The following is a 288,358-nucleotide window of genomic DNA, read 5'->3' as shown; positions in this document are numbered from 1 at the left end:
AGACTTTTCTTTTTGCAAAACTTGATTCTTGCTTGTGTCTGGCATGGTATAGTTGCAAGTTATATTACTTAGAACTTTCAGTCTCAAGAGGCAGAAGTCTTCCTCACACTGGCTTGAGGAAAATGAGAATTCATTGGCTAGTGTGAGCTTACGGTTCTCAGGTGCTGCCATATTAGGTGCTCAGACCCTATTATCAAGGCTCAGTCTTGTGCTGTCTGCTTTTCTTTGCTGACTTCATTCTAAGGCAGACCTGCTCCTTAAGGTGGCAAGGTGGCTGCCAGTAGCTCCAGACTTAACAATATATCCTCTCAGCAACTTTAGTAGTGGGGATAATACCTCTATGTGAACCAGAAACGTTGTTCTAGAATTGAGTGTTCTTTGGCTCTGATTGGCCTGAACTGTGTCACATGCCAACTCTTGATGTTGGAGGGGGAGTCAGCTCTGCCTGGTCCTCAAAAAGGTAGGAATTATTTCCTAAGGGAAATTGTGTGTGTGAGCAGAATGATCAAGTGGATGCTTTTGGGGAAGATAAAATGAAAGGATAATGATTAAAGACCACTGCAGTATGACTCATAAAATCTGAGTTTTAGCCTTATTTGCTGCTTAAGTAGTTTTATTATCTGAAGCACGTCACTCATTCTGTAGGCATTGGTTCCCAATTTTGTAAAACTATAAACTTCTATAAGTAGTCTTTAATGATCTCTGTTTAAAATTCAAATTCACTGATGAGCTGGCTAGATATTTTGGCATTAAATGACTAACCCTGATTTTCTTTGATAAAATCAGGGAAGTGACTTTCATGTAAAACAAATGTATCCTACAGCAAGCATAGTTCTGTCTGGAGTCATGAGGTTGTATGCTATCTTTGATACTGAATGTTAACTAGAGGAATGGAAGGTTTCTAACTCAGTTTTGAACTCTCCAGTCAGTTTAAAGAAGTTTAATCCCTTATTATTTAGAAGAAGTCATACTGGATATCCAGTTACTTCCAGTGCTTTCTGTATGTTCATATCAACCCTTGTGATGTTAAAGAATCAATAAATTCTTGGAAGTAACAAAAATCAATTAGAAAAATGAGATAAAAGGTGAGATAAAAGTTGTTAGCATAAATGGACTTTCTGATATGTTTTTTTAAAAAGGATAAGTTATCTTTATATGCTAGCAACTACAGAAGTGAACTAGAGAAAAGAGTGAGCCTAAAAGAAGGGTCTTATGATATTTGGTGTGAGCCATGATGAGCAGTCGGCATCAACACCTGAGCCAGCTCAGGATGTGATTGAGAGGAGCTGGGAAAGACCTGGTGGGGTGGGGAAACAGTCTTCATGTTTGGGTTAGCGCGTGAAGTCATTTTCTCAACTAGGGATTCTAGCTTTGGGTGGTAAAGTACTATTTAAAATAAGTTTTCAATAAAAATGGAGATATTAGATCATTGAGATTCAGATATCAATTAAAAGTCAAGAAAATTAAGAGTCTTTTAAAAATTCCAACAAAACATGCTTCTTCTGTCTGTAATACTGGCAACAAACCTCTTAGCTTTTACTTTGGTATAGATGAGTCACTTGTGTGGAGCTTCAAAGAAGCACATCTTTAATTTAGGACAGGCTCTTAGCTTGGACATAAACAGTAGGTACTGGGCAGGCAGACATTTTTCACAATCCAAAGAATACACCATTCATATGGAATTCAATATAAATGGTGTACGTGAATGAGGGCCGGTTAGCTCAGTTGGTTAGAGTGTGGTGCTAAATGGTGTACGTGGAAGCATAAGTCTGTTGAAAGTGAAAGTCGCTCAGTCAAGTCCTACTATTTGTGACCCCATGGATTAATCCAATCCATGGAATTCACCAGACCAGAATACTGGAGTGGATAGCTATTCCCTTCTCCAAGGGATCTTCCCAGTCCAGGGATCGAACCCCGGTCTCTGGCATTGCAGGCAGATTCTTTACCAGCTAAATCACTAGGGAAGTCCATAAGGCTACTGGGGTCTCTTTAAAGACACTATATTGTCAGATTCTACAATATCCAGGTTGGCCATTCCCAAGGAGAAATACAGTTTGATTTGAAGTTAAAAAGCAGGCATTCAATCTCAGGTCTACCCCCAAAGTACAATATGCTTCCATAAATTTGGCCACATTTTTGAAAAATCTAAAGTGGTCGTAAAATATTGATATATCAAGGAAGGTGTGAGAAGGGGCAAAATAATGATCCATCTTGCCATTGCAAGTGCTCCAGTAAGTGGGGCAGTTGATAGACATGAACCTAACCGGATATAGGCTTATACTGGAATGTGTATGTGCATACACATACTACAAGATTTCCGTGACTGACATGAATGCCCAGTCATGAACATTGTATGAAGAGTTAGTTGGTACAGTAACATGCTTCAGGTACTTTGGGTAAACATTAGGTTTAAAGGTAAAAGTACTGTGTAAGTATTTATAGGATTAAGTGAGTTATATATTAATATTAGCACCTCAAAGGGAGAGAGATAAGATGGTGTTGTGGTCACCCCAAAGAGGGTTCCACAGTTGGAACCCTCCACCCAAAATTTGGTTCAGGTATCAAAACTGATGAACACACACACATCCAAGAAAATATGAAAGGTTTATTACTTATATGATGAGGTCTTCTAGGCAAAGTAGGGTGGGCTCCCATGCAAGTCCAAAAGTAAGTCCTACTTTCAGTCAGGGAGGGCTTGTGGTTATATGGTGGTTAAGTGGTGGGGCTATGGTTAATTATTTGTTTGTATGGGTGAGGATTACATAATTTGAACTTCTCATCAGTGCTAAAGGAAGGAGAATCCAAGCTTTCTTATCTGCTTGCCCAGATGTGGGTAGGGGGAAAGGGGAGTGGTGGAGCTTGAAAGCAGCTTTACATGTCCTGAGAAATCTGTACCTAATCTAAAGTTAAAGGTTTTTGCCTCCAGTTTCTTTTAAAAGTTCTATGCTTTTGCTTCTTAGATTTAGGTCTATACCCCATTTGAATTGATTTTTATATATGATGTAAAGTAAGGATTGAATTTTTTTTTTTACCTTTTTGCATTTTACATATTGATATGAAATTGTGTCAGTACCATTTATTGTAGAGGATCTTTTCCCCATTGACTTACTTTTCCAAATCGTGTTGGCTTTTTTTGGTTCTATTTCCATATAAATTTTAGATTCAGTTTGTAAAATTTTAAAAACAACAATAACAACAACAACAGCAATGGAGATTTTGGTGGAGATTGCTTTGAATCTGTCAATAATTTTGGGGAGAATGGATACCTGTCAGGAAGCATTCAATAGGCTTCCCGTGTGCTGTTATAGATCTGTCAGGAATCCTCTGGCCCTTATTAATTCCTGAATATTCAGGAATTAAGAGGAGAGGCACGCCTTTCCCAGGGCTGAGGAATCCAGGCATTTCCTTTGTTAGTTTCTCATTATGGTGATAAGTACCCTCTTCTCTCTTTAATAGGGATCGCCTTGTGTTTAGATCTTTATCTTTGCTGAGAATAACTACAATATATATGCCCACACCATGTTGATTAAAACACCTTTGCTCCATCAGAGCTTTGGTCCCCGTGTCTTTTCTTTCTTTCTCTTCCTTTCTTTCTCTTTATCTATTTCTGGCTGATTCCCTGGAGCATGAAAGCTGGCTGCGTAACCCAGGGAATATTAGCCTCTTTCCTTCTTTCACTTTCTCATTTTTGACTCTGGACCACCAGGTCCCAGTCCATTAAAGGACCAACAGATACCTAAAAAATACTAGCTCTCTTCATCGACTGGCATAGTGTAACTCTCCGTTTTTCTGAGTCCTCATTTATTTTCACATTGCTTTACCGTTTTCAGTGTACATGCCTTACATACATATTTTATTGGAGGTATTTCTAATTTTTGTTAATTTAGATGATATTATAAATCAGGTATCTTTTAAAATTTTCATTTGCCACTATATAAAATTGCTATTGATTTTTTTCTCTTTTTTTTTTCAAAATTGAAATATAATTGATATATAACATTATTTAGTTTTTAGGTTTAACACATAAAGAATCAATATATGTATATGTATTGCCATACTGTGAAATGATCACCACAATAAATTTAGGTAACACCCATCACTATGCATAATTACTTTTTTTCTTTTGGTGAGCACTTTTAAGAATTACTTTATTAGTAGCTTTCAAATATATAATAGAGTATTGTTAATTACAGTCCCCATGCTGTACATTATATTCCCTGGTCTTGTTTAATTTTATAGCTGAAATTTTACACCTTTTGACATCCCTAGCCCATTTCACTCCCTGACTCTGATTATGGCAGCCACTAATCTCTGCTATATTGATGAGAGGTGTTTTTTTTTTTTTTAAGATTCCACACATACATGATATCCTACAATATTTGTCTTTCTCTATTTGACTTATTTAATTTAGCATAATCCTCTCAAGGTCCATCCATGTTGTCACAAATGGCAGATTACCTTCATTTTTAATGGCTGAATAATATGCCTCTGTGTATATATGCCACATTTTCTTTATCCATTTATTCATTGGTGGTCACTTAAGTTGTTTCCCTACCTTGGTTATTATAATTAATACTTCAATAAACATGGAGGTGCAGAAAACTTTCTGAGATGATTTATTTTCATTCTGAGAGAATTTTAAAGAACTATTAGTAAATCTCAAATATATAGTAAAGTATCATTATAGTAACCATACTGTACATGACACCCCCAGGATTGACTTATTTTGTAACTGGAAATTTGTACCTTTTGGCCACCTTCACTCATTTCATCCACCTATGCCCTACCCTACCCCCTGCCTCTGACAACCACCAGTCTGTTTGCTGCGTCCATAAATTCTACTTTTTTTTTATAAGATTCCCAAAGTGTAATTGCTAGATCGTATGATAATTCTATTTTTAATTTTTTGAGGAACCTTCATACTGTTTTCTATAGTGGCTGTACCAATTTACATTCTCATCAATAGTGAATAAGTGTTGCCTTTTCTATACTTCCTATCAGAACTAAGGCAATTTGGGCACCCATCTTTTAGGTGGCAGCTGCAAAAGTTGGGGAACAGGTGTGTGTACTGGTTCCCTCAAGGGTAATACTCGCTGTAGGGTATAGTTCCGGCGAGGCAGAAAAGGAAAGACGACCTCAACAGAAGTAGGTTATCTTTATTCAGGCAAGGAGGGGCGACAGTCAGCCTAACACCAGGCTGAGCGCCGAGAGGGATTAGGGAGGCTTCATACTTATAGGGAGGTTTGTGGAAGTGATAAGGGAAACGTTAATCAGGCAGGATATTTTGAATATTCTTTTGTTGAGATGACATTTGTAGTTGGGCAGGTGGTGATAAGTCTTCTGGGCAGGTGTAGGGGGTGCAAAGTTCCTGGACAGGGGTTGATAAATCCCAGATAGATGCAACCGTCCTGGAGCATCAGGGTGGAACTAAAATCTGTTTTGTTCTTTGGCCCATTTTTTGATTGGGTCATTTATTTTTCTGGAATTGAGCTTCAGGAGTTGCTTGTATATTTTTGAGATTAATCCTTTGTCTGTTTCCTCATTTGCTATTATTTTCTCCCAATCTGAGGGCTGTCTTTTCACCTTACTTATAGTTTCCTTTGTTGTGCAAAAGCTTTTAATTTTCATTAGGTCCCATTTGTTTATCTTTGCTTTTATTTCCAATATTCTGGGAGGTGGGTGATAGAAGATCTTGCTAAGGTTTATGTCGGAGAGTGTTTTGCCTATGTTCTCCTCTAGGAGTTTTATAGTCTCTGCTCTTACATTTAGATCTTTAATCCATTTTGAGTTTATTTTTGTGTATGGTGTTAGAAAGTGTTCTAGTTTCATTCTTTTACAAGTGGTTGACCAGTTTTCCCAACACCACTTGTTAAAGAGATTGTCTTTTTTCCATTGTATATCCTTGCCTCCTTTGTCAAAGATAAGGTGTCCATAGTTTCGGGGATTTATCTCTGGGCTTTACTAAACTAAACAGACATTTCTCCAAAGAAGACATACAGATGGCTAACAAACACATGAAAAGTTGCTCAAAATCACTCATTATCAGAGAAATGCAAATCAAAACCACAATGAGGTACCATTACACGCCAGTCAGGATGACTGCTATCCAAAAGTCTACAAGCAATAAATGCTGGAGAGGGTGTGGAGAAAAGGGAACCCTCTTACACTGTTGGTGGGAATGCAAACTAGTACAGCCACTATGGAAAACAGTGTGGAGATTTCTTAAAAAACTGGAAATAGAACTGCCATATGACCCAGCAATACCACTTCTGGGCATACACACTGAGGAATCCAGATCTGAAAGAGACACGTGTACTCCAATGTTCATCGCAGCACTGTTTATAATAGCCAGGACATGGAAGCAACCTAGATGCCCATCAGCAGATGAATGGATAAGGAAGCTGTGGTACATATACACCATGGAATATTACTCAGCCATTAAAAAGAATTCATTTGAATCAGTTCTAATGAGATGGATGAAACTGGAGCCCATTATACAGAGTGAAGTAAGCCAGAAAGATAAAGACCATTACAGCATACTAACACATATATACGGAATTTAGAAAGATGGTAACAATGGCCCTATATGCAAAACAGAAAAAGAGACACAGAAGTACAGAACAGACTTTTGAACTCTGTGGGAGAATGTGAGGGTGGAATGTTTCGAAAGAACAGCATGTATATTATCTGTGGTGAAACAGACCACCAGCCCAGGTGGGATGCATGAGTCAAGTTTGCTCGGGCCTGGTGGGCTGGGAAGACCCAGAGGAATCGGGTGGAGAGGGAGGTGGGATGGGGGACCGGGATGGGGAATACGTGTAACTCTATGGCTGATTCATATCAATGTATGACAAAACCCACTGAAAAAAATAAATAAATAAATAAAATCTGTTTTGTTTTCTCCGAAGTTAGATGATTCAGCAAGGGGCCTTTGAGACTGTTGTTCTCTTTTCTAGGCCCCAAAGACTCCTTTACTAGCTGTATGGAGCAGGCAGGAAGGAGGTGGTGGGTAAGGTGTCTGCTGGGCCTCTGTCATCTCTGGGAAGGATTGCACTTACCCCTAGTGAGTAGTGAAAGTTGCTCAGTCAACATGATATATAATTTATAGGTACATAAATTATTTGATGTAGTAATTCCCCATTAAATAGAGAAGTGTTAGCTGATCAGTTGTGTCCAACTCTTTGTGATCCCGTGGACTGTATCCAGACAAGCTCTTCTGTCCATGGAATTCTCCAGGCATGAATACTGGAATGGGTAGACATTCCGTTCTCCAGGGGATCTTCCCGACCCAGGGATGGAACCCAGATCTCCTGCATTATAAGCAGATTCTTTACTGTCTCAGTCACCAGGGAAGTCCACATTCAGCCCCTAGGTGTATGTTAAATTAGAATTTTGACCCTCAGGCAGTAGCTTTTAAAGTGCAAATGTGTGTTATTCAGGGAAAGACTCGGAAATGGGCATTTTTTGCTACTCTCTCAGAGCTTAACCCCGGTGACAGCTACAGTGAATGCTTGTGCTGTTAAAGGCTTGTGGGTCTTGTGGACCTGAGCTGTTAGGTTTCAGAGGTAGGTATTTTGGGGGCCCACTCCTCATGTGAAGTACTAGATTGGGGTCTAAGCTCTTTGCTTCTCAGGGAGAAGCTTGGAGTTGAGGGTTCCCCCTATTGTATGGCAGTCTGCTGGAGTAAGGTTAATAGCACTCCCTTTTCTACCAGTTCCCATGTGGCTTTTCTCGTTTGCCTGATGTGTAGGAATCGCTCAGCTAATTTCTGGATTTCTTTGGGAAGAAATTGTTCCACGTGTAGTTATTCATTCACTGCATCCATGGGTGCATCTATGGGAAGAGGGGTGATAGTTTAGGAACCTCCTGTGTCACCATTTTAAAAGGCCTCCATGGTTTTCATTTTTTGTAAGTGCCTTTGTCGACTAAAAATTAGTCAGCCTGAGAATGGAGAGTTATTTTATTTGGCGGGAATGTTTAGGACTCTGAGCCCGGGAGACAGCATCTCAGTAGCTCTGAGAAAACTGCTCCAGAGGCAGGGTGGGGAGTCAGGCTATAGACAAGTGTGCAACAAAGGGAGGCGGCAATTTGAACATCAAAGATCAGGTATCAAGTTAAACAATTTGGCATTCAATGTATGGGAAGAAGCAAGTCTCTGGGCTCACTGAATTCATTCCTTTCATATACACCTCAGCTATCTGGGGCCAAATCCTGTTTCCTTGTTCACCGTAAGGAGTGACAGATGGCTGTTGCTTGCATCCGCGCAAGCTCCTCAGCAATCACTGTGAGGGGTGGTGGCATCTGCTGGATCACAGTTTCGGGAGCCCTTATTCACATTTGGAGGCCAGAAATCAATGATAACTGTGACATTTCTTATTTATTGATATGGCAGGAGATATTTTCATTTCACAGTCCTTCTCCATGTTCATAAAGTCAACCATATTTTGGAGACATTTCATGACCATTTTGTTTTGGCACTGGGAGGCTCATCCCAGATCAGGGGAAGGTCCTCTTTGATGTGTCACTCCAAGTGTTAATTTCCAGATTAGACCCATTGATAAATAATGAAAGATTCTCTGGATCTTCTATCTTTTAACCAAACAGAATCCAGGAGATAGTTCCCTTATTGCCTCTTCCCATACCTAGAATCACACTATTACAATTATTTTATGTTATAAATGTGATCTAAGATATTTAGCTGCCATTAATTTTGGCTGAAGGCCAGTTATACATTATGTAACACAAAAAAACAACAATCATAGAGTACAAGTAATATAGCTAATTGGAGAAGAAAATGGCAACCCACTCCAGTACTCTGGACTGGAGAATCCCATGGACGGAGGAACATGGTAGGCTACAGTCCACGGGGTTGGAAAGAGTCGGACATGACTGAGTGACTTCACTCACTCACTCAATGTAGCTAATAACTGATTAAGTTGTAAATAGGGATTTAAGCCATGAGCTTTCAGAACCAGACTGTCTTTTCTAAAATATCACCAAGACTAGGAAGTGGATCATATAAGACAGCAATCTGATTTTTCATGTGAGTCATTAAATGTGTTACATTAGAGGATTCATCTGGTACATAAACACAGCTTTCTGTTTGAATTATAGCACAGGTGCCCCCTTAAGATGTTGTAAGGATATCAAGGGCCATACAATTTTGTAAGACAGCTTTTCTCATCATAGAGACCTCAGAATTTAGTAGACTAAAAACCTGGTTGCTACCATTTAATGTGTTCTGAGTGAATTTTGCTAGGGCTTCAATGTGAGAAATAACATTTTCCAATCCTACTGAAGGCACAAAAGTAGCTGCTAAATGATCATACCAGTGAAATACGCATCTCTTGGCCCTTTGGGCTCGTATTGGTGGTAAATTTGCTGGAGTCATACCTAAATTTGTATGTAAGTGGCTTTGAGCCCAGAAAAATCCTAAAGTACACCTTCCTAGCTATCCTGGTGGAAGCCAGGGCCAAAGACTGAACCCATGAAGCTATTGAATCCCATTAGGTGCCAGCCAGTATATTTCTGGATATTTGACCCAATCTGTACCATACCAATCACTGTCTTTAAGAGAAATGGTATATTGGTAGTTTTCATAAGGAACCCATCCTAATTTTCTGGTTATATATGTATGATTTACTTGTTCCTGGAATAGGGGGACCTTTAGGCTTAGATGACATAGCTTGATGTTAACCAGGTAAATCTATCCCATAACTGAGGAAGCCTCCCTCCTAATAATCTAGAGTTTACATTTTTTTTTAAATTGGAATTTTGTTTGTTGCTCTGATTGAGCTTGAATAACCTTAAGAGAAAATTCATATTTATGGCCAGGGTCAGAATAAGTATATTTGATTGGCCAAGTGAGTGGATCCCCTCTAGTGATATCATTGGTGGACAGACAGAACTATAATTCCTTTCTTCTAAAAGAAACTTTCTAGGAGCCATCTAATCAGAGCCTTGGAGGGGAGAAACCCACCAAGGTAAACCAGAAGTACTGGAGGCAGGTGATTGACCACAAACCCAGCAGTTTGACTTCTAAAATCTGCATAAGATCATGCCCATGGTAGAAACACATTTGATTTATGTGTAAGAGTCAAAGAAACCAAGGAGAAAATATTATGAGCAATCATACAGGTCAGGTCCAGCTTCTTGGGACAACCATCTGTTTCAGATATCATCATCATCTTGTCCTGATGTTGGTTTTTCTTATTATCAGAGTATTGCTTTAAGGTGAGTTTGAGGTCAGCAGGTCTTTTCATAGACGGGCCTGGTACAGGGGCCCTTTTAGGTTGGGAAGTACAAATTCAAGAGTCAATTCCTTTCAGTTTTGCTGCACATGAGCTAGTCGAAAGAATCTGATAAGGGCCCTTCCATCTAAATTGGAGGGAGTCCTTTAAAAGATGTCTTTTCTAATATACATAATCTCCTGATTGTAAGATATGGGACATTTGATCTTCATTTAAGGATAGATTACTCTGATAAGCTTCAGAAACAACTTAAAATGACTTGTCAATAATTTTTGATTCAATCCTTGCAATAATACATCTCCCTTAAGTAATATAGGATCATATAGGCTTTCATCCAGTCTCATTGGTTTCCCTGCAGTAATCTCAAAGGGAGACAAATGATATTTGTCAAAAGGAGTGGATCTGGGGTTGAGGAGACCAACAGAAGGGCTTTAGGCCAAGGTAAGAAATAAGCATTCGTAATTTTAACCAACTGAGTTGTTGTTCCATTTGTCCTTTCCATTAACCCACAAGACTGGGGGTGATAGGCACAATGGAAATGCGGCATAATTGACCAAATTTTATAAAATTTTATAAATTTCCTTAACAATTTGGCCAGTAAAATGGGTCCCTCTGTCACTACGTAGTTCAGAGGGGATTCCCCAGTTGGGAATCACGCTTTTTAAAAGCAGCTTCCCTACCAATCATGCTGTGGTACTTCTACATGGTTGAAGATTTGAGTACGCTGTAACTAGGAAACTTGGATATTTCTGCAACTTATAACATGTAGTATAATCACTAGAATTATAACATTATATCAGGATATGTCAGATGTTAGGGATTCCATGTAAATTTTGAAATATCTGTATTAATGATATTTACCTATAATTACAACCTAAAATTCACCTTTAATCACTTGACAATGTTTTTGAATTAAAAATACCAAATAAACTTAGCCTAACATTCGTCTCTGAAGTTCCTCTTGAGGATGTTTCTTTGAAACATCCATACCAGAGTCAGCTAGAGGCTAAAAAGCTTAGTTAGATTTTGATGTTTGGGAAGTTTGTTAGAAATATCAAAAAGACTTTAAAACACAGGATCATAGGTCACTGAAACAATACCTATTCATTTAACTAAGGTCATAAAGAAAATAAATATAGATGATTTAAGGACACAGAAACTCACACAATCTGTTATCAAAAGGAGCACTTACAACAGAAAGAAAAAAAAAATTTCCAGTCTTGCATTAGCTCATGTAACAAAGTCCATTTACTTAGTTAACTTCAACCTAAATTTAGTTAATCCTAACTATGTATAAAACTTTTTTCTCAGGGTTCTTCTTCATAATCTCTCATCACTTTTTGTGTCCAGCCTGTCTTTCATTTTTCACCTAAATAAAATTAACCAGCTCATTTTTTTTTGCTAAAATGTAATTACATTTCTCATATTTTCTTTACATACATTTTATTTCCTACTATATCCTGAAAAGTTACTGTATTATTTTTGATAGTTTAAATTTGTATGTTTAAATTAGATTCCTCAACTCTTAAAATCTCAATTTCAGTAAAACTCAGAAGTAAGCAATTATGAACTATCTTTGCATTGGCATGTTATCAATTGGTGAGCTTAAATATCAGTGATAATTTCTAAAAACATTTGTCTTCTTACAGAGAACATCTTAGGTGATACCAAACACTTTCATGAATATTTTCAGGTACTTTTAATTTTTTTAATTTAGTAATTGATGTCTCAGTATGTTTTAAATAACTAAACTTTCATCACCTAGCTTAAACTGGCACAGTGTTAGGATCTTAAGTTACTAAACATCTGGAAAGATCATTTTAAGTAGACATTTCTAAAATATGATTACCTGAAAGGTTTAATCCAAAAGTTCTTACCTCATTTACATTTACTTGAAAGTTTCATCATGTAGAGTTATTTTTGTACAAGAGATTATAAAGGTCTTATTTATTAACCTAGATACAATAAAGTATTATGCTTAATTTATAAAGAACTCCTTATAAATCCCATTCTAATACCTTTTAGAAGTAGAGATATCTCATATGTATAATGTGTTCTTGTTGTTTAGTCACTCAGTCATGTCCAACTCCTTGTGACTCCAAGGACTGCAGCATGCCAGGCTTCCCTGTCCTTCACCATCTCCCAGAGTTGCTCAAACTCACATCCTTTGAGATGGTGATACCATCCAACCATCTTATCCTCTCTTGTACCCTTCTCCTCCTGCCTTCAATCTTTCCCAGCATCAGGGTCTTTTCCAGTGAGTCAGCTCACTCGTGACCAAAGTATTGAAACTACAGTCTGAGCATCAGTCCCTCCAATGAATATTCAGGATTGATTTCCTTTAGGATTGACTGCTTTGATTTCCTTGCAGTCCAAGGGAATCCCAGGGGTCTTCTCCAGTATCACAGTTCAACAGCATCAATTCTTCAGTACTCAGGCATCTTTATGGTCCAACACTCAGATCCATACATGACTACTGGAAAAACCATAGCTTTGACTATCCAGGCCTTTGTTGACAAAGTGATGTCTTTGATTTTTAATACACTGTCTAGATTTGTCTTAGCTTTTCTTTCAAGGAGCAAACATCTTTTAATATCACAGCTTCAGTCCCCATCTACAGTGATTTTGGAGTCCAAGAAAATAAAGTTTGACTCTGTTTCCATTTTTTTTGTCATCTATTTGCCATGAAGTGATGGGACCGGATGCCATGATCTTAGTTTTTTGAATGTTGAGTTTTAAGCCGGCTTTTTCATTCTCTTCTTTCACCTTCATCAAGATGCTCTTTAGTTTCTCTTCCCTTTCTGCCAGAAGGGTGGTCTCATCTGCACATTATTGATGTTTCTCCTGACAATCTTGATTCCAGCTTGTGCTTCATCCAGCCTGGCATTTCTCTTGATGTACTCTGCATGTAAGTTAAATAAGCAGGGTGACAATATACAGCCTTGACCCACTCCTTTCCCAATTTTGAACCAGTCTGTTGTTCCTTGTCTGGGTCTAACTGTTGCTTCTTGATCTTTGTACAGGTTTTACAGGAGGCAGGTGAGGTGGTCTGGTATTCCCATCTCTTGAAGATTTTTCCACACTTGGTTGTGATCCACACAGTCAAAGGCTTTAGCGTAGTCAATTAAGCAGAAGTAGATATTTTTCTGGAATTCTCTTGCTTTTTTTGTGATCCAGTGGATGTTGGCAATTTGATCTCTAGTTTCTCTGCCTTTTCTAAATCCAGCTTGAACATCTGGAAGTTCACGGTTCACATATTGTGGAAAACCTAGCTTGGAGAATTTTGAATATTATTTTGATAACATGTGAGATGAGTAGAATTGTGAGGTAGTTTGAATGTTCTTTGGCATTGCCCTTTTGAATTGGAATGAAAACTGGGGGCTAGTGCACTGGGATGACCCAGAGGGATGGGATGGGGAGGGAGGTGGGAGGGGGGTTCAGGATGGGGAACACATGTAAAGCCATGGCTAATTCATGTCTATGTATGGCAAAAACCACTACAATATTGTAAAATAATTAGCCTCCAACTAATAAAAATAATTGGGGGAAAAAAAAAGAAAACTGACCTCTTCCAGTCCTGTAGCCACTGATGAGTTTTCCAAATTTTCTGGCATAGTGAATGCAGCATTTTAATAGCATCATCTTTGAGGATTTGAAATAGCTCAGCTAGAATCCTATCACGTCCACTAGCTTTGTTCGTAATGATGCTTTCTAAGGCCCACTTGACTTCACACTTCAAGATGACTGGCTCTAGGTGAGTGATCACACCATCATGTTTATCTGGGTCATTAAGAGCTTTTTTGTATAGTTCTCTGTGTATTCTTGCCACCTCTTCTTAATAACTTCTGCTTCTTTTAGGTCCATACAGTTTCTGTCCTTTATTGTGCCCATCTTTGCATGAAATGTTCCCTTGGTATCTCTAATTTTCTTGAGGAGATCTCTAATCTTTCCCATTCTATTGTTTTCCTCTATTTCTTTGCATTGTTCACTTAGGAAGGCTTTCTTAACTCTCCTTACTATTCTTTGGAACTCTGCATTCAAATGGATATATCTTTCCTTATCTCCTTTGCCTTTTACTTCTCTTCTTTTCTCAGCTATTTGTAAGACCTCCTCAGAAAACCGTTTTGCCTTTTTGCATTTCTTTTTTTTTGGCCTTGGTTTTGATAACCACCTCCTGTACAGAGTTACCAACCTCCGTCCATTGTTCTTCAGGCATTCTATCAGATCTAATCCCTTGAATCTGTTTGTCACTTCCACTGTATAATCATAAAGTATTTGATTTAGATCATACCTAAATGGACTAGTAGGTTTCCCTACATTCTTCCATTTAAGTCTGAATTTTGCAATAAGGAATTCGTGATCTGAGTCACAGTCAACTCCAGGTCTTCTTGTTTGCTGACTGTATAGAGCTTCTCCATCTTTGGTTGCAAAGAATGTAATCAATCTGATTTTGGTATTGACCATCTGATGATGTCTATGTGTAGAGTCTTCTCTTTTGTTGTTGAAAGAGGGTGTTTGCTATGATCAGTGCGTTCTCTTGCAAAACTCTGTCAGCCTTGACCTGCTTCATTTTGTACTTCCAAGGCCAAACCTGCCTGTTATTCCAGGTATCTCTTGACTTCCAACTTTTGCATTTCAGTCTATGATGAAAAGGACATCTTTTTTTGGTGTTAGTTCTAGAAGTTCTTGTAGGTCTTTATAGAACTGTTCAGTTTCACCTTCTTCAGCATTAGTGGTTGAGGCATAGACTTGGATTATTGTGATATTGAATGGTTTGCCTTGGAAATGAACAGAGATCATTCTGTCATTTTTGAGATTGCACCCAAGTATTGCATTTCAGACTGTTTTGTTGACTGTGAGGGCTACTCCATGTCTTCTAAGGGATTCTTGCCCACAGTAATAGATATAATGGTCATCTGATTTAAAATTTCCCATTCCAATCTATTTTAGTTCACTGATTTCCCAAAATTTTGATGTTCATTCTTGCCATCTCCTGTTTGAGCACTTCCAATTTACTTTGATTCATGAACCTAACATTCCAGGTTCCTATATATTGTTGTTCTTTACAGCATCAGACTTTACTTTCACCACCAGACACATCCACAACTGGGTGTTGTTTCCTCTTTGGCCCAACCTCTTCATTCTTTCTGGAGCTATTTCTTTGGTCTTCTCCAGTAGCATATTGGGCACCTACTAAACTGGGGAGTTCATCTTTCACTGTCACATCTTTTTGTAGAATGTGTACACAGACATAAACAAACAAGATCTAATGGCTTTACTTAAAGCTTAGATATGAGCTTTACATATATAAGGTATCTTTTTTTTTTTAAGCAGGTGTTACAAAATTGTTATAAATTTATTAGTTAACAGTTGGAATATCTTAAAGTTGCTTGCTCAGATGATTAAGGCTAACTGTCTGTTAGGTTTGACTGAGGAAACATTCTTAGCAGTTTCGATTTAATACTGGCACTATTTTCACCTCGATCTTGCAGATCCTGTCAGCTTAACTGGGCTTAGTCTAGGTCCTTGTGACCTGTATTCACATCCTGGTTTACACATTTGCCAGGCAAAGGCAATTCTTTAGTTTTTCATAGAATGATTGTGTCACCTAAACTTTTCAGTTCAGTTGCTCAGTCATGTCCACCTCTCCTGACCCCATGGACTGCAGCACACCAGACTTCCCTGTCCATCACCAACTTCTGGAGTTTACTCAAGCTCATGTCCATTGAGTTGGTGATGCCATCTAATCATCTCATTCTGTCATCACATTCTCCTCCTGCCTTCGATATTTCCCAGCATCAGGGTCTTTTCAAATGACTCATTTCTTCACGTCAGGTGGCCAAAGTATTGGAGTTTCAGCTTCAACATCAGTCCTACTAATGAACACCCAGGACTGATCTCCTTTAGGATGGACTGGTTGGATCTCCTTGCAGTCCAAGGGACTCTCAAGAGTCTTCTCCAACACCGTAGTTCAAAAGCATCAATTCTTCAGCACTCAATTTTCTTTATAGTCCAACTCTCACATCCATATATGACTACTGGAAAAACCATGGTTTTGACTAGACAGACCTTTGTTGGCAAAGTAATGTCTCTGCTTTTTAATATGCTGTCTAGGTTGGTCATAACTTTTCTTCCAGGGAGCAAGCATCTTTTAATTTGATGGCTGCAGTCACCATCTGCAATGATTTTGGAGCCCCCCAAAATAAAATCTGTCACTGTTTCCATTGTTTCCCCATCTATTTGCTATGAAGTGGTGAGACTGGATGCCATGATCTTAGTTTTCTGAATGTTGAGCTTTAAGCCAACTTTTTCACTCTCCTCTTTCATGTTCATCAAGAGGCTCTTTAGTTCTTCTTTTCTTTCTGTCATAATGGTGGTGTCATCTGCCTATCTGAGGTTATTGATATTTCTCCTGACAGTCTTGATTCCAGCTTGTGCTTCTTCCAGTCCAGCATTTCTCATGATGTACTCTTCATATAAGTTAAATAATCAGGGTGACAGTATACAGCCTTGACATATTCCTTTCCTGATTTGGAATCAGTCTGTTGTTCCATATCCAGTTCTATCTGTTGCTTCTTGATCTGCATACAGATTTCTCAGGAGGCAGATCAGGTGGTACCATCTCTTTCAGAATTTTCCATAGTTTATTGTGATCCGCACAGTCAAAGGCTTTGGCATAATCAATAAAGCAGAAGTGAATGTTTTTCTGGAACTCTCTTGCTTTTTTGATGATTCAAGGGATATTGGCAATTTGATCTCTGGTTCCTTTGCCTTTTCTAAATCCAGCTTGAACATCTGCAGGAGGGTTGGGTTTGATCCCTGGATTGGGAAGACCACCAATCATATTATATGATATTTGTCTTTCTCTTTCTGACCTTCTTTGCTTAGTATGATAATCTGTGGGTCCATCCATGTAGCTGCAGATGGCATTATTTCATTCTTTTCAATGGCTGAGTGCTATTCCATTACATACATAATGGAATAACATAAAATTGTTATATGAAAGTGTTAGTTGCTCAGTCATGTCCAACTCTTTGTGATCCAATGAACTATAACCCACTGGCTCCTCTGTCCATGCAATTTTCTAGGCAAGAATACTGGAGTTGGTAGGCATTCCCTTCTCCAGGGGGATCTTCCTGACCAAGGTTTTGTACCCAGGTCTCCCACATTGCAGACAGATTTTTTACCATCAGAGCCACCAGGGAAGCCCAAATAGTTATATATATATATATTATTTATTCCATTATATAGATATATTCTGTTATATATCTGTGTATAAACACACACACACACACATATACACATATACACATACACATCTGCTAAAAAAGATGTACAACGTGAGAGTTGCAAGTTAATTATTATTGGGGGCAAAAATGAGGACTGCAGTTGGGAGATAGCACCTCAGATACCTCTGAGAAACTGCTCCAAAGAGGTAATGGGGAAAGGTCAATATAAATGATTCTGGTGCAGGGAGAGTTCACACAATCACTTATCTTACAAAAAGTTTTCTGTTAGTCACAAGGAGCTGATGTCACCGTAAAGGGATTTAGTGCTTTTCTAGATACAAGGAGATGAAAGGATTGGAATCATAAAATCACTTCCTGAAAATACCTATCTAAAGACCTGTTCCACCAGTTTTCCTGGAACACAACGTGTCTCATTCTCTACCCTGAACTCCCTTAAGCACATGTCAAAGGTCAAGGGCTGCAGCAGCACCAGATTCAGTCTCTGGAGAGGCAGATGGGAAATACCCTTGGCAACGGTCAATTTGTAGTTCACACATACCACACAGCAACACACACACACACACACACACACACACACACACACACCCATGTTAATTATCCATTCACCTGTTGATAGACAGTGGGTTGTTTCCATGTCTTGGTTACTGTAATTAGTGCTTCTGTGAATATCTGTCTTTCTGAATTAGAGTTTGTCTAGGTATATGCCCAAGAAGCGGGATTGCTGGATCATATGGTGATACTATTTTTAGTTTTTTGAGGAACCTCCATACTGTTTTCCATAATGGCATACCAGTTTACATTCCTGCCAACCTCATAAGAAGGTTTCCTTCTCTTCATACCCTCTGCAATATTTACCATTTGTAGACATTTTAAGGGCTTCCTTTGTATCATAGCTGGTAAGGAATCTGCCTACAATGCGGGAGACCCAGGTTCCATTCCTGGATTCTGAAGATCCCCCGGAGAAGGAAATGGCGACCCATTCCAGTGTTCTTGTCTGGAGAATCCCATGGACTGTAACCTGCCAGGTTCTTCTGTCCATGGGGTCACAAGAGTTGGACATGACTTAGCAACAAAACCACCACCATCACCAGACATTTTGATGATGGCCATTCTAACCAGTGTGAGATGGTACATCATTTTTGTTTTGATTTGCATTTCTCTGATACTTAGTGATTATGAGCATCTTTTCATGTGCCTGTTGGCCGTCTATATGTCTTTGGAGAAATGTCTATTTAGATCTTCTGCTCATTTTTCAATTGGGTTGTTTGAGGTTTTTAGTTATTGGGTTTTATGAGTTGTTTGTATATCAAACTCTTGTTGGTCACATCATTTGCAAATATTTTCTCCCAGTAGGTAGATGGTCTTTTCGTTTTGTTCATGGTTTCCTTTGCTGTGCAAAAGCATATAGGTTAGATTAGGTCCCATTTGTTTGTTTTTGCTTTTATCTCTATTACCTTGGGAGACTGATCTAGGAAAATATTTGTTTTGTTGTTTTTCAGTCACTAATCTGTGTCTGACTTTTTGTGATCCCATGGACTCAGCATGCCAGCCTTCCCTATCCTTCACTATCTCCTGAAGTTTGCTCAAATTCATGTTCATTGAGTTGGTGATGCTATCTAACTATCTTAACCTCTGCCACCCCCGTCCTTTTGCTTTCAGTCTTTCCTAGCATCTTTCCTAGCGTCTTTTCCAGTGAGTTGGCTCTTCATATCAGGTGAGCAAAGTATTGGAGCCTCAGCCTCAGTCCTTCCAGTGAATATTCAGGGTTGATTTCCTTTAGGATTGACTGGTTTGATCTCTTTGCAGTCCAAGGGACTCTCAAGAGTATTCTCCAGCACTGCAATTCGAAGGCGTCAATTCTTTAGTGCTCAGCCTTCTTTATGGTCTAGCTCTAACATCCATACATGACTACTGGAAAAACGATAGCTTTGACTAGGTGAACCTTTGTCAGCATAGTGATGTATTTGCTTTTTAATATGCTGTCTATGTTTTGTTACTGAATTACAAGTCCATGTGTCTGACACACATTGAAGCCCATCGATATGTCGACTAAATAAGATGAATAACTTGAGAGTTGCAAGTTAAGTTTTATCTGGGGCAAAATGAGGGCTGCTGCCTGGGAGGCAGCATCTCAGATATGTCTGAGAGACTGCTCCAAAGTGGCAGTGGGGGAAGGTCAATATATAAGGTTTTGGTGAAGGGGAAGTTCAATACCAGGAAGCACTCATTTTAGGAAAGTTTCTTTGTTAGTCATGAGGATCTGATGTCACCATGAAGGAATTTCATGCCTCTCTAGATATGAGGAGATGCAAGGATTGAGATAATAAAATCTGTTCCTAAAAACATCCAACTATCTAAAAACCTGTCCCACCAGATTCCCTGAAGCACAGAGTGCCTCACTCCACCCTGACCTCCCTCAGGGGTTGTTGAAGTCAACTGCTATAGCAACACTGGTTTTAATCTCCTTGGAGGCAGGTGGCAAATGCCTTTGTTGTTCAGTCATTGTCAATGCTCTTGGTAAGTGCCAATTTGTATTTGACAGATACTGAAACATTAGAGTTTGGAACAGAAAGTTTCTTACAGATTCATACAAGGAGAAAGGTGGCTCACACCTTAAGAACCTCAAAGTTACTGAAAGCTTTCAGCAAGCCATTTTAAAAGCAAAAGATGTGGGAGGGGCATGGTTAGTTGTTGCTCCCTTCTTGGTGTCAGATGCTTTGATCTTGAGGTCTGGTCATGGTCAGGTAACAATGTTCCTGTAAATCTATACAAAACGAATGTTATTCTCTCTCTTGACAAGAAAGGGCATGGTTCCAATGCACAGCCTTCACCCTCCAAGATCTCAGGCCTGGCTAAGAGGAGGCAAGTCTCAGTTGGCAGATCCTTCAGGACCAAGTTTCCACACTCTGCCCAGCTGACACCCCTGAGGGAGCCAGGCACCCAACCCAGCTGGCCCTCATCTCCTCAGGATGCCCCAGTGGGAGACCAGGTCTCACAGACTGCAGTCAAGGCACGTGGCCACTGCTATTCAGTCGCAGAGACAGGGATGGGGGAGAGGTTCACCGCTCCTCAAGGCTAGCGGAGGGCCTCAGTGAGGGCCCTGGAGCCCTGCAGGATGTAGCCTCCAGTCTGTTCCCTGGGGCCTCTAGCATTGACCCAAGCCTGGGTGAGCTGAAGGGCCTTCAGGAGGAGGCCTGAATCTGCCTCTTACCTCCCTCTCTACCTGATGACCACCACACCACTGTTGGCCGAATCGCTTCTCTAAATGTCCCTCATTGACAGTTTCTTGTGGGGAGGCCCACTACGTCACTGGCCAATAACTGAGCTGGGCAGCTAATGGTTGCTCATTGACAGTTGGTTGCTTGTAGGCAGGGCCCACTGAGGCAGCGACCAATGGCTCAGCGAGATATGTTGCCTGGTAACGGGGTGGGGCGTTATCAGGCACAGCAATGGCTGCCGGCTAAGGGCTCTGCTCCTCCAGCTCGTTACAGTTTGTCATAGCTTTCCTTCTGAGGAGCAAGTGTCTTTTAGTTTCATGGCTGCAGTCATCATCCACAGTGATTTTGGAGCCCAAGAAAATAAAATCTGTCACTGCCTTCACTTTTTTCCCATCTGTTTGCCATAAAGGGGTGGGGTTGGATGCCATGATCTTAATCTTTTCAATGTTGAGTTTTAAGCCAGCTTTTAGTGTCCTCTTTCATCCTCATCAAAAGGCTCTTTAGTTCCTCTTCACTTTCTGCCATTAGAATGGTATCATCTGCATATATCTGAGGTTGTTGATATTTTTCTCAGCTATCTTGATTCCAGCTGTGATTCATCCAGCCTGGCATTTCTCATGATTACTCTGCATATGAGTTAAATAAGCAGGGTGACAATATACAGCTCTGTCATACTCCCTTCCCGATTTTGAACTGGTCCATTGTTACATGTAAGGCTCTAACTGTTGCTTCTTGACCCATGTACAGATTTATTAGAAGACACATAAGGTGGTTTGGTATTCCCATCTCTCTTTTTTTGGGGGGGGATTTTATTTTTTTTTTTAAATTTTTAAAAAATTTTTATTTATTTATTTTTGTGAGGCTACCAGGGTTAATACCATGACAGGCAGCCTGGATTAAGTTTTAGCTTCCCCCGAAATGGTAAGATTCCCTACCCCCATCAGGTAACCTGAAGCCAGCCAATCAATATGCGCCCAGTAAGAGACAAAGGGAAAGCTGAAAAGCCCGCGAACGCCCAGGTTTGAAAAAGCCCGCGAAAGTCTGTATCAATAGAATTGCTTTGCAAACATGTAACCAATCCGCTTAAGCCAGCTACTAATTGCTTATGCATATCTTATAAATTTGCTAACAGCTTGGGCTCGGGGCTTTTTCTGACCCTGCACCACTGTGATGGGTGAGGCAGAAGGCCCTGGCTCGAGTCAGTAATAAACTTCCCTTTTTTTGCGAGTTGCATTGTCTTAGAAGACTTTTTTTCTTCCCGCTCGGGGATTCGGACATCGGGCATAACAATTTTTAAGATTTTATTTTTTTTTTCCATTTATTTTTATTAGTTGGAGGCTTATTAGTTTACAGTATTGTAGTGGTTTTTGCCATACATTGACATGAATCAGCCATGGAGTTACATGTATTCCCCATCCCGATCCCCGCTCCTACCTCCCTCCCTACCCCATCCCTCTGGGTCTTCCCAGTGCACCAGCCCCAGGAACTTGTCTCATGCACCCAACCTGGGCTGGTGATCTGTTTCACCCTTGATAATATACATGTTTCGATGCTGTTCTTTCAAAACATCCCACCCTCGCCTTCTCCCACAGAGTCCAAAAGTCTGTTCTGTACATCTGTGTCTCTTTTTCTGTTTTGCATATAGGGTTATTGTTACCATCTTTCTAAATTCCATATATATGCGTTAGTATACTGTATTGGTCTTTATGTTTCTGGCTTACTTCACTCTGTATGATGGGCTCCAGTTTCATCCATCTTATTAAAACTGATTCAAATGAATTCTTTTTAATGGCTGAGTAATATTCCATAGTGTATATGTACCATAGCTTCCTTATCCATTCGTCTGCTGATGGGCATCTAGGTTGCTTCCATGTCCTGGCTATTATAAACAGTGCTGCGATGAACATTGGGGTGCACGTGTCTCTCTCAGATCTGGTTTCCTCAATGTGTATACCCAGAAGTGGGATTGCTGGGTCATATGGCAGTTCTAATTCCAGTTTTTTAAGAAATCTCCACACTGTTCTCCATAGCGGCTGTACTAGTTTACATTCCCACCAACAGTGTAAGAGGGTTCCCTTTTCTCCACACCCTCTCCAGCATTTATTGCTTGTAGACTTTTGGATAGCAGCCATCCTGACTGGCGTGTAATGGTACCTCATTGTGGTTTTGATTTGCATTTCTCTGATAATGAGTGATGTTGAGCATCTTTTCGTGTGTTTGTTAGCCATCTGTATGTCTTCTTTGGAGAAATGTCTGTTTAGTTCTTTGGCCCATTTTTTGATTGGGTCATTTATTTTTCTGGAATTGAGCTTCAGGAGTTGCTTGTATATTTTTGAGATTAATCCTTTGTCTGTTGCTTCATTTGCTATTATTTTCTCCGAATCTGAGGGCTGTCTTTTCACCTTGCTTATAGTTTCCTTTGTTGTCAAAAGCTTTTAATTTTCATTAGGTCCCATTTGTTTATTTTTGTTTTTATTTCCAATAGTCTGGGAGGTGGGCCATAGAGGATCCTGCTGTGATTTATGTTGGAGAGTGTTTTGCCTCGGAGGAGTTTTATAGTTTCTGGTCTTACATTTAGATCTTTAATCCATTTTGAGTTTATTTTTGTGTATGGTGTTAGAAAGTGTTCTAGTTTCATTCTTTTACAAGCGGTTGACCAGTTTTCCCAGCACCTGGACCAGCTAGACCTAATTGATATCTATAGGACATTTCACCCCAAAACAATCAATTTCACCTTTTTCTCAAGTGCACATGGAACCTTCTCCAGAATAGATCACATTCTGGGCCATAAATCTAACCTTGGGAAATTCAAAAAAATTGAAATCATTCCAGCCATCTTTTCTGACCACAGTACAGTAAGATTAGATCTCAATTACAGGAAAAAATATTAAAAATTCAAACATATGGAGGCTAAATAACACGCTTCTGAATAACCAACAAATCATAGAAGAAATCAAAAAAGAAATCAAAATATGCATAGAAATGAATGAAAATGAAAACAACAACCCAAAACCTATGGGACACTGTAAAAGCAGAGCTAAGGGGAAGGTTCATAGCATTACAGGTTTACCTCAAGAAACAAGAAAAAAGTCAAATAAATAACCTAACTCTACACCTAAAACAACTAGAGAAGGAAGAAATGAAGAACCCCAGGGTTAGTAGAAGGAAAGAAATCTTAAAAATTAGGGCAGAAATAAATGCAAAAGAAACTAAAGAGACCATAGCAAAAATCAACAAAGCTAAAAGCTGGTTTTTGAAAAAATAAACAAAATTGACAAACCGTTAGCAAGGCTCATTAAAAAACAAAGGGAGGTGCTCGCTTCGGCAGCACATATACTAAAGTTAGAGCGATACAGAGAAGATTAGCATGGCCCCTGTGCAAGGATGACACGCAAATTCGTGAAGTGTTCCATATTTTAAAAAAAGAAAGAAAATAAAAAAAGAAACAAAGGGAGAAGAACCAAATTCACAAAATTAGAAATGAAAATGGAGAGATCACGACAGACAACACTGAAATACAAAGGATCATAAGAGACTACTACCAGTAGCTCTATGCCAATAAAATGGACCACTTGGATGAAATGGACAAATTCTTAGAAAAGTATACCTTTCCAAAACTGAACCAGAAAAAAATAGATCTTAACAGACCCATCACAAGCACGGAAATCGAAACTTTAATCAGAAATCTTCCAGCAAACAAAAGCCCAGGACCAGATGGCTTCACAGCTGAATTCTATTCCCATCTCTTTAAGAATTTTTCACAGTTTTGTTGTGATCCACACAGTGAAAGGTTTCAATGTCGTCAATGAAGCAGATTTTTTTTTCTGGAATTACTTTGGTTTCTCTGTGGTTCAACAAATGTTGCCAATTCAATCTCTGGTTCCTCTGCCTTTTCTAAATCCAGTTTGTGCCTCTGGAAGTTCTTGGTACATGTACAACTGAAGCTAGCTTGAAAGATTTTGAGCATAATCTTACTAGTATATGAAATGATCCCAGTTGCATGGTAGCGTGAACATTCTTTGGCACTGCCCTTCTTTGGGATTGGAATATTAACTGACCTTTTCCAATCTTGTGGCCACTGCTGAATTTTCCAAATTTGCTGATATATTGAGTACAGCAATTCAGCAGCATCATCTTTTAGGATTTGAAATTGCTCAGCTAGAATTCCATCACCTCTGTTAGCCTTGTTTGTCATAATTCTTCTTAAGACCCACTTGTTTTCAAACTTCAGGATGTCAGGTTGTATGTGAGTGACCACAGTATTGTGGTTATCTGGGTCATGAAAACCTTTTTTTTTTTTTTTTTTTTGTATAGTTCTTCTGTGTATTCTTGCCATCTTTTCTTGATATCTTCTGCTTCTGTTAGGTCCATAGCATTTCTGTCCTTTATTGTGCCCATCTTTGCATAAAATTTTCCCTTGGTATCTCCAGTTTTCTTGAAGATACATCTAGTCTTTCCCATTCTGTTATTTTCCTCTGCCTCTTTGCACTGTTCATTTAAGAAGTCCTTCTTATCTCTGCTGGCTAGTCTCTGGAACTCTGCATTCAGTTGGGTATATTATATCTTTCCCTTTCTCCCTCTCCTCAGACAATCACCTTGCCTTCTTGAATTTCTTTTTCTTAGGGGTGGTTTTCATCACCACCTCCTGTACAATGTTATGAACTTCTGTCCATAGTTTTTTAGGGACTCTATCTACCAGATTTAACCCCTTAAATCTGTTCATCACCTCCCCTGTATAATCATTGGGGATTTGCATACCTGAATGGCCTAGTGGTTTCCCTTACTTTCTACCCTATAAGTCTGAATTTTAAAGTAAGGAGCTCATGATCTGAGCCACAGTCATATCCAGGTCTTGTTTTTGCTGACTGTAGAGAGCTTCTCCCAAAGAAAGGTAATGACAAAGAATGCTCAAACAACTGCACGATTGCATTCATCTCACAAGCTAGTAAAGTAATGCTCAAAATTTTCCAAGCCAGGTTTCAGCAATATGTGAACCATGAACTTCCAGATGTTGAAGCTGGTTTTAGAAAAGGCAGAGGAACCAGAGATCAAATTGCCAACATCTGCTGGATCATCAAAAAAGCAAGAGAGTTCCAGAAAAACATCTATCTCTGCTTTATTGAATATGTCAAAGCTTTTGACTGTGTGGATCACTACAAACTGTGGAAAATTCTTCAAGAGATGGGAATTTCAGACCATTTGACCCTGACTCTTGAGAAACCTATATGCAGGTTTGGAAGCAACAGTTAGAACTGGACATGGAACAACAGACTGGTTCCAAATAGGAAAAGGAGTACATCAAGGCTATATATTGTCACCCTGCTTATTTAACTTATATGCAGAGTACATCATGAGAAACGCTGGGCTGGATAAAGCACAAGCTGGAATGAAGATTGCCGGGAGAAATATCAATAACCTCAGATATGCAGATGGTACCACCTTTATGGCAGAAAGTGAAGAGGAACTAAAAAGCCTCTTGATGAAAGTGAAAGAGGAGAGTGAAAAAGTTGGCTTAAAGCTCAACATTCAGAAAACTAAGATCATGGTATCTGGTCCCATCACTTCATGGGAAATAGATGGGGAAACAGTGGAAACAGTGGCTGACTTTATTTTTTTGGACTCCAAAATCACTGCAGATAGTGATTGCAGCCATGAAATTAAAAGACGCTTACTCCTTGGAAGGAAAGTTATGACCAACCTAGATAGCATATTAAGAAGCAGAGACGTTACTTTGCCAACAAAGGTCCATCTGGTCAAGGCTATGGTTTTTCCATTGTTCATGTATGGGTGTGAGAGTTGGACTGTGGAGAAAGCTGAGTGCCAAAAAATTGATGCTTTTGAACTGTGGTGTTGGAGAAGAGTCTTGAGAGTCCCTTGGACTGCAAGGAGATTCAACTAGTCCATCCTGAAAGAGATCAGTTCTGGGTGTCGATTGGAAGGAGTGATGCTGAAGCTGAAATGCTAATACTTTGGCCACCTCATGCGAGGAAGTGACTCATTGGAAAAGACCCTAATGCTGGGAGGGATTGGGGGCAGGAAGAGAAGGGGACAACAGAGGATGAGATGGCTGGATGGCATTACCGACTCGATGGACATGAGTTTGAGTAAACTCCGGGAGTTGGTGATAGACAGGGAGGCCTGGTGTGCTGCGATTCATAGGGTCACAAAGAGTCGGACATGTCTGAGTGACTGAACTGATAGAGCTTCTCCATCTTCGACTGCAAAAAATATAATCAATCTGATTTCTGTATTGACCATTTGGTGATGTCCACGTGTAGAGTCGTCTCTTGTGTTCTTAGAAAAGGGAATTTGCTATGACCAGTGTGTTCTCTTGATAAAACTCTGTTAGCCTTTGCCCTGCTTCATTTCGTACTCCAAGGCCAAAGTTGCTTATTACTCCAGGTATCTCTTGGCTTCCCTAGCACCACTTACTATAAAGACTGTCTTTTCTTGTTTGTATATTTGTCCCTCCTTTATTAAAGATTAATTGTCCGTAGATGTGTGGGTTTATTTCCGGGCCCTCTTTTCTTTTCCATTGGTGCATATGCCTGTTTCTGTGCCAATTCCATGATGTTTTTGATTACTATTGCTTTGTAGTATTGTCTGAAGTCTAGGAGGGTTATGCCTCCTGCTTTGTTCTTTCTGCTCAGGATTTCTTTGGCAGTTATGAGTCTTATTGTTCTATATAAATTTTAGGATTATTTGTTCTAGTGAAAAGTATCATAGATAATTTGATAGGAATCATATTAAATATGTAGATTGCTTTGGGTAGTATGATTATTTCAACAATATTAATTCTTCCAATACAAGAGTATGGGTTATCTTTCCATTTCTATGAATCATCTTCAATTTCCTTTATTAATGTTTTAAGTTCTTAGCATATGTATCTTTCACCTCCTTGATGTAGGAATTTATTTCTTCAAGTTTATTTCTAAGTATTTAATTTGGAAGGTGTGATTTTAAAAAAATTTTTAAACAGAAATTTAATTGGCAGATAATTGCTTTACAATTTTGTGTGAGATGGGGTGTGCTTTTTAAAAGGAATGCTTGTTTACATTCCCTTTTGCTATTTCATTGTTAATAAAGAGATGCGACCAATTTCTGTATGTTAATCTTGGATCCTGCTACCTTGCTGAATTCGTTTGTCAGTTTTAGTAGATTTTTTGAAGTCTTTAGGGTTTTCTGTGTATAATATCATATTGTCTACATATAATGACAATTTTACCTTTTCCACACCTGTTTGAATATCTTTTCTTTTTCTCATCCGATTGCTATGTCTAAGACTTTCAATACTATGTTGATGAGAAGTAGTGAAAACAGGCATCCTTCCCTTGTTCCAGATTTTTGGGGGAAGGTTTTCAGCTTTTCATGTTGAGTATTTTATGGGTGTGTGTTTGTCATAGATTTGGTTTCCCTGGTGGCTCAGCTGGTAAAGAATCTGCCTGCAATGTGGGAGACCTGGGTTCAATCTCTGGGTTGGAATCCCCTGTAGAAGGGAACGACTATCCACTCCACTATTCCGGCCTGGAGAGTTTCATGGACTGTATAGTCCATGGGGTTGCAAAGAGTTGGACATGACTGAGTGACTTTCGCTTCACTTTTGTCATAGGTAGCTTTTATTATGTTGAGATATGTTCTCTCTATACCTACTTTGGTAAGAGTTTTTATCCTGAATGGATGTTGAATTTTATTGAATGTTTTCTGTATCTGTTGAGATGGTTGTGTAAAAGGTTTTGCCTTTTCTTTCATTAATGTGGTGTATCACATTGACTACTCTGCATATGTTGAACCATCCTTGTGAATTTGGATTAGTCTCACTTGGTTGTGGTATGTGATCTTTTTTATGTCTTGTTGGATTTGAGTTTGCTGATATTTTGTTGAGAATTTTTAAATCTGTATTCATCAAAGTTTTTGGTCTCTAATTTTATCTTTTTGGTAATATCCTTGTCTGGTTTTGGTATTGGGGTGATGGTGGCTTCATAGGATGTCTTTAAGAGTATTCCTTCCTCTTCAGCCTTTTGAAAGAATTTGAGAAGGATAGTTATAAGTTCTTCATTGTATGAATGATAGAATTCACCTGTGAAGCTATCAGGCCCTGGACTTTTGTTTGTAGGCAGTTTTTTTTTTTTTTTTTTTAATTACAGTTTCTGTTTTTTCTAGTGTTTGTTCTTTTCAAGTTATTTAGTTCTTGATTCAGTTTTGGTGGGGTGTATGTTTCTAGAAAATAGTCCATTTCTTCTTGGTTGAAAATTTGTTGGCAAATAATTATTCTTAGTATTCTATTATGCTTTTTGTATTTCTGTTGTTAATCTGTTGTGATTTCTTCTCTTTCATTTAATATTTTGTTTAGTTGGGACTTTTTACTTTTTGGTGAGCTTGGCCAGAGGTTGTCAGTTTTGTCTACCCTTCCAAAGAACCAGCTCTTGGTTTTATTTTTTCCTATTGTTTTTAATCTCTATTTTTTTTTAAATTTCCTCTCTGATCTTTATTATCTCCTTCCTTCTGCTGACATAAGATTTTCTTTGTTCTTCCTTTTCTAATCCTTTTAGGTGGTGGGTTAGGTTGTTTATTTGAGATTTTTCTTTTTTTTTTTTTTTTTTTTTAAAGAAGGGGCTGTATCACTATGAACTTCCCTCTAAGAACTGTTTTGCTACATCCCATAGATCTTTTATGATTGTATTTTCATTGTCATTTGCCTCAAGGTATGTTAAAATTTCTTCTTTGATTTTGTCATTGACTCGTTGATTTTTCAGTAACATGTTTAGTCTCATTAAATTTTTTTCTCATTTCTTTTTCTGTGGTTGATTTCTAGTTTTATGCTATTGTGGTTAGAAAAGATGTTTGGAATAATTTCCATACTCTTACAATTTTTGAAGCTTGTTTTGCGGACTGGTACGTGCACTTGAAAAGAATGTATATTCTACTTCCCTTGGAGGTAATGTCTTGAAAATATCAAGTATAACTATTCTATTATGTCACTTAGGATCTCTATTGCTTTATTGATTTTCTGTCTCAAAGATCTGTCCATTGATGTAAGTGGGGTTTTGAAGTCTCTTACTATTAATTTATTCCTGTCAGTTTCTCCCTTTATGTCATTTAGTATTTGTTTTATATATTTGGGTGTTCCTGAATGGGGTGTAATTATGTTGATGAGTGTAGTATCTTCTCCTTGTATTGATCCTTTTTTTGTTATATAGTGCCCTTATCTTTCTTTATAGCCTTTGTTTTAGTTTATTTTGTTTGGTATGAGTATTGCAAGCCCCGCTTTCTTATTTGTTTGCATGAAATATCTTTTCCCACCCTTTCACTTGCCATCAACATGTGTCCTTTGCCCTAAAGTGGGTCTCTTCTAGGCAGCATATTGGAGGCTCTTGCTCTTTTTCTTTTTAAATTCAATCTGCCATTCAGTGTTTTTTGATTGGAGCATTTGGTTCATTGACATTTAAGGTAATCGTTGATAGAAATGTATTTACTGTCATTTTAAACCTTGTTTCTCTGTTGATTTTATATTTCTTCTTTTGTCCTTTTCTTTTTCCTTTTGTAGTTCGATTTTCTTTTGTATTATGTTTATGTTCTTTTTGATTTATATGAATATGTTGTATGTTTTTAATTTGTGGTTACCCTCTTTTTCAGGTATGTTTACCCATTCCTATATCTACTTGCCTTAGGCTAGTAGTCATATAGACTCAAACACATTCTAGAAAAAAAAAAAAAACTACATATTCTTATTCTCCCCTCCCCTTCATTTCTTATTTTGATATCCTCTTTTACATCTTCATGTCCATCCTTTTGCTGCCCATTGTGGTTATCATTGCTTTCAGTTCTGTGTACTGGCTTATTTAAGTGATTTACTTTCCAATTGTGTTTTTCTCTTTTCTATATAGATTCTTTCTTCTTTTCTGTTTAGGGAAGACCTTTCAGTATTTCCTTTAGGATAAGTTTGGTATTACTTTATTCTTTTAGTTTCTGAATTTCTGAGAAATTCTTTCTCTTTCTCTACTCTGAATCATAATCTTGCTGGTTAGAATATCCTAGTTTGCAGGTTTTCCTCTTTCAGGACATTGAATATATCTTACTACTCCCTTCTGGTCTGCAACCATTTCTGTAGATAAATCAGCTTATAGCCTTATAGGGTTCCTTTGTAATTAAACTCTTTTATTCTTACTGCCTTTAGAATCCTCTCTTTTTTAAAACTTATTTATTTTTCTGTTTTTTTTTTTTTATTGGAGTACAATGGCTGTACAATGTTATGTTGGTCTCTGCCACACATCAACATGAATCAGCCATAGGTATACATATGTGCTATCTCTCTTGAAACTTCTTCTACCTCCCACCCATCCCAACCCTCTAGGTTAGAATCTTCTCTTGTTTTTAACTTTTGATATTTTTATTATAACATGTGTTGGTGTAGGTCTGTTTGGGACCCTCTGTGCTTCCTGTACCTGGATATCTATTTCCTTCTTAAGGTTTAGAAAGTTTTTAGCCATAATTTCTTCAAATATATTTTCAGTCTCCTTTCTTCTCTCTTCTGAAATCACTGTTATCCATAGATTGGCATGCTTTTTATTATCCCATAGATCTCTTATACTGTTTTCATTTCTTTCATTTGGTTTTCTGTCTACTATTCTGATTGAGTGATTTCCATTATTCTATCTTTCAGGACCCTTATTCGTTCTTTTGCATTATTCATTCTGCTATTCAATGCCTTTAGCTCAACTTTTATCTCGGTCGAAATTTTCCCTGTGTTGTTTTTTTTTTCCTAGTTTCTTTTTATAGTAATCTGCATTTTTGTTGATAGACTTTGTTAGTCCCTACAGTATTGTCATTATCTCCTTTTTGAGTTCATTGTCTTTTAAATTGAAGAAGTCTGTTTCGTTTGTTCTTTCAGGGGAATTCTCTTTCCTTTTCATTAGGCATAGTTTCTCAGCTTCTTTATTTTACTAATATTTCTCTTGCTGTATGAGTTTAGGAGGAACAATTTTCTACTGCGGTCCTAGAGGGCTATTTTTATGTGGGAGTATCCTTGTGTAGCCCTAGCCTGTGTGGGTTTAATATTTTTTGGTGTGAGGACTGTTTTTAGTGTACTTGCCTGCCAATTCTTTCCTTGGTGTATGCTGGACGTATTATCCCCTTGGTAGGAGGTGTGACTGGTGTGGTGATCAGAGCCTGCCCTGGTTATTGAGTGGGTCCTTCTCTTTGCTCTGTGATTGCCAGTGCCTTGTCAGGGCCTGGATCTGTTCCCTCACTGTTGGAGTGGAAGCCCCCAGATCTGTTTCTGAGCTGCAGTGCCAGGCAGACGGGAACAGGGCACTCCCACTGGGAGAGGAGCCAGGGTGTTTCTCTGCTAGAGCTGTTCACTGGTGAGTGTGCTCTGTTGTGCCACCTGCCACTACACAACGTGCACCGTTGTTGGCCCCATCTGTTGGCCCTAGCTCAGCCTTAGAATGCCAGCAGTTGGCCCTGGGGTCCCTCAGTTGTTTTCACAAGTCTACCAGCACGGATCCACTGAAGTCATGTCCTGGGACTGTAGTATTGTGCACCTGGACCCGCTGTGGGAGCTCTTGAGGCAGTTCAGACTCTGGCCCAGCCCAGCCCCCATGCACACGCCCTGCGGCAGCCCCACTGTCCACTTGGATGTCTCACAGATGTTGAGTCTACAAAGCTGGTGTTGGAAGTGGAGATGTGCAGCCTGTGCAACCACAGGGAGAGATTTTAGCCCTGCTTTCTAAGTCATGTGGCTCCTGGGGCTCACCGTGGTTTCAGCCCCGCCTCTGTGAGTGGGCAACGCATTGGCATCTGCTCCCTGAGCTGGCTGAGGTGGCAGCTGGGGTGTGAGGGCCCACGGAGGCAGGAGTGCCCCCCAGTGGTGGCTGAGGCAAGTCCTCGGGTAGTCCACACTGCGGCAGGGCCTGGCGCTTGGGAAAAGAGGCGATAATGGCAGCCCCGCCCCTCCCCTCACACACCGCTTAACAATGCTGCTTTGCCTCTGTGGTGGTTCTGGGTTTCTTCTATGAACACCCTTGGTTGTGGCCTACACACTCCAGCCCCTTTTGGCTGTTTCTGCACAGCCAATAGCGGTTCTCTCCCTGGGCTGTCCTCTAAATCCTGAGTTCCAGCACCCAACCCTGGCCCGTACCCATGGACACACCCTCTCGAGCTGGGGCTTGCAGGGTGGTGGCAGGGACCATTTATACCGGTCTCTCTCTGTTCTGCCCACCACAAACCAGTTGTTGCTCTCTCCGCTGAAACTTCTGTCTATATCAACCATTCTCCCTGCCAATGAGAGGGTTTCTCGGGGCACAGGAACCTTTCCACTTTTTCAGTTGCCTCCCAGGGATGCAGGTCCTATCCTCCTCCTCGTTTCTTTTTTCCTTTCATCCTACCTGACTGTGTAGGATGAAAGGAAAAGATCTTTCTTTTCCTTTCAAATATTTGAGGTCTTCTGCTAGTTTCAGTAGGTGTTCTGTGAGAACTGTTCCATTTGTAAATATATTGTTGATATGTTTGTGGGAGGAGGTGAGTTCCATATCCTTGTACCCTGCCATGTTTTCATGCAAGATGTTAGATGTTGCAAGTGATAGAAAGCTGAGATGTCACCAGACTTCTAAAGAGGAGTTATGTGAACTCTTGGTGTTTACTTTCTTTGAAGGTTTTTTTTTTTTAAACATGTTAAATATGAGGCAAAATTTTATCTAAGATTCTTTCATAATCACCTGATAGTGAGGCTGAAGAAAGTAATTATCCCTTGAAAGTTGAAAGTGAAAGAAAGCGAAGTTGCTCAGTCATGTCCAACTCTTTGTGACCCCATGAACTGTAGCCTACCAGGCTCCTCAGTCCATGGAATTTTCCAGGCAAGAGTACTGGAGTGAGTTGCCATTTCCTTCTCTAGGGGATCTTTCCAACCCAAGAATCGAACCCGGGTCTCCCACATTGCGGGCAGACACTTTACTGTCTGAGCCACCAGGGAAGCCCTATTATCCCTTCAGTTCAGTTCAGTTCAGTCACTCAGTCGTGTCCGATTCTTTGTGACCCCATGAATCGCAGCACGCCAGGCATCCCTATCCATCACCAACTCCCGGAGTTTATTCAAACTCATGTCCATCAAGTCGGTGATGCCATCCAACCATCTCAACCTCTGTTGTCCCCTTCTCCTCTTGCCCCCAATCCCTCCCAGCATCAGGGTCTTTTCCAATGAGTCAACTCTTTGCATGAGGTGGCCAAAGTATTGGAGTTTCAGCTTCAGCATCAGTCCTTCCAATGAACACCCAAGACTGATCTCCTTTAGGATGGACTGGTTGGATCTCCTTGCAGTCCAAGGGACTCTCAAGACTCTTCTCCAACACCACAGTTCAAAAGCATCAATTTTTTGGTGCTCAGCTTTCTTCACAGTCCAACTCTCACATCCATACATGACCACTGGAAAAACCATAGCCTTGACCAGATGGACCTTTGTTGGCAAAGTAATGTCTCTGCTTTTTAACATGCTATCTAGGTTGGTCATAACTTTCCTTCCAAGGAGTAAGCGTCTTTTAATTTCATGACTATAATCACCATCTGCAGTGATTTTGGAGTCCAAAAAAATAAAGTCTGACACTGTTTCCACTGTTTCCCCATCTATTTCCCTTGAAGTGATGGGACCGGATGCCAGGATCTTAGTTTTCTGAATGCTGAGCTTTAAGCCAACTTTTTCACTCTGCTCTTTCACTTTCATCAAGAGGCTCTTTAGTTCTTCTTCACTTTCTGCCATAAGGGTAGTGGCATCTGCATATCTGAGGTTATTGTTATTTCTCCCGACAATCTTGATTCCAGGTTGTGCTTCTTCCAGCCCAGCATGTCTCATGATGTACTCTGCATAGAAGTTAAATGAGCAGGGTGACAATATACAGCCTTGACGTCCTCCTTTTCCTATTTGGAACCAGGCTGTTGTTCAATGTCCAGTTCTAACTGTTGCTTCCTGACCTGCATATAAGTTTCTCAAGAGGTGGGTCAAGTGGTCTGGTATTCCCATCTCTTGAAGAATTTTCCACAGTTTATTGTAATCCACACAGTGAAAGGCTTTGGCATAGTCAATAAAGCAGAAATAGATGTTTTTCTGGAATTCTCTTGCTTTTTCGATGATCCAGTGGATCTTGGCAATTTGATCTCCGGTTCCTCTGCCTTTTCTAAAACCACTTGAACATCTGAAAGTTCACGGTTCACATATTGCTGAAGACTGGTTTGGAGAATTTTGAGCATTACTTTACTTGTGTGTGAGATGAGTATAATTGTGTGGTAGTTTGAGCATTCTTCGGGATTGCCTTTCTTTGGGATTGGAATGAAAACTGACCTTTTCCAGTCCTATGCCCACTGTTGAGTTTTCCAAATTTGCTGGCATATTTGTGAAAGTGCAGCACTTTCACAGCATCATCTTTCAGGATTTTAAATAGCTTAACTGGAATTCCATCACCTCCACTAGCTTTGTTCGTAGTGATGCTTTCTAAGGCCCACCTGAGTTCACATTCCAGGATGTCTGGCTCTAGGTGAGTGATCACACCATCATGATTATCTGGGTCGTGAAGATCTTTTTTGTACAGTCCTTTTGTGTATTCTTGCCACCTCTTTTTAATATCTTCTGCTTCTGTTAGGTCCATACCATTTCTGTCCTTTATCAAACGCATCTTTGCCTGAAATGTTCCCTTGGTATCTCTAATTTTCTTGAAGAGATCTCTAGTCTTTCCCAGTCTGTTGTCTTCCTCTATTTCTTTGCATTGATTGCTGAGGAAGGCTTTCTTATCTCTCCTGGCTATTCTTTGGAACTCTGCATTCAAATGGGAATATCTTTCCTTTTCTCCTTTGCTTTTCGCTTCTCCTTCTCATAGCTACTTGTAAGCCCTCCTCAGACAGCCATTTTGCCGTTTTGCATTTCTTTTCCATGGGGATGGTCTTGATCCCTGTCTCCTATACAATGTCACGAACCTCCATCCATATTTCATAAGGCACTCTGTCTATCAGATCTAGTCCCTTAAACCTATTTCTCACTTCTACTGTATAGTCATAAGGGATTTGATTTAGGTCATACCTGAATGGTCTAGTGGTTTTCCCTACCACCTTTAATTGTAGGCAGCTATCGGTATTTACCAAAAAACCTGAGTTGTGCTTATAATTGAAAGAAACTTTCAGTGTCATTCAGGATAGTCCTTTAATTTGTTATTGTCTTTCCCTAGACCTTTGATTTAATTGTTCCAAGGATTAATCAAGATCCTCTCTGAAATCTGTCTCAAGTTCTGATCAATCCTTTGTTCTCTCTGTTGAACCGTAAGGTTTAATTATTAAAAATTTTATCTGTGAAAATAAAATGTCATCTGTTTACCCACAGACTTTTGTTTGCTCATCTGAATTTGTCTAGAATTTTAAGATCACACTTTCTAATGTTTTGACAGTATAATAGGTTCTCCGTGGTATTTACTTTTCATCAGTTCTTTTGATCTTTTTTTTTTTTTTTTAGTTCATTTGATCTTTATAAAATGCTATGAATTAGGTATTATCTCCCACTATTCAGATAAGGAACTTGGAGTCAGAAATGTAAGTAATTTCCCCTACATCATTCTTGGTAAATGAAGGAGTTGTTATTTAAACCCAAGTCTATTTACAGAGCCAAAATTCTTGATATGATAAACTATATGATACAATAAAATATAATACTGTTTCTCAATCTGTTAGGTGGGGTAGTATATGATATTTAACACAGTACCCGTCATAAATATATTTAGATCAATAAATATCTAATTTAGTAGGTAAATAATCTTTTTTCCTTTGCCATTTTAAATGGATACTTTTTAGCTTTTCAAGTTTAAACTAATGGGCCATGAAAATTTTGCAAAATACTAAAGACTTCTCTTCTGCAAAGGAAAAGATGAAAGTAGGGAAGAAAAGACCAAAGAAAGGGGGGCAGAACTCCAGAGCCCAAAAAACTGGGGGTCCATTAGGAAACATGGTTGGAAAGAGAAGCCAGTGTTTAGAGGGAAGAGCCATGGCAAGGGGCCTCATTTGGATGCTTAGGCACATGGATGAACAGGGTGTTTAGAGGCTGATGGTTCACACTTTCCACTTGCCAGTTCTTTTTCTTTGGTCTTGGCTGGCCCTACTATTATCAGTCTAATCCATTCCATGAACTCCGGGACCTCTAAAATCCCAAATGAAAGACATTGTTATCTATGGTGGTGGTGGTGGTGAGGATAAGAAGCCATTACATACTTTCTTAAGAGAATTTTTAAACTGAACTTGGCCTCTTGGTTAGTCTAGTCCACCATCATTGCATCATATTTTTATCAGTTCTTGTGAAATAGTTATATGCCTATTATTGTTCTACTATACAGTAGTACTAGGTATTGGAGGTAAAAAAAATGAATAAAGTATGAATGATCTTTGCCTACAGGAAACAGAGTACATTCTGTTTGTGAAGTAAAAGTGAAGTCACTCAGTCATGTCTGACTCTCTGCAACCCCATTTGGTACAACATTTTATTTTCATTCAGAGTTCCTGGACTCAGCTAGGATTAGCTGGATAAAGTATCTCTTCACCAAAACTCCAATCTTCAGCCTGTGTTTCTTTTTCATTATCTACTTTTTTAGCTCTTGTGTATTTTCTTCTTGGATTTTTTGCTCCTTCCTCACTTCCTGTACCAGCATGGTGTCTTTCACTGTTCCCTTCCCAGCACCACGCACCTGGGCCATCACTTGATGTTGAGGGACCCATGTCCTTTACCCTATCTGATATCTTCCTTCTAACTAAATGTAGGGATTCTGGTGTCAGCCCTCAGTGTTCAGTTGAAAAGAATAAAAGAAAAACAGCTAATCTAAGGTTACTTGAGGTTACTTGATAAATTATAGAAGCAAAGATTTCTGGAGCTAGAAGTTACTTTCATTCCAAATCAAAAGCCTAGGCTAAGGAAAGTTAGGTGTCACAGGCTGATGATACAGCTCACTCAAGGGGGTTGAACAGGGAATTTTTTACTTCAGTTAATGTGCTCTCTTTACTAAAGCACTGCTGCCGCTGCTGCTGCTAAGTCACTTCAGTGGTGTCCGACTCTGTGCGACCCCATAGGCGGCAGCCCATCATGCTCCCCCGTCCCTGGGATTCTCCAGGCAAGGACACTGGAGTGGGTTGCCATTTCCTTCTCCAGTGCATGAAGGTGAAAGTGAAGTCGATCAGTCGTGTCTGACTCTTAGCGACCCCATGGACTGCAGCCTATCAGGCTCCTCTGTCCAGGGGATTTTCCAGGCGAGAGTACTGGAGTCGGGTGCCATTGCCTTCTCCGTTACTAAAGCACAAAATGCCACAGCATATATCGCATCTTAAGATGGTTTAGAAATGAGAAAGAGCGGAGCAGGCAAAGCTTGCCTCACCTCTCAAATGATACCATACAACTTATGCTGCATCTTATGCTAGTTCCTATTTCATTATGTGGCCAGTTTGAACGTTCCAGGGTAAAGTGAATAAATTGTCTGAAAGATCTAAACAACAAACTGATTTGACAAGACCAACTCAAGCTGCTTTTGCTTTTAAGAAACATTTTAGCTAAAATATTATTACATCTTGACTTAAACACTCCTTGAGGGATGTGTCTGGCAGAAAATAGAACACTGATTGTAAATGGCCCCTTGGCATAGAGGCCCAGAAACCAAATGAATTTAGAGAAGAAAATTCCCCAAACCAGTGGCAGTTATTTGTGTGTTGTTTCCAGGTTAGAGGGCTAAGTGTATACACCAGAACTTTCCAGATTAAAAGGGCAGATATATGTTTCAAACAGCTTGTCACCCCCTCTCTCTCTTTTTTTTTTCTGGGATTTTTGTTAGATTGTGTTATATCTATAGATTTGAGACAAATTGACTCAATGTTGTGTTCCTAGCCACTAAAATGCTGTGTCTCTACATTTATTTAGCAGTATTTTGTATTATTCAGCATATAGGATTTATACATGTTACATTTATTTCTGTATTTTATTATATAGTGTATAATCAATATATATTTATATATAATAAATATTATATAATTAATATTAGCATATAAAATACTATTTTATATATTCGAAGCTACAGTAAATTACATTGTTTTCTATTTGCTTATTTGTAGAGTATAAAAATACAATTGATTTTTGTATACTGACCTTATATCTTGGAACTTACTAAATTCACTTATTAGTTAGTTCCAGAGGCTCTTTTTTAGATTCTTTAGGACTTCCTACATATATGAATGATCATGTCATCTGCAAATAATGATAGTTTAACTTCTTCCATCTCAATATGTAGGGCTTTGTTTTGTATGTGCCTATTTTCAGTAAAAGAGGTAAGAGTATCTTTACCTTCTCTTGATTTTAGGGGAATATATGATGTTTCTCACCATTAGTTGTGATATTGGCTGTTGGTTTTTCCTAAATGTCCTTTCACAGGTTGAGGTAGTTACCTTCTTTCTGTTCCTTGCCTCCTGAAAGTGTCTGTCATGTGTGGATGTTAAATTTTATCAGATAGTTTTCTAAATCTATTTAGATGATCTTTTGATTTTTTTCTATATTCAGTAAGTATGCTGAGTTGATCTTTTCCAGCTTTCTTGAAATACAGTTTATGAAAAATATTGTGTAAGTTTAATGTCAACACAGTGATATATGTACACAATCTGAAACAATTACCACAATAACTGTAGTTAACATATTTATTACCTCATATAGTTACGTTGTGTATGTGTGAAAGAGAGAGAGATGAGATCTTTTAAGGTCTACTCTCTTAGCAGCTTTCAAATATATAGTACATTATTGTTAACTACAGTACCATGCTATACATTACCTGCCCAGGGCTTATTTATATTATAACTGGAAGTTTGTACCTTTTTACCCCTTTTACTTATTTCCCCAAGGTCCTAACTCTTGCCTCTGGCAACTGCCAATCTTTTGTCTATTTCTCTGAGTTTGATTTTTTACATTCCACATATAAGTTAGAGTGTACAATATTTGCCTTTTCCAACTTATTTCCTTTACCATAATGCCCTCAAGGTTCATCTATGGTGCCAGAAATGGCAAGATTTCTTTCTTTTTTATAGCTGAATGATATTCCATTGTTATATCTACCACACTTCCTTGATTCATTCATCTATAGATGGACACTTAGGTTACTTCCATAGCTTGGCTATTGTGAATATTGCTGCAGTGAACATGGAGTTACAGATATCTTTTGAGTTAGTATTTTCATTTCCTCCAGATAAATACCCAGAATTGGAATTGCTGAATCATATAGTAGTTCTGTTTTTAATTAATTAATTAAAAGTATAGTTGATTTATGGAGAAGGAAATGGCATCCCACTCCAGTATTCTTGCCTGGAGAATTCCATGGACAGAGGAGCCTGGTGGGCTACAGTCTGTGGGGTCATAAAGAGTCAGACATGACTGAGTGGCTAACACACACACAAATCACTAAATCAACATAGTTGATTTAGAATGTTGTGTTAATTTCTGCTGTGAGCAAAATGATTCAGTTATACATATATACATACATATTTTCTTTTTTATTCTTTCACATTATGGTTTATCATAGAATATTGAGTATAGTTCTCTGTACTTTACAGTAGGACCTTTTTGTTTATCCATTCTGTATATAATAATTTACATCTGCTAACCCACACCTCCCACTCCATCTTTCCCCCAGTATCTCCCCTCCTAGTCAACCACAAGACCATTCTTTATGTCTGTGAGTCTGTTTCTAAATCATAGATAGGTTCATTTGTGTCATATTTTAAATTTCACATATAAGTGATATATGGCATTTGTCTTTATGTGACCAGTTTTGACTTCGATTAGTATGATATTTCTAGGTCCATCCATGTTGCTGCAAATGGTAGTATTTCATTCTTTGTTAAGGCTGAGTAGTGTTTCATTGTATATATGTACCACATCTTCTTTATCCATTCATCTATTGGTGGACATTTAGGTTGTTTCTTTATCTTGGCTGTTGTGAATGTAATGAACATGGAGGTGCATGTACATTTTTTAATTATAGTTTTGTCTGAATATATGAACAGGAATAGGATTGCTTAATCATCTGGTAATTCTATTTTTAGTTGCCTGAGGAACTTCCGTACTATTTTCTGTAGTGTCTGTACCAACTTACATTCCCATGTTCAGTGTAGGAAGGTTCCCATTTCTCTACACCCTATCTAGCATTTATTTGTAGACCTTTTGGTTGTTGTCCAGTCATTAAGTCATGTCTGACTCTTTGTGACCCCATGGACTGCATCACACCAGGCTTCCCTGTCCTTCACTATCTCCCAGAGTTTGCTCTAACTCATGTCCTTTAAGTCGGTGAAGTCATCCAACCATCTTGTCCTCTATCACCCCCTTCTATTGCCTTCAATCTTTCCCAGCCTCAGGGTCTTTTCCAGTAAGTTGGATCTTTGCATCACATGGCCAAAGTATTAGAGCTTCAGCTTCAGCATTGGTCCTTCCAATGCATAATTGGGGTTGATTTTCTTTAGGATTGACTGATTTGATCTCCTTGCTGTCCAGGGGATTTTCAAGAGTCTTCTTTGGCACCACAATTCAAAAGCATCAATTCTTGGGCCTTAGCTTTAGGGGTGTTTAATTTTAAGTCAGCTGTTTCACTCTTATCAAGAGCCTCCTTATTTCCTCTTCACTTTCCGCCATTAGAGTGGTATCATCTGCATATCCGAGGCTGTTGATATGTCTCTAGGCAATTTGATTTAATCTTGTGAGTCATCCAGCTTGGCATTTTGCATGATGTACTCTGCATGTAAGTTAAATAAACAGGGTGACAATATACAGCTTTGTCTCACTCCTTTCCTAATTTTGAACCAGTCCATTGTTCCATGTCCAATCCTAACTGTTGTGTCTTGACCTGCAAACGGATGTCACAGGAGGCAGGTAAAGTGGTCTGGTATTCCCATCTCTTTAAGAATTTTTCACAGTTTGTTGTAGTCCACACACTCAAAGGCTTTCATGTAGCAAATGAAGTGGAAGTAGATTCTTTTGTGTGTAATTCCCTTGCTTTTTCTATGATCCAGCAGTTGTTGGCGATTTGATTTCTCATTGCTCTGCCTTTTCTAAATTCAGCTTGTACATCTGGAAGTTCTCAGTTCATGTACTGTTGAAGCCTAGCTTGAAGGGTTTTGAGCATTACCTTGCTAGCATGAGAAATGAACACAGGTGTATGGTAGTTAGAACGTTTTTTGGCATTGCCTTTCTTTGTGACTGGAATGAAAAACTGACCTTTTCCAGTCCTGTGGCCACTGCTGAGTTTTCCAAATTTGCTGACATATTTAATGCAGCACTTTCACAGCATCATCTTTTCAGTTCAGTTCAGTCACTCCGTCGTGTCTGACTCTTTGTGACCCCATGAACCACAGCACACCAGGCCTTCCTGTCTATCACCAACTGCCGGAGTCTACCCAAATCCATGTCTATTGAGTCAGTGGTGCCATCCAACCATCTCATCCTCTGTCATCCCCTTTACCTCCTGCCCTCAATCTTTCCCAACATCAGGATCTTCTCAAATGAGTCAGCTCTTTGCATCAGGTGGCCAAGGTATTGGAGTTTCAGCTTCAACATCAGTCCTTCCAATGAACACCCAGGACTGATCTCCTTTAGGATGGACTGATTGGATCTCCTTGCAGTCCAAGCATCATCTTTTAGGATTTGAAATAGCTCAGCTGGAATTGTATCATGTCCACTTGCTTTGTTCATAGTAGTGTTTTCTAAGGCCCACTTGACTTCACACTCTAGGATGTTTGGTTCTAGGTGAGTGACCACACCATTGTGGTTATCTAAGTCATCGAGACCTTTTTAAATAGTTTTTTTGTGAATTCTTGGTACCTCTTCTTAATGTCTTCTGTTTCTGTTAGGTCCTTACCCTTTCTGTCCTTTATTGTTCCCATTTTTGCATGAAAGATGTACCCCCTTTGTATCTCCAATTTTCTTGAACAGATCTCTAGTCTTTCCCATTCTTTTGTTTTCCTCTATTTCTTTGCACTGTTCACTTAGCAAGGTTTTCTTATTTCTCCCTGCTATTCTCTTGAACTCTGCATTCTGTTGGTGTATCTTTCTCTGTATCCTTTGCCTTTTGCTTCTCTTCTATTCTCAGGTATTTGTAAGGCCTCCTTAGACAACCACTTTACCTTTTTGCATTGGTTTTTCTTGGGGATGTTTTTGGTCATCACCTCCCATTCACTGTTATGAACTTCCATCCATGGTTCTTCAGGCACTCTTGTCTGCCAGATCTAATCTCTTGAATCTATTTGTCACCTTCACTGTATAATAAAAAGTTTTGATTTAGGTCATACCTAAATGGTCTAGTTGTCACCCCTACTTTCTTTAATTTAAGGCTGAATTTGGCAATAAGGAGTTCATGATCTGAGCCACAGTCAGCTTCAGTTCTTGTTTTGCTGACTGTATGGAGCTTTTAAATCTTCAGCTGCAAAGAATATAATCAATCTGATTTTGGTGTTGACCATCTGGTGATGTCCAGGTGTAGAGTCATCTCTTGTGTTATTAGAAAAGGGTGTTTGCTGTGACCAGTGCATTCTCCTGGCCAAACTCTATTAGCCTTTGCCATGCTTCATTCTGTACTCCCAGGCTAAATTTGCATGTTATTGTGGTTATCTCTTGACTTCCTACTTTTGCACTACAAGCCCCTACAATGAAGAGGACATCAATTTTTGTATTAGTTTTAGAAGGTCTTGTAAGTCTTCATAGAACCATTCAACTCCACTTTCATTGGCATTTGTCACTGGGGCACAGACTTGGATTACTAGCATGTTGCATGGTTTCCTTTGGAAACAAGCTGAGATCATTCTGTCGTTTTTGAGATTGCACCCAAGTACTGCATTTCAAACTCTTCTGTTGACTGAGGGTTACTCCATTTCTTCTAAGGTATTCTTGCCCACAGTAGTAGATATAATAGTCATCTGAATTAATTTCCCATATCCCTGTCCATTTTAGTTCACTAATTCCTAAAATGTTGATGTTCACTCTTGCCATCTCCTGCTTTACCACATCTCATTTACCTTGATTCATGGACCTAACATGAATCAAGTTTCCTATGCAGTATTGTTCTTTACAGCATCAGACTTTACTTTCACCATCAGACTCATCCACAACTGAACTTCGTTTTCACTTTGGCCTAGCCTCTTCATACCTGAATGGTCTAGTGGTTTTCCCTACTTTCGTCAATTTAAGTCTGAATTTGGTAATAAGGAGTTCATGATCTGAGCCACAGTCAGCTCCTGGTCTTGTTTTTTGCTGACTGTATAGAGCTTCTCCATCTTTGGCTGTAAGAATATAACCAATCTGATTTCAGTGTTGACCATATGGTGATGTCCAGGTGTAGAGTCTTCTCTTGTGTTGTTCCTTATGTTGTTCCTACTTTTGCATTCCAGCCCCCTATAATGAAAAGGACATCTTTTTGGGGTGTTAGTTCTAAAACGTCTTGTAGGTCTTCATAGAACCATTCAACTTCAGCATTACTGGTTGGAGCATAGGCTTGTATTACCGTGATATTGAATGGTTTGCCTTGGAAACGAAGAGAGATCATTCTGTCGTTTCTGAGATTGCATGCAAGTACTGCGTTTCGGACTCTTTTGTTGACCATGATGGCTGCTCCATTTCTTCTAAGGGATTTTTGTCCACAGTAGTAGATATAATGGTCATCTGAGTTAAAATCACCCGTTCCAGTCCATTTTAGTTTGCTGATTCCTAGAATGTCAACGTTTACTCTTGCCATCTCCTGTTTGACCACTTCCAATTTGCCTTGATTCATGGACCTAACATTCCAGATTCCTATGCAATATTGTTCTTTAAGCATCGGACCTTGCTTCTATCACCAGTCACATCCACAGCTGGGTATTGTTTTTGCTTTGGCTCCATCCCTTCATTCTTTCTGAAGTTATTTCTCCACTGATCTCCATTAGCATATTGGGCACCTATGGACCTGGGGAGTTCCTCTTTCAGTATCCTATCATTTTGCCTTTTCATACTGTTCATGGGGTTCTCAAGGCAAGAATACTGAAGTGGTTTGCCATTCCCTTCTCCAGTGGACCACATTCTGTCAGACCTCTCCACCATGACCCATCCGTCTTGGGTGGCCCCACACGGCAAGACTTAGTTTCATTGAGTCAGACAAGACTGTGGTCCTGTGGTCAGATTGGCTAGTTTTCTGTGATTATGGTTTCAGTGTGTTTGCCTCTGATGCCCTCTCGCAACACCTACCGTCTTATTTGGGTTTTTCTTACCTTGGACGTGGGGTAGCTCTTTACAGCTCTGCTCCAGCAAAGCGCAGTCGCTGCTCCTTACCTTGGATGAGGGGTATCTCCTCATGGCCGCCCCTCCCGACCTTGAACGTGGAGTAGCTCCTCTCGGCCCTCCTGCGCCCGTGCAGCTGCCGCTCCTTGGACATGGGGGTAGCTCCTCTGGGCTGCTTCCCCTGGCCTCGGACCTGAGGTAGCTCCTCTTGGCCACTCCTGTGCTGTCGCGGCCTGGCGCTCTCCGTCGCTGCCCCTGACCTTGGGCGAGGGGTATCTCCTGTCGGTCATGCTTCTCTGTCACAGATGCCACTCTTCTGTGTGGTCCATTACAAATAGATTTAAGGGACTAGATTTGATAGACAGATTGCCTGATGAACTATGGACGGAGTTTTGTGACATTGTACAGGAGACAGGGATCAAGATCATCCCCATGGAAAAGAAATGCCAAAAAGCAACATGGCTGTCTGAGGAGACCTGACAAATAGCTGTGAAAAGAAGAGAAGTGAAAAGCAAAGGAGAAAAGGAAAGATATTCCCATGAAGAGTTCCAAAGAATAGCCAAGAGAGATAAGAAAGCCTTCCTCAGTGATCAATGCAAAGAAATAGAGGAAAACAACAGACTGGTAAAGCCTAGAGATCTCTTCACGAAAATTAGAGATACCAAGAGAACATTTCATGCAAAGATGGGTTCGATAAAGGACAGAAATGGTATGGACCTAACAGAAGCAGAAGATATTAAGAGGAGCTGGCAAGAATACACAGAAGGACTGTACAAAAAAGATCTTCACGACCCAGATAATCATGATGGTGTGATCACTCACCTAGAGCCAGACATCCTGGAATGTGAAGTCAGGTGGGCCTTAGAAAGCATCACTATGAATAAAGGTAGTGGAGGTGATGGAATCCCAGTTGAGCTATTTCAAATCCTGAAAGATGATGCTGTTAAAGTGCTGCACTCAATATGCCAGCAAAGTTGGAAAACTCAGCAGTGGGCACAGGACTGGAAAAGGTCAGTTTTCATTCCAATCCCAAAGAATGCTGAAACTACCACACAATTGCACTCATCTCACATGCAGGTAAAGTACTTCTCAAAATTCTCCAAGCCAGGCTTCAGCAATACATGAACTGTGAACTTCCAGATGTTCAAGTGGTTTTAGAAAAGGCAGAGGAACCAGAGATTAAATTGCCAACATCTGCTGGATCATCAAAAAAGCAAGAGAGTTCCAGGAAAACATCTATTTCTGCTTTATTGACTATGCCAAAGCCTTCAACTGTGTGGATCACAATAAACTGTGGAAAATTCTGAACGAGATGGGAATACCAGACCACCTGACCTGCCTCTTGAGAAACCTATATGCAGGTCAGGAAGCAACAGTTAGAACTGGACATGGAACAACAGACTTGTTCCAAATAAGAAAAGGAGTACATCAAGGCTATATATTGTCACCCTGCTTATTTAACTTATATGCCGAGTACATCTTGAGAAACGCTGGGCTGGAACAAGCACAACCTGGAATCAAGATTGCCAGGAGAAATATCAATAACCTCAGATATGCAGATGACACCACCCTTATGGCAGAAAGTGAAGAGGAACTAAAAAGCCTCTTGATGAAAGTGAAAGAGGAGAGTGAAAAAGTTGGCTTAAAGCTCAGCATTCAGAAAACTAAGATGCTGGCATCCGGTCCCATCACTTCAAGGGAAATAGATGGGGAAACAGTGGAAATAGTGTCAGACTTTATTTTTTTGGACTCCAAAATCACTGCAGATGGTGATTGCAGCCATGAAATTGAAAGGCACTTACTCCTTGGAAGGAAAGTTATGACCAACCTAGATAGCATGTTAAAAAGCAGAGACGTTACTTTGCCAACAAAGGTCCATCTGGTCAAGGCTATGGTTTTTCCAGTGTTCATGTATGGATGTGAGAGTTGGACTGTGAAGAAAGCTGAGCACCAAAAAATTGATGCTTTTGAACTGTGGTGTTGGAGAAGAGTCTTGAGAGTCCCTTGGACTGCAAGGAGATCCAACCAGTCCATCCTAAAGGAGATCAGTCCTGGGTGTTCATTGGAAGGACTGATGCTGAAGCTGAAACTCCAATACTTTGGCCACCTCATGCAAAGAATTGACTCATTGGATGGGCTGATGCTGGGAGGGATTGGGGGCAGGCGGAGAAGGGGACGACAGAGGATGAGATGGTTGGATGGCACCACCAACTCGATGGACATGAATTTGAGTAAGCTCCGGGAGTTGGTGATGAACAGGGATACCTGGTGTGCTGTGATTCATGGGGTCGCAGAGTCGGACATGACTGAGCAACTGAACTGAACTGAACTGAACCTCTTCATTCTTTCTGGAGCTATTTCTACCCCCTTCCCCAGTAATATTTGGATACCTACTGACATGGGGGGCTCATCTCTTGGTGTCATATTTTGTTTGCTTTTGCATGCTGTTCATGGGATTCTCACAGCAAAAACACTGAAGTGGCTTGCCATTCCCTTCTCCAGGGGACCAAGACTTTTTAATGATGGCCATACTGACCAGTGTGAGGTGGTACCTCATTTTAGTTTTGATTTTCACTGCTCTAATAATTAGCAGTGTTGAGCATCTTTTCATTGGCATATTGGCCATTTGTATCTCTTTTTTTTATAAATATGTATTTAGGTCTTCTGCCCATATTTTGATTGGGTTGTTTCTTTGTTGAGCTCTAAGAGCTCTTTGTATATTTTGGAAATTAATCCCTTGTCAGTCACATCATTTGCGCAATATTTTCACAATTTGTCACAATTTTTTATCCCATTCTATAGGTTGACTTTTCATTTTGTTTATGGCTCCCTTTGGTGTGCAAAAGTTTGAAAGTTTATTTTTGCTTTTATTTCTATTGCTTTCAGAGACTGACTCAAGAAAATATTGGTATGATGTATGTCAGAGAATGTTTTGCCTATTGTCCCTTCTAGGAGTTTTATGGTGTCATATCTTAGGTTTAATTCTTTAAGTCATTTTGAATTCATTTTTGTGTATGGTGTGAAGGTGTGTTCTAATTTTCTTGATTTACATGCAGTTGTTCAACTTCCCAAAACCACTTGCTGAAAAGAATTTGTTTTTCCCATTGTATAGTCTTGCCTCTATTGTCAAAGATTAATTGTCCATACGGGAGTGGGTTTATTTCCGGGCTTTCTAGTCTGTTCAGTTGGTCCATACCTCTGGTTTTGTGCCAATATCATGCTGTTTTGATTATTGTGCTTTGTAGTATTGTCTGAAGTCTGGGAGGCTTATACCTCCTGCTTTGTTCTTTTTCTTCAGGATTTCTTTGGCAATTTTGGGGGTAATATTGTTTCATATAAATTTTGGGATTATTTGTTATAGACACTGAAAACTGTTATGGGTAATTTGACAGGAAGAGAGTGAAAGTCGCTCAGTTGTGTCTGACTGTTTGGGAATACATGGACTATACAGTCCATGGGATTCTACAGGCCAAATCACTGGAGTGGGTAGGGATCTTATTAAATATGTGGCTTGCTTTGGGTAGTATGACTATTTCAACAATATTAATTCTTCCAATCCACAAGCTTGCGGTATCTTTTCATTTCTTTGAATTATCTTCAGTTTCTTTTATTAATGTTTATATTTCTTGTCATATAATTCTTTCACCTGTCATCATCTTGGTCAGGTTTATTCCTAAATATTTTATTTTGGTGGGTGTGATTTTAAAAACTATTGTTCTTTTACATTCCCTTACTGATATTCATTGTTAGTGTAAAGAAATGCTACCAGTTTTTGTGTGTTAATCTTGTATCCTGCTGCCTTGCTGAAATTGTTGATCTGTTCTAATAGTTTTTGTGTGGAGTCTTTAGGGTTTTTCCATATGTAGTATCTCATCATCTCCATATAATGATAGTTTTATTCCTTCCCTTCTAACTTGGATATCTTTTATTTATTTATTGTTATCTGATTGCTATGGCTGGGACTTTCAATACTATTGGAAGAGGTTATGAAAGAACCCAAACTAACTTTTTGGCTAACTCAATATGTTGAATAGAAGAGGTGAGAGTGGGTGTCCTTCCCTTGTTCTGTATTTTAGCAGGAAGGCTTTCAACTTTTCACCATTGAGTATTATATTGACTGTGGGTTTGTCATTGATAGCTTTTTTACATTGACATATGTTCCTTCTATACTCATTTAGTAAGAGTTTTTGTCATGAATGGATGTTGAATTTTGTCAAGTGCTTTTTCTGTATCCATTGGTTTTTCTCTTTTCTTTTGTTGATGTGGTGTATCACATTGATTCATTTGCATATGTATAACCATCCTTGCGGAGAAGGCAATGGCACCCCACTCCAGTACTCTTGCCTGGAAAATCCCATGGACGGAGGAGCCTGGTGGGTTGCAGTCCATGGAGTCGCTAGGAGTTGGACATGATTGAGTGACTTCACTTTCACTTTTCACTTTCATGCATTGGAGAAGGAAATGGCAGCCCATTCCAGTATTCTTGTCTGGAGAATCCCAGGGATGGGGGAGCCTGGTGGGCTGCCATCTATGGGGTCACATAGAGTCAGACATGACTGAAGCAACTTAGCAGCAGCAACCATCCTTGTGAACTTAGGATGAATCCCACTTCGTCATGTTGTATGATCTTTTTTATGTATTGTTGAATTTGAGTTTGCTAATATTTTGTTGAGAATTTTTACTGTTTTCGTCTAAGATACTGGCCTGTAATTTTCTTTTTTGGGAGTGTCATTGCGTGAATTTGGTATCAGGGTGACAGTGGCTTCACAGAATGTCTTTGGTAGTGTTCCTTCCTCTTCAGCCTTTTGGAACAATTTGAGAAGGATTGGTGTAAGCTCTTTGTATATCTGGTAGAATTTGCCTGTGAAGTCATCTGGTCCTGTACTTCTGTTCCATATTCTATTTCATTTCTTGTGACTGGTCTGTTCAAGTTGATAAGCTAATGCAGCGGCTGATGCTTGGTTCAGGTACCTAGTAGTGGTGGTGGCTCCCGCATGCCCTCTGAGATCACTATGAGAGCAGAGGTGGCTTGTGACCTCCCCTGGAGTCTGCAAGGATGTTTTTAGTTTTTGAGAAACCTCCATACTGTTTTCCATAGTAGCTGCCTATTTACATTCCTTCCAACAGTGCATGAGGGTTCTCTTTTCTCCAGATCCTTGCCAACACTTGTCTCTTGTCTTTTTAATGTTACCTAGTCTAACAGGAGGGCTCCCCTGGTGGCTGAACTGGTAAAGAATCCACCTGTAATGCGGGACACCTGGGTTCAATCTCTGGGTTGGGAAGATCCCCTGGAGAAAGAAACAGCTACCCACTCCAGTATTCTGGCCTGGAGAAATCCATGGACTGTATAGTCCATGGGGTCACAAAGAGTTGGACATGCTTAAGCGACTTAAAAAAAAAAAAAATTCTAACAGGTATAAGGTGACATCTCACTGTGGTTTTGATTTGCATTTTCCTTATCATTAGTGATGTTGAGCACCTTCTCATGGACGTGTTGGTCATGTGTATGTCTTTGGAAAAATGTTTATCTGGATCCTTTGCCCATTTTTTGACTTCTTTTTTTTTTTTTTTTTGCTGTTATATGAGTTTTTAAAATATGTTTTGGATATAATCCCTGATAATATATATGTGGTTTACAGTTATTCTATTTTCTAGGTTGGATTTTCCTTGTTTTGGTTTCTTTTCCCATGTGCAGAAGTTTTTGGTTTTTATGTAGTCCCCCTCATTGATTTTTTGCTTTTGTTTCATTTACTTTTAGTGTCAGATCAAAAAATCATCACCAAGACCAATGTCACAGAGTTTTCCCCTCTGTTTTCTTCTGAGTTTTATTTTTTTAGGCCTCACACTCAGCTCTTTAATCTGTTTTGAGTTAATTTTTGTATATGATATACAATAGTGGGTTTAGTTTCATTCTTTTGCATGTAGCTATCCAGTATTCCCAACACCATTTGTTGAAGAGACTGTCCTTTCCTCATTGTACATTATTGGCATCTTAATCAGAAATTAATTGTCCATATATGCATGGACTTATTTCTAGGCAATCTATTCTTTACCATTGATCTGTGTCTGTTACTATGCTAGTACCATACTATTTTGATTTGTTATAGCTAATATAGTTTGAAATCAGGAAGCATGACACCTTCAGCTTTGTTCTTTTTCAAGATTGCTTTGGCTATTGGGATGCCATACAAACTTTAAACTTATGTGTTCTATTTCTGTGGAAAAAAACATTGGAATTTTAATAGCAATTTCATCGACTCTGTAGGTTGCTTTGGGTGCATGCATGCAAAGTTGCTTTGGTAGTATTCGTGACTTCGTGACCCTAAGGACTGTAGCCCGCCAGGCTCCTCTGTCCATGGGGATTCTTCAGGCAAGAATACTGGAGTGGGTTGCCATGCCCTCCTCCAGGGGATCTTTTTGACCCAGGGATCAAACCCACATCTCTTAAGTCTTCCTGCATTGGTGGCGGTGGGGGGTAGGGGGTAGGGGGTGGTTTCTTTACTCCTAGCACTGCCTGTTTGGGTTAGTAGGGACATTTTAACAGTATTGAATTTTTAATTTGTGAGCACACAGGATCTCTCTTCTTTTATTTGTGCCCTCTTCAGTTTCTCTCATTAGTGTCTTTTCAGTGTATGGGTCTTTTACATCCTTGGTTAAATTTATTCCTAGGTATTTTGCTGTTTTTAGGGCAATTGTAAAATAATTGATTTCTTAGTTTCTCTGATACATTCTTGATTTCCTTAAAATATAACCCAAGTAACTTTTTTTTGGGGGGGGGGTATATTTAGCTGATGCTCCTCCTGATTAAAGTATCAGAATGTGTAGGAACAACTCTGGGGATTTCTGATTTTCCTATTGTGCTTTTCTTTCTGGGACAAGAATAATCCTATTTTTTGTTTTTCCAATGAAGTCATTGAAACCAAGAGATGTTACATGATGTCTTAGCCTTCTGGCTAGAACTGCAGCTCTTGACTTGATAATTCAATGTTATCTTCTAATATCTGTTATATTAAGGGCAGAATAGATAAGGTATGTATCTTCTATCCTTTCCCCATGTATTTCCATAGTCCTCTTTCTCAAATTAACAATGGCATCTTGGTCTACAACAACTATTTATTCATAGTAAAAACCAAACTAACAGGATTATCTATTCACAAATTTATTCCTTTCACATCTGTGGAATGTTCTCTTGAGAAAAATATTACAAAAGGGATTAGATAAAATTCAGAAAGTATCATGTAACTTCATAGAGAAAGTTTTGTGTAATAGCTCATAGTTGTTAGGAATAAATCTCTAAATCAGGTGTTGTCTATGTCTAGTCAACTGAACTTAATTTGCATTAAGTATTAACTGCACAGGAAAAAAAAATTATGAAAGTTCAGCCTTGTCTATCAAAATTGGCTTTTTTCATGAATAATCAGATTTTATGACGTTTGCTTGTTTTCTGGCTTCTTCTTTTTTTTTTTTTGGCAACTGCAAAATGTGTTAGGTCTATTTAGGAGAAGCTTATCATCAAGTTAACATAAAAGGAAAATAAAATTTGCTAATGTGTTATAGTTATCAATTTCCAATTAGATATTTCTTTTAATTAGGTGTTTTACAGCAACTACAATTCTACAACTCTAGTAAAATCTGATGCTCATAATACAGCTGTTAGTATTTGTGAGTTTATTACAACTTGATGGGATGTTGGCATGCCACAAAGACTTCTGGGACATAATTTATTACTTTTTATGTATGAGGGCGGTAACTAGGAACATTGTATTGTTACCTCATTTTAATGCTCAAGGACAACTTGTAGGGTTGTCATGATCCTACATAACTATTGTGGAATCTGGGTCAAAGAGATTAAGTGACTTGTCTTAGGTCACACAGCTAATAAACGTTAGTGCTTAATTCAGTCGCAAGGCTGTATTTCACCAAAGACCTTTTTACCCCTGAAGCACCTTGACCCTCACCACTAATGGCATTGAGCTTCAAAGACTTGTGGCCATGACCCAGAGAAAGTTATGTTTGACATCACAGTCCAGTGCTTACATCCATGTATCTACATAATTAAACAAAAGCTTCACAAAAAATTCTTTTATTGATTGTGATACCATGATGTGCTCTGATATTTTCTATTCTACCCTATTTTCAAAAAATGGTAGTTGTGACTCCCTAAATTGATAAAACAACCCATTACTAGGTTTTCATGTGTATTTTGAAAGCTTCTAATCTAAACCCTGTTTAGACATCTTGTAGTCTACTATCCAATTACGTAAGTATATGTGTTGACTTACCAACCAATCAAAAGTATATGGATAGGTTACTAGATGTCATCTTAATAATGTATTCCAAATTTGTTTTTTCTCTTTTCTGGTCCTTGACTATAATAATGAGGTCTACATCTTCAGAAAAATTGCTAATATAAAACAATGCCTTATCACTAAAAAATAAAATTCAATATAATCTAAGGTGTATATCAGCAGGATGACACGCAGCAGAGCCCCCTCAATCTGGGTATGTTGGTCTATGACATGAAGCACTGCGTTTTGTCCCCAGGATTAATGTCTTCCTGTGTAACACTTGAGAGTGTCAAATACCACCAGGGCACCAAGGACTGTAAGTCCAGCTCAAAGGCGTTGTGTTCACGCCTGAGACTATTTCTTCCAGCCTCTCCCTCTCCTGCTGGCCCTCGGTCCCTTGCTCTAGTTCCCCTCCCTGTCACGGGTCCATGCTGTACACCCAAGGATGGCAGAGATGAAGCCTGGGCTGACAGGTACTGGAACTGATCTCTTCCTTGATTCTTCCTCCACTTCACTATATGTTTTTTTAAAGATACTTGCAAAATGTAATATAGTTTTCATGCACATGAGTATACTTTAAATAATCATTCTGGCCAAGAAAGGACTTTAAATACTCTAAGACAAGCAAATGATTGTTGGTATATAATTATACTTTTTTTTTGTAAGTATGAAAAATTTGTTTTCAATGAGCACCTCATTCCAAGAGCTCCACTGAAATGTTTCTTTTAGTTTAAACCAACTAATACTTTGTAACAAAAGTCTTTCTCTAAATAGCTACTGAAATACAAACATGGAGGACCAGTTTAAATGGCTCTAAATTGAACACAAGTATCTTTTGCATGGATAAACTACTAACAGCAATAGATAAAAACTACAGCAAAGTTATTTCACTAATTCAATATTTTATTTGGTGTCAAGGCATATAACTTTGAGTTATGTCATTTCATTAGTAATTTGAGAAGAAACTCTAGAAAATATCAATTGTGCCACTAGAAGAGGGAGTTAACTTATTTATTGAAGCATTTATAGTTATTCTTTTTTATATCTACTTAGGTACAAAACTTTTGTAAGAAAGATAACACTTTTATTGCATTATATAAGTTCATATTTACAGGAGTCATAATGCAAACTCATAAGCATAAATATACATGATGCAACCATTAAAAGTTTTGAAACTGAAAACTAGAGTTTAACAGGCAAAATACTTAATATGGCTTTTAAGAAAAGTAACTATTTAGAAATGATTTGTTATTGCCCCATTCTAGTAGTTTCTCATCAAGTGAACATAAAATTATGATCTCTTTAAAATGATACATGTTATCTAAGCCAATGCTGTACACATTTTTAATGTAGTATGCAATGATGCATAGCTTTCTTAAATGTACATATGTACATATGTATAGATATACAGTACACAGACAGTTGTTTTAATACCCTGAACATCTTGAGTAAAACTATTATGACTTTTCTATTATAAAACTACTTGAAAAGTGGGTATAACTTCTTGGTATTGCAGTTCAATTTGACAGAATTGAAAAAAAAGAAGTTGGTTATAAATACATTCTTTACAAAAAATTGAATAGTGGTCCCGCACTCATACTTTATATTGCAGTGAAAACATTTGATTCATTTAAAGGTATTTACATCTTGCTGTCCTTGGTTTCTGTGTGAAATATACAGAAGAATGAGAATACTGTAGGCAGGCCTATTTGTTAGATTTTTCTACTTGTTCATTTTTGCGTAGGTTCCAAATCTCTTGAGTTGTTGTTTATTTCTATTTGCCTTGTATTACTGCTGCTGCTGCTTCTTTTGGTGTTCTGGGAACACTGGGTGGCTTTACTTCTAGGAACAGGAAGAAAAGATTTAACTCTTGAAACACCCAACTCAGTCTTTGATTTACTGTTGCTGCATTCGGTCGTTTGATGGCTGCTGAGAGGACTGACCTCCTGTAAGGAAAGAAAACAGAAGAGCTTAATTTGACACTGTTCCCAACTTCTGTGATCGGCACTAACCTCCTCCTCTCTGTCCCTGTACAAGTATGTATGAGTTTCTCCCTCAACATAGGTTCTCATGGGGGGAAAAAAACACAGGGGAGGAGAGAAGTTGAATGCTTAATGTCCTATAGACTCACTGTCTGATCTCCCTTAGGTCCTCTGTGGTATGCCAGATACAGGAGTCAGTGGAACTAGTGCCTGAGTCTGGAGTCTCCTCGTCAACAGAAGTTGTATGAAGTCTTAGGCCTGAGGAAGTCCAACTGGACTACTCCAACCATTTGTAAGCAGTTCTACAATGCAACATTTTTACCTTGAGTGTGTCACTGAATTTTTCTGCCTTTAGATCTAACTGGACTATTACTCACATATTCTGAATGTTTATCAGACAAGCACTGTTCTCGGCCTACAGTGGAGAATATAAAAGGGCACCATCCTTGTGCTAATGGAGCTTCTGCTGTATTGAATTGTTTCCTGGTGATGAGTCTGTAACTAAGGGAGCTCAAGATCTTTAATTTTTGGAAACTGCATGCTAGCATTCTTCTAGTACTTCTGAACTCTTCTGATCACCTGGTCCAGGTCTCTTTTTGCCCATGAGGAAACACAGTTGGACAGGTAAGTGTGACTCATGATGCTGCGGTAAGACCTTTTACTCACAGTGTTTTCACTGATCATGAGTTCACTTGGGCAGGTCCCCCTTCATGTTTACCAATCAGCAGAACTGAACTCAAGTGAGTGGTGAAGTGGGAAAGGAGGAAGGGTGAACATGGACATAATTTGGAAAGAAATGGGATAGAAAATGTGAATGATGGATCAAAAGGTATGTGCTACAGAACAGGTCTAAGCCCTGATTGCACATGAGAGTCCCCAAGGAGTTTTTCAGAACTCCAATGTCCAGGTTGTACCTTAGACCAATTACTTCAGAACCTCTAGGGCATGTGGTCCGGGTACAAGAGATTAAAAAACAAATCCTCAAATAGTTTTCATGATGCAACCAAAATGGGAATTTCTGCTTTAGCGGACTGCATTTTCATCTCTATAAGAAGAAAACATTATTATATATTCTATGGATGATTTAAATATGTATTTATGTAAATATGGGCTTTTCTGTTTAAGAATGCTGGCTGACAGGCTGCCTGATTAACAGGCCCCTCTCTGACCACATAGGAGAAAGTGATTTCAGCTAACACAGAGAGCTTTTCCTCCTAAAGGGAATTACTTGCTGATAACAGAAGAAACTGGGCATCTAACCAAGTTTGCTCACTGCCTTTTTCAGGATAGAAAAGGCATGAGCTTGAAAGGGATCAGGACTCTGGCAAATGCCAAATGAGTACTACTTCGCCCTCTGGTGGCAGGTTCTAAGAAAACAACCAATCACCAGGGAATAGTCTTAGACTGCTCAGTGGGAAAAGAAATAGAAGGCAGGCCCAAGGAATGTGTTCTGCGCCATAGTTCAGGGACCCCAGGTGTCACCTCCTCAGTCATTCTTATCTGCTCCCAACTATGTTTTTACTGTGCTTCTAAGCCATTCCGAATTGGGGTGGTGGGGGGTGGGAAGGGATGGCGGAGACAAGCAAATACTATATAGAGTAAGCCAGACAGGTCATGCTCTTCTTTGTAGATCGTCATGTTGTATATTTTTATAGACCCCAGCCTTGTTAGTATTTCCCCCAATACACACAGCTTCACAGGAAACTAGTCAGGACTGAAACCTCCTGAAGCCGTGAGAGAGCAGGGGATGGGAGCCCAGGGCTGTCCGGTGATCAGAGGAGTATTAACAATGGGATAGTCTCACCACGCTCACCATTTAATCCTGCTCTTTGCACTCCCTCTCCCCACAGGTCTGTGTCAGCTGCCACGTGAGGGGACGTGAACCACAATGGACAGAGCTTGGTGAGCAAACCACACACTATTAAATACATCTTACAAAATGGACCTCCTCATAAAAGCACTACTGGGTAAGAAGTATTTTTATTGTTTCCATTCACTCAGTAGTACCATACTGGGACATCTCATCTCTCGGCATTTATTAACCAATCATAAAAGTTATTTCAAGAGGGTAAGGAACTCTATGGGAATCCTGGCTCTTCTATTGAACATTCTGATTTGTTTGCAAAGGACATTCTGTCTCTGAAACATGCATGGTATGGAAGTTCAAGTAAATCATATATGTGTACATTTTTCTGTTAGCACTTTGCTATAATTAACTCCAGTTTTCCAAAATGGTGCTCAAAAGAAATTCAGTGTTCCATTTTAAAAATACAGCAAAGAGGAGAGATGTTACATTAATTCTAGGTTTGGCATAAAATAGAAGGGGGGGAAAAGTAATGCTTTTCTATGTGATTCCTTCAAGCTATTAGCCAAACAGTACTTTTTTCTAACCTTGATTAACTAGTGAACAATTACACCTTTATCCTGATTATATCCCTGCTATAGTGTAAAAGAAACTTTGTAATGCACATTGAAAGATTTGTAAAGTCAATTTCACAACAATCCTTCTTTGTCCCATTTTGGAGGGAAAAGGGACACTTACCTTTTGTGACACTGGCATTCTTGGATTATTAACAGTTGCTGAAAACACAGGATTGTTTCCTGAACTATCAAACCTCCTTAAATCATCCCTGGAATCAGCAATCTGGAAAATACACAAGTCATGTTTTCACAGGTAAACTGTGACATACGCAAGGTAAGATGTAAAGTCACTGTGGAAAACCCACAGGTCCTAAAATGCTCACATAAGGACTTTAAGCTTTCATGTGAAACTAACAGCAAATGCATGAGACATAGTTTCTAAGGGAAAAAAAGAGGCTTTTAAAATCAAAAGAAGACAACCAGATAAGCCCTATTTAAAAAAAAAAAACAAAAAACTTGGCACAAAATGAAAGGATATAATGTTTGCAAGATTTTTCATTGTAACCTTATTTTTCCAGGGTTAACTATTTTGACTCACTCCCAGCAAGATTAAATAAGCTAGTGAGTTCTTTATCCCAAGTAGACTGTCCAAATACAACAGGTGAGTTTTTGGGTAGAACCTGCACAAGATATAACTACCCTCTTTTGCTCCCTTTCAAGCAAAAGGCATTTATCAAGGAAGCCTGGTAAAATTTGCTGCAGGTATCAGAGTGCAAAAACAGGTTGAACTTGATGCTGTTAATGCTTCAAGATTTTGGGTCACTGATTTCCATCTTTGGATCTCAAATTTCACAGTTTAAACAAATTACACAGGTCACTTATTTTTTAAGTAAAGTTGTTCCTCTCTGCAGAATGCAAGTCTGCTGTCATGCGCTTACTGATTGGTGACAGCCCAAGTTAGGAATACGGAAAGGAAATGGTGGTATTGGTTTAATTTGTGGTAACACATGCAACTTTCACTTTGGGTTTTTCAGAGAAGCCGTGCTAAATAGAGCTCCCTTGTATAAGCGGGTTTTTTTTTTTGAAGGAAGGACTTTTCTAAGCAAGGTAATGGAAGTTTTGATTTGGAGCATTAATCATACTATTCGATAAGGGATTTTTCTCAGGGAAAGAGCTATGATGTGGCTCCAAGAAGTCTGTCTGCTGCTGGGCGAGCCACTCAATGCCCTGCCCACTGTGTCCTGCTTACCTTGCTTATATCAGATTCAGATTTGCTAGCGCACATGCTCTGAAGTTCCTTGACAAGATCTGCTTCATCATCCGAACCCAGAGAGAGTCTTTGATCCAGATCCAATGTCAATGACAGATCATTCTCTAAAGACCTACCACAGAGTTCAGAAAAGAGTTTTTCAAACCCAGAGCAACCATCCAACTTCCAATATGGAAACCTAGACCCCACACCTTTCTGGGGGATTTGTGGAGGAAAAAAGTTTTTAACATCCTTTAAAGGCATCCATAAATGTCACTTTATACAACAACCCATTCCCATCTGATTTTGCTAACTCCCAGTCAGAATTCTCAATAGGATAAAATTTTATTACACAAAGAAGTCCACTTTGACTTACAACATTCCAGTCTTCTTACTCTTCCCTTTCCTTCTCTGTCCCCAAGGATGACACTAAACACGCTGGTGTACGGGGCAGTGTGACAATGGCGTAAATGTGAATTTATCACTTTTTATTAGCAACGTGACCATGGGTCGAGTTTTTTTTTGTACTCAACACCTCAGTTCATGGGTTCCCTTCTATCAAATGCCTTATGCTACATCATAGAGTTATTACAAATACTATATAGGCTGCTGAATACAACAAATCTAACAGTGGGCCTGGCACAAACAAGCATGTGACACAGATTCATTGACCCCTACCCCTCTTGTAACTCTATGATAAATCTTTATTTCAGTTTACAGATTTGGAAGCATAGTCGACAATTCCCTAGGAGCAGCATGAGAAAAAGTCAGTCATGTTATATTTCTGTAAGTCTATCATTAAAATCATTAGTCCTCTAAAGCCTGTTTACTGCTGCTAAGTCGCTTCAGTCGTGTCCGACTCTGTGCGACCCCATAGATGGCAGCCCACCAGGCTCCCCCGTCCCTGGGATTCTCCAGGCAAGAACACTGGAGTGGGTTGCCATTTCTTTCTCCAATGCATGAAAGTGAAGTCGCTCAGTCATGTCCGACTCTTAGCGACCCCACCAGGCTCCTCCGTCCATGGGATTTTCCAGGCAAGAGTACTGGAGTGGGGTGCCATTGCTTTCTCCAAAGCCTATTTAAAAGTTCACAAATACAGGATTTTACCATATCTTTGTGAACTGTATTGATAATAACTATCAAATTTGATACAAAATGAAGTCAGTGACATTTCTAATCTTTCAAACTAAAAGCAAAATAGCCTTTATATTTTTTTAGATTTCATTCATTTGATTTCAGCTTAATACTAGCATTTGAATTACCTCTACTGCTTTTTAAAAAATTATATTAACAGCATAACAGTTGCACAGACTAATGCTTCCCAGGGGGCGTTAGTGGTAAAGAATCCACTTGCCAATGCAGGAGACATAAAAGATGAGGGTTCGATTGCTGGGTCTGGAAGATCCCCTGAGGGCAGGGCAACCCACTCCAATATTCTTGTCTGGAGAATCCTAGGGAGAGAGGAGCCTGGTGGGCTACAGTCCATGAGGTCTCAATGACTGAGATGACTTTGCACACACACACAATGAGAATGTGTACTGTTTTTTTATGAGTTAAATCTGCAAGGGAGACTTACTTTTGGTTTGACAGCGAAGCATTCCTGTTACAATTCAGCTGTAATATAGTGTTACTTTTGATACCTGTTTAAAGAAAAAAAATGTAGTCATTTCCATAGAATGTCCCTGTGCATCTTGAACTCTGTATTTAAAAGAAATAGTCTCTAGACTCTGATGTATTTTCTTACTGTTTTTGGACTAAATCCATCTCTTGAGGCTCTGTGGAAGACTAGGGAATGAGCAACGACCTCATGTATATTAATGACTAAAATCGGTACAACTCACACCACCTGAGGCTCAATTCGGGACTCCTCAGCTCCACTTTCATCAGTGGATCCTATTCTAACCAGGCAAGTTCCCAGAGCCTTAGGCCTTTGTTCTCCAAGTGCCTAAAAGAGGGTTAATACCTGCCTTTTGAAGATGGTAATCCCTTTATTTCCCTTTGTTTGCCTTCCAAGGAATCCTGACTGTGTAGACCCAACAGTTTTTGATGTGTGGGCCCGATGATGTATTATACTGCAGGTGGCTTTAGCGGTATAGAAACTTAACTTTTGATTGCTTTGCATTTTACAGAAAACTAAATAGGAAAAGTAAACAAAAAGTCACAGCATTAAAACAAATACTGCATATCATACCAATGTTTTTCTAACTGCAAATTTCAACCCATTTTAAAAAAAACAAAGAGAATAGGAAACACCAGATTGCACAGCTTGTATGTAGTAAATATATAAACTGGTATCCACTTACAGAGACATGCAAATGCATAGGTCTGTGTGTACTGGTCAGGCTTTAAAATACATTTCTCACTGGGGCTTATGGTCAAAACTTTGAGAAACACTAAACCATTTTAGACTCAAAATCTATTTCTATAATACTCTACATTTTATCAGAGAAGGCAATGGCACCCCACTCCAGTTCTCTTGCCTGGAAAATCCCATGGACAGAGGAGCCTGGTGGGCTGCCGTCTATGGGGTCGCACAGAGTCGGACACGACTGAAGTGACTTAGCAGCAGCAGCTACATTTTATAAATGCATTACTACAGCTGCTTCTGAGTGGATTCTAAAATTATATGAATGGTGCTAGCATAGATTATCTCTAAAGAATGATTTTGAGAAGGCTGTCAAATTTGGTATATCCTGATTAAAAGCAGATCATCATCAGGTGTCTACGTTTCCTCATCCACACTTGTGTCCTTCCTATCAGAAAGCATTAACTAGTAGCTTTCCCCAAATTAGCATGGAAGTGCCTAAGCTTGGACTCAACCCTCCAGAAGCAGTGACCATAATCTCAGCTTGGTTTAGGTCAGGACAGAAAGGGCTGCGTCTTTATCAAAGTTTATGAGCTTCCCCAGTGGTCTGCATGGAATGCAAGAGAGTTCTGTTTTGGTATTTTTCAGAACAATGATGTCCAAAAATATCAACCCAAACATTGGTGTAATAATTTTGTATGAAGTGTAATTATTGGACAAGGTGACTATTATTAAAAAAAAATTAAAATTAGAGGCATGTCCACCTTTGGTTGTTAACCAACCAGTGGTTCATTCACCTAAACCCTGGCTAATGCATTTTATAAATCTCTATGTTGATGTCAAACTATGGTTGCATACAATTTTATTCATCTTTCAATTAAGTTTTCATGTTTGAAAGAACATTTGATATAGCCAAATCTTTTTTCCAAATATATATTTCCAAGTTAGATTTATCTCCATAATACTGTTTGAAGTTCATATTCATTTTATGGATTTTATCTGACAGCTCTACAGTATTGCAGTATATATTGACAGTGATTATTGTTTAGGTACTCACTTAGCTCAGGAAAGCAGTTGATCCTGAATCCTACAGGAATTCTAATGAACTTGGAAGAGACACAGTGAAGAGCCTGCAGAAGTGTCCTTATTTGAGTACCAGGATTATTATGAGTGGCACAGACTGAAGGAAACAGCGCTGGACTCATAAGAAACAAAAACATGGATTGCAGAGCCCCGTTTGTTGGAGAAGTGGTCTGCAGCAGGTGATCAAGGGGATCTGAGTCTCAATTCTGCCATCTGTAAATGGGGATGGCAGTCCTCACTGTCGAGCTCTTTTGGATACTTTCAGAGGACAAACAGGTATAATCCTTGTTACAGAAAGCCAGCTGAGGGAGTCTCTTTGCTCTATTAGGGGGCTATAATCTAATGATTTTATTCCCTGAAGCAAACACTCTAACTTTAGGAAGTAAGGGCAAGCCTTGGAGATCAGAATGTATCCTATTATAAATAACACTTACCTTTACAATGAGAGTTTATGTATTTTTTTCAGTGACTATCCATTCAATTACTTTAAAACTTATGTGACTTTAAGTCACAACTTATGATCACATACTTGGGGTAATCACACAACTCTGGCATGTATTGATATAGTTAAAATTACATTTGTTTTTATTAAAAATCAATATAATCTTCCATATGAAAAATATGGTAACAAAAGCAGCTGTTTCTATTTTAAGAAATCTAGGACTTTAGACATCATATTCCTTTCACTTAGGAACCCCACTGCTGTAAGGCTGCCATGAGTGTGGGCCTGCTGAGTTACTTGAGTCATGTCCGACTCTTTGTGACCCCATAGACCACACCCCACCAGGCTACTCTGTCCATGGGATTCTCCAGGCAAGAATACTGGAGTGAGTTGCCATTTAGAACAGTGTGCGATACAAGGGGCTCCCGAAGAAGTAAAGTTAATTACATGTATTAGAAATCCATAAGGCATATGAGGTTGGAACATCTTTTCATTCTTACTCAAATATGATATATTTTAGGGGAAGATATGAACAAAGCTAGTGGAGGTGATGGAATTCCAGTTGAGCTATTTCAAATACTAAAAGATGATGCTGTCAAAGTGCTACACTCAATATGCCAGCAAATTTGGAAAACTCAGCAGTGGCCACAGAACTGGAAAAGGTCAGTTTTCATTCCAATCCCAAAGAAAGGCAATGCCAAAGAGTGCTCAAACTACCGCACAATGGCACTCATCTCACACGCTAGCAAAGTAATGCTCAAAATTCTCCAAGCCAGACTTCAACAGTATGTGAACAATGAACTTCCAGATGTTCAATCTGACTTTGGAAAAGACAGAGGAACCAGAGATCAAATTGCCAACATCTGTTAGATTATTGAAAAAGCAAGAGAGTTCCAGAAAAACATCTATTTCTGCTTTATTGACTATGCCAAAGCCTTTGACTGTGTGGATCACAACACACTGGAAAATTCTGAAAGAGATGGGACTACCAGACCACCTGACCTGCCTCCTGAGAAACCTGTATGAAGATTAAGAAGCAACAGTTAGAATTGGACATGGATAACAGACTGATTCCAAATTGGGAAAGGAGTACATCAAGGCTATATATTGTCACCCTGCTTATTTAACTTATATGCAGAGTATATCATGAGAAATGCCAGACTGGATGAAGCACAAGCTGGAATCAAGTTTGCCAGGAGAAATATCAATAACCTCAGATGTGCAGATGACACCACCCTTAATGGCAGAAAGTGAAGAACTAAAGAGCCTCTTGATGAAAGTGAAAGAGGAGAGTGAAAAAGTTGGCTTAAAGCTCAACGTTCAGAAAACTAAGATCAAGGCACCTGGGTCCATCACTTCATGGAAAATAGATGGGGAAACAATGGAAACAGTGACATTTTATTTTTCAGGGCTCTAAAATCACTGCAGATGGTGATTGCAGCCATGAAATGAAAAGACACCTGCTCCTTGGAAGAAAAGTTATGACCAACCTAGATAGCATATTAAAAAGCAGAGACATTACTTTGCCAACAAACATCCATCTAGTCAAAGCTTTGGTTTTTCCAGTGGTCATATATGGATGTGAGAGTTGGACTATAAAGAAAGCTGAGCACCGAAGAATTGATGTTTTTGAACTGTAGTGTTGGAGAAGACTCTTGAGAGTCCCTTGGATTGCAAGGAGATCCAACCAGTCCATCCTAAAGGAAATCAGTCCTGAATGTTCACTGGAAGGACTGATGCTAAGCTGCAACTTCAATACTTTAGCTACCTGATGTGAAGAACTGACTCATTTGAAAGACCCTGATGCTGGGAATGACTGAAAGTGGGAGGTGAAGGAGACAACAGAGGATGAGACGGTTGGATGGCATCACCAACTCAATGGACATGAGTTTGAGGAAGCTCTGGAAATTGGTGATGGACAGGGAAGCCTGGCATGCTGCAGTCCATGGGGTCGCAAAGAGTCAGACACGACTGAGCAACTGAACTGAGCTGAGCAAGGATATTTAAAATTTGTACAACTGATTATCCTAATATCAAAAGCAAAAGGAATAGGTCTAATAATTTATTAGAATGAAACTTTGTGGGGAAGGGATTTTTATCTCCTGTTTTCACTGCTCTATTTCTAGTGTTTAGAAGAAAACTTGGTACATGGTATACATCTCATGTAGGAAGAAATATGTAAAGCTGACTCACTTATAAACACCTTAAACTGGTATTAAATATGTCTATAATCAAATAACACATACTTCTAAAAGTTTAAGGTTCACTTCTGAATGCACATTTGCATATTTCTTTCTTTTTATTTGTCAGCTTTTATTACATAAATATAACTGTGTGGATCCCAAGAAAATCAAATTGCTGAAAAGTAGATGATCATTAACATGGTAAAGATAAATTTAATTTCAGCATTCTAGTATGAATGTTTGTTTTTTTCAGATAGAGGGCTCTCAACTATTTGTGGAATGTACCTTCCACATGCTTTATTCTGTGAAAATACACATTGAAATCCTCAAAATTTTGCTTTGTTGAATGCATAGTGATAAACATTAAAGCACACTGGCATTCAGAAACCACCTCATGGGTACACACATCTCATGCCTGCCCCCTTTACCTTCTTCACTCAAGTCCGGCTTGTTCCAGGTGGGTGAAGAGAACCGGCCAGACTTCTTGCGAGGACTGGTGCTCACCTTTCTCCAGGCACCACTCTCTTTCTTCTTGTTGCAACTGCCGTAACTTGAAACTATGGACAGAGGGAAGCTTCCTCCTTTGAAATCAGCTGTATGTTGGTCCAGCTCTGAAACAACATAAACCACATTCTGTCAGAAGGACAGAACCAAGAGCGCAGTTGCACAGAGTCAAGCAAAACCCAACATTTCTAACACTTAAAGAAATAACCTCTTCAAAATCAGGGGCCTGTCATACCCAAGCAGGGGTTTGTCAACCAGCAAACATTACTTTGAAGTCTGGTATTTAAACATGATCCAGTAATTAAGAGAGAGCAAGTGAGTTCGTTTTAAAGCAGTGCTGTGCAACATCCATTACATGGAGATAATCTCACTCGTTACAAAGAGAGAAAATAGAGTTCACTAAAAGCCAGTTCAAGCAAGCATTACATAAGAGCGAATTTCCTCTCCTCCCAGCATAAACCCACATACCTGCTCTCTGGAGGGGACAGCCATGCAGAACAGCTTTATTAAGCAAAATGCTGAGAGCAGCTCTAACCACAGCCTGCTGCCCTTGGCTAGGGTTTTTAGTTGTTTGCCCAAGGCCGGGTTGTCTTTTCACAGAGGCTCTTGACAATATTGCTTCTTGAACTCTGGGTGCAATGACAGCATTCCATAGCTTAGACATCCACCTTCCAAGAGAGGGTTCACAGTTAGGACCCAGGCTCCCAGCAATCACACACAACTCTACCCAGGACAGAGCGGAAGACCCTGAACAAAGCCTAAGTGTTTCTATGGATAGGCTACCTTTCCCAAGGTTGTTTTGGAATAAGTGAAATTATCCAACACCAAAGTAGTCTGAATTTGCCTTACAAATAACAATGTATTTCTAACGAAACTCTTTACCTGTTTCTGTTTTTCTTTATAAGATCCTGGAACGCTAGAGTGCTGAATAAATGAATGCACAAATAAATACATGGAAAGGGAAAAATACATGGAAAACTTTACAGACTAAAGAAATCAGGAGAAAAAAAGAGCAAGCAACATATGGATCTGATGAGAGTTTTGAAAACAGAGGAAACCTATGATCTATCTAGTCTTAGCAAAAATTGTTTCCTTAAGTACTGCCCGACACACAAGTCATGGTCATCCTCTGATTTCCACGTTGATGACAGGAGTGGCATAGCTTTCTCACTCTCAAACATTCCCAACTGGCCAAGGCTCTACTTTAAACACTTTAAAGGCAAAGAAGGCCCAATGACACTTACTTCACTGTTGCTTGGGCGTGCCCTGGGATTACAGGACAAGACAGGAAATACTTTGGCCCAAGAAGTGCTTCTGGTGTGCCCAGGCGGGCCAGGCACGAATTGAGCTGGCGCCACACGGCCAGGGCCCAGTCGACCGTCTTGCACACAGGGTCACAGGGAGACGGCACCTGACCTCTGAACTGGAGACAGAGAGGAGGAAGACGGGGGCTTGGGTTAGAACAGTGCCGTTGTCCTTTTGTTTCTAACCATTCAAAGTTAAAGCTATAAAAATTTAAAACTATAAAACAAAGCTGTAGCCAAATCTGATCTTACCTTCACTTGGGGTGGGTGAAAGAGCGATTAGGTAATAACATACCCTGTTATGTGTGAGCATGAGATACAGATCTGTGGTTTGTTACATCAAATGAAAGGATGCCGACATGACGGTTCAGTGAGACACTCTGGATGAGGTGTCTTACTTGGATGAATTCTTAAACATCGGTGCTGGAAGAAATCACTTTTCACATGTGTTTGGAATATCTCACAAGGACTTGCAAATAGTAGGTGTTCAAAAAAGGATTTTGAATAAATGAAATAAAAATGACATTAAATATTTTAATATGGATAAGTGATAAGATGGCATATTGGAGTCTATGGCATGTTCACTTTGTCTTATTTTTAATTTCCCTAGAAGGAAAGTCTCAGCTAAAATGCTAACTTAAAATGTACACAACTCTGCTAGCATCAAGATATGTTTGCAAATTTTAAAATGTGCAAATTTTAAGTAATACTGTATAACACACATGGTTAAATGGGGGCAGTTCTTTTTAGAGTTATATAAGAGTTCCTTTTTGGTACTACAGAGGATTCACAAAAGGACAAAGATTTATATACTACAAAGAGAAATCTCTCAACTATTTAGAAGTCAAATATAACAATTAACTTTTTATAAGAAACACATTCATGTAAATCTCTACTTTACCAAGGAATTATGATATTAAGACTGAGGATAATAAGTGAATGTTTGTATATCCTACATCAAGGGATAGAATTTGGCATAGACAAAAATGCAAGAGTGGTTCAGTGATTCTAGCAGCTTCAATAAAGTGACACCACTGTGTCACATGAGGCTTTGGGATCTGTTATAATATCCTATGTTTTTCAAAAGAGGCTCATATTTCTCCTACTTTCTCTGATAGTCTTCCAATGAAAATGAGATCATGGGCTACAATTAATAGGTGAGTATTAATTTCCTTGGGTTTCCCTGGTGACTCAGACAGTGAAGAATCTGCCCACAGTGCAGGAGGCCCAGGTTCGATCCCTGGGTGGGTAAGATCCCTTGGAGAAGGGAATGGCAACTCACTTCAGTATTCTTGCCTGGAGAATTCCACGGACAGCAGATCCTGGTGGGTTACAACCCATGGGGTTGCAAAGAGTCAGACACAACTGAGTGACTAACTCTTTCACTTTCAATTTCCTACTAAAGAAGGTATAATTACTTTTTTATTAAATACTAGAAGCTTAGTCTTCTCCAAAAAAGACCTGTTTACTTTTATTCCTGTGAGAAACTGGAAGAAATTCTGATCACATGCCAGTGTGCTTCTAAGCACCCCCAAAGATATGGTTCCATCCTGCAGTTACAAGATTTCTGTTGTTTTTGCAGTTGTCTTCATTCCCACTGTATACCTACCCCAGGAATCCATTTTATTAACCTACTTGAAGTGATTCCTGGTAAAGTGAACACATTACCCTTCCTCCCCACTTTCTGCTCCTTACAGCACACCCCACTTGCCCATTTTCAAACACAATGGAGGAAAGTGTAGAGCTTGAAGATCAGAACTTTCCTTTCAAAATAAGTAAAATCAATCCTTTTCAAACTATGTTTACGAGAGAGCCAGAAGAGGGAGAGGGTTAGGGAAGATTTCAAGGAAGATGAGCATGGCCCCTGCACAAGAAAGACAGAAATTCGTGAAGCAGTCCCTGTTCTTCTCTTAGATAAACCAGGCACTTGGCTGTGTCGGTGTAGGCTCCTCAATGAAAAAATGCAGCCTTCTGGGGAGAATGGTGGAAGCTACGCATATCTGAGGAGCAATGGGTACCTGGTATCTCCCTTTCAATTTTACTGTAAACCGAAAACTGCTCTAAAAATAATAGTCTTTAAAAAAAAATACTGGTATCTTTTGCAGTTCTTTAGGTGAGTTTTTTAGCAGTGAGATTTAAATATTAATAGTGATGAAGTTAATGGAAGCATCAATGATTTGAAAAGCTACAAAACCCATGACTGCCTTTATCTCACCTTTCTTCCTGCTGGCTGAGGTCATATAATAGATGTGCTTTGGTCATAAGAGCATATATTTATGATCAGGCAACTGACTTTAGCAGAGCTTGGGGCAGATGATTTCTGATTCAATTAGGAACTTCAGGGACTAACTGAAATCACCACTAGTAGGGACTGTTCACTGAATTACCAAAGGCATTCCCACCGCACCCTTCTCCCTCCACCACCCTCCCCCAGCCCTCTGCTATGAATGCATGTACATTCACATGCTCTAACACAACAGACACAGAGATTTTATTCAGGAACTTGGTGAAGCACTCTGGTGTTGGGAAGACAGCTCCAGCCAAGGTCTATGGCAGAAGGGTGCGCATGAAACCAGTTCTGGATAATGAATCATTAAGGGGAAGTCTTCTGATTCTGGCAATTTCAGAAAAAGATGCTGTCCCCGCTGATAAGGAGGAGGCAAAAGAAGCCTAAGTTCCCTCTCCGCACAGCGTGGCATCCTGCTCACTACCTGTGAACAAATCTGTGTGAGGGTCTGGTGCCTGAAGCCCTGCAGAAGCCAGGCAGTCCTGAAGAGAGGCCAAGAGATTAACCCAGACCTGGGACCTGACATCACGAAGGTGTGAATGGACATCTGCAACACCTACTGCAAGGCATCTGGTTATGTAAGGGAAAAAAGCCTCTTTTTGTGTGTGAAGCAGCTAACAGTGGGGTGTCGTATTACCTACACTTTAAAATCCTCTGCTGCTACAATAAAGATCCTGTCCTCCAAGTGTGGCCCACTGTGCAGGATTAAACAATAAAATCTTGCTAAATCGAGCTCTTTTATTTCAAATCATCCCAGACACTTAGCTACTGGCCTAATTTAAGAATATGACATTAGAGAATAATGTGCTCAATTTGGTAAGCACTACATTAATTTTGCTATTTTGATAGAATGCAGAATATTTACTATGAAAGGTCACTAAGAGTGATTATTCTTCTTAAAAATGTGTCAACAGAGATTTCTAATTTTTTCATATGACTTTTTAATAGTTACCTTAGCACAATGTAACAAATATTAAAACCAGCTTGAGTAGATGAATAATGAAGGCTCCAAGGAAACAATAGCTTTTCCTTAAGAAGAATGATTAATTTTCTAATCTAGTCTCAGATAGCAATTAAACTCAGGGAGACTCCTTGAGAATAGTTAATAAAACAATAAAACCTATCTGCTTTTTTGGGGGCGGGGGGGGGTGCCACACCACATGGTATGTGAGATCTTAGTTTCCCAACGAGGATCAAACCTGCATCCCTTGCACTGGAAACTCAGAGTCTGAATCACTGAACCACCAGGGAAGTCTGTTTTTTTAAAAACTACTTAACATAGTACAGGTACTATTATGAGTTTTACTTGCATTATCCTATTTAACCCTTAAAGTGTTAATTGCTCAGTTGTGTCCAACTCTTTATGACCCCACTGACTGCAGCCCGCCAGGTTCCTCTGTCCAGAGGATTTTCCAGGCAAGAATTCTGGAGTGGGTTGCGAAGCCCTCCTCCAGGGGATCTTCCTGATCCAGGGATTGAACCCGAGTCTCCTGCAAACCCATATCTCCTGCACTGCAGGCAGATTCTTTACTGTCTCAGCCACCAGGGAAGCCCCACTTGACCCTTGCCTACCCCCGATTTTATCTTGCCAGAAGCCACACAGTAAGTGGCAGAGCTCAAGCCCAGGTTGCCTGACAGCGATGCCAGGGAATGTCAAGGACCCGCTCCCCACAACGGGCCGCGCGTGGCCTGTTACCTTATTCACAACCTTCCTCCTGAGGAACCTGCGCAGCAGCCCCTGCATGGGCTCGCCGTCCCAGCGCAGCTGCACCCAGCGGAAATGCTGCTGCACCAGCAAGTCCGAGCCCTGGAGACAGGCCTTGGCGATCGTTCCCATCAGAAAGCAGTTCTCATGAAAGTAGTAGCATTCAGACGTTCCGTTTCCTAAAACAAACCAAAGCAGCAGTCCAACGTCAGGAAACCACAGCAGGGAACAAGTGCAAACGAGTGAGGGAAAGACGGCCATGAAGTGTGACGTGTGCTCCAGGGACAGAGAGAGCTCTTAAAGCAGCTGGCTTCTTGGGGTGGTCTCTCCACTATCTTTACCTTTTTGGAAGGTACAGGGGCTTTCAGTACTGTGATTTTCCAGAGGTCCCAAAAAGTCCCCTAGTAACTCAGACAATGAAGATTTTTCCAAGTTCTCCAAGATGACGATGATTTTCTTGTTAGCAGGAGATTGTTTCACTGGGATCAGACATGCTGTGGTCAAAACAGAAATTCAATGATTAAAATGTATCAATGATTAAATGATCAATGATTAAAACATAAAATGACAGAAATGTACAAACTTGCAAAAGTTTACATGTTAGCAAAGATATGACACAGCGCTCTGACATGGCTGGGAAAGTATAAGACTCTGGGAAACAGTTTGAAATTACTGAATACAGCTGAGGATACTGCCCCACACACAACGATCCAACACTAACTAGTACCATAACAGGTCCCAAACGGAATCAACCCAAATGTCCACCACCAACAGAATAGAATGTATGTTCGTACAATGGATTTGAAACTGGACAAACTGTAGTTACAAGCAGCCACATGGAAGACTGTCACAAACAGTCTATTAAGAAACATAACACACAAGGATACAAACAATATGACACCATCATTTAGCGTTCAAACGGGCAACATGAAACATACACTTTAGGAATTCATAGATAGTAAAACTGTTTTTAAAAAGCAAAGAAATGATTACAAAAGCAAGACTAGTGGCTACCTCCAGAAGGAAGGGTTTGTGAACAAGGGTGGGGCACGTGGGCCCATTCTGGAAGCTAGGGATGTTCTATTTTGTGACCTGGTCAGTGGTTAAATTATCATTTTATTTTAAATTATTCATTGACCTATAAAAATAGGTAGTATGTATTTTATAGATGGATATTTCAGAATACAAAGGGTCAAAATCCTTCAATGAGGATTGAATCCTTTAAATTTATTTTGATAAATTAAGTTTAATCCTTTAAATTACACATACATAGAATGTTCATAAAATTATGGAGACAGGATCTCAGAGACAAGCAGATCCCTCCTTTCATTTCATAGATCTCAGAGATGTTAAGGAGATTTGACCAAGGCTTCAGAAACAGTGATATGGAAGGACCACAATCTGGGTCTTGTGATTCTTATTTTAGGGGTCCTCACACTAAAGACAGGGGGTGTGAACTGCATAAATGGAGTATTATTATTATATGTATTAGATAAATCGGTAGATAAAGTATAACTGAAAGATTGCCTGGGTACTTGCTAAGCATTCAAATGATGTTAATAGTGTAGTTGAAATACATCTATAATACTAGCTAGATAGCAATGAATAAAAAATTTATATCACCTTTTAATATTTTAGAAGATTCTAAGATACCCTAGTCTTAGCTAAATTAACCTTGAAAAAAGATCAATTTAGAATACTCAGCAGTGATTTTGTCAAGTAATTCCACTTTCCACAAACACTTAAGATAGTGCATTATACCCATTCCGCCTCCATGTTACTATAGACACAAATGCATTGTCACTTTCAAGAGAACTCCTTGAACACTGTAAATTAATCTCTTCTGAGACTGAAATAACTTTTCTGGATGCTACAAAGCTTTAAAAACTAAAAGACCAGAAACAAAACCAGCTGCCTCTCCATCAAGTTGTTTCTGTGGGGGTGGGTACACTAGCATTTGGCATGTGCCACATCCCCTTCAACACGGCTATTCAGTAAAGAGTGCTAACACATTCTGTGCTTCTCAGGGTCAAATGTTATTTCAGAACTACATTTATTATGGAAGTATGATGGCTTTACCAGCTCAGCTGGTAAAGAATTCGCCTGCAATGCAAGAGATCCCAGTTCGATTCCTGGGTCAGGAAGATCCCCTGGAGGAGGGCATGACAACCTACTCAAGTATTCTTGCACAGGGGCATTCCATGAACAGAGAAACCTGGCAGGGGGTCGCAGAGAGTCGGCCACAACTGAGCGACGAAGCACACTATAGGTTTTTTAAAAATAATGATAAGCTAACAAATCTTTTATACCCAGTGATTAAAAAAAAAAAAGACAATGGTTTATGTATCTGCTTTTCTGTAACTAAGGACTGAAGGTCTCCAGTTTTTCCTTGATCTGGATTAGGTGTACAGCTAGTTCTAGTGGCCTTGAAGCTGCTACATCCAGCTAGAATGTGTCTTCAGGAACATGTAATTTCTTGTTATTTTGTTTCTCAATCATGCCCAACTCTTTTGTGACCCTGTGAACTATATTCCATCAGGCTCCTCTATCCATGGGGTTCTCCAAGCAAGAATACTGGAATGGGCTGTCATGCCCTCCTCCAGGGGATCTTCCCAACACAGGGATCAAACCCACATTTCCTGCACTGGCAGGCAGGTTCTTTAATACTGAGCCATCAGGGAAGTGTTTGGCTAGTTCTAGTAGCCTTGAAGCTGTGCATCTAGCTAGAATGTGCCTACAGGAACACGTAATTGCATCTCTACAATGTCTTCCATGGCCCCCTTGCCCTGTGTCCTGTGCTAAGCACTAGCATGCTGGAGGTGACTGATTCTAACTGGGGGAATGTGGCATTTTAAACTCTACCCATTATGAGGAATGGCATCTTGACAGATGGGAAGAAGGGTTTCTAGGTTTAAGAAATGGCATAGGCGGAAGAATGGACCCCAGGCAGGGCTCAGTCCTTGATGGGACTGGAACCTCAAACTAAGGTTAGAGTAGTTTCAAGAGTGGCATGAAGGTGAGCTCAAAGCTGACCCAGGCCTCCAGTCAGGATGGACTGGGAGCTCGGGGGCAAAGCCACATCCGTGGGGTGGAATCCAGGAGCCCCACCTGTGGGCAGCAGGGTGGCAGGCAGCATCCTCACTCTGCGCCATACTCTGCGGTCACCTGGGATCCATCCCGAGGCCGTGATGCAGTCAGTCATTGCTGGGCCTGAGGCACTGGCGTTTTATGTGCAGCCTGCATGAAACTGGTTGATATCAAGTCTCAGAACCCAGCCACAAATGAAAAGTGGGAGGCCCGGGATGTCATGCTGAAAGGGAGAAACTACCAGCTCTGGGAATCACTGGAAGTCTTTAAGGGCAGGGAGAAACACGATTTGGCTCCTCCTCTGAGATCTTGCTCTGGTGAGTAGAATTGATGGGAGAATAAAGAAACAAGAGAATGTATCTACAGGCTCTTACTGCTCAGGTGAGGACAGGGGGTAATGGGAGCCTCCTCCAGGGCCAAGGCTCAGAACAAAAGGGTATTCTGAGATGAGTCGGCAAAGCTCAGTGGAAAAGACCCTGATGCTGGGAAAGACTGAGGGCAGGAGGAGAAGGGGGTGACACGATGAGATGGTTGGATGGCATCACCAACTCAATGGACATGGGTTTGAGCAAACCCTGGGAGACAGTGAAGGACAGGAAGCCTGGCACCCTGCAGTTATGCAGTTGCAGAGAGTTGGACACGACAGTGACTGGACAATAACAAAGCTCAGTGGTTGACTATCTTGACAGAGGGGCAGGGAGGGAGTATCAGAGGCAACTCAGAAGTTCCCACCAGAGGAGCAGCCATGCAGTGAATGAAGGCAGAGAGCACATGAGGGGGAGCACACTTGAGGCAGGACAGGTGATGATGGGCTATGTCTCCAGCCTGAGTGTGTGATGAGTGAGGCATCTCTCCTGAGATGTCCAGCAAGGGTTGGACCAGAGGGAGGGAGGCAGCAAGGAAGGATTCAGGCTGGAGATAAATGAGTTTATAGGATTGTAGGACATCTCCTGGAAAAAGATGCCAACTCATTCTCCTGGGTCCATAAGCAAGGACTGTATTTATAGTGACTCAATTAATCCCACATTTAATGAACAGCTTGTGCCCTAGACAAAAGACACACAGGGTGCTCTTCTCAATTTTGTTGATATCGGTCTCCCCTAAGGTATGGATCCCGGATCAAATAGACTGGGTTGTTTTTTTGTGAAAAGCTTTGTCTTCAACACTGCAGACTGCATATATTCAATTTTTCCTACTTCTCCATCTGACCAATTAAGTTCAACATCCTAAAACAAGTTCATCCAAATGTAAATTTCACTTTAGTTGTGAAATAGCATGTCTAGTTCAAATTATTTAACATGGATTCATTTCTATAATATTAACCAACCACAGAAGCAAAAACTCATCACACCTTTGGGTTTGAAGGATTATTCAGCCTTTGATCAGGGTTTTAGATGGCTACTCATGCCATGTTATATCTGGAGATTTCTTCTGGCCTATTGCGGGAAAGCTGACCATTTAAATTCCCTTTGTCCAACCCCATTTCTGAAACTAATCTCTTTTTGCCCTTTTTTCTTCTAACTTTATAGGTGTATCATCTCTGCTTCTCCCCAGAGATCAGTAATCTTAATCAGATATCTCCTTGGCTAGGCTCAGGGCTATAGTTCAGTTTTACATACCCTTGTATTCAAAGTTCTGAATAGGTAAGTTCTAGAGCAAGACTCACTGGTTTAAAAATAACATATCACACTTATAGTTAAACCCAAATTACTTCATGTCTAAGGTGAGGCCAAGTTCATACTCTCCTCTTTGGGGATGGACGTGGCCCATCTTTTACACTGTCCATTTAAAACAAGTCTCTGTGGGGATGATGCTCTGAGTCCAGATGAGAAGCGAGGGACAGGTCTGCAAAGAGCCTCTAACAAAGTAGGGTCCAAGGAGGACATCTCATTTATGTAGACTTCAATTACATATGATATTATTACAGTAATTCCATCTTTATTTCTTTGGAAGTAGAAATTTTTCTCAGGAATTCTAAGCATTGTTTTAAAATACCAATTGAGTGTTTAATTTTTTTTTCTTTCTACTACTGTCACATGTAATTTAAAAAAGTATCTGTCTTACTAACCTAACTCAATGCCTTATACCGAGGAGAAATATGACCCAATTCTAATACACATTCACTCCCTCCTTACCAAATAACTGAGCCATGTGATGTGACAGTTTCTTACAAAAGCCAATACGAGAAGGAAGATGTTATTTTAAAATGAACAAAATATCCATTGCAGGTATAAGTGCTATGTCATTCTTCTCGAACTGATCTTCTGTTCTACATTCCTTTCTTCACTGGCACCATTTCAGAATCCACGTAAGTTTTATATTCTTAAAACTAATAATTTAAAGCTAATTATTTTTAAAAATCTGCTACTCTTCCTTCTTGTATTTTGTTGCTCATACACTTATTCATTCTCTGTCTCTTTTCACTGGCTTTCTTCTACAGAGTCATAGAGAGAAACATATATGGAAATGTATGTGCTATGCCCGTTGGAAAAGGAAAGCCCAACATTCTTACCCCCAGCTAAATCTATGTAGTTTAAACCTTTTTTTTTTTTTTTTGAGAAAACAAGGTTAAAAATCAGAATAAGTTTAGAACACCTTATGAATCAGCACAGTCCTCATACAGCAGTCATGTTACTCAATCAATTCAACTTTCTTGGTTAAAAAAAAGGGAGACTAGGGGATAGATATTTTCCATCCCATTATTATTCTAAAAGCTTAAGTAGAATAGCCTTGAAGCTCCTTTTCTCTGACCCAGATCTCTGCCTTCTCTACTCTATCCTTTTCCATCACCCTTTCTTACACCACAAAAGAAAATTCCCTGCTGCGGGCTTTCTGCACTACACAGTGACACCACAGTATCCATAGATCCTTCCCTCTGGCTCACCTGCCATTCCCTGGTACTGCCTCAGAAGTTTCTGGTGTCCCCATCTACTCAAAGTGTACCTTCTCCAAGATCTCTTCATTGGCCACCTGTCAAGAACAGTGGGTCCTACTGCCGTGAAAATGATGGTGACAATGGATGGAGTTTTAGAAGCTGAGGATGGACAGCAGTGAGGGAAAGATCCAAAGCCAGACTGGAATGTTCCTGACATGACGTGCAGAGACCTTCAGTGTCTATTCTGGTGACACTAGAGTATAATAGCAGGAAACTGTCAGGAGCAGCTTTGTATTTCAGGGTGAGCCCTCTGGAAGCCTGCAGAGGGCTTCTGAGAGGAGTGAGAGCAGAACAAGGAGAGTTAGGGCCACAGTCCCTTGAACAAGAGATGACAGGTGGCAGGGGGACTGGAGAGCAGGAGGTGGAGATGAGATATAGGAAGCAGATGCAAAAGGAGTGAGGACTGACTAGATGTGGGAAAGCAGGCAAATGAGGAACCTACAATATGCTCTGCTTGCTAACTTGGGTAACTGCATTCAAGGTCTTAGCAGGTAAAAGTCTTGTGTTTGTGTCTTATTTGTGCTATTAAAAAAAAAAAAGAAAAAGGATATTTGATACTTGTAAATTATTGAGCCAAAGACAGAATAAAAATCTTTTAATACTCGGAGATGCTATACTGTTTCCTATATAAGAGAGTAGATGTTTTTGGACTCAGTCTACCATTTGAAAACCTTTTTGAAATCCAATTCATTCTGTTTTTATGCCCTGTCATCAAGTACTGCCTCAACAACTCCTATATTCTCTTTTTTCTTTCTAGCTCCACTATAAGCAAATTCTTCTACTTGCTGACAACTAAGTATGATTAACATTCCATTTTTCTTTGCCTATTTCTTATATCAGGAGATTTAGCCACTCACTCAACAAGTAATTATTGGCAATCAGTGTACAAAATGAAATAGAAGAAAACACTACATTACTAGCCTTCAAGGAGCTCATACTGTGTGTGTGGGTGAACATAAAAGCCCAAATAAGCCTCACTGCCTTGAACTATAATTGGGTAGGACATAGAGGTAAACAAAGCTTACGGCTCTTCATCAGAGGTAGTTGTCATATCTGGAGAGGTCAGACAAGCCTTTATTGGGGGTGTCCTCAGAGTATTTAAAACAGGGGCTGCCATGTCTTATTTTAACTAGTCACGTACAACACAGTGCGTTACCGGGCACCTGCCATGCGGTAGTCATGGTATGTGTGTGTGTAGGGGGCAGGGTGGAATGAAAGTTTGTGTGCTTATTCTAGATGAAATTTCAGAGTAATTCTAGATGAATGCTGCAGAATAAACAAAGATGTGGAGAGTAGAAAAGCAAAGGACATGTGAGGAAAAAATACTATATTCTGCTGGAGCTTAGAGATCTATTTTTTAAAAGAGATATTCCAAAGAAGAGGAACAAATGGCCAACAGGTACATGAAAACAGGCTCAGCATCACCAACCACCTGGGAAACGCACCAGTCCACATCAGTCAAAAGCACAGTGAGGTATCACTTAACAACTGTTAGAAGGGCTATCACTGAACAGAGTTAACAAATGGTAACGATGAAAAAAAAAATCTCAATATCTTTATTAATTACATGTTGGGATGATACCATTTGATCTACTTAAGTAAATGATATTATGTAAATTTTAAAAAAAAGAAAAAAGAAAAAGGAACCCCTGGGCACTGTTGGTGGGAATATAAATTGGTGCAGCCACTATGGAAAACAGTATGGAGGGTCCTCAAAAAACTAAAAAATGGAAGTAGCATATGATTCAGCAATATCACTTCTGGGCATATCTCCCAAGGGAATGAAATCAGGCTCTTGAAGCGATATCTGCACACCTGTGTCCATCACAGTATTATTCACAAGAGGACAAAATATGGAAACAGTCTAACCATCCATCAAGAACTGAATGAATAACAAAAATGTGGCATACATATACACTAGGATATGATTCAGCCATGAGAAAGAAAGAAAGTCTGCTGTCTACGACAACATGGATGGACCTTGAGGGTGTTATGTTAGGGGAGGTAAATCAGAGAAAAACAAATACTGCACGACATCACTTGTATGTGGAATCTAAAAATGCCAAACTGATGAAGCAGAGTAGAATGGAGATTGTCAAAGTCTAGAGGGTGAGGGAAATGAGATACCAGTCAAAGGATACGAACTTTCAGTTATAAGAGGAATAAGTTTGAGGGGTTAATGCTGTATTTATTATATACTTGAAAGTTGCTGAGAGAGTAAACAGTAAATGTTCTCACTGCAAGGAAGAAATGGTAATTATATGAGGTGATGAAAATTCTAGCTAATGATACAGTGGTAATCATTTTGTAATATATGGGTATCAAGTCAACAAACTGTATACCTTGCACTTACTGTTATATCTCAAAAAATTAAAAAAGGTCAAACAAATTAAGTGGAACAGTGTCCTAGAATAGAAGACTGAGTGGCACTGACTTCGTTCAGTGGGTGATGGAAGAATGGACAGGAATTACAAAGAGCTTCTGGTCAGAGGTCTGGTGATCTGTGGAGGATGTTTAGGGAGGAGAAGAGATAGGCAGAGCAGCGACTTACAGGCAAGTAGACAAGACAGAGTAAAAGGAGGCATGAAGGAGGAAGGTACCAACAGGGATGGATGAAAAAGGCACACCGGGGCCAGCTCGGCAGGACGTGAGCGTGGACTGGCTGGGTGACAGGAGTAAGTGCTCCGTGAATCAGAGGACCTCGGGGGTTCTAGATGGTCTTAACACAGCTTTAAAAATTAAGATAGTTGAAAACACTGAAGAACAAACTCCCAAATTTTCACATAAAAACTTGGATTTCTTGCTTTTTCCTGCAAGTCACAACACCCTGAAAATTGCATCTCCACTCAGCCGCTTAGAGCTGAGAGCTGCTGTTCTCATGGAGACAGAAACAAGCTTCCCTCCCTCCTGCCCCCACCAGCCTGCTTCACCCCTTTATGTAGCTTTACGGCACTTATGGGCATTTAGGTTTTCACGTCTGCCAACGTGACCTGAGTTCCAAGTCTGGGGGCCAAGAGACTCACCAAATTGGGAAATTAGGAAGAAGAGTTATTTTTAGGAAGGTGTTCCTCAAAGATTTAGAAATGCTGAGCTGGTCACCTTAGCATCCTTCTTGACCTAACTCACTGTTTTCAGCTTTTTTTTTTTTTTTTTTTAGCTAAGCTTAGAGCAGAGTTCAGTCTAATTGCTGTTTACCCTGATAGGATGAGACACACAATGTTTTAACTTCTTACTCTGAAATGAAGAAAGACTGAATATTGAAAAAGTGTAGAGGGGTTTTGCTATAGAACTAAGGGGGGAAAATGGGGGGCACAGATGAGTTTTTGAGGAGCAGCAGCAGGCAGTATTCAGGGCAGGTTCAGGATTGTGACTGCTTGGTTTAAGTCTGCACTTCTGTGTCCTCGCTGTGGCATCCATGGGCCGGCACTTAACCTCTTGTCTCAAGTGTTTATAAACCAGGGAGGTTAGGATAGGGCTTAAGTGTGTCAGTCACTCAGTTGTCTTTGGCTCTATGTGACCCCATGGACTGTAGCCTGCCAGGCTCCTCTATCCACGGAATGCTCCAGGCAAGAGTACTGGAGTGGGTTGCCATTCCCTTCTCCAGGGGATCTTCCTGACCCAGGGATTGAACCTGGGTCTCCTGCATTGCAGGCAGATTCTTTACTGTCTGAGCTACCAGGGAAGCCCCAAATAGGACTCACTAGAGACAAGGCTTAATAAACATTAGCTTTTATTAGTATTGTCAGAGAAAACAGTTTTCTGTCACTTACTCTCACTACTTTCTGGCAAAGAGTCGCCTGAGTACTAGAGCAACATTCAGATTCTGGCGGAGTTTTCCTATCCCCAAAATGTACTTCTATGTCTGTGGACTCCTCAGTCTGTCTCTAAACTGCCTCTTAATTGTATTTCTTGGCTTAGGAACTCCTGGTAATTTCCATCTTCCTCAGCCTGGTCACCAGCTACAAGGTATCTCCCTTGATCACAGGTCCAAAGATGAGAATCGCCCCTTCCCCTAAAGAAGAGACCTGAATTTGCACTTTATTGCATCCTAACTCAGCTCACAACCACCTCTCTCCTTCACGCCATCCCCAGGTTCTCTGAGGTTTTGAGCCCATAGAGACCAGAGGCTGTTCCATTTCAGCTCTGTTTCACTAGTCATGTTCTACTCTACAGGGTTGTACTAACTCTGCCTGTGCTGAGGCTGGGGGTGTTAAGCTCTGGAGCCTAAGATGGGGAATTCATGAAAATGCTGGATTAATTGATATGTTTAATCACAGTTCTGCCACTGTGAAGTTGTGGCAAGTTATTGAAGCTCTTTATGCCTGTTTCCTTACCTCTGAGATGGAGATAATAATACCAACTCAAGGGGCTTCCCTGGTGGTCCAGTGGTTGGGAGTCCAGCTGCCAGTGCAGGAGACATGGGTTTGATCTCTGGCCAGGAAAGATCCCACGTGCCACGAGGCAACTAAGCCTGTGCACCACCACTACTGAGGCCTGGGCTCCCTAGAGACTGAGCTACAGGAGCAGCCACCACAACGAGAAGCCCTCACACTGCAACTATTTACAGCCGGCGTGCAGCAATGAAGACCCAGCACAGCCAAAAATAAATAACTACTCTCTAATGGCCTATATGGGAAAAAGAACTAAAAAAAAGAAAAGGGTGGATCCATGTACACGTATAACAGATTCACTTTGCTATACACCTGAAACTAACACAACATTGTAAATCAACTATGACTCCAGTAAAAAAAAAACATTTTTTTTAATGCTGGTGCCCATTCCACACTTCAGACAGATTAAACTAGAATCTCTCAGAGTGGGGGGAAAAAACCAACTTGCATAGGGTTGTTGTGGAGACCGAGTGTGCTCAGTCACTTAGTCATGTCTGCCTCTTTGCAACCCTTTGGACTGTAGCCTGTCAGGCTCTTCTGTCCGTGGAATTTTCCAGGCAAGAATACTGGAGCAGGTTGTCGTTTCCTACTCCAGGGGATCTTCCAGACCCAGGCATCGAACCCATGTCACATTGCAGGAGGACTGTTTACCTGCTGAGCCACCAGGGAAGTCCAAATGAGTTAATTAATGCATGGTTTATGTTTAGCAAAGTGCTGGTCAATGGCATACTAAGAATGAAGTGGAGAAAGCAGTGCACCCCAGGTGCAGCAATAAGGGATGCTTTGTTGTACAGAAAGCTGAGTGCCGAAAAATTGCTGCTTTTGAACTATGATGTTGGAGAAGACTCTTGAGAGACCCTTGGACTGCAAGGAGATCCAACCAGTCCATCCTAAAGGAGATCAGTCCTGGGTGTTCACTGGAAGGACTGATGCTGAAGCTGAAACTCCAATACTTTGGCCACCTCATGCAAAGAGTTGACTCATTGGAAAAGACCCTGATGCTGGGAAGGATTGGGGGCAGGAGGAGAAGGGGACGACAGAGGATGAGATGGCTGAATGGCATCACCGACTTTATGGGCATGAGTTTGAGTAAACTCTGGGAGTTGGTGATGGACAGGGAGGCCTGGCATGCTGCGATTCATGGGGTCGCAAAGAGTCGGACACGACTGAGCGACTGAACTGTTGTACAGAACTTATGAATAATAAAATTTACTAAAATATCGATCGCTTATTACCACTGTGCAATTAATTCAAAACTGCACCAATGATACAACAGTTTCACTAAGGTGGACTGCTCCCACAACCCACTCCCTCCTTTGGTATCCTCTAGTGCCAATTATGGGAGAAGGCGATGGCACCCAACTCCAGTACTCTTGCCTGGAAAATCACATGGATGGAGGAGCCTGGTAGACTGTAGTCCATGGGGTCGCTAAGAGTCAGACACGACTGAGAGACTTCACTTTTCACTTAGCTGCATTGGAGAAGGAAATGGCAACCCACTCCAGTGTTCTTGCCTGGAGAATCCCAGGGACGGGGGAGCCTGGTGGGCTGCCGTCTATGGGGTTGCATAGAGTCGGGCACGACTGAAGCAACTTAGCAGCAGCAGCAGCAGTCCCAGTTATATACTACACTTCAAACAGATAATTTATAAACAGAATGTAGGATGTAGAACAGATGCAATGACACGTACATAAGCGTGTTTTTACAAGTGTCACCAGGGTTCCCAGTTTTTATCCCATAGCCGTGGCATAATTGAACAGTCTACTTAAATTTATCCCCAAGCACAACATTTTTTCCTTGCAATGGCTTAATTGACAAAACATGCGTTTTGGTCATCACAATTCAGTTTGCTGAGATGGTCTTACCGTTACTGATGAACAGATCTACAAGCTGTTCCTTGGAGAAGTCAGCATCCACTTCGGCTCTCACTATTTCACAGGGGAATCCTGCAGCCATTTGTCTGTGCTGTGATAAGAAAAGAGTGTGGTTAGTTCTGAACTCTTTCGTGTTTTCAAAGAAAAGGAGAGGGTATGTGGTTAACCCATACCTTCAGGCAGAGTGCAAGCTGATGGGCGATGTAATCTTGTAAACTCCCTTCTGGGCCATGGAAAATGACATTATGATATTGCTCGACCTATCAATAAACCAAGAGAAGACCTTAGGTAAAAATGCTAAGAAAAAAAAGTGGTACACGGTGTAGAATGTCCTTTCGAAATTGTTTTCTGCCTTTCAAAAGAGTAAAAGTATTTTTTTAGCGATTGGCTTCATTCACTGGGCATATGGTCTTTCATTCTAATGTGAACACTGACAAACATAGTATTTTATATTTTACACAGTATTTACATGTTTATAGCAAGAGAGGGCCTTTTTTGAAAAAGTATACTCCTTTCTTTCCTCCATTTTCTACACTGAGGTTCGGTATACTACCTGGGAACACAGTTCCTGGTGTATTTTGTCCCTTATAGATATTTTGTAATTTTTTAAAAAATTATTATCCTTTACAGATGCTCTTTAGTTCAAATTTTCCCAATGCTTATCTTACTTTTCAGAGGTTAAAATAGCAGTGACTGTTTTTCAGGAAATTTTGGACAATACAAAGAAAAATAAAGAAGCAGAATAAAAATCACCAAAGCAACCACTATAATATGGTTCATGTTTCCTTCCAGTTTTCTTCTCTGCACAGCTGATAATGCATGTATTTGGTTTTTAAGAAGCATACAGGAGTGCCATCTTTTTATACCTATTGGATATCAGAGAATACCTTTGTGTTGACTTTTTACATAAAAGACATCTTTCATAAGGATAAAATGCTTGGATCAACTCTCTATATGATCCCACTTCGAAAAGCACTGAATTCCAGAAATCTAGAGACTGGCTGATCACTTTTCCTTTGTAAAAAAGAAATAAAGTCTCCTTCCTGGAAGCCTAGAGTGATTTTAAAAACTCTTTATCCTCATGTATAAAAATACCTCATCTAAGAACAGGTGGAGATGTAGTGGGTGTTAGGATGGGAAGTCAACGAATGATGCTTTATGCAGGACAAGGGCAGTGATGTTTGGAGTGAAATTGGGGTGGAGATCAGCCTCCTACACTCCCATGATCCAGCGCTGTGCTCCCATGCTGGGGAATTTTCTTCCTAGAAAGGTCTGGCAGAAAACGACCTGCACAGGTGAAGCACCAACCTAACCAGCACCGTTGATGAAGTTCATGTGAGGACTGAGCCACCCAGACTTAGAAAAGTGTTAGACACGACAGGGTCTTCTCTCTAATCTGCAGCGGGACGATGCTGTTGTCGCTCTACTGTGCTCTGATCAGTCTGTCCCTTTTACATAACAGGGAAGGTCACATCCTAGAGGGTGACCAGAGTGGACTTTTGTGAAGACAGTGACTATGCCCCTGACTCCTTATAGGAAAAGGCAGATTCTGAGATATGAAAGGAAGGCTTGAGGGAGAGCCCTTAGCATGGAAGGAAAAGGGAACCCCTTCCTTACCCGGGGCCTTTAAGACCTGAGCTTTGACCTCCCAGGAGACCCTGATATGTTTAGACGAACTCCTAGAAATGGAAGGGAAAGCAGGCTTGATCACTAGGTGTCAGACAGTGGGCTAAGGAAGGAAGTGTTCCTAAAGGGTCCCCTGGATGTTGCACTGGGGACTGAGTTTTAGGCAGTTTACCTGGTAGCCACCAGTGATTTCATCTTATTTTAAAAATTATTCCACCACGGCTAAGCCTTCAATAAAAAAGGGAAGGGTTGGATTCACAGTGGGAGTAGGGCAGCAACAGAGAGACTAGCGTGCCTGGAAGGAAAACGACAGTGTCTGCAGCTGCCTGACAAACATCAGGTCCTAAAACGAGAGGCTGACCTCAGCAGTGACTGGCCTGGGCTGTTTGCTCTGGAACTGGGGATCTGAAAACCAAGCGGACGTAGAGGTACCAGCCAGGACCAAGACTGGGACAGGGCCTCCTTCAGAGACACAGGACAGATAATATCCTAGAAAGTTCAGATGAGGTTCTGCTTCTAGGTAGTGAGGCTATGGTACAAGACTTCAGGGGCAAGCTTTTATTAAAGAAGAATTATTATAGCATAGTCTGTTCTCGTTTGTACCTATGTGACAGGGAAGCTTGGGGATACATGGATTGTTCTTGCCACTAAAAAATGTTGCCCATTGCTCAAATTTATCTAGTTACGGTCTCTTTCTCCCAATTTTAAATGAAATTTTAAATGAAAACTTTTTTCAGCTTGGAAAATTTTTCTCCCATTATGCTTTTGTTAGTTTCTCCTCTTCTAGTTCTAAGGAACACCTGTAAGGCTTCAGTTCCCTTTCTGTGCTCTGTGAGGACACCTGTCCCTTCATCATTACCCTAACTCTGTCCTTCTCTTCTCCACTCACAACCCTGAATGGAACTTTCACTTACCACCTCTGTTCTGCTCTTTATGATCTCAAGTACAGTTTCAATGAGGCCATTGCATTTTCGGTTGTTCTTTGATGAGCTCCTTGCCTCATCCATCTCCTTTCCAACCCTCTTCCTTTTCATCTTATCCTGCCCTCTACCACGGCTTTCTTGCCCTGCTTTCACAATCTATCTCCTTGCATCCTCTACAGAACGAACAGAATCTCCCAAAGTTCTTTGTTCTTTTTTTTTTAAAGTTATTTTTAAGCTGTGTTCTTCTGAGTTTTCAAGAAGGTTTTGTTCTTTTCTGCAGTATTCTTCCACAGTATAATGTTAAGTTGTCATGAGTATTTATCTATTGTGAAGCGACAGGAAGAATTCTGCAGTAAAGCAGGATGTGTGGACCATTACTGATTTCACTCACTGTCCACTGATTTTCCAGCTGAATTAGGTCACTAGATGGATGGCAGGCTGGTGTCTATAATTTCCAGTTAAACTCCAGGATCCAGCACTGGCTGCAGTGGACTAAGGTCCTGCTGTTCCCCTTGGTGGACAAATGCATGAGCTGAACTGCAGACCCGGGAAGCAGGGTGCTCCTGTTAGCCAGCCCACTGAGAGTGCGGATAGAATATACTTCCCGAGGCAGCAGTCTCGCCAAAGCCCATGATCTCTGCTCAGGGACTTCTAGGATCCCACCTGTGAACGCTGTGGAAGGACCTGTGCTGACAGGGTGGAGAGTATCATGGTGCTGCCGAAAGCAGAAGCAGTGAGGATGTCTGCTCAATTTTCTACCTGCTGTAAATCTTGCTTTTTTTTTGACTCATTAGTAAAGATGGATAAGAGAAAGATAACAATGTTTTCCTATCTCATTTCAGGTAGGCCTCCAATAAGTAAAATCTGACAAATAAGTAAAATCTGACAATCTCTTGCTCCTAAAGTTAGTGAAAAAATTTTCTAGATTCTTGCCAAGGAAGACCTCAGTTCTATTTTTCTCTGTTACTATGAAGCTTTATCCCTTTTCAAAAATACTTTAGTGGGAATTTAGGTGCTGCTTGCCAGGTGCAATTTTAAAGCAGAAATCTTGAGCTCTCCAAATCAATCCCAAATTGCTATGAATTACTGGGTAGAAATTCTCTCACAAAGAATTGATGGTTTCACAGTAGTGAAACAGGTACAGCTTTTCCAGGTTTACTGAACAGTCTGTGCTGCGTGCTGCTCTTAGTCACTCAGTTGTGTCTGACTCTTTGTGACCCCATGGATTGTAGCCCGCCAGGCTCCTCTGTCCATGGGCATTCTCCTGGAAAGAACACTGGAGTGGGTTGTCATGCCCTCCTCCAGGGGATCTTCCCAACCCAGGATCGAACCCAGGTCTCCTGCATGGCAGGCAGATTCTTTACCAGCTAAACTACCAGGGAAGTCCACTGAGATTTTCAACTAACACCGCTATTTAATCTTGTCTCACTTTTGAAAACAAGTTTAGCCATCCTGTCAAACTGCCTACATTCTCTTAAGATTGACTTTGAAGTCTTATAACAGCAAGAGACCCAACCTCACAGATAAGTGGTCTTCAATTCCAGCACCTCATCTGTTCTCAGATTGTTGGTTCTCAGGAAAGAAAGAAAAATTTTACTGAAAGGCCATTCACTAGTAGTAAGTATGTCTGTTCACATAGTCTTACATCCTTTCTAGAATATAAATAAGTGAATTCAATAAGTAAATCAAGGTAAAAGACTTTTAGATCATTCAGACATTCTAATGCAAGCATCCTATTAGTAGGTTTCTACTTATTTCAGGTATTATCCATTTTTTTGTGAATGATATTTTGTTCTAGCTCATCAAATGATACAGTTGTGTTGGTTACCATTTAAGAGCTGAACAAAAAAATTTACTATGGAAGCCTCTTGCTATATTGAAACTGGTGAAAACATGCAAAGCTATGCCAAGAAAACATATTTATCTGTTTTAGAGTTACCATATTATTTCTCCAAATAGCAAGGCCTGAGGTTTAAAAAATATACATGCTCCATGCTTCCAGCAGAGGGCAGCTCTAAAGATAGACAGATAGGTAGACAGGAAGGCAAACAGATTGGGGAAGGAGGGGGTAGTAAATATTTTAACTGTGTTGAAAGGAGATCTGTTTTTTGAAACCCAAAATCAAACTCAACTTCTAAAAGGTGAATTGTAGTCACCAGATTTATCTTCTAAGTGCATGCTTACAGTGTGACATTTCTGCTTATTAGTAAAGGGACACAGGGCTTGTTATCACAATTGGTACCAATCCCTTTTATTCTTGTGTCTTCAGAGCCTATTCAGGAAGCTCTCATCACATGTCAATTAGCGCTTTGTGAGGCAAATGAATTCTGGATAAATGGAGACAATGACCTCCACAAAGGCCCATCTATCCCTTTATCTTTTTTCCCTCCACAGTGTTTTTCTGCAGAATGGAGTTTACCAGAGGAGCTGTAGCCCTGTTATAGTCAATGTGTCACCTGCAATGTGTTTTCAGGCTTGTGGCATTATTTTAAAGCAATAAACCTCAACGTTTGGTCAGAGTTTCACTTGTCTGAGGAAAACCTTCTACTACCTGAGAGAGTTTTTAGGCCAAGCTGTGCTGAGATGCTAAACTCAAAAAAGAACGAAAAATAAAAGGTCTTTATGGAGCTAATGAAACTGGGATGGCTATAGGTTAAAGGGTCATGCTTTATAGCTAAGGCTTTCGTTACAACCTCTCTGAAAACTTAATTTTAAGGAACTAATTTATATATGACTTCAGAGCCACACAGAATACAGTTACTGTCAACTTACTTATGTAAAATTCCCCCAAACAATACTGGAACATCCAGCATCAGGTATAACCAAAGCCGGGGGTGTTTCATGCTAGTGTTTTTAGGCATTTGCTGAGGTCTCTCTTTTTACAGAATAGGTATAAAGAATAAAGTAATTCAAGAGAAATTACAGTTCACATACAGAGAGACACCCACATTATATGCTTTCAAAAATGAGCTTCAGTTCAGTTCAGTTCAGTTCAGTCACTCAGTTGTGTCCGACTCTTTGTGACCTGATGGACTGCAGCACGCCAGGCTTCCCTGTTCATCATCAACCCCAGAACCTACTCAAACTCACGTCCATCGTGTCAGTGATGCCATCCAACCATCTCATCCTCTGTCGTCCCCTTCACCTCCCGCCTTCAATCTTTCCTAGCATCAGGGTCTTTTCCAATGAGTCAGTTCTTTGCATCAGGTGGACAAAGTATTGGGAGTTTCAGCTTCAGCATCAGTCCTTCCAATGAATATTCAGGACTGATTTCCTTTAGGATGGACTGGTTGGATCTCCTTGCTGCCCAAGGACTGTCAAGAGTCTTCTCCAACACCACAGTTCAAAAGCATCAATTACTCAGCACTCAGTTTTCTTTATAGTCCAACTCTCATATGCACACATGCTAGCTGGCTGCATACCGGCCCCTCCCTGCCCGGAGGTAGAGAGGCAGGCTTGGGACAGCCAGAGCCGAAGGCAAGGGGCTGATACAATCTCAGTCCCAGAGATTGACATCTTCCACCAAACTGTGAGCAGGCTCCCAACTGCTAACCTGTCTTCCTGAGATCATGGATGCTTGACATCCGCCAGGAGGGTAGCAACCTGAGATCAGCTCTCCAGAGGAGACATACGACACACCTGAGACGGTGCTCTCGCGGCACACCCGGGAAACCAAGCAGCCAGGACTGGGGAGGTGATCTGCCAAGCACCTGGTTGTCTGAGCTGCTCAGACCTGGGAAGGACACAAAACACATGCCCAGCCCACAGAGACTGAGCCAGAGCTGTGTGTGAGTGTCTCCTGTGGACGTGAGGGTCAGCAGCGGCCTGCCGCAAGGACTCTGGGTGTGGCATAAGCCCTCGTGGAGGAGCTCACCATTAACCCCATCGTAGAGCCGCCAGAACTTACACAGGACTGGGGAATAGACTCTTGGAGGCACAAACAGAACCTTGTGCACCAGGACCCAGGAGAAAGCAGCAGTGACCACACAGGAGACTGCCCCAGACTTGTCCAGAGTCTCCAGCAGAGGCGTGGGTGGGCGGTGCCTGCTGCAGGGTCGGGGGCAACGAGTGTAGCATGCATGCAGGGGACCTTTTGAAGGAGGTCACCATTATCTGCATTACCTCCACCATAGTTTGGCCTTATGTCAAGTGACAGGGAGGGAACACGGCCCCGCCCATCAACATAAAATTGGATTAAAGATTTACTGAACACAGCCCCGCCCATCAGAATAAGACCCAGTTTCCCCCTCAGTCTCTCCCATCAGGAACCTTCCATAAGCCTCTTATCCCTATCCATCAGAGGGCAGACAGAATGAAAACCATAATCACAGAAAACTAACCAATCTGATCACACAGAGCACAGCCTTGTCCAGTTCAATGAAACTATGAGCCATGCCCTGTAGGGCCACCCAAGATAGACAGGTCATGGTGGAGAGTTCTGATAAACCATGGTCCACTGGAGAAGGGAATGCCAACCACTCCAGTATTCTTGCCTTGAGAACCCCATGAAGAGCATGAACAAGTGAGCTTATGGAAACCATAAAAGCCAAGATCAGACTTGGTTACTAACTTTGAATAAAGACAGGCCATTACACATGAGCACAGAAGTAGTAACTTGGGTATATAACTATCTAAAAAGATGATAGATATAACTCTTAGATATAATTCCCCCCCTTGTCACCTGGCCTCTAGCACTCCTGAACTCTTCCTGCCCCAGATCTTTCACTTGGACCTTACCCAGAATTGTCCCTCCATGCCCTGAAAAAGATCAGGCTGAACCTGGTCATGTGCTAAAGGGGCTGATAAGCTTTTATAGGCCATGTTAAGATACATAACCATCATTTACAGCATCATTTCTATGGGACTATAGCAAATTTATTTTGGGAATATATGAAGAGTAAGTAGAATCTCCTAGTGATGAGTCTTGATGATGAGCATGGCACACATTGAAGTGGACAGTCAATGTAATTCTCAAGAATAATGTTCACATAGATTCAGAGTTCTACATTTAAAAACAGGTATCAGATAAGGGTGATCTACTCAAGTATTTTTCTAATATAATAGTTATTCACAGTCACTGAATTATTAAATTATGGAGTTATTAACAAGCTAATAAAAGTTGCAAACTGGCTTACAGAAAAGTTTGGAGATAGTAAAAAATTCAACTATTATAATAAGTTATTAGTGATTCAAACTCAATTAAGTTAAATGCCTCCTTATTAACTCAAGGATGGAGACTTAAAATGCACTTGCATTATTGAACTATTCAGCGAAAGAACAGTATTTAAAATTAACATCTTTTAAACAAAAAAAGTCTGGTTTAAAGGTTTCACTCCATTTGGTTTTCTGCATGAGGGCTTTAATACATGCATTTTATTGACCCCATTTACACATATTGTGCTTCTCATGTGGATCAGCTGTAAAGAATCCACCTGCCAATGCAGGAGACGTGAGTTCAATCCCTGGGTAAGGAAGATCCCCTGCAGGAGGAAATGGCAACCTACTCCACTATTCTTGCCTAGAAAAACATCCCATGGACAGAAAAGCCTGGTGGGCTTCAGTCCACGGGGTCTCAAAGAGTAGAACACAACCAGGTGATGTGCATGCGTGCTAAGTTGCTTCAATCACGTCCGACTCTTTGAGACTCTATGGACTGTAGCCCTTCAGGCCCCTCTGTCCATGGGATTCTCTGGGCAAGAATATGGGAGTGGGTTGCCATTTCCTTCTCCAGGGGATCTTTCTGACCCAGGAATGGAAGACGTGTTTCTTACGTCTACTTGTACTGACACCTGTGTTCTTTACCACTAGCGCCACCTTGGAAACCTAAGCACACACACACACATACACTGAAAACTGTTTACTACGACTATGTCTTAACCAATAGATTAATAACTAGTATAAACTCTGATAACATGCATAACAATGGAAGACAGCCTAGGTTCAATTCCTTAGGCGCTTCCACTTTCTCCCTGAGGATCTTGAGCAAATAGTCTTGGTCTATTCACCTTTAAAATGAGAGTAACTGGTATAAGTAGTTGTCCCATAGAATGATTAAAGGGAACAATCTATATACTTATAACAAAGCTTGGCATATACAGGCATGCTGGTCTGGTTCCAGACCACTGCAATAAAGTATTTTAATAAAGCCAGTCACATGACTTTTTCAGTGAATATAATATTTATGTTTATGTTTACACCATACTGTAGTCTATTAAATGTTTAAAAAACAATGTGCATATCCTAATCCACTGTGCCACCTGGGAAGCCCAATTAAAAAATACTTTATTGCTAAAAAATGCTAACCATCATCTGGGCCTTCAGCCAGTAGTATTGGTAGTAATATCAAAGATCATTGATCACAGATCACCATGACAAACATAATAATGAAAAAAATTTGAAATATTGGGAGAATTACCATAAGAAACAGGAAATGAGCAAATGCTGGTGGGAAAATGGCACCAACAGACTTGCTTTACACAGGACTGCCAACAAACCTTCAATTTGTTGTAAAAAAAAAAATGAAAATAAAGCAGTATCTACAAAGTGCAATAAAACAAGGTATGCCTAAAATAAATACTCAAAACTCAGGTATTACTAGGTTTCCATGTCTACTGTATAGATTGTCAACATTTCAGTTATTGTGGTGTATGTCATTCTAGCTCAAATCCTACCAGTGGCTTCCTATCATAACTGGAATAAAATTCAAAGTCCCTGCCTCGGTCCTGCATGATCTGGCTTCTGATCATCTCTCAAACCTCACGGCCAGTCTAGACACATCTGTACCAGCTGTTCTTTCTGCTTCAGATACTCTCCTCAAGGCTTCTACCTCAGCTTCATCTAGTTTTCTGTCTATGCATCATTATGGAAAGATCTCTCCTAATAACTTCCTTCAAAAGCTCTTCCTGCCACCCCTTTCATTAGCTCTTTACCTCCTTATCTGCTCTATTTCTCTTTACACTTATAATTAGTACTAGATATCACATTACAGATGTATTTATCCATCTGCTTTTTATCTGCCCCACCTTGACTACAGTGTAAGCTTCATGAGGTCAGGGAATGCAGCTTATACATAGCTATATCCTAAGTTTCTAAAACACTGCCTGCATTTAGGAGCCTCTCAACAAATAACTGTCAAACAACTGAATTAAATAACTACACAGGATATAAGAATGCATCACAGATGGTCAATCTCCATAAAGGGTTTATAATCTTTTATAGAAGAATAATGGAGGAGGACCCAGCAACCCACTCCAGTATTTTTGCCTGGAGAATCCCATGGACAGGGGAGCCTGGCAGGCTGCAGTCCATGGGGTCACACAGAGTTGGACACAACTGAAGTGACTTGGCATGCACACATAGAAGGAGAAACAGTCACAATGGCTATGTGTTTGTTATCCTTGCCTGTTGTTGTTTAGTTGCTAAGTCGTGTCCAACTCTTTTGTGACCTCATGGACTGTAGCCCGCCAGGCTCCTCTGTCCATGGGATTTTCCAGGCAGGAATACTGAAGTCAGTTGCCATTTCTTTCTCCAGAGGATCTTCCCAACCCAGGGATCGAACCCACATATCTCCTGCATTGGCAGGCAGATTCTCTACCAACTGAGCCACCAGGGTCGCTTTAAATTTTAAAGTGACTGTTTATATCAAAGGTAAATTTTGTTATCTTCATCCAAGGGTTAATTGTTAAGAATAAAAAACTCTTCATGTATACTCATTAAATTGAGAGCAAACCTAATAGCTGTGTAAATTTAGTCTCTAGTTTGTTGGCCATCAGGAGTTAAACTATGTCTTCTGCCTTAGGAGGCACACACATAAATGTACTTGAAATACTCCATATATAATGTGACTAAGGGCTTCCCAGCTGGCGCTAGTGGTTAAAAAAAACAAACAAAAAAACAAAACACAACAACCTGGCTGCCAATGCAAGGAGACATAAAGAGATGTGGGTTCAATCCCTTGGTCAGGAAGATCCCCTAGAGGATCATGGCAACCCACTCCAATATTCTTGCCTGGAAAATTCCATGGACAGAGGAACCTGGTGGGCTACAGTCCAAAGAGTTGCAAAGAATCGGACACAACTGAAGTGACTTAGCATGCATGCAGTATGACTAGCAGAAATTCCATTTGACTGAGCTAGTCAGTCAAGACTAATGTACAGTTGTAATCTGGTTGCATCACATTTCTAGTCATTTTACCATCTCAGCAGGTGATTGAAAAGCCCTGATTTTACCCACTGATTTTACTGAGAGTCTAGACTTTCCTGAAATCCAGTTGGCCACACAACTTTAACCTTCACTGAAGCAAAGGAATAAGACAGCTCTCCTTCCTGTTTCTATGTAACCCTCAGGCTTTCTTTGATCCTTCACAGAGAGAGGAGCAAATAGCAAAAAAAAAAAAAAAAAAAAAAAAAAATAGAGAGAGGGGCAAGGGGTGGAGTGGGTGGAGAAAGTATCAGATTTAGAAGACACTGTGTCTCCTAAATTGTGAAGGCTTTGAATGTTTATATGCTGCTTTTAGAAAGGTCAAGCCCAGTGGTAAACCTAGCTAGAACAATGGAAGGATTTTAAAAACTTCTTTCCATCAGGATCAAAGACATGAATTCAGTTAATGGAAACGACTGTGTAAAGGGTCAGATTCAAAGCCATTCTTTTTTTTTTTTTTTCAAGCTTTCCAAATTAAGGCAAGATGATGGTTCAATGTTTTACACCTTCAATATTAGTTTGAGATGTATCTCACATGCAGAGACATACGTGTGTGTCAGGGACTTGCATAATCCTGGCTTTATCACTCCCTGGCTTGTGGTAAGTGGCCCATGGACTTGAGCATGTTCTTACCTCTCTGCTTCTTCAGGTTCCTCATCTATAAAATGGACAGTGTTGGCTACCTCATACTGCCTGGCACATAATAAATAATGAACAAAATGCAAAGCATGAAATCTATCCATTTTGTATCTAGAATTTGCTATTCTTTCCTGATAATCATATCCTCCTTCTTCCTTTTAATAACAGAACTACTCAGTTTTAGCTGAATGCCTGGTTGCCCAGCAAGTCCACACTCCCAGCTAGGTGTGAACATGTGCTTAATTTCTTGGGCAGGAAGGGTGTGTGCAGCTTCTCTGAGAGGCAGGGACTTGCCCTCCCGGCTCTCCTCCCTCAGGCTGGACCCCGGGAGCAGGAGTCGTGACCGTCTGACCAAGCCCACACATGACACCCAAGGGTGAGGAGCTTGGGAAACAGACAGAACTGGGGCTCTGAGACCCTGTACCTTTTGCCTCCCTGGGTCCCTCACATATGCTGGGACTTCTGTGTTTGAGAAAATAAACTTCTGTACTGTCCAAGTTATAACTGCTTCTGTTGAAGTGGCAAACCAATATAATAACTAACGCTAGCATATTTACTCAATTTTAAATTGAGTAGGGTTTACAGCCAGGCAAAGTTCACAGCCAGGCATCTTGATAACTATAGTCATTGTCTTCCATATTAATGAGCAATTACTTGATGCCAAGTCCTTGTTAGGAAAAGACAGCCTCCTCTTGCCCAAATTACAATGGTTGGCAGGTCACAGGCGGTCTCTGGGTACCAGCAATTTCCAGGCAAGATAACAGCAGTTTTCCAGGGAGGGGGCCCTGGAAAGGTCATGAGGTCAGAGCACAGGGGGAGGGGGCGCTCACACGGCTCTCAGCGTAAAACTGAGCAACCAGCTAATCCACAGTGGGGCCGGGAGCGGAAGACTCCACCTGGCAGGTCCACCTACCAGTCTGAGGTAGTTCTGCAGCATCTGAAGAGGGATCATAGACGCGTAGGTCACACTACTGAGGCAGCCCTCCTGAGGCCCTGAGAGGAGGAAACACACAGGAGGAAGGTGGGCTCTTCATGTCAGCAGTCAGAATGATCAAAACCTAACAGAGCTGAATGTAAGGTACGAGATGGGTACCGACGTCTGTAGGCAGAGCGGACATGCGGCCAAGAGGAACCAGTGTGGCTTTACCGTCGTGAAAATGCTGTGACACCTTGGACTGGCTGAGAAATAGCCCCTGCCACGGCTCCCAAGAGCTCCTCAGCTGGCCTGATCTTCCCCAGGGGGAGCCCACCCACCCCCTGTCAATCACGACCAGGGCCTTCAGATCCAGGTTCCAACACTGTAGCTTGTATCTTCTCTGATTGCTGGATTCAATATTTCACTGCTTATAAGCCATGTGTAATACCAATCCTCAGAAGTTTTAGCTTTGCCAGCATCAATGTACAGGTGCGTTCCCAAATTCTGACTCCCGCTTCCACCCCCTTCTGTGTTCTGCCACTCTCTCAACATGGCGTCCAAGCCTGAAGGAATTTTCTGGAAAGGTCTCAGGCTTTTTTTTTAAAAAAAACTTAAGTCTAACAATAAAATAAAACTTTATTAGCTGAAACTGAATTTTTAAAAGCTCCATTCCCAATCCTGGGAAATATACAATAAAATCAGTAGCCTTTTAGCATTAAGGGCTGGGAAACTGAGAATTCCTATATACTACTCGCTAGCTGCACACACTCAGATAAGAACATCAATCTCTCTGAGCCTCAATTTCCTTATACATAAAATGAGGGTAAACAGAGATACCTATCTTAACTAGGCTGTTGTAAGGATTAGAGGAACTTAGACTTGTCACCGACTGTAAACAACAGGATTAAGCACACAGCAGATGCTCACTGAAGATTAGCTTGTACCATAATAATCACATTCGTCATACGCTGCACTTGACAGCAGTAAGACAATTCTCTTAACATGGTATCTGTCACTCTCTTATCAGCAGGTCAGCTTTTTCCTAATGAGAAATGCAATCAGAGTTGCAGCAATCAATGATCAGAACAGACATCATCACAGGTGTCAGAAACATGGCTTTTGATTTTTCTTCTCCTTAATCAAATATCTCAAAAAAAGTCTAACTACTCAGCAGTGGGAGTCACGCACGCATGGCTTGGGGACACAGGACAAAATCATGAATCATGAAACGCTCATGATGCAAACTCTCACTTTAGTTTGGAATATCCTTACCTGACAGAAGCACAGTGACCTGCTCTGCTTTATTCGTTCTCACAAAGTCCCACGGGGACTGGGCGAAGCTCTGACCTGCTGACCACGGCACAGTTCCTAGTTCAAAAAAAGGTAAAAGGAAATGTCAAGAGATGCTTAAAAGGAGTTCTTCTTATAAGACTCAGTGTACACTCTCCTGTGTGAGACCCTAAAGGACTTCAGAGCTTGGACTGTCAGAGACACAGACTATGGGAAGAGTCACACAAAGGGTTAACTCCCCAGCATAATTTTCACTGATAGTCAGTGGGAGGCCTTCAAGCTATAGGGACTGAACAAAATCTGGAGAATGCAAATATAAACAATATGTCCAGGTGTAGTTTTTAAGAACAAAGGAAATGACACCCTTCCATGGTTCTTCCAGTGCCTGATTCACAAAGCTGGAGCACTTTGAATGAGGCAAGAGATCCTTTATGATCTGGCCCCTGACACCCCTTCCAACACATTTTTGGATTCACAGGCAACTTCAGGGGCTCAGAATAAATCAAACCTTTCACAGTCTGGACTCTCTGCTCACTCTTGCTCAGAAAAAAGAACCCTGCTTTTAAGTGTCCATTCTGGGGAAGGAGCAGTCATAAGCACTTATGTTCATCCCTTCCTTCCATAGATCAATTTCTAAATGCCTATCCTCAGTACGCCCCCCCAAAATGTGTATAGCTCACCTATAACTCACTGTTTCTCTGTTGCCCTTGGTCTGTTTAATCCAGCTTAGGTTGTTGATGCAGTAAAGTTTCTTGTATACATACATAGTAACAGTGTTATGAAGGCATATCTCCTTTTCCTGTGCTTTGCTATTTTGCATATCACAGATATTGTTATTTACAAACTGAAGGTTCTTGACCTTGCATGGATCAAGTCTCTCAGTGCCATTTTTCCAACAGCCCATTTGCTCATTTTGTGCCTGTGTCACATTTTTGGCAATTCTCACAATATTTCAAATGTTTTCACTCTTATTATATATGTTATGGTGATCTGTGATCAGTGATCTTTGATGTTACTCTTGCAAAAAGATTATAACTTGCTGAAGGTTCAGATGATGGCAAGCACTTCTTAGCAAAAGTTTTTAATTCAGTATGTTTAGTTTTTTAGACATTGCTACTATACACTTAATAAACTGCAGTACATTGTAAGTAATTTTTATCTGCACTGAGAAACCAAAAAATACATGTGACTTGATTTATACTGGGAAACTTTTATTGCTGTGGTCTGGAACTGAGCCTGCAGTATCCCTGAGGTATACCTGTAATCACCAATCATCAAGTGGCCACAGCCAGGTACCAAACTATAGACCTAACCCACAGAACTCAATGATTTTTTAGATATGAAATGCTACTTGGGTGCCCCACAACTGGACAAGAATGAACACCAGAACAGACTGGCCTTTGCACCCACTGCTCACAGAAGTACATGGATCTGACAGTGGTGAACAACCACCTGCCTTCCCCCAGTTTCCGGATGAGATGGATGAGGGTTGATGATGGAGGGCCTTTTCCTTCAAAGCAGGGCTGTGCTGACTTACTGGAAGTCAGAAGAACCACAGATTCCTGGGCAGACCCACACTTTATTTATTTTTTTTCCCAAGACCCACACTTTAAATAACACTGCACCTGTGGGCAAATGAGGTCCTGAGAATCATTTGACTTCTTTTCTAAGTGTACTTCTAAAATGATATAATAATTCTGCAATAATCATTTTAAGATCATAACAATCCATAAAATTAAGTTGTGAATAATCTGCTTCAAAAATGAGTGGATATATTTGTTTTCAAAGTGATTTAGGGTATATGCCTGAACAGAATGAAACACTTTCTAATATAAGCTGATACATTAATCACATGCTGAAACTTGCCCTTTCCTCAATCTTGACTCTTCTTTTGCAACATGGTGCTATTGAAAATACACAGACTTTCCTATCAGACAGACTGGGATTTGAGAATTGACTGCTTTGTTCCTTAGCTGTGTGGCCTCAGGCAAGTTATCTTGTAACCAGTTATCTGTAAATGAGCCTGCTGTAAAGACTCAGTGAGGTTTGTATATAAATATAGCTCCCAGCACAGCCGTGACACACAGGAGGTTCCCCATAGACGTCAGATCTCCTAGCTCAACAGGAAAGAGACTGACCAGGACACCTAACCTTTATAGTACATACATTATGCTCCAGAAGGCAAATCTTATCTTTTTAAGCTCTTCGGAGTCCCACCAAACAGAAACAACCAGTTATCACCCCGACTCCTCCCAAGTGGGAGCCTTGACTACATCTTCATTAAAGTGCTCCTTCTAACTCTCGGCTTTATTAGGACTCTCGTCTGAAGGTAAGGTGTTCATGCTCTACGGCATCTCTGGTGCAGTCCAAGTACACACTTGGAGCTGTGTTCAGAGCTTGTGCATTAGCAAGCAGCTGCAATGTGTTTTGTTTCTTGCATGCATCAAAACAGCAAGTGCAATCACAAAGCCTCATCAAGGGCTTTCATGTTCGTCACTCTCTAGGTATTATTTGAGGTGTAAAAGCATTTTTATACCAACAGGCAACATTATATAATGGCGGCATTATGAACACTCAAGGTTTTCAGCGCCAGCAGCCGCCACAAGTGAGCTTTGAATGTATTTAATCAGTGAACTATGAATCAGGTTAGGGAGCCCATAAACATAAATAAACCCAGAAATTTAACTTTCCCTTCATTGCAGGACTGCTGATACCTAACGTGATGGATCGCACACTGCTTGCACTGAGGCCAATGCTGGAGTCGGTGGTGCTATTAAACGTCATGTCTTCCAGGCTCCACCATCCATCAGAAGAGATTGCTTGGAAATGGTTTGTCAGAGCTTGACTCACTGCTTTTGAAAAATCATCCCATGATGTCTGTTTGCGAATATTTAAAGCACATATTGTGTTTTCACATTCAAAGTCATCGGCACCGTAGTTGCCTGGTTCAATCTCACCCACTGAAATCCTTAAGGGTATTTTAAGAGCATCTGTTGGAAGAAAAAAAAATAGGGAAAAGAAATCCTGATAGGAAGTAAACCAGCAAAAATTTTACACAAAAAAGAAACAGATATAAACATTTTGAAAACAAAGCAAAGGACAGCCATCCTTTTTAAACACTGAATGAATATTTGTTTATTGGAGTAAATTTTGGTCTCCCAATCTCTTCATAGTTTCTTTGGAATCATGTTGCTTGAGCTCTTTATCTTTGTCTATTTGGCCAGTTCTACTTCCTGATTCCTTTGCTTGGCAAGATTCTTGTATTCTTTCAAAAAGTGTCAGAGAAAACTAGAGCCCTCTCTTGACCCTGAACTCTCAATTACCCTTTCTCCTCACCTTCCTTGAAAACATCATGAAGAAGAGGGGTTATTGCTGAATAGGTCAGTGTGCTGAGGCAGTGGCTTCAGGCTCATACAGACCTTGGGGTTGGCCTCAGGATCACCTTCTACTAGCCATGTGTCCTTGGTAAACTGCCTTATGTGCTCTATGCCCCAATTTCTCTACCAAACGGAAGGAAGGTACAAGTGAGTTGCTATCAAGAGTAAATGAATTTGTGTTTGGAGGGGCTTTAACACACTACTTGTATAACACATTATCTGTTAACACACTATCTTACAAGAACTAGTAGGTACTTGATAAATGGCAAACAGTGCAGTAGAAGCTTTTAAAATAATCCTTCCAATCTCTCTGTGATACCAACTGAGGTATTCCCCCAGGAGGACAGCATCCCATGTACTCTGTTCTCATGAACTGAATTATATGCAAGAGCCACTTGTGTTTAGTCCTAATCTTCATCTCTGTTGAACACCAGCTATAATTAGTAAATTAAATATTCCAGATACTGAAGAGATGAGTTCCTACTTCTAGAAAATCAGAACACTTTTTAAACTGAACAAAGGAGCTGCTATAAAAGTTTTTAATGCGACATGGACGAGATGGCTAAATAAAATTAGAAAAAAAATTTAACTGTCTTGAGACAGATATTGTCATTAGTTTGCTTCATAAATATGTTTAAATTCTCAAACACTAGAAGCCACAGATGAAACATTAAAGATGTGATCTGCTGTGGGTTTGTCATATATAGCTTTTATTGTTGGAAGTTTTGGCCACAGCAATCAGAGCAGAAAAAGACATAAAAGGAATTCAGATAGGAAAAGAAGAAGTGAAACTCTCGCTGTTTGCAGATGACATGATCCTCTACATAGAAAACCCTAAAGACTCTTCCAGAAAATTACTAGAGCTAATCAATGAATATAGTAAAGTTGCAGGATATAAAATTAACACACAGAAATCCCTTGCATTCCTATATACTAACAATGAAAAAACAGAAAGAGAAATTAAGGAAACAATACCATTCACCATTGCAACAAAAAGAATAAAATACTTAGGAGTATATCTACCTAAAGAAACAAAAGACCTAAACATAGAAAACTATAAAACACTGATGAAAGAAATCAAAGAGGACACAAACAGTTGGAGAAACATACCATGTTCATGGATTGGAAGAATCAATATTGTCAAAATGGCTATTCTACCCAAAGCAATCTATAGATTCAATGCAATCCCTATCAAGCTACCAACGGTATTTTTCACAGAACTAGAACAAATAATTTCACAATTTATATGGAAATACAAAAAACCTCGAATAGCCAAAGTAATCTTGAGAAAGAAGAATGGAACTGGAGGAATCAACCTGCCTGACTTCAGACTCTACTACAAAGCCACAGTCATCAAGACAGTATGGTACTGGCACAAAGACAGAAATATAGATCAATGGAACAGAATAGAAAGCCCAGAGATAAATCCACGAACCTATGGACACCTTATCTTCGACAAAGGAGGCAAGGATATACAATGGAAAAAAGACAATCTCTTTAACAAGTGGTGCTGGGAAAACTGGTCAACCACTTGTAAAAGAATGAAACTAGAACACTTTCTAACACCATACACAAAAATAAACTCAAAATGGATTAAAGATCTAAATGTAAGACCAGAAACTATAAAACTCCTAGAGGAGAACATAGGCAAAACACTCTCCGACATAAATCTCAGCAGGGTCCTCTATGACCCACCTCCCAGAATATTGGAAATAAAAGCAAAAATAAACAAATGGGATCTAATGAAAATTAAAAGCTTTTGCACAACAAAGGAAACTATAAGTAAGGTGAAAAGACAGCCCTCAGATTGGGAGAAAATAATAGCAAATGAGGAAACAGACAAAGGATTAATCTCAAAAATATACAAGCAACTCCTGAAGCTCAATTCCAGAAAAATAAACGACCCAATCAAAAAATGGGCCAAAGAACTAAACAGACATTTCTCCAAAGAAGACATACAGATGGCTAACAAACACATGAAAAGATGCTCAACATCACTCATTATCAGAGAAATGCAAATCAAAACCACAATGAGGTACCATTACATGCCAGTCAGAATGGCTGCTATCCAAAAGTCTACAAGCAATAAATGCTGGAGAGGGTGTGGAGAAGAGGGAACCCTCTTACACTGTTGGTGGGAATGCAAACTAGTACAGCCACTATGGAAAACAGTGTGGCGATTTCTTAAAAAACTGGAAATAGAACTGTCATATGACCCAGCAATACCACTTCTGGGCATACACACTGATGTATCCAGATCTGAAAGAGACACGTGCACCCCAATGTTCATCGCAGCACTGTTTATAATAGCCAGGACATGGAAGCAACCTAGATGCCCATCAGCAGATGAATGGATAAGGAAGCTGTGGTACATATACACCATGGAATATTACTCAGTCGTTAAAAAGAATTCATTTGAATCAGTTCTAATGAGATGGATGAAACTGGAGCCCATTATACAGAATGAAGTAAGCCAGAAAGATAAAGAACATTACAGCATACTTACACATATATATGGAATTTAGATAGATGGTAGCGATAACCCTATATGCAAAACAGAAAAAGAGACACAGAAGTACAGAACAGACTTTTGAACTCTGGGGGAGAACGCGAGGGTGGGATGTTTTGAAAGAACAGCATGTATATTATCTATGGTGAAACAGACCACCAGCCCAGGTGGGATGCGTGAGTCAAGTGCTCGGGCCTGGTGCACTGGGAGGACCCTGAGGAGTCGGTTGGAGAGGGAGGTGGGAGGGGGGATCGGGATGGTGAATACGTGTAACTCTATGGCTGATTCATGTCAATGTATGACAAAACCCACTGAAATGTTGTGAAGTGATTGGCCTCCAACTAATAAAATAATATTAAAAAAAAAAAAAAAAAAGATGTGATCTGTTCAAGTAAGAATACATGGCACGTCGATCGGGTGAACCATATTAATATGAAGAACTGCACCTAAAAGTTGATGAGAGAATTACTTGATGTGTTTTAAATTAAAACAAAATGTTTAAAAATATGTTATTTTTATGATCCCATTCTTAAACTTTTCTTCTTTTTCCATTAACTGACCAACTTGTTCTTCAGTTGCTAAGTCTTATCTGACTCATTGTGACCCCAAGGACTGTAGCATGCCAGGCTCCTCTGTCCTAAACTATTTCCCAGACTTGGCTCAAACTCATGTCCGTTGAGTCAGTGATGCTATCTAAACATCTCATCCTCTGCCACCGCTTTCTTTCTCTGTTTGCCTTCAATCTTTTCCAGCACCAGGCTTCTCTTGTGGCTCAGCTGGTAAAGGATATGCCTGCAATGAGGGAGACCTGGCCTGGGCTTGATCCCTGGGTTGAGAAGATTCCCTGGAGAAGGCAAAGGCTATCCACTCCAGTATTCTGGCCTGGAGAATTTCATGGACTCTATAGTCCATAGGGTTGCATAAAGTCAGACACAACTGAGCAACTTTCACTTTCACTTTCCCAGCATGAGGGTATTTTCCAATGAGTCTACACTTCCCATCAGGTGGTCAAATACTGGAGCTTCAGCTTCAGCATCAGTCCTTCCAATGAATATTCAGGGCTGATTTCCTTTAGGATTGACTGGTTTGATCTCTGGGCAGTGCAAGGGATTCTCAAGAGTCTTCCACAGCACCACAGCTGGAAAACATAAATTTTTTGACACTCAAGCCTTTTTTATGGTTCAACTCTCACATCCATACATGACTTTTGGGAATACCATGGCTTTGACTCTATGGACAAAGTGATGTCTCTGCTTTTTAATACACTGTCTAGGTTTGTCATAGCTTTCCTTCCAAGGAGCAAGCATCTTTTCATGACTGTAGTCACCATCTACAGTGATTTTGGAGCCCAAGAAAATAAAGTTTGTCACTGCTTCCAAAAGGACCAGATGCCATGGTCTTAGTTTTTTGAATGTTGAGTTCTAACCCAGTTTTTTCACTCTCTTCTTTCACCATCATCAAGAAGCCCTTTAGTTCCTCTTCACCTTCTTCCATTGTCATTAGAGTTCTATCCTCTGCATATGAGTTTATTGATATTTCTCCTGGCAGTCTCAATTCCAGCTTGTGATCCATCCAGCCCAGCATTTTTCATGATGTACTCTGCATGTGTACATGCTAAGGTGCTTCAGTTTTGTCTGACTCTTTGTGACTGCATGGACTGTAGCCTGCCAGGCTCCCCTGTCTGCAGAATTCTCCAGGCAAGAACACTGGAATGGGTTGCCATGCCCTCTTCCAGAGATTGAACCCCTATCTCTTATGTCTTTTGCATTGGCAGGCATTAGTGCTGCCTGAGAAGCCCAGTACTGTGAATAGAAGTTAAATAAGCAGGGTGACCAATATATAGCCTTGACGTACTCCTTTCCCAATTTTGAACCAGTCAGCTACTCTGTGTCTGGTTCTAACTGATGCTTCTTGACCTCCATACCGGTTTCTCAGCAGACAGGTAAGGGAGTCTGGTACTCCCCTCTCTTTAAGAAGTTTTAAAAAACTGTTGGGATCCACACAGTCAAAGACTTAACATACTCAAGAAGCAGAAATAGATGCTTTTTCAGGAATTCCCTTGTTTTTTCTATGATCCAAAGGATATTGGCAATTTGGTCTCTGGTTCCTCTGCCTTTTCTAAATCCAGCTTATACATCTGGAAATTCTTGGTTCACATACTGCTGAAGCCTTGAAGAATTTTGAGCATAACCTTGCACACATGCAAAATGAGGGCAACTGTACAGTAGCTTGAATATCTTTGGCATTGCTCTTCTCTGGGATTGGAATGAAAATTAACCTTTTCCAGTCGTATGGCCACTGCTGAGCTTTCCAAATTTGCTGACATATTGAATGCAGTACTTCAACAGCATTACTTTTTAGGATTTTAAATAGCTCAACTGGAATTCCTTCACCTCTAATAGCTTTGTTCGTAGTAATGCTTCCTAAGGCCCACATGATTTCACACTCCAGGATGTCTGGCTCTAGGTGAGTTACCACACCATCGTGGTTATCCAGGTCATTAAGACATTTCTCGTACAGTTCTTCGGTGTATTCTTGCCACCTCTTCCTAATCTCTTCTGCTTCTGTTAGGTCCTTACCATTTCTGTCTTTTATCATGCACCACCCTCACATGGAATGTTCCCTTGATATTTCCAAGTTTCTTAAAGTGATCTCTGGTATTTCCCATTCTATTGTTTACTTCTTTGCACTGTTCATTTATGAAGGGCTTCTTATTGTTTCTTGCTATTCTCTGGAACTCTGCATTCAGTTGGGCATATCTTTCCTGTTCTCCTTTGCCTTTCACTTCTCTTCTTTTCTCAGTTATCTGTAAAGCCTCCTCAGACAACCACTTTGCCATCCTGCATTTCTTTTTCTTTGGTATGGTTTTGATCACTACCTCTTGTACAATGTTATGTTAGTTCTTCTGACACTCTAACAGATCTACTCCTTTGAAGCTAGTCATCACCATCACTATATAATCAAAAGGGATTTGACTTAGGTCATACTTGAATGGCCTAATGGTTTTCCCTACTTTCTTCAATTTAAGCCTGAGTTTCACAATAAGGAGCCCATGATCTGAGCCACAGGCAGCTCCAGGTCTTGTTTTTCTGCTGACTATATATAGAGTTTCTCCATCTTGGTCTGCAAAGAACATAACCAATCTGATATTGGTATTGACCACCTGATGATGTCCACATATAGTCATCTCTTGGGTTGTTGGAAAATGGTATTTGCTATGACTAGTGTGTTCTCTTAAGAAAACTCTATTAACATTTGCCCTGCTTCTTTATTTTGTACTGAGGCCAAACGTGCCTGTTATTCTGTGTCTCTCTTGACTTCCTACTTTTGCATTCAAATCCCCTAGGATGAAAGGACATATTTTTTTAGTGTTAGTTCTAGAAAGTCCTGTAAGTCTTCATAGAAGCGTTCAACTTCAGCTTCTTCTGCAACAGTGGTTGGCACATTGACTTGGATTACTGTGATGTTGAATGGTTTGCTTTGGAAATGAAAGCAGGATCATTCTATCATTTTTGAGATTGCACCTAAGTATTGCATATTGGACTCTATGAGGGCTATTCCATTTCTTCTAAGTGATTCTTGCCCACAGTAGTAGATACAATGGTCATCTGAACTAAATTTGCCCATTCTTATCCATTTTAGTTCACTGATTCCTAAGATGTTGATGTTCAATCTTGCCATCTCCTGCTTGGCCACGTCCAATTTACCTTGATTCATGGCCCTAACATTCCAGGTTCCTACGCAATATTGTTCTTTACTGCATCAGACTTTACTTTCACCACCAGACACATCCACTACTGAGCATTATTTCTGCTTTGGCCCAGACATTTCATTCTTTCTGGAGCTATTAGTAATTGCCCTCTGCTCTTCCTCAGTAGTATATTGGACACCTTCTGACACAGAGGGTTCATCTTCTAGTGCTACATCTGTTTGCCTCTTTATACTGTTGATTGGGTTCTCTTGGCAAAAAATACTGGAGTGGGTTGCCACTTCTTCCTTCAGTGGACCACATTTTACCATAACTCTTCACTATGACCCGTTCATCTTGGGTGGCCCTGCATGGCAAGGCTCATGGCTTCATTGAGTTATGCAAGCCCTTTTACCACAAGAAGACTGTGATCCATGAAGGGGAAATGACCAACTACTAGAAGTTATTTTCAGTCTTCATGTTACTCAACAGCTTCCAGCATAACTGATCTCTCTGCTCTTCAATACATTTCTCATAGATTTCCTCACACCTCACTGGTCACCCTCTAAAGTTGTTCCTTTGCTGGCCCCTTTCCTTTTTGCAGATTTCTTAATAATAGAGTCTGGCAAGACTCATTTATTTCTCTTATTTTTTCTATCTGTGTTCACTGCCTTCATAACCTAATCCAGTTCCATGACTTTAAAAACTATCTCTAGACTGCTGACTCTCAGATTTGTAAATCCAGCTCACACCCATCTTCAGAATTCTTGCTGATCTGATACCTCCTACAGAGACACCCTAACGGACGTCTCAAACTCATAATTCAAAATGTAACTTCAGATCTCTGTCGACAAAATCAGTTTCACCCACAGTCTTCCCCTTGACATCTGAGGGCAACACTATCCTGCCAGTTGTTCAGGCTGAAAATCTTGGGAGTTATCCATAAATCCCCTCTCTCGTACTTCACAGTCAGCCATTAGGAAGTTCTGTTGGCTTATCTTTAGCTATATCCAGAACCCTCATGTCGTTATCTACGACGATCCTGAACTGAGAAGTCATTACTGGCTACATTAGGCCTGTGACGTCCTAGCTGATTTTTGACAAAGCAATCAGAGACACCATTACAATGTACATCATTCTTATCAGAGGCATTGCCAGGATTGGCTTTTACAATTAGCATGAGATTCCTTTGATTTTATCTTTTCTTGGTAACCATTTAAACAATTTTTTTGGAATATAGGTGATTTACAATGTTGTGTTAGAAGCTCACTTATGTCTAATAAGTTGATAAAAGCAAATTTTAACATGAAATAGCTAACAAATATCTTTTTTAATAGGGTAGGAATGCTTATAATGTTTCTAAATTTAAAAATGACAAAAATTCTGTTAAAAAAATGTACACCAGGTCCTGTCACTCCGATGCTCAAACACTGAAATAGCTACCTTAAGTCCCCAAAATGGCTCTACCCTCCTCTCCTCCTGTATTTCTTTGACCTGTCTTCCTACTTCCTTCCCTCACTCATTCCAACCCTGTCATTCAGCCCTGAGTGCCGTTCCTCAAACACACAGATAGGCTGCTACTTGTTAGGGCTTCAGTTCACTTGACGCTCTGCCTGGAAAGTTCTTACCTGAGAGATCCTCATAGCTATCCCTTCCTCACCTCCAAGTGTTTGCTTAGATGTCTTGGTGGTGAGGCAACTCTGCCTATCACTTTAAAAATTGAAACCCACCCTCTCACTCCCCATCCCTCTTAGTCTTTTATGTAGCACATATTACCATCTCACATACTATATAATAAATCATTTATTATGTTTATTGTTCATTTTCTGTCTCAATGTTAGAATGTAAGCTCAAGACCACTACTGAGACAGCTGGCTGACTGGACAGGGTGAGTGATAATCTGACATAAGAGGTTGTACTATTTCATCTGATCTAGCACTCCAACTTGGTAGGTGCCCAATGTGCTACTGGAGATCAGTGGAGAAGTAACTTCAGAAAGAATGAAGGGATGGAGCCAAGGCAAAAACAACACCCAGTTGTGGATGTGACTGGTGATAGAAGCAAGGTCCGATGCTTAAAGAGCAGTATTGCATAGGAACCTGGAATGTTAGGTCCATGAATCCAGGGAAACTGGAAGTGGTCAAACAGGAGATGGCAAGAGTGAATGTCAACATCAGCGAACTAAAATGGACTGGAATGGGTGAATTTAACTCAGATGACCATTATATCTACTACTGTGGACAGGAATCCCTTAGAAGAAATGAAGTAGCCATCATAGTCAACAAGACAGTCCAAAATGCAGTACTTGGATGCAATCTCAAAAATGACAGAATGATCTCTGTTCGTTTCCAAGGCAAAGCATTCAATATATTGGTAATCCAAGTCTATGCCCCGATCAATAATGCTGAAGAAGCTGAAGTTGAATGGTTCTATGAAGATCTACAAGACCTTTTAGAACTAACATTAAAAAAAGACGTCCTTTTCATTATAGGGGACTAGAATGCAAAAGTAGGAAGTCAAGAAACACCTGGAATAACAGGCAAATTTGGCCTTGGAGTACAGAATGAAGCAGGGCAAAGGTTAATAGAATTTTGCCAAGAGAACGCATTGGTCGTAGGAAACACCCTCTTCCAACAACACAAGAGAAGACTCTACACATGGAAATCACCAGGTGGTCAACAGTGAAATCAGATTGATTATATTCTTTGCAGCCAAACATGGAGAATCTCTATACAGTCAGCAAAAACAAGACCGGGAGCAGACTGTGGCTCAGATCATGAATTCCTTATTGCAAATTCAGACTTAAATTGAAGAAAGTATGGGAAACCACTGAACCATCCAGTTATGACCTAAATCAAATCCCTTATGAATATACACTAGAAGTGAGAAATCAATTTATAGGACTAGATCTGATAAAGTGCCTGATGAACTATGGACAGAGGTTTGTGACACTGTACAGGAGACAGGGATCAAGATCATCCCCAAGAAAAAGAAATGCAAAAAAGCAACATGGCTGTCTGAGGAGGCCTTACAAACAGCTGTGAAAAGAAGAGAAGCAAAAAGCAAAGGAGAAAAGGAAAGATAGTCCCATTTGAATGCAGAGTTCCAAAGAATAACAAGTAGAGATAAAAAAGTCTTTCTCAGAGATCAATGCAAAGAAATAGTGGAAAACAACAGACTGGGAAAGACTAGAGATCTCTTCAAGAAAACTAGAGATACCAAGGGAACATTTCATGCAAAGATGGGCTCAAAAGGATAGAAATGGTATGGACCTGACAGAAGAAGATATTAAAAAGAGGTGGCAAGAATACACAAAAGAAATGTACAAAAACGATCTTCACGATCCAGATAATCACAATGGTGTGATCACTCACCTAGAGCCAGACATGCTGGAATGTGAAGTGAAGTCACTATGAACAAAGCTAGTGGAGGTGATGGAATTCCAGTTGAGCTATTTTAAATCCTGAAAGATGATGCTGTGAAAGTGCTGCACTCAATATGCCAGAAAATTTGGTAAACTCAGCAGTGGCCACAGGACAGGAAAAGGTCCGTTTTCATTCTAATCCGAAAGAAAGGCAATGCCAGAGAATGCTCAAACTATCGCACAATTGCGCTCATCTCACACGCTAGTAAATTAATGCTCAAAACTCTCCAAGCCAGGCTTCAACAATACATGAACCATGAACTAACTTCCAGATGTTCAATCTGACTTTAGAAAAGACAGAGGAACCAGAGATCAAATTGCCAACATCCACTGGATCATTGAAAAAGCAAGAGAGTTCCAGAAAAATATCTATTTCTGCTTTATTGACTATGCCAAAGCCTTTGACTGTGTGGATCACAATAAACTGTGGAAAATTCTGAAAGAGATGGGAATACCAGACCATCTGACCTGCCTCCTGAGAAACCTATGTGCAGGTCAGGAAGCAACAGTTAGAACTGGACATGGAACAACAGACTGGTTCCAGATAGGAAAAGGAGTACATCAAGGCTGTATATTGTCACCCTGCTTATTTAACTTATATGCAGAGTACATCATGAGAGATGCTGGGCTGGATGAAGCATGAGCTGGAATCAAGATTGCCGGGAGAAATATCAATAACCTCAGATATGCAGATGACACCACCCTTATGGCAGAAAGTGAAGAGGAACTAAAGAGCCTCTTGATGAAAGTGAAAGAGGAGAGTGAAAATGTTGGCTTAAAGCTCAACATTCAGAAAACTAAGATCATGGCATCTTATCCCATCATTTCATGGCAAATAGATGGGGGAAACAATGGAAACAGTGACTGACTGACTTTATTTTTCTGGGCTCCAAAATCACTGCAGATGGTGACTGTAGCCATGAAATTAAAAGATGCTTGCTCCTTGGAAGGAAAGTTATGACCAACCTAGACAGCATATTAAAAAGCAGAGACATTAATTACTTTGCCAACAAAGTTCCATCTAGTCAAGGCTATGGTTTTTCCAGTAGTCATGTATGGATGTGAGAGTTGGACTATAAAGAAAGCTGAGTGCCAAAGAATTGATGCTTTTGAACTGTGATGTTGGAGAAGACTCTTGAGAGTCCCTTGGACTGCAAGCAGATCCAACCAGTCCATCCCAAAGGAGATCAGTCCTGGGTGTTCATTGGAAGGACTGATGTTGAAGCTGAAACTCCAATACTTTGGCCACCTGATGCAAAGAGCAGACTTATTTGAAAAGACCCTGATGCTGGGAAAGATTGAGGGCAGGAGGAGAAGGGGATGACAGAGGATGAGATGGTTGGATGGCATCACTGACTCAGTGGACATGAGTTTGGGTGGGCTCTGGGAGTTGGTGATGGACAGGGAGGCCTGGCATGCTGCAGTTCATGGGGTTGCAAAGAGTCAGACACGACTGAGCGACTGAACTGAACTGAGCACTCCATACTCACACACATCACAGCATGTGCTGAGAAGCATATACTCTTAGAGCTGTAATGGAACCAAATGGTTATCTTCCTAGACAGGCAGGCAACCAGATATTGAGAGATAACTGACTTGCCTACACTCACACAGTCAGCTAAGGCAAACTACTTGGCCATGATTTTGCCTTTTTTTTTGTACCTTCCTAGTCTCATGTCTAGAAAGATAATCTAAGTCAGAAGAAAAAAAGCAATGATTATTAAGTATTGTCCAAGGTCAAAGATGAGAAAGACCTAGCACTGTTTCAGTAATTCTGTCAAAAGCCATTCTACATGGAAAAATAAAAGCATCCCATTTATAACCAGTGTTTCTATAGCAGCTCGTGTTCAAAGGAAGTTAAGAAGAGAATGAGAAAACTGAAGCTGCCTCAGTATCTTTCCCACAGTCCCGGAGGCCCCTGCATTGTGGATGCAGGAAGTGCAATGCAGCTGCACAGCGCACTCACTCAGATTCTCCAGCAGGTGCTTGCAGTCATCAGTAGCAACATCGTGTGCGGTCCGATTACACTTATCTCTTCTTTCCGGCTCCAGCCCTCCGTGCCTACACAAGACTTCTAGGCAGTTCTGCAAAGACAAGAATCCATTACCTCCTGTCCAAATGAATCAACTCAAGTGAAAACTCCAAGGGAAGATTCAGTGGTCTGTAGCAAGCCACTCAGGAATTCTCAATCAGAAAGCTTATTTCTTTTCCAACAACCCAAATATACAGATTAATCTAAACACTGTTTCCAAATGTAAAGCAAAGAGGGCTTCATTTACATGTGATTCACAGTATCAAAACACTGCTGCTCTTAGAACAACCTCTTAGGTTTCAAGAGAAAAAACTGGCTTACTAATCACTCAGTTTGCAGTGCCATTAAGGAAAAAAGACTTGGGCAGACAGTATCCTTTCATGGTAATCTGGAAATACAAAAAGACTCCTGCTACAACCAAATGCCCAGCACTGTCTTCTAGACCAGGTATTGTCTTCCTGGCCATAAAAGTGCAGGGCTCCAATTCTGTCCCAGAGTACTTGCAAGCACAAATATATTTTGGATCTTATGCTGTCTTAATTTTTCTTTGAAAATTCTATGTAAACACCACATTGACTGAGGTTTAGAAAAACACTCTCAGTAGACATGGAAGTCACGTGCCCTGGCTTTTTCAGTTTCTCCTGTGTTGCTCCAGGGAGCCTCCACTCAAAAGGTATCACTAGCCTTTGAAGTGAAGGGTCTTGGTTTTCCAAAATTTTTCAGTTCAAAGTGGTTGACAGACAATATATATATCTGCAAACATTTTCAAGTAAGTCCAAGGCAGGATACCACATTGGGATATTTATCAAGGAGCTCTGCTATTTCAACTTCTACTACTTCCTGATTTGTCTACTGATTTCCCATCAAAATAAGCACAAAATGAAGCACTGTTCTTTTCATCACTTCCCTACACGTACACACACACCTACACACACACACACACACACACACACACACACACACACACACACACACACACACACACACACACACACACACACACACACACACACACACACACACACACACACACACACACGCTCTGGGCTGACTTCTGCTCCTGACAACACAGTAAACTAGGCAGTCTGAACAGCTTTCCCTAATCTTGCTGTAAGATACTTTTTTTGTTTTATAAAATGTGCTTTCCTTACTGATGTATAATATCTATGTAGAAAAGTACATTAAAAAAAAAAGTACATAAATAAGTGTGAAGCTTGCAGAATTATCACAAAGTGAACATATTTGTGGGAGGAGTACTCTGGAAGCCCCCTTTATGTTCCATCTCAACCACTAATTCCTCCTTTCTCCTCACAAAGGCAGCTACTATTATGATTTCTAAGATCAGAAGTCCACTTAGCCTGTTTTAAGAGTTTTATATAAATGGAACCATATTACAGGTACACTTTTATATCTGGCTTCTTTTCATTCACCATAATGCTATAAAATTCATCCACGTATTAGGAATAGTTATAAGTCAATTCATCCTATTTTAAAATTACTGTGTATCACATGGATATACCACAATTTATCTCTATTCTTGTTGGTGGGCATTTGGGTGCTACTACGGACATTCTGATATGTGTCCTTTGGCAGACACAGGTACACAATTCTGTTGGGTATACACACAGAGTTGGTCCACTGGGGCACAGGGTATGCACATGTTCTGTATCAGTGTACACTGCAAAGAGCTTTCAAAGGTGGCTATACCAAACTCCACTCCCACCAGGAGTATATCTGAGTTCCAGTTGCTTCCTATTGCCTCTCAAACATATTTTAAATGCAATCATAGTCCACGAGGAAATACAAGGAATGCATAAAGGCCAGAAAGAAAAAGAGTAAGCTGAGACCATCAAGTAAGCGAAATATGAAAAGGAAGCCAGTGCTGATTTAAGGGCAAAGCCAAGATAGGGGCTCTTTTTGGATGCTGAGGGGGTGGGAGAAAAGGCCTTGGTACCTGCAGAATGGAGGAGCTGAGCCAGAGGACCTTTGAAAAAAGAAAATCTGTTTGCCTGCAAAGGGACTAACTGACAGGATTTATCACTGCTGCTGCTGAGGCTGGAGGGATCTCCTCTGACAATCAAAGCCTGGCTTTCATAGGTCTGGGGTTCAAGCTTTAAAAAATCACTAAGCTAAGAAATGAACTAAAAACTAAGCCAAATACATAAATAACAGTTTTTATCCCATTGATATTACTAATTTGTACAAAATCAGTAAATGCATGAGAGTTAATGAAACTGACTCAAATGAAAGATTCAAGCAGAATGCAATCTGAGCACTAAACTTCATGAATTCCTAGATGATAAGGGACAGAAATAATACATTACACAAGTTAGTACCTGTAGCAAAAGCAGGTTAGAGGCAAAACAGACCTGGGGTCTTATCCTGCCACTATAAATGATTTTTATCTGACTTTTGGTAAATCATTTAACATTTTTCTGCTTCAGTGTCCTTATCTGTGTCTCATATATCTATATTTCATAAGGTTGTTAGGTGACTTAAATGAAAAGATAGGTAATTTATATTCTTGGCACATAAAACACTCTCAATATTTATTAGCTTGCTGTATTTGTTACAATCAACATAATCATCACTAATTAGAAAACATCAGGTAAGTGGTGAGGAATTATAGCACATCAACAAATGTCATAATTCTAGGTGATGTTAGTTCAAATTAGAAATAGAAGTGATAAAAGATGCAACCAAAATTTGCAAGACGCAAGTCCACCTATAAGGTGGGTTGTGTATAATTATTATAGTCAGGCAGATCAGTAGGCAATCATCTAAGCAGTAGGTTCCTCTACAAGGAAGCACAGAATGTCAGAAAGATCGCAGGATAAGGCGTATCCAAAAGGGGCCACAACTGTGAGTTTCAGAGCACTATGCTGGGCTCCATGAGGAACACAAAGAAGATGAAAACTTTACCTAACCGACACTTAACAACAGCAGCTACAATAACTACTCAAGCACACACTAAGCGCCAGGCACCGCTGCAACACTGCACATGTATTTAGTGCTCATCAAACCTCACACGTTATGAGACAGGTACTACGCACCTGGGTGCCAGGAGCTGTGTTAAGACCCCAGGGTTGTGACGATGAATAAGGTCACAGTTGTGTTTCTCTGGCAGAAACATGACATATTGTCAAGAGTCAGGAAGAAAACATGCAGGGAAGGGGGCCTATGGAAGTGAGGGGCAAAGTTTTACTCAGAAGAGGAGGAAGTGGGAAAGGTAGAGAAAAAAATCTAAGCTCTCTCATTGATGGGTGGGATCTGAGCGAAGAGAACAAACGCTGTGATGCCAACTGCTGTTTCTGGACAAGGATTCTCAGGGGACTAAACTGGGCAGGCTGTTCCAAGGGATGCAGAGCAAGTAGTTCAGATGAATAAATCTAAGTCAAAGTGTTATTAACCACAACACAGATACATGTCTCTAGCGAGCAGAGACTTTAAAAGACAGGGGGCTTTGGTTTCAGCTTCTATTTCCACTCACATCCCAATTGCCAGAACTTAGGTAGGCAGCCATGGTCATCTTCCAGGAAGCTGGAAAATGCAGTCTTTATTTGGGGCTGAACTTTGAGAGGTTCGTTATTGCAGAATAGGGGAGAAGGGATGTTTAGGGTCAATGAACCACCTCTGTCAGTGGCCTTTAAGAGCAGAGAAGAAAGGTACTAGGGCCAGGGAGACTTAGGAGAACACCCAAGTCCAAAGAGCTAGAGATAAGATCCAGGTCAGGACAGGAAACTGAGAGATGAGCTTGGGCAGAAGGAGTGGGAGGGAATTCAGTCCGCAAAAGCACAGGTAAGGTCCAGCACACATGTCAGGAACAACCTTGGGATGTGGCTGTGCCCACTGTTGGGCAGAGCGGGAGAGATGGAGAAACACCATGATGGGTAACAACAGCTGAGGAAGCAGAGAGATTCAGGGGGGAGATGAAGATGGCTGGAATTAGCCATGAAGGGCTGAGGGAGAGGGAGCATGGACTCTTTTCAGGAGACATAAGGATACGTCTGGATAGACAAGTGCCATGATCAACTCAGTTCTGAAAACTAATTAGTGAGTTTGGAAGACATACTGAAAAACAAAGTGACAAAAAGAAGAGCAGTTAAGAAAGAACTGTCATAAAATTTACTCATTTACTCACTGATTCAACAAACATTTAGTACTTGTGGGCCAGAGACTGCTGAGCACAATATATACAATGATGAAAAGTGATCTTTTTGGAGAGAGTGGAGAGGGAAGGAGGTATATAAATAATTCCAGTAAAGAACAAGCTCCCTAAGTGAAGTGTGAAGAGGTACCCTGGGAGCAATGAACTCCTGGAAGCCAAGACCTAAGCTGAGATGTTTTCCAGGCAGGGAGGGGTCAGGACAGAAGGGGCCATTTGGGGTAATGGGAACAGCAGATGCAAAGACAAGGAGAGGAGACAGCACAGGGTGTCTGCAGGATTAGAGCTGAGAGCACAGGGGCGGAGGGACCAGGAGTGTGCTGGTGCGAAGAGGCTGAGGCCGGAGCTGGAAGGGACCTGTCTGTCATGTACAGGGCTGGCACTCACCCTTGAAGCGGCAGAAAGATCAGTTATCCTTGGAAAGATGAAGGGTAAACTGCACGACCAGCTTCCCCCTTAGAAAGGTCCCTCCAAAGCCACACAAAGGAGGAGGTGAGACTGCGGATGGGGAGACCACAGCAGCCTATGAAAGTCCAGACAGCCTGTGACGAGGGCTCCCCGAGGGACATCCTGGAATGTGTTTAAAAACACAGCCTCCTCTTTGTACACATACTCATTTATAAAGGAATAAAATCTAGAACTGTATCCATCATTTGAACTCAGTAACTTAGGAAGATGGAGCAAGAGACACAAATGTCTGATGATGTTACTGGATTAAGAGAGGAGGAACAGAGATGCATTATAAATACAAAAGTCTGGGGACGCATGCTCATGGAACTGTTTGGTGGAAATGAATGTGAATATGGACATCAACAGGGCTTCCCTGATGAATCAGTGGTAAAGAAGCCACCTGCAATGCATGAGACTTGCAGGAGATATGGGTTCAACCCCTGGTCAGGGAGATTCCCTGGAGAAAGAAATGGCAACCCACTCCAATATTCTTGCCTGGGAAATCCCATGGACAGAGGAGCCTGGCGGGCTACGGTCCATGGGGTCGTGAAGGGCTGGACACAACTGAGTGACTAAACACCACCACCACCAGATAGATAGATAGCAATGGCCGTCGATAGGGTTACCAGACGAATGTCTAAACTGAGACACTTTTAGGAGTAAAAGGGGGCACTGTTAATGGTTCCATTGGGATGATGGGCATCTACAAGGACTGTCTTGGGCCAACTGGGGGTATCAAGGAGATGCCCTGTAAATCGTGGGCTTCCTACACAGGATCTTCCTGAAAGGACTTAAGGCATGAATAAGTGGGCTAGAGAGAAGATTTTGGAACCTCTATAGATTATATTCTGGGGACCAGTAAGATCATTCAAGGGGGAAAGTATAGAGTGAGAGGAGAAAAAGGGTCAAACTAGATCCATGAAAGGTGTCAGTGGAAAACACCGGAAAGTGCAGATCTTCGGTGAGGGGTGGGAGCACAACTCTGGTTGGCCAAGTTTATGTGGGAATCCTTTAGGATCCTGTCAGTGAGTCATCAGTGGTCAAATTAAGCAAGTGTACAACACTCTGCACTGGGCATTCTGGGATGAGGTTTTAAAAAAGAGCCTTTCCTTTGTCTACACACAGTTGAGTCAATCTGGTGTTTTCAAAAATAATCTTATAAAAATTAAGGAAAAGATAGTCAAGGAGAATTAAAAGCACAAAAAATAAAAGACTCCAAAGAATGGATTTCTATTTACCATGATTAGCATCTGGTCCCAAAGATTTGGTCCAACCTCACAAGTTATCCTGTCTTTGTCTTTTCTAGCCAGGTACCCAACTCTCTGTGACAAGAAAGAATTTTAGGGACTCCTATCATTTTTTTTTTCTTCTTCTTTGTAGGCATGACCTAGGGAGAGAAAATCTACATCGTAGGGCTCTATGTGGGCCTCTGCACTTAAGATACACACCTCATGCAGACCATCCAGTTAGGCGGATGCTAGAATGTGGGAGGAAATGCCTGGGATTCACCTGGTTAAGAGCTAAAAAGGCATCAGGCAGTCCACAATCCCAGAACAATGCAAGAACAGCATAAAGATGGCAACAAGAGGACCACTGCCTGGCCAGAGGACCACAGGCCTGCTTAGGGATGACCTCTAAGATGGTGGAAAATAAATGACTGGAAAGCAGATAAAAAGCCAGGTGGGAGATCTGGGCTTGGGAAGAGTTATTGCAGAAGCCACAGTTAAAGTTGAAAGACTGGATAAATTCTTTAAAATAGAACTAGGCAGCTAGGATGGCTTGGGAGTTGCCTAGGGTTAAAAAATAAAAGAGAAAAACAGGAAAAAAAAAAAAAAAACTCAAAGAAAAAGCCTGATCATCTAATTCAGAAGGGAAGCAAGGAAGCGGCAGTCTTGTGGAAGCCAAGGAGAGGTTTGCATTAGAATCAACATGTTAAACAACCCAGAAAGACTGAGTAAGAACAGGAGTGATAGGAAGCCTTCAGCTTTGGCAATATGTAAACTAGAATTATAATCTACTCCTATACTCACAACATGCACAGTCCCTCAAATAAAGAATCTGTTGTATGAGAGCCTGGACAACCAGATGCTCAAATCCAGACACTCTCCCTAATCTACTTCTGCTGCAGGAACTTGATGTGTCAAAGTTCTCATGACAGAACACAGAGTTTCACTAAGAAACTCTTCTATCCACTCACACTGAGTGATGAAAACAAGTTTATCCTCAGTGACGAGTTCAGCTGTGGGGTAGTCACAGACCAGATTTAGAGACAGCTACTCTGGTTACCAAAGACCAAATGGTGATTTGTAAAAATTGCTTAGTCATTGGGAAAAAGACCAAGAACTAAGTGGAAAAAGGACTGACTGAGGAACCTGATCTTCTATGAATTGACCTTGGGGAATTAGTTATGCTATTTCCCAAAACTTAAACTTTTTCATCTGCAAGGCAAGGGGGTTGGAATAGATGGGCTATGTGATTTCAAGCTCCAAAATCCCACATTTGTCAACTGAAAAACATGTGGAAACTCAAGTGATGATCTTGGGTAACAATGGTACTACTACCTTATGTAGGTCAGACACATGTATGCTATGGTAGAAAAAAAAAATACATCTCTTAAGCACTACTTGTGGTCAGTGTAGAATCTCTTCACCCACACAATGATTAACTCAGGATTGCAATGTATTTTTTCTGAAAACTAGTCTTAGCAACTTAGTTGTGAATAGATTATCTCTCTGGAGAACTATCTAAGCCACACTATAAACACTGTATTAGGCAAAGGATGCAAAAATATTTTCCAATACCCATGACTAGGAAGGCAGGCTGAGTGGTATCATGTGAAGAGTAATGAAACCAGGCAATCTGGTCTTCACTCCCAATGTCTATTCATTTCTCCATAGTTTAAATGTCCTAATTGTAAAATGAAGAGGTAAGCCTGGAAGACAAAGTATCTACTCCAGGGCAAAAAAAAAACCCTGTTATTTTAATCTATTAATTTTCTTTGCAGCGTGTTGTCAGCCATGCTTACTTTCTAAAACCTCTCTCTTCTTATTCAAAATTTATCTTAAGTTCTTAAAGAGAATATTAGAAGAGTCATATTAGACATGAGAAAGAAATTCTATTTCCCTTGACAGAGCATCCATGTTGCCAAGGGCCTGGGAATCCATGAAGATACCATCTTCAGCTCTGAAACCGCCAGGACTAATGAGGAGTTCATAAAGAAGGAGCTGAGTGGCACCATAAGCTAAGGGTAACTCACCCTGGAGGGAGAGCTCCTCTCAGCGACGCTCAGGTTTCATTTTCTGTTCTGCCTTTTTTCTTGCCTTCAGGTTGAGTGCAAGCACAACCTACCACTGTCAGTAACCTTTCATTATACTCTGAGATTTTCTAGAAGAGGGAGTTAAGTCGATAACCACCCCTGCAACACACATTTTCTCCATCAAATGAGATTCACTGTCTTAGATTAACTACACCTACTCAAATTTAAGCCTTCCATATTTCCCATCTTTGCCTTCCAAGTACTTTTATGTCAAATGTCATTGCATTCCATTCAAATCAATACATACATATCAAGCTCATATAATTACTGTATTTTTTTTTTAAAGTATAATCGGGAGTATACTACTACTAACAAGCAATGACCTCCACACTGGACTGACTCACTCCTGTTTCTCACTTGTTTCAAAAAACACCCAAGTCCAAGATGAACAGCTTCTGCTCTAGATCATAACACAGGAAGTTACCAACCAGGAGCTCCAAATGCACATTTCTAGCTATTTCCAGATATCTCCATCTGGATGAACACATCCCAGCATTAAATTCAGCATTCCTAAACCCACATTCTATCCGCGGAATCACAACGACACCTCTTCTTTCCTCTCTCTGGGAACGTAACTATGATCCTTCTATTCATCCCATTGATTCAATGCATCTCATCTGTCTGCAGTTCTTGGACATTTCTACTCTGTGACCTCTCATGATTTCTACCAGTCTCATCATCTTTCACCTAGTCTCGCTCCCTGCCATCAGTGTTTTCATAATCCCAAATCTTCTAAATGTCATTGCTCACGCAACCAATTTAAAATATAGAGCTCTCTTTTGTTCCTTTGTACAAACTATTCAACAGTTTTACTGTGTCTAATAAATAAAACTCAGACTTGGTACATGACCGAAGGCCTGTGCCATACTATGAAACTCCTAGTCTTGTCTTCTCACTACTCTTCATTAGCTCAACTGGAGCCACTACCCATCTCTCTACTTCCATACTATTCCTACTGCTCCCTGCATCTGAACTACTCTCCTCTCCCAGTGATGGGTGACGAATGTAACCCAGCCTGCAAGGCCAAAATCATTTCTATCTCCTCCAGAATGAGTCATTTCTGAGCCTAATATTCCACAACTCTGCTCTCTGAAGTACATGCATTCTGTCTTCCAAAAAATAAAAATTTGCATCTTTGTATTGTTCCAAACACATGTCTATTACCCTTGTTTTAAATTTTCTGTGCTTCTCTTATCCTATGCTTGTCTTGTATTTTGCACTTCTGCCACTGAACTAGGAGTTACCTAATCACATAAATGATTCCTACAAATGTTAGCTTTCATAATGCCTTGCACTCAGGAGCTTCCTGATAGCTTTTCATTGTTAAAGCAATATTATTGCTAAAGTGATTTAAATGGAAAAAGAAGCATGAATGGATGGCTTCCTATGTCATGTTATTTCTTTAATAATCACGATCTTTTGATACTCTGATGAGTGAAATCTAGAACTCTCTCCTCTGAATCATAAGACAGCACAGGTAGTGCATAGTGACGGAGCTGAGAGTATAGGACATGGGTACTTGAATCCTGGTTCTCCCTCAAATTCATTGCATGCCCTCGGTACTAAATCAAATAATACTGAGGCCTCAATCAATATCCAACTTCTCTTCCTAATTTTACATGAGATAAAATGTCTGGAATTACTCCCACATTTGTTAACAAACTCCAAACTGATTTTTATGACATCTCATATATGCTTGATGGTAAATATCTGCTGGACAAAAAATATAGTTGGTTCTTATTGGAAGCTGATGATTTCCAAAAACGGTGCTGCTCAGTCTCCAATTATTCAAGCAAAATACATTCAGCCAATAGCAGCCAACTTTGCCACTCATTAAATTACAACTGTATAAAGAGGCCAGCCGTTAGCAGACATACCTTAAAACCTTTTGAAGCAGCAATATGGGCAGCTGTCCAGCCTTCACTGTCAGCGTGGTTGATGAGGTCTGCAGGAACAACAGGCTTGGATGTGCCTTCATGACGTTCTTCTTCTTGATCCAAGTCAAAGATGGCCAACCCGGGCTCCTCACGCAGCTTGTTTCCATGAGCTGGGGCTCTATGGTACATAAGAAGCTTGAGGCTGTCCACATTACCAGTGTCCACGGCTGCATGAATTGGTGTCCAGCCATCCTGAAAATAAAATGACCGGGGGAAAAAGTTGATTACAACATGAATGTTGAGAGCAGTGTTATTTAAAGTTCACATCTAAATATTCTTGGCCATGGACCACTGAGATGGGAAAAGCAGGCATTCCAATCCTGAATATCATCGATGAGCTAGGTTCTCTCAGACCTCTGTCAATTAGAGCCCTTTCCATTGCTCTGACTCATGTCTGCTATTTTGTAAGAGTTTCTTCTTAACACTCGACCATTTGGAGTGAGTTGGTACTGTCCAGCCTGGTAACTAAGCATTATATATAGTAAAACAAAATCTCAATATTATGAAAGAATGAACTTTAGCACACACATTTTTTAAAATTTATATCCAAGTATAGAACTGAACTGAATCAAGAACAAAAAAGAAATTTATATCTTAAACAAACAAAAAATGGCCTCAAAGCTTTTTTCACCTTTTTAATTAAATTTTTAATGCAGTGTAACACAAAGATGTAAGTCCCCAAGTCAAATGTGTTCAATAAATTATCACAACATAAAAAAAAAAGAAAATTTATATCCAAGTATAATAAACCAGTTCTACTTATAGGGAAGAGTCCTAATTCTAGTCATCTTAAAATTTTATGCCACTGATTCCAGAAGGAAAGATTATAGATAATATGGAAAAGGCAGACATAAAGGAAAAACAAAGTCAAGTAACTTTATGAGACATCTATCAGCCTCTATGGACTTCTCTAGGACTGCAGATGGATACTGGTAAATGCAAGTTTAGAAAATGTTCCAACTAAACTATTGGGCCCATTCTCTAGAACATATTACTTTGAAGCCCTAGTCATCCACTTAGCTGGTTGCTGGCAACCCACTCCAGTGTTCTTGCCTGGAGAATCCCAGGGACGGGGGAGCCTGGTGGGCTGCCGTCTATGGGGTCGCATAGAGTTGGACACGACTGAAGCGACTTAGCAGCAGCAGCAGCAGAACAGACTCAGGGTTTTGTTTTTTTTTTTTTCCGGGGCTAACTGTTCTCAAAGTGTGGTTCCCTGACCAGCACCATCAGCAACACCTGGGAACTTGTTAGAAATGTAAATTGTTGAGCCTCATCCCAGACCTACTGAATCAGAAATCTCAAGGGGTGGGGCCCTGCATTCTGTTTTAACAGCCCTCTGGGCAACTCTGAGGCACTAAAGTTTGACAGACTCTCTGCTAAGGGAAAATCTCAATCCCCTCTGTAGTCTCTCATTTTTATACGTAGAGAGGTCTGCCTTCTACTCGGGTATCCATCTTCATTAGATTTTTAAGACTACCATAAAAGAACTGATGATTATTTTCATGATATGTATTTTGGTTTTATTTTCCCTTTAGCCTTTTTTTTTTTTTTCATTTGGTATTTCATACTGCTACACTAAATTTTTTTCAGTGAATAGAAATGATGCTTTTGAACTATGGTGCTGGAGAAGACTCTTGAAAGTCCCTTGGACTGCAAAGGAGATCAAACCAGTCCACCCTAAAGGAAATCAGTCCTGAATATTCACTGGAAGGACTGATGCTGAAGCTGAAACTCCAGTACTTTGGCCACCTGATGCGAAGAACTGACTCACTGGAAAAGACCCTGATGCTGGGAAAGAGTGAAGGTGGGAGGAGAAGGGGACAACAGAGGATGAGATGGTTGGATGGCATCACAGACACGATGGACATGAGTCTGAGTAAGCTCCGGGAGTTGCTGATGGACAGGGAGGCCTGGCGAGCTGCAGTCCATGGGGTCGCAGAGTCAGATACGACAGAATGACTGAACTGGACTGAACTGAACTGACAGTACACTTCAAAAAAAAAAATAATGGGATAGAAGACAGAGGAAAACAGACAATAAATGTAACAATCTACATTTAGACTGAGTCATCTGATCATTTGCTGAAGTTCTTCCTGAATGTTGTGGCTTTTCCTCTGGTTCTGTACTTCACATAATCGGAATCAACTTGGCTAAGGCAAGACCATGGCTGGCAGCAGCTGGAATATCATATAGTCCTTGAGAGTACTCCAGGCAGGCAAAGTGTTTCATAGCTTGTTCTTTGTTGGGCTGTGGATACCTTTCCTTAGGCATCAGCCTTAATTAGGCACTAGAGTGTAAGTGCTCTTGACCTTCCTTATATTACAAAGGCTATGTAATCATTCCAGAAAAACTTAAAATCCTTCATTCCCCTTTGATTTCTTATTAAAAGTTGTGAGAAATAATTAATTATTCCCTTAAGGTCTTTTATCAATTATGCTGTTTATCTCTGTACTTTGGAGCCTCTGTACTTCTAATGATTTCATTCAGTTCATCAACAATTAACTTGAGAGCATGGATTTCTCTGTTCTCTAACTTATAGGATGTGACTTCAATTTTTATTGCACTACTTATTTTTCATTCAGATAATGACATAAAATTCATTCCTTTTTCATATATAAGGTAGAATTTTATAATAAGTATGTGTAATACCAGATTTCTTAAATATACAAAACAACATGAATAAGAGTAACATTGGACTATTTTCTCAGATTTTCAAAAAATAAATAGAAAGTAAAGAAAAAAAGCTCTAGCCATAGGACTCAATGGAAAATGTCTATACCTAGCTTATATTACATCCCTGATCATACCATTATTTGTGGGTTTACTTTTGAAAACTTAAGAAAATCCAGTATCTAAGAGTGACCTTAAAATACAAAATATACCTTTCTATCCTAGAAATTTTTAAGGGTGATTCCTGTGAAATGGATGCACAGTATAGTCAATTCTCTATTAACAGAAGAAATCCAACATTCAGATAATCTTTGGCAATTAAGATGTCTACACTTGTCATTCATCATGAATATGCTACAGGGTGGTAATTACTACACTTTTAACATTCTGGGAAACTGCAGGAAAAAAATTCCTGAGCCCAGTGAAGAGTGGGTCCCGTAAATCTGCCAGCTCTTAGATGGGCCCCCACTGAAGAAATGCATGTCAGTGTGTGAAGGGCTGATTCTTGGTCTTCAAGTCTATCATGATAGGATGAAAAAGACCAACTTGGGAGGGCGAATTGAGGAACTTGTTTCAAATGCATTTTTGTGTGCTGAGCCAGAAGTCATATCAAAGGACTCTTCTTGTGAATCAGACTCTAACTTTCTTCAGTTTCTAAATCTGACTTCACCTGTGCACCCTGTCCAGGAGGTGGCAGGACTGTGTGGGACGGAGTCAACAGCGACCTCAGCCTCTTAGGCTCCACACTGGACTTCCGCGGTGCTTCCAGTTCTGAGGCAAATTAGACAATGACCTTGAACTCTGTGAGATGCTGCATAATCTTAGCAAAAACCAAGGTCAGCCCTGTGAGGGATAGTGAGCACAAATAACCTTCCTCTAAGTCCTGGCAACGGGCACTGTCTTGCCACAAAACTGCTTCCTGTTCATGCACATTACAAATGAGCACTACTGTGGATGATGATGACAACTCAATGACAGCCGACCTTTGTCAATGGCTTACAATTCCCCGGTACTACACCAACTACCTTTAAAAAGAAAGGCTAACTAACAAGCTTCGAATAATCAGATGAGCAGAGGTCAGACCATGAGGATCCAACACATGAGGATCCAACACATTCAAAGCAAAACAAAACTTTAAACAAAACAAAGCAACCTGTATTTTAACCTATTTTATTTTTTGAACTGCAGAGTTTGCAGACACACTGTAATTAGAGGACAAAATACAAAATACAGGTACTCACTCTGGTTTTTACACTTCGGTCAGTTCCAGCTTCCAACAAGAGTTTAATACATTCTTTATTTCCGTTTTTACAGGCCAGGTAGAGAGGTGTCTGTCCTCCATCAGCAGCATGATTAATATTAGCATCATATGCAATTAATAATTCTACACACCTAAACACAACAGCATGATTAATTATGTACAAACTGGGTTTGACATCTGAAGTACCACCTGACCAAGATGTTAAAAAGAGAAAATACTACTAGAGGAAATCTGCATCTTTATTTATTACATGAATTATTTTATATATATATATATCTATATATATATATATATCTCAATTATTACTGGTCTTATTATATAGATACTATTTTTAACAAGGCTGGAACATATTTTAATTACTCCCATGAAAATTTAAAATAACAGCTTTGATCAAGGGTGAATACCTGGTTTATGACACTTCTCTGTAAACAACCTATAAAAGTCGAGTCCTTGGAATATGTTTAACTGTGCTTGACATATATAATATTTGTGGTTCAAAATAGTTTGAACCTTGAAAAGAGTCAGGCTGCTGAGTCATTCTGAGATTTTCGCTTGAGAAAATAATTATAAATAGCGCAGACAGCAGGGCACCATGTGCCTCCACTATAAAAGGCAGGACGGAGACAGAGGAAAGGGCCATTTGGGGGAGAAAAGGCAGCAGAGGCTGTTTTGCCCCCCGAAATGGGGCTAGTTTACAAGGAAAAAGACACAGTTAAGCAGAAATACATTGCCCTGAGAATCAGGAAGGACAGCAATGAAGTAAATTCAAGACTTCATGGCACTTAGGAACTAACTACAGTTTGCAAAATTAGATGAGAATAAATTTAGAAAAGAGGAATAAATCATAACCAAATGAAGAAGCAATGCAAATCTTTGGTTTTTTGCTCAGAGGCAAGCTTTCTCTTGGCTTCCTTTGGCAACATTTGATTTGTTTCTACATTAGAAAAAATAAGTTACATATTGATGTGTATCTCATACACATTTAAATTAACCAAGCCCCCCTGCATTTCCCCAGGATTCTCCCTTTTTGCAAATCCATCCATGCCTCCATTCCCACGACTGCTACACTATCCAAGCACGTGGCCCTACAAACTGCCTACTGGCAATCAAGGCAAAAGTATAGTCCAGAAAGACAATCTTTCCTGGAGGACTTAGGATACATGCAAAAAAGCAGCAGCAAATTCAATAGCTCTGATCATCAATAATAAATTCAGAGTGATGAGATATATGTTCAGCATGCAGGAAAAAAAAACATATTAAGGATTCATTTTGAACTTTTAAAAATTCATATTTACAAAGAATGACAGTAGTATGAAACTGAAAAACCTTATGTCAAGAATTCTGAGATTTGTTAATTGTTTAATGCTAATTGATGTTTGTTAATGAAACATTTCTATTGGGATGGTAAAAGTTAAAAGTTGAAAACAGCTTTCATTCTCCATAGACTGCCATTTCAGCACAGGCAAAGAAAGCAATTTAGCTATAATCTATCAGTATTATTAGAATATCACTTGATTACAAAAAGTTCTCTCTCTATTCAACTGACTTATTTAAGCAACTGAAGAAATCACTGCTAAACTTATGTATATTTTAATCACAGGCTCTTTTTGATTTTGTGCTCTAACTTCTTTCAGCATGTAAGTTCCTGCTTCAATTTTTTTTAAAAAATGATAAAGCTAGGTGCATACTTGAACCACTTATAATAATAAATAACTTGTGTGTGTTGAGGTGGTGGAAAATAGTGAGAAATGAAGTGTGTAACACTCCATTATGTAACCATATACACAGTCGACTGTCCTTACGTGTAGGTTTCACATCTGCGGGTTCAACCAACCCCAGATGGAAAATACTCGGAAAAAAAATCCTAGGAAGTTACAAAAAGCAAAACCTGAATTTGCCACATGCTTGCAGCTATTTACATAGCATTTACATTGTATTAGGTATTATAAGTAACCAGAGATGATTTAAAGTGTACAGGGGGAATGTGCGTAGATTATATGCAAATACTGCAGCATTTTATATAACAGACATAGAGCATTCTCACACTATGGCATCCGTGGGTGGTCCTGGAACCAATCCCCTACAGACAGGAGGGATGACTTTATGTTGATATGCTAAAAAAAAATCTTCCTCTTCGGAAGCAAGTTCATTCACATTAGGTTTGGAAACAGCATATTCCTCTTCTTCAGTTCCCAATGTACAACTATCTATTATTAAGAAGAGCAAATTTAGGATCCTCCTTTGCATTTAAATTCTCAAAGATGTTTAGTTGAATTTACTTGCCAAAGGATCTTAAGAACTAGTTTACACATTCAGCCAGAACTAAAATATGTGTGCAAATTATAAAGAGCTTCTTTTCATGAGGGGGAAAAAAAAGGATTAAGAGCATCACTTACTTGAAATGTCCCTGAGCAGCTGCAGCACACAAGGGTGTGAAGCCGTTTGTATCAGCAGCATTGACTTGGGCTTCTGCATTCAGCAGCAATCTCACACAGTCTACGGATTTTAATAGAAAGCCACTTTAATTTCCCACTTAGACTCACGATGAGCCAAATTCTATACAGGCTGTAGAGAGATACTAACCCCAAGGGACCTCTCTCACGCACAGCTCATCTGACATTTCTTTCAGGGTCGATGTAAGATTCCACAGGCTATTATGAAGGAAAAGAAGCCTCTTTCCCCCAGGATCATATACTCCAGGACTTATCAACTAAGACAAGGTTTCTTTCATTTTTTTGGGGGGGAGGGGAGAGTGACTGATGAGTGGAAGGACAGTCATATGTCAGAAAATGTTTTACCAGGTTTTTCCATCAGACAATCCCAGAAAAAAATGTTACTGGATGGAAAACAAAATTCTTTGACTAAATTGATATACCATTCTTTGCATTTAAATAGTTAAATTCTTACTTTCTGGTGATTAATTTAATCCTTAAAATGCTTTCATGTTGTGGTTATCTTAGACTTAACTCCCTGAATGAAAATCAAGGAGAACCTCCAGAAAGTCACCAGACTCAGGCATGAATACTACTTAGAACTCACGTTCCACACGTTATTTACTAGACTGAATTTCTCTACCTTAGAGGAAATTCCCACTGTACTTTGGAAGAAGTACTCCAAAATACTTTTAAAATAATGAGTTCTCATATTGTAGTCCTCTAGAATCTTCTATGAATCCCACTGGAACACACTGAAGCTCTGAACACTTCCAAGGAAGCCACATTATGTGAATTCACCAAGGATCACATGGCTTACATATGCCTACTATCTGACTTTGCATTTGCCATCAGCTCATCTCTTTATCTGTACTATTGTTATGTTTTAGTGTATTTGACTATAAGATTTGCTTTTTAAGGAACAAGATTAATCCCCCAACTTCATCAACATGTCGTGTATAGTTGTACAACTTCTCAGTTCTCTTAAAAAATTCAAATAACTATAAATTGGTTCTAACGACAGAACAATTTCAGACCCATGACCTTTCCTAACTACTAAAACTTTCCCTCACTGCAGCAAATGCTAAAGCCCTAAGGCTTCACTCTCACAGACATCAGCCATTTCTAAAAGACAAATTAGAGCTATTTTGTCCTGGCCAAAGCGATCACAGATAGGTGCTTTATTCAAAATGTGTTTTATAGTTCAGTTCAGTTGCTCAGTCGTGTCTGACTTTTTGTGACCCCATGAATCGCAGCACGCCAGGCCTCCCTGTCCATCACCAACTCCCAGAGCTTACTCAAACCCATGTCCATCGAGTCAGCGATGCCATCCAACCATCTCATCCTCTGTTGTCCCCTTCTCCTCCTGCCCCCAATCCCTCCCAGCATCAGGGTCTTTTCCAATGAGTCAACTCTTCGCAAGAGGTGGCCAAAGTATTGGAGCTTCAGCTTCAGCATCAGTTACTAGACCCCAAATTTCTAGGCACACAATACATTTTACTGTGCATAAAACAAAGACAACTTTTTGCGAGCTGCAAAATTTTACATTGTTACCGATCTGTCCAAATTGGATTTTTAAATGTTTACAAAACTTTAAATCGTATAAAAAAGTTATTTATTTCACCTCTCAGAGAAAATGTGAAACCTAAATGCAGCTTTTGCTCATAACAATGGTTACAGTGCTTTAAACTCTTCATCCTTTTACAAGAGGGTGATACAGAGAAGTAAGAAGGTACCATCTTTACCTGTATGTCCATTCTTAGCAGCAGAATACAAGGCAGAATGGCCATCTTCACAGGAGTAATTAATGTCCAGTCCTTCTTCATTAAGCAGCATTGATAATAAAGTGACATTTCCCTGGGCAGCAGCTTGCTGAAGAAGGGTGGGCCTGCCAGCCAGGGGGGCAGGACCACCACTCATTAGCAAAGGGGTTAGGGAGGGTGACCAGCCTGTGGGTTAAAGTGACCCTAGTTAGACAGTAGGAGCAAGGATAAGAGACAGATATTAACCATTCCTTTCCAAATTACACACACACAGACACATGAACACGTACCCCTAGAGGATTATGTGGTTTCTAATATGACCAATCTGTTAATATTTACTTCAGCATAAATCTGTGCTGTTATTTCAATCTTATATCTGCTGCTAGTTAAATTAATATACATCATGACAAATTATTTTTAGTTGTCAGTCTTGTACAGATAAGTGTTAAAGTGGTGATTGGTTTCAGGAAACTAAGAAGGCTGTCTTGTTTTAAAAGTTCGAGCTCCTCCTCAGGGTTCCAAAACAAACTGAATTTTAAAACTATGTACAGATTTTCTCAGTTTTGTTATTAACTGAAAGATATCTTTAGGCATAAGACAGAAATAATTCTAAAAAATAGAAAATTTCCTTTTTTCTACAATATTTCCAAGGTACTTAATTTATAAATTTTACATAAACCGTTGAGATGGACCAAATACTGTGAAGGAATATTTGCATTCTTTGAATTCCCTTATTGGGAAAAAAAATAGTGGGCGGCCAACTACTATTAAGTATTAAGAACTAATAAAGTACAACATATATAGAATATACCAGCACAAATATTCAATACACAATGGAAGACTATATCATCTGGCCATCTTCACATTTTGTACCAAAAACTTTTAATCAGCTAACAAAACAGGACACTCTACCATATAATTTTAACAAAAGTCATAAGAGTTATCATAGTTAGGATTTCTCATCAGTATTTAGCAGCTTTAGAAGAGAATCTGTTAAGTGTGTGAAGTCGGCTGCATATAGCATGGAAAATTTTCTGAATTCTTCCTTGATCAAAAGGCTGTAAAAACAGTAAAGTAAAAATGTTTATTTAATGTAATATATAGGTATTTAGTATATTTTAGGCTTAAATACAGTTAACTTTCAAAATAAGCCACTTTTCCCTCTTCCTTATGGAGACCCAAAAATCTGAAAGTAAAGTTGATGTGTATATGGGGGTATGTGTGCACATATTCACTCCTGGGGTACACTTTCTACATCTGCCTAGTAACAGTCTCTGTAGTAAGATACAATGGTAGATCTTCACTATGCCCTGCATCTTTACTACCTCAGTACCAGGATAATATTCTAAGTACATGGGTGTTATATTAAAAAATAATAAAGTTATCATTGAATCTTAAATTACTGGCCTTAAATTATTTAAGTTTTAAAAAGGTGAATATCAAAGTATTCCTCAGAACTTTAAAAATTGTTCGGAAAAACACCAAAGCAGTTTCTACAGATGAAACTGACTGCTTATTAGAAGCTGGATATTATATCTTCAATTATCTCTGAGTAATTTATTGCTTTTACTCAGACTATAATAACATAAAATTCAAATGCTTATAAAATCAGATATTTATCTAAACTTTATGATATTTTTCCATTGATATTCACTAGCTCTTCTTACAAAAGTAACATTTTTTACTTCATACTTACAAGAAGGCTCCTCTCTGGTACATTTTACCTTTTGTATTTTCTTAAAAACAAACAAAAAAACAAGCCCACAAAAATTAAATCAGTACTTATTAGAAATAGATGATAAACAGAGAAATTATAAATACCAAGGTATGAAACCTTGACTGCAAAGCAAACACAAAGGCAATTTGAAGGCATTGGCACTGTGCTTCTCTGTGGAATAGGAGGGACTATGGTCCACACTCTTGTTTGTCCATCTCATCTCCCCCACCTTCCTTCCTCCCAACCTCCAACCCCATCCCCTCTCTCTCTTAGTACCTCTAACTCAAACCAGGGGGCGGTGGGGGGGGGGGGTGGTGGCAGTCATCAGTTCTTGACATCCTTTTAGGAATATTAACAGGTACATATTAAATAGTTTGCCATCCTTTTGAGTTTTGTTTTCATTTTTCTTTTTTTAAGATGATTCCAGCCGTTGGGGACAATTAAAATATAAATATCTTTTAACTGTTTTTTATGGAAATATTCAAGTATGGATATAATTTCCTGGGAAACCTGATTTCTAATGCTAAGCTATCTTAAAGACAAAATATTTTATTCAAAAATTTTCTCAATCTTTAGACCACCCAAGAGTCTTATAGTTCTGTAATATAAAGACTCAAGAAGAATATATATCAATTTTCTTATTTTCTTCTTTTAAATATATTGAAAAAATCTTTACAAATGAAAATCACTTTATAAATACCAAATATTCTTAAAGTTTAAAAATTCTTAAATGTATTCTTAAGTACATTTTTTATCTCCACTACCATTCCCAATTTTCTCCAGGCTAGGCAAGCTTAAATTACTATAATAAACCCTGTTATAAATATGGGAAAAATAAAACTTCACCATGAGACTTTACTGTTCATTTCAAATTCCCCACAATGATCAAAATTATAATATTTAGTTGACTGGTTAAGTAATGGTTAAGTAATGCCTGAACAAACCTGCAGTCATATAGCTACTTTAATGATGGTCATTAAAAAGGTCATTCAGCTCTACAGTGTCATATGCAAACATTAGTAAAAGTAAGCATCTTGCAGAACATGCAGTGATGAAGGAAACAGACAGAACATGCAATAGCAGAGGAGTTGAGAACAGCTTCCGGCATCAGCTTCAGAGTGTGGAGAAGGTTAATCTCATTCATGGCTCAGAGGGATCTCATTTTCTGACTTAGTCTTTAAGCCAATCAAACATGGAGAAGAATTTTTTAAATGCATGTTTACCTAAGGAAAAAAATCTGAACCAAATCAAATAAAATGTATCAAACAATTTTTTTAAGAAAAAGGAAAAAAAAAATTTCCAAGGGTATGGAAACTCAGTTGCCCAGAGTGAGTTTTGGTTTAGGCTTCTGTTTATTTAACAATTAATGCATTCGTGTGACAAGTTCAGGAGCAGCAAGAAGTTCTAATCTGTTTGGAACTTAAATTCTAAAAAATTTTGAATTATTTAAATTTTACTTAAATAATAAAAATTTTAACATTTGGCAATAGTGTTACTTAAATTTTTACATTTGGCTCTAAAAGGGCTGAGTTAATGTACAAAACAAGTCATCAAAGTGATATCTTTTGTCATTGCAATTCTCTTCAGTGCTTTAACTTAATCATAATCATTTATCATAGATATAAGCTGACATAGAAATGTAGATTTTTAGGATTTCAAAGATAATGGGACCTAGATTTCCAAGAAGGGAGAGGTAGTGAACTACTACTCAAAAAATTCAACAGGCAAGTTTAACACATCTTTTTGGTTTGGATCTATTATTACTTTTTTGGTTCAGTGCTTTCATTTTTAGATGAAAAAACTAATGACTCAGAATCTGCTCTTTAGGGTAATACCTAGAAAGGAGCAGAAATGGACTAACACTGCCTATTTACACTTGGCCCAGAGCTCTTTTCACCACTGATCCTGGAGCACACCTCCACCAGGTATTTGGGAGGTGCACTGTGTCCCCGTTTCCTGCTCTCAGTGATCACAATGACATCAGTAACTGTTTACAAGATGAAAACCCTTCAATGAGCCTGTGCTTTGGAGAGGTACATGCTCACCCAGGCAAGGCAGATTAAGAAGCAGGATGGAGGACACTCTGGTGCTTCCCAAGTTGCAATGGGCACGGCAGCCAAAAGGGGGGCATCTAAGTGGAAAAAGAGTTGAAATCTTCTACCTTATTCGCAAAGTCTCAGTTGACCTACATCCACAGCTGAGTTAAACACCCCAACTATGTAACTATAATAACATTTCTATCTCCCCTAGTAGAATGGATGTTCAGCAAATGCCTGCTGATACCTAAACAAATTCCACTGCCTCCTTTTTTCTCCTAATAAACTACATCTTCTAATCAAATGACATGGAAGGCTGTTATGCCACCAAAGGTAACCTTGCAGGGGTCAAACTGCAAAATAAGAGAAGAGAAAATGAGGAACCAGTTTCATGGATCTTCTGTGACTGCTGTCTCTTTAGTTCTACAATTTATTCTCTCTTGCTTTCTACACACAAGCAAGGGCATTTTTTTTTTTTTTTTTTTTTTTTCTTCAGAGGAGCTATGATTCCTTTATCCAAAATCCTAGACAGGTCATTTTGGTGAATATATAGTGGACTAGAATTCTATGACTCTAGAGGTTAACTTACATCCTGCTGACAAAACATTCTTCAGTCATGGATCCTGACTTTAAAGCTTTCCCACTGAAACCAAAGGGCTCTAGGAGTTGACCCCTGGAGCACAGTAATGACCCAGGCAGCCACTGGCAGAGCATCAGGGTACAAAGCAAAGATGGCTCTGCATTTTTTAGAAAGTGACAAAACTTATATATCACAGGAAGTGTTTTGTGTTTTACAGTCCATGCATTTACGTCAACAGCACTGCCAGGGCTCCAAACATTTTTGGAACTTGTGTTCTGTGAGTACCTTAAGTCCTTACCACACATTCTCTGATGCTCCTGAATAGTAGCAAAAATTCCTCCTTTGAGGGTGGATTTAACTTGCTGGAAAAGAGCCATGAGAAAGGCCATCCAGCTCAATAATACCATTTTGGATTAAAAAATAAGATATCACAAAGCAACACTGAAGTCAATCCTAAAGCAAATTTTCAAAATGGAAGCAGTACTATTACTTCTATTTGTTCATCAGTCATGCTGCTCTAACGTTCTTTGCATGTTACGATATTAAATATTAAATTACGATATTCTAACAGCCACATTCCCCAATATGCACAGCATAAGCTCCATATTAAGGATGAGAAAATTTGCTCAGTTTGAGAAAAATCACGCAAAACACAGAGCTGCAAATGCCAGAGCCCAGATTTCAATGCAGACCTAACTAACATCAAACCCATGCAGTTTCCAATTAATTGTGCCCCTTAATGTATGAACCTAACTTCTCAAGGAGTTGACTATTTAGGAGACAGCTTACAACTGGATAAATCAGTCCAGTTACACTGCTCTCACTACCTGATAATTAGCAAGTACAGTGCTACCTTCTTTTCTTATTTCTATGCTTCTCCCTAAATCTTAAAAACAACACAACTCAAATCTTCCTTGAATTCTTAAAAGTTCTCTCTCATTCAGATCCAACAGCCTCTGCTAAACACTAACATCCTGGGATAGGAGAGACCCCTGCAAAGTTTCTTCAAAACTATGGCACTATAACATTATTTCAGAGCCACTTTTACTTAGTGAAGAACAAATGCCAATAAAAAGCAATGCTTCCTTCAGCACTATAAAACAAAAAGGGAAAAATCTAGTTCTTGATCAACTCGATCAACTTGTTCAAGAGTCCCAGATTCAGTGAGTTTATAGACCACATCTGCAATGGAAACCTTCTCCAATACAGCCCACGGGCTGTTACATCTGTGCTTAAGTGTTAGCTCTAAACAAAGTAAACAACTTTTGAAGTAAATTAAACTTCAAACAGAGGTTTACAAACACACACACAATTTTTGAGGTTAGAAAAGGCAACACCAAACTGATATTAAAACCCAGAATATACCAATTACACAACACCTCTAAGCAATTTGATAATCCAAAGGAGACTATAGTGTTAATAACTACCTGAACTCATTCTTTCAAATAAGCCATCTCAGAAGGGACAGAATTGAACACATACTGCCTGGAGATGGCTCACTAACAGTGAAGTCTTGTGAGATAAATATTTAATAAGAAGGACGAGTCTTTCCTCCCATGGAAATGCTTCAGTTTCTCTAAATTAATGGTCTCCGTGTGCTCCAAACCACTGCTTTCAGGTTATTTTTAAAAGAAGAAAGCCACTCAGCATAACAAAACCGCAATTCATATATAGCAAGATGAATCACCATACCCTGGAGCCTTTAAAGAAAATCACACAAAAAAAGAGGGGAAAGAAATAGGAAAAAAAAAAAAAAGTATCAGATTAAAAAAAAAAAGTTTTAAGGCAATGTGAAGGAAATGAAGGCAAGTGAGAGGACAGGCCACATTCTTAAAGGAGGATATAACATTTTAACCCCTTTACCTGATGCTGTTACCAGGAGGCTGTCAGAGGCACCTGCTCTACGGGATGAGGCATTAACAGGGTGTATGGAAGAGCTAGAGGCAGTGGTGGTGGGGATGACAAGGGACCTTTCTGAACATGCAGACTGGTTCAGTCCAGGGGTTTCAGCAGGCCAGGCACCCACCTGAGATGTGGCCAGGGCTGAAACGGCACAGCCTGCGGGTGCCACGGTTAAATCTATGGATGGTTTTGGTGGCAGCTGAGGGGAAGAAGACTTAGAGAGATTCTCCTCATTCATTACCCTGCTCCCTTGTGGCAAAGTGGAAGGCGGCGAAGCCACAGTTTTGTTATCAGCTTTGATCCCTGTGCTGGAGGCCCTGCTGCTATCCATGATAACCTTGAGTTGGGGGTGCGGTGGAGAAGGAGTTTGGGAGAGCCCTGGCTTTTTTGGAGGGATGGGAGGAGGGTTTCCTCTGTCAACTCGGGCCCCACCAGGAGTCTTTAAACTGGTTCGACCGACCGGGGGGTAGGTGCCAACGTCCCCCGTGGGGGGCGCTCCAGGTCTCGGGGGCGCTCCCGCTGGGGGGCTGGTAAATCTCGACAGTGCCTGGGTCACAGTATTCCGAGCAAGCTGCTTGGCCACTAGATTGTCACGACTTGTAGGAGAGACATCTCTGGATGGAGGGCTTTGGGTGGTATTTCCGTTTTGGTCTGGGTCATTAGCATTACTGCCCTGAAATCGAAATCGAGCCGCTTGGATGCGTGGGTTCAGACCCGGGTGCAGAGGCGCGTTGGCACACGGTGAATGTAAACTGTGCGGAGGCGGAGCGGGCGTGTGCCCGGAGGCCGGGGAAACTGTACTGGGTACTGGGGTTGGGCTACTGGTTAGATCTGCTGTTGAGCCGGTGCTCGGTCCATTTTCCTCAATTCTGTTTGCACTTGGAGGTGGGGCAGCGGGCAGAGAGGCGCCTATCAAGTCACCGTGGGAAACCTGCCTCTCGACACCCGGTCTGACCGCGGCGGCACTGGCGCAGGCATTCCCCTTGGCACCGGCGGCGACTGGGGGGCTCCCCGCGGCAGGCTTTACGGGCACGGTCAAAGGCAACTTCTTCACGGGCTCGGCGCTCTCCATCACTAGGTCTGTCTGGCACGCAACGGATCTTGTCATTGGTCCTTCTGTTGCCACAGATATGGAGATGGAACGTCTATCTTTCGTCTTCCGGGGGAGGGAGAGGCCGGGTTTGCTGTCAGTTCCCCTTTTCAGCTGCTCGATCATCTTCTTCATCTTGTCTATCTCCTCTTTGAGGTCAGCGGTGTGTGCTTCTTCCCGGTGCAGCTTGGCACGAAGCTGTTCCCGCTCCGTGTCAAACTCTGAGAGTTGCTTCTCCATCTGAGCTTCCATCTCTGTGCTTCTTCGTTTCTCCGTGGCGAGTTCCTCCTCTAACGCGCTTGTCTTTTTCTTCTCCTCTTCCAGTTTGGCCATCACCTCTTCCAGCTTCTGGGCCTCCTCTAGGACTTTCCCGGAGAGCTGCTTGCACTCCTTGACCAGCATCAGGACCACGTGCTTGTTCTTGCCTCGCTCCTCCTCCAGGCGGGCAGCCAGCTTCTTGTGCTCCTGCTCAAGAGCTTGGAGCTGAAGCTTTTCCATCTCCAGCTGAAAGAAATGCACAGGACAGCCCTGATTACTAGGCAGAGGATTCTTTCAGTCAAAGATGGAGAGAGATTTGTATTAACTTTGTAACAAGTGTATGGTCTGGGTTAGCTAAAGTACCACATTTTTGAAATGAGTTGGGAGATGATAGATAATATTTCAGAGACTCATTAAAATGAGAAAATAGATGTCAATGATTTTATTAAAAAATCTCAATCACAGCAACAGGAAATTTTTTTTTTTTTAATGTAAGTTAACTATAGAAAAGGAGAAGGGTAATCTGATGTTTCAAATCACAACACATAGTTCAGAAAGGTCTGCTTCTGTGAAAACAGAACTCTGGTAGAGAACTTTTTTTTTGTTTGTTTAATGCCTTAGAATTACTAATCTTTGAGGCACTGTAAAATGAAAAGTGTTGAAAACAGGATTTTGGTTAAATTCTAAACTATACTTGCTAATCACATTACTTAGCTTTTTTTTTTTTTTTGGCAATCTACTTTGAGCTTACAAATGAGGATTTGCTGGGAAAATCATGTAAAATCATATATGAAAGTTATTTTAACTCATATATAAAAAATAAAGTCATGGGACTTCCCTGGCTGTCCAATGGTTAGGACTCTGTGCTTCCACTGCAGGAGGCATAGGTTCCAATAGTAGTGGGGGAACTAAGATCTCAAATGCCATGTGGTGCAACCAAAAAAATAAATAAAAAATATAATCAGTATCAGTGAACCCCAAGTCTGACCTCATCTCTTTCAGTTCCCCTTTGCCCACCTGGGTCCCATGACACTGGTCTCCCTGATGTTTCCTGAACATCACCCTGCCTCTTTGGTCTTTGGTCTTGTCTGTCTGCATAGAAATGCTTCCTGAACATCACCCTGCCACTTTGCCTCTTTGGTCTTTCTGCATAGAAATTCCACCATGACCCGTCACATAGGGCTCCTGCACTGAGGAGTTTGTGTACTACGCAAGGGTGGTCGGCTGCAAGGGAGCTCAGATGCTCAGTCACGTCTGATTCTTTGTGACCCTATGGACTGTAGTCCTCCAGACTCCTCTGTCCATGGGATTCTCCACGAAGGAATGCTGGACTAGTGTGCTGCAAGGGTGAGAGGAACCAAAATCCAGCTCTCACCAGTGTCTGCCCAGGCCTGGGGCTCCATCTGCCTGGAAAGAAGAGCATTTTTTCCTTCAGGAGAAGGGTCTGTCTGCTCACTGAGCCATAGACCCTAGGATTGAGGCTTCCCCAAACAACATTTGCCCAGGTGATCAACACAGAGGAGGAGCTTTTAAAAACCTTTTTTTACCTCCACAAGGACTTTTCTAATAAGCACCAAAACACCCAATGGCACAAGCTCTTTTACTCCTTCAGCCCTCTGCTCAGCTGTCACCTTCTCAGCGAGGCTGCCCTCACCATCCTGTGGAAGACACTCTTTTCCATCCTTTAGTGAATCACCCTTTGGTTGGCACCTGCCTACCCCCAACTAGAACAGGACTCATGAGGGCAGGGACTCTGTCTTCTTTGCTGCTATGTCTAAATTAATGAAATTAACACAGTGCATAGAAACATCAATCTTCCAAACAACCGAGGGCCTTTCTGATACACAGATACAATTCTAATACATTCACCCAGGTTTCTCACTTCTCTCCAGGGAATGCGCCATGAAGTGCTTGTGAGGGATCATCTCAAGCTGGGCTGCAGCAGCCAAGTGGGTCCATGTGCCTTTTCTTCCCAACTAGAGACAATGTCTCCATGGTGGTCCATGAAGGGGCTGACAGTTCATCAAGGTTAAAGCAGATCTACCCGATTGAAGACATGGAAAGGACTCACCCACCCTCAGATGTTAAACACAAATATACTCTCATGAGAGACAGTAATTATTTAACTTGGCTTTAAGTAATCAATAACAGAGACAGAAAATGCTCGCATGATCCACCAGTTGAGAATGTGTTCCTGTTCCTCACCATTAAATCCACCACCCCATCCCCCTCGGTCAGACATGAGACCAAAAGCAAAGAATGGCTCACTGCCCAGTGGGCAGTCAGAAGCATTATTCATTTATTTTGGGATCCTTCCTGCTTTGAAGAAGTCACTGAATAGCACTGCAATAGGTCCTATAAAGAGGCATCAGAAATCCAAATAATTCCCCAAGAATAATCAGAGACACTTGTCCACACACATACACTCTATTGTATATGAAATTTGGGGGCTGACTTCATAAGTAGATCAGGTAATATCTGAGGGACAGTAGTGCTGTCCTATACTTGATTTATACCTATATTTTATTCATCTGGGTGCCTCACAGAAAGTTGAACTTATTAATAGCTAAAGCACTTTTAATTTTTCTAAATGCATCAAAGTAGGTTGCTATGGAAGATATACAGAAAGTTAGAAGTATAGAGAAAATATTCAATAGGTTTTGTATTACCACCCCCCCTTCCAAATTCTTATTAGCAACCAACGTAGGAAAAAAGCACAAATCAGGGCAATTTTCATCTTATTTTTAAAATATGATTTTCATAATCTACCTCTTGATGTGGAAAAAGAAACGTTGTCTTCTAGAATTTAAGGGCTACTTGCACTTTACAGAACAGCCAAATAGAGGCCAAGTTAGTGATTTCCCTGATGCGGTCCAGTGAATCAGTGTCAGGATCCTGGCACTCATTTACGGCTCCAACTGTCTCAAGTTTTCCTCACCACACCACACATGGAGCCCATGGTATTTCTATACTGGGTCATCTCACTTTATTTTTGAAACAACTTTCATCTCTTACATTTTAGAATCAAATTAAAGAGACTTCTAACTCAACTAATCTCAGGTATCTAAACAGAAAACTATACTTCTAGAAAAGCAGCCATTATTCTTTTTTTATCTCTGTTCTTCCATCATTCGTGCCTTATAAATCCTATCTCAGACAAACATGAGTCTTTTAATCTCACCACAGATAGCAGAGCACAGAGAAAATCACATAATTGATGCACCTACTACACATGGCTCCCAACTCAATTGAGCTCTGAGCCCCAATCATCAATCACTCTACCTAACTCTGTTTAGTTTCCTCTATCATTTACTATTTCAGAGGATATTTAAACCTCTGTCACTCTCCCCAATACTTCACCCAATGACACCTCAAGTGACTCTCAGTCTCCCCTAACAGACTCTTTGATCAAGAAAATTCAAACTAACTCATTCCCTGCACATCCTGTCTCCTCCCTTAAGCTTTTTATGGCCATATCAATCCATTCATCCTTCCCTTCACTCTAAGGGAAAGATGTTTCCAACTGCTGAAAGTCAGACTTTCTTCAACAATTAATTTCATTATTCCTGTCACCTCTGACTTGCTCCATTAGTGATCACACTGCTCTGTATAAGCATTAAACATCCCCTTCTCTATCCGCTCCTTCCAATAAGCATGTAAATGTACTCCAAAACTCAAAAAATAATTTTTATATTTTAAAAATTTCCTTGATTATTCTGACCCAAAGATAAAGTTCTTGTGTTTTAAAGAGTAAGAAGTGTAGTTACAGCATGCGTGCATGCTCAATCATGTCTGACTCTTCGTGATCCCATGGGCTGTAGTCCACCAGGCTCCTCTGTCCATGGAACTCCTCAGGCAAGAATACTGGAGTGGGTTGCTATTTCCAACTTCAGGGGACCTTCCTGACCCAGGGACTGAACTTGCATCTCTTGTATCTCCTGCATTGGCAGGCTGATTCTTTATCACTGTGCTACCTGGGAAGCCAAGAAGTACAACACTAAGTTCTAATCTCAGTTTCTTGGCTGTGTAACCTTGATAAGTTTCCTCTCTAAAGGAGGGTTCTCTTAAATGCACAAGAGAGCAACAATAGTGATTACATTACAGGATTAAACAAGGCAACATGTGTATTTATCATTGTGTGGAGCACTAAAAAATGTTAGCTTTGTGCTATTTCAAAATGTCGGTTTTGCTCAGTGTTTTCCCTGTGAAAACACATTTACATGCAAACAAAGAGCTAGAGAATTGACTGTACTAAACACACAGATGATGTCTTTATAAGTCACACAGGAATTACAACAATACAAAGTACATCAGAGAGAGTTTCACTATCAGTAATGGTGAAACAACTTTTATTAGACTATCTACTCATGCAGATAATAAAGATAAACTCTTGAAACAATATTAAGAAAATACCTGTTTGAAGGCTCTGGAGAGCAATAAAACTGACAGAAATAGGAGAGGAGTGCACCCTCCCATTAGAAAGAAACCAACAGCACTGGATGAGATTTGCCCTTGGACAGCTTTTCAAGTGAGGTCTATTCCCTGTCCTGACAGCACTGGCAACAAGAGCTCAAGCACAAAGCATCCCTTATGCTGGCCTGAGGAACCAGAGGATGAAACGAAGGCTGCTGCAACTAACCTCACCAGTGTCACTGGTAGACTCTTGAATTACACATTTGTATGAGAGAGTCCAGGCTTCCCAGGTGGTACTGCCAATGCAGGAGATGCAAGAGACACAGGCTTGATCCCTGGGTTGGGAAGATCCCCAGGAGGAGGGCATGGCAACCTACTCCAGTACTCTTGTCTGGAGAATCCAATGAACAGTGGAGCCTGGCTGCTACGGTCCACAGGGTCACAAAGAGTTGGACATGACTTGGCATGCAAACACAGGAGACAGTCCACACTTAACCACAGAGGTTACTACTGAGCGACTAACAGAAATGAGCACACATTTTAGTTATTGCCAACTGCAAAAAGTCAGATTTGGGACTATGAATCTAATCAGGTTAACTACTTACTACTTACACTCTTTGGAAGATAACAGAATCCATAGTCTCTGTACCACATCATCCATAATGTCTGTATGCAATAAAAAACTATTGGACATGCAAAAAAAAGGTTTTAAGTGATCCACAATATAAATGTACTCAAATAGAAACTGAGCTTAAGGTGCCTTCTACTGGAATTAGCAGACAAGAACCCTAAAGCAGCCATTTTCAAAGAAAACACAATCGTGGTGATGGAACAAAATGGGCATCTTGGCATAGGAATGGAAACTAGAAATAATGGAAAATCTATAAAAGAATAATATCTAAAATGGAAAAATACATCTTAATGAGCTTAATACAAGATTTGAAAGAGGAAAACTAAAAAAGGAAAGAAAAAAACCAATGGATATGAAAACAGAGCAAAAGGAAGTATCCAATTTGAGAAACAGTAAAAATAAACTGAAAAAGTGAAGAGCATCTCACTGTAGGACAATATAAAGTGGTCTAAATTCCACAAAACTGGATTTCCAAAAAGAGAAGAAAGAGAATGGGGAAGAAAAATATATTAAAAGAAAATATGGGCAAAATTCACAAATTTAGTTAAAAATATATACATATCTCCAGGAAGCTCAGAAATCCCAAAGCAGGATAAATATAAAGAAAACCATAACTAGGCACATCATAATAAAACTGATGAAAGCAAAACTAACAAATAACCTTGAAGCAGTCAGAGAAAAACACACATTACAAACAGAGAAGCTACATTATAGACGATGGCTGAATCATTCTCTAAAACACATGAAGCGAGAACGGACAGAAGGGAAAAATAAATTTCTAATAACAATCATATCTTGTAAAGATCTAGACTGAATTATCAGCAAGAATACAGTAGCTGTGGATAACTCTATGAAAGATACCTGGCCTGACGGATGCTGTGGAACAGAATACCCAAGGACTACAGATGACGCACTTGTTGCGCTATTAAAAACCAACAAAAAATCACAAGACTAAAATCTTACAGAATATGTTCTCTGACCACAGGAGAATTAAATTATAAATCACAATAAGATACTAATAACACCCCCAAATTCAAAATTAAAACATACTTCTAAATAGTACAGAAGTTTAAGAAGAAATCACAAGGGAAATTACAAAACATTTAAGCTAATTGAAAATAAAAATAATATATCAAAGTTTGTTGGATGCAGTGAAAAAGGAGTACTCAAACGCAGATAAAGCAGAGAATACATAGAAAATTACATTGATAATTGCTTTAGAAGAGTTGTCTCCCAAAGAAGACACACAGATGTCTAACAAGCACACGAAAAGATGCTTGTTACTGCTAATTACTAGAGAACTGCAAATCAAAATAACAATGAGGTACCACCTCACACCAGTTAGAATGGCCACTGGTAAAAAAAAAATCTACAAATAATAAACACTAAAAAGGGTGTAGAGAAAAGGGAACCCTCTGTTCCACTGTTGGTAGGAATGCAAATTGGTGCAGTTACTATAGAAAACAGTATGAAGGTTCCTCAAAAAACTAAAAAAAAGAGTTGCCACATGATCCAGAGATCCCACTCCTGGGCATATACCCAGACAAAACTTACTCAAAAAGACACATGCACCTTTAAATTCACAGCTGCATTATTTACAATAGCCAGGATATGGAAGCAGCCTAAATGTCCATTGACAGATGACTGGATAGAGAAGATGTGGTACATATACAATGGAATATTACTCAGTCATTAAAAAGAATTAAACAGCAACATGGATGGATGGACCTACAGATTATCACATTAAGTTAAGGAAGTCAGAAAGAAAAAGACAAATACAATATGGTATCACTTACATGTGGAATCTAAAGTATGACACAAATAAACCTATCTATGAAACAAAACCAGACTCATAGACACAGAGAACAGACATGCTTGCCAAGGAGAGAGGAGGGAAGGACAGGGAATGTTGCCTTAGCAGATATAAATTATTATATATAGGATGAATAAACAAATTCCTATTGTACAGCACAAGGAACTATATTCAATATCTTGTGGTAAAATCATAATGGAAAAGCGTATGAAAATGAATATATAAATGTATAACTGAGTTACTTTGCTAATAGAGCAGAAATTAAACACAATATTGTAAGTCAACTATACTTCAGTAAAATTGCTTTTAACAGTTTTGTCTCAAATTAATCATCTAAGTGTTACCTTAAAAAGTTAGGAAAAGTTAAGTGAACAGAATACAAAGTGAAAAGAAAGAAATAACAAAGGTAAGAAATAGCAAAGGTAAGAAATCAATGAAAATACAAGAGACAACAAACAATAGAGAAATTTACAAAGCCAAAAGTTGGTTTTAATCTAAAATATCATTAACATTGTCAAAAAACAGATTAAGAAATAGATATAAAAAAACACAAGTAACAGGAATAAAGGATGGGGTATCACTATGAAATGAGTATTAAAAAGATAATGATGAAAACCCTTGTGTCAAAACATTCAACAAATCAAATTCCTCTGCAGCATACAACTTTCAGAACTGACATAAAGAATGGAATAGCTTTATATCTTCAAGAGAAACTGAATTCACAAATAAAAATTTTCCCCTAAAGAAAACCTTCAACTCATATGATTTACTAGTAACTTCAACCAAACATCAAAACCAAACTTATGTATACTCTTTCATAAAAGAGAAGGAAATACTTCCAATTTCCTTTATGAATCCAGAGTTACTTTCATATCAAAACAATTATTTTAAAATTCACAGAAAAATTACCACTCATGAACACAGATACAAAACTCCACAACAAGATACAGGCAAACTGAATCCAGTAATATTTAAAAAGAATGATAAAAGGTTACCCACTGAAGTTAACTACAGGAATCCAAGTTGGTTTAATATTTGAAAATCAATTCGTAAGATTCATCGCATTAACAAAATAAACAGAAAAATCATGACCACAGCCATAGATACAGATAAACCATTTTACAAAGTTCAAAACCCATTCATGATAAAAACTACTCAATAAAGAATAGAATGAAACCTCAATGAGATAAAAGGCATCTATAAAAAAGCATAGCTAGCATCATACTTAACCATGAAATAGCCTGTTTTCCCCCTAAGGAAAGGAAAGGCCTTTGAAGTCTTCACTCACTGCTTCTAATCAACATTGTTCTGATGGCTCTGGTCAGTGAGATGATGGGGAAAAGAGAAGGGGAAGGCAGGCAGGCAACTTGGAAAGGAAGAATTAAAATAGGTTTTATGCACAGATAACATGCTTGTTTGCCTACAAAATCATATAAAATATACACAACAACTGCTAAATCTAATAAGCAAGTTTAGCAAGATCACAGGATACAATGTCAACAGACAAAAATCAACTGAGTACCTGCACGCTAGCAACAAATGTTTGGCAAAAATAATGTGTTTATTATAGCACTGAATATTTAGAAATAAGCCTAGCAAAAGACATTTAAGACTACTAAACAAAAACCAATAAAACACTGCTAAAAGAAACCATAAAGACCTCAACAAATCAAGAGAAATACTATAATCATGGATTGGAAGACTCAATATTGTTAAAGATGTCAATTCTCAACATATTTAAAAGTCAATGAAATTTCATCCCTGAAAACTTTCAAAGAAAACTTTCACAGAAATGCAAACAATCTAGAACAGAAAAGACAATTTTCATAAATAAAAACAAAGTTGAAAGACTTACAGTGTGTACACAGAAGGGTCATTATTTAATTGCAGTCATCTTTTTTACCTAAAGTTGCAGTACAGAGATAAGACTAATCCACGATAAAAAAAAAAAGTGGTGGAGATAATTATTGAGAAGATCCTCCAGGAAACTTTCAGTGGTAATGGAAATATTTTCTATCTTGTAAGAGGTACAGGTTACACAAGTATATGCATTTTGAAAACATCAATTTCTGCACTTATGCAAATTTTACTTTAAGGTGAGATTTAATGTAAATATCTCTTTAAAAGGGATAAGCAGTAGTGAATGTCAGGTTTGCATTTTTGCTCTTTTACAGGGCAATGGGCTCTGTTCTCTGTCGTGCTGTGCTTAGCCACTGTCACGTCTGACTCTTCGTGACCCCCTGGACCGCAGACCTTGAGGCTCCTCTGTCCATGGGGATTTTCCAGGCAAGAATACTGAAGGGGGTTACCATGCCCTCCTCCAGGGTATCTCCCCAACCAGGGATCAAACTCAGGTCTCTCATATTGTAGGCAGATTCTTTACAGTCTGAGTCACCAAAGAAGCCCAAGCATGCTGAAGTGGGTAGCCTATCCCTTCTCCAGGGGATCTTCCTGACCCAGGAATCGAACCAGGGTCTCCTGCATTGCAGTCGTATCCTTTACCAGCCAAGGTACCAGGGAAGTCCAATGTGTTCTAGGCTGCAGTAAATGAGTAATATATTGAAGTATGATAGCTGACAGCTTTCTCAGTGTAGGAGAAGTTAGTTCTAAATAAAGGATAAGAATGTACCCTATGGTTCTGGGTTAAAATCAGAGGTGTCAATATAAGTATGAACTCACTATAGATAAATAAAGATATAGATATGTGTGTATATAAAATGTTTATGAATTTGATAAGTATGCGTAAGTTCCCAGCTCTAGATTCATATCTACTTTCCATTAGAAAGGAATGAAAATAACAGCTTCTGTATGTAATAGCTAATCCCAGGGGTTGGGATAAGAAAAGTGTATAATGAGCCTGTAAGAAAAAAAAAAATCCTTCTGTAATAAGAATGTGCTGTAGGAATTATAGGAATATATCAAAAGGAGTAGCTTAAAAGGGCTCTCAGAGGCCAAATCTGGGACAGTTCTGAGCAGTGATCCAGGGGCTGTGGACCTGACGGTTAGGGGTAGGAACAGACCTCCCCCCCGACTCAACTGCACTCTATTGTGATTATGAAGGAACCATGCTCTTTGTGCATAAAGATTACTGAGTTCCAGTTGATTCTGCTCTACCATTGTCCAATTTATATCTATTCACAACCACTTTCAAGTAATGGCTCATGGAGCATATCACCAAAGCCTTTTGCAAAAAGCAGCAGGTTGTGTGGAGAGCTTAGAAGAGCCAACACAGCCTGACTGGTAGTGAGAAAGTGGGTGGTTCCTCCAAGAATAGCACCCAGACTGGGAGCCATGAATGAAGAGGCACCAAACAACTGTTTTTCCAGAATGAAAGGGAAAACTATGTAGGAGGGAGCAGAGCAGCAATGTAAAGGCAATTAGTTCTAATTCGAAGTGGAAATGAGAGGGGAAAGCAATTCTGGTCATTTGTAAAATAAGAAAGCAGACTGCATGTCTGTCACAATCACAAAGCACTTCTATGACATTTAATTAAGTTCTTAATGTTCCCTCAAATCTTTTCACACTCACTGCACCCTTTTCCTCTTTTCTACATGGTCACCCCCACTGGCAACTGCCCAGTCCTGGTAAACAAGTACATAACAGTAAGATGTACAAGATTTTCTTCCTTACTGGGGCTGTAACAACCAGTCAGTTAGCTGTTAGGCTCTGCACTTCTCATCTGCCCCTTCCTCTTGATCTAGAGTTTCAAGAGAAGACATGGATGAGGGAAGCTGTTCTCCCCTATATGTCCTGGCTCAAAGCTGCAGACCTCAGTCTCCAGCTCCCCTTAATGCTCAAGCTACAGTGCTCCCTGGGGACTCAAAATGCATTTTGAACTGTAATAATGAGTTATACAAAAATAGACTCAGGAAGGAGTTGAAAACAATCATTCATGTACAAAGACTCTGACATACTCTTCCTAAAAATGTTATTTTAAATGTTTCTCTACCATGTTATCCTTTAACAAAAGTCTAGAAAACAATGTAAAATTAAATTATATTTGTATGTTATAACTGTGAAGCAGAAAACAGTGAGTACAAATAGCAAAATGAATTACAATTATTTACAATGTGAAGAAAGAGGCATATGAAATAAAACACATATTTTGATTGCTCTTTTCTGGTCCATTCATCATTTCTTTGGTTGTCTAGCAGCTGAAACTCCTTTCTATGTCAGGGGAATTTTGCACTGATGGTTCTCTCCTGTGATAGCTAAAATACAGCCAATAGTTGCTTTCCTGGTCTTGTACCTAAGGAGAACGCATGTGGCCTGAGCTTGGTCAATCAAATGCACCTGCTCTTAGGCATCAACTAGAAAATGAGGGATGCAAAGAAGCAGGGCTAGGGGAAGCACCACCCAAAACCCACAGCGGTGATGGCAGTGGTGTTATCTGCTGTCAGCAAGCTTCAGTATCCAGCTCAGAAGAAGAATCAGCCACTGCAGATTAGATCTACAATGAGCATTTGTCAGAGATACTGGTTGGTAAGAGCTAGTTCCCCCAGCCATGCTCTACCATGCTGTAAGCCAACAAATAAATGCTGTTTCCGATGAACCCCATGAACACTGGAATCGCTTGTGACTACACATTCTGCCTGATGCATCTACTGTCATACAATTGACCTCACTGTACTGAACTGCCACCTAAGAGGTTGTTGCTGTTTCGTTTTTAGTCGCTTCAGTCATGTCCAACTCTTACGATCCCAAGGACTGCAGCCTGCCAGGCTCCTCTGTCCAAGGGAGATCCAAGGCAAGAATACTGGAGTGGGTTGCCATTTCCTTTTCTAGGGGATCTTCTCAACCCAGGGACAGAACCGGCATCTCCTGCATTGCAGGCAGATTCCTTACTGCAAAGCCACCAGGGAAGCCCTACCTAGAAGGAGCTCTATCTAATACACAGAACTACTTTGAGTTTTTCCTCTGGTGAAAAAAACTGCCCCCTTCTGAATTTCCTGGTTGTTATTTTTGCTTTTTTTCTTTTATAAGCTCTGCTCAAATTAAAAGATGTTTTATATTTCTGGGCTAGAAATTATACTATGCATGAATAAAATGACTGAAAATAAATTAGAACAGAAACTGTATTAACAGATGAGGCATATGATAAAAAATAAAAACCCATATAATAACCACCTAGGTTACTGCCTCTAACTGGTATATTACCAGAGGCAAATTTCCCCATGATGATTATCCATTAGTTTATGCAAAGTGGCTTGAAGCTCAGTCCATTTGCCAAATTGACTCTTGCCCAAATTTTCCTGGCAGGCAAATTACCAGTTAACCCTCCTATTAGTAGTCTCAGCAGGAACCAACGCATGAATGAGCGCTAAGCTTCTTCTCCCGCCTAGAGAGGCCAACCAGAGCAGCGTTCAGGCCAAATGTCTTAGAATCACCACAGAGCTCTGCCCAGTGTCAGATAATAAATACTTGAATTGAAGATAATGGAACCTTTGCTTTCCCTGACTTTTGCTCTGGCAGTGATTTGATGACCTGGGTTCATTTAAAATAAAGGATTTCTGTATCTTAATGCTTTTAGATTTCTAAAACTGCCATTTATTCTACATGTAAGAGACCTGGAGATGTCTGGTTACTATATTAACTCTCAAGAGTAGAGGTGACAGGTAATTTTTTTGCTGAAATGACTCTGGTCTTATCAGTTGCTATGTTACCTTATTTTCTTCATAAATAAAGATCCGGGATAAGAGTACAAACAGTTACTCTCCTCACACGTTACAAGCTATTGGAATAGAATATCCTTCAGGGACAAAAGGTAGCCCTGCCATTCAGAAAGACCCTCCACTGAGACGGCACAGTCAGTCAACGCGGCCATAAAGGACCTCTGTGTCTCCATAATACGTGGGAGACAGATCACTGGCTCATTCCATACCAGCCTCTCAGGACCCATAGGACAGAAACAATTTCCTTTCACTTCCAGCCAGGTTGGAAATGACCCAGGCATTCAGAAACAAACAGGATGTAAGCTGATTTTTAAAAAAATCAGCTAGATAATAAGAGCTTTGATTCAACTCGGAATTGAACTCAAAGCTTTGATTCAACTTTTTTTCCTCTCTTATTAAGACAAATGATAGATAAAATGCAAAACTGAAGTAAAATTTGGTAAAGCATGCATTTTATGTATTGAATGAAAACTACAACAAAAACAAAATATTTTCTTGATTTTTGATAATACAACACAAACCCCAGTAGACATACTTTATTATGAAATAGCTCAATTGACACATTAGGAACGTAATTGAAATGTGTCTCATCCAAGACATACAAGTGAGCCTTAGTGACATCAGCGGAAACACACTGGCTCTTAGCTTATGTGGTTTGTGGGGATTTTTGAAAAGCTCTAAAAGATCTTTGAAAAGATCTCAGTGGTTGTCTGCAGGGCTTTGTAGATGGTACGCAGAGTCCAGAGTAAAATGGTGTGATTTGGTCTCACATTCAGGGAAGACCTTCTATTCTTTACTATTTACTCATGCTTTAGTTTTCTACCATGTGCATACTGAGCAAAGGTTTGCTTTTATTCAACACCTATCCCAGAGCACCAGCAAATATATATTACTGCAAAGAAATAATTACAGGGAGAAAGCCAATACAGTCAATGACAGCAACATAAATATTTATATAGTATAGTACATTCAGGTTAACTGTTAATCAGGTGTTAAATGTGAAATATAACAAATTCTCTGAAAAGGACAAATAGAAGACTCATTTTAATTTATGTTTTAATAATAGTTGGAAGAACATACTACTTTTAACTCTAATCATACCAGACATCATTACCTTCTCTGTCTTCCTCACTCTTTTCTAATAAAGGGAATCAGTCGTCTCAGCAGTGTATCAGAAGGACAAAATTTAAACTTCTATTTCCTTATGGTTGATCACAGTAAGCTTTCATCACTTAGGACTCTTTGAAGTGTGTGCTCAGTGCAATAAATGTGTATTTGTGTTGCTGGGGGAGGTGAGGCAGGCGGAGGAGGTTGGTTTTAATGAAACACATGTGAGCAGGAGCCTGGAGGTCTGCAGCAGACACACAGACCCCAGAGGCGAGTTTGAGATGAACCAGAACTTCAAATGACATGTTATGAGACTGCATATACTAAGCAAACTTTCATTCTATACTCATACTATTTTCATTAAAAAAAATAATAATAATTTCTATTTGCAAAGAAATACAGGAGACAGAAACTAGATAAAGAAAGTTGGGGATGCCACCATATGATCAGTCCTTGTTGCATTACTGGATCACCCACTGAGCAGTTAAACATGCCTTAGGGCATTAGGAAACAGAATCTCCCTTCAAAAATCCCTATTTTAATGAAAGCATCATAGTAACTATGATGGGAAACATAATATTTCATACTTCTTTTATGATTTAGTGTTATTTTTGAGTTACATTTGAGAAGGGTCTCCATAATTTGTCAGTGTTTTGCATTCCTGAAAATAAAGCACTTAAGAACAAAACAACAATCTCAGAAGTGGTCTCCTCATTCTACACTGTGTTATGGGAAGAAGGACTATTGGAAAGTCTCAATACCTTCTTTTGTCTGCTCTCAGCAGCAGCCAGCTGTGTGGACATCCTTTCTTGCATTTTTCTGCAGTGTGCCATGACTGCTTCGAGGATGGAGAGGGGGTTGGTACAAACTGGCTTCTTCTCTTTATCGCTGGCACCTGCTTCATAGTCTCTCTGTAGTGCCAGGAATGGGTCATTTAAATTAAATCTCCCATACCGTTCCTGGATAAATACCTCCTTCCTGCGAGCCTAGAACAAAATCAGAGGAATGTATTCAGGAAAAGAAATGAAAATATACAGAAAAATATTTATATGAAGTTTTGTGGTTACTGCTCCAAATGGTATTCACAACCGTCATGAGTCATGGCTTACGTGTGATGTCAGGTGGTGAGAAGTAAGGAGATTGTGACCTCAAACCCTGACCAGTCTGCCAAGCTATTCAGTCTATGTTCAAAAGTTCTTCAAGAATATAGTCTTTTAAATTGCAAAAGATGCAAAAACAGTTTTTTTCTTCATGATGTAGACCCCTTCAAGGATCTGAATTTTAGGTGCAGTCTTTTCTCATTTAAAGTAAAATAAATATCAACAATTAAAATAATTTTTAACAAAAAATAAAAAACAGGCAAAATACTGTTTACAGAGCTTATATTTCACATAATCTTCACCATGCTAAGTTACAAAATATAAATCTCAAAGTTTTGTATAATCAGAAAGGATTTTATAAATATCTGAAGAAAATATTTCATGAATTTTTTAATGTCAAAAATCACAACATTCACATTTTGTGAAATGTGACCAACTACCAAAAAAAAAAAAAAAAAAACTCCAGAAAATTAGGAAGATGCAAATGTCTTCTCATAACTGAAGGACATTAAAATATAGTTCACAGAATCCCAGGAAAGAATGTAACCTCATTTTACTTTAAATGTCAGTCCATCAGCGTCAAAGTTAATTTCATATCCACTTGGCACTAAATGCAATTTTCTATAATTAGCCTACAATGGCCTTTGCATAAAATGGAAAATAGCAGGAAAATAGTAGTAGGAATATATTGAAAATGAGCAACATTTTCCTAACTCAGGTCATTCGGAATAACTACTAGAAAAAAATTATTCTATGCCACTGCCAGTGGAAAAACTAAATTACTTTACAATAAATCAAGCTTAATTTTCCAAAATGTCAAAGATGTTTTCTAAAGAAATATTACATACATTTCCTTAATTTAAACCAACTGCACTAACCAACTCAACTTTTCCATTTTAAGACCACTATCAGCAAGCCAACAAGTAGATAAACACGAATGCAAATGACAAGTGACAAAATCTAACATTTCTTTTCCTATTACCAAATTAGATTAGAAAATATAATTTAAGAAAAGTTCAATTCACCATAAAATTTAAGCTAGCTTTCAGAGGATTACTTTAACCTTAAAAAATCAAAGTGGTTTGTAAGTCAAAAAACATTTGCTATTTCTAGATTCTTCAAATTTGATTATATAATCAATGCACTAAATAAGTATTACTTTAGAGATGCAATTACAAAAGCAATTTCATTTTATCCTAACTTTTCTCTTAATTTTTATTCAACGTGATGGTTCATCTTCCACCCCTGAGTGAACACTTGGGATAGTCCCCATGGTTTTTCTAATCATTTTTATCTGATATAATACCTATAGTCACTGTAAAGTATAAAAATCTCAATTTGGATTTTAGAATATCCAACTTCTGTGGTATGATGGCTTCTCTTCCCCAGCTAGGATCTGCACCACCTGGGAAGGAAGTGTTTAAGAAAACCTGTCTTCTTTCATTAAATTTTCTTCCCATCTTTCCTAGTTATTTTCATCCACTCCAGATTGGAAGGGACCAGAGGTAAAGAATGAAGATGAAGATGGAAGTGAGGGGACCAGGAGCACTCTACCTGAATGGTTCCGTCGATAAACTGGCCTTACCAACTGAGTGTAGCAAACATTTAACACATTATTTTCCCAGGAAGTGCCTGGTGACTTTAGAAAGTCACCCCACCTTTCCCACTGTTAGGGACTCTTCATCCACAGATTACATAGCCTGCAGGGCCCAGTACAAAGTGAAAACATGTGATCACTGCTCAAAAGTTACTAAGAATTTCAAGATGGTAACAGCATACCTTCTAACCAAGTCTGAGGCCATTCTAAGTGCATGACCCTTTGTGACCACATGGCTTGCAAAACCATAAAGCCAGCCTTGCATACACATCTTATGTAGCATCCAGAATTCAGTATTTTTTGTTACCTGACTTCTCTGCTGAATAGGCACTGAATCAATCTCATTCTTACTCTGTGATGACCATGGCCCAACCTGGTTCATGGGAAACTCCTGAATCTTCATTTAAACAAACTCTGGGAGGGCAAGATGACCACTGCAATCCTCTCTCTGGCATTTCCATAGAATATGTGCTTTTTCAGCCCCACCTCCATTCAGAGCACCGAGACCTTCAGGAGAAACCTAGTAAGTCATTAGCAAGTCCGGCTGAAGTACTTTCTTCCTGAGATGAAGGGAAAAGCAACTAGATGGGGCAGGATGCATAGCATTCTCTCCAGAGAAACGTCCCTTGATAAAAATCCTTTCTCTCTTGAATTTCCAACGATTAGATTTTTTATACCCTCAATGTGGGTAAGGAGTTTAAAAGTCAAAGGTGGATTTCAAATTTCTTCTGAAAATCTGGCATATTGGTCCTCATTTTAGCATCCATATTTATTATTATAGGTCCCCTGCTCAAACTTACATTTTAACAACCAATTAAAATTATCTGATGTCTACTTACATATCCAACATATTTTATGATGTACAATACTTGTAACACTAACTCAAGTCATTTTTAACCATGTAAGTTATTCTTAAACCAGAGCGAATTTTTGATAAATGGAATAAGATTAATTTTATGTAAGAGGTAAATATGTATATCATAGGTCTATTTCTGGTTTAAACAGATATCATGGTCTGAAAATTTTAGTATCTGTTTTTTTAACTACTGTGAAAGTTTTGCACGTGTGTCATTTTTGTTGTGTTTTGGCTTTGCTTTTAAATTACTAGTTTTAACTGTGGCAATGTTAACTGTAGGCAATTTTTTTCTGCTGGAAATGTTGTATAATTATATATGCACAGGATAATAAACATAAAGCTGTCAGTTAGTTTGCTTTGCTTTGCCAATATGGACTGATGCTTAACCTTTCTGATAAAGTTCAAGACACATACTATTAGATTCTTTTAAGGGAAGAAGCAATGCTATGCAACTTTGGTATCTTTAATTTTCAAAATGAGTTCAACAAAGCATCCTCATTTGTCTCCAAGACCACTCAAATACACATAGCAAATACAATTTCTTTTTCTTTAAAGTTCCTAAAGCCTGGAAACATCAGGTAAAATGAATTTCAAAGATTGTACGTACTCCATTAACATTAAACTGAGAGCTCATCCCAAGTTTTACTGTTTTCAGAGGTACCTGGTAATAATTCTATTCTGTAGCCATAGAGGAATTTTTTATACATATTACATATACTCAACAAATATTTTATATACATATATTCAACAAGCATTTTATATACTGCTGTATTCAAGTTATAAGCAGGGGTTCCCATTTTTCAACTATGGAAGTATTTCTTTTAACATTATTGTAAGAAGTATACCTTTCTTAGTACATCTTTCTTTGCAACAGAGTTCTTAATCTTGAATGTACCACATTACTTTTAATAAGGGCAGATCAACAATATAAAAGTATTAGTATTTAAGGATACTGTATAATTAAAAAGGACTTGAAATGTGTATAATACTGAGTTTGAAGAAGCCTTTCCCTAAAAAAAGGAAGAGCTGAATGTGCAGATAACTTCTTGGATTATGCATCAGAATTACTTGAGAATGAAATGCATTTCAGGGAAATGAGTCATTATGAAGCCACATGCTAACTATAACTATAAAAACAGACTCAAACTCTTAAACCACTGATACACTGATAAATAAAGACATAATTTCATCAAGATCTGAAGCTATATAGAATCCTGAGAAAGTTGCAAACAAGAAATAAAAACATGGCCATTATTAATGGAGGATCTGCCATACAGAGTTCCTACTTTTGGCTTTAATTGTTCTGTAAGATCAACTGAAGTAGGTTGGACTCAATCAGCAAAAATAAAAGGAAAAGTACTTTAGCTATTCAGCTTTCTCTATAGCATATAATCCTCTTAGGGAAAAAAAAACCCTAAAAACTTGAATTGTAGGTCACAATTACAACATATCACCAATTAATTTTAGAACATATTGACAAACATCACATTATTGTGTCTTTTTAAAAGCTGGAATGATTTTGTAACATTAAAAAGTATTAATAAAAGGTGACTTTTACTAAGAGCTTATTTTTTATTGCAAAATGTTTCCCATTCATTTTCTCCTAAAACTAAGTTCAGGAGATAGCCACTTTTTAAATTCACATTTTATAGACAAGCAGACTGAGGCTTAGAAAGATTAACTTCCTCTCCCAAGGTCACTTCAACAGGAGCTAGTATTCAGCCCAGGCGGTATTACTTCAAAGACTACTCTGAAGCATTTTGTAATTTATGACTAGAGTATTCTGGAATAGTAGAAAGGGCTTCAAAAATTAGTACTGTTTACAACATTATTCATAAGTGCAAAATACAATCCAATAAGAAAAATGGTTCCTAAATATGCTTTTCCCCAAAAGCATATTATCAAAAGGCACTATCTGAAAACTAAAAAAAAAATAATAATAATAATAAAAAAACCAAAACGCACTAGCATTAATACAGATCTAACTGCAAGAAGACGGCAGAGGAATTAGGTCTTCAGCTCCAGCCAACACAAGGCAGAGGCCACTACCAAGGGTGCCAGTGACACCAAAGCACAAGGGGTGATGAAAACGATGAGTCCAGTCTGACTAGATGGACTTTCACAGGAAATACTATGAGTCAGTTCTTGAGTAGAAACACTTAAACCAGTATGAAAACCACCTGGGCCTGCAATCAACACTACATTCAAGGAGTGAACCAAGAAATGAACACTGCCCCTCCACACCTCGAATCCAGACTCCACAACAGGCTTCATTAATTAACAGAAAAGATCTGTCAATCAGAACTAGACAATCTCTGGACTACTGGGCTCACTTCTGGGTGAAATATTTAAAGAATGATCAATAGAAAAAGGGCTTGATAGAACTGAATAGAAAAAGAAAACAGGAATGCTTAAAAGACTTAGAGAAGCATGGTAACTAGCTTCCACTATCTGAAGTCATTTCATCTTTACAGAGGTATTTAACTATTTCCATGATTCTCAAGGAATAGAATTATTGCCATTATAAAAAGCAATGTTTAAGGGTCAAAGCCGTTCCAAAGTAAAAATAGGCTGCACTGGATTGAAGTGAAATCTGTCTGGCAGCATTTCAAACATCGGCTGAAATGGTAGAAATGGGGTGGGTGCAGCGTCTCAAAAATCAGGAAGGCTCTCTGCTTCTAAACTGCTACACTCCTCTCAAACCCTGAAACACCCCAGTATCAAGAGGGAAGGAATTTTTTTCCAAGCAGCCAACATAAGAATTTATCTATCTAGCTCCAAATCTCTATCTTAGTGGTAAGGAGTTCCAGTAGACCAAGTTTTTTTTTAAACTAAAATTAAGTGCTCTTTTTTTTTATTTTTATAAGTGCTCTTTTAAGAAGGGAAAAAAATCCTACTTGCAAATAAATGTCATTCTAGGAGTGAGTTTACACATTCATACACAGTGTGTGTGCATGTGCATACACACACGCATACATAGTACTTGAGTGGACCATAGAAGGTGGAACAACTATGTCAAAGTTACAGTCTTTGGAAGAACGACAGTCATGGCCCTTCAGTGATTACAAAGGCTTAGAAATTCATGAGCCAGGAACAAAATGTAACTTCCTGGAATAAAGAATGTCAAAAAGTCTGAGTAATTTAGTCCAGTGAGCACATTTCAGACATCGCTGATATGTGGCAAGACACACACGGGACACAGGAATGGAAGGCGTCATGACCTTTCCTGCAAGGCAGGAGGAGGATGTCACGGAGCTGCCACAACATCCTACCTGCTCATGGACAAAATAATCTGGATTCGTAGAAACTGTCGTGCCAGTTATATACATAATGAATACTGTGAACCATATACTACGAGTGACTTAGATTTACCTGGTGCCTGAGGTTAAACTCTGGAAGTCATACTTCAATAAATGACCTATTTTCTCACAGGAAAGTAGACCACTCTAACAGTATCTGTGAAATGGTTTGATTTCATAGAAACCAGAGCCAGAAGTAATCTGTCAGTCCTTTATTTTGACCCTGCCTGCCACTTAACCACCTTGCAAACACCCATCCGTGTTCATCTCAGCTAGAAATACAGCCCACGTTCAACTGTAAAAATAAGATTACCCTTATTCCCTAACTAGGTCAAGAATGGCACATCATGCCTCATTGTTCTGCTCTCTTGCTTAGACATTATTACACTCAGCACACTTTAAGCCGAATCCAGGATAAATCCTATTTATCTTAATACATCTCTCCAGGCAGTCACCACCCATCAATCAGAACTGGAGCACGGATGAACCCACCTGCCAACTCTGCCGTGGGCAGTTAATTGCTGCAAACTGCTGTATCTTTACCTCTGTGTGTTTGATCAGCCGTGTCCATCTCTTTGCGACACCATGGACTATAGCCTCTGTCCATGGGATTCTCCAGGCAAGAAAACTGGAGTGGGTTGCCATTTCCTACTCCAGGGGATCTTACCCACCCAGGGAACGAACCAGGGTCTCCTAGATTTCCTGCATTGGCAGGCAGATTATTTACCACTGCTAGACAGTTAAAACCATACCTTTTATGTCTCTAACAATGTGCTACCAGTTTAAAACTCCATTTATATCAATTATTTATTTAAGGCTGCAGAAATAATGGTTCTATTACTGGGATTAGTCATGTACAATGACTTATAAACATTCCATATAAAAAAAATTTTAAATTTTATAAAAGAGGCACTATTACCCAATGTTAATAGAAAAAAAAAACTAAGTGTGCTTATCCAAACCTATAAGCATACTTGACATACTCTACATTTTGATTTAAAATACAGTTTGCTAAACTTTGGAAAATATAATAAAAGGAAAAAAAAGGAACAAAAAAAATTCAAGATTCAATTATCAGAAAGTAGTCACTATTAAGTTTGTCTGGTACTCTACAACTTATTGTTTACCAGCATATATTTAATACTAAACAGTTATCAAGAACTTAAGGGAGTATGTTGCAAGTAAACTTTCTCATTTAGTTTGCTAAACAGTTCCTATTTCAATGATCTGCATCAATATCTAATAGTATTCCACACATGAATCTTTATATACTAAAAAAAAGCTTAGTTTATCACTTACTTTACTTTCAACTGTTCTAACATACCTGTGGGTAAAATGTGGGAATATTAAACTCACTGAGGTAGAATTACTGGGTTAAAAAATAAAACTTTTGGTATGAAAGGATATTTCAATATCTGCAAATGAACTAAGGTGATATCCCTCATCAATAGATTAAAAAAACCATACGATCATTTCAATAGACGCAGAAAAATCTTCTGACAAAATCCAACATCCACTCGTGATTAAAAAAAAAAAATCTCTCTAGAAAGAGGGCATAGAGGGAATATATCTCACCATAATGAAGACTCTTTGAAATACATTACCAAATTTCTCTTTAGTGGGGAGTCTGCCAATTTTATTCCCATCAGCAGTAGTGATTTTGTGTCTACAGTTATGAGAGAGATTGGTCCACATTTTCCTTCTTTATCTTTTAAAAGTCTTTGTCAGTTTGAGGATTAGGATATTTCTAATCTTATTTAACTTATATGCAGAGTATATCATGCAAAATGCTGGGCTGGATGATTCACAAACTGGAATCAAGATTGCTGGGTGAAATACCAACAACCTCAGATATGCAGATGATACTACTTTAAAGGCAGAAAACAAAGAGGAAATAAAGAGCCTCTTGACCAAGGTGAAAGAGGAGGGTAAAAAAGCTGGCTTAAAACTCAACATTCAAAAAATGAAGATCATAACATTTGGTCCTGTCACTTCATGGCAAATAGATGGGGGGAAAGTGGAAACTGACAGATTTTCTCTTCTCGGGCTACAAAATCACTGCAGATGGAGACTGCAGACATGAAATTAAAAACACTTGCTCTTTGGAAGACAAGCTGTGACAAACCTAGACAGCATATTAAAAAGCAGAGACATCACATTGTGGACAAAGGTCTGTATAGTCAAAGCTGTGGTTTTTTCCAGCAATCATGTACAAATCTCTGAGAGCTGGACCATAAAGAAGGCTATGTGATGAATAATTGATGCTTTTGAACTGTGGTGGTGAACAAGATTCTTGAGGGTCCCTAGGATGCAAAGGAGATCAAACCAGTCCATCCTAAAGGAAATCAATCCTGAATATTCCCTGGAAGGACTGATGCTGAACCTGAAGTTCCAATCCTTTGGCCACATGATGAGAAGAGCTGACTCACTGGAAAAGACCCTGATGCTGGGAAAGATTGAAGGCAGGAGGAGAAGGGGATGACAGAGAATGAGACAGTTGGATGGCATCACTGACTCAATGGACATCAGTGTGAGCAAGCTCTGGGAGTTAGTTGGTGATGGACAGGGAAGCCTGGTGCACTGCAATCCATGGGGCTGCAAAGAGTTAGACATGACTTCGTGACTGAAAAACAATTGCAAAAAAATGATTTGGGCCATGATGCTGCCTACTGCATTTTCTGAAAAGTTTTGTACATATTAGTATTATTTACTTGTTGAATGTTTGATGGCATTTATCAGTGCAACTATCTGGGCTTGGAGTTGTTTTTAGGGGAAGGTTTTTGATAATGAATTATAAAAACAGATATAGAGCCATTTGGAATTTTATTTCTTCTTGTATCAACTTCTATTTTTCAAGAAATGTGACCAATTCCTTTAGGGGTGTTGAAGTTTTTCACAGTATTCACTTACTATCACTTTAAAGTCTGTATGATCTGTAGTGATAATACTTTTTTTCATTCCTAATACTGGTGAAGGAAGTTGGCCTTAGGAAGCATCACTACAAACAAAGCAAGTGGAGGTGATGGAATTCCAGTTGAGCTATTTCAAATCCTAAAAGATGATGCTGTCAAAGAGCTGCACTCTTTATGCCAGCAAATTTGGAAAACTCAGCAGTGGCCAGTTTTCATTACTATATCAAAGAAGGGCAATTCCAAAGAATGTTCAAACTAATACACAGTTGCACTTATCTCACACGCTAGCAAAGTAATGCTCAAAATTCTCCAAGTTAGGGCTTCAACAGTATGTGAATCAAGAACTTCCAGATGTTCAAGGTGGATTTAGAAAAGGCAGAAGAACCAGAGATCAAATTGCCAACATCCACTGGATCATAGAAAAAGCAAGAGAATTTAAAAAAAAAAGATTCTGCTTCATTGACTATACTAAAATCTTTGTGGGGATCACAACAAACTGTGGAAAATTCTTAAAGATATGGGAATACCAGACCACCTGACCTGCCTCCTGAGAAATCTATATGCAGGTCAAGAAGCAACAGTTAGAATTGAACATGGAACAACAGACTGGTTCCAAACTGGGAAAAAGCGTACATCAAGGCTGTATACTGTCACTCTGCTTATTTAACTGATATACAGGTTACATCATGCAAAATGCCAGGCTGGATGAAGCACAAGCTGGAATCAAGATTACTGTGAGAAGTATCAATAACCTCAGATATGCACATGACAACACCCTCATGGCAGAAAGTGAAGAGGAACTAAAGAGCCTCTTGATGAGGATGAAAAAGGAGAGTGAAACAGCTTGCTTAAAACTCAACATTCATAAAACAAAGATCATGGCATCCGGTCCCATCACTTCACAGCAAACAGATGGGGAAACAATGTAAACAGTGACAGATTTTATTTTCTTGGACTCCAAAACCACTGCATATAGTGACTACGGCCATGAAATTAAAAGATGCTTGCTCCTTGGAAGAAAAGCTATGACCAACCTAGACAAAGCTATGTTCTACCTAGCAGTCATCTGTGGATGTGAGAGTTGGACCATAAAGAAGGCTGAGTGCTGAAGAATCGATGCTTTTGAACTGTGGTGTTGGAGAAGACTCTTGAGAGTCCCTTGGACTTGCAAGAAGATCCAACCAGTCCATCCTAAAGGAAATCAGTTCTGAATATTTATTGGAAGGACTGATGCTGATGCTGAAGCTGAAGCTCCAATTCTTTGGCCACCTGATGAGAAGGGCCGATTCATTGGAAAAGAGCCTGATGCTGGGAAAGTTTGAGGGCAGGAGGAGAAGAGGACAACAGTGGATGAGATGGTTGGATGGCATTATGGACTCAATGGACATGAGCCTCAGTAAGCTCTGGGAGTTGCTGATGTACAAGGAAGCCTGGCATGCTATAGTCCATGAGGTCATAAAGAGTGAGAAATGGATGAGCGACTGAACAAGAACAAAAATTAGTTTTTGTGTTCTTTTGTTCTTGCTCATTTTAATCAGGAATAAGTCAATTTTGTTGATTTTTTTCAATAAGCTAGTTTTTAGCTCTATTAATTTTCTATTGCCTATTTTGTACTTTTCTAACTGCTGCTGTTTAGCAACAAAAATATTTCCCTCTACTCAAGTTGACTTCGCTATCCTCCTTGTAGTTTCTTAAAGTAGAATCTCAGGCCACCGATTTGTAGATCTTTCTCCTTTTTAATACAAGAATTTAAAGTTCTCAATTTTCCTATAAACATGGTTTTAGCTATATTCAAATATTTTGATGCTGTATTTTAATGCCATTCATTTTCCAATTTAGTGATTCTGTCTTTGTCACACAGAAGTTTCTTTTTTTCCAAAACTTTACATATATTTGGAATTTTCCCTTAGAGATATTAAAACCTACTGTGATTATGAAATTCTCTATTTCTCTCTTGAATTCTGTCAATTTTTGCTTCATGTATTCTGAGGTACGTTATTAGTTACATTGGAGAAGAAAATGGCAACCCACTCCAGTATGCATGCCTGGAGAATTCCATGGTCAGAGGAGCCTGGCAGGCTACAGTCCATGGGGTCGCAAAGAGTTAAACATGATGGAGTAAGTAAACAACAAATCCTTTTATTATTACAAATTGCCTTACTTTTATAAAACTGGGTTTTGTTTATATATTTTATTCTATTTCATTTATCTTTCTATCCATACTTCTCCAGGACAAAAGTTTTTATTTGTATTATTAAATGCCACCCACCAAAAGAACAAGCCTCCTTCACAATATGTTTCTAAAAATTTCTTTGCTATGCTACCAGTTTATTCTCCCAGATGAAATTGAGACGTATAAACTTCTAAAAAGTAAAACAATGATAACTTTGATTGAAATTATGTATAAATTAGAAACACATTTGAAAATAGAGGGCTTTTTCATAAAATTAACTCTTGCAATGAAAAATATCTTTTCATTTATTAAAATTTGCTTTTATATCTTACAGTTTTCTATTTTCAAATTGATTAACCTAACTTTGAGAATAAAAAGATACTTTGGGCAAATCTTTGGAAATTTTCCCACTTTCCTAATTATCTCTGTATAGTACATATACTGATTAAAATTGCTAAAGCAATAGTTCTTAGTCGTAGCTGCTCATCAGAATCATCTATGTAACTCTGCAAGCACTTAGTTTTGGCCCAACACATTCAGTAAGTCTACCAAGATTCTCCTAACTATGCTGATGCCCCAGTCAAGGATAAGAATAACCAATTTCTTGCTTATCTTTACACTTTTCTACCATTATATCAAAACTTAGTATTTTTATGCTTATTCTCTACTAGGTAGATCTTTAGGTCACTTACTTTTCAAGCAGCTTTTGGATGGGAATGATTTCTATCTGTACTAGTCTTTAGATGATTTCTACTTTCTTCTTACATTTACGTTGTCTGGGTAAAAACATTCTCAAGGGGTTATCCTAAGACTCCTTCCGTATGCAATAGTACACAGGAGCAAGTCCAAAGCCAAGGCGGATTTCCTCCCTTTCAGGTAAGCCTTCTCTTTTTCTGCCTGATTAAATCAATTATTTCTCCATCCTTAAAATTAAGAAATAACATTTAAGATTATTCCTGGTGTTAGCTGGTATTTTCCTGGCATGTAGCTTTTTCTTTATTTTTTTGTAGCTTTTTCATCTAAAGACTCTGCTACATCTTGGTTACAGTATCCATTTCATTTATTCTATTCTCTCTTCATGCATGCATGCTCAGCCATGTCCACCTCTCTGCAACCCTAATGGGCTGCAGCCTGCCAGGCTCCTCTGTCCATGGGATTTTCCAGGCAAGAACACTGGAGTGAGTTGCCTTTTCCTCCTTCAGGGGATCTTCCTGACCCAGGGACTGAACCCATGTCTCCTGCACTGCAGGAGACAACTTTTGTTGTTGCTGTTGTTACTGCTAAGCCTTTTTTAGGAGCATCAATTTTTCTCCAGCAGATCTCCATTCTCTATGCTCCACACACATGTATCTTCATTTCTATTTTATCCCTTCCTCTGGGTTCTGGGAAATCCAAAACTTGTCATGGATTCAGTTTTTTTTTTAATAGTGCTGATTTTTTTTCCCTCTTACTTCTAACATATATTTTCATTCCCCTAGTGCATTTTAAATTCTCATGACAACCATATTAGGTAGGTACTGTTGTCTTCACACTATAGATAAAAACAATGAAGCACTGAGTGGGTAAGGGGCTTGACCAGGGTTGTGTGGCTAGAAGGGGTGCAGCCAGGACTCTCTCCAGCCTCCAAGACACAGGCTCCATTCTGAGATTTCTTCCCCTCAACTTTGTAGCAGTTGTCTCTCCATCACAATCTGGCTTACCCACCATTCAGTCTAATTTCAGAGCCTGTATTTCCTTGAATTTTAAGACACAAAGCAGATGCTCTCTAAAAATTACTTTCTAAAATTTACTTCTCATGTTAATTTTTGTCAGATGGAGGTTGTTCCTTTGCATTTCAAGTGTTATCTCCCTTGTTCTATGCTGCAAAACCCTTCATAGGCCTTACAGATTTTTCTCTATCTTCTCCTTATTTCTGCTGACTCCATCTTTGGATGAGTAGGAGTCAACCCAGATCTGGTTTTTAACCATAAGCAGGTAGGTAGAAGCTCCCTGAGTATCTTTACTTTCCATCTGAACTGCTAGTAAAATGCTTCTAGAATATGGGCAGCAGTGAGCAGACGGGTGCAAATTTACATTGCAACATGCTCTCAGCTGAGAAGAGTGACAGCCCCCGCGCAAGAGTTACAGCTCCTGTGGGGTGGCCCCCACCCTGCGTGTTAAGGACAAGGAGTCTCTTTGGCTGAACTTGTCCCCTAGGTATGAGGGCATGTCTTTGGCATCCTCGGTCCTGAGAGAATATCAGGGAGTAGCCTGGACGCCTAGATAGCTCTCTGGTTGTTGCAGCAATCCTGCTTTCTGACGCTTCTCCTTTGTGTCACAGAAGGGATTTCAATCGGCAACTCCCTACTTATCCCCCAGCCTGCCCTCACCTCCCCAGATCCGAGGAGGTAGGAGTGGGCTGGCTCTTTCCAAGTTACGGGTCCCCCTCCTTAGAGGGCATCACAGGGACCCAGGAAGTCAGTCCATCTCAACATTCTACCGAGCAGATATTCCTTTATTTTTCAGGTTATGGGGAGCGCATCTGTTGACAGTGGGCTCAGCAATCAAGGTACATACACTCAGGCTGGTTACTTTATTCCCTTGGGTCTTCTCTGGTTTCATAAAAGAATACCTAACCCAGGAAGTTGTCACTGTTGTTTTGAAGGATTAAATGAAATAACACAGGGAAGGCACTTAGCTGGGTGTCTGGAAGATAGTATGTGTGTAATAAATAAGTGAAGTGAAGAAGTGAAGTCACTCAGTCGTGTCCGACTCTGAGACCCCGTGGACTGTAGCCTGCCAGGTTCCTCTGTCCATGGGATTTTCCAGGCAAGAATACTGGAGTGAGTTGCCATTCTTTCTCCAGGGATCTTCCTGACCCAGGGATCAAACCCGGGTCTCCCACACTGCCGGCAGACTCTTTATGGCCTGAGACACCTTCGATGTAAGCCATTTTACTAATGATAACATTCTTTCTAGCTTGCAAGTTTTTGCTTATTTTTGTATCCTTTAGCCTATCTCCTTAGAGAAATGAGAAGTTAGGAGTCAGAGGCCAGTACCAAGTCAAGTCACCGTGTTAGTTATAGCTCCAAGACATTTATCAAGCTTCTAGTACATTGGGTGATTGTGTTCATGTGTGCGTTCACACCTCTAGAACTATTCTGCCTCTTCAATTGCATCATAATTCTTAAGGCAAAAGTCCTGTGCTCCTAAGGGTCCATTATTCTAGACACCCCTCCATGTACTGAGGGTGTGCTCATGAGATGCTACACATGCAGCAAAACGACTTATCATGTCAGTTGATGGAAATGAACTCACCATCTAACACTTAAATGTATATGAATATGACATTCCAACAATAGAGAAGACATATATAATACAGTCTTTTGAGATATTTTAGAAAGATTACAGTGCAAAATACAAAGACCTAGAACAAAACACAATAGAATTCGATTTCAATATCACTCTCTAATACATGAAATTGGTTCTAATGTAAGTTCAATGATGTGTTCTCAAACACCACATTTACAGCAAGCAGATGCTGTTGAGCCACTAACTTGATAAGCTTTGCCCTCATTAATGGATGCATTTTTCTACTCTCAGGGTAAATTTAGATGTCAACATGTAAAGATTCTATTTGTAGCCTTACAGTAACAAATGTACACTAGCCATTCATTTGCTGAAGCTGTAAATCGTATCTTTAAGTTTTCTAAAGTTTCTAGATACTAAATAAACTAGTAGGATTTTTCCAATAAAATATATAACCCCATCAAAAAACTTATCAAAGTTTGCTACCTTACAGTGAACTAGCAAAACAGCAGCTGCTAGAAAACACTACTTAGAACATCTGTCAGAAAATGTGTTTCTGATGATGAAAAATATATCAAATTTTACTCAATCACTGATATTAAAGCCTTTGCAAGTAAGACTTCTGTAGAGTGGCTGGAGACTATCCAGAGAAGTGAGCACTTCTGGGGACTGAACATTCCCGTACGAAGCACACTGGCAGGAATTTGGCAGTTACCCTCCTTCATGTTTGCTGGACCGAATTCCTGTTTTGAAAATTCTCAAACAGGTTTTTCTCCTGTTTGCACGTTATTTACATTAGCATGACTGCACTGAAGCATTTTCTGATTTGGCTTCAATCACCTAGAACTTTGGACTCATAACAAGACAAACAAAACCAGCATGAAACGCCTTGTCTAAAATGAACATACAAATAGTTATCCAAACAAAGAGACCAGCCTCAAGAGAAAGGAAGGTAGCTTACTTGAAAGACTTCATTATTTTTGGAATAATGTAGTTTACCAATAGGTAATTCCAGAAATGCCCACTTATTTGTGATTCAAGTGAAGAAATGTGCAAGTCGTAGTGGGTATGGGAACAGTGTTAACATAAGCTTACCCTTGCAAGAAAATTTAAAAAGTGAAAAACCAAGAAAGAAAGGCAGTGTTGTCTCCTAGGGACAATATAACAGATAATTTCTGTGGGCAGAGGTTGTGATTAAAAATTTAAAATATGGTCCCTTTTATAGCTGCAGGAAATGTAAGCTGGCGCAGTTAAAATTTCCCAGGACATAAAGAGAGAATGAAGGCTACGATGTGCTCTCGAGGCTGCGTCCCCTCCCGCCTCCCAATGAATCCAGCCTTGGTCACTGAGAGAAATTCACTAATGCAAGCCCTGCTGAGCATCTGGAAAACATAAACAGAAAGACCTCAACATTCTCACCTTCTACCAGCCGAAGATGACTCATTCCGTATCAACAGCAATCAAGGGAAATGGAATGTCGAAGATTTGAAAGCAGTTTTCATTCAAACTCCGTCAGTAATTTGACCTCAATTAATTTGTTCCTCAAGTAATTTGTTCCTCAATCTAAAAGAAAGTACCTCCTGCTACTTCTCGCAGCAAACCAGAAAACATGGCTCACTACACAGATCACTGGGCAGCCCTAGGGGAAAGCAGAATCCCTGGAGGGCATGTTCATCAGATGCCTGCAGTGAAAGGTGGTGTGGAGTGCCTCTGAGATGGTGGTAGATGTGCAAACCTCGGGTCAGACACTCTTAATTTCTCTTAAGTCAAAGTCAGGGATCTAGCAGGCAAAATGTGAGGGGAAAAGCTTGTCTTACTCAAGGGACAGGCTGATCTCAGCAGGAGAAGTTTCACTGGCAGGAAAAGGGCAAGAACCCATTTCAGACCACACAATTTCATCTTCCTTCACTGTATTTGATGCAAGAGTAGCTGTGAAAATACTTTATACACTATTAACTGTGGTGCACAGGTTGTTTGGTATTACTAACATAAAGTTGAATAGGTCATTTATCACAGGTTTGTGGTGGCTCACATCGTGAAAATGTTCAACTACAAGTTTCTGCTAGATTTTTCTTTTTGCTTTACATCATTTATTCACTGAGAATTCATTAGTTAATTTCTATGCATGGGCCATTTTCCCCTAGCAATCGGCTGTCCCTGTCTTCTTTATTCTGCTTTGTGGGCAGAAAGGGGAGAGGGTAGAGTTTCTTACATAGTCTGTAATAGAGAGTAAATCACAGAACGCTGTAAACATGTGCTACACATTATGAAACAGTGACAGGACGGCGTCTCCTCCAAAGGAGGTCAGGCCAAGACGAATGGTAATCATTTCCTGAGTCTCCAACATGATTTATGATGGGCTGTGATCAATTTCTGCAAAGGGTAAACCTGAACTATTATTTTTTAAAGCCTATTCTTCTAAGAATCCATTTTCTCTTCTTCAAGCTATGCCACCCACGTTCTCAGCGAAAGTGAGCCTTGGTCTGAAAGCGTCTGGGGCCTCAGACCAGATGACACTTCTGTGTGGAGGTGGGACATGGCAGCCCTGGCTGGAATCTGCTGCAGGAAGGAGGGCAGGACCCTGCCATTCCCATCCCCTCCATCCCGGAGCTGCTACTGAAGGCATCTGCTTCTGTCCTTTGATACCCTGAGTCTCCTATTAGTTTTCCTGGAGAATACAAGGACAGTAAAAATAACAAAGTTAGGATGGGATCAAGGTCCGTCCCCCTCTGCCGAAAACATGTCAGTTCTTAAAGTCTGGTCAGTTGGACACAAGTGCTGTTCAAGTAGAACTGAAGCCTATGGTCACAGCCCCTCAGCCAGAGCAGACAACACTTTCATTCATGCTGAAGACAAGCATTCTCATCTGATGATGGCTACAACATCAGATGATGCTATGCACCTCTCAGAAGACACACATCCCTAGAAGCAACAGGACTAGGAACAGGCTTCCACACACACTCGTTCAACCACTGCTGCTAACCAACAGGAAAGCACCTGGCTATAATTCACCTGTCTCTGTGCTTTAGTAAATGCCCCCAGTAGGAATCACAGCCACAGCACTGGTCATAGCCATCCTACCTTCAGACTGACCAACCTTACTAAGCACCAGAATTTATAAGACAGGAGCCTTCAGAGCATCTGAGGCATCGCGATAGCTGTCTGAGCTGATCCAGTACAGCCATGCATTTAGGAGATCCCTCTAAAATGGCATCATGCTTGACAGTAGACGCACGGACAGCTTTGCCTGTATAGTCTATTTTTAAATATTGGTACCAGGCACATGGATAGTCACAGCTGTGTCTGAGAAGTAAATGATAACATGCACTTGAGATTAAGCCTAGCATCCATGAAAAAGTTCCACCCCATTACATATAAACAACTGTACCAACAGAAAAATCTATTGAAATGACCAAAATATCAATTTATGCAAGAAAAAATGTTCATAGCTCAATTCCAAAATATTTCTTTTTGAAGTTGATTTAGTACCAGTCTTAATATTACTATTTCTCAATGTTCAAATGGTCCTTGAAAACAACAGATTTTTTTTAAACATAAAAAGAACACATATGGAGTATAAAACAGGCAATAAAAATCACTTTATGTCCAGGAGGATAATAATGGAAAAACAGTGATCTGTTATGATGATTTTGCTATGACTCTACCGAGCTAAGGTCATGCTAGGAGGCCAAGAGCAAATGCTCGATGGATGTCTTCTAAGGTCAATCATCAGCATTACGACACATTAAGAATCTACCCTACAATTAATAAACCTGTGCACCCACATCTGAGGGAAAGGACAAAGACACAGTGAAACACATTTTGCATCTAGCATTCCTATTCTTTTCTTCCCCTTCAAGAACTAGATTTGAAAATAAGAGTAAAGAATTAGAACTCGAAGTATATAGCCACTGGGAGGAATGCTGTCCTCAGAGCTGATGCATGATTTGGAGGGAGAAAGGGCCCGGGGAACCATCAGAGTCACTAAAACTGCTGATGGCTTTCCAACAGCACTGGCTTAATTCTCTCTTTACCACAAAGCCACGCCAGCAGCATCAGAACCACTCCTTGCTGGCTCAGTGACTCTGGAGGCTGCTTGATTCCCTCAGGAAATAAACTGAGAAAGTAGTCATTGCTTTTGTTTCACAAGAAGGTAACAGGAGCTTATATTTAAACTACCTTTTGCAAATGAACAGCCTAGATTACCAAATGGTCAAAGAATCCCATGGGCCAGGAAAAGGCTAATGATGTTTCAAAATGTAAGCATTTTTTTAATAGGGTAAGGTAAGGTATAATTCTAACTGTGGATGAAATGTGTGTCACTTAGGACACTTTCAGGTAGCATCACCGACTCAATGGACACGAACTTGAGCAAACTTTGGAAGATAGTGAAGGACAGGGAAGCCTGGCATATAATCCAGGGGGTCACCAAGAGTCAGATACAACTTAATGACTGAACAATAACAGGTTACTTTCATTTTAAATTCCAACACTTAGAGAAAGATAAAACATAAAATGACTTCTCGATGATTTTAGTGCCCCTCTTCACTGACAACTTTGCCTTCATTCAGGAAGCCCTAAATTGTGTGCATGAGCAGAAGGGTCGGAGCTCACAATTTCCTAACATCTTTGACTCCAACACGTTCACCTCTTTTTCTCTCCATCCAGTGTAGAGCTCATGTTTCTCCAGATGCTTCTATTTTTTCAGACCACTAGTTCTCAGTACCGTCAGCTTGGCTCCACCCAGAATCTGCCATCTGTGTCTCTCAGGAGGCTGAGCCGTGCTAAAGCATCAACAGCCTTTTTTTTCTTCCAGGATTTGTTTTTTTTTTTTTTACTTTACAATATTGTATTGGTTTTGCCATACATTGACATGAATGAGCCATGGGTATACATGTGTTCCTCATCCCGATCCCCCCTCCCACCTCCCTCCTCATCCCATCCCTCTGGGTCATCTCAGTGTACCAGCCCTGAGCACCCTGTCTCATGCATCGAGCCTGGACTAGCAATTCGTTTCACATATGATAATTTACATGTTTCAGTGACATTCTCCCATATCATCCTGCCTTCACTCTCTCCCACAGAGTCCAAAAGACTGTTCAATACACCTGTGTCTCTCTTGCTGTCTCACATACAGGGTTATCATTACCATCTTTCTAAATGCCATATGTATGCGTTAGTATACTGTATTGGTATTTTTCTTTCTGGCTTACTTCACTTTGTATAATAGGCTCCAGTTTCATCCATCTCATTAGAACTGATTCAAATGAATTCTTTTTAATGGCTGAGTAATATTCCATTGTGTATATGTACCACAGCTTTCTTATCCATTCATCTGCTGATGGACATCTAGGTTGCTTCCATGTCCTGGTTATTATAAACAGTGCTGCGATGAACATTGGGGTGCACGTGTCTCTTTCAATTCTGGTTTCCTCTGTGTGCATGCCCAGCAGTGGGATTGCTGGGTCATATGGCAGTTCTATTTCCAGTTTTTTAAGGTATCTCCACAATGTTCTCCATAGTGGCTGTACTAGTCTGCATTCCCACCAACAGTGTAAGAGGGTTCCCTCTTCTCCACACCCTCTCCAGCATTTATTGCTTGCAGACCCTTGGATAGCAGCCATCCTGACTGGCGTGAAAAGGTACCTCATTGTGGTTTTGATTTGCATTTCTCCAACAGCCTACTTTAAAGCCAATACACATTTGAAGTCTCCAAACTCACCTGGGCCCAAGGAGTCAAGACTACTAGAGGTTCAGTGAATGATAATAACTCGGAGGAGCCTATGCACCATGAGTGTCTGATTCCATGGTGGACATTCCAAACCTTCTCTGTGCTCCTAACCCATCTTCATCCCCTCATGGCACTCAGCCTTGCTTTCTTCTTCACGCTGGAGATCATTTTTTTCCCTCAGTACTCTCAAAGTTCTGTTCCCTCCCTTACAATCTTTCTCAAAGGAAATAATTTCTTTGCCCCACTTCCTTTCTGTGGTCTATCTATGCCTTGCTTTTCCTCTCCAAATCCTTTTATCTCTAAATTGCTACCAACAGTTCTCTGTGAACAGTACAGTTTCTTGTAGGACTTCCCTGGTGGTCCAGTGGTTAAGACTCACACTTCCACTGCAGGGGGCATGGGTTCAATCCCTGGTAGGGGAGCTAAGATCCAGCATGCTTTGTGGCTAAAAAAACTACTTCTTACAGACTCTTAAATTCAACTGCCACTAAAAAAATTACCCTGGGTCTTTCAAACCCAGAAAAATTAGTAAGTATCAAACTGAAGTCTTCATCGTCTCCACCAAACACCTCTTACCGCACCCTGCTTTGGTTGTGGTACCATCACAGCTCACCTGCAACCTGAGTATCAACAGGTAACTTCATCCCTCTCATTCCCACAGGGGTCGGTCAAGACATAACATTGTTGTTGTTTAGTTACTAACTCATGTCCGACTCTTTAAGACCCTGTGGACTGTAGCCTGCCAGGGTCCTCTGTGCATGGGATTATCCAGACAACAATACTGGAGTGGGCTGCCATTTCCTTCTCCAGGGGATCTTCCTGACCCAGGGATGGAACCTGCTTCTCCTGCATTGGCAGGTGGGTTCTTTATGGCTCAGTGGTAAAGAATCCAGGCCAATGCAGGAGACTTGGGTTTGATCCCTGGCTCAGGAGGATCCCCTGGAGAAAGAAATGACAACCCACTCCAGTATTCTTATCTGGACAGAGAAGCCTAGTGGGGTATAGTCTATGGGGTCACATAACAGCCAGACATGACTTAGCAACAAAATAGCAACACCATCTCAGCCACCTCTTTCTTACTCAAGCCGCTTGTCATCTTTCTCACTAACACTTGCAGCGGTCTCCTGCTTGGTCTTCACATCTCCAGGCTCGATACCTCACCAATCAGTATCAGTCTTTCTCTTGCTGACCAAAATGATGACCTGGAAATGCAGGTCAAAGATATCACTGTATTGCTCAAGAGTTGTCAAGAACTCTTCATTACTTAACAATTTAGCCCAAACCTCATCAAGTCTTCCATGAGCTGACCCGTGTTCTCTCTCTCCTCTCATTTTTCACATTCTATTGACCACCTTCCTTCTCTTCATCTCCTAAGCTTTATATTAACTATATTTTCTTATTTTCTGTATTCTTGCTGTTCTAACATCTAACTCATTGATGAGGGAAAGATTGTTCCTCTGAGGGCTAGTCAGTTTGTAGAGAGAGCAAATGGCTGTTTGCAAATGTGACCTTCCTATGCAAACCAACCAATCTGCAGCCCAAACCCCACCCTTCCCCCACCTTTATCACCTCCTTTATCAAACCCTCCCTCATTAATAAACCCACTAGCCCCCACTCTAATCACTCTAGGAACAGGTTTGGACAGCAACTGGCAGTCCCTATTTCCTGGAGCTCTTTGAAATTATTCAAACTACTCAGTACTAAGCCTGCTTTCCTCACCTTATGCATTCCTTCCCCCTAAACCACAATAAAGACTTTCTGCCCATCCTGGTCCTTCTGCCTCCAGACTGACCCGGGTGCTTCCCCACATGGCCCTTCATGGCTATGCTGTGCTTTCTACTTCTCAGATCTAGGTATAAAAAATTTCTTCCATCATGGCAATCATTGCCATGTCTGTGTCTGATCATATCTGATTAAAACAAATCCGGGGTAGTGAGCTACCCTGGAAGCTCAGTGATAAAGAATCCCCCTGCCAGTGCAGGAGACACGGGTTCAATCCCTCCAGGAAGATCCTACATGCCCCAGGGCAACGTGAAGCCCATTCACCACAACTACGGACGGAGCCGGTGCTCCATGGCCTGGAAGTCACAACTACGGGGCCTGTGCGCCCTCGAGCCTGTGCTCAGCAAGGAGAAGCCACAGCAGTGAGAAGCCTGTGCACCGCGACAAGAGTCGGCCCTGCTCTCTGCAGCTAGAGAAAAGCCCAAGCAGTAATGAAGACCCAGCACAGACAAAAATAAATAAATAGAACCAATCCTGGGTACATTTTAAAATGAGTTCCGACCACAAAACTATTCAAGAGGCCTTCAGTTCACCATGCTATTTCATGCCACTGTGTATAGAGCTGCTGTTGTATTTTTCCAGTGAGACTGAGTTTCTAGTTCGTCTCTCTGTAAAGCTTTCGGGACCAGCCCTGCCCCAATGCCCAATCCTTTCTCTCTGTGCAACCGTTGTCTTTTGTACACAGCTCTCAGCTGAACACCTGTGATTCCACCATAACACAGTCATTTGCTTAAAAATGCCTCTCTCCCCTCCCAGACTAGGCTATATACTACAAGAAAGAGACTGAGCCCTCTTCATGTTTATCATGAGAACTGAGCTAAGTGCACAATAAACAACCAACTCTTTATGAATTAGTTTAAATGTACATCAGGGTTTCCCAGGTGGCGCGAGTGGTAAAGAGCCCTCCTGCCAATACAGGAGATGTAAGAGAAGTGGGTTTGATCCCTGGGTCGAGAAGATCCCCTAGAGTAGGAAATGGCAACCCACTCCAGTACTTTTGCCTGGAGAATCCCATGGATAGAGGAGCCTGGCAGGCTACAGTCCACGGGGTTGCAGAGAATCAGACTCTACTGAAGCGACTAAGCACAAACATGGACAGTGCTAGTACTGAGTACTGCTAGTGACTATCTTTGCTCCTTTGACATAAAGCTTTCTGACTAAGAATTTCCAGCTGGAAGAAAAAAGGCTAATCAGTAACAGCTTTGTACACAGCTTATTCTCAGCCATATAAACTATTCAAAGAAATATAGACAGAGATAGATAGAACAGATCTTAACATAGCTTAGTCAAATATATGGACTTCAGAATGTATTTTGTACATACATTTGACTAAGAGTATGTGATATAAATTTAGAATCCATAATATAATACCTCTAAAAACTAGAGAGAACAAACTGATTTTGAGTTAACTGAGAACTTAGACTAATTTTGTTTTTTTTCTCCTTCCCTACGATTCTTATAATCCACTCCAGTTAGGAACTGATATAAAGCATAGAGTGAAACAAACTGATCTCTCTTTTCTTCCTCATGAGAGATAATTTAAAGTTTCAATGCAGGGTTACAAGAATGAAAGATAAGTACATAGTTTGAGGGACAGAATATTTACCTATGTCAACATATTAAAGAAATATAAAATTAACATTTAAAATGAACAAGTGTTACTTTTTAAAGTGTTAACATAAATTTCTCCATCTTAACATCTGTAGCAGTCTCATTTACAGCATTCAAGTCTGTTGCTTTCAAGAAATGATGAACTTTTAGCATTTGTTCCATTTTCTTTTCAACACAGGAACAGGAATACACTCATTCTTTGGTCCACCTGGAAGGTGTTAAGTTGGGTTTACTTATCTTCCCTCATGGCTCATGTGGTAAAGAATCCACCTGCAATGCGGGAGACCCTGGTTTGATTCCTGAGTCAGGAAGATCCCCCAGAGAAGGGACAGGCCACCCACTGCAGTATTTGTGGGCTTCCCTGGTCACTCAGGCGGTAAAGAATCCACCTGCAATGCAGGAGACTGGAGTTCAATCCCTGGGTTGGGGAGATCCTCCTCCCATGGAGGAGGGCATGGCAACCCACCCCAGTATTCTTGCCTGGAGAATCCCCATGGACAGAGGAGCCTGGCAGGCTGTCCATGGGGCGGCAAAGAGTCGCACACAACTGAGCGACTAAGTACATGCATACCTATCTTCTCAGAACCAAATAATTCTGGCCCTTTAAAAGCTACACAAACAAAAGGCTAAGGTTTTACTTATTTAGAGGTGCCTCTTTGAAATGCCTCAGAGTTATACAACAGTGCTCCAATTTTCCTGCTCTCTTCAGATAATTGCCAGCATCAGTAAAAGGAAAAACAGCTTACAGTGCTCACATCCTCAGGTGGAATTCTGAACCCAAGAGGGCCAGAAACTGCTGTGCATGGATGGATGCTGTAACTTCCCAGCCTCCTACAAGGGACGGCTGGCGCTCCATCTGAACAGTGTTTGCAGGAGACAGCCTCCCACTGAAGCCCAGGGACAGCAGTGAGCCATGAGGGTGACTTGTCCACAGGAAAGATGGGCACACTCTCGCACACTCTTCTTCCTTAAAGCTAGTGGGCCTGGCTGAGTCTCTGCAAAGAGACTGAAGCTCCTAGGGAGGGAAAGCCATAGAATTCAGGATGGAGACTCTGGTTTCCAACTGCCTGGATTTGGATGTTGGTCCTACAATTTCCTAGCTCTGTGACCTCTCCCAAGTTGCTATATAACCACTATAAGCTTCGGTTTCTGAGGTGTAAAATAAAGATAATGATACCTAAGTCACAGAACTGCTCTAAGTCTTAAAGAGATAATTAATGTACGGTGCATAGCATGTTGCTTGCCACAAGGACACGTGTTCAGTTCTGTTGCTCTCAGTAAGAGGAGAATTTATATACCACTTATCAAGTGCCCAGGCTAAATCTGGGCCCAAGAGTTGATAACAGAAGGCTTCATTACCAAGGTGATGCTTCTACTTCTTCCTGCTACTTCAAATTTTAAACACAAGCCATGCTCTTGGACTGTTTTTCTAAAAGATTATTTTTAGAGTTTTATATTACATATATATTAATATATATTTTATATATATTTCTGTATATAATATACAGAAAAATTGAGAAGAACGTGCAGAGATTTCCCATACACCATCTGCACCTATACATGCACGGCCTCCCCCATTATCAATGAGTCCCACCACAGTGGTGTATTTGGTACAACCGATAAATCTACATTGACACAACATCATGGGAAGTACACGGTTTGCCTTTGGGGTTACTCTTGGTCTAGCACATTTTAGGGGTTTGGACAAATGTATGACATAAATTTATCATTATAGAATCATATAGAGTAGTTTTGACACTCTGTGTTCCACCTATTCATCTCTCTCCCTCCTCTTCACTCCTGCCACACCACTGATCTTCTGACCATCTCTGGGTTGCCTTTTCCAGAACTTTGTAGTATACTTGGAATCATGAAGAATGCAGCCTTTTCAGATTGGCTTCCTTCACTAAGTTATCCTCATTTAAGAGTCCTCCATGTCTTTTTATGGCTTGACAGCTCTTTTCTTTTCAGTACGGAATAATATTCCATTGTTTGGATGTATCCCAATTTATCCATTCACCCACTGAAGGGCATCTTGACTACCCCCTGGCTTTCAAAATTATGAATAAAACTTCTATAAACATCTCTGTGAATGTAAGTTTTCAACTCCTTTGGGTAAATACCAAGAAACACAATTACTGGAGTAGGTACAAGTACGTTTAGCTTTGTAAGAAACCTCCAAAGTGGAGTACCAAAAGCGGCTGGACCATTTTGCATTCTTATCACCAATAAATGAGCATTCCTGTTGCTCCACATCCTCAGTAGCATTTGGTATTGCCAGTGTTTGGATTTTGGCTCTTCTCGTAGATGTGTAGTGATGCTAACTTTGTATCATTTCATGGGGTTTCCCCCATTAGATTTTTCTTTATAAAACTGAACAAGGTGATCTTTACGAATACAATGGAGAGAGTTAATAAATGTAACTCTTGAACAAGATGACCTAATTCTCCAATTTACAAATGTATTTTTCAGAGAGACCAGAGCCAGTCTTTGCCTGAGTAGGCTTAACCTGAAGGAATAAACCATAATTGAGAAATGGAGTGAGACTGCGTTCTGATCAACATCATTTGAGTCCTTGTGTCTAGTCAGTCCTGGAAGCTAGACTTACTCCTATAATTGTTCAGTTATGTGAGTCAATCTATTTCTTGGGAATTATTTGGTTTCTGTCCCCTTTTGTAACCAAAAAAAAAAAAAAAAAAAAAAAAAAATTCTCAATAACAAAGCACTGAACTCCACACTTTCATACCACCACCACCACCCCCACCAATAGAACAACAAAATGCTCTTTTTTAACATCTGCCAGCCTAATAAACTTTGTTCTCTTACTACCATGAATCTTCTCTGACAGCATCTTTTCCAGTTTCTTTCTGCCGCACCAGTGCAGCATGTGGGGTCTCAGTTAACTGTCCAAAGTTCAAACCTGCACCCCTTGCGTTGGAAGCGCAGAGTCTTAATCACTGGACCACCAGGGAAGTCCCCTCCAGACTCTGATTTCCACTTCTCTTGTCTTGGTATACCTGGCCACCTTCTTTGCTCTTAAACTCTTCCTCATTGGCCCCAACCAGTCTCTCCCAGTAAAGAAAATGCCAAGTAAAGGATTAGGCATAATCCTTATAAAAAGGATGGTCTAAAAGCCCCAGAAAGGGACATCCACCTAAAGCTGCAGCCACAAGGTCCCTCATCAACTGATCTCTGCCTGCCTTTCCATCCTCACCCCTTACTGCGCTGCCCCCTAAACTAGCCCAGTTGAACCCAGCCAACCTACACAGATCATGACAAGAACAAATCATTGTTTAAAACAACAAAATTTTGGCATAGCTTATTATGTGGCCATTGTTAACTGTAATATTGCTGTGCTGTCACTCAGTCATGTCCAACTCTTTGCAACCCCATGGACTGTAGCCCACCAGGCTCCTCTGTCCATGGGGATTCTCCAGGCAAGAGTACTGGGGTGGGTTGCCATGCCCTCCTCCAGGGGATCTTCCCATCCCAGGGATCGAACCCAGGTCTCCCTCATTGCAGGCAGATTTTTCACCACCTGAGTCACCAGAGAAGCCCAAGAATACCAAAGTGGGTCGCCTATCTTTTCCAGGGGATCTTCCCAACCCAGGAATCAAACCGCAGTCTCCTGCATTGCAGGCAGATACTTTACCAGCTGAGCTACCAGGGAAGCCCAGTATTGCCCTAAGGAACAAGTCTCCTGAGGGGAGACGTTCCATCTGGAGGTAAGCACAGTGTAACAAGATGCTTAGCGTGATGCTTTCTACAAACACTCAATTGTTTACTGCTTTTTACAGACCCTCCCACACATCTCTGGTGTGAGCAACCATCATGGTGAAAAGGACAAAAATCAAACTCTGAACCCAAAGATCAGAGATCTGCCAGTGACATCAGAAGAGACGTGACCCGCTGAACTGCAGTTTCCCATTGAGCAAACAGGAATGTGATAAAGAATACACGCCACAGAACCGGAGCATGGTCTCTAATGCTAATATTGTTAAAGAGCTTAAGGGCGTATCTGCCACCTGGTTTGGGGGTAAGACTATAGGCAAATTTTCTCTTCAGACACTAGTTAATCATTACAAGAAGAATAGAAAGAAGAATTTTTTTTAAATCATTAACATATATTAACTCTGCATTGATCACAGGCCCAATCTTTGAAAAGTATCTTAGCTATTAAAAGGATTTATATACTCAAATTCAGACTTTCTAACAAGCGATATTAACACAGATATTTAACAAGTGATCTAGCTTGCAAGATTTGAAGCAGAAATTCTCTGAAATCTACTATTTAATTTATGGGGTTCCACTTTTATATATCACCTATGAATCTGCTTTTACAAAAACATTCATGAGAACACTGGCATATAAAACACTGACAGACACTGCACTAGAATACAGATTTCAGGATTTACCAGTTTCTCTAGGCTTGTTTATATAAATCTTTTTAATAATAAGCAGCTATGGAGCAGCTGGGAATCACTGTACCATTTTATTATTTAGAATTTCTTAATTTCTTTAAAGTGTTTCTACATTCTTGTTTAATAATGTATATGAATGTTCCAAATGGGAGTCCTTAAAAAAAAATCCTCCAAAATACAATTTCCACAAGTTCATTTCCCAGAGAAACATTAAAATTCATTTTCAGGCCTTTCCTAACTATCCTACCTAAAATAGGAACCTACCTGCTATTCTCTTAATACAAAATCTGGTCACAAATAGTAATTTTTCCCCACAGTCTGTTTCCCTCACCCCATCTCCCTATCTGGCACACCACAGGGCTATGACTATTGGGAGTTTACACACATAGCCTCATTAAATCCTGAAAACCACATTAAGAGAGCTATTTTACATCCCATTTGTCAGAGCAGTAAACTGAGATTGAAGGCATGGGAATACATTTCCTAAAGTCACACAGCTAATAAAGGCAAAGACCACATTAACACCATGGAAACAGCTTAATAATGCATCTTGTAGCTTAGTAAAATCCTCTAGAAAAGATAAAGGGATCACAGTAAATGAAAAACTTCAACACACATATGATTATATTCAATATGCTAATATGCTAATAAATATGCTAATAAATAATTCACATTAATGGGATCAAGGCCTTTTACTCTTGTTAATGTCTTCTTGCGAGCACTTTCAGCCACCTGGTTTTAATTTAATAAAAATGCTACTTCTATCTAAAAAAGAAATAAGGTCGAGCCTCTGACTTTAGGAGCCTCATGATAAAAGGGTGGGAATCCAGAGTCTGATCTCGGGTCAACACTTGGTTCCCGTCCTGCTGGAGCCGGGCCATGCGGCCACTTCCCACACTTCAGCTTTATCACCTACAGCATCATTACCTCAGGGTTCCCACAAGATAACCCATTTTACTTCTACAAAATGACCCTAAAGTGTTTTCTTAAAATAGGCTCTATCTATAAAATTTTTATGACTATTTATTACTATAAAATAGTATGACTCAAACTATTCTCCCAACTCTGAGTCACTCCTCCTAATTTATGTGGTGCATAAAACACACACACACGTTTACATATATGTATGTATACAGACAAGTACATATACACACACACAAAAACACCTGTTCACGCATTCCACAAACATTTAGGGTGCATTTTAAAGGTTTCAAAGAGTGAAAAGTACACCACCACAGCTACGCCTCATAGCTTTCTTGAACCTGTAGGCTTTCGAAACATTTCTAACTCCAGAAATAGGCTAGAAGGGGAAGATTTTTCTTTTGTGAAAAGCAGAACCTTCAGCAATCCCAACCCCTGTCAAAGACGCAAGGGGGAGGAGGTATTTTGATTCCTGTCAGTATGCAGTGTCAAGTTGAGGTCAGGTATGTCACAAGATCAAAAAAAGATTTCTCCCCTGCTCTCACCAAGTCCTCCCCACACATGTAACCTACTGTCACACAGGGGCATCACTTATAAGCATCCCAGGGACACTGCGCTGTCGCTGTCTACAGTCGGAGCTTGCTGCGGCTGCGAAGAGTATGGTTCTCTCTCTTTGGAGAGGTTCTCTTGTGGGCAATTATTTGGAGCATCATTAGACAAAGCTATGTTTTCCAGCAGGAAATCTGAGCTGTGTGGGCAAACCCTAAGTAATCAAGAGAGACTGCTCAGCATGGGTTCTGGAGGAAGAATGGGTCTAAACAAGTCACAACTAAACACGAATGAGCTGTATTTCGAAACCCAAATTATCTGACCAGTGATTTTACATTTCGATCTCAGGACCTCTTCATACTCAAAAATTATTAAAAACCCAAAGAGCTTTTGCTTATGCAGGCTGTAGCTATTGCTACTTATCTTAAAAGAAATTGAGACTAAGAACATTAATGTCTGCTCATTATTTTGAAATAATAATAAAACCATACTGCATGACAACATAAATTTTTATGGGCAAAAAAAATCACTGTATTTTTCAAACCAAAGCAAAGTGGCATTGTTTTATATTGCTGCAAATTTCTTAAACAACTGGTGTCATAGAAAACAGTCAGCTTTTCATACCTGCTTCTTCATTTGATCTGTTACAAAATCATACATCATAAAGCCTGAAGAACCCTTAGTGTATACTCATGATAGGATGAGACTGAAAAAAGAAAACGTCTTCTATTATCAAGAAAATCGTGATCTCCTAAACTACTTAGAAGGGTCTTGTGGATTCTGGGGACAATGAACCACACTTTGAGAGCTGCTCCTTCAAACTCTACTACTCTGTCTTTATTTCCCTTTCATCCTCACCCTTTCATTAAGTCTTTGGAACATTTCAGACTTGTATGTTTCGCTACAGAGGATGAAGAGCCCTCCACAGACACACTTGTTCCAGAACACTAATGAGACAGCATCAACTTCCAAACATCAAACGGCAAAGCGGTGGGAGCCTCAGGACCCTAAAATAGTCTGTTCCATACCTCTCCAAGGATACACTAAGTCTCAAATACAAAAAGACAGACTTTTCACGGAACCGCTTCCTTCCACCAGAAATGACATGTATAAGAATGGGGAAAAGGAAGCTTGATGAATACATGATCATATGCCAGATGCAGAAAGTTAGAGACACTAACTGATGTGGTCAGATAAAAGATCACTTTTTCCCTCCATCATGGTTGAAAAATGATGGGGTACAAAAAGAATAGAATATCAAGGCATAAAAGAGGAAAAATAGAACAGTAACAATTTAGAAGTAGTTGCCATTAGAATCAAAACCAGGACAGCAAATGGCAGGAATGCTATAAGCAGAGAATAAACACAAGAACCAACAGCTCCTCTGGCTTGGTGTAGAACAAGGTAAAGGGACACCTGATCAGAGCAGTTTCTTTCTTACAGGCTTTAAGGAGTCACACTAACCACTAACTCATCTCTACCACAGAATGCAGGGGGAAGCAGGAGGAAGGCACCATAAAGTGTAGGAAAGTACTCCAGGCTCCCTAGAAATGCAGACTTAACACCCTAGAGCCAAGTAATACATAAAAGCTATCCTCCCCATTGGCTCTATCATCTATAGAAAAAGGAGAGAGAGAGCAAAAAATGCATTCATCTAAAATAAAAAATACATGAGCATTTTTGTATGACATGAAAAAAGGAAAAACAGGATACAATATGTCTATGTCTATACAACATTTATTAATCTAACCTCCTTGTGACCTCACGGACTGTAGTCCATGAGGCTCCTCTGTCCATGGGATTTTCCTGACAAGTATACTGTGAGTGGGTTAGGTTGCCATTTCCTCCTCCAGGGGATCTTCCTAACCCAGCAATCAACCCCGCATCCTACTGTGTCTCCTGCACTGCAGGCAGATTCTTTACCACTGAGCCCCCAGGGAAGCCCCTTGATATAAAAGTACATGTTTATTTCACGGGGGAAATTTGGAGTCCATCTAAATCCATTTATTCAACAAATATTTATCAAGCCAGGGGCCATGAAGCAGTGAACAAAACAAAATCCTTACTCTCAAGGAGCTTATGTTCCAGTGGGAAAATGAAAACAAACATGTAGATATGTTAAACATGTAAAAATATATACCATATCAAAATCTAATATATGTAATAGACCTAAATGAATCAAGAAAGGAGGAAGAGGACCATATCTGATGTGGAGAGGGTGGCAATATAAACAGGGCGGATGACATTTCAACAAAGACCCTCAAAGGGCAAGGGAAGGAGGCCACAGGTCCATTCAGAAGAACTTTCTAGGCAGAGAGAACAGCAAAAGCAAAAGCCCCAAGGCTGGAACAGGCAACGGGGCCAGTAGAGCCACAGAATAGCAATGAAAAGGTACTGCGAGATTGGGTGGGGGTGGGAATCATTCAGTCTTGAGGCCCCTGATATGCCTCTGCCTTTTACTCAGAGAGAAAGTGGCAACTAAAGGGATGTTAGCTGAAGGATAGCATGACCTGACTCCTGCTTTAATAGGAGCACTCTGACTGGAAACTAATACAGAGAAGTATCAGTGGAGATGGTAGAAGCAGTTAGGTTGTGTATCTTACAGTTAAGAGTCAACAAGATTTAGAGAGAGACTGGACACAGAGTGTGAGAGAAGAGAGGAACCAAGCCTTACTCTGAGGTTGTTCCTTCATTCGTTTTGTTTTTATTTTTTTTTTTCCCAGCAACTACAAAGTGGGGTTGACTCTTGGTAGAGAGACTGCTGGGAAGAGTCTGATTAGAAGAGGTCCAAGGGAGGGAGAGTGGAAGAAAGGAATGGCGTCAGCTAGTAGAAAACTATTTCAGGGAGTGTTGCTGTAACATGGCAGAAGGAAATGAAGCACCAGTGGGAGGCAAGGCCAATCTGAGGAAAAATTGGATGACGCAGAAGGGTTGGGAATAACTGCTGAAGAGGTGTCCCTGAGTATTTGAGAAGGCACGGAAGTGGGTGCTCACGGGCCGGCAGAGCCTGAGCCAGAAACAAGGACAGTCTGCCCACAGTGAGAGGAGGAAAAATGAGTGTGGGCAGATGCCTGAGTTGGCCCATGTGCTGGGGAGAGAGGATCCAGCTCTTTCTCATTGCCTCTACGCTCTCAGTGAAACTGAATGCAGCCGAGAGTGAAGCAAAAGGAGGAGATGCTGAAGGAAGGTCTCCAAAGGGGAAGGAAGTGCAAAAGCATCTAGAAGAACAGGTGAGGAAAGCACTAAGAAATGGGCTATCACTGCCAGCCAGCACCAAGGGCCAACGTGAGGCACAGTCAGGAATTTAAAGTGAGCCCAGTCAGCAAGGCGGGATGGTTTTGCTCCAGCCTGTACTACCCGATGGGTGTGGACATGAGGTAGGCAGACTTGAATTCAACAAGCATGAGGATTTGCTAAGTGAATGGGGCAAACTGAGAGGACCATGGGAATTGGGGGGATCTGCAAAGGAGGAACTGCAGCTAGACCTCATGTAATCCAACATGAGGAAGGAGACTTCCAGTCGTTGAGGTTTCATTAAATAAATGACATGCAGTGACTAAAAATCACAATGTTGATAAATATCTAGTGACATATACACAATATACCGAGAAAAACAGGTTATACAAATTATTACGTAGTGCATGACTGCATTTTGAGAGATATACACTATGTATCCTCATTAAAGCAGATAAAAATGGTTACTTCTGAATGACGGTTGAGCTTCATTTTTGGTGCCTTTTTAAGACATTCTACAAAGAACATATATTGCTTCAATAATTAGGAAATAGGCAAGCTATTTTAAATAGCATAACTTAAAATTCTTTGTAAATTATGTCATTTAAAACTGCACCCACTTAAATTACAGGTTTCAGTTTATATGAATAGGTCATTCTAAAATCATTAACAGGTGTTACCAAGATGCATTAAGATGACACAACAAATGTATCTGATTGAACTGTGCATCTCCTTGGAAGGCTTTCCAAGTTAAAACATTTCTAAAAGATACCCATCACAAAGGCTCTTATTCAGCTAGTATGCATAAGATGGTGTAATGGATGTCATATGTCTTGGCTAGTTAGGAATCCTTGATTCACTGGGGCCTATGTAATGCTATTAACATTTCGAAAATCATTTCTGCCTACCACTAAAAGAAAAATAGCAGATTAGAGAATATAGAGGAATGATTAGGTTTTATTTCTTCAGTTCTATAAAGTACAGTACAGTCAAAAAGGCTATGGAGAAGGCAATGGCAACCCACTCCAGTACTCTTGCCTGGAAAACCTGGTAGGGTGCAGTCCATGGGGTCGCTAAGAGTTGGACACGACTGACACGACTGAGTGGCTTCACTTTCACTTTTCATTTCATCAATTGGAGAAGAAAATGGCAACCCACTCCAGTGTTCTTGCCTGGAGAATCCCAGGTATGGGGATGAGGGAGCCTGGTGGGCTGCCGTCTCTGGGGTCGCACAGAGTCAGACATGACTGAAGCGACTTAGCAGCAGCAGCAGCAAAAAGGCAATAATTGCTGAGCACAAAAATTACTGAAAATACTTGATAAAAATGAAGAATATAAAACAATGTTGAATAATGGGGTTACAGTTACATTATGGAGGTAAGATTATCAATGAATTTTAAAGTCAGAATTTATCAAATGATATATGTTTCTATTAAGAAAAGTTAGTATAACTTCTATTACATGAAGAATTAAAACTCAGTTATTAGTGAGGAAAACTGTCAGAAAGAAAGACTGATTCCATACGGGTCCTATCGAATATGCCCAAAACAAAAATAAAACAAAACTGTGACTTTAAAACATCATACAAGATTACTGATACAGTTAGGACACCGATTAATGATGAGACACATTTGAATAGCCTATAAATTGTCATATTTTATGAAGCTGATATAAACTTTCAATTCTAATAAATATTTTTACTAGTAAAACTTTTTAAAAGTTGTTCTGTTATTATTCCTATTGGGGAATCTTCACTTTTTTGTTAAAAACATCAAGATTTAAAAGCAGCTACTTTGTCTCACTTAAAATACTCTCATTTTTAGTTAGGGTACTACAGTTGGTTTCATTTAGGTAAGGTAGCCTAACTTGATATGACAGTGAATATTTACCAACAGTTACACTTGCTTAGTTACAATTTGAAAACATGCTATCCTCTCTTGAGACAGGCAGAGAGTAGCAACAGGTCCTTGTAAAAATCAATACACAATCCACTGGCAGGAAGAAACACATGAGTAAGGAAATTCTTGACTGCAGGGTTACCAAAGTGCTTGTGACATTTTAAACCATTTGAGGTGTGCTGGAAAAAATGTGGCACAAACTGGTTTTCAATGCATGAACAGTTACAATAAAGGGAATTGGAAAGTCTGAAACCAAGCATGTGGAAAACTGATAAGCTTGCAAACTGATGAACTTCCCAAATGAAGTCAGTTGATTACAGGAAATATTCAGCGAAATTATTACAGTGCTAGAATGTGGTACATACAGTGTTTAATGTCAACCAACAGTACCTGAACTACAAAGTATATTCATAAATTTGTGACATAAAAATGTTTGTTCCAGGCAGTCGTTGGACATTCATAGAAAAATGTTATAAGCCAAAGTTATTTAATGTCAATTCTCATTTTCTTTTGGAAACATTGATATAAACCATTTTCACGCTTTTCTGTTCCACATTCATTTTTATAGCTACTGCTTTGCCTAACCATGTTTGAATATAAATGACTTGTTCTGTCTGAAAAACGTGTACATAAACTGATTAAACAAGGAACATTAGCAAATGATAGATCATACTAGCAAATGGTTTGAAGGTTACGCAGCCCATCTGTTTATTTAGCGGATCTTCTGACTGCCTCCTTCACAGGGAACTCCCGGGGGAAGCTATGCATTAACCCCCCTGCTGCCTGCCCATCTCCCTCCCACCTCTTCACTTCCACCCTGGCTACCTCACCTAAGCATCTTGCCTCTCACTTACGCCCTTGGATGTAAGGCAAAAGCAGTCACTTGCTCTCAGCTATCACATTTTACGTGGACATTGATAAACACACCTCCCATTTGAAGAAGCACTACAGAAAATTTCAGGACTTTCCTGGTGGGACGGTGGTTAAGAATTTTCCCACCATTGCAGGACATGGGTTCAATCCCTGGCCGGGGAAGATCCCACATGTTCAGAGCAACTAAGCCCATGCGTCACAACAACTAAGCCCATGCGTTCCAACTACAGAAGCCGGTGTGTCCCAGAGCCCGTGCTCTGCAACAAAAGAAGCCACTGCAATGAGAAGCCCTCATACTGCAACAAAGAGTAGGCCCTGCTTGCTGCAACTAGAGAAAGTTCATGTGGAGCAATGAAGACCCAGGGCAATCAAACATAAAACAAAATATATAATTAATTAATAAAAAAGAAAAGAAAGGCATTTTCGACCCCAGTAACCAGCAGTCTGTCTTCCCTGAGGAAGTAATCAGCATGGCACTTTTTCTTATGAACAACACAAATCATGTAACTTGCCTGTTACTATTTTATTCTTCCCATCAGGAAGCATAGAGCCCCAACTTTTGCTTCAACTCGGTGGCTCAGCTTCTGTTATATGTACTGGGCCCCCATGTAAGATTTCATGAGAAGAAAAGGTCTTATGACTACAAGGTTCATAAGCCCCTGTTTTAGCTCCTAATCCTGATTTTCACATATATCTTCCATTTTGCTGTTTTCATTATTGTAAGCTACCTTAAATCCTCTGTGGAACAATCAGGAGTTTAAAGTTTTCAATAAAAATGATCACGTGGACTGTGACAGAATATCCATACACGGTTCTTAATGTCTCGATAACATGTTTTATTTTAGTCCAACAATTCTAGAAAGCTTCTTTAGCACAATTCCCACAACTTCTTTGAGAACATGTCTGGGTTGAGTCACTTAATGATGGTTTTTGGAGAAGCTGTCCTGAGACCAGTCACTGGCTGTCTTTTTCTCATCAAAATCTCTTCACAACTAGAAACAGCATCAGACCCTAATGTGCTAGCCATTCTGCTTACTGCACAAAAAGCCTCTCCAGCCTTCAGGGATTTCAATCAGTACCAAGGATTTAAGAGCACCCTTATTTTATGTTACATAAAACACATCTGGCCTTACAGTGAGAGAACATTTGTCAGATCAGTGGCTCTAAAACTTGAGTACCGATCAATCACCCGAAGGGCTTGTGAGACCACAGAGTAGACTGTGTTCCACCCTCAAAGTTTCTGAGTTAGCTGGTCTATAGTGTAGGTCTAAACATTTGCATTCCTTTTTAATATAAATTTCAGGTACACAGCAAATCACTGTAGATGGTGACTGCTGTTGTGAAATTAAAAGATGCTTGGTTCTTGGAAGAAAAGCTATGACCAATTTAGACAGTGTATTAAAAAGCAGAGACATTACTTTGCTGACAAAGGTCTGTATAGTCAAAGCTATGTTTTTTCAGTAGTCACGTATAGATGTGACAGTCAGACCCTAAAGAAAGCCGAGTGCTGAAGAATCAGTAGTTTTGAACTTGGAGAAGACTCGAGAGTCTCTTGGACAGTAAGGAAATCAAACCAATCAATCCTAAGGGAAATCAACCCTGAATATTCATTGGAAGGATTGATGTTCAAGTTGAAGCTCCAATTCTTTGGCCACCTGATGAGAAAATCTGACTCATTAGAAAAGACCCTGATGCTGGGAAGATTGAAGGCAGGAGGAGAAGGGGACAGGAGAGGATGAGATGGCTGGATGGCATCACTGACTCAATGGACATGAGTTTGAGCAAGCCCCAGGAGTTGGTGATGGACAAAGAAGCCTGGCATGCTGCAGTCCATGGGATCGCAGAGTCCTGAGCAACTGAGTCTACATGACTGAGCGACTGAACTGAATACAGCGTTCTAATTCAACATCCGTATACACAAGTGTGATTGCCGCCACAGATCTAGTTGCTACCCACCACCATCTAGTTGACTCCCCTCACCCATTTTGCTCGCCCATCAGCGTCTTTCCTCTTCTCCTCTGGTTCCCACCCACCTGGTCTCCAAATCTATGAGATTTTCTTTTTGTTTACTCATCTGTTTTAGATTTCACATATGAGTAAAACTGTTTGGTATTTGCCTTTCTCTGATTTTTTCAATTAACACACTAACATTTTAAACAAGTTCCTAGGTGATGCAGGTGCCACTGGCCTGGAAACCACACTTTGAAAACCAATGCTTTGGGGTCAGTCCATTTCCCCGCTTAGACATCTTTAGGGACTCAGCCCTATGTCCTCTATGAGTCACACCGATGTTTCAGCTTGGCCTTCAAAACCTCACTGACTGAGCCTGTCCTTGTTGTTGTTCAGTCGCTAAGTTGTGTCCAACTCTTGTGACCCCAGGGACTGCAGCACGCCAAGCTTCCCTTGTCCTTCACTATCTCCCTGAGTTTGCTCAGACTCACGTCCATTGAGTCAGTGATGCCATCGAACCACCTCATCCTCTGTCGTCCCCTTCTCCTCTTGCCGTCTCTCCCAGCAGCATCTTGTCCCAGCCCCCACTAAAGAGCAGAGCCTGTGCTCCCGGCCTCCTTACTCCTTCTCTGCCCAGAGTACACAAATCCTGTGCTCATGCCGTCTGACTCACCTCCACTTCTCGTTGCTCTAATTATTACTTGCTCTAGAAATTAATTACTCTTCAGAAGACTCCTAGAATGCCACCTCTTCCCAGAAACCAACCACCTTCATTAAAACTCTTTCATCTATGCTTTATATCTATGCTTTACAAGCCTGCCATGCATTATAATCAGTAGCCTTGGCAGAGTTATCTTCCACCAGATTATATAGGAGAGTGGTTAGGAAGATGCACTTCGAGTCAGAAAGGCTCCACACTTGTCAGCTGCATGACACAGAACATATTTCTTAACCACAAGCCTTAAAGCGAAGTAACAATATATCGCCTTCCAGCGAGAATGTTGAGAATTAAATGAGATAATCTACAGAAAGCCCTAAGTAGCACTCCTGGCAGACAGGGCTCAGGAATGATCACTTTCCTGGGGTTTTTCACATATTAGCCCCAAATTCTCTGCCAGTCCTGCCAGGAGGTCAGGTCTACATCTCTCCCCCTTGAATCTGATTCCTGTGACTGCCTGGAAAAATATAGTGGAAAGTGACTTTGTGACCTACAGTTTAAGGCACTAGAAGATGCTACTTCCTGTCTGCTAGGATGTTTCCTGATGGATCCCAGCTTCCTTGTGACAAGGAAGGCAAAGCAACCCATGGAGAGGAACCCAAGCCCACAGCCCAGTCTCCACTGCCCCCCAGCAGGCAGCCAGCACACGAAGGGGCCAAGGTTCTCCAAGCCCGGCCTCTGTCCTCCTCCCACCCCCACGTGAGGAGCAGATGGCAATCTTTCTACACAGCCCAGTCTCAACTTCAGACATGGGAGTGAAATAAACGACTGTTGTTCTTTAAAACCATTAAGCCTCTGAGTGGTTTGTAACATAGCCACAGATGACAAAAGCAGGAACATATTATTATCTTTGCATCCTTTTTTCTCCTCTCCAGCTGACAGGATCATAGGTTAGGACCTTCGAGAGTGCTGATCACAAAATTCAGACATTTCTAGAGGGAAAATTCTCCCAGGGGATCTCTCTTTGTGAGTAAACACAGGACTCCCTGAGAAAGAATTCAAATTAACCAAAGAAAACACAACCTCAGTTCTCATCTCCACTAACCCCCTCTAAAGTTGCAGCAGAACCCTAAGGAACTGAGGCTTCAATAATTATAAAGGGAACTTAAAAAAATAATAACTCTATTAAGTCAGGGGTACAAATACAAATACCAATACTGCTTTGCAATCTCAATTAACCCAATGAGTGCTAAATAAGAGAATCTAACATTCACTTTGAACAGCAAGAAATTCATGAGGCCACCATCTGCATGAGAGCAAAGAGCAGGAGACAGAACATAGCAGCTGATACACAGAGTGAAACAACTTTTGGGGGAGTTGCACAAAATCTAGTGACACATAGTAAGTATGGACCACACCAGAGAAATATGGTTATTTATCTTTTCATTAAATATATTATAAATGCTATTATTTTGCTGATATTAGTACTCTTATTTTGACCCTATTTTCATACAACCTTCTAAAATGAATCTTAAAACCTAACAGTTATGGTACCTAATATTAGTGGCCAGTATTTCTCCTTTACTTCATTTACCACAAATGTGACTTGTTCATTATGGTTAACCTCCTCTCCTGGACAATAAATCCCTTGAAGACTGGGACTGGCTAGTTTCCACTCTTCCCAGTGTCCAGCACAAGGCATGATAGAAAATAGTAAGTATTTGTTGGGTGAATATTGAATGACTAGCAGTAAAAAAGCTATTCGGAGAACTGGAGTTGATGCCTAATTACCTAAGTATGAATTCACATGGGGCATAAACACAATATCCTTTTTACAAAAAAGGTTTATACCCTGACACTGAAATTGCTTTAGAAATAACTGGTTGCTGTCATAAGTCAGAAAATAATGCTCTATTATGATGGAAGAGTTATTTATATTCACAATCTCTTCTCCACCTATTCAAGTCCCTTTAATTCATGAGGCATTTCACTTACATTTAGAGCCATCACCTAGAATTCAGAGTTTTACAGAACCCACACTTTTAAAAATGTCAATTGTAATTGCTTCCTCAGATAACTTCTCTCCCTTTTTCTGTCAATCTACTTCCAAAAGTGGTTAACGTAATGTCCCTTAAACACTGTTTTTATCATATCCTTTCCTATCTCAAAGTCTACAGTTAATCTCAATAGCAACTATTTGACATTTAAACTTATTAAGAAGTGAATGTATTAACAATTCTTATTAAGGGTTTCTGAAGTTCTTTCATTGATTGTCCAACTTACCATCCCTCCAAACCAAATTCATATTGTATTACCGTTCCGCAAACAGGCAAAAAATCTGCGGATCTAGCCAAGCAGAGATAATGGAAGGTTTCTTCTGAATTTCACCAGTGAGGTCTCATTATTTTGTCAAGACACTATAGAAGGAAGCTCAACACACTTTTCAGAGTGTCTATGAAAGGTTTATGCCCAGTCACCCATGGAGAGAGACACAGCAATAGAAAATCATTGTCAATCCCTAATTTTTAGGGATTATTTAAAATAATCTAATCTAAAACTACTATTAGATTCTATTGACTTAGGCTTTGTGAAAGGAAATCTAAACTTTTTAACAAGGCCAATGATATATCTGCATTTTAATATATTAGTTACTAAGAATATTACAGAGGAATCTCTGCTGGGAGTGAATCTATCATCACCTGGCTACATAATTTCATCTTTATGAATTCCTTGCAACTGCTATTAATTGGGGAAAAAAAAATCAAAGGATTATATAAGTCAAATAAATCAGTATAACAGCCTTTCATGGAAACCAAACTAAATTCCTATCTAAAGGCTCAATTTATCACCTTCCATTTTCTCAGATGCAGATGAAAAAAGAAAAACAAGTTGATCAAATACAGAAAAAATATCAAAAAGTGAAATGTAACCACAAGAGACAGATTTAACAATGACTGAAACGTGGGAAGATGATCAGGACAGACATAGCAGTTCCTTAGCCACTGCATCCTCATTTGTTTCCAAAATCTCCATCATTTCCTTAAATTTGGGTCACGCGGCATTCACACATGCTTCATAATGTTCTCAGGCAGAAGATGAGAACACCCTTACTACAGAACTTTTCTGTACTTGGTGTGATAATTAGTGAGAAAAAGAAAACATTTCAAAAAAAATCAATGATGCTCTTCTACTTATCATAAATGCCAGTCAATAAGATCTTAGAAGTCTTGCAGGATTTATTTCTGTTTATAATTACCTGCCGTCAATTGGGAGGGAACAGTGCATGATTAAAAAGGAGCCTTTCTAACAACAATTTCTGTGTAGTTTCCATTTCTCTGCAGCTTTTGATATTTACAATCAACTACATGTGTGTGGGAAATGTTCTGGGAATTCACAGCATTTAAAGTAAAATAAAGGTTCCATGAATGACAGCCTCCAGCTCTAGCAAAATGATTAGTGTCATTAATGCTGTCTTTGAACCAGAGGCATACAGTGAGAGCCAAGGTTAGGAGTTAAACAGAAGATGGCTTATTTTCCTTGGAGGCTGTTTCACTATTCCTAAAGTGGTCAAGCAATTTCACAGAGATGACAGGAGATAATATATGTGAAGTGCTGGTATGTAATAAAAATTCAATAATGTTAAGTCCCATTCCATCTCCATGTCCTGCTCCAAATTTGCCTGCTGGAAACTGCAGCAAACCTCAGGATTCCTTGGAAGAATGAGTCAAATGGAATCAACCCTTTTCTTGATTTTGGTTTGCCTACTGCCTAGACCACAATCATGGGGTGAAGGAAGGAGGTTGTAGAAAAGAAACTGTTACAGTTTGAAAGGACTGAACCACCTCCCTCCTCTTCACTTTTAGATGGCTGGGAACAGAGGCGGCTGTAAACAATTATTCATGCCAAGTTTAAAACAACGCCACTGAAAATCAAAGATTTAACATAAAGAGTATGCTGCCTAAATATGGAGATGTGGAGAACAGACTGACAAGCTGCAGGATAAGTATTTATAACAGTTCATAGATCTAACTGTTATCACACCATTCCTACACACTTAGAAAGCGACTTTTTAAAATAATTAACAACATGTATCACCCTATTCCCAAAACAGTTCAGAAGTTTTCAAAATTCCTAAGACCTCTTTTGGTGGTGGGGCCGGGGTGGGTAATTCCACTTTAAAAAACAATCGTCTGGACAGCACTTGACAAGCCACTCCTCTCCGCTCAGGGCCCATGTGGCCGCCACAGAGTCCCCAGAAATGATGCTGACTCCAGGTCTTTTCAGCTCGTGGTACGATCGTTCAAAGTATCTACCTGATTTCCCACTACTGCTTATTTTTCTGCCTGCCTTAGGCTTGCTGTGAGGATAAATTAGTAGCCGAGATTAGCTTTAGTTTTCATCTGGCAAAGTCTGACTTCAGGAGTCAGGATTCTATCCTGAGAAATAAACAGCAATGCCCACTTTACGAGACAGAAAGCAGGTGACCAAGATCTGTCCAATAACTTTCAAAGTGTGAGGAGGAGGAGAAAGGGCAGGGGAAAATCTTTCTACCAACACAGATTGAGGTTCAAATGCAAATAATTTTTTCAAGCACCTACCCTGTGCCAGACCCTTTGCCAGCATATTATCTTGTTGAATCCTTACAAATCGAACAAACCTAAGACTGTGTATTAAGGCCAAAGAGATGCGCTATGAAATCATCCATCCAACCCCATTTACCCGGGATTTAAAGTCTTTCATAAAAGCAGAAGAGCTGCAGTGCCCAGAGAGCAATACACAGGTGGCCCTTTCCTTCTAACTTGGTGAGAAGCAACCTGTGCTGTGCAGAAAAATGACTGCTCAAGCTTGTATATACACAACCATGTCCAATGTACTTTACTGGTAAGTTAAGATTTCCCAAGCATTTACTATTTGCAATATTTTAGCCATTAAAGCCTAATGCCCATAAGAGATGCAACTCCACTCTACTACAGGTAAGGTGCCTAATGCAGTGCCTACCCTGAGAGAAGACTGGTCAGGGTCTGTTTTCCACGGAAGAATGTCACGAAAAGGGTTCTGGGCTGCTGGAGGGCTTTTCAGCTCTACCATTTTATTTTTGTAAGGGATAATTATGTGAGCATAAGCCCTGTAATGGTCCACTTAAAACACGCCAACATAAATGTCCTAGAGCAGAACAAATTCTAACCATGCTGAAATGTATTTTACATTCTTGCCAGGTCACCTTTAGTACGTGTGAACCAATCTTTTGCTATTTCACCCAACCCTATGTGAAAAAGTTGAAAAGGAATTTGATTTTATAACAGATAGGTCTTTGGAAATTTATAGGAATCTTATGCCATGAAAGAGGTCTTTTAGCAAAATTCATGAATGGAGGGGAACTGGATTGGAAAAAGCGCAAGTGAAGATAGAACTTTGCCTTTCAAAAAATTTCAAGTGGGGAATTTACCTTATCAATCTTATTTTAGGTGCACAAGCCCTTAACTAAAAACCATAATCAGCTCATCTGAACGGTTTGAAGAAAAACACTGCTCATTGCTAAGTGACAAAAGTTAATGAGGAAGCACATTTTCCATGCCCTTTGTAAGCATCTGAGGTGTTCACATTTCTTAGACAACCGCTATGACAGCCTGCCTTTACTATGGCTCTCCTGCAGACTTTTGTCTGCCCAGCAGTTAGGGTGTTCTTTGTCATTTTTTCCCTTGAAAATGGTGACAAGCTGAAAACAGTTACATTAAATATTTACATTTAATAAATTAAACTTTATGCAAAAATAGAACACATGGTAATTTTGCATTTTCCAAAAAGATGCCTTTCATAGCACATCAATTCACTGGCATTCTCAAGCTTAAACAAACCAACAGCTGACTGCTTGACCCAGGATGAAATCCAGTCTTCCTTGGACCCTCGCCCTCCAGCGTGGTCTGGCCTTGGCCTGGATCTGCAGCTGACCTCGGGCCACGTCCTCCTGCCGTCTGAGCTCCCGCGGCTCCCAGCACCTGCCATTCTCCTTCCTCTCCGCAGGCCTGTGCACGTGCTGCTCCCTCTGCCTGAACACTCTTCTTCCAACTGGACTCCCAATGCCTCTCCAGCTCTCAGGGAGCGTCACTTCTTCAGAGAAGCCTATTCTGACCCAATATAAGCAACCCTTCACCTCTCTTCTAACAGGCTTTCCTTTCCTTCATAATCATAATTTGTACTTAGATACTGTGCTCATTGGTTTAATGTCAATCTCTCTCACTAGACCCTAAGATCCTTGAGGAAGAAAGCAACTGTACTCCAATAAAAAATTAATTAAAAAAATATAACGACTCATGAAAAAGAAACCATACCCCCTTGTCCACCACCCTGGAAGCCCAGGACATGCCTGAAGACAATAAACATCTGTTGAAGGAATGGATGTTGGATCTCATCTTCCCCCACCCTGTCCAAGTACACTAGAAATATGGGTACAGCCTTTCCTTATTTGTTCAACAGCAACCTATTTTTTGACTCAGAAAACTGAATGACAGACCTGAAACCTCTTCATTTCTCTTCCCCAAATAACCACAATCAAAGAGAAGGAGGGCAAAATTTTGAGTACTGTTTTAGACCCTTGTTTTTTCTTCTTATAATCAAGACAGAATTAGTCATGTATGTGGCAGAGCAAATTCCCACAAGAACTCATGACTTGTAGTTTAGCCACTGAGGGTTAAGATGAGATGGCCGAAGTGTTACCAGACTGCCTCAAAGGAAGACCCTTTATTTTCAGATTTCAAGGAGCTAGTTCTAAAAACAAACTGTTAATTCAACTGATAGTTCCACATATTATGATAATCTTTGAAGTGTACAAAAACACATTCTTGGTTTCATATCATTTGTAACCTTGAGTCTATCCTGTGGGTCAGATGGTACACTATTGAGCTAGGAAACTTCCTCTTTAGCTTGTTCACACAATATCCTGCTAATTTATTAATAATCAGCAAGAAAATGTTACTTGAGTGACTTCAGTTGCTTATTAAATGGTTGTGATAAAACACTTAGCTTTCATGGCTTCTTTATCTTCTTTTTTTTACCATATGATTCCACTCATATAATTTTTTTGATGTACAGTTGCTGTAAAATATTCTGTAAGTTGCAAGTACATAATATAGTGATTCACAATTTCTTAAGGTTATACTCCATTTACAGTCATTATAAAATAATGATATATTCCCTGTCATGCTGCACAATCTATCCTTATAGCTTATTTTATACCTAATAGTTTATATCTAATCTCCTACCCCTAGTATTAAAAAAGCAGTATTTTGCCTCGGAGTCTTCTATTTTTTTTCTTTCACTAATAGTAACTGTTCATCAGGGAAAATAAAGTCTCTCAGAAGAATCAAAATGGGTATTTCTTGTTTATCCTACTAAACCAAATACAATGCTACTTAAAAATCATCAGCTATTACATATTATGAAAATTCATTTGCTTGCAGAAAAAAGCACAACATCTGGTCAACTCGCTTCCTTTTTCTAAACATAGAAAAAAAGGCGTTATCTCCACAGACAGGGAAGGAAACAATTCATGTCTCATGAATTCAGCTCTGCTCAGCAAATTCACTTGTTAATTAAAATAAACAGCACAAAAAAGGGTACATTTTGGTCAATCAATTGCCTGCAATCACAGGAGAATTCTGAAATACAAAAGGCTGTATGTTTTACTTAGCTGAAACCAGAATGCTGTTCTTTTATCATTATTTAGCAGACATGTCATTTGAGGACAATCCTCACAATACTCTGTAGTATACGTGTAGCTGCTTTCAAAAGGAGTGGTAACATTATTCTATTTAATGCTTTCATTTAAAAAGACTGACTTTGTTCTATGTAAAGATCCCAGCACTGAACCAGATGGCCATTAAGGTTTTTGAATTTTAAAAATAAAACATTTAAGTTCTGCCTAAGAAACTATAATGCAATTTAAAGTATCTGGTGTGTTTTGAAAGAGTCATGAGATTTGTTAAAATGGACATTTTCAGATTAATATTTAGCTTTGAGAAAAAATGTCTTCCAGGAAAATCCCTGTATCATAACAAAATATATTTGACTCATTAAAGTTCTTATATTTATTTTAGCAAATATAGTTTTGAAAGTGGCATTTCCTCAACCAGTTTTAGTTTACAGCAGTGTTTCCCAAGGAGGGGTGACTTGGAGACCTTCTTGTCTGTCACAACTAGGGAGGTGCCGCTGGCATCGAGTGAGCAGACAGGGAGGTTACAAAGCATCCTAGAATGCAGAAAACAGCTTCCTCCCTGCAACCCCCCATCCCCATCACCTGATCCCAAATGTCAACTGCGCTGAGGTGGAAAAAGTCTGCTTTAGAGCAAAACCATTACAACTGCTTTTTAATTGAGCTTTGAACCCAATGGAAAGACCAGGTTTTCAAAAAGGGATTTATTCTAGACAACGTACATACTGAGTCACAGTCTGAGAAAAGTATAACTCAGGCCGAAATGACACTACTCAGAACTATATAAACTCAAGATATAAGAATTCTCTAGGTGAACACAATCTTGGTATTGTAATAAAGCTCCACTGATATTCGGTTCATACTTATACATAGGAGGCACTCAACAAATATTTACAGAGGGAAGTAGAAAGAGAAGGATCTTCTTGTACTGCACCCCAGGACACTGTACATGGTAACATTAAATCAAGACGATGCGCTGTGTTGGGTTGCTGCGCTCAATGTGCCCGACTCTGCAACCCTCTGGACTGTGGCCCACCAGGCTCCTCTGTCCTTGGGATTTTCCCACCAAAAATACTGGAGTGGGTTGCCATGCCCTCTTCCAAGGGATCTTCCCGGCCCAGGGATCGAACCCATGTCTTCTGTATTGGCAGGTGGATTCTTTGCCACTGAACCACACAGGAAGCCTGTATTGGGTAGTTAGAGGCCGTCTTAACCTTCTCCCTTCCTCCGCAGCACTAGCGAGCAGCCGGCCAGTGCCATTTTCCGGTTTCCTATGCAGCTACCTGTGTCTACAAAAGTTCTCACTAATGCACCTGTGTGCACTGCTTAGAGGAAGCTGCTTGTTCATTTCCTCTCTTGCCCCCACCCCTTGCCATAGGTTGGGATGTGGAGGTGGCTTTGCCCAAGTTTCAACCATACAGAGGAAGCTAATTCCCTAAGGAGAACAGTAAGCTAGAAATCACCTGGGTGGTTGAATGACTCCCTGGCATAAAGTTGTCTCTCCAGCAGAGATCATTCATCTGCAGAATTGTAGGTGAGGAATGAACCACTTACTTAATCAATTATACTTTAGGTCCCTTTGTGGCAGCAGCCTGCACAAGTCAATTCTATAATCTGATATCCACTATGATTTAAGGGCTACAAATGCTTTCTAGCCAAGAAAATGTTAAACTGGGTAATTTTTAAAGTTTCAGTGCAAGTAATACCTGAAAATCTGGATGATGTGGTTACTCTGTAGTGACTATAGATTAAGAGGAAGAACTGCTCTGTCTGTTAATAGTGTTAATTCTCATTTATCCAATCTAACTGGAAAAAGAAGGCAAATCTGGAGATTCCTGCCCAAGGAATTCATTGCTTCAATGATATGATATTTACATAAACATACTTCCCTAGTGGCTCAGATGGTAAAGAATCTGCCTGCAATGCAGGAGACCCAGGTTCAATCCCTGGGTTGGGAAGACCCCCTGGAGAAGGGCATGGCAACCCACTCCAGTATTCTTGCCTGGAAAATTCTACAGAGAGAGCAGCCTGGCTAGATACAGTCCATGGGATCGCAAAGAGCTGGACACCACTGAGCAACTAACACACACATGCTAATGATAGCAGGCTAACACACACACACGACAATTTTCACTCTTCAAATTTTGCAATTGCAGCCTTTTCTTCTCCTTGCGTTTGTCTAAGATGCTGGTAAAAATACCAGTAGCGACAGGAAAAATAAAGTGAGGACTAGAGGATTTCACAAACTAAACACTGAGCATTGGAACAATGATTTCTGGACTAAGTTGTAGATTCAAATTTTGAATATTCAATTAAATTTTATTCAAAAGGCTCTGTGCTATCTTGGTTTTCAGAAAATACAAATGCTTCTCGCTGAGCACCTTCTTTATTAAAATTCAAAGTATTTTCCTTTAGACTTGATTTGATATTGAATATATTTATTCAATGATTTATTTCTACTTTATGTGAATGAGGGGGAAATCATTGAGAAACAAAGTATTTCTTATGTGATGAAATTATAACATTTCAGTTAAGCAGCTTTATGAAATTCAGATTTTCCATTAATATTGCTTTTTAAAATATAATTTCCCCCAATAAAAATTAATGTGTTGAATATTACATTGTTATAAAGCCATAAGCTTATTGAAAAATATTTTTACCTTAAACATATGAAAACAGTAAAAGTATCAAAATACATACTGCAATTTCCTAACATCTTTCTCCCAAAATTGTATTTATGGATTGTCCTAACAAGTCTAAGGCAATAATTCAATGATTTATGCAACTTTTATGGTAACTTGACCATATCTTATAACTTGACCATATCTTGACCATATCTTAACCTAACCATAACTTATCCAGAGCCATCAGGATAACACAATTAAAAAAGCAAAATAGGACAGTTTGGTCTGAAATACCTTTTTTACATTTGTTAAATTCTAAAGAATTTTAATGCCTCACAACAGAATCATTTCTAAATCTTCAAGTTCAGAGTACAAATTAGGCACCTTCTACTTTAAAAAAAAAAATCACAATTTATATATTTAATTAAAAAATCTTCACTATTCTCAGAGAAATTACTTTTGACTTTATCTTTAAACAAAATGTATTTCTCCCAACTGAATAATTACTGAGTAGATTTTGACCTTTTATTTAGGAATAAATTTCTTACAAAATCAAAGTTTCACTTTCTCCTTCCCAGTTTCTTTCTGGGGCATTAGCCAGTCACTAACTTATACTCCGCTATTAAAAGAAAAGGTAACTAAAGGACACATCTGGACCCAAGTAAATATTTCACTAGTTTCACCAGTTCTAACAAATGCCCCGAAGGGAATAGTCAATCAGTAAATCACCATAGTGAGTCTACAACAGGTATGTGAAAATGACATTATTACCTACTCCTAGAAATGCAATCATCTACACAAATCAATCACGATTCCCAATTGTAAAAAGTGACAAAAAACCTTGAGAATTTCCAAACACACCAAGTTTTAGCATGCCACGTTTTCAACCTGAAGTAAGCCACAATTTCTTTGGACTTCCTTTTTGTCTGAGCCTATATAAAGAGAGGCTGGAAACGGTCAGTCTCTCAGAGAGACTGGTGGTGCTCTACAGGCTAGTACCCGAGGAGGCATTCTTGAAATAGGTGAAAAGTGTCACAGTGAGTGGTACTTACGAAGCAGGGCTAGGGGCCTGCCTCATATCCAGGAGCTGTCCCAAGTCCCCCACAATTTTCCCTCTGGTCATTCCTTTCACTAGAACCTTCAGGATGACTATCTGAGCCCACAGAGCATCTTCTTTCCATACACAGACAAGTTGTTTTAATTCAGCTTTAATGAACACTAAATTATTCATGGTCAACTCCCATGTAAATGTGTACTTTCGTCTGGAACTTTACCAAGTGTCCTTCACTGTTTCAGAGAAATCACCTTACCCATGGCAAATCTGTTCCCTGTATCCCAGTCAATGACATGGCAAGCCTGGATCAGGATTCTTTTGCAATGACTGCATTCATGACAATGTCATGAGACTAGGTGGGAACACCCATCTAATTTATCTTGTCTTCCAATATAGTCATGCAGCAGTTATATATGGAAATGAATAATATTTTATTATAAATTACTTTCCTGTCACTTTATATCACAATTAGGGCAATGTACTGGCTATTTTTAACATAGCCTACTTATATACGCAATTTAGCACACATTTCACTGCAACATAGTAAAAGGGGAATACAAAGTATTTCATGAAAAATGAAAAACTGGGTCTGACAGATATGCAAACCCTGACCTAGAATACCATCTAAGGCTCCTTGCAGCTCCAGCACTCTTTGATTCTATGAAAAACTTCACAGTTCGGCAAACCCTGATCATTAACAAGCCTTTACCTCTGCACAAGTTTGAAAGTATTGCAATGAAGTTAAAAGATAAATACATGTGGTTGCTAAGGTGACACATAAAAACACAAACTGTACTAAACACTCCAACATGGGCGTAAGCAGAGGGAAATGCCTTGGTGCTGATGCCTTTTACAGGTAAACAGAGGGACGGGAGCTTCCCCGTTGGCTCAGTGGTAAAGAACCTGCCTGCAATGCAGGGGACACACATTCAAATCCCTGGGTCAAGAATATTCCATGGAGGAGGAAACAGCAACCCACTCCAGTATTCCTGCCTGGGAAATCCCAAGGACAGAGGAGCCTAGTGGGCTACCATCCATGGGGTCGTAGAAGAGTCGGACACGATTGAGAGATTGAGTACAAGAGAGGGAAAGAGAAGTATCTAAGGGAGAACTGAAGCCTTCACATCTCTTTGGTCTCAAGAAGCTGCACAACTGGTCTTACAGGTGACTGTTACCTTATTCTCTCCTTGGGCTGAAAGTCAAAGCCTTGAGTGATGAACTGCCTTAGCATTTCTCCCACAAAGTGCATTCAAGAAAATACACACTGGCAAACAATGCAAGACTCCTGAGAGTCCCCTGGACTGCAAGGAGATCAACCCAGTCAATCCTAAAGGAAATCAACCCTGCATAGTCACTGGAAGGACTGATGCTGAAGCTCTAAACCTTTGGCCACCTGATGCAAAGAGCTGACTCTGGAAAAGACCCTGATGCTGGGAAAGACTGAAGGCAGAAGGAGAAGGGGACGACAGAGGATGAGACGGTTGCATCCCATCACTGACTCAATGAACATGCGTTTGAGCAAACTCCGGGAGATGGTGAAGGACAGGGAAGCCTGATGTGCTGCAGTCCACAGGGTTACAAAGAACTGGATGTGACTTAGCGACTGAACAACAACAAAACAACGCAAATGTTCCAAATGTGGAACAGGATGGAAACCTCTCACTACTAAACTGTGCACAGGTTTACTTAGCAAATCTTATCATTCAAAAATCAACACCCGCAACTCATCACTGGCATGAAGTCGCTATAACCACAATCCATTTTTTCCTGAGGCCATCATCCTCTGTCATCAGATTGAAGAATCATTATTATCCCCAGAAGAGCAATTTCCAGGCTGTGAAAATGACTGAATTCATTACTTCAGGAACTATTGCCCCTTTCTCCACACAACTGGATTCTCAACACATGCACCGTCTCCATTACGTCTAACCATTCACCTCTCTTACCTCTTTCCCCACCACATTAGCACCCACATGGGGGAACACTGCTTTTACATTCCTCAAAGTTTCACATGTTAAACTCCCTAAGTTTAAGGAACTATCTCCTGGTGAAAAAAATACATCCATACTTCCTGTATAATAAATATACCCCTCATGATTAAATGACCAAGAATTAGGAAACACCTGATTACATACAAAATATTAAATATAAAACAGAAAAAAAAAACCCTCAAGTTTGGCTTACAAACCTAATCTTGGGAATAACCAATTAGAAAATTCTACATCAAGAAAGTTTAAAAACATTTTTTTTAAGAAAACAAAACTTTGTTGAGGTATTCTAATACATTGGAATATAATTCTTCACAAATTATGAGAAGTTAAAAATTACTATAAGATCAGATGAAAAAAGTAATAAAACTATTTAAAGATACATATGTATACATAAAGATTTAGTTTTTAACTCAAGAGTTTCTGAAAATAAGAAATCATTTATAGCTTATATAGGAAGAAAAAACCCTCTACTACCAGCAATTTCTTTTATAAATGATTCACTTAATTTTTCCTCACTGGCCTCACATACATGTAGGATACCAAGCTACCAATTTCCTGAGAACTTATGTCTTTAATCAAAGAAATATGGGGAACATAAAATGATTTCAGAAGCTACAGAGTTTTAATTCTCAAGTTCCTCAAATCAGACAGTCTAGAATCATTCTCTCTCTTTCAATGTCCATCCGACCTGAGGGTTTGTTAGGGCTTATCAAGGTTATGGGTTGGTATTCCGAAGGAGGGGCACATTATAACATTTTAAAGCTACATGACTTAAAAATTAAGAAGCAGCAGCTTTGCCATTGGCCATCTGAGAAAGGAAAATGACACAGAAATGGGACTCAGCCCTAGAAGGTTCTTACCCGCAGGGCCTCGATGACGAGGTCTCTGGCCTCCAGCTCCCCTTCCATCACACTGAGGAGCATCCGAAGCTCTGATTTACTGAGGGTATCCACATCAAACTCTTTTTTCTGTAACACAAATTTTAAAAAATGAAAAAATTCATAAAGGTATGCAATGGATCACATTTATCCCAATGGCTCAACAAACCCAGGGGACACTGGGGCCCCATTCAGCAGCAGACAATGTAGGCTCTGACCTTCTACAAGGAGGGGTTTCCCTGGCGGCTCAGACAGGAAAGAATTTGCCTACAATGTAGGAAGAGCTGGGTTTGAGCCATGAATCAGGAAGATCCCCTGGAAAGGGGAATGTCTACCCACTCCAATATGCTTGCCTGGAGAATTCCATGGACAGAGGAGCCTAGTGGGCTATGACTGAGCGACTAACACGTTCACTTTTTACTAGGAGAGGTAAAAACCACACAGACAATATTCCACGTCTCTCCACTAACGAGATCTATTCTCCCAGCCTGACCGCCCACCTGGCTTCAGGATCTCTTCAAATTATACCACACAAATTTAAAGTCCCTGGAGTTTATATCAAAACAGGCCCGTCTGTGTTGGGGAGAAGTTAGGAGGGTAGCAAAGAAAGCATGACTGTGTTCCTAGAAGGGCCCCAACATAAAGGCTCCTGGGAGGTTAGTATAAATTCCAAGACATCCAATAATAACAGGTCGTGTTTATAGAACACTCTGCTGCAGAGGCCACCGGCTAGCAGCTACAGCCAAATCTGGCCCACAGATGTGTGTTACTTGGGCCACAGAGTGTTCTGTTTTCTCCAGTCAGCACTAAGAAAATCTCAAGACGTCACCCAAAATTTCAGATCACTGGCTTCTCCAAACTGAGATGACCGGTTAACTCCAGATTCACACTCCCATAGGGGAACAAGTCACAGAGTCAAGGAGCAGCTGCCCCTTTAGAAGGAACATGCTCTTTGCTTCCCCCACAACCACACATGTTCACACACACACACACACACACACACTCATGCACGCAGGCAATGTGATTGTCAGAGGCCAGGCCTGCCGCCTCATGAAGTCATCTGGGCTGCTGGTTAGGTGTTTCTGAAGGCCCCGCTGTATGGTTATCAAATGCTTTTACACGATGCCTCTGACTTCCGGCCATTCCGGAAGGCCAGCCTGAGAGGGAGCTGAGGCTGAAGTGAGCGAGCCTTCTTCCAGAGACCAGCTATCCCAGGAGGCAGCAGCACCATGGCCCTGGGGGGTCATAATCCTCACCCACTGCCCAGGCAGCCCCGTGCTCTTCTCTACCTTTCCTCCTTGATGACCGCATCCCACTGACACACCTTGGCTTCCCATTCTTTTTTTTGCCAACTCTGCCCTCTTTCCTCACAACAGCTTTTACAAGCAGGTCTCCTGACAGCCATCTCACAGACGAAGCTGAGAGAGGACGGGTCAGCATGCTGACTGCTGGGCTCTGGTGAGTCCACAGCCCCGGCGCCCTCCAAACATGCAGCCCCACTGCCCGCTCCCGTCACGACTCATTTGACAAACCCAGTCACCATCCAAAGAACTCGTGAAGAAACAGATCTAACCTGTTAGATCTGTATCATCCCCTCTATTTTTCAAATTAGAAAACCGCAACTCAGGAGTCAGATACTGTACCCAGATCACACAACCAGGAAATGGCAAAACTGCAACCAAGTACTATGACTTGTCTGCACCCTTTGCCAGCATGATGCCAACATTCTAGAGATGAAAACAGGGCTAGTCTATCAATAAGCCAATGAGAACTAGTTTAGCAACTGTGTATCTGACACCATACTATCACTGTGATGACAAACAAGTAAACACAGCAGAGCCTATAAGTGACTCCAGGGACTTCCAAACAGGTACGACCAGAACTGGTCACTTCTCAGCTGCAAAAGAACCTTCTGGAAGGAGATAATTGTATAAAGGGGAACAGAGACCAGAGCTAACTGGTTCTCTGAATAAGATTTGTAAAGGATCGTACCCTTAAAATTGTTTCTTTTTGCACATGCATTCAACAAAGCAGTTGTTTGGAAAGGTAGGGGTTAAGATGGGAAAAAGAGAAAAGAAAACCTGTAGCAGGCCTACGGGATGGGTAGTTCTGGGTGACCTCTGCTTGGAAGCTTAACATAGAGATGTTCACTGTGAAAAATAAAACCCAATATATTAGAGCTCAAATTCTGCTCCCATTACTGAGTGGTATCACTTAAGCTTTATAACCCAGTTATTCTCAAAATTCAAGCAGAGGAATCACCTGGAGACTTTGTTAACACAGACCGCTGGGCTTCATCCTTGAAGTGTGATTCAGAAAGTCTGAGGTGGGGCTGTGAATTTGCCTTTCTATGTGCTTCTGCTACTGCTGGTGGTTTTGGTCCATGGACTACATTTGGAGAAGCATTCTGTAACTTATCTGAGTCTGTTTTCTCATCGGTGTAACAGAAATCCCGACATCTATCCCACAAAGTTCTTGTGAGGATTAAACAGCAATGTATTAATGACATGCACCCCTATGTTCACGGCAGCGCTATTCACAATAGCTAAGACATGGAAACCTAAGTGTCCATTATGACATTGGATACGACATCATGACATTGCATGAATTGATAAAGAAGATATGGTACATATGTGTACAATGGAATATTACTCAGCCATAGAACAGAATGAAATAATACCATGTGTAGCAACATGGATGCAACCAGATTATTATACTAAGTGAAGTCAGTCATCTTACAAGAAAGACAGCCATATGAGATCACTTATACATGGAATCTGAAATAGGACACAAATGAACCTATCTACGAAAGAGAACCAGATTCACAGGCTTACAAGACAGACTTTGAGGTTGCCAAGAGAGAACAGGTTCGGGGAAAGACAGTGGGAGTTTGGGATTAGCAGATGTAAACTATTACATACAGAACAGATAAACAACAAGGGCCGACGGTATAGCAGAGAGAACTAATTCAATATCCTATGAAAAAGTACAACAGAAAAGAATATAAAAAAGATTGTATACATGTGTTACAACACGCCTACATATTGTGCATCTTTATATACATATAGGCTTCCCTGGTGACTCAGATGGTAAAGAACTCGCCTGCAATGCAGAAGACCTGGGTTCAATCCCTGGGTCAGGCGGGAAGATCCCCTGGAGGAGGGAATGGCAACCTGGAGAATCCCAGTGGACAGAGGAGCCTGGCAAGCTACAGTCCATGGGGTTGCAAGGAGTTGAACATGACTGAGTGGCTAACACACACACGTTTGTGTGTGTGTGTGTATGTATAACAGAATCACTTTGCTGTACAGTAGAAATTAACTACACTTCAATTCAAAAAAAGAATGTATCAATGAAGTAAGTGCTAAATAAAGGCAGGTGATTGTTATTATTATTAAAGTTGAGAGCTCCCAAATGTTTTAAAAGGGAGGAGTGGGATATTGGCTATGAGCCTATTTCTTTGAAAATCTACCAGCCCAAGTCCAATAAACTCAGTTTATTGACTATGATGATAGACAGACTCATTTATCCTGGTTTTTCCCACTGAGATGGGAAAGTAAGCTGCAATTCTTATGTGCTTTAGAGGGTAATGTTTTATTAATGCTGCCGGTGGTTCTACAGATTTTAATTAATTGTATATTTTATTGTCCTTGTTTCCCCAAAGCTTCATAAGCAAAGCACTCCACTTTAAAAACTAATAAATTATGAAAGACTTTGCCACACTTGATTCACATTAGAGTCAGAAGAGCTTGCCCTGGTTCCATCATCATCAACATCACAACACGTGACCTGCAACCAACACGTCTATTCTTTTTACTGTATTACCATCGATAAAAATGAAGAGTTATTAAAGAAACAATATTACAAGGATTCTCGCTAAACAATAAATTGTTACAGAGAATGTTAAAAAAAAATCTGTCTTAATTTATTAAGTGATGCATTATTTTAAACATACTGCATCTATCTGCCTGCTTCTCTGTCCTCTACCTCTCACTCTTGCTTCCAAACTGAAGGCACTTCTAATTTGTGGCCTTCAACAATAAAGATACTGTAAGAATATTTTCAAATGATCATTCTCCAATACTTGAAGTTTTCACCTCCTAAACTGGCAAAATATGAGTAAAAGAAAGTATATGAAATTATGTTATAGGTCTTAGACTGGGTATTTCACAAGTAAGTTCAAAGAATTTTGGTATTTTTAGAAAAGCAAAGCCCAGAACCAAAAAAAAAAAAAAAAACTCATTAAAAACTCTATTATTGTCTCATATGAAGTGTCATTTATCTGACCTGACACATTTATAGTACAAAAGTACTTAGATACAGAAAAAGCAATTATTAAAGTCTCTTGGTTTAAGAGTAAAATGATCATTTTAAATTGTACTTTAAACTACTTTGAGGTGTGACTGACATAAAAAATGCTGTACATATTTAATATATACAATTTGATGGTTTTGAAGGTAAGTAAACACCTACAAAACCTTCACCACAATCTATGCCATAAACAAATCTATCACCTACAAAAGTTTCCTCTCATCCTATTTACTATTTTTTTGTGATAAATCATGGAATATTTGAAAAGACTAACTTGAAAACCTAATTTTCAAAAGAAGATACAAGACAGGATAGATCTAAATGCCACACTCACATAAAAAAATCAGGATCTACATAAAGGTCCCCAAGCAAATATGACACCCATGCCCTTGTCACCCCAAAACCAGAGCAGACATGTTCAGAGACTAAACTTTGTTACCACTGCAATAGCTTTTCCTAATTAACAGGGAAAAATTCAAATATCATTTTTTTTTTTTTTTAATGATGGCAAGGCACTCAGACAGAAAAGGAATAAAAAAATCTGGTAGATTTCAACTCCACAGGCCACTCTCCTGCATAGCATGTTTGATGTTTGCCAGAAAAAGGACTCTAGGAAAAGCACTTCTTAACACCTAGTTTAGAAAATCCAGCACAGGCAGCCTAAACTAATCCTGAATCTGATCATCAGATAGAAAGATTTCTTTGGGACATATATACATGGAAAAGGAGACACAACCTCAAACTCTTACTGTTCAACACAAAAGTCTGCAACGCCTTAATTTATCTGGGGCAGGTGTAGGACAGCATTCTCCTGAATATTCTCCTACAAGCTTCCAAAAAAAAAAAAAAAAAAAGGAAAAGGGAAAAAGATGATAAAATAGAAGCTGGCTGAACTGTCATCTTAAATTGCCAGATCTGAACACTGGCCAATACCAAGTTTCCCCCACTACCACTCTTCCCACACTCTTCCTGAAAGAAAAAAATTTAAATGCTTTGTTTACACAGGAAATTCAAACTTCATCGTTCAGTCATGTCCTACTCTCTACGACCCACTGGACTGTAACTCGCCAGGCTCCTCTGTCCATGGGGAGTCTCCAGGCAAAAATACTGGAGTGGGTTGCCATTCCCTTCTCCAGGGGATCTTCCCAACCCAGGGATGGGGATGGAATCCACATCTCCTGTGTCTCTTGCATTGCAGGCAGATTCTCAACCCACTGAGCCACCAAAGGGCCAGAAGACCCTTTATGAATTAATGGGGTCAGCACATTGATAGGCACCAAAAGAGCCTTTAGAAGTTATTATGATTATGAGCCGCAGCGGTAGAAGTACCCCTCAGATCTTTGCCCATATGCATCAGCTATGGTGATAATCTAGTGACCAGATACAAAGCCAAACATGCACTCTGGCTCTTCTCAGATACCAAGAGCATCTCCATTTCAAATCTAGTGGGCTGTGCCTACATTTGATCAATGAATTTACAAGGGAGGGAGGAGGGGTGTCTGAGGAAGCAGATGGATTGAAAGAAAGTTACCTCATCTCTTTGGATCTCAGGTTTCTCAGCAGTAAAATGAGAAAGCTGTACGAAGTGATCTCTGAAATCTCTTCCAGCCCCCAAATGTCCTCATTTCACATACCATCAGAGTAACTGGATTATTGGGCTAAGGAAATTAAGGTCATTCCCTGAAGCCTTTGAGAAATATTTGAAGAAAAATTGATTTTTGCCTCTTTGCTTAGAAGGTACAGAAATATGTTTTCCTGCCAGTTTAATAGTGGGCTTCCCTTGTGGCTCAGCTGGTAAAGAATCCACCTGCAATGTGGGAGACCTCGGTTCGATCCCTGGGTTGGGAAGATCCCCTGGAGAAGGGAAAGACTACCCACTCCAGTATGCTGGCCTGGAGAAAGCCATGGGCTGTATAGCCCATGGGCTCGCAAAGAGTCAGGCACAACTGAGTGACCTTCACTTTCACTTTCACTAATAATTAATAATGCATTTAGAACTTTTTGTGTAAGCAAGATTTATGCTTTGGGAATGAATTTAAAAGGTTGTAAAGAGGAGCAAAGCAATGAAACTCATATTGAGACTTCAAGGAGAAAAATCAAAATTTGAAAACTATCATTAACATGGAAAAATTAAATCCAGGTACAGAGAACATTTCCACTCTTTTTAAAATGTATAGCCAATTATAAGGATTTTCATGATGAAAAGTACATGTGTTCATGGTCTAAAACTGTATCTCTGCAGTTATGTCTTGCTTTGAGATTATTCCTTCTGATTTCTTTCTATAGGGAGGTAAGAGTATTCCTGATCAGAGTTGCACACTTCTAATCTTGTTTTTCCTAGTCCTCCTTTCTCCTCTCATTTATCTGAATCCCATTTTCTTCAGGACACAGCTCAAATCTCCTTTCCTTAGGTCTTTTAGACTCAGAAGTCTCTCACTCTCAATTCAGTCTTAAGAGTCTGTTCTGTTAGTTTATTTACAAGTAATCATGCCCTGCTTCATGTGTATCTTCACTTTTTTATACTTACTTATCCATATTAACTCTCCATTTTCTCACCTCTACTAGATGTGTCAGGACATCAAGAGCAATTACATCTTTGAATGATTTTACTTAACATACATGCCTCCCAATTTTGGTATGAAAATGCCTCTTTTGCTCAGTATAAAAACACAAAGCATATAAAATGACGTGTTAACAGATACACCAATCTTACTAAGATACAACGTGATGGCCTACTCTAGGGGCAACTAAGTAACTGATAGGTCATTTTCATTCATTTTCCAAAAATCATTTACAGTAACCTAAAGTAGGGCAACTTGGCATGCGCCTTTAAAGCCACATGCTGAGAACTTGGGCTCAGCTCTCCATGGCCATGCACCTCAAATCAACCATGCCGCCGGGGATCTGCCATGCAAGACAAGCAACTCCATGTATTAGAAGGAAGTAAAACCAACAAGTGAACAGACTGTCAGGAAGGAAACCTGGTAATGGATGTAATTAATTTTAAGTAAGAGAAAAGGGGAATGAAAAGCACAAATATGGCTCAGTCAGGAGCGGCAGCGTTTCATAATTAAGGACGGTTACCTCCCTTCCCTTCTCCCCCTTTCACAACTCCTCTAACCTCCATTTTAACCCTGGAAAAGAAGGACCACATCTCAGACAAAACAAACATCTATTTCCATCGTAACCCATTTTTTTTCAATATTAACAACACCTCACATGTGACATGGATCATTTTCACATGTGAGCTGGCACCCAGATCCAGTAACTTTCCTTTATGAAACTTAGAATGCATGGAAGACTATCACTTCAATTATCTGCAGGTGGCAAATGTCAGCACGCTGATTTTCAAGTGAAGAGCTAAGACATGGACAACTAAAATGAACTTTCTTACAGTGACAAAACTCTTCTGTAGAAGAACTCAGGCCTTTGGCATCACATTGTTGCCTTTTCAATGAAATATAAAAATGTCAGAATCAAATCATCTGCAAACAAGTATCCATTCCACGTAGCAACATTAACTTGGCTCCACTGCACTTACTATAATAACATTTTAAATTCATGTTCAACGTATTTGGTTATTTATTAACAATTTACTTCAAGAGAACACTTTTTTTCCTCCTGCATTGGTGGGTTCTTTACTAGTGCCACCAAGCAAACCCCAATTTTTTTCCCCTAAAATTGAGATTTATACATGGATGGGACCACACTGTGCACAGCATTAATATGATTCTGTTATTTTTGTGCAAGTTATTTTAACAAAGTAAAATTTTAAAAATCCTCTGCTATCAATGTCATCATCATCATCTCTCTTGTAACTGTTCTCCATTTCTTTACCTAATCGTCAAAGACAAGTTTCCTTTTCCACATAATATAAGTCCTGCACAGGAGCTCCAACAGAGAATACAACCAAGTGTATTCAAAGAAAAGCCGCCTTCTAAAGCAATGCTCAGATATGCTTAGGTGGTAAAGTATGCAGGGGAAGAAGGGAGAGAAACTGGCACCATCCTTCCTGGGCATATTCAAATTTGAATTCTAGTCCCACACTTGTGGACATCTGCAGACAATTCCAAATGTCCTTCCTGCCCAATCTTTCCTTCTACTCCCTTTTCCTGTTTCCAAGCTTTCCAGCATCTCTCTTGACCCCTTCTCAACCATCCTCCCCCTCCACACACCCTAGTGGGTGATTTGGCCTTGACTCTATTATTAGAAGAATTCAGGATGGGAGGGGTGCAGTTTCCATCCCTCCACCACCACATCCCCAGCCTCAATCATTGTTCTGATGAGGGAAAAATCTAAAGGGAAAACTAACCATGTTGGAAATTTAATTAAAAAAAAAAATCTGTAAAGCAGCTGAAATATCATTGAGAAAAGCAGTTTAGAAGGGAACAATATAAAATGAAAACCAACAACCACAAGAATCAGAAGAAGAAGAAATAAGAAGAGATCTATAACGTCTATCATTACTACAAATCACAGGCCAACGGCTTCATTACAATCTGGTAACACATGAAGTAAAATTTCTAGTTAATCCATCAACATTAAGGATTATGACCCAGGCTCTTGATGAGTGTTCACTTTCTTTATTCAATAAATATTGGTGGAATATCTATCATGTACCACAGAGTCATGTACAGATGTGAGAGCTGGACCATAAAGAATGCTGAGTGCTGAAGAATTGATGCTTTCAAACTGTGGTGCTGGAGAAGACTCCTGAGGATCCCTTGGGCAGCAGGGAGATCAAACCAGTCAATCCTAAAGGGAATCAACCTGAATATTCATTCACTGGAAGGACTGATGCTGAAGTTCTAATACTTTGGCCTCCTGAAGCTAAGAGCCAACTCACTGGAAAAGACACTGATGCTGGGAAAGACTGAAGGCAGGAGGAGAAGGGGATGACAGAGGATGAGATGGTTGGATGGCATCACCCACTCAATGGACATGAGTATGATGAGCAAACTCCGGGAGACAGTAAAGGACAGAGAAACCTGGTTTGCTTCAGTCCATAGGGTCGCAAAGAGACAAAACTGAGCGACTGAACAACAACAATCTACCATGTGCCTGGAACTGTACTAAGAAACCTCTGCTTTCACAAACAAAATCCACACCGCTCTTCTTGAGGAAGGAGGCCACTCTCTCCCAGTGAGAGCCTTGCTGTCCATATGATCAACAGCAGATATCTGTATATGGCTAAGAACTAAGCCTCTGAAACATTTCTCACCTCATAAAGTTATGTGACGCACAAGAGGACAAGACCAAGTGGGAATCTAGGCACATGGATTCAATCACAGAAGAGGACAAATATTTTTCTCTTAACTAAGTTACTCCTGTGAGAAATATAACAATGACAACAATAATGAAGTCCAAAACACAGATGCAAATAGAAATATACAACCTTTTCAAGAAGAAACAAAGCACCATCATGATAAAATCATGTATATTCTTACTTGGGGAATAGTTTCGTACATTTTTTTCAACTTCTAAGCGGTTTTTCTAAAGCACATAGTTGAGACTGAAACCTCCATGCTCGTCTTTGTCCCAGGCCTCCTCTCAAGGAATCCTGGAGACCAGTCATACCTGCACACTGCCACCTGCCGTATTGCTGTCCAAGTCCTCCATCCTTCTGCGGAATGCTTCCAGATCTTTCCACCAGGAATCCTCCCTGTGACTCTTTCCCCAGGTTCTTGCTGCAGTTTTTCTGTTCCTCTCATGACCCCATGGTCTTTGATTTGATTCCTTGGTGCCTGTGAGTTTCTCCGCTGCAATGTTTTACTTTAGAACAGCAAAGGTGTCACAATATCTCCATCTCTGTATGTGTTTGGTAATGTGTGTTAAATCTAGAAAATCTGTTACCTAATTACCTTGAAATTCTCAAAACTCTATAGCTGCCACACAACTATAATTTTTAAAGAAAGCTTAGCAAAATTGGCTTTAAAAAGTTCTTTCTATTGGGTTTATATTCAATATTGTCACCTGGGAGCACAATTTTCAAGGTGATAGCTGTTAATTTGTTTAACATCACTATTGTGCATTCTTAACAAAATCACTGTCCAAGTTTTTTCTTGTCACTATCACCATGACAACAAAATTTTGTGTATTAACTGCTCCAGAAAAGCCTAGAAGAACAAGAATGTTGGTCCAGTTCCCAAACATAGCTCTAAAAAGCTCTGTGTTTTCCTTTTACTCTTAAATTCTTTGGTGACAATTAAAGGCAGGAAGATTCCTGTCTTCCATACTGCCTTATCCATTAGGAGTTAGTTTCACAGTAGAAATAGCAATATAGTCAAAGAGTCATCACATTCGGCTAAGACGCTGAAAACAATCCAGGTCTCCAGCACGGTTCACAGCAAACACTATTAATATGATCCTACTGAAAAATGTAGCTGTTACCTTAGCCTTATACTTCGGATGCTCTCAGAATTTAAACAGCTAAGAACGAGGACCACAACTAAATTTAAAATACTCCAGTGAAAATCATATTAAGCTGAAAACTATAAATTAAACTTGTCTCTAAGCAACAATCTAAATAGTCAAAACTTAATGAAAACATTCACTTTCAAAAATAGCCTACCGCTTTGGGTCTCTGTTGGCTCATTACTGCCAAATATACATGTAAAATGCATAATACGTAAACCAACTTGAAATAAATTTCAAAAATTCAAAAAAGAATTACCCACTAAAATAATTAAGTCCTCAGTTGCCATAAACCTAAAATGCATAATCATGCCTTTAAATTTTAATCATTAGACTAGAGGCAATTATAATGACAAATATTCTTTAACCTAGCTTTTCTTTAATTAAAAAATCAGTCCATAGATCAAGAAGCAGCTATAGGCAGATTGTACACTACTTCAGTTTACCACATATGAAGCCATCATTAAAATTTCACTAAATACCAAACATTTTTAAAATATTAGATTAAGAATTCTTATTGCATCTCCTCGGAACCCTATAGGAGTCTATGGAAATAACAAAGGAGTTTCACTTTCACAGGTTTTTCATGGCTATACTAATCCACCAGGATGAAATGATCAAACCTCTAAGCAGTTAAAATATCAGACTCCTGAAAATTTAAACAGCAGAAAGGGAACACTGACATTCCTAACACAAAAATCTGCTTGTGTCTAAAGCTCTGTTTGTAATCATACCAAATAAAACTATTTGGTAGCTACTATTTGGTAGTAGGAAGCTACTGACCATAACTCAGCTGTTTTTGTTTGGTTTAATTATTTGATGATTAAAACAGAGTGTATAGAAAGAAACCCACTTTAAGTCAATTAAGCAAACAAATTCAACCTTTCTGGGAAACAAGAAACACACCTTTCTTTTCCCTCAATCCCCTCCCCTTACCATCTCTTGGGGATGAAGCTACCCAATCATGTCAACTTCTCAGAGAGGTTTGTTGTCTTAACAGCTAGCTTCTTTATAGTACCTTACACAGGGGAACTGTGTAACTGTGATTTCCTGCATCACAAGTAGGTAGGTTTCATAAGAAATCTTAAGACATTCTCTATGTAAAGAATGAGCCATAAATTTCCCTAAAAGTTTCAAATCAAAACTTGCCAGTTTCACAAGTGGAAAACAGCAGCCCTCAGCCTCAGTGTTTCCTTCCCTCCCTGTTTCTCTTTTCCTTCCCAGGCTCAGTTCTTCACATGGCCAAGTAGCTTTCCTCCACATCTCTCCTTCACCTCTCCAGAAAGCCGCATCTCCAAACAGAGGTGTAAGAAGTTAAGGCAGCCCTGGATATTCACACCTGACCATGCCCTCCGCTACTGCTTCACAGACACTGGTCAGGTCACGGGTGGGAAAAACGCCAGGGCGTCCACGCTTGGCTCATGGGATCCCGCCAAGGTTGGAAGACGCTCCCAGAGCTGCCTTTCTTTGCAGATCCTTGCAGCTCCTCCCGAGCTGTTTCCCAAACCCCGAAAACATTTTCACGCAGGTATTGTGCGACTGGCCTTCCCCCAAGGTAGGGGCTGGAAACTAACCGTTGAGCCTCTCTGCACTGGGTATTCTGGGGGTGAAAGGAGGGGCCAGCAATCGATGGAAGCTCACTTGGCTTCTAGATCCCAGCGAAGAACAATGTGTTGATACCAGGTGCTGCGCCTCAAACCCGCCGGGATTTTGGGAAGAACGAGGACATCTCGCCCGCCTCAACACCAACCATCACCAAGTGATGGGGCAGCAGGCAGCTAGGACCCAAGCGCCCGCGCTCAGCGGCAGCAGCGCCCACAGCTGGGCATGGGGCCGCTCCCAGGGCGCCTCAGGCGCGGAAATACACACAACACACACATACATACATACACAACACACATACACATGTACACACACAATGGGCATCCCGACACCGGATCGGCGCCGACCCACCTCCCCCACGCAGCTTTCCGGGTCCGCGGAGGGGTGCCAGGCACCCCCGAGACACGCGTCCACAACCACGCGAGCAGCCAGAGGCAAACAATAGGGGGTCAAGTTCGCCAGGAAACACACCCCTGCCCGCGCCCCTGGCCAAACCCGACCGCTGCAGAGGGGGCGCGTGCACGGGCCGCACAGGACGCACGCCTGGAGCCCGGAGACCCGGGCAGACCGGGGTTGCTACCCGCGAGGCGCGCAAAGGGCAAACGAGATCCCCAGACCAGACGACCGCCTCGCCCCGGCCTCCGGGGATGAGGCGACCCCGTGGAGGGGGCACTCCGAGGAGAGGGCACCGGGAAGCGCCCAGGCGAGCGGAGCGCCCCGGGGGGCGCCCAGCCCGGCATCGCGTGCCCACCCTGGGACCTCGATTACCGCCGCCTCCGCCGGGGCCCCGGCCGCGTCCTCCGGGGCGCGGGAGAAGTCGGGCTCGCAGCTCGCGCCGTCCGTCGCCATCTTCCTGCTCTAGCGGATCCGAAGGCGAGCTCGGAGCGGCGGCTCCAGGTTCAGCCCTCCCGGCGCGGGCGGCGCTTAACCCGCGGCGGTCCGCGGACGCGGGCGCTCGCAGCCGGGCCGCCGCCGCCGCCGCCGCGCTCCCTCCGCCCCTAGCCGCCGCCGCCGCGCTCCCTCCGCCCCTAGCCGCCGCCCCCGCCGCCTTAACCCGCTGCGCGCCGGCGCGCCGCCCGGGCCCGCCCCGCCGTGCGCCCAGCGCGGGCCGGCAGCCATCCGGCCGCTCGTCGAGGTACGAGAACTGGGCACATGCCCAGGCCGGGGCAAGGCCCCGAGCGCAAATAGAATCAAAGCCACAGGGCGAGGTGAAGGGAAAGAAAGAGCCCGGGAGCTGGTTCTCCTGAGACGGCCCCACGGAGGTGGCGGTGCAAAGACACACGGATTAAATGTCCGGCCTCCCGAATCCGAATTCTCTATTAGAGCAAGGAAGGCCCTTCTCTTCAGTTCCCTCAAGGCCACGTCTAGAAATCACATAAGGCACCCTTTTCATTTTTTCTTTAAAAAGATTTTTTCCCCCCAACACTGCCGCCAGGACGTTTTTACCCATTTGGTTTATATGCCTGCCTTTGTTTGCTTCTCATTCTCCAAAACCATCAAATTCCCGATCAGAATGTCTGCTCCTACCAATTATTGCGTTACCGGGCCCCTCAGCTGGACCTATCTGTGCAATCTCTTTCCAAAAAGGTGAAAGCAGGCTAACCAAGAAATGTTGTGTCATTGCTTGTAAAAGACAGCTCTCTACTCTTAAGAGAATTTAAAAGAATTATCCCCATGTAGTGGGGACACGTAGGGCTTCCCAAGTGGCTCAGTGGTAAAGAATCTGCCTGTCAATTGAGCCACAGGAGAGGCGGGTTTGATCCCTGCATTGGGAGGATCCCCTGGAGAAGGAAATGGCCACCCGCTCCAGTATTCTTCCCTGGAAAACCGATGGACCTCGGAGCCTGGCAGGTTACAGTCCATGAGACCACAAAAGTGTCAGACACAGCTTAGAGGCTGAACAACGACAAAGTGAGGACACACACCGAAGAACAAGACAGAACAAAGCCTGCCTAAAAAGTGATTTTATGGGAATTATAAAGTCTCAGAAGGTATCTCATGAGTGAGTTAGGCCCAAACTCTTCATGTTCCCTCCCCACATCGGTTTCGGTTGCTACCCTTTCCTGCCAATTCCTCGGATGTGAAAATCTATCACCTTATCAAGACCATATGGTGTAGGCTTTCCCAAATCTCCAGATCCCAAAAATGTGTTGAAAGCACAAAATCAAATGGAGGCATTCAAGCTATGTTTCAAAGAAGTAAAAGCAAATCACAACCAAATCCTGGACTCAAAATTCTGGAAGATGAATATCTAGTTTGAGGGTTACAGATCAGAGTTCATTTTTTAAAATGGCAGCCTCCTAAATGAAAGCACTTTAATTGCTTCACTTTCCAAATTGGATCTAAATATAAGGCAAAACAGGGCAGAGAAAATCTTTTCTGCAAAGGTCCTTAAGGGGATAATCGATAAATTGTAAAAAGTTCCCTTCCAGAAGAGTGCTACATCCAGAAAGAACTTTCACCTGGAATCTTGGGGTTAAAGGTCACAGGTTTAGAAATCACCTCCGGCATGTCCTATAAGCAGAAGTGTTCATTTATTTTCTTTTGATTTCTGTCTGGTAGTTCCTCCCTCTCTTATCCACATGGTTTTCATCCTTGTTCATTATACCACTTTCTTTTATCAATATTTTCTTTGAAATTGCTCAATATTAGAATAACTAGACTCCTTATTAGATAAAAGAAAAGCATTTGATGGCAAAACTTAGACGCTGAGCTGATAGTAAAAATTTTAAGTTGGAATCAAAAGCATTCCTTGTTCTTTTCAAAATGCATTTTCACACCATAAGGTAATATATTTTCTTGATACTGATACTTGATATGAAATTGAATTACTACCCAAGAAATTAACCAGCTCACTTCTGAAAAAATAAAAGAGTAAACTTCACTTGGGAGTTAAGAACTAGAAATATGACATGACAATATTTCTGGGAAGCAAATCTCATTTATTTTATACATGAAGCTCAATTTAAAAAACTCATCATTGGGAATAAATAACTTCTATTAGTCTAAACAAAATTAAAACTATCACATCAGAAAGAAATCAATCCCTGAGTGTTTTCTTTTCTCTCTCATTTTTTTAAAAATGAAAAATAAACAGGTAGGAAAGGAAGAAAGAAAGAAAAAGAAGTCACAGAACATTTTCTAACTGCCGAAATTCAAGACCTGGGAAGAAAAACAGCATTTTTGTCTCTACCTTAAACTTGCCACTGCCCACTGCTGAGGGTTGAAGGAATGTCCCAATCTACTGCACAGAAGTAGCGCACCAGGAGTTAACTCCCTCACTAGTTGCCCAGCTGGGATTGCTTCTCCACCAGGAGGACACTTGATGGATTAAATTCTCTCCCGAATTAGCCTCTGTTGAGATTGCAAATTAACTCTTTCTGAAATAATTTCTTTGCACAAAGACAAGCTCAGTTAGAGTCAAACCAAAACAGATCTGAAAGGGTACTGACTTGATAGCTTTAGAAGTTAAATCTTTTGAAGCTTCATTAAACAGCTAAAAAATGTACTGCAGAAACCAACACAACATTGCAAAACAATCCCCCCCCCCCCAAAAAAAAAGACATCCTAGGGTTTAAATGAACATTTCTGGAAGATGGGAAAAAGAAGGGGTGAAAGTATATGCAGGAAGAAAAGCAATGAATATATATAACAAAATGAATAATGATTTCTAATTAGTAAATTTCTTTCAGCATTAAAATGGAAGGAGAGATATTGAATATTTTACAAACAGAAAACTATTGGTTACATTGTGTTCTCCTTTGAACAAAGGGATGATCCACTGACAAATGAATTTAGACAAATTATTTTCTGAATCCTTGAATAAAGGTATTTGTGCCGAGCCATAGCACACTCTTCAAGATTCTCTTTTAAAACCAAGGAAATGGGTTTCTGCAGCTAGAAATGCAGACTTTGCTTGGGGAACCAAGTGGTTTTCTGATTAAACCATGGCCTTGACCTCACTGGCCACATCCTCCAACCCACTAAACCAAAACCCCAGAGTCTTATACATAATGATGCAATGTGTGCTTCCTTCCATGTGAAAAGATGAAACAACTTACACATGTATCAAAACTGGTTCCCTGTTAGAATAAGAAAATTCTTAATTTCAGTCAATGCCAACATTTATGTTAACTGCAAAGAGCAAACCATATGTTATCATGCCTTACTGTTGCCAAATGACAAAATTACTGAGTTGCATATCATTTTTGACTCTATCCACAGGGCTATAGTTATACAATTTAAATATTCCAGACCATGCTTATCCCAGTCTACACTGTGGTGGCCAACCTGGGAAGCCCCAAATCTTGACGTAAGAAATTCTAACAAAAGAGCACAGATGAGCTTTGACTGCCCTGTATCTATCACATGTTTTTGAAACCAAGACATTGCCAGAAATGAGTTTTCATATGACCTAACTACATTCCCTCTTAGTCAACTTGTCATTATCTGCATGTGCTCAGGCTCTTTGTGGATTTCTCAGTAAATTTAATCCTAATCTAGTAAGCCACTCAATGTCAACAACCTATGGTTTTGGAAGGCCGCCTCCACCAACTGCAGTTGGTGTGTGCCAAGGGAATGCAAGCTAATTTTACCTAAACTAAAAGCAAAATATAATTAGGAAATTAAACATGCCAGGTAGACGCAAGCCAAAACTAAACATAAGTATATTATTATAATCACTCCCAGGCCCTTTTAACACCACCTCTAGCTGGGAACTGCATTTGGTCACTCAATACTAAAGCAATGTCCAAATACAAGATTTTTTTTGAAGAGTTAAGGTTTCAGTAAGCACATTATTCCCCAGTTCGGTCACTAAGAATAGAAACTCAGGCTAATATAGAACAATACAGTAGTGTTGCTTCACTTCTATCTGTGCGCTTAGTCGCTCAGTCGTGTCCGACTCTTTGTGACCCCCCTGTCAGGCTCATCCATCCTTGGCGATTCTCAAGGCAAGAATGCTGGAGTTCCCATTCCTTCCTCCAGGGGATCTTTCCAACCCAGGGGTCAAACCCAGGTCTCCTGCATTGTGGGTGGATTCTTTACTGTCTAAGCCACCAGGGAAGCACTTCCATTTAATGTTTTAAAAATCTTAAACTATTATTTGCTGGTTGGACTCTTATCTGCAGAAGTCATTTCCAAGAGTTAGTTTTAGTGTAAAACCATTGTGGAAAAACAATTTTAACAAAGAAATCTAGCCCATTGCTGTCCCTCATCCACCTGAATTGGAAATGAATCTGATTATTTCCGTTTATTCAGCCTCTTTAGCAACCTCAGAAGCCTGCCTTATGTAGTTACTAGGCAACCACCAAAGCAAGGGTGTTTATACCATTAGGCATTAATTATAGAGAGCTTTATTTTTCTTAGAAAGTTTAAAAACTATTTAAATAGATTATGAGATCAGACCCTTTTCTCCTCTGATGAGGAATGCAGAGCTAGCTCTAAAATCAAAACTGAGATTTTCTTTTCACTATGGGAAAAGAATGTATGTATGTATTGTTCAATTCAAAGGTAAATGTAGTACTTCAAGAATTGATAAGGAAACTAGAGATGATGGCCTTAAATTTTGATAAATATGTAGATGGAATATATGATTGACTTAGTGATGATTTACTTCTGACACAAAATGCAAAACAAGGGTCTTCTTCAGCAGTTCAGTGTTTAGACTCTGTGCTTCTACTGCAAGGAGCACAGGGCACAGGTTCAATCCCTGGTCTAGGAAGTAAGATCCCACATACTGTGCAGTGTGTATGTGTGTGGGGGCCGGCGGGGAGGGGACGGGGGGGGGGGGGGTTGGGGGGTGGGAAAGATGTGTAAAACAAACAAGAAATGCAAGAGAAAAGCCATAAGTATGTAGCTTGCTAATGGAAAGTTGTGAAATAAATGATATACCAATGTTTCCCAGACAATTGTCATCATTAGCCATATACCAAGTTAATGGAGTTTGAAATATTTTTAGAATTTTTGAGACACAAATTCCAGCTTATACTGCCCCAAATCTCACTTTATGACAATAGTTTTTGGTCTACATTTTTTTAACTGTTTCAAATCTGTTGGCCTTATTTAAAAGTGCCTGAAAATATGATGTCATTATTTGAAAAGGCATACTATAAACATATGTAGCAGACATTATTCAATTAACCAAACACAAAATAAAATTTAAGTCAAAACATGAATAAAGCAATGTCATAGCTAGACTTGAAGGCTTGGTCTTATGTATGATTCAAGAATTTAAAGAAAAAAACCATTGGTATTGCTATTTTCATCCTGGGGAAAGTGAAGTCACCTATAGAATAATCAAGAAAAATACTTCTGAAAAAACAACATTAAGGTTTAAGTAGTCTGGAATTTTACTATAACAATTAAAGAAACATTTAACCACTGAAGTCATTTTGTTAGCAATAAGATTTTTTTTTTTTTTTATGGAAAACAGAAATAGCCACCTACTGGCCATTACTATCAGTCAAAATCCCTTTGTTACATCATCACTTGATTTTCATGGGTTATTACTTTGAGCATTAATATCTTCTTTGTTAAAAATCAATTCAGTCGAGATGTATGCCTTCCCTTCAGTAGTATCTGCTAAAGTGAATGTGAAGTCACTCAGTTGTGTCCAACTCTTTGCGACCCCATGGACTGTAGCCTACCACGCTCCTCCATCCATGGGATTTTCCAGGCAAGAGCACTGGAGTGGGCTGCCATTTCCTTCTCTTCCCAACCCAGGGATCAAACCCGGGTCTCCCGCATTGTAGGCAGACACTTTATCGTCTGAGCCACCAGAGAAGTCCTACTATCTGCTAAGGACCTCACTTTGTTAGTGTTCAGCCTCCAACTCCTGATCACAGACTATTGAAAAGGTATGATGCTCTTTGGGTCACAAGACACGTTTGTTTGACATTTTCTGCTTTGATCAGCTCTGCACCCTCCGCCCATGTGGCCACAGATACCCATGGGGATAGTGATAGGGAATTTAAATTTAGAATTTAAAAATTTAAATTTGAACAGAATCTGCACAGAACCCCTGAGTGAGAGCAATGGGTAAAGGCACTCCATTTACAAATACCACATTGTACGGTTCTATTTCCTCTGTTGCTGCTGCTAAGTCGCTTCAGTCATGTCCGACTCTGTGCGACCCCATAGACGGCAGCCCACCAGGCTCCCCTGTCCCTGGGATTCTCCAGGCAAGAACACTGGAGTGGGTTGCCATTTCCTTCCCCACTATTTCCTCTACAGAATCATTTTTAGAGTCATAGAAGCAAACAGAAAAACATAATCATATATTCAAATGGGAGGAGTAAAGCAATAAAGCTTCTTTTGAAAGGGAAATATTTTCATGAACTTATAAATCAAAACATAAGTCCTTACTTTTAATACAATCCAATTTACCAATTTTTTTGCCTCTATGATTAGTGTTTTGTGTCCTGTTTATTAAATCTTTGTTCAACTCCTGCCCCTTTCAGATGCTGTTTTCTGTTGCTTTCTTAAAGTCTCATCATGCACATGCCCAGCTTAGAAATCAGCCTAAAGTTTAAGAGGAAATTGTATACAGAATATTTGGACTCTTTTTCTTAAGTTTCTTATTCTCTGGGGTTTTTTTCTTCATCTCTCAGACATGGTGGCAACCCCCAAATTTTGACCTCTGTCTCTTTAGCCCAATAAAACTCATCTTTATTCCCCAACTGACCTCTACCCCATCCCAAACACTTCATTCAAGAATCATTTTTCCACAAGTCCTGCCTGCATTCACTACAGGTCAATGCCTTCTAACAGTTGTTTCATATATCGATATGTTGTTTCACTTGTTTAATTTTCAGTAAGAGGATTGGTCCAATATTAGGGACTCTGTCATGACTGGAACTGAAAAACACTTGTCCTTTCTTTTAGAGAGTGTTTATAATTAACAGAACTTCCTAATGTTCCCTTTCCTAAGTGGATTGCTCCAGGACCATATTAATTGTTTTCTCAGTCTAGAGATTGGGGTGGAGCCAGTTTAGACTCTCCAGTTGCCATTGACAAACAGAATCCAGGCACTGATCTGCTACCTCATCTACAGTCAGACATGACCGTGTTGGCAATAAAGGATGACATTGCAGAGGCAGAACTAATATGAGGTACAAATTCTAATCCAGTCTTTAAAGGGTAGCAATCCTCTTATTTCTAGGGAGTAGCATACCTACGTGGGTTTCAGAAAGTAAGAAAAAAGTTAAAAGATTTAAGGGGAAGAAGAAGAAGAGTAAGGGGTGGCCTTGGGTTTCCCTCAGCTAAGAGACTGATGGAAATTGAATGTCTTTCAAAGAACAAAGGTATTTCAAATGTGAGGTTTCCAGTACCTTCTGGGAACCTTTAGCAGATTTTTCAGACTTCAGGGTCAAAAGAAGACTGGTGGGTTTGTAAGAACATTACTCCAAGCCTGCAATACGTAACACAGGGTCCAACACATGATGTGCAGTCAGTCATATTTAATCAAATGAATTCAACAGAAACAGTGGGTGGATAGATGGAAAGATAGATGAATAAACAGATGAAATATTGTTTTCTTTTTCATGTGATTGGTCCCTTTGGCACTGCAGTACAACTTACTGATTTCTTCTCAGAAAACAAAATGTAATGAAGAAAACAAAATGTAGGCCAAACAACAACAAAGAAAACCAGTTATATTCAAGAATTCTGCATATACAAATTTGTAATGCAGAAACAGATGTGCTTCACTCTTTCACAGTAAATAAGAAAATACAGTGGTAGGCCCACAATTAACATAATTTTAAAGTTTCCATTTATGTAAATAAAACTTTGAAAATTCTACAACAATTTTATGTACTGAGATTTTAAATAATCTATGATTTCTACTGTGACAAAGTCACAGGTTCCACCAGGTGTACTGTGGTCTTTGGCTTAAATTCATAATTGAAGTAAATACAGTTGGTGATTATATTCTTTGCAACCAAAGATGGAGAAGCTCTACAGTCAGCATAAACAAGACAGGGAGCTGACTGTGGCTCAGATCATGAACTCCTTATTGCCAAATTCAGACTGAAATTGAAGAAAGTGGAGAAAACCACTAGACCATTCAGGTATGACCTAAATCAAATTCCTTATGATTATACAGTGGAAGTGAGAAATAGATTTAAGGGATTAGATCTGATAGACAGAGTGCCTGAGAACTATGGACGGGGGTTCGTGACATTGTATAGGAGACAGGAATCAAGACCATTCCCAAGAAAAAGAAATACAAAAAGGCAAAATGGCTGTCTGAGGAGGCTTTACAAATGGCTGTGAAAAGAAGGGAAGTGAAAAGCAAAGGAGAGAAGGAAAGATATACCCATTTGAATGCAGAGTTCCAAAGAATAACAAGGAGAGACAAGAAAGCCTTCCTCAGGGATCAATGCAAAGAAATAGAGGAAAACAATAGAATGGGAAAGACTAGAGATCTCTTCAAGAAAATCAGAGATACCAAGCAAACATTTCATGCAAAGATGGGCTCAAAAAAGGACAGAAATGGTAGGAAGGGACCTAACAGAAGCAGAAAATATTAAGAAGAGGTGGCAAGAATACACAGAAGAACTGTACAAAAAAGATCTTCATGACCCAGATAATCACGATGGTGTGATCACTTACCTAGAGCCAGACATCCTGGAATATGAAGTCAAGTGGATCTTAGGAAGCATCACTATGAACAAAGCTAGTGGAGGTGATGGAATTCTGGTTGAGCTATTTCAAATCCTAAAAGATGATGCTGTGAAAGTGCTGCACTCAATATGTCAGCAAATTTGGAAAACTCAGAAGTGGCCACAGGGCTGGAAAAGGTCAGTTTTCATTCCAATCCCAAAGAAAGGCAATCCCAAAGAATGCTTAAACTACCACACAATTGCACTTATCTCACACACTAGTAAAGTGATGCTTAAAATTCTCCAAGCCAGGCTTCAGCAATACATGAACTGTGAACTTCCAGATGTTCAAGTTGGATTTAGAAAAGGCAGAGAAACCAGAGATCAAATTGCCAGTATCCGCTGGATCATCAAAAAAGCAAGAGAGTTCCAGAAAAACATCTATTTCTGCTTTATTGACTATGACAAAGCCTTCGACTGTGTGGATCAACAACAAACGGTGGAAAATTCTGAAAGAGATGGGAATATCAGACCAACTGACCTGCCTCTTGAGAAACCTGTATGCAGGTTAGGAAGCAACAGTTAGAATTGGACATGGAACAACAGACTTTTTTCAAATAGGAAAAGGAGTATGTCAAGGCTGTATATTGTCACCCTGCTTATTTAACTTATATGCAGAGTACATCATGAGAAACGTTGGGCTGGAAGAAGCACAAGCTGGAATCAAGATTGCTGGGAGAAATACCAATAACCTCAAATATGCAGATGACACCACCATTATGGCAGAAAGTGAAGAGGAACTAAAAAGTCTCTTGATGAAAGTGAGAGAGGAGAGTGAAAAAGTTGGCTTAAAGCTCATCATTCAGAAAACTAAGATCATGGCATCTGGTCCCATCACTTCATGGCAAATAGATGGGGAAACAGTGGAAACAATGACAGACTTCATTTTTCTGGGCTCCAAAATCACTGCAGATGGTGATTGCAGCCATGAAATTAAAAGATGCTTACTCCTTGGAAGGAAAGTTATGACCAACCTAGACATCATATTGAAAAGCAGAGATATTACTTTGTCAACAAAGGTTAGTCTAGTCAAGGCTATGGTTTTTCCAATGGTCATGTATGGATGTGAGAGTTGGACTATAAACAAAGCTGAGCACCGAAGAATTGATGCTTTTGAACTGTGGTGTTGGAGAAGCCTCTTGAGAGTCCCTTGGACTGCAAGGAGATCCTACCAGCCCATCCTAAAGGAGATCAGTCCTGGGTGTTCACTGGAAGGACTGATGTTGAAGCTGAAGCTCCAATACTTTGGTCACCTCATATGAATAGTTGACTCATTGGAGAAGACCCTGTTGCTGAGAAAGATTGAAGGCAGGAGGAGAAGGGGACAACAGAGGATGAGATGGTTGGATGGCATCACCGACTCAATGAACATGGGTTTGTGTGGACTCCGGCATTTGGTGATGGACAGGGAGGCCTGGTGTGCTGCGATTCATGGGGTCGAAAAGAGTCAAACATGACTGAGCAACTGAACTGAATGTTGGTGAGAGCTTGGTGAACATGAAAATACAGTTTAAAATTTTTTTATTTTTATAGACTTCCTATGGAATTCTATCCACAAACACAATGGTTTTAGAAGCTCACTCTATAGCTATTAGGCAGAGTTCAGATTTCTTACAATGGGGTTTCTGCCCAATTTGAGACATTTAAGGAGATCTTTTATGGGGAGCGGTAGGGAAGATTGAAATTTAAGTATGATAGACCAAATAGGGAATTCTGAGGAGGAGAGAGATTTGGAGCCACAAATGCCCCCATTCCCTGAAAACAAAACAATAACTCAGGTAACATACCCTAGAATAGTGATTAAGTGCAAGTTTACATGATTAAGAGACTCTCCCTATGACCCTGGGCAAGTGCTTCCCCTCAGTTATCCATCTGTTAAGTGGCAGTCATAAAGAAGTTAAATCAATTCATTAATTTAAAATTCTTTTAACAAAAAAAAATTAAAAAATAAAAATAAAATTCTTTTAACAGTGTCTGACCCCCAAGAAAACTCTTAGAAAGTCATTACTACTTTCATGTTCTGCATACACCTATTATAAAATGAATAGTCACCCTAATGTATGTGAAATTTAGGAAAGAAAGAATTTGTTGAATTTAATAAAATGGTTCTGTAAGTATACAATAGTCCTTACAAGGCTATTGGTATAATTTTTAGAAATTTTTAAATCAAATAGTCTAAGTTTTATATTAAATGGTAAAAACTCTCTGTTAGTGCTTGCAAAAGTCATAATACAGAAATATGGGGTGGGTCCTATAAGTCAGTTCTGGCCAAATGAACGATTGCTATATATATGAAGCATGACTCTTTTCTCCAATGAGGAAATGCGTTAATTAAATACTACATAGTAATTGTTCAGAAACATCCCTAGGGCTCATATATACCTGGGACTGAAAACTCTGATCTAGTACAGGTCATTAGATCCAGGCCAGTCTAACCCATTCCAGTGGGTTAGATCCAGTAAGCAAATGCATTTTGTTTGACTCATACAGGATTTTATTTTTTGAAAAAGGAATGAATGGCCAACATTTAACATTTGAGCCATTTTATATAAATATTCAGTCTTCCAACCTCTCAGGTTCAGAGCATCTGAAATCACAGGGTTCACACCAAGTCCCAGTGAGCCTGACGAGTATGCTCACCAGTCTGTCTCTAGAATCTCCACCTACACTGTTTAATTTTACTTTACTTCCCTTACATGCTTGTCTTCCATAGAATTTTAACTTCATGAACCCTGAGGCAGAACATTTTAGTTTGTGTGGCTCCAACAAGACTTTATGCATTTTATTCATTTCAGTAAAAACGAGGAGGAAACTTGGACTTAAAAACATGAGAGTTGGACCATAAAGAAGACTGAGCACTGAAGAATTGATGCTTTTGAACCGTGGTTTGGAGAAGACTCTTGAGAGTCCCTTGGCAGCAAGGAGATCCAACCAGTCCATCCTAAAGGAAATCAGTCCTGAATATTCATTGGAAGGACTGATGCTGGAGCTGAAGCTCCAATACTTTGGCCACCTGATGTGAGGAGCCGACCCATTAGAAAAGACCCTGGTGCCGGGAAAGATTGAAGGCAGGAGTAGAAGGGGATAACAGAGGACGAGATATTTGGATGGCATCACCAACTCGATGGACATGAGTTGAGCAAGCTTCAGTAGATGATGAAGGACAGGGAAGCCTGGCGTGCTGCAACCCATGGGGTCGCAAAGAGTTGGATACGACTGAGCGACTGAACAACAAAAAAGACCTGGAGATATAGCTCGCCATCCACCATCAAAATACATGCTGACAACTCACAGACTCTGAAAAGGGTCAATGTATGCATCTGTTACAAGCTGAATTACATCTTCCTCAAAATTCATTATTCAGAGCCTAAACCCTAGTACCTCAGGATGTGGCTGTATTTGGAAATAGTCTTTATAGAAGTAATTAAGGTAAAATGAAGTCAATCCGACACTGGCACCCTTTTAAGAAAAGATTAGGATACAGACACACACAGAGGGAAGAGGGAAGAAAAGAGGCCTCTGAAGAAAACAGTCTACAAACCAAAGAAAGAGCCATCTACAAACCAAGGAGAAAGGCTTCAGAAGAAACCAACCCTGCTGACACCTTGATCTTGGATTTCTAACCTCCAAAATTATGAGGAAATTATGAGGAAATCAACTCCTATTTAAACCACCCAGTCTCTAATACTTTGTTATGGCAGATTAAGCAAATTAATATAGCATCTGTTCTGAATGAACTCATTTTTCCTCTTCTTTCCCACAAGTTACTTTTATATCAACCAACTCACTCATCTCTAGGGTAAGCTGACATCTCTAAGATAAGGAGGAGTTATGGATGTATTTAAGGAAGTGTAGGGAGCCTCGGTGCTTCTTGCTTCAATTCCTGAAGTGTCTCACAAGTAACTTGTCCCTAATAATAGGCACAGTACTGAAGTTCGCTTCCCACCCACTTTTTTTTTCAGTACTGAAAATGAGATCAGATTCAAGGTCATTTCTATATCATTGCACTCACATGATTTGAATACGCTTAAATAAGTCTGTCTAGCCCACTAGGAATTCCACAAAGCTTTTCTTATTTATGCCTGTAGGGTAACCCACATACAAACCTTTCCTACTGACGTGCCAGGACTCGGCTCTGCCCCCACTACACAACTCCAGGGAACTCTATTTATCCGGTGTTCCCAGTGACTCGGCTGGTAAAGAAGCCAATGCAGAAGACTCAAGAGACACAGGTTTGATCCCTGGGCAGGAAGATCTTAAGAAGGAAATGGCAACTGGCTCCAGTATTCTTGCCTAGGAAACTCTATGGACAGAGAAGCCTGGCAGGCTACAGTCCATGTGATCGCAAAGACTTGGTGACTAAGAGGGCACATGCGTGCGCTCACACACACACACAGGCACACACACATGTAAATGGAAGCCCCATACTGTACAAAAGCTGTGAAGGCTGAATAAGATTTTAAACACTGGTCGTAATCTAAAATGCAGGAGAGTTGTTATTAGAAGACATGTTTGACCTGAAGCAAGTGATTAATCTTCAGTGAATCTCTTTTTGACACTATAAAGTGGGAATGAACATTTCAACACTTACTTTACAGAGTTGTTATGAAGATTAAATGAGATTAACATGCACAAGTGCCTCAAATACTGAAGAGAGCCAGGCATTGATTATTATGACCTTGAGTTAGCTTTCAGTTCTCAGGTTCAAGTATTCTTTCAGCTGGGCATCTGCAGCCTCACCATTAAGAAATAACACAAGGCCTTGGTTGACTCAGATCATGATGGAACTTCTGTCCCATGTGTACACATGTTTCTGAGCTCTTATTGAGGAAATACCCCCAAAGCTAGATTTTTTCTATCCCTCATTCCCACCTTTTTTTTTAATAAGTGAAAATTTCCCCTGTCAGAACACATCAAGATACCATGGTGACAATTGCTATAGGAATGCTAGATTTAGAAAGAAATAAGGTGATCTTGATTCTGTTGCCTGCTACCCAGGCTCAGCATCCTAAGCCAAACCCATGCTGGCTAGAGGCCTGAAAGCAACCACTTGCCCCAAATATCTTGACCATTCTCTGCTCTAGAACATAGAATTCCCACTTCCCAAGGTCTTTCAAGGTTTGAGCATAGAATTAGGTCACAACCTTATCTGGGACACAGATAAATTGGGATAACATTAAAAGAGCTTAAAATTTAGAAAAACAAAAATTGAACTACGCACTTGACTCTAGATCATAGGTAATTAAATTAAATTATTACAAGGGCTAAGTATGTAAGATATCTGAATAAGTATGTCCAGGTGTGCAACCCAGTAGAGAATAACAGGGATTTGAACTAGTCTAACTGTAATGGGGAAAAGATTCCTTGAATTGAGTCAAGAAATACAAACCTAGTAATATCAGAGCTTCTAATTTCTCAAGACAAGGAAGAAATTAAATGTTTATATGAAATTTCCCAATTTTGAAAATGCATCTGCAAGTCAGATCTACCCATGACTCTCAGTGTCCTGAATGAATGAGTGCCCTGAATCCAGGAATCATCTCCCTTTGACCTTAAACTATGGAAAACTGGAAGCGTGCTAACAATGTGTACATCATGTGGCCTCCCCAAGTATCCTCACAGAGTAAACCTCTTCTGGAGGCTAAACAGCTGCGTATTTTAATCAGCAGATCAGAAGGTGCATGTGGAGATCACTCAGGGACCACCTTTGGGGGCACACTGGTGAAGACAGGGAGCTACTCACAAGCTAACATGCATCGTTGTGTCCCCTTGGCCCAGCACATTACCAAAGGTGGTGGGGGGGTGGAGTTTTAGGGCTGAATGAATTTTTCCATGTCCTAGTACTGATTCATAACACTCATAATAATAATTTTCACTAAAGGCTCTATTAACCAATATAATCTAATGCTTTTCAAGTAGCTACAAAGCCCCTAACACACAAGATACTAAGCAAATGAAGGAAAATAAATTTGGATTGGGGAGGAAAGAAGAGCAAGGAAAATTCTGGAACATGGAATATTTTCTGAGTTGGGCAGTTCTGGCTGAGTGGGCTTCAGTGTGGGTCCCCGTAGCATCTAAAAGTCTCAGAAGCACTGAGAAATTTTTAAAGGCACAAAATAAATTGGGTACCATAATAGCAAAGCTTGGCACAGTGGAAAATGACTAATCCCAAATCCACTGTAGTTACTATTTAGCTCCAGGTATTTTCATTTGTCACAAGTATAGTGGTTGATAGAGTACATCTATGAATTAAGGACAGATAGCAATAAAAATACAATAATATATTGATATCTTATTTCAAAGTCCAGATTTTCCAATCTTAATATCCCTTGAAATTCATTTGTGTATTCCCCTAATTATCTTTAGAGTGAATCACAAATTTTCATTTATTAGAAGTATCCACACAGCAATATTTCCTGCTTCTCAGGAGAGGAGTGGTGGATTTTTAATCAATGTTGATTTTGGAAAAACATTGTGAAAAATATTTAAAAGGCTTGCTGCTGCTGCTGCTAAGTCACTTCAGTCATGTCCGACTCTGTGCGACCCCATAGACGGCAGCCCACCAGGCTCCCCTGTCCCTGGGATTCTCCAGGCAAGAATACTGGAGTGGGTTGCATTTTTCCAAATTAATGATTTTGAGGGCCAGCACAGTCAAAACTGTAAGTATAAAAAAAGAACAATATACAGTTACATTCAACATTTTTATACTACTTATAAGTGTCCCTGTTCATGACCTCCTTTTTTGTCTCCAGAAACTGGAAACTCTTTGCTCTCTTCTCTCTGATTGCTGGGACTGAATGAATCTTCTGCAGGCAGGGCCTTATCTCATTCCAATAGCTCTGTCCTCTGTTACCACTTGGAATCTATCCTGTCTTGCCATGTGACATTATTTGATTATTCTAATACCTGTATGGACATCACCAGTTGGTCAATACCGAAATCAGATTGATTATATTCTTTGCAGCCAAAGATGGAGAAGCTCTATATTGTCAGCAAAAACAAGACTGGGAGCTGACTGTTGCTCAGATCATGAACTCCTTATTGTCAAATTCAGACCTAAATTGAAGAAAGTAGGAAAACCACTCGACCATTCAGGTATGACCTAAATCAAATCCCTTACAATTACACAGTGGAAGTGACAAATAGATTCAAGGGATTAGATCTGATAGACAAAGTGCCTGAAGAACTAAGGATGGGGGTTCGTGATATTGTATAGGAAGCAGTGATCAAGACTAAAACCAATAAAAAGAAATCCAAAAAGGCAAAATGGTTGTCTGAGAAGGCCCTACAAATAGCTAAGAAAAGAAGATAAGTGAAAGGCAAAGGACAAAAGGAAAGGTATACCCATCTGAATGCAGTTTCAAAGAATAGCAAGGAGAGATTAAAAAAAAGCCTTCCTCGGTGACCAATGTAAAGAAATAGAGGGAAAAAATAGAATGGGAAAGACTAGAGATCTCTTCAAGAAAATCAGAGATACCAAGGGGAAATTTCATGCAAAGATGGGCACAAAAAAGGACAGAAATGGTATGAACCTAAAAGAAGCAGAAGAGATTAAGAAAAGGTGGCAAGAATACACAGAAGAACTATACAAAAAAAGATCTTTATGACCCAGATATCCATGATAGTGTGATCACTCACCTAGAGCCAGACATCCTGGAATGCAAAGTCAAATGGGCCTTAGAAAGCATCACTACAAACAAAGCTAGTGGAGGTGATGGAATTCAGTTGAGCTATTTCAACTCCTAAAAGATGATGCTGTGAAAGTGCTGCACTCAATATGTCAGCAAATTTGGAAAACTGAACAGTGGCCACAGGACTGGAAAGGTCTGTTTTCATTCCAATCCCTAAGAAAGGCAATGCCAAAGAACGCTCAAACTACCGTACAATTGCACTCATATCACACACTACCAAAGTAATGCTCAAAATTCTACAAGCCAGGCTTCAACAGTATGTGAACTGTGAACTTCCAGATATTCAAGCTGGCTTTAGAAAAGGCAGAGGAACCAGAGATCAAATTGCCATTATCTGTTGGATCACTGAAAAAGCAAAAGAGTTCCAGAAAAACATCTACTTCTGCTTTATTGACTACGCCAAATTCTTTGACTGTGTGGATCACAACAGACTGTGGGAAATTCTGAAAGAGACAGAAATACCAGACCACCTTACCTGCCTTCTGAAAAATATTTATGCAGGTCAGGAAGCAACAGTTAGAACTGGACATGGATAACAGACTGGTTCCAAATCAGGAAAGGAGTACATGAAGGCTGTATACTGTCACCCTGCTTATTTAACTTATATACAGAGTACATCATGCGAAATGCTGGACTGGATGAAGCACATGCTGGAATCAAGATTGCTGGGAGAAATATCAATAACCTCCAATACGCAAATGACACCACCCTTACAGAAGAAAACAAAGAAAAACTAAAGAGCCTCTTGATGAAAGTGAAAGAGGAGAGTGAAAAGTTGGCTAAAAGTTCAACATTTAAAAAACGAAGATCATGGCATCTGGTGCCATCTCTTCATGGCAAATAGATGGGGAAACAATGCAAACAGTGAGAGACTTTATTTTTTTGGGCTCCAAAATCACTGCAGATGGTGATTGCAGCCATGAAATTAAAAGACGTTTGCTCCTTGGAAGAAAAGCTGTGACCAACATAGACAGCGCATTAGAAAGCAGAGATATTACTTTGCTGACAAAGGTCCATCAAAGCTATGGTTTTTCCAGTAGTCATGTATGGATATGACAGTTAGACTATAAAGAAAGCTGAGCACTGAAGAACTGATGCTTCTGAACTGTGGTGTTGGAGAAGACTCTTGAGAGTCCCTTGGACTGCAAGGAGTTCAAACCAGTCAACCCTAAAGGAAATCAGTCCTGAATATTCACTGGAAAGACTGATGCTGAAGCTGCAGCTCCAATACTTTGGGCACCTGATGTGAAGAACTGACTCATTGGAAAAGACCGAAGGCAGGAGAAGGGGATGACAAAGGATGAGCTGGTTGGATGGCATCACTGATGTGATGGACATGAGTTTGAACAAGCTCTGGGAATTGGTGATGGACAGGGAGGCCTGCCATGCTGCAGTCCATGGGGTCTCAAAGAGTCACACACGACTGAGTGACTGAACTGAACTGAATGTATGAGCTGGCAAACTTTTTCTGTAAAGTGCTAGGCAGTAAATATTTTAGGTTTGTGGACCATACATTGTAACAATAACTCAACTCTCCGCTATGCAATGTGAGAGCAGCTATAACTGTTGGACCAGAGTTGTCCTGCAAGTTGTATTTTGCTTACCCCATTCTAATAGAAAATGTACTTTTTTGCATTATTTATATTTAAAGCTTGTCTTCCCAAACAGATAATAAGTTCCCTATAGACAGTATAATCTATATCTTGTTTTGCAACATCTCTAGACTCTGGCCAACAATGTTTGGATCTTTACATGGGCTTGATAAATGTTTGTTCCTGACTGTTGGCTAATTGTTTGATTTTGTGTGTTGGGGGTGGTTTTAATGGAAGAGACCTTGGCTGCCATCTATCCTCTAACTTAGTAGATGAAACCAAGGCCCAGATGGACTTGTGATTTTAGTCATGCAGGGGGTTACAGGCTATGCCTCGAGCATAAATGCACTCTAGTGATCACAACTTTATCTGCCTTCTTTTAACATCCAAATGAAATGAAGTGAGCTCTCATCCCACGCAGCTCAGGCACTCTCTGTGCCTCCATGCCTTTATATTGCTAAGAATTTCCTAGAGGTAATGTCAGTCTCCTGCTATTCCCTTACCAACTGCTCTGAATTCTTACCTTTTGACCCTTTTGCCCTCAAATCTAATCATGCCATGGTTTTCTTTTTTCCTGCACAGTGGAAAATCTATTTTCAGTTTTCCATCATGAAAGACTTCATGTTTTAAACCTAAGATGCCTTTTAATAAATATAAAAATCCAATTCCCTGCTGATTCGGATATACATCCTCTCAAAACATCTGGTTATTTCCAACATCCAGGAATATGGTTCAAATTTAGTTTTGGGAGTTCAAGTCATAAAAACAATTGCTTTTCAAAATATGAAATTGCATTGTTTTGCTAAATATGCCTTTTCTTACTACACACACTGCTCATAACTCAAGAGATTCTAATTCCCATCTCCAAACCCAGGAATCCATGCCTCCCTGGTAAGAATCACTGTGCCTAAGGGAACTGAATATAGCCCCAGCCCTAGCAGAAAGTCCACAATATATTTACAGACTGAGAAGGCTCCAATTTGAGATAACAGATTATGGTCACATTCTGCTACTTTTGGAGTCATTTACAAAGCAGCAGCCAATTTTACACAGCTCATTAGAGGGAAGTAAAGCATCCTTAGCACCCCTACTGACATAGATTTGATGCTCAAAGTGATCTCAGAGTGTGTGCATAATCAAAGCCTTCAGACACCCAGCAAATAGCAATAAGAACACTCATTAAAGAAACTACATCACAGTGCAGATCACTGGAAACAGTAATGGATTAATGGAACTGAGGATCAAAAGAAAAAGATGGCCTCGAACAAAGGCTCTTCTCTCAACTATGCCTGGGTAAGGATGGTCATGAAATCCTCAAAAGGAACGAACTGAATACAGTAGCAATTACCTTCAGATAACATTTGTGGTTGTCAAGTATCATGACATCTGAATAGAATTTCTTCTTCTGCAGTACAGGTTCCCTAATTCTCAACTAATTCTTTTGATGATTCATCAAAATACTACAATGTAGCTATCTAAACTGGGGAATAAAAACTGGTAATAACCTTTGACTTTTTACCTTAGGTTTTACATTATGTAAGATTTACATTATGTCTCCAAGTGCTGTTATATGTTATATTGGATATTTAGCCTACATAAATTTCAAAAGTCTGTAAACTGGTTCATTTACGGCCTTTCATTTCTAGTGGTAAAGAACTCACTTACCAGTGCAGGAGATGTAAGAGATGCACGTTCAATCCCAGGGTCAGAAAGATTCCCTGGAGGAGGGTATGGCAATCCACTCCAGTATTCTTGCCTGGAGAATCCCATGGACAGAGGAGCCTGGCAGGCTACTGTCCATAGGGTCCTAAAGAGCCAGACACGATTGTAGCAACTTAGCATGCATGCATACATGCATCACCTTTTATACAACAGAATGTGGCAGAGGAAATGCTATGTGTTCTCTAAGCCCCATTCAATCCTACAGGAAGATGGCATTTCTTAACCTGACAGGTAGTTCCACTGGGGTAGAGTGACTGGTTCTGGTAACTTAGCCATAAACAGAGTTGACACATACAACCTCGAAGCCACAGTGCAGAGAACAGCTGTGATCTCTTTTCTCTTACTCAGAGATCTAGAAGTCAGCAGTTCTACCTGGCGTAGCTACAAGGTGTGTTCTCAAGTCACCACCTGGATGAGAGCTGCTGGGAGTAATAAAAATGTTCATTTTGTTATACCACTGAAGTATGAGCAGAAATTTATTACCACAATGTCACAGAGCCTATCCTGACAAGGAAATTGGGGGGAGGGGGAGAGGATATTATGAATTTGATATTTACATAATTGGGAAAAAATATAGAAGTAAAATACAATTAAAGTTTTGAATTAGAAAACATTTGGAACTAAATACAGCTTTGGGACATTCTGTGATATTCAGTACCTGGGGATGAGACTATGTTAATGAAGCAAATGACCCTCTTAGACTGCATGAAAGTTATACAATAAATTTTGAGGAGGTGAGAATGAAATTAATGGATCTTAAGATTTAAAGCCTTTTGATTTAAAAGGATAAAACTAATTTTAAGGCCTTTTGATTTAAAAAGAGTTCATCTTATTCAGCATTGGACCTTAAAAATTACAGAAAATACATAAAACTATTTCTATTATAAAGTTAATTTGATTTTCATGTACATTTATATTATATAAGTTAGACTATATAGCCTCCACTCTTAATTTACTTCATGACCTTTCTACACTTTAAAGAATATTAGTTTAGAAATACATGGGTAAACTCCAGAAGCAACAGAAACAAGATTTAGATAGACAATTGCTGCTGGAATGTAGAATATAGAGATGGGAGAGGGGCTGCTGTTTTTCATTATAAGCCCAGGCCTTCAGAAATATGTACACACATTGCTCAGTAAAAACAGATTGTTTTCAAGAGTATTGAGGGAGGGAGAGTGGATGAAGGCAGTCAAAGGTACAAAGTTCCAATTATAAGATAAATAAGTACTAGTGATGTAATATACACCATGATTAATATAATTAACATTGCTGTATGTTATAGATGAAAGTTGTTGAGAGCACAAATCCTGAGTTTTCATCCCAAGGAAAAATATCTTTTTCTATTTTGTTAATTTTGTATCTATATGAGATGATGGATGTCCATTAAACTTTTTATGATGAAAAAAAAAAGAATACTAGTTTCCAATGCTCTAGGTCAGGGGTTGTCCAATTATGACTTGCAGCCTAAATCTAGCCTGCTGTCACTTTCTGTAAATAAACTTTTGATGGAACACAGACAGTCATTAATTTATGTCTATGGCTGCTTTTGCTCTACAACAGCTTAACTGAGTAGGTGCAATGGAGATTGTATGGTCTGCAAGCCTAAAGTCTTAACTGTTTTTTCCAGTAGTCATGTATGGATGTGCAAGCTGGACTATAAAGAAAGCTGGGCGCTGAAAAATTGATGCTTTTGAACTGTGGTGTTGGAGAAGACTCTTGAGAATCTCTTGGACTGCAAGGAGATCCAACCAGTCCATCCTAAAGGAGATCAGTCCTGAATATTCATTGGAAGGACTGATGCTGAAAGCTGAAGCTCCAACACTTTGGCCACCTGTTGTGAAGAACTGACTCATTGGAAAAGACCCTGATGCTGGGAAAGGTTGAAGGCAGGAGAAGGGGACGACAGGGGAGGAGATGGTTGGATGGCATCATCAACTCGATGGACATGAATTTGTGTAAGCTCCAGGAGTTGGTGATGGACAGGGAGTCTGGTGTGCTGCAGTTCATGGGGTCGCAAAGAGTCAGACACGACTGAGCGACTGAACTAACTGACTGACTGACTGCCAGCCCTTTAAAGAAAAAGTTTACTGAACACTACACTAGGGAAAGGAAAATGACAGCAAAAATGCGAAAACAAACACAAAAGTTTGTCCTTTGAATCCTAGCGGATTTTCCACAGTATTTTTAACTATATGCAATTTTCATCACAGTCCTGACTTGAGAACCTATAGCTGCAGTGGATTGAATGTTTGTATTCCCCTTAAATTCATATGTGAAACCCCTTAGCCCAATATGATGACATTTGGGGATGGGGTTTTGGGGAGGGGATTAGGTCATAAGGGTGGAACTCATGAAAGATAGTGCTCACAAAATCTTTTAAGAAGAGGATGGAGAGCTAGTGAACTCTCCGCCCTGTGAGAACATAGAGAGAAGAAAGCCAGCCATAAGTGAGAAGCAGGGCACTCACCCAGAACCTGCCCATGCTCGTTCTCTGATCTTGGGCCTCCAGAACTATGAGAAATACATCCCCATTCTTTCTAAGTCACTCAGTCTCTGGTTCTTTGTTATAGCAGCCTGAGAGGATGGGAGATCACAACCCCTGGGCTGGTTCCCTCAAGTTCTGAATGAGACGAATAAAAAGTAGTTTATATTTTACCATATGTAAGGTTCATCTTCAACATATGGCTGTGTTGCTTTAATTCTTCTAAGTTGTCTTGCATATTATTGTTAGAATAACCTGCTTATTGGTAGGATTTCCAATAAGTAGCTCTTCTGTGTTTTCCCTTCCCTTTGGTAATATTCAACAGCTTTCTAATGCCCATGGTATCGGACACTTCTGCTCCCTGTAATCTAATAAGTCTTTTCAAGGTATTCTTAGTTTTCATCAGTCCATAAAGTTCTTTCTGTGTCACTTAGATGTAGATTTTTACTCCTTTTCTTACATACTCTATGAGGGAGAATTGCATTTTCCCATAAGTGACAGATAGCATGACTACAATGGCTTAAATAAGTGCCAATATTTTCCTCCCGTATAACAAGAAATCAGGAAGTAAGAAACTACTGGTGTTAACTAAGCTTCAACAATTTGGGTCTTATATTTCTTGAATTCTCTAGGCTTTTCCCTCATGGTCACAAAACGGCTACTACAGCATCAGTCATCACAATCATATTCAAACAGAAATAAAAGAGAAAGGGGAAAGTACAGCTGCCCCTTTTAGCAAGGAAGCAAAAATTTGCTAGAAACTCTCAAGGACAATTCTATTCATGTGACATATGACATGTGACATATCCAGAAAGAAAATTCACAGTCATGTGACCACTCCCGGCTGCGACAAAGAGCCTAGAAAAGCATGTTGGGGAGCATACCCAACAGGGTCTGCTATATATACATTAAGTCATTTCTGCTTCTGTGTTCTTGTGCATATTCTTTCCCTACATACAATGTTCCCTCCGTCTCTCCTTATTTCAAAGTCTCTTTTCCTCAATGGCCAACTTTACATTTCATCTCTTTTATTAGGCACACTCTGAAACTTCCAATCACTATTCTCTTCCCTTTCTCTGAACATGTTTTTCACATACAGACACATAAAACATTATGCTTTTAAAAACAGAAGTATATTCTGCTTAAAGTCACATGCATTTGTTATTTTCCTGATGAAACACTTAGTTCTTGATAGCAAGACTGCATCTTCTATTAAGTATCTTCTACAAAAGTCAGTCTTTTTTTAAGTAAGATTAGACAGTCTATAAGAGATACATTCTTTTTATTCAACTATGAGATTATATTTCAAAAAACCTCATATATATCTTATTACTGATTTTTTTAATATGACATGAATTGTGACTTTACAGTAACGAAAGTGAGCCTTTAAATCAACACAAGTGTGACTTTAAGGTTATAATGTATACATATTGATACATTTAAGATTGTTAATACAAGAAAGATACTAACTTTAAAATGCAATGTATTTTTACACCATTAAAATTATTTTTTGACTATTTGGAGGCTGATAATTCTGCTTACTGTACTGTAAGAATTCTAACTCATGTATACCACATGGGAGGCGAGCTTACTGATACTTCCTACAAATGTGGATTAGCCAGGAATCTAAGTAGGGGTCTAGGTTCTTAAGTAACTCAAAGAGTGCATGTGTGCCTATTCAGTCACGTTAGTTGTGTCCGATTCTTTGCAATCCCATGGACTGTAGCCTGTCAGGCTCCTCTGCCCATGGAACTTTCCAGGCAAGAATACTGAAGTGGGTTGCCATTCCCTCCTCTAGGGGTTCTTCCCAACCCAGGCCTCCTGCATTGCAGGCAGATTCTTTATTGCTGGGCCACCAGGGAAGCCCAACTCAAGAGACTGGAATTAAAAAAAAAAAAAAAAAAAAAAAATCTCTCTCTCTGGCCTCCTAAACAACTTTTCAAAAGCTTTGTAGCACTTGATTCTTCAAAATGTAAATCTTGCTTTTCCCCCCACTCTTTTAAAGCACCTTGTGTTTTCCTTTCTGAACTAAATGTTCTTATATTTTCTTTGTCATGTGAAATATATACCTTTTCCTCACATCAGAATAATTCTTTCCCCAAACAACTGGAAATTGTTTTAATTTCCTGGGTGGAGATTTGAATTGCTGCATATAGTTTATAATAACGCAATGTTAGGAGACTTTTGAACAAAAGGTGAAATAGGAATTAATGGAGGGAATTCATAGCTGATTTAAATCTAACTATTGGGTACCAATGTCATTTTAGAACAAAGGCCCCTTCAACACAAACACACTTTTAAGAGGGTACTGAAAGTCTGAAGCAGAAGCTGTAGGGCCCTAGGGTACAGATATGTGATGTTAAAAGCAGCAGGAGGGCAACAGGGAGAGAATCGAGGATGTGACTGACTCTTGGCCTGCTTCTCAGGGAGCAGGAGGCTTTTGCATTGAGAAATAAACCATGCACCTTTTGAAGTTATGCCACATCAATCACAGGTCTTTATATACTGATTAACTGCCTCTCTCAGCAAGAATGATGAGCCAACTAGACCTCTCAGCACAAAAGAAACCAGTTTGGCAGCTTGTGAATTAACCCTTCTATTGCCAGGGAAACTATTTTTCAGGATAATGAAAACAAATGCTTCAGAAGATAAGCTGGCAAAAATATGTGATGATTATCTTCTAGCTAAACTTATATTAAGTTTATCACCTAATACGATCTAAGGTCATTATCTAATAACCTAGAGTGGCTGCTAGAGGTGGTAAAGGATTGGGGAATTAACGAATTGAAACTTTCTTGTGTAGCAGTTGGCAGTAGTCCGAATCCATTTGAGACATGGAGCAGACATGGATTTATCCAAGACTGTTGAATGCTTGATGTTTGGGAGAACCGAGTTGTGTAACATCTCATATGTCATTTTCTAGAGTAATGGTTCTATAATATTAAAGTGCCTACAAATCACCTGAGCATCTTATTAAACCACCTGCATTGATGCACTACCTCTGATCAGGTCCTGGGTCGCTGTATTTCCAGCAATCACCCAGCTATGAGGCTGCTGCTGGTCTATGGACCACACCATGAAGTAACATGTTACCACAGGACTCTTAGCTTAACTCATCTGTCTTAACCTATGCTCCAAAGCATGTAACCTTCGTTCTTCTCAATCATATGGAGTTTCTGCATTTCTATACCCTCTCCTATTCTTAGCCCCAAATGTGGCTACACAAGATTAGGGGTGGCCTTCCCAGATGTGCTCTGTCACTAGATATAGGTCCCTGGGGGACTGCAGGTCCAACTGTATTATTTTTAAAAAACAGAGGGATTGATTTGTTAAAGCCTCATAAATTCAAGAGCTGACTCATTGGAAAAGACCCTGATGCTGGGAAAGACTGAAGAAAGGAGAAGGGGACAGCAGAGGATGAAATGGTTAAATAGCATCACCGACTCAATGGACATGAATTTGAGCAAACTCCAGCAGATAGTGAAGGACAGAGGAGCTGGTGTGCTATAGTCCATGGGTTTCAAAGAGATGGACATGACTTAGGGAGTGAATAACAACAACAAATAAATTCAAACATATAAAAGAGAACAAGCAGAGAGAGTGGGATAAGACTTTATAACATTAAAAAACTCACCTAAGCATATGAATTTTCTAACTTCTTTGGCATATGCAGAACATATTTTAGGCAAAAAAAAAATACAGGAATGAATTTGCATGCAACAATATACCCGTGGTGTTAAGTAAGTAACTTACCCAGTTCTGCCGCTTGGAATGACACCCAAACAGGAAGCAGTAATCATATCTCACTTTTGTATATTTAGTTACAGGGCACTGCTGCATGCATTATCTCTTTAATCCCTATAATAACCCTCTAATGTAGGTGTTATTCTTATTTTACAGATGAAGAAACAGAAACTGGGAGGATCCGTGCCTACTTTCCCAGCCAATAGATGGCAAAATTTGGATTTAATGCAATGGCTCTCAGCCTTGGGTGCATATTGAAATCACTGGTAGAGCTCAAACAATGATACCTGAGTCCCACCCTCAAACATTCAGGGGTAATTAGTTTAGGGAGTGGCCCAGGCATAAGGATTTTTTAAAGCTTCCTGTTGAGTCCAATACAGGATTTCTCAGTCTCAACACTCTGGGCATTTGAGGATAATTCTTTGGTGAGGAGGGCCGTTCTGTGCATTGTAGGGTATTTAGCAGCGTCTAGATGTTAATGGTATCTCTCCAGCTGGGAGAACTCAGTGTCTCTGGACATGGCCATACAGCCATATATTCCCTGGGAGGTAGGATCACCTAGCTGAGAAGTACAAAGTTATGAGTGGATTATTGACAGATAGCTACAGCAGCAGCAGCAACTGCCAGTTTGTTAATTTCTCAATTTACTCATGTCCAGGAAGGTGAAACAATTCATCGTATCAGGGGCCAAGTTCAGTTGCATCCAACTCTTTTTGACCCCATGCACTGTAGCACGCCAGGCCTCCCTGTCCATCATCAACTCCTGGAGTTTACTGAAACTCATGTCCATTGAGTTGGTGATGCTATCCAACCATCTCATCCTCTGTCGTCCCCTTCTTTTCCTGCCTTCAATCTTTCCCAGCCTCAGGGTCTTTTTCCAATGAGTCAGTTCTTCACATCAAGTGTCAAAAGTATTGGAGTTTCAGCTTCAGCATCAGCCCTTCCCGGAGAAGGCAATGGCAACCCACTCCAGTACTCTTGCCTGGAAAATCCCATGGATGGAGGAGCCTGGTAGGCTGCAGTCCACGGGGTTGCTAAGAGTCGGAGACGACTGAGCGAGTTCACTTTCACTTTTCACTTTCATGCATTAGAGAAGGCAATGGCAACCCACTCCAGTGTTCTCGCCTGGAGAATCCCAGAGACGGGGAAGCCTGGTGGGCTGCCGTCTATGGGGTCGCACAGAGTCAGACATGACTGAAGCGACTTAGCAGCAGCAGCAGCAGCAGCAATCCTTCCAATTCATATTCACGACTGATTTCCTTTAGGATGGACTGGTTGGATCCCCTTGCAGTCCAAGGAAATCTCAAGAGTCTTCTCCAACACCACAGGAGAATATTTTTGCAATACTATATTTATTTGATGATTATCTGATCTAAAAAGACAAAAGAAAGTTCTGTTCACATGTAGTTTTTTTAGTTCACTCAATCACATGTTCTTAGTGTTACTACATGCTGGACCAGAATTTCCCAATCTTGCCTGATGATAAGGATCACCTGGAATGCTTGTTAAAACAACAAGCTTCCTAGGCCTTAGCTCAGAACTACTCCATCAGAATTTCCAGGGAGAGGCCAGACAATCCAGGTAATTTAACAAGTGCCCCAAGGTAAGCCATATTATCTGGGAACTTTGGGAAAAATTGTGTAAGGCAAAGGGAATTCAGAGAGAAACAAGCCCCTCCCCCATGGAGATATAACCAAAGAGTTGTAAGTCATGACACCAAGAACAGAATTACAAGTGTGAAGGAGCCTAGAGCACAGTGTATGGGTGGCAGTAACACCTTTTTTCAGTTGGGGAAGCATTGCTCAGAGAAAAGCATATGTAGGAGATGTTATCTGTCTTAAATAACCAGGACTCTAAGCTTTAAATGTTCATTTCAGGTAGAGAAAATCAACAGGAGAAAAATCCCTCTTGGTTACAATTTCTAGTTACCGAGCTTGTAGCCATGCAAATAGAAGTTCAATAAATATCTACTCTTTGATCAACTTTCAGTCTAAGGCTCTTTCACCATAAAGTTCTCTTGCCAATCATTCCATAAACTCAGTATTATCCTCAAATGATCATGAGAAGAAAATTTGCCTGGGCCAGAAGTTTGCAGACAGATTAACATTTTGCATCTAATTTAAGCACTCCCTCACTCAGATTTCTTCCCTATATATATATAAAGGTACTTGAAAGTTTTTATTAGCAGTTGAGTTAAAAGCGTCCCTGGTGGCTCAGTAGTGAGGAATTTGCCTGCCGATGCAGGAACCAAGGGTTGATCCTGTGCCTCACAACAGGAGAAGCCACCACAATGTGAAGCCCTCACACAGCAACTAAAGAGTAGCTTCCACTGGTCATGAGTAGAGAAAAGCCCACACAGCAATGAAGACCCCCAGCACAGCCAAAAGTAAATTATAAAAAAATAACTGAGTTACTACAGGATTGCTATGTGCACACAAAAGGATGCAACAGGCTTCTACAGAGAATTAATGGCAACGTGAATAGCCTTCCCAGATTGTCCAGAGGACCTACCTCTAGATGACGATGGCACTGACACTGCAGAGCAAGTTCAAGATCTGGGGACATCTCCGAATATTCCTCCTGCTCCTAAGGCCACATCCCAGGAAGTCTGATAAGATGAAGCTGGTTCTAGAAGAAAGAGGCCAACTCAGATATAATCTCAAGATGTCTTTATACAACTGCCCACTCACCATTTCCTTCAACCTTATTTCTTATGCTTTTTCACAGGATTTATCATTCCTTGACATTATATTATTTATCTGTTTGTTATTTCTCTTTCCCCTACTAGATTGTAAAATTCTACCAGGCCAGAGACTTTTCTGGTCTTACTCACTTTTGAAACCCCAACATCTGATAAATATCCTTCATGCATAGTAGCCACTCATCAAACATCTGTTGAATAGTGAAACAGGTTATTTATTCATCTAGGGCTTCCCTGGTGGCCCAGGTGCTAAAGAATCTGCCTGCAATGTGGGAGGCCTGGGTTTAATCCCTGGGTTGGGAAGATCCCCTGGAGGAGGGCATGGCAACCCACTCCAGGATTCTTACCTGGAGAATACCCATGGACAGAAAAGCCTGGTGAGCTATAATCCATGGGGTTCCAAAGAGTCAGACATGACCGAGAGACTAACACATTGACTATTTGTTCATCTTGAATCTTGGTTTTCTTCTTTGTAGACTCAACATGCTTGCCGTTAGTTGTCAATGTCTAACTCTCTCTGGGCTGTAATGTTTATTACATTAAAGATACTGTCTATCTTGCTTTCTATTTATCCCCTGGGACCAACATGTAGTAGATGCTTAGTAACTATCTATTGATTTAATAGATCAATGAGTGAATACGTGAATCAATACAGGAGGCCAGCACTAAATGGCTTTAATCTCATGAACTCTGCTTCTCCAGCGGTATGCTCACTATCAACACTGACATTCGGTTCAGCAAATTCCAGAACTGAGCAGCCCTGATTATTACAGCATTCAGCTTATCCTGTGACAGTGTAAGACTAGAAATGGTTAATGAACAAATAGTCCTGCAACACTTGAAGTAAAAAAAAAAAAAAAAAGTCAAGGAAAATCCATGTATCAGTGACAGGGAACCTGTTTGAAATAGTTGGTCAGTATAAATGAAACAGGGGGTTCCCAGTTGGCTCAGTGGTAAAGAATCCGCCTGCCAATGTAGGACTAATAAGAGATGCATGTTCAATCCCTGGGTTGGGAAGATTCCCTGGAGGAGGAAATGGCACCCCATTCCAGTATTCTTGCCTGGAAAATCCCACTGACAGAGGAGACTGGTGGGTTACAGTCCATGAGGTCAAAAAGGAGTTGGACATGACTAAGCATCTGAGCACATGGATGAAACAGACAGCCTTGCAAGTCAAGAAAAGTGACTGTTCAATGAGTAGACAGCAAAGGTATGGGAGTCCAGCCTAATGATTTACAGTGAACCCTGAAAACTCAATGGAAGTCATTGATGAGGTCCTCTCACTTGAGTTCATGTTTACTATTCAGTAGTAAGCCTTCTACCATAGCAAGTCAGTTCCAACTTGGAAAGTGATTCCATAAGAAAAGAGAGTTATCTGTTGACATCACCTTCAAACTAAGACCTGCTTCATGCTCAGGATACAACTGTATTCTGGAATCCTTGGCTCTTGAAAAAACAAGTCCTAATTCTTCCAGAGCAGTCATTGTTGATGACTTCAAATATGCCTTACAACATCCTTTTCCATTATTGTCACACATAGAAGATGAAATTGAGTGGCACAGTTGGATAGATAGACCTGGCCACTCCACCTGCCGACTCAAGGGCCCAGGAGAGCAGTATACTAGGCACACCAAGGACTCTTTTTGCAAAGTAGCAATTAGGCAGCAGCCCACTGTTTAGAAATGTTGTACTTGCAGATGCAATCCATCATGGAGAGATTACTTCATGTCAGGTTTTACATTTAGCCAAGAAATATTTAGTGAGTACCTACTATGTTCCAGGTGCTTTTCAAATCCAGGAACAAAACAGAGACCTCTCTCTTATGAAGATTACATTCTAGTAAGGTGAGACAAAAGACAGAAAAATAAACCTATGTTAGGTGTTGATCAAGTGCTGAGAAAGTAAATCTACCAGGTTAAGCGGAAGGGAAAGCCATGGTGTGGATGCAGAGATGGGAGCAATTTTATGTAGACAGTGAGAGATTATCCGTTAGCTTCCTATTGTTGCTGTAGCAAGTAACCACAAGCTTAATGGTTGAAATCAATACAAATTTATTACCTTACAGTTCTGGAGGTGAGAAGTCTGAAGTGGATTGGTAGGGTTGCATTCCTCCTAGATGTTCTTGGGCGGGGGGGGAGGTAGGTGGTGGTTGATCCATTTCCTTGCCCTTTTCAGCTTCTAGAGGCATCCTGTGTTCCTTAGCTCACAGTCCATTCCTCCACTTTGAAAGCCAGCACTGGAACATCTTCAGATCTCCTCCCCTTCTTCCACTCACTCCTTCTTATAAGGACCCCTGTTTCTATTGGACCCACCCACACAGCCTTGGATAATTGCCTCAACAGCTGTAACTGAATCACAGGTGTAGTCTATCTGACTATGTAAAGTAACATATTCACAGGTTCCAAGGATTAGGAAGTCAACCTCTTTGCTGCAGCAAGAAGGGGGAGGGCGGAATTGGGATTATTCTATCTACCACAGTAGTATTCTCTGGTAAGGTGGCACTTAAGCAACAGCCCTCCACAAAGGTGCAGAAGAGCCATGTAGATATCAGGAACTGAGGATTCTCGGCCCTGGGAGCAGCAATGCAAAGACCCTGTGGAGGGAGTGGACCCGTCGTGCTTCAGGATGGAGAAGGAGCCCAGTGTGCCTGAGTGGAGAAAGAAGGGGAACTGTGGTAGGAGAAAAGATCAGAGGGGTAGCTGCAGGCTGGGTAACGTGAGGTTGGGGGAGGTCCAGGCGGGTCATATCAGAACCACTTGGGTAACCTGCTTCGATCCTCACAGCAACCAGGTAAGGAAGCTGCTGTCATTTGTCTCACTTCTATTAATAAGAAGAGGCTTAGTAAAGTGCAACCGGCTCGAGGTGCTAAAGCCAAGCTTTTATCCGCACCAGGGCTTCCCTGGTGGCTTAGATGGTAAAGAATCTGCCTAGGTTCACATGGATGGACTGCCATGCAGGAGCCCTAGGTTCTGTCCCTGGGTCAGGAAGATCCTCTGGAGAAGGGAATGGCTACCCACTCCAGTATTCTTGCCTGGGAAATCCCATAAACGGAGGAGCCTGGTGGGCTATAGTCCATGGGGTGGCAAAGTGCTGGACACGACCGAGTGACTAATACATGCACACAATTGATTTCAGAGTATTCACACACAACCCCTCTACCAGCTGCCTCCTTATGTTCTGAAGTTAGAAGCAGCAGCATTGGAGGGGAGCTGACGGTCCTGGAACAAGGATTTACAGGAACAAGAAGATCCACTAACGTGGAGAAACATCCATGTCCTTCTGAGTCACTACTTCAGTTGTGACTCAGAAGCTGTATCAGTGGGACAGAAATCACAGGACAAGCTCCTACCACTTCCCCATGTGACAACAAAATTAAGAGTTGTGGTTGCTAGTATGTCGCTAAAATTAAGGCAGGTAAGCGTTTTGTCCTTTCAGGTTTACCATCTATAAAATGGTAATACAGAGTTGCAAACGTAACTTGCTATTGAAAAATAAAAGAGAGCTTCAGACTGATACGAATTTTTAAAACAGAAAAATGGGGCATTGTGTCATCAGAAGACACTGTATTAAAAGATTATCTGAAGTTTCTGTATAATAGTATGTTGTCCTGGTGCACGGGTGTGCATGCTTGCCTGCGTGTGCACACACATACAGGAGTGTGCACACACATACAGGAGTGTGCACATAAATTTTCTGATATTTGATTGGCAACTTTTGTTAGAAAGGCAGAGGGCCTTTATTTTTGCATTGCATTTATTAGCCCTTTTCCTGTAACTCACAGCTTTTGCCGCATTCCCTGGTAAAAGATGAGATGTCTTGGGATGATTTTGAAGGTTGTGTCGGCTCCTGGAAAGAATAAAATGTTTCTAGAGATTTCTGAGTCACAGTGAAGTCTTTTTTTCCTAATTCCTGTGCTCATTGAGAGCAATGCATTTAGGGGAGCAAGGCAGACCCAGTGTCGTTGGCATCATTCCTAGAACAGTCCATCCATGTGAACTGTTAATAAAATTATATGTTTACAGAAAATTGGGCAATTTAAAAGCAGAGCTGTGTGTTCCTTTCCAAACACCTTCTTGGTTGTTTAGAATAGAATTGTTAAGCATGTGAGCTGATTCTTTAGTTTCTACCATTCACAGCTCCCACTCATGTCTTTGAAAATTTCTTCATGGCATCTATTCATGGTAGTCAAATTGCAAAAGTTAAATGATATACATTAAGGGGAAAATAGGCCCCTGTGGCTGCTGGTGCTTTTGTCATCATAATGGAAGTCAGGAATCCTAGAGGGACCCGCATTGTTCATGCAGCCATGCAGAAACAATACACAGTACAGAGTGTCAGAAATCATGAAGCATCCCCCTTAAGTTGATTATATCACAGTTCCCCACTTCACCCCGCAGTGCTTCCTCCTCACTCTTGCCATGCCCGCCACCCCTATTTCTTAACATGTGGAGCTCTATGGAGAAGGAGGACCATGTCACCACACTGATGCCTTACCTCTCACGATTCTCACTCCTACTCCTGCCTCCCGTGAGTGTTTTCTGAGCTGCGGAGCTGCCCACGAGGAACAACAGACCTGAACAACCAGGACGAGTCCACAGGAGGTCTGAAAAGCATCCCACAGGGAAAATTTTGTCTTGCAGCCTCCACTGTGACCTGGCTCAATGGAGCAGGGAAACACCACAGTGAGGGACTCAGAGGAAAATGGCCTTTTGTGAAAGTGGAAAGATATCTAGGTGGAGACTTTCCAATTTAAAGATATTCAATGATGCAGTTATTATAAGCTCAATATCTGAATTTTTAGACACCGAGGATCCCCGAAGTAAACAGGACATGCTTTTGTGACTTAAAGCACTCGCATGACCCATGTCTAAGCCTCATCTAGGTATTAGGTTTCAGTCATCAGTGCAGCCCCTCTGCTGGAAGGGAGGAGGGACTGGGAATGGAATTGGGAAGCAAAAAATGTGGGTTAGGTTTTTCCACTTGCTAATATCATGAACTTGGGCAGCTTGCTGCCCTTCTGAACCTCAATGCCCACGTAAGGAAAATGGGCATAATATTTCTCTTACTGTAAGGCACAAGTGAGGTCATTCACAGGGAATTACTTTGTAAGCTGTTCTGTTCTGTTCTGTTTAGCTGCTAAGTCATATCCAACTCTTTGTGACCCCATGGGCTGCAGCACACCAGGCTTCCCTGTCCTTCACCATCTCCCAGAACTGCTCAAATTCATATCCACTGAGTCAGCGGTATTACCTAACCATCTCAGCCTATGCTCTCCCCTTCTCCTTTTGCTTTCGATCTTTCCCAACATCAGGGTCTTTTCCAATGAGTCGGCTTTTTGCATCAGGTGGTCAAAGTACTGGAGCTTCAGTATCAGTCCTTCCAATGAATATTCAGGATTGATTTCCTTTAGGATTGATTGGTTTGATCTCCATGCACTCCAAGGGACTCTCAAGAATCTTCTCCACCACCACAATTTGAAAGCATCAATTCTTCCAAACACAGCCTTCTTTAAGGTCCAACTCTCACATCTGTACATGACTACTGGAAAAGCCATAGCTTTGACTATACAGACTTTTGTTTGCAAAGTGATAGGTCTGTTTTTTAATATGCTGTCTAGGTTTGTCAATGCTACCAAAATGTAATCTGTCAATGTCAATAATGGGAAAAAACAAAATCAGCGCATTGGCCTTGCACTCCTCCAATTTCTTTGTTCTGTTTAAATGTGACCTCTTTGCAAAAGTGGTTTAAATGTCTTGTCAATTATTGGTGCCCTTAGAAACCAACTTATTATCATTATTATTTTTAACTGGTAATAATGTGATGATGCAGACTTGCATTAGGTACAATAAACAAAAAGAACTTACAAGAACCAACTTGAAATACTTACGAGGTTTAAAAACTATGGGACTATTTTGGACCACTGACCAGGAGGAGGGTTGGTTGAAGTTGAGCTGACATCTTCCTATCACAATCAGATTTAGGCATTTCTGTCTGTAAAAGGGCTATTTTCCTCATATGGAAGCTATCTTCTCTTAGACTAAGACAACCATGTTATTCTTCACTAGTCATTATTTAAAAAGCACAAAATATGGTGAATGACATGAGCAATAATTCACTGAAAATGTTTTCCTTGCATAATGATACCTGCATGTATGTGCTCATGTGCTCAGTCATCTCTTGACTCTTTGCAACCTTATGGACTGTAGCCTACCAGACTCCTCTGTCCATGGGCTTTCCCAGGCAAGAATACTGGAGTGGGTTGCCATTTCCTTCTCCAGGGGATCTTCCGGGGATTGAACCTGGGTCTCTCGAGTCTCCTGCATTGCAGGCAGATTCTTTACCACTGAGCCACAGGGAAAGCCCTCCCTGCAGGCTGCAGGTATGCATCATATAGATTTACTTTCAATATTCTTAGGCACTGCTATTCTGTGGGCATGACCTTCCTTTTGTCTTCATTTATTTGTTCATTTTTATCTCTTGCTTCTGCTTGCTGTTTTCCACCCCCTTTTCCCTTTCTTTATTCAGTTCTTTGTCCTTCTAAGACCAAAAGAAACTTATAGTTGGTCACATTCAATCAGATAGACTACTTTAATCGGTGTATCAGCTCAAATTAATATACTTTGGATGAACCCCTTGTTTTTGATTCCTGTTCTTCAATAAGGGAGATGCTCTACTGTTAGACCTGGAATACCCTGTTAGGCCAAATGCTATAGAGGGAAAGATGCATACAGGTGTGTTTGGAAAAAGAGCAAACATCCATGTTAAGAAAAAATGAAGCAAGTGCAGTTATCCATTCAACACACTCTGAGTTAAACAGGAAAGGACAGGACAGCTGTTGAACATACTAGAAATATGCCTAGGTAAGTAATCTAGCCAATAAGACATGCTGACATTATAAATTATAAATTGGCTGAGTGACCTTTGATGAGAATTAAAATGCTGCATACAGCTCTAATTGAATACTTTTCATTTTGTCTTCTCAGTCTGATAAGTCTGTGAGAAGACAGAAGCATATGTAACCTACATCTTTACCCTTAAAATGATTGTGACTTTCTGAGTTTTCTCATTAATTACAGTAATTTTTTCCACATGCTCAAATTGTCAGGGTATGAATAAGAAAAAATGATTTACTGATATGATTTATTGCAGAAGCACAGAACATTCAGGAGTAGATAGCAAAGACCTTTTATATTTTTTTCCTGTTTTTATGATCAAGCTTTCAGAAAAAATAGATGTGAACAATTCACATTCTAAGATTGGAAACCTCAGTTGCCACTTTAGCGGTTTCAGCATTTCTAGCCCTGAAGTGATATATGCCATCTGCCCTCTAAAAACACAGAACTGGAGTATAAATTTGATCCTTGTATGGCTTAGGACCCAGCTTTAATATCTAAGGATTTTTCATATTCTTGTCATATTTTTGAATTCAGTTAAAAAAACCTGAATTCAATCAGGCTTGAAAAGAAACAGTAGAATTTTCTCTTTGGTTGATATTTTACTTTTTTGCTGTGGCAATTAAAAATATTTTTAACCTGTCATGAAGTATAGTATCAATTGAGTGGCAATTTGGGGAATACTTTTTAATCTTTTTTGAATTTCCTATAAATATAAAGGTTTTTATAGAAAATGTTTATTCACTGTGTTTAAAATAAAAGTAGATTTTATTATTTATGGTAAATTGCTACTGAAATTACTAATAGAAGTCATCAGGTAATATAGACAAGGCTTCCCTGGTGGCTCAGTACTAAAGAATATGCCCATTCAGAAGACACAGGATTGATCCCTGGGTTGGGAAGATCCCCTGGAGGAGGAAATGGCAACCCACTCCAGTATTCTTGCCCGGGAAATCACACTGGCAGAAGAGCCTAGCAAGCTACAGTCCATGGGGTTACAGACAGTCAGACATGACTGAGTGACTAAGCAGGCCCACATAGCACAATGTAGACAAATGTTGACAGAACTATTAGGCAAATGAAGAATATTTTAAAATACATACAGTCCTTTATTAGGAAATATCTGTTTTTATTGGGTTGGTCATAAAATTATATTTCATATATTGATCAAAAAATGGATTGATCCTTACAATTTTAGATATATTTTTCTAGGGTAAGTTGTTTGTATCTTCTATGCTAGAAACTGTCTTAGGCATTATTTGGTCCAAGGCAAAATTCCTCACTCAGTAGGTGTCTGGTGACTGCTGAATGGTGAACTGGGCACTGTGTAATTTCTCATCTTCCCCTGTCTTTCAGCTACAGACCCTGCCCTTTTCTCCATCTCTAGGAATCCTAGTTTTTTTCCTCTCTCTATTATTTCTCTTGTCTTCTAGTACCCATCACAGCCCATTTAGGGCTGGCTCAAACTTGCCTCAAGGACTTGAAACTCCCCAGGGAAGGACCTGACCATGACTCTCTGGCTTGCCTCTGAACCATCAGCACCTCTGCTCCAGGAATGAGGCCAGTGCTGAGCTGGTTGGAGCAGCAGTAGCAGTGGTGTAGAGAAATCTGGTTCCATGAGCATCTTTTCTCTTAGTTCTGAGGTTTGTAGAGCTGCTCATTAAAAACCTTGTCTTCAGTGTTGGCTGAGCATCCCCCAAACATACTTAACAACATGCTTCATTAAAGAGCAACTCATTACTCAAAAGCAAGTACTTCATGCACTGACAAGGTTATGATGGATCTTATGTTACATAAACAGTGTTTATAACTTCCAGAAAGAACACATCTGTTTCTATCCCAACTCAGAGAGACTCTACCATTCAGATGCTCCTTGTGTTTAGCAAACTGACACTCATTCTCATCACACCAAAAGTAACTTTAAAAGCCTACTTAAATGAGGAAAAACTTCCAGTTAAAAGTAAGACTATACTCAATATGACTATTTAACATCAGGTATAATCAACCATCATTTTATCCATGAAACTGTTCATTTTAAAATTGGACTCATCTTTTTTTAAAAAAAGTTAAATAAAATGTATACTTCTTTACTTAATAAACATCTATTTTTCTAAGACTTTGACCTTGCCCTTTTAATTGGCCATTCTTCTCCCATCCCAAAAAGCCCTCTGGCTCATTCACTGACCCTTTAGATGATCTCTCTACAGTCAAGCATCCTGCTCTCCCCACAGCATCCTGCAAACACTTCCCACATTCTGCAACCAACCTCCCCCATTCTGGCTTACCTCCCATTAAAATCTTATCTGGAAAGTCAACAATGGTCTCCAAGATGTTCTCCTTTGGGTCATTTTCAGTCTCCTTATTTTTTTCCCTGAAGCATTTGGGGGTTCCATTACAGTTCCTCTTCTATTCTGAGACTACATTTTCTTGTGTGTTTTCATCCATATCCACAATGTCTGTTTTAGTCAGGGTTCTTGGAGAAACAAACCAACAGGATATATACATATAGATAACTTGAGGAGATTTATTCTAGAAATTGGCTCATATGAGTATGGAGATCAAGAAAAGTCCCACGGTATGCCATATGTAAGCTGGAGAACAAGAAAGATGTATGTGTGTAATTCAGTCTGAGTCTGAAGACCTGAACTATTTAAAATACCAAAAGATGTTGCTATTAAAGTGCTGCACTCAAATTTGGAAAACTGCATGTTCATGTCAGCAAATCTGAATAACTCAGTAGGGGCCACAGGACTGGAAAAGGTTAATTTTCATTCCAGTCCCAAAAAAGAACAATGCCAAAGAATGTTTAAACTACCATACAACTGTGCTCATTTCACATGCTAGCAAGATTATGCTCAAAATCCTTCAAGTACATGAACTGAGAATTTTCAAATGTACAAGTTGGGTTTAGAAAAGGCAGAGGAACCAGAGATCAAATTGCCAACATTTTTTGGCTCATAGAAAGCAATAGAGTTCCAGAAAAACATCTACTTCTGCTTCCTTGACTACGCTAAAGCCTGACTATGTGGATCACAACAGACTGTGGAAAATTCTTAAAGAAATAGGAGTACAGGACCACCTTACCTGCCTCCTTTGAAACCTGTATGCAGATTAAGAAGCAGAAGTTAGACATAGAGCAATGGACTGACTCAAAATTGGGAAAGGAGTATGACAAGGCTGTATGTTGTCATCCTGTTTATTTAACTTATATGCAGAGCACATCATGGGAAATGCCAGGCTGGATGAAGCACAAGCTGGAATCAAGATTGCCAGGAGAAATATCAACAACCTTAGATATGCAGATGATACCATTCTAATGGAAGAAAGTGAAGAGGAACTAAAGAGCCTCTTGATGAAAGTGAAAAAGGAGAGTGAAAAAACTGGCTTAAAATTCAACATTCAAAAAACTAAGATCAAGGCATCTCATCCCATCACTACATGGCAAATAGAAGGAAAAAAAGTAGAAGCAGTGACAGATTTTATTTTCTTGAGCTCCAAAATCACCATGGATGGTGACTGCAGCCATGAAATTAAAAGATGCTTTCTCCTTGGAAGAAAAGCTATGATAAACCTAGAAAGCATATTAAAAAAGCAGAGACAAAGGTCCATATAGTCAGAGCTATGGTTTTCCAGTAGTCATGTATGGATGTGAAAGTTGGACCATAAAGAAGGTTGAGTGCCAAAAAATTGATGCTTTTAAACTGTGGTGCTGGAGAAGACTCTCGAGAGTCCCTTGAATAGCAAGGAGATCAAACCAGTCAATCCTAAAGGAAATCAACCCTGAATATTCACTGGAAGAACTGATGCTGAAGCTGAAACTCCAATTCTTTGGCCACCTCATGTGAAGAGCCAACTTATTGGAAAAGACCCTGATGCTGGGGAAAATTGAGGGCAAGATGAGAAGGAGGAGACAGAGAATGAGATGGTTGGATGGCATCACCAACTCAATGGGCAAGAATTTGAACAAATGGAGTGAAGGACAGGGAAGCCTGGTGTGCTGCAGTCCCTGGGGTCACAAAGAGTAGGACATAACTTAGAGACTGAACTCCAACAGCAGCTGAAGACCTGAGAATTGGTTTTGGGGGTGGGTTCTGGCAATGAAGTAAGTCTTGGTATTAGCCCAAAACCCCAGAAGCAGGAGTGCCAGTGTTTAAGAGGAGGAGGAAATGGATGCCTCTGCTCAATCAGAGACAAAGAATTCATCCTTTTTTTCTCCCTCCTCAGGCCCTCATGATGGGATGATGCTTATTTATTTTGGTGAGAATAATCTTTTAGACCTACTTCACTCACAGAACAGATTCAAATGCTACTCTCTTCCAAAGACACCCTCACAGACACATCCAGAAGTAATGTTTTATAGGCTAGCTGGGATCCCTTAACACAATTAAGTTTACACACATCAAATATCACCTAGATGCCCATGATTCTCATATTTGTAGCATTGGTCCAGACTTCTTAATCCCCAAATTTCATTTCTATTTGCCTATCAGGCATCTCTGCTTAGAAATGCTGCAGTGATGGTATCCCAAACAGAATTGATCATCTTCCACAGTGATTCCAAACCTTGTCTCCATGTTGCCTCTACTGAATTTACCTTATAAATAAAACTTTGTTAGCTGCATGAGCCAGAGATTAGGATATCATTGTAGATGACTATTCCTCCTTTAAAGTTCACATCTTATCAATACTTATATTCTGAAGATATGTGTGGGGTATGTGTGTGCGCGCTCCATCATGTCCAACTCTGGTGACCTCATGGACTGTAGCCCACCAGGCTCCTCTGTCCATGGGATTTTCCAGGCAAGAATACTGGAGTGGGAATGGGTTGCCATTTCCTTCTCCAACGGATTTCCTGACCCAGGGATTGAACTCATATTTTCTGAGGCTCCTACACTGGCAGGTGGATTCTTTACCACTAACACCACCTAGGAAGCCCACCTTCTAAAGATCCTGTCTGCTAAATAATTTTCATTTTAGATTCCCATCTCTATTACCGTGGATTTCTATATAGTTCATGACCTTGGCGTCACTTGCCCACTTGTCATTTCAGGTCACTTTATGATTGCCCCAGGGCTTCCCTACTGGCTCAGCTGGTAAAGAATCTACCTACAATTCAGGAGACCTAGGTTTGTTCCTGGGTTGGGAAGATCCCCAGGAGAAGGAAATGGCAAATCACTCCAGTATTCTTGCCTGGATAATTCCACAGACAGAGGAGCCTGGTGGGCTACAATCCATAGGGTCACAAAGAGTAGGTAGGACATGACTAAGAGGCTAACATTTTCACTTTCTGATTGCCCCCTTTATGGCCTTACTTCATTAACACACAGCTGCTGAAGTGACATTTCTGGTGTGCAAATCTGATTCCTGTCTCTATAGCTCAAAAGTCCCCTGTGGCTTCTGGTTTCCTTCAGGAACAATCTGGAGTGTTTTACTTGACAATGTCTTCCATGATTCAGTTTAGTTCAGTTCAGTCGCTCAGTCGTGTCCGACTCTTTGCAACCCCATGAACCGCAGCACACCAGGCCTCCTTGTCCATCACCAACTCCCGGAGTCTACCCAAACCCATGTCCATTGAGTCAGTGATGCCATCCAACCATCTCATCCTCTGTCGTCCCCTTCTCCTCCTGCCCTCAATCTTTCCTGGCATCAGGGTCTTTTCCAATGAGTCGGCTCTTCACATCAGGTGGCCAAAGTTTTGGAGTTTCAGCTTCAACATTAGTGCTTCCAATGAACACCCAGGACTGATATCCTTTAGAATGGACTGATTGGATCTCCTTGCAGTCCAAGGGACACTCAAGAGTCTTCTCCAACACCACAGTTCAAAAGCATCAATTCTTCAGCGCTCAGCTTTCTTTATAGTCCAACTCTCACATCCATACATGACCACTGGAAAAACTATAGCCTTGATTAGACAGACCTTTGTTGGCAAAGTAATGTCTCTGCTTTTTAATATGCTGTCTAGGTTGGTCATAACTTTCCTTCCAAGGAATAAGCATCTTTTAATTTCATGGCTGCAATCACCATCTGCAGTGATTTTGGAACCCAGAAAAATAAAGTCAGCCACTGTTTCCCATCTATCTGCCATGAAGTGATGGGACCAGATGCCATGATCTTAGTTTTCTGAATGTTGAGCTTTAAGCCAACTTTTTCACTTTCCTCTTTCACTTTCATCAAGAGGCTCTTTAGTTCTTCTTCACCTTCTGCCCTAAGGGTGGTGTCATCTGCATATCTGAGGTTATGATTAGGTCCCTGTCCAACCTCCACTCACACCTGTCTCACACCTTCATCCCTTCTCTCCAAGTAACAGTTTACCTTCTGAGAGTAATGAGTCACTTTACATTTCCACTAACATTTGGGACACGCTGTTTCTTGCCTGGCATGCCCTACGCATTTGTCTGCCCATTTTTCAAGGCTCAGTCAGACACTGCCTTTGTGCAAGGTATCTTTTTTCCCTTTGAATTCATATGTTTCCAATGTACATAGTCGTTAGATTATTACAACTAGAAAGATTCTTTCTGCTTGTCTCTGTATCCCTATTAGATTATAACCTCCTTGGAGACAAGGTTATGAGTTTCCATTTACGTATTTATACATACAAGTGTCTAACACATTGTTAAATCAGTGAATAACTGAATGAATAAATGAGTGAAATTACAAAAATAGACAAGGACTTTGAAGCTATGTGATGCCAAACTTTTCTCATTTCAACTTTCTATCTTGACTGTGCAGACACGTCATTAATTAAATTCTGGGTGCAGAGCAAGCCTTATAGAGCACGATTATATTACTATCTAAGATGAAGATAAAAATATTTGCATGTAAATGAGACAATACCCAGCCTCAGTGAAGCACTGTCTCTCAATACTCAAAGTAAATTCCAATACCTGTTGGGAAATAAATGAAAATGAATCCACTGCAGTAATAGGATTTTAGGCCAGTTTTCCAAGTAAGAGCTTATTTCTTGCTGAAAGCAAATATGCTTCTCAAGCTTGTAAAATCAGCTATTGCTCATGTGTACACATGCACTGAGGAGGAATTCACATCTCATTCAAGATTTGTGTGGTTTGAAATGAGCCCCGAGAGTGAGCACAACAACTGTAGGTTTCACAAATTCTGTTTGTTCAACTTAACAAGCACACCCTTAAGTTTCTGGATAATTTGATTTATGAAGACATCTTATATTCGAAGCATTTGCTCTTGTCTCTAAAGAGAGGACTATTTCTTAACTCTAGAAATTGGAGTGTTAAGGCAAAAAATACAGAAAAATGCCCTCATTCTTTTGGTGGCTTTAATTCTTTTTTTTTTCTTCATTCATGCCTGACATTGTCTTTTTAATTCCTTTCTTCAGTCACCAATGGCAGTATGTGTGAATTTACTATGAGCCACCACTACATGAAGCAAAGTCATTTCAATCCAATTTAATCCTCCTAACAGCCCAGTGATATGGACACTACATGTAACAGAGGAGGAAACTGACATAGGCAGGGGAGAGACACCGCTCCTAACTGGTAAGGCCAGGGCTTGAACCCAGGTGTGATTCCAAAACCTTGCCTATGACTCATTGTGGCCCACCTCATCCAAAGCATGGCTGAAATTCATGAGATGGAAAATTATTCCAGCTCCTTTTGAACCACCTCACACTCTGCTTAACAGGAATTGCACATATCCTATTATTACTACATGACCCTTTACATATACTTTATAAAGTGGGCAGGTTTACGGCTAGCATTACTGATTCTGGTTTGTTGAGATGTAATAACTAGCTCAGAGTGGTTAAATGCACCAAAGAAAATAAAGGGAATAATGAGGGAACTTTTTTACTTCCTGATCCTATTATTGAGAAAGAGCAAAATCAAACCAAAGCCAAGAAAATGAAGAACTTTCAGGTAAAGCAGCACTGGGAAACCATTTTTTAAAAAATAAAATGGTGAATATTTTGGGTGTTGCCTCTGCAGTCTCTGTCTTAACTATAGTGAGTCCCCTATATACAGTTCTGTTCTGAGAGCATGTTCATAAGTCCAATTTGTTCATAAGTCTAATAAAGTTTAATAAAGTCTAATAAAGTTAGCCAAGATATCTGAATAACACAATCTGCTATATACTGTAATGGGTTTACAATACTTTTCACACAAATAATACATAAAAAAACAAACACAAAAAAATAAAGAAAATATTTTTTGTCTTATAGTACAGTACCTTGAAAAGTACAGTAGTACAGTACAACAGTTGGCGTACAGGGGCTGGCATCAAGTGAACAGGCAAGAAGAGTTAATGACTGGAGGAGGTAGAATTGAAGGATTGTCAGCAATAGGAGACGAGGGGCAAGTTGCAATTTTATTCACACCTTAGGATGGCACAGTTTCTGGTTTCTTGCTGGATTCAATTCTATCTGCCCTCCAGAAAAAATGATCCAGTGATATCTGGGTAGCAGCTCTTTTTTTCTCATCATGGGTGACATGGTAGCATTGGATTGCATTCTGAATGCAATGCATTCTGGCTGCTGCAAACTTCATGTACCATTCTACGTTTAGGTCCTATTCCTCAAAAACAACAGAGCCTCTCGAATAAAGAAAATCTCTGGCCATTTCCTGCATTGTGAATCTTTTTGATTCTTCAGTTACTTCTTTTCCTCTTGCCTCTCTTCATCCTTTCTCTGGGCCCCCAATTCCATCTTTTTACCCCATTCCACTCTCTCAATTATTTTCACTTTTGTTTCCATTGTTATCGCTTGGGGCTTCTTAGCAGTACACTACATCACCGCTTAGCAGTTACATCATTGCTGCTTTTATGCTTGCTTCCAGAATCCTGCACTTTAAAGATGCTACATAGTATTGTCAAGTCCACAAAATCTTGACCACTTGTAGAGGATGCTCACACGTGACACTGTAGGCCAGACACATGAACTAACTTATGCGACTGAACATGTGGATGCACATTTGCATCTTTGAAAGTTTGTAACTTGAAGGTTCATATGTAGGGGGCTTATTATATTTAACTCTGCTGTCATAATGTGAAAGCAGCCATGGACAAGATATAAATGAGTGGGTGTAACTGTGTTCTAATAAAATTTTATTTATAAAAGCAAGTGGTGGGCCAGAACTGGCCCATGGGCCATAGTTTGTTGACCCCAGCTTTAAAGTATCCAGATATATTACTTACCTTAGGCTATCAATCCATATATTTGAAAACACCTAGATTATTAGCAGAATGTAGGATAAATGATGGAGGCTGATAGTATTTTAGTCTCATCAAGATTATTTTTGTGCTATATAGCTATAGCCTCACTGAATGTGATAAGAGTTCAAAGGGAGGTGATCTATTTAAACTCTAGAAGCAGGCTGTCTAGCAATTTGTGGCATCAAACTGTGAAGGCTCAGAAAAGCTTCTGACAACTATGGAACTGTGTTTGTACAATTTGGAATTGCAATCTTATCTGGGAGGATTGAGATACAGACTCAAATATAGATAGTGCAAAAAAAAGTGCTATAAATCTTTCCATTGAAACCAACAAGCAGAAAGTTGTGCAGAACAGTTTTACTGTCCAAATTGATATATTGTGATTTTTCCCTCCAAAAACATTAGCCATAAGAAAAATCAGAGCCCTACACACAAATTTCAATTTCTGGTCTCTCTTTAAAAGTTCTGCTTTATTTAAAAAATGGCCAGCTTGTTTTGATTACTACTTTCTGATGGATATAGAATGGTAGAGAAATCAAGGAACACAGAGTGTTTGAGTTGGTAATTGCACTCTGCAACTTCCTAGCTGTGTGCACAGTTCCAAGACTGCAAATAAAATACATACATAGCACAGCCCTGGCACACGTTAATTTCTCAAGAAATGTTTGCAGAAACAATGATGTGTCCTTCTCCCCACTGTCTTCTGCCTAAAGGTGTGGATCTGTTTTATTGGAAACAAAAAGGAAAACTGAGTCTAGATGCTGAATTCTAACACTTGCCAGAATACTAAGGTGAAAGGCTTGTAGCTATTCTAAATAATTGATCCCACAGTCTACAAATATTTATATCATCTTTACAATCATTCATTACCAGTTAGAAAAGAAAACAGAAAATGAAATTCTCTTCTTATAGTTTTTTGGTATCATTAAAAAGTACTTTGTATGTAAACCTGTGGTATGCATTTCATTTGTTAGTTGTCTTTCAGTCACAAAGTTGTACCTGATTCTTCAAGACGTCATGGACAGCAGCATGCTAGGATCCCCTGTCCTTCACTGTCTCCCAGAATGTGCTCAAATTCATATCCATTGAGTTGGTGATGTCATCCAACCATCTCATCCTTGGTCACCCACTTCTCCTGCCCTCAATCTTTCTCAGCATCAGGGTCTTTTCCAATGAGTTGGCTCTTCATATCAGGTGGCCAAAGTATAGGAGCTTCAGCTTCAGTATCCGTCCTTCCAATAAGTATTCAGGGTTGATTGCCTTTACGATTGACTGGTTTGATCTCCTTGCAGTCCACAGGACTTTCAAGTCTTCTTCAGCACAATTTGAAAGCATCAATTCTTCAGTGCTCAACCTTCTTTATGGTCCAACTCTCACATCTGTACAAGACTACTGAAAAAATGATAGCCTTAACAATATGGACTTTTTTCAGCAAAGTGATGTCTTTCCTCTTTAATATGCTGTCTAGGTTTGTCATAGAATTTCTTCCAAGGAGCAAGCATCTTTTAATTTCATGGCTATAGTTACCATCACTTCTTTAAAGGACACATGCTGACCTCTGGTGTTTTTGTGACAGAAAGAGAGACAGAGAGAGAGACAGAGAATGAGGATGAAGGAGAGGGCTAATGTGCTCCCTCTGGGGTATATATGCAATGCAGAAGCAGGGATGGGGAGAATCAAGCTAAAATTTCTTCCTGTTTTCTCCTTTACTGATATTTCAGGACAGAGAAAGACTGATACATAGCAGAAACCTGTGTTTCTTGTTCCCTTTATCTCTTGTTCCCTTTATCACATCTTGTTCCCTTTATCTCTGTCCTAGAACTGGAAGGCAGATGTTCCCAAGCCCTTACATCCCAACTCTAAATTCTATAGGATTGAAGGAGAGACGAGTGATGCACAAAAGACAATCCCAACAAAAGAAGCAATTTATAGGTCATAAAAGAGCCAGGGTGATGTGATCAGGTGCATCCCTGCATTTTTCTGTTTGCCACCCCTACCCCACTCCAATCTCTGCCTTCCTCTTGCTCTTTGCTTTCAGATTGGGTTCAGCCAGTGGGCAGCACCAGCATAAGAGGGAATGGGGGGAGAAGAGGAGGGGGTGTTTCATTCCTTAATCCTTCCTGCTTTGACCCTGAGACTGTGGCAGGAGCTCCCGTGACTGCAGCTCCCCGTGGCAGGCAGCCCCTCACCATGGCCCCAGGTCTCATGGATCTCAGGCAACACTCTTTCCGCCCTATTTGCTGGGTGCATGGGGTGGGGGGTGCAGCTCTGGGTGCTTCACTCAATCATAGTGGAAGTGTTAGTTGCTCAGTTGTGTCCGACTCTTGCAACACTGTGGATTGTAGCCTCCAGGATCCTCTGTCCATGAAATTTTCCAGGCAAGAATATTGGAGTGAGTTGCCATTCCCTTCTCCAGGCGATCTTTCCAACCCAAAGATCGAATCCAGGTCTCCTGCATTACAGGCAGATTCTTTACCAACTGACCCACTGTAAATACACAACCATATATATTTTCACTCAGTCATACTTGTTCCTGTCATCTTGCTCACACTTCTCTAAGGAGCACTTTCCTTAAAGTCTCTTCATTTGAACTATCTGGAAGTAAACTCTGTTTTCCGCTATGTCCTTGACTAAGGAAGAATTTGAAGGAGGTCTGATGTGAGCAAAATATTTGGAATTTTACTCTATAGCCCCACCTTCTATTTTGCTGTATTCAGTTGTTTCAAACCTTTCTCCCCATCAGTTCTACTAATGTCATTTTTATTTCAGAGACTAAATCCTGCTCCCAAAGCTCAAGTCTACACAGATCTGCCCTTATCAGAGTACAGTAAGGTCCCACTTCTACAGCATCAGCCAATCTAAATAGTTTCTGCATAAACGGATTTCTACATGAAAGTTCTAAAAGTTAATTCTTCATACAATAAAACCAGAAAGAGAAGCTGAAGTGAACAGAAACTGCATTTTCCACTTTTTTTTCCAATGCAATCATTCTCACTGAGATGTGGGCCTCAAAATCAATAACTGTAAGACTTTCAATCTATGACAGTTTAAATTTCTATATGATTATATACAGGGCTGGGGAGGCAGTGAGGGAGAGACAGAGAGAGTGGACTCTCCTCACTTTATAATTTGCAGCGGTCTTTTGTTCTCCCTCTATGGCCAAAAAGATGAGCTTCTCCCTGAATTTTTTGCTGATTGTGCCAATTTTGTAGTTTTCTAATTCAATCCACCCTTGGACCAAAGACAAAAGCTAAAGGAGGGAGAAAAAAATCCAGAAAATGGATATGTGTGTAAAAAGAAAAATCTCAGAAACTCATTACTACTACACTTGTCATTTTTCAAGTTTTGACTTTTTTTCTCAATCCTCCAACTGCTATTTAATATTCTAAGTCCTAAATGGTTTCTTTTTGCATATTTTTCAGTTTTTACTTGTAATCAGTAGGAGATAAGCTACAGTGCACTTCCTCCATATTGACTAGAACTGGAAGATTTTTGAATGTTAAACTAACTTTATATTCATAGAATAAATAGCAATTAACCATTACATATTATCTGTGATATACATCTCTCTCTATCTTTCTCAGTTGCTCAGTCATATCTGACTCTTTGCCACCCTTTGGACTATAGCCTGCCAGACCCCTCTGTCCATGGGATTTTCAGGCAAGACTGTTGGAGTGGGTTGCAATTTCCTCCTCCAGGGGATATATATATATATATATATATCAAAAGATAAAATATATATGTCATATCTATCTACCTCTCTATCTATACGTATTGCTAGATTTGATATGATAATCTTTTAAGAATTTTTGCATTTATGTTCCTGCTTCCCTCTATTATTGCTACTTTCAATCCATTTCTGTCTTTGACATTTTTCTTTTTGTGTCAGTTCAGAGATGCATTTAAAGGATGTTTCTTATTTATAGTTTATGAAGAATTTTAGTTATTTGAGTTGGGATGCCTGTGTGGGATATCTAATCTGTCAAACTGCCAGAAATAGGGCTCATGTCTTTTATTTCATGTAATACTGCTTCCTATTTTTATGTGCCTTTTGGTTATTATGTCCAGTAGTAAAATATCTCTAAAAGTTTCTTTATATAATAAATATATTTCATATTTGTAAAATAACCTATAGTTTATAAGTAAATTTCATGTTAATCCCAACAACTTTATGAGGAATTCAGGGCAAAAATTGTTGTCTCTATATTAGAAAGGGGTAAATGGGTTCAGGGAGGTTTACTTAAGCTGCTCAAAGTAGGTATGGGGTAGAATCAGAATGATTAATCAGTTTACATTCTTCTCTATCATATTGCATCCAGGAAGACCAAACAGAAATTACATTCTGTAAGAGAATCTGGGTCAGTCAAGTTCAGGGGGAGGTGGTGGGAACTGGACAATGGGAAAGCAATTGGAGTGTCTGACACTGATTTTACAGCTCCTCATTTGCTTCTTTGTTCTATTGCTAATTTAACATTCATTCAGTAAAGAGTCTTGGAGATGGCTGACCACAAAAGTATATCCTTTTAATTTAGTCTGCTACTCTCAAAAAGAGGATTTTCTTGGTTTAGTAGTCTCGATAATTGTATTCAAGACCTTAAGAACTTGAGAAAAGTAGAATTAGATTTTCAGAGACTGCCTTTGATCCTGAAATACCAATCAGGGGTAGGAGCTGGCTTTATGTCAAGAGTAGGAAAGACTCATTTTTGTTGAAACTTAAGTTCAAAATATAATTTGTAAGTCTTTGGTCTAATCATTTTTCATCAGGCACATGTTTTCTTTTACTCTCTGTGATGATAATTCTGCTAAAACAATTTTTTAAATGAAAACAATATGCATTTTTCTTTTTAAAAAAATTCAATATAATACCCAAGCAAAAGACAGTGTTATTATACAAATAGAGGTTGATGCCTCTAATGATCCCTCAATAATTTAACGAAAATGTCATTTTCCTCACTGTTATTCACCAAATATACTGATAACTTGAAGATGCTTATTTGAGAGGAGCACTGCAGCTCCTTTCATTTTTCTTGGTACTAACTCATCAGGTACACCTTTTTTGGGTGTTAGTTCTAAAAGGGCTTGTAGGTCTTCATAGAACCATTCAACTTCAGCTTCTTCAGCATTACTGGTTGGGGCATAGGCTTGGATTACTGTGATATTGAATGGTTTGTCTTGGAAATGGGCAGAGATCATTCTGTCATCTTTGAGATTGCATCCAAGTACTGCATTTCGGACTCTTTTGTTGACCATGATGGCTACTTCATTTCTTCTAAGGGATTCTTGTCCACAGTAGTAGATATAATGGTCATCTGAGTTAAATTCACCCATTCCAGTCCATTTTAGTTCGCTGATGTTGACATTCACTCTTGCCATCTCCTGTTTGACCACTTCCAGTTTCCCTGGATTCATGGACCTAACATTCCAGGTTCCTATGCAATATTGCTCTTTAAGCATCGGACCTTGCTTCTATCACCAGTCACATCCACAACGGGGTGTTGTTTTTGCTTTGGCTCCATCCCTTCATTCTTTCTGGAGTTATTTCTCCACTGATCTCCAGTAGCATAGTGGGCACCTACCGACCTGAGGAGCTCCTCTCTCAGTATCCTATCATTTTGCCTTCTCATACTGTTCATGGGGTTCTCAAGGCAAGAATACTGAAGTGGTTTGCCATTCCCTTCTCCAGTGGACCACAATCTGTCAGACCTCTCCACCATGACCCGTCCGTCTTGGGTGGCCCCACACGGCATGGCTTAGTTTCATTGAGTTAGACAGGACTGTGGTCCTGTGATCAGATTGGCTAGTTTTCTGGGATTAGGGTTTCAGTGTGTCTGCCCTCTGATGCCCTCTGGCAACACCCACCGTCTTACCTGGGTTTCTCTTACCTCGGACATGGGGTATCTCTTCACGGCTGCTCCAGCAAAGTGCAGCTGCTGCTCCTAACCTTGGACAAGGGGTGTCTTCTCACGGCCCTCCCTCCTGACCTTGAACGTGGAGTAGCTCCTCTCAGCCCTCTTGGGCCCCGCAGCAGCCCCTCCTTGGAAGTGGGGTTGCTCCTCTCGGCCGCCGCCCCTGCCCTCTGGCATGGGGAAGCTCCTCTCCGCCGCCGCTCCTGCGCTGTCGCAGCCTGACGCTCTCGGTTGCTACCCCTGGCCTTGGGCGAGGGGTAGCTCCTCACGGCCACGCTTCTGCGCGGTCCGTCGCAGCCAACGCGCTTCTGCGAGAGATGGGAATACCAGACCACCTGACCTGTATGCAGGTTTCTTGAGAAACCTGCATGCAGGTCAGGAAGCAACAGTTAGAACTGGACATGGAACAACAGCCTGGTTCCAAATAGGAAAAGGAGTAGTCAAGGCTGTATATTGTCACCCTGCTTATTTAACTTACATGCAGAGTACATCATGAGAAACGCTGGGCTGGAACAAGCACAAGCTGGAATCAAGATTGCCAGGAGAAATATCAATAACCTCAGATAGGCAGATGACACCACCCTTATGGCAGAGAGTGAAGAGGAGCTAAAAAGCCTGTTGATGAAAGTGAAAGAGGAGAGTGAAAAAGTTGGCTTAAAGCTCAACATTCAGAAAACTAAGATCATGGCATTTGATCCCATCACCTCATGAGAAATAGATGGGGAGACAGTGGAAACAGTGTCAGACTTTATTTTTGGGGGCTCCAAAATCACTGCAGATGGTGACTGCAGCCATGAAATTAAAAGACACTCCTTGGAAGGAAAGTTATGACCAACCTAGATAGCATATTAAAAAGCAGAGATATTACTTTGCCAACAAAGGTCCATCTGGTCAAGGCTATGGTTTTTCCAGTAGTCATGTATGGATGTGAGAGTTGGACTGTGAAGAAAGCTGAGCACCGAAAAATTGATGCTTTTGAACTGTGGTGTTGGAGAAGACTCTTGAGAGTCCCTTGGACTGCAAGGAGATCCAACCAGTCCATCCTAAAGGAGATCAGTCCTGGGTGTTCATTGGAAGGGCTGATGCTGAAGCTGAAACTCCAGTACTTTGGCCACCTCATGTGAAGAGTTGACTCGTTGGAAAAGAGCCTGATGCTTGGAGGGATTGGGGGCTGGAGGAGGAGGGGACGACAGAGGATGAGATGGCTGGATGGCATCACCGACTCGATGGGCATGAGTTTGAGTAAACTCTGGGAGTTGGTGATGGACAGGGAGGCCTGGTGTGCTGCAATTCATGTGGTCGCAAAGAGTCGAACACGATTGAGTGACTGAACTGAACTGAACTCATCAAGTGCTGTGACATTTTGTAAAACAGCTAGATGAATAACCATTTTGTTAAGCTCAAGTCTTTAAAAAGGATGTTTGATTAAAATATTTATCTTCAGTTTTGATTACTCCTTTCATGGTTTTTAAGTCTAGCTTCTTGATGATGCCCAGAAATTTTTATGTAGGTCTTGACCCAAATGCTTCTACTAAGCTTGAACTCTTGCAGCACAGTGTCTAATATGCAAATACTCTCCTCTACAATTATAAATAGTTCTCGAAATTCTCTCTTGTAACTTGTTGCAATGATTATGCCTTAATTCCACATATATTCCAGTAGAACACAACTTCTACTTCTTCCCAGTTATTGCAGCCGTCTCTGAGTCCATGATGTCTATTTAACGTCCATTTTTCTCAAACAAGTCTTCATATGACTCCTTGTAATCCCTGCAACCATGTTCCAAATGAGAAATTTAACAACCCATAACCCAAACAACCTACAAACAGAAGAAATATTGACTAACAAAATCTTTCATTCAGAAAGACCATTGTATAGGAGCAGAGGGCAGGGAAGTAGCACACAGTGGCTGCCCTGTTGTTTAAGGAAGCAGGTTACTTCTGTTGGGAGAGTTCATGGCAATGGATTATCTACTGAGAAGTTGGTTTGGCTGCTCTATCTGCTATGTATTGGAGAGACTCGATTTGCTTAGTGTTCTATGTGGGTTTGGTCATCATGGACATTTGGGAGGATCTTTCTACTGGGAGATGTATTTGGTTAGGCTGTGACAACAAATAGCTCATGTAAAAGCTCAGCAAGATAGAAGTTTATACCTTGTTTACATAATAGTCCAAGAGAGCTGAAGTTTTGCCTTCTTCAACACATGGTTCCCAAAGTTTTCCTGCCATTTTTCTGCACCTCTGCCAGCTAGAAGGGGGAAAGGGCATGGAGATGTACATGTTGTTGCTGTTGTTTAGTCACTAAGTTGTGTCCAATTCTTTGCAACCCCATGGACTGCAACATGTCAGGCTTCCCTGTCCTTCAATGGAGTTTGCTCATGTCCATGTCCAGTGATCAGTGATGCTGTCTAACCATCTCATCCTCTGCATCTCCCTTCTCCTTTTGCCTTCAATCTTTCCCAGCATCAGGGTCTTTTCAAATGAGTTGACTTGTTGCATCAGGTGGCCAAAGTGTTGGAGCTTCAGCATCAGTCCTTCCAATGAATATTCAGGGTTGATTTCTTTAGGATTGACGGGTTTGATCTCCTTGCCATCCAAGGGACTCTCAAGAGTCCTCCAGCACCACAATTTGAAAGCATCACTTCTTCAGTGCTCAGCCTTCTTTATGGTCCAACTTTCACATCCATACATGACTACCAGGAAAACCATAGCTTTGACTATATAGACCTTTGTAGGCAAAGTGATATCTTTGCTTTTTAATACTAGAAGGCTTTTTATGAGCAGAAGGACAGAATGCAGGCGGTATTATTTCTATATGATACCATGGCATTTCCATATATCATTACAGATAATTAGACAAAGGACCACAAAACCCCTATAAAGGAATCAAGGTGGGTACCTGAAGAAGGGAAAAAATATCTTGGTGGACAGGTCAGTATCTTTGCTACACTTCCTTAGCTGTGCATTTCCTGTTGTTGGTGAGATGGAGCATGAAAAAAGAATTGCCCAGGCAGTGGTCAGTCCTAGATTCCTTATTTGTATGCTTTCTTTCTTGTTTGGGAATGGCAGTGGTGACAAAAGACCCTCCTTAAAACCCCAGGACTGCCTATTAGGAACACTGTCTGATAGGAACTAAAGCCAGTAATCTTACCAGTCAAGATGCTTGAATCTGGATCCACTCCTCCTCCACAGCTTCCATCTCCTGGTGACTCTTCAGGAGGCCCTGCCCATCCCCCTGGGCCTCATCTTAGTGCATCTAACTTTGGTCTGTCTCAGTGCGGTAGGCTGCAGGGATGGGACAAGGCCCTCTGCCACAGGGTCTCACAACCTCCTTTGCAACCCAGGGAAAGGGCCATCACTTTACGTGGGTTACAATGTTTTGTGAACATTTACGGGATCTGGCTTCTTCATGCTGATTACACCATGGCTGGATTTCAGTGCAGTGGGCACTTTTTGAAATCCAGAACTCGCTCAGTGGCAGAATGGCCTTTTTACACAGCCGTGCCAGGCTGCTGTTACTGTTCCACTTCAGAAATCTCTGCATTGACCACATATTCTCCCTCTCGTAGCACCTTATTGAAGCTTGCAAGTAGCCAATACCCCCAAAATCTCAATTTATTTTTCTGTGACATTTGAGCTTAGTAAGAATTGTCACATCATCTAAACAACCTGTAAAGATTAACTAACAGTTTTGCTACTGAGTTTCCTGCCTCATGATGCAGAAAACCTCCCAGCCCACTCTGCACCTGAATGTAGCCAGTTCCACATTTTAGATCTATCTCTCACTGTCTGTGTTCCAGTTCCTGATTTCAGCATCAGTTAAGGCTCCACAGGCTGCCAATGGTACACACCTCGCCCCAAGTAGCTAAACAAATAAAAAATACAGATTACACTAGAGAGGAGTGCTGTTTCAATAGAAACATAATTTGAGACTCACATGTAATATAAAATTTTCCAGAAGCCACAATAAAAAATAAGGAATACATGAAATTAATTTAAAATCTAATTTAAATGTACATTCAATATACTATAATTCACATGTTCATTATAAAAATCATTAATGAAATAATTTATACGCATTTTTTTCCTCACACCAAGTCTTCAAATCCACTGTTATTTGAGACATCTAGAACAACTCAATTTGGACTAACCATGTTTCCAGTGATCATGAGCCACATGTGGCCAGTGGCCACCAACATTAGGTAGCAGAGGACTGAAGCATATTAGGATGGCTCTTAGAGTCAAAGGAATTGCTTGAAACAACCTGTCCTCCTAAATGATAGCTTCATTGTTGTTTCCTTCTGATCAAGCTCTCTCAGTGTGCCTGAATACATGGCTATCCGTCTCTCTGGTTGCATGCACTAATAGCTTCATCATCAGAGAGGAGAGAACTCCTTTTCACTTCCCTATTACTATTTTCCTAACTACCCCAGCTCTAGTTCAAAAAATCTTTGGGAAGAACTCTGACTGTGCCCATTTCCAGGACAATCAGGTGGTCCTCCATGAGAGTGGAGTTCTGTGATTAACACCTTCCAGTCAAACCTCACGCTAGAGCAGGGAAGGAAGAGCTGTTCAAAAGAAGAGAGCTTGCTATATCCAGAAGAAGAGGAAAAGGAGTGCTGGGAAGTCAGAAACAATAAATACATACTACCAATACCTAAGAAAGAATAAAAATGGCTGTTTATGCAAATATCGTGAGTCTTTTTTCTTGGATGAATGGAGCACAAGTACAGATAGTATGTGTGCTTGCTATGTAAAAATTCCATGAATACTTTTGTGATGTCAGAAAAATGAAACTAATAGCTCATTTAGCGACTAACTCCTCAATCAGCCTATTACACACTCTTCCTTTTGTTCCTTTAATTTTTAAAAAATCACTGAAATACATGGATTTGGTAGTTTAATACTGTCATAAAATGTTGTATCCCTAACTAGGAGTGAATGTGTGGAATGTCTAAATCATAAAACAAGCTTGGGATCAACAACGTTTTTTTTGTAGAATACAGTCCTGGTGATTGTTTTACCAAAAAAAAAAAGAAAGAAAGAAAGAAAGAAAAAGAAAACAACAGCAGAGAAGTAGAGTTCTGGTAAGCAAAATATCCTAGTGATTCTAGAACCTCTCCAATTACTGCCATTTTGCAAAATCCTTCCTGGAAAGATTGATTGATAAGTAGTGAAACCTTGGATCTCTGCAGATCAAGACACATTTCAGAAACTACCTTGGCTGCTGTGGCAGGTGATTTTAAGGTTAAGGATGATGACTGTTTATCTTCATCCACTGGGACCCATCAGTAGCTTCCAACACTATGACTGTGTGATGCTCATGTTCCTCTGACATGTTCTGGCTAATGTAAAGGAGCCAGTTTCCCCAGGATATATGCTCCCGATCACACTGCAGCTGAAGATGTTCCTATGCTTAGTTTAAATGGGTACTGACTGCAGAGGGTGTCTTGAGAATTGGTGGAGTTGAAAAAAAAATCCTTTATATTTTTCCCTTTGATTTATTTCTGTCTCTTTCATGCTTTTTTGGGAAGACAAAAGCAAATGTCCATCATAATACAGATGGCTCTCTAGCTCTCTGCATCCAAGGATTTGGATATGGAGGGATATGGAGGGCCAACTGTATTGTGTCATTTTACATAAGGGACTTGAGCATCTGTGTATTTTGGTATCTTTAGGGGACCCCAAGCCAATCCCCCCAGCACCACTGACACTGTAAAATGACTGTACCCTCCTCATTACTTGTGAAGCCGATCTCTAAGTGAAGTGGGCACCAGCATCAGCTTGCTGCTGCTAAGGTGCTTCAGTCATGTCTGCATCAGCTTGGTGCTGGTTTAAAACAGTGGGGGAGGGATAAATTTGGAGATTGGATTGACACGTACATGCTACCATATATAAAACAGATAACTAATAAACACTTATTTTATGGAACTCTACTCAATACTCTGTAATGACCCATATGGGAAAAGAATCTTAAAAAAAAAATAGTGGATAATATATATGTATAACTGATTCACTTTGCTGTACGCCAGAAATTAACACAATACCGTAAATCAATTACACTCCAACTAAAAAAGGCATCTCACCTGGTCTTACCATTAGAGACTCTGAGTATATCTGGGTAGGATTTAGGAATATGGATGTTTGATAAGCCCTGTAGATGATTCTAACATAGACCACACTTTAAGAAAACCAACTTTTAGTTCATAAATTGTATCAATGTAATTCTCCATTCTAATCATATATGGAGGAATTAACTAAAATAACATGGAATGATAATTCCCTTGAGTCAGGATCTTTCTCAAAACATCTTTAATGCAGGGTTCCCAAGGAAGGAAGGCCCTGGAGGAGCTCTAAGTGTTTGTGAAACTCCTGAAACAGTATACAGCATACACTTTGTACACCTGTGTACTTTTCTGGAGCAACGCATCTGTAATTTTCACAAGATTCTCAAAATTCTCAAGCACTGCATTAATAACTCCCCACTGACCCCTGAATTAAGTACAAATCTCCCAACTTGGCATTGAAGACATACAGAAAACTGTCTTAAATTCCCTTCCTAGTTTTTCTCCCACTCCTCTGCATGTATTCTACTAGTCAAAGAGACTCTTGACTGTTTTCCTGAGTTTGCTCCTATTTCTGTACTGTCTTACTCAGTTTAGGCTGCTACAGAAAATTAATCAGACTGGTGGCTTATAAAACAAACATTTATTTCTCGTAGTTTTGAAGGCTGGGAAGTCTAAGTCCAAGGGACAGATATCTGATAAGACAGCTTCCTGGTTGGAAGGTAGTGGTCCTCTCGTTGTAGTCTCATACAGTGGGGAGCAGAGAGGGAAATCTCTTGTCTCCTTCTCTTATAAGGGCAATAGTCCCATTCATGAGGGTTCTAGCCTCATGACCTAACTATTTTCCAAGTGCCCCTTCTTCAAATATCATCACACTGAGCAGTTGGCCTTGATATATGAATTAGGGGCAGGGGTAGGGACACATTTAATCCATAGCATGCCCCTTTGCCCATACAGTTTCTTCCACCTGGGATTCCTCTTTTTGTTGAAATCTACAATCTTCCATTTTCTAGTTTCAATTCCATCAAAGAGATCCTCCCATTTAGGTTTAACTTCTTCCTCTTCTAAGACCCCAAATCTTTTGGTTTGAATCTGTTTTGTATTAAAGCTATTTGCTTCCTATTTTATACTTCTAACTATAGACAAATTGTTTCTTAATTATCCCTGTAACCACTGCTAGTTCCAGCCCTGCACTTAGCATATGTCTTTCATATTATATACTAAATATTCATTAAATTAAAACTAAACAAAGTAGCAATTTTAGATACTATATATTTACTTCAATAAGCAAAATACTTTTTAAACTATGTAGGAACTAAGGCAGAACATGTAGTGGTTTGTTTTGAATATCTTCAATGGTGGAAAAATAACTATTCTTTGAGAATGAATAGATATCAGAATACAGATAAAAATTCAAGGAAAACCAAGTGAGTTGCAGCTGTGGATACATATCAGTGTGAGACTGGTATTCACATCATTTCAAAATACTTGCTCCAAACATATTAAAGCAGAGTTATATAAACATACAACACCAGAAGTCAAGGTTATTACATACAGTAAAATACATGCTGTTAAGGTATATAGTTTAAATGTTGAGAAACTTATACAGTTGTGTAACTACCAAAGTAATCAAGATATTGATTACATCCATCATTCTGAATACCTCCCCGTACCCCACTGGAGAATCCTCTAAGTCCCTGAAAACCACTGATCAATCTTCTGGCATTACAGTTTTGTCAGCTTTCTGTAGGGTAAATTATGATGGGATATGAATGGAATTACATAGTATGTCATGAGTGAGCCTGGATTCTGTTACTTAGCATGACGTTTTTGAGATCCAAGGTGACTTTTCAAAAGAGGACATCATTGTTTTGTGCATACTCTGGCCCATTATTGAAAAACTGCATCAGGGAAACCCATGTACATTTTGTACTACTTGGTGACAATTTGAACCAGAGATCAAATTGCCAACATCCATTGAATCATCAATAAAGCAAGAGAATTCCAGAAAAACATCTACTTCTGCTCTATTGACCATGCCAAAGCCTTTGACTGTGTGGACCATAACACACTGTGGAAAATTCTTAAAGAGATGGGAATACCAGACCACCTAACCTGCTTCCTGAGAAATCTGTATGGAGGTCAAGAAGCAACAGTTAGAATTGGACATGGAACAACAGACTGGTTCCAAATAGGAAAAGGAGGACGTCAAGGCTGTATATTGTCAGCCTGCTTATTTAACTTACATGCCGGGCTTCCCTGATGACTCAGAGGTTAAAGCGTCTGCCTGCAATGCGGGAGACCTGGGTTCGATCCCTGGGTCAGGAAGATCCCCTGGAGAAGGAACTGGCAATCCACTCCAGTATTCTTGCCTGGAGAATCCCATGGATGGAGAAGTCTGGTGGGCTACAGTCCACGGGGTTGCAAAGAGTCGGACACGACTGAGCGACTTCACTAGAGTACATCATGAGAAATGCTGGACTGGAAGAAGCACAAACTAGAATCAAGATTGCCAGGAGAAATATCAATAACCTCAGATATGCAGATGACACCACCGTTATGGCAGAAAGCAAAGAACTAAAGAGCCTCTTGGTGAAAGTGAAAGAGAAGAGTTAAAAAGTTGGCTTAAAACTCAACATTCAGAAAACTAAGATCATGGCATCCGGTCCCATCACTTCATGGCAAATAGATGGGGAAACAATGGAAACAGTGACTGACTTTATTTTTTTGGGCTCCAAAATCACTGCAGATGGTGACTGCAGCCATGAAATTAAAAGACACTTACTCCTTGGAAGAAAAGTTATGACCAATCTAGAAAGCATATTAAAAAGTAGAGATATTACTTTGCCAACAAAAGTCTGTCTAGTCAACTCTTTGGTTTGTCCAATAGTCATGTGTGTATGTGACAGCTGGACTATAAAGAAAGCTGAGTGCCAAAGAATTGATGCTTTTGAAATGTGGTGTTGGAGAAAACTCTTGAGTCCCTTGGACTACAAGGAGATCCAGCCAGTCCATCCTAAAGGAAATCAGTCCCGAATATTCATTGGAAGGACTGATGCTGAAGCTGAAACTCCAATGCTTTGGCCACCTGATACGAAGAACTGACTCATTTGAAAAGACCCTGATGCTGGGATTGATTGAAGGTGGGAGCTAAAGGGGACAACAGAAGATGAGATGGTTGGATGGCATCACCAACTCAATAGACATGAGTTTGAGTAAGCTCCAGGAGTTGGTGATGGACAGGGAATCCTGGTGTGCTGCAGTCCATGGGGTCGCAAAGTCAGCTAGCACTGAGCGACTGATCTGAACTAAACTGGTGACTGTATTCATTTCCTAAGAATGCTGTAGCAAATTAACACAGACTTGGAGGCTTAAGACAACAGAAAATGTACTCTTTCACAGTTGTAGAATTCTAAAATCAAAGCATTAGTAGGGCTCTCATCCCTCCAGAGGCTCTAGGGAAAATCCCATTTCTTGGCTTTCCATGATTCCAGTGGCAATGGGCATTACTGGCCTTGTGACTGTACCACTCTGTCTCCATCTTCACATGTCTTTCTCCTCTTCTCTGTGTGTCTCTCTTATGTGTGTTTTATAAGGATATTTGCACTGAATTGAGGATAATCCAGGATGATTTAATCTCAAAATCCTTAATTATATCTAAAAAGACACTTTTTCCAAACAAAGTAGCACTCACAGGTTCCAGGTATTAGGATGAGAGCATATGTTTTCAGGGAACCACTATTCAATGCACTACAGTCCACTCTCTGGCCAACCCCCCCCCCCCCACCAAATTCACTCCATGTGTGTGAAATACATTCACTCCATCCCAATACCCTCAAATGTCTCAACCAGTTACAGCATCAAGTCTAAGTTTAAAATTTCATCCAATTATCATCAGTTTATGAAGTTCCAAATCTTATGATCTAAATCAACCCAATCAGGCACAGGTGAGACTCTGGTATTACTGATATGAGGCAAAACTCTTCTCCATCTGTAGGCCTAAGAGACTAGAACATAAGTTTTCAGTTTCTAAAAAACAGTAGTGGGACACATAGAATAGATAATCACACTCCAAAACAGAGAAAAGGGAAGGAATAAAAGAAAAACCATCTCAAACAAGCTTGGAATCCAGCAGAGCAAATTCCATTCAGTTTCTGTGGCTCAAGGCAGCTCTGGGCCCACTGCAGCTCCAGACACCTCTGCCCACAGCTCTTGCCTCTGCCTCTGAGCCCTTGGCCTCTGCAGTCTTGCCTCTATCCTCAGAGGCACTGCTTTTTCTTCAAGGGTAGCACATGCTTGCAACTAAGGAGCTCTATCAGCTTACTTTCTAAGTATAGAATTTTGGAAATCCAACAGCCCACTTTTACCTTATCCTATCTCCATCTCCTTTGGTCTAAGCTGGCCATGCTTCTTTTATACAATGGTTTCAAAACTCTTGTGGGTTTTTGTAGATGTGATTAACATGTACAATCAGTTGACATTAAATAAAGGAGGTTATCTGATCCAACCAGTTGCCTTAAGAGCAGAATTGAAGCTTCCCTGAAGAAGAAGATACTCTGTCTGTGGAAGCAGTATCAATTCCTCCTTAAGAGTTTTCATTCTACCTTTCTTAATAGCCTGCTTTATGGAATTTGGTTTATGTTCCCTGCTCACCATCATAGCCACCACCTTGGGTGGTGCAATGGTAAAGAATCTGCCTCCCAATGCAGGAGAAGCAAGAGACATGGTTTCAATCCCTGCATCTGGAAGATCTCCTGGAGGAGGGCATGGCAGCCTCCTCCAGTATTCTTGCCTGGAGAATCCCATGGACAGAGGAGTCTGGTGAGCTACAGTCCATGGGGTTGCAAAGAGTCAGACACAGCTGAGCACACACACACATGCACTATCATGGTAGCTGCCTTCTCTTGCTTCCTCTTTAAGGTTCTTCTATAACCCACCACTTTTCTTTATGCTTCCCATCTAGTTTTAAGGGTTTTAATATAACTCATAATAAACAAACAACCCAATTACAAAGTGAGCAGAAGACCTAAACAGACATTTCTCCAAAGAAGACATACAGATGTCTAACATACACATGAAAAGATGCTCAGCATCACTCATTATTAGAGAAATACAAATCAAAACCATGATGAGGTATCATCCCACATTGGTCAGAATGACCATCATTAAAAAGTCTACGAACAATAAACGCTGGAGAGGGTATGGAGGAAAGGGCACCCTCTTACACTGTTGCTAGGAATGCAGACTGATATAACCACTACGGAAAACAGAATGGAGATTCCTTTAAAAACTAGGAAGAAAACTACTACACAACCCAGCAATCCCACTACAGGGCATATACCCCAAGGAAACCAGAATTCAAAAAGACGCGTGTACCCCAATGTTCGTTATCGCGCTATTTACAATAGCCAGGACATGGAAGCAACCTATGTGTCCACTGGTAGATGAATGTGTAAGGAAGCAGTGGTTCATATACACAATGGAGTACTACTCAACTCGTAAAAAGGAATGTACTTGAGTCAGTTCTAATGAGGTAGATCAACCTAGAGTCTATTATACAGAGTGAAGTAAGTCAGAAAGAGATAAATACCATATATTAACAAATATATATGGAATCTAGAAATATAGTACCAATGATCCTATGTACAGGTTAGCAAAGGAGACACAGATGTAAAGAACAGACTTTTGGACTCAGTGCGAGAAGGAGAGGGTGGGATGATTTGAGAGAATAACCTTGAAACATATATATTACCATGTGTAAAATAGATAACCAGTGAGAGATCGATGTATGAAGCAGGGCACCCAAAGCCAGTGCTCTGTGACAACCTGGAGGGCCAGGGTAGAGAGGGAGGTAGGAGGGGAGTTCAGGATGGAGTGGACACATGTATACCTATGGCTGATTCATATCAAGGTATGGCAAAAGCCATCACAATATGGTAATTATCCTCCAATTAAAAAAAAAAAAAACCAGAGCGTAACAAATATAACCAACATAGAGATTTTGCAAACATTTCAGAAGGCTGCACAGTTCTAATAGTCATGGTCCTTGACTTACAGTTCTTAGCTCTTTCTGAAACAAGAAATCAGATTCTTCAGGGTTTTAATTTACTCAAGGAAGGGGCTCGCTATACACCTCTTCTATTAGTCTTTTCTTCTCTAAAGACTTTCTTACTAATTTTAAGGTTGACTACAGGTAGTGAGTTCCTGGCCAGGCCCCTTCTATGCAGAGAAATGGCTGAGTACCTATCTCTATGTGTTTAGGTGACAGGCAAAATTTTATGGACTTTAAATTAAAACCACCTTAATATTGCTAATAAGTAACATTTTTCTAGTCTGGTAATATGGATGTTTTTCAAAATATCAAGATTCAAAGCTGACTGTTTATAATACCCAAGCTCATCATCATTGATTGAATTTCTAATGGCTCATTTATTCAGAATGACCAAAAGGAACTTTTCAAAATGAATCCTATTGGCATCATGAAGGCTAAGGCAGTAGGCTGATGAAAATGACCTTAGATAGAATGGTCAAAATCTGCTTTATTTCCTATTTCTATATCAAGAAAGATAATTTTATTGAAAGAAATGAATACCAGGAAGGCTGTGTTAAATAGAAATGCAGTAGTGTTTTACCTTTTGGTGATACCTTTACTATAAGAAATTCAAAGATTTTACAGGTAAATTTAGTACCATAGTGCTGCAGACAATAGGAATTAACGTGTTCAGATTTTTGTCATTCCTCATTCAAGCTCAATAAGCAAAAGAATACATAAGAATCTGGTGAATCCTGAGATTTTGCAATGCACACAAATAGGTTAAGTCATCCAAAGGTGAATTCTTTTGGTCCAACTTTTCTGTCTTGACTATGAAGATGAGCTACTGTGTCCATAATGATTTTCCAAGAGCTGATGGGTATCAGCTGTGTGGTCATAGATGTGTTATACTGTACTGTGGAAGGAAAGGAGACACTGTATGAAGGAAAAAAAATGCCATTTTCTATTTTTAAGTCTCATGGCTGCCCCTAAATCCCTTGCCTCATTTCCTTCTAACAGCTGTCTTTAAAATTGGAGACAATACGTGTCCAAGAGAAAATAAAGGCTGAGGCTTTCAAATGTTCCTCTGGGAACTGTATGCAACAGAGTTTCTTCATGCAGATCATTTACTCTTTAGTTTTAAAATCATATACAGTGCATTATTCAGGACCACGAAACTTGATATGTAACCAGATTTTACTGATGATTTATGATGATGATAATGATCAATATTTCTCAATTTTCAAAACAGTTGGAACAGATGCTTAAGCCTTATGGATATCTAATTTTTAAGGATGAGTCTGTGTGTAGAGAGTTCTTTGTTAAAATAAAATAAAAATTTATTTATTTATTTATTCATCAGATATGTATTCTTTACTAGATTTCTTTGTGTAAATCATGTAAACTCTATTGGTCTCAATTTTTTCATTTATAAAATGGAGACAATAATAAAATACATAAGACAAAGGATTGCTTGCAACTAACTCACTTAGAGTGCCTAGCACATGGTTGGCATGATTAACTTGTGTTATTGTTATAATGGTGGTTGATAATACTGTTATAGCTCCAAGTGTGGTTCTTCTCCTAGGAAGGAATCAGCCATGGTCCCTTTTTTGAAAAATTCCTTGTCTAATGGGAGAAAAGCCATATAAACATTTAATTGCACTTCACTTTCACACCTGCAGAAATGTAATGTTATGTAAATGTAAATGTTATGGGGTTCCCAGGAGGCACTAGTGGTAAAGAACTCAACTGCCACTGCAAGAGATGAAAGAGATGTGAGTTCAATCCCTGGAGGGATTGGGAAAATCCCCTGGAGGAGGGCATGGCAACCCACTCCAGTATTCTTGCTTAGAGAGTCCAATGGACAGAGGAGCCTGGCGGGCTACAGTCCATAGGGTTGCAAACAGTCGGATGTGATTGACGTGACTTAGCACACATATAGAGTGGAATGGTGACCCAGAGGGGACAATGCTACTATATGCTTGGATTAGTAGGAAAGGCTTGGATGGAGAGTCAGTTTTTAACCCGAGCCTTGAAGGATGGGAGGGGAATTACAAATCAGCCTGGAAATTGGACAAAATTTTTGTAAGCAAAGAAAAAACATCTGAGAGATATGAATGAAAATGGCTCAAATATAGAATACCTGGTGGTTGAGGAAGGATGCAGCATAGAGAACATGTGAGGGGTGGCTGGGAAATAAGGTGTTTTATTGACTGGCTGTCTATTTCTCCCACTAGAACTTAAATTTCATCAGGATAAGGACTTGTTTTATTTTCTTCTGTATCTCCAACAACTACCAAAGTACTAAAATGTAGGATAAATCTATATTGGTCGCACAAATAAATTATCTCTTAATTATTTGAGTTAATAATTTGTAATTTCCCTCCCATCCTTCAAGGCTCAACTTAAAAATTGACTCTCCATCCAAGTCTTTCCTACTAATCCAAGGAAATGGTAGCATTGTCCCCTCTGGGTCACCATTCCACTCTGTCTGTGTGTGTGCTAAGTCACTTGCCTCTAACTTTCTTTTTTATCCATTTCCTATGTGCCTCTATGCCACTTTGTTAGTAACTTAGAAACAATAGGGTTTCCCTGGTAGCTCAGCTGGTAAAGGATTCGCCTGCAATGCAGGGGACCCTGGTATGATTCCTGGGTCAGGAAGATCCACTGGAGAAGGGATAGGCTACCCACTCCGGTATTCTTGGGCTTTCCTGGTGGTTCAGCTGGTAAAGAATCCGCCTGCAATGCAGGAGACCCTGGTATGATTCCTGGGTCAGGAAGATCCACTGGAGAAGGTATAGGCTACCCACTCCAATATTCTTGGGCTTCTCTGGTGGCTCAACTGATAAAGAATCCACCGGCAATGAGGGAGACTTGGGTTCGATCCCCGGGTTGGGAAGATTCCCTGAAGAAGGGAATGGCTAACCACTTCAGTATTCTGGCCTGGAGAATTCCATGGACTGTATAGTCCATGGGGTCACAAAGAGTCGGACACAACTGAGCAACTTTGACTTTAGAAACTATATCTTTCTGTGTAGGTCTCATATCTCTCTTATAGATTAGATGCTTTTTATTAAAATCTTTATAAAACACAATCAGTGTTATGGTTGCTGGCACAGAGTAGATATGCATGAAGGTTTGCTGAATTTAAATACTAAAGTGTACAATACTCCTATTCATTTCTGCTTCACTATAGGGCATACAGATGGCAGATGCTGAAATAGGAAGGAGAAAAAGAGGCATAAGGTCAGCTCTTCCTTCCTCACTCTGGACAACTGGAGGCTGTTTGCTCTCACCTGCTTTCAGAGAAATAAAAGCTACACTGCACAAGCAGATGTTTACACCACGCGTGGCACAGCCCAGCCCAGCTCAGCGCCTAGGACACAGGTATCTTCAGGTAGTCGTTGCCAGGTACTGTGTTTGTGCCTACACAGGATGAGTATTTCAAATATGTTGTTCGCGCAATTTTGATAGACCCAAACACATTTTACAGGTACAACCTCCCCAACAATTTTTTGTGGGTAAATCATTTTCTATAAAGAAAACATGACTCTAGTGGGACCTGGTGGAGTGATTTAGGGAGGGCAAAACCAACAATGCAGCAGATGGCTATCAACTCCCTTTACAGAGTTATGTCTGGAATTTTTCACACGTTGTCCTCCCTACTCCTCCCTTGAAATGTGACATGGTGGCTATAAAAATGTGTGATCTTTGCCCTCTAGGATTTATAGCCAGCTACAGAAGAGACTTTTCAAGAGAAAATTATGGCATAAGGCAGAATGTAATGGGGGAAACAGTTCCAGTCATGAGCCTAAACCTTAGCTGCTAAAATGCTCAAATGTTCTCATTCTCTTAATGGTTAGGTTGCCTCCAGGAGTACCCTGGATAGGACCCTGTCAACCCTATGCATTGTTGGAGCCCAGCCCAGTTCAGTGCCGAGGACACAGTAGGTATCGATCCTTCCCTACCTAGTGAAAGAGTTTCGTTGGCTTTCTAACCCATCATGATGCTTCTGCAGCTTCTTATAAATGTATTCTTTGCACAAGGGCTAGTTCAGTCAGTATTCGTCAATATCTTATAGTGTGTATGTGTGTGTGTGTCCCCTCCAGAGGAGATGCGTGACAGGGGGCAGGGTGTGGCAGAAAGAGTGCTAGACTGATCATCCATCTGAGTCCCTTTTCTAGCAATTCCTAGATGTGTCACCTGGATACCCCTCTTAACTCTGAGACCCACCTACCAGGTAGGAACAGTTCTTCTCCTGCTGTCCTCCTGAAAATGTTGGAGATGAAATTGTTTATAAATTATTATATAATGTAACAAAGGTAAATAACAGTTATTCCAAATCTGGAGTCAGGATGGATGAAGTGGCTGTGTTCTTGAGCTCTTTGGTGAGCCATTTGACCACTGAGTGTTCCACTGACCTAGTTGGTAGAAGCTACTAGGATGCTTATGGAGGAGGAGGAGGATGCCCCTGTTCTTATAGGAGGCAGGTAACATCACAATGATGAGCATTCTGGCTTTTTGTAAGGATGACATGTGATATATGCATTATAATGAATTCTCAGACTCACTGTTGTATTTTTATTTTTAAAATCTGATATTTCTTGCATAGTATCACTTAGCAAGAAGGCCTCAGAGACTGACTTTCAGCTCTTCTCTGCTGAGAAATACTTGTAAATGTACACCCAGCTCTGAGATAAAAATAGCCAATGCCAATTTATGTTACTGCCTTATATGCTGGCTGTGACTGGTGTTGATAACTTCACAAGGGATATAAATGTACACGTGACATGAAAGCTAGAGACAGACTCTCATATCAATCAATCCTTAGGCTCTAAGTTGAAAAGCAAACACTTGTCAGAGTTAGTAGTTAAGCATTATCAATCACGTATATATGCACACACATATCTGTTCCTCTCCTAGTAGGATGAATGTAGTGAAGGCCATAAGATGCAGGAATGCTATAAAGGTGAATGGAACAAGGGTGGCCCTCGAGGGGAAAAGGGACACTGAAATACTATCCTGGAGGCATTAGGAGATCAAGTCTATTAAAAATGAAATCACACATTTTGACATTTTGATTCAAACAAGCTTATTTACAAAACAAACAGACTCCAGTTTTGAAAATAAACTCATGGTTATCAAAGGGGAAATGAAGGGGGGGGATAAATTAGGATCTTGGGATTAATAAAACCACACTACTATATATTAATATAAAATAGATAATCAACAAGGATCTACTGTATAGCACATGGAACACTGCTCAATATTCTGTAATAATCTATATGGGAAAAGACTCTGAAAAAGAATGAATATATGTATATGTATAATTGAATCACTCTGTTGTACACCTGAAACTAACACTATGTTGTAAATCAACAATACTCCAGTAACTTTTTCCATAAAGATGAAATTATGTAAATTCCAATTATACTGACTACATATATTAATTTATGATCAATTACAAACTGAGTTTAAACATTTTAGGGAAAACGTGCATTTCAAGACTGCTTGTTCTATTTCTTAAAACAGAGGAGAAATTTAAGTGGTATCACACCCTTAAATAGCTAATTTCTTTCAACATAGTTTCTTGGTTAGTCAGAATTCCTTTCTGTTCATGCGGCAAAGACTTTGAGTTGATTTCTTTATAAATGATTCTCCTGCTTTTGTGAATGTACACTGTGGAAATAAGAGTGGTTGCCTAGATGACCAAAACTTCAATGTTCTTCCAGGTACCTTTGGCAGTCTTCATGTTGAACCATGTGGGTTTTGACTGGGCATCCTGAGTGTATAAAAGGATTATGTAATTCCTCCCAAATGTTCTCTTCCCATTAAGGAAAGAAAACAGAACTATCTGACTCTTACAAATATACCTTTATTCAACATTCCTCTGGTGCTACTCAAAAAATATTCAATTTTTGCCAAGTTGAGGTCTTGTGGGATTTACAAGGCTCTTTGAAGTTGTGTCAGAAACACTATGGAAAACATTTTATCCAACAACTGACTGCATGAAAACAGAAAGTCAGAATTCTGAAAATTTAGCACTTTGGGGAATGACAGAGTGCTAAAAGTTGGGGGGAGGTACATTTAGGATTATGACAGTGAAAATCAGGTTAACAATGGGAAACGTACCAGCTAGCATTCTTGAGTGAAAAGAGTAGAACCCTATCATATTGGTTTACACAGTAAAAGAAGGTATTAAAGGATATTAGGCAGCTCGCAAAATTCTCTAGGTGTTCAAAGAATGGGCCTTAGAAGCTACAGAACCGAGAACAATGCCCAAACCATACATTGAGGTTAATCTGCTGAGTCCTTGCTCCTACTGTTACTCAGTACAACTTACCACACTGCTGCTTGGCACTCAGTTCTAGCTAGAACTTACGTCACTGCTTCTCTGCAAACAAGTTGTCTCTATGATTATCCTTTCCAGACAACGGTTTCCCAGTGGTTTCCCTTCTTCATCATGTTGACGTTTTTCCAAATAAAAATCTCATGTACTATATCTATTTTTACACCATCTTCAAGAAAGTCTAGGAAAGAGTTTCTGACTTCTACCCTAGGGAGGTGGGACACAATAAGGAAAATACTCAAATACTAGAGAGAGAATTAGATATTGGTCACATCCATGACAAAAGTTTATAACAAATTAATGTTTTAACTTGCTCTTTCCCCTCAGCTAATGCAGGATTTCAGCCCCCAGCAAAGACAACTTTAATATTTTGTGGGACTTCCAGATGCAGTCATAAAATAATCTAAATCATTGCCAAGTGGTGGAATATTTGGATAAAGTATCTCTCAACATTTCTGATACTGTATTCTGTTAAAAGAGTACCATCACAATCTTATTGCAGTTGTTTAGTCATGAAGTTGCGTCCAATTCTTTTGCAACACCATGGACTCTAGTCTGCCAGGCTCCTCTGTCTATGAGATATCCCAGGAAAGAATACTGGAGTGGGTTGCCATTTTCTCCTCCAGACGATCTTCCTGACCCAGGGATTGAACCCACATCTCCTGTGTCTCCTGCATTGCAGATGGATTCTTTACCACTGAGCCACCTGGGAAGCCCAACATAGTCCTGATTACTCCCCAAAGCCTCATATCAGCTTTTAGGGAAGCATATCTTTTCATTTTTAATTCCAGCCAGGTCTGTGTCTTTATCACTGGCCTCAGATATGTATCCCATGGGCACTGGGCCATGTGTAAAATCTAAGTTCTTTATAATCACTGCACTTATAATAGTACTGTTCCTGCACCCATTGTCACTGAATTTTACAGCTGGGTCAGTATCCTGCACAGCTGCACCACCATGGTTTTTCAGTGAGAAGTCTTTATTTCACTTCATTTTCTGAAAGAAATTTTCTAGGTATAGAACTCTAGAGGGATAGTTTATTTTTTCAATGATTCAAAGATGTCACCCCATTTTCTTCTGGCTTGCAATATTTGACTGGTCTAAAGCAAAATAAAAATAATGTCTATTGTTAGCCTTAGCTATGGGTCAACATACATGACCCCCATGTGGTGTTTTAGTTGCTAAGTTATATCTGACTCTTGTGATCCATGGGCTGTAACCTGTCAGGCTTCTCTGTCCATAGGATTTTCCAGGCAAGAATACTGGAGTGGGTTGCCATTTCCTTCTCCAGGGAATCTTCCCAATCCAGGAATCAAACCCAGGTCTCCTGCACTACAGGCAGATTCTTTACCGACTGAGCTACCAGGGAAGCCCATAAGCCCTAGAGTAACCACTAAAAAGCAATAGCAACAATGTCGACAGAGACACAATTAATAAAAATAATAATGTAGAAAAACAGAATTACACGTCAATTACTCCACTAATCTCCTTGTTCCCTCAAAAAGACAGAAAGAGGGGAAAAAGAAACAAACTAGGTAGTGCAAAATAGGTGGCCCAACAATATTGATTATTGCATAAAATGTAAATAGTCTAATCACTTCAACTATAAGGTAAAGGATGTCAGGTTGCATTTAAAAGAAGACCCAACTATATGCTGTTTTTAAGAAACCCACTTGTACATATGTAACTTTCATTTTAGGTAAAAAGACATACTAGTACAAAACCCACTGAGGCAAGCCACTGATGATTTGTGTGTATAAAATCTTAACATTTCAGGGACTACCCTGGTGGTCCAGTGATTAAGAATCCACCTTCCAATGCAGAGGACTCGGGCTATATTCCCGGTCAGGGAACTAAGATCCCACATACTATGGGGCAACTAAGCCTGCACACCACAACTAAGATCCAACACAGTCAAATAAATAATCAACATTTTAAAAAACCTTAACATTTGAAGAAACTTCATAATCTGTTCTCAAATTAACAACCAATTCACATCACTTGTAAGGAGTTCAGCTAGGCACTGAAATGAAGGGATACAAAGGATCAGAGAATGTCATCTCTAAATTTCATAAGAGATTTGATCATG

The 288,358-nt window shown here is 40.1% G+C and overlaps 1 protein-coding gene and 1 non-coding gene across 3 annotated transcripts; one reads left to right on the top strand and one right to left on the bottom strand.

Moving 5' to 3' along the window:
* The first annotated feature begins 24,030 nt into the window (after positions 1–24,030).
* LOC136171247 (U6 spliceosomal RNA) lies at positions 24,031–24,137 on the top strand. Its single transcript, XR_010663798.1, has one exon. It is a non-coding gene; the product is annotated as a U6 spliceosomal RNA (small nuclear RNA).
* A 30,039-nt stretch (positions 24,138–54,176) lies between these two features.
* On the bottom strand, positions 54,177–217,222 carry CTTNBP2 (cortactin binding protein 2). Of its 2 annotated transcripts, XM_065938735.1 has the most exons (23): positions 217,015–217,222; positions 203,902–204,009; positions 151,573–151,797; positions 135,789–137,421; positions 129,575–129,778; positions 127,794–127,893; positions 125,378–125,528; positions 121,407–121,658; positions 111,533–111,650; positions 99,283–99,558; positions 96,551–96,646; positions 95,276–95,355; positions 83,149–83,235; positions 82,967–83,066; positions 71,030–71,182; positions 70,680–70,867; positions 66,637–66,815; positions 65,861–66,060; positions 65,317–65,499; positions 60,452–60,515; positions 58,876–59,008; positions 57,808–57,909; positions 54,177–55,229 (listed from the first exon to the last, which is right to left on the bottom strand). In XM_065938735.1, the coding sequence occupies exons 1-23, from the start codon at positions 217,093–217,095 to the stop codon at positions 55,014–55,016; spliced, it is 4,929 nt and encodes a 1,642-aa protein (XP_065794807.1). In that variant the 5' UTR covers positions 217,096–217,222; the 3' UTR covers positions 54,177–55,013. The 2 variants fall into 2 exon arrangements, with proteins under 2 accessions (XP_065794807.1, XP_065794808.1); XM_065938736.1 differs by lacking the exons at positions 151,573–151,797; positions 203,902–204,009; positions 217,015–217,222 and having other exon boundaries at positions 135,952–136,090.
* Between the last annotated feature and the right edge of the window lie 71,136 nt (positions 217,223–288,358).

Source organism: Muntiacus reevesi, chromosome 6 (assembly GCF_963930625.1).
Source record: "Muntiacus reevesi chromosome 6, mMunRee1.1, whole genome shotgun sequence".
Taxonomy (NCBI): Eukaryota; Metazoa; Chordata; class Mammalia; order Artiodactyla; family Cervidae; genus Muntiacus; species Muntiacus reevesi.
Note: the sequence above shows the minus strand (reverse complement) of the source record. Positions and strands in the feature narration are given on the sequence as shown.

Excerpts from the sequence above, each read along its gene's own strand:
- CTTNBP2 (XM_065938735.1), bottom strand. The coding sequence starts at position 217,095 with ATGGCGACGGACGGCGCGAGCTGCGAGCCCGACTTCTCCCGCGCCCCG. Across the intron at positions 71,183-82,966 it reads AGATCTGTTCATCAGTAACG|CATGTCTGATCCCAGTGAAA; the intron begins GTAAGACCATCT and ends TTTTGACCACAG. Across the intron at positions 60,516-65,316 it reads GCCGGACTTGAGTGAAGAAG|GTATCAAAAGTAACACTATA; the intron begins GTAAAGGGGGCA and ends TTCTTTAAACAG.